Source organism: Podarcis raffonei, chromosome 1 (assembly GCF_027172205.1).
Source record: "Podarcis raffonei isolate rPodRaf1 chromosome 1, rPodRaf1.pri, whole genome shotgun sequence".
NCBI lineage: Eukaryota > Metazoa > Chordata > Lepidosauria > Squamata > Lacertidae > Podarcis > Podarcis raffonei.
This window is the reverse complement of record NC_070602.1, coordinates 30248079-30536436: the sequence shown is the minus strand read 5'-3', so window position 1 is coordinate 30536436 and position 288358 is coordinate 30248079. Positions and strand designations below refer to the sequence as shown.

Sequence of the window (288358 nt, the reverse complement as noted above, 5' to 3'; positions counted from 1 at the left end):
CACACTAGAACGCAACAGTAACCATTTTCTGTAACTATCCAATCACTGAACATCACTTTCAATCCCTTATTTGCATATGTGGACCTGAGTGAAAACTATCTACAGTATCCCCCTGCTGGCCCAGGGTGAGAACTTCAGTACATAACACCTATAACCTGTATTTTTATCTTGTAAACCGCCCTGAGATCTTCAGATGAAGGGTGGTATATAAATTTAATAAATAATTTAGATCCCATAAGTGCTTATCATCCCTTATGCTGGGCTGGTATTGATGGTAGTTGCAGACCAAAACATTTGGAGGGAACCAGCCTCATGTGCTGAAACGAAGCTGAAAACTAGCAGCTAAAGTCCTGACCTTCTTGTCCGCCTCGGCCCTCTCTGTTTGGACCTGTTGATAGAAACATCTTATGGTCACTGGTCTTTTTGCTGAAAACGGCTTTAGTTATTCGACTGGCGCTAACCCTCTTCCCTGGGGCTCTTGTCAACCAGGCATGACATTAAGGCTCTTCTAGGTCTTTGTAGGATGTGCAAGGTTGATGGGGACCGGCGCATGTCACTCTAGGCCACTTCCTCATCACCATAACTCTAGGGTGAATAACAAGAAGCCGAGAATCTGCTAGCGCAGGCTCTGGCACGGCACCCTTTCACTCTTTTATTTGCCCCAGAGATTTATGCTGCCTATCTCCCTTCCCTTTGTCCACTGGCCGGGCCCTATAAGTCATGTCCCCTGCCTGACAGGTCACATGGGCTGTGCTGCTGCTCTGTCAGAGTGAGTGATGCCAAGGAGTGATTAAAAGAGTAGAGGGGTGAGAGGTCAGCAGCAGACGGCATGATGGGAGTGTGGAATGTAATTATCAGTCCTATGACATACTGCTGGGGGCCTTAACGGATCAACACACATTGGCTGGGGGTGGGGAAGGAGGTTCTAAGGAATGGATGGACAGAGGAAACAGCAGAAGGAAATGTCTGGGGTTTTTCCTCGCCTTAACCCACCCCAAGCAAGCATAGGGATCGAAAGGGATATTCCCAAACATTCCGTGCAAATCTACAGGGCTTGTAAGCCATTTAAACAGTTTTCTGGAAACAGGGCTGAGGAGTAACATCCTCAAGAGAGCATTATGACATTAATGGTATGGACTACAACTCCCAGCATCCCTGGCGACTGGCCATGCTGGCTGATGGTGAAGGGAGGATGTAGTCCACAACATCTGGAAGGCTGTAAAAGGATCCCTCAAGAGCTATATGAGATGGCTCAAGACACCCCAGTTTGGCTTGCCCTGCAAGACCCATTGCTATAACTGGTTACAGTGGAGTCATAGGAGTACTGCCTTTTGTGTGGTAATTGCAGTTATCATGGTTGTCAGGTTATTTGAAGGTTTTGTTATCTGTTGGAGTTATCTTTTAAACATCTGCAGGTCAAATGAAAAAGGGGTTTTCTCCAAAATGTGCTTATTTATGTCATGAATGAGGTTTCAACAAGTTGCCAGAATTTGGGGCCCAGATTGAAGCACTCATATGGTGTTTTTAATGCTTAATATTGAAGTGCTATAATTTAGACTATACCGTCTAGACTAGATGGTAAAAGATTTATTATCTGCCTTTTATGTATTTATTTAAAAGCACTTAATAAACCGCTTAATACCTAAGCTCTGTACAATATATAAATGTTGTTGTTGTTGTTGTTGTTGTTGTTGTTGTTGTTGTTGTTAATATCCTGCTTTCCCCCCTAACAGGGACTCAAGACAGCTTACAGCTAAAATAGCTCTTACTGTTGAATACCTCTTACTGTCAGAAAGTTCTTTCTGGTGTTGTGTTGGAATCTCCTTTCTTGTAACTTGAACCCATTGGTACATGTCTTACCTTCCAGAGCAGGTGAAAACAAGCTTGCTCCATCTTCTATGTGACAGCCTTTAAGATATTTATAGATGGCAATAATATTTCCTCTCAGTCTCCTCTTTTATAGGCTAAACATACCTAGCTCCTTCAACTGTTCCTCATAAGTCTTGGTTTCCAGACCCTTTATCATCTTGGTTGCCCTTCTTGGCACCCATTCCAGCTTATCAATATCCTTCTTAAACTGTGGTGCTCAGAACTGGACACAGTATTCCAGGTGTGGTTTGACCAAGGCAGAATAGAGCCTTGGACACTATACTTCTGTTGATGCAGCCCAGAATAGCATTAGCCTTTTTTGCTGCTGCATTACACTGTTGCCTCATGTTAAGCTTTTGTTTTACTAAGACCCCTAGATCCTTTTCACATATACTACTGGCAAGCCAAGTGCCCCCCATGTTATACTGGTGCCACTCATTCTTCCTGCCTAAGTGTTAGTTTTGTTCGTTTGGGCCCAGTTATCCAGTCTGTTCAGGTCATCTTGCATCTTGCATCCAAAGGCAAACTTGAAATGCAGTAAGTGGGAAATGAACTCATTTCATTTTAAGCTGTTAATGTGAAGATAGCAGTGGATTTTGATAAAACTGTATTGGATAACCGTATAAAAGTGGAAATATATTGGACTTATGCTGGTTTAGATGGGCCTTTGGTGTGATGCTGTAGACCTCTTTGTATATTGATTGTCAAGTACTGTAGTCCTATATAAACAGATCAGAGATGTTGTGTTTCCCTTGCATGTTCGTTCCCCTCTTAGTCCGTTCTGTCCCAATTCTGCATAAATGCATAAATGTGCTGGGTTTAAAAAACAAAAAGCAAAAACAACCCCCACCCCACTAAATGTTCTGCAAGGTGGTCCAATAATTGCCTCCCTCCCCCCCACTTTAAACATTTTTTTCTTCCTCAGTTTTTTTCTAGGTTCTTGGAGCATTCTAGAAAATACAGCTACTGCCATTTGCCTTAAAGATGCTGCTGAAGATGCTCCTTAGTCTCTGGGAGAGATGGTATGCCCATGTTTTCTTCTAAACAAGGCCTTTGGAAGGGGAGGGGTGTCATAATCTCCCATCACTCCCAGAGTATAAAGGGGATTTTCAGCCTCATATTCAAGGCACCTGAACAGCAGTAGAAAACTTTAATCTACATAAAGATGTTCTTTCTGGCTTTAGACAGTTTGCCAAATCATTGCTATAGTGGAGAAGTGAATGGTTATGTTCAGCATTTGTTTATTCCCTAATCTAACCTTCACCCACCTGGTGCCCTCCAGCCAGGGCTGATGGGAACTGTAGTCCAAAACATCGGGATGGCACCAGGTTGAAGGCTGCTGCAGTGAATGATAAAATAGCGTTGATCACATTGGTTGAGTAATATCAGCATATCCATGGCTTCTCTTACATATAGGTGATTAGTTCTGTGCAACTCTATAAATCATTTCTCAACTTAACAATAAAAGGGATTAATGTGCATATCACCCAAAGAGATTGCACATACCTATTGCAATACATCCTTACATAATCAGTGTTAGTTTTGGAAGTAGGGTTTCTTTCAAGAAGTTTGGCAGCAGCTATGTAAGACCTGGCAGTCTTATGCGGGGGAAGGTACCAAAGGTGCCAAACTGATTACATAGGGCTGCCTGGAAGCTGCAAGGTGTGCAGAATGTCATGGGCAGAATTTTAATTGGTAGAGTCAGGTGAAATCCTATTATACCAATTCTAAAAGAGCTGCATTGGTCACTCTCTCAAGCACAATTCAAGGAACTGGTGCTGGCCCTAAATTGTTTTTAGGGCTGCCATTACCGGGATTTCAAAGGCGGAATTGCAAGTTGATGTCCAAAGCGATGCTTTGTCCTGGATATTAGGCAAGTCAATTGAAAATTATTCGTAAAAGCTCAACAACTTTTGGGGTGTCCTGGTTTTTGCTTTTTGAAATATGGCAAACCTAAGTTAGACTATTGGTTGATCTAGCTCAGTATTATTGACACTGACGGGCTTCAGGTAGGAGTCTTTCCTGGAGACCACAGGCATTGAACCTGGGACCTTTCACCATATTATTGTAATTTATAAAGCTGTGACTCATGCATTCCCTGCCCCCAATCCAACTGAGAGATCTGTAAGCTGAGTGATAAGATAAAAAGGAGTAGGGAAAATATAGAAAATAAAGAATTTACTAAAGAGCAGATTGAGGTTTTTTAAATTCAAAATCTGGGTTCAAAGCTGAATCTCTGATCTGTGAATTTAACTACACTAACTCATGGGCCATAATGAGTAAAAAATACTAGTGGAAACAGCTCAGTAACAAGTGAAATAATTCACGAAACTAGGCTGGCATACACTTGCAGAAATGAATTTTGGTCTTCTTGAAATCCATTGCTGAAGCAAAAGAAAGCATCATGTGACTGATTCATTATTATGATTATATGTGCATTTTAGACTTCTCTCATAAATACTTGAACCACAGCTAGGCTACGACATTATTTCAAATCACTCAAAGAAGTCCATATATACGTGTATATGTATGTGTGAAACTTGGTACAAGATGAATTTCTGATAAATTACTCCAGAACTGATAAATTGCTCCAGAAGAGAGTAGCAGAAAGGTAGAAAGTTGGATGATGGGATAAGAAGAAGGAAAAGCAGCCCGGGAGATGAGTGAAATGTAGCCCTGGAAATGGAGATCAGGGGTGTGGGGAAATGAGACATGGCAACGGAAGAAAGGGATTGGACAAAAACAGGCAGGGAGAATGAGAGCAATTGACAGGAGTGGAAGCTGCTGTGGGGAGGGGAATGAAGAGTGTGAAAAGGGGGAGGTGTGAGAGCCCCAGTGAAGAGAAGACAGCGTGACTGTGCCTGATCTACACTGACGAGTACCAATGTTAACTGTCACCTCTCATCTCTAAACTAAATCACACCTGGAATTGGAGGCAGCGAGGAACTGATAGTCAGTCTCAGCAAGACGACAAGTCAATCAGAGCGGAGATGCGTGGAGAGACACCAGCTTTATAGGGCTCAGCGCCTTCATTCATCCTGGGATTTACACCTGTCAGCTTCCTGGAGGGGGGAGTGATGGCATTCACTTCAACACTGCTTAACATGGGACAGCAGTGACATGCCCTCCTGCTTGAAGCACACCTGTTTCTGTAGTTGCCCTCTTCCCTTCATGGTCACACTTTGCATCCCAAAAACCAGGGATGGCAAAACTGTAGGCCTCTGGATGTTGCTGGATGACAGCTGCCTTAATCCCTGACCATTGGGCATCCTAGCTGGGGCTGATGGGAGTTGGAATCTAACCACATCTTTGCCTCTTCTCCCTAAGAGTATTGACTATGTATTTCAGACAGGATTGGCCAGCCCTTTCATTCAGTAGGCTGAGGCAGCCTGCCTCAGGTGGCAGATTGTGGGATATACAGTGGTACCTCTGGTTACGTACTTAATTCGTTCCGGAGGTCCGTTCTTAACCTGAAACTGTTCTTAACCTGAAGCACCACTTTAGCAAATGGGGCCTCCTGCTGCCGCCGGAGCACGATTTCTGTTCTCATCCTGAAGCAAAGTTCTTAACCTGAGGTACTATTTCTGGGTTAGCGGAGTCTGTAACCTGAAGTGTATGTAACCTGAAGCATATGTAACCCAAGTTACCACTGTATTTATTTGTTGTTGTTGTTTAGTTGTTTAGTCGTGTCCGACTCTTCGTGACCCCATGGACCAGAGCACGCCAGGCACTCCTGTCTTCCACTGCCTCCTGCAGTTTGGTCAAACTCATGCTGGTAGCTTCGAGAACATTATCCAACCATCTCGTCCTCTGTCGTCCCCTTCTCCTTGTGCCCTCCATCTTTCCCAACATCAGAGTCTTTTCCAGGGAGTCTTCTCTTCTCATGAGGTGGCCAAAGTATTGGAGTCTCAGCTTCAGGATCTGTCCATCCAGTGGTCAATTATTCAATCTGCAAATGGTATCTGCAACTCAACGTCACTGTGCAAAGAACTCCAATTCTATGTACCAGGCAGCCACGACTTCTTCAGGAGATACCTTTCCACCTTTTGCCATTTTTTAAAAAAATTATCCCCAACAGATACTCAGTATCTGTTGTGCGGTCACTGTGCCTTCTAGGTAATTGAGCTGGGTATATATCTGTCTGTCATCTATCTACCTCGCCCCTTTAGATTTCCCCGCTATCAAACCTTCCCAGTGCCAGATTTCTGTCAGCTTTGGGTTTCTTGAAACTAATACCTTCTCCTTGTTTCTCAATAGCCCTGCTTTAACTACGTAAGCATCATAGCAGCACCAATGTTCCCTGTTAGCTAATACATGATGGTTTTTGCCACCAGGAAGGATGCTATTTGGATGTTCTGCCTCATGCATCAAACTATTTTGGGCCTTCTCTGTTTTAAACAGTTGAAGGGAATATGAAAGATGAGCCATTCTGCACACATCCATTTTTCTCTCTCACCATACTATCTTGTCAAATAGGTTTCACAGGGTGTGTTTTTAAAGCACTACATAAACTTCCAAACCTTGTTTGACCAGAAACCAGTGGAGAATGGTCCGTTAGGGAAAAAAATAGGGAACTGCCCTACCAACTTCATTCTTGATTCCTTCAAGCCCACAAGCCATATGACTTGCAACCAGTCCTGACTGTCTGCTCCCACCTCAGTCTCTGTTTTGCTTTTGTAGAACCCAATAGGAAGGAGGACAGAGCCTAAACTGGAGTTAGTTGACTGTCCCTGTCATTGGTTCTGACTCTGCCTACTGTTGGCCTCCCTGCATTCTGCCCTGTTGGTCCTCCTGGTGGTTACCAGCCTCTACTGCCAGAAACCGCAATAGGACAAAAACAAGTGAATGAACACATGTATTGCAAACAATGATGGTTCTGTCAAACCAGCATAAACCTCCTGCAAGTGAATCATCTGTCCACAACTTTGTGGGAGTCAGGAATGGCACAATATGCTGTACTGGAGAGGTCCTGAAGCTCTTCCCAGTTCCAGTCTATAAAGATGAGACCTGGACCACTCCAGGCTAGGGTTCAGATGGTGACACTGAAGGCAGTTAATTGAAATGACTGGTGATTCTAAGCAGCTTGAGTAAGTCCTCTGCTCTGCCATCATGTAACTACCCTGCTGCCTGGAGCTGTTGATATTTATTAGAAGAGAGAAATCAATGCCAGGCTGAAAAGCAAGCACTACCTCCCCAAATTCCCACAGTTACAAATCCTCTCCCTTTTTAAAAGCACCCCAGATCAGGACGCTCCCTGCTGGCTAAATCCTGGGTACCAAAGCTGGTGTTACAAGCTTTGAACAGCCTGATCTCTTAATCCAGCTGTGCTCATTCATTTGAAACTGAAAGCAGCTCCTTTTTATGTCGTCCGCTTCTCGGCATTAACTTCTCTTTGATGTAATTCTCGCTTCCGATGCTCTTTCCCTTCATGGGGAAGATTAGTGTGAAATTGGCCTGCTTCTCCAGAGACCGCAGTGTTAAGCCTCCAATACCGGATACTTATTGGAAATCTTTAACCAAAGTGGGCAGTTGGTAGGGGAGCTGAGGGGACTGCGTCTAGTGTTTTGGACTTCACGCTACTTGACAAACTGTGGCACAAGAAACTGGGAGTACTGATGCTGCAAAATCCTAGCTTTTAACCACACTTTGCAAATAAGATCCAAGAGCCCTGCAGAGTAACCCAGAAGACATACTGACTGACCCACAAACGAAAACAAGACACAGATCCTCAACAACTTCCACTATAATATATTGCAAGCAGAAGTCCAATTTGCCATTGTGACCCCTAAACTATAGAATTCCCTGTTTCTTAAGACTTGGCTCTGTACTAGACATTTTCTCTGGAATTGCCATCGTTTGTTCATTCACTTTTCATGAAGCATCCAGATGACATTTTCCCCAGATGGTTGCATTTCAGTGTTTTCTGTGTTGTCCTTATACACCTGTGGCATTCTTTTCACAATAAAATATAACTGCAATGCCAGTTTTTCTGGTGTGAACTGGCAAAACACTAAGGAGGCTTCCCAGGGCTCTGTGACTTTAATTAAAGATTCCTGTTCACATGTACAACCCATTTTATTGCTTCCTGATTAGCGTAGCAAGGAGATTAGTGGCGAGTTGCTTCTTAATTAGTCAGTATTTGTTCCTTAAGTATACTGTTTTCTCTCCATTATGTTTTTCTTTTCATTTTTTAAAATGGCAAAATAGCACTATTTTATTAGAAAACTTAAAAGGGGGAAATAATTAAAGGAAACCCACAACCATGCAGGAAAGAAGCTGATTAATTAAAGGCTAATTCATGACTAATCATCAAGATATGCTGAGAAACGAGGAATAAAAAACATAAATCCTGCAAGAAGGAAACATTTAATTAATGTTGCAGGGATCTTAAAAGATACTCATTTTTGAGTAAATATAGGAGGATATTGGGATTGAGGAAGGGCATTGCTGGATAATACAGTGCTGTCTTAAAAGCTGTGTAAATTTATCATTTTAATTCCATTTCCATCTAATTCCAGAAAAGCAATGTTTCATCTTTTGGAGGGAAGTAAACAACAACAAAATACCTATTTAAGATACCCCTTTAAGATGAAAATCCCCTGCCCTGATCTCTGAGCTGTGGGTTAAGAGGATTCTGTAGGGAAAGGGATGCACTTGGCAAATGCTCAGAGACACTATTATTTATCATTCCATCTGTTCCAGGCCAAGCTCTGACATGGAAAACGGTCACTTTCTCCTGTCCTTTTCCATTGATGTCCTGTGAAACCTCAGAGTTCCATGGTAGTACCTCAGAGTTCTTGGGTAGTTCTCAGACCAAATGGAGATCTGTTTAGGTTCAGCAAGGTTTCTGCATCATGTGCCTACAGACCATATCCTACGGTTTGGCTCAACTCATGCCCAGATAGACTCCTGCTGCTGCTACTCTCCTTTGCCCCTTCTTAGGCCCACGTCCCTTGCCAGTGCCACAGCCTCAGGAACAGCCTGGAGCACCCTCCCTGGGCTCAGCCTTGTGCTTCCTCTTCCTTGGACACCACCCCTCCCTCTCCCAGGTTCGCAAATCACTCCTTCCCATGTCAGCCAGCAAATTGGTTTATCCTCCCCCCATCTCGGCTTTCATTACCTTGCCGAAATGAAGCGATATCTCCTCGGTGGAGGCTTCCCGTCGCCGCAGCCGGTACCCAAATCATGAGAGCTGGCATAATAAATGAAGACAAAGTGCCGGCGGTCTGGGCCATCTCTCCCACTGCACCACCAGCCGCTGCCAGCTTCATTATTCGCTTAAGTTGCCGGAGAAAATTACTTAACCCTGACCCGTGTATTAGGGGCCTGTATTAATGCCGCGACAGGCGCCTCTTACAGCAAAGAACAATTTATTAGAGCCGAAACAGGCTGCTTTTCTCTGTCATTTTTCCAATCTGAGCTTTGAACACACATCATTAAACTTGTCTGACTCTCTCCCCTTCTCCATCATTCCTTTTTTATTTTTTTTAAACAGAAAGTGCTCTAGAGAATGGAGATTGTTCTGAACCTGCTAACAAAGTGCCTCGGACTTTGCCCCCTCCCATCTCCCATGCTTCCTATCCATCCCTGTATCTCCATCTCTGTCTAATTTGTGTCTACTCCATTCCACACTTTCTTTCCTTTGTATTTCATGTTTTGAAGATTCTCCCTCATGGTCTCTCTCTCTCTGTTTTCCCATTCTGCCTTGTTATGGAAGGTTTCACTGAGGCATTTGCAAAACCAAGTGGGTTCTTAGCGAAAGCCTAACCCTGGGTGCTTTACCATTGTATTTCACTGTTACAACCCAAGCCTATGCATATTTACACAGAAGTAAATCCCACCGAGTTCACTCATAGGGGAGAAATGCGGAAGAGTAGGGAATATTAGGGTCTTCATAGGGCTGGGGGAGATATTTGATTCAGTTTGCATCTAAAAGCAAACCTATCTACCTAATTCACACTTCCTGAAAAATATGTGAACGAAAGCAGTCATCCTTTAAAATTCACACTTTTCTGAATTTTGCAATGCAATTTTCCAGTCAAGTAATGCATAAAAATGCATAAAATAGTGCAGAGTGCACAAATGTGCATATATACTGGTAAAAATAACATACACAAATGCTTTGCATACACAAATGCCCACCCTGTGGAACGTCCTCCCTCAGATGTCAAACAGATAAACAACTATTTGACTTTTAGAAGACATCCGAATGCAGCCCGGTTCAGGGAAGTTTTTAATGGTTGATGCTTTATTGTGTTTTTAATATTTTGTTGGGAGCCACCTAGAGTGGCTAGGGCAACTCAGTCAGATGGGCAGCATATGTAACAACAACAACAACAGAAATGTGTTTTGCAAATATGTCCTTATTGTGTAAAATTGCACACCAAAAAGTGTATATTGGGAGAAATTCATATGAAAATGCTGGAGAATTTTCATAAGGACTTCTTTTCGGATGTGGAAATGTCTAGACTGGAAAATGAGAAATGAAGAGAAACAAAAATTGACAGATTCACCTAACCCTGATCTTCAGCCATATTCCTGATCTCTGCAACAGGGTCAAACTAAATTTATATGGGCTCCCAGTGACTGTGGACACTTCACTCTTCCTGTTTGTTACGCTACACCCTCTCATTGAGCTAAGCCATAGCTCATGATTTAGCTGTATTCAGATTTATTAGGAGCTGGATAGAAAGAAACTGAACTAAACTAAAACTGGCCTGTTTGGCACCTCATGCTGAGCCAAACCATGGCATAGTGCAGGGGTGCCCAAACTTTTTTCAAAGAGGGCCAGATGTGATGAAGTGAACATGTGTGAGGGCCGACCAAGGTTGTTGAGTTTTTTAAGGATTGAAGTTTACCCCCAAAATAGTTGAGCTTTTTTTAGGATTGAAGTTGCTGGGCTTTTTTTGGGATTTTACACCAGGACATATATTGCCACGAAGGTGACTTACAGATAAACTAAGAACAACTAAAAAATATAGGGGGAATCAAGTAAAATAAAATAAATATGAATAGAATTAAAACTATCTACTATATTTACTCAAGTCTAATACACCATCAAATCTAGTGTGCACCTCAAATTTCAGAACCTTGAAACCAAAAAAAGTATTTGCTGGCAAATGTAAATGTGCCATTGAATCTAATGCACACAATTTTTGCAACGTAATTTGGCCAAAAAGGGTAAGCATTAGAATCGAGTAAATACAGTATCTATGATCTATTAAAACATAAAATCACAGCAAAATCAGTATGCTACCAACCATCTCATTACATGCAGTCAGTTCCAAAAAACCTTCACCTACTGACAGAAGGACAACAAGGAGGGAGCCACTCTAACTTTTCTAGGGAGGGAGTTCCAAAGTCTGGGAGCAGCCACCAAGAAGGTCCTCTCCCAAACCCCTACCAAGCATGCCTGTGTGTCATAGACTGGCTGGATGGAAAAGTGGGGGGCACCAGCTGGGGAACCCCCAGGGGAAGAAGGTTCAGAGCCAGAGGACTGATGGTGGGACTAACAATGAGTAGTTAGAGGGAGAAGAGAGAACAGACTGGGAAGAGGAGGGGTCAGGAGCTGAAGAAGTAACAGGGTTTAGTGAGCAGAAAGAGGCTGTGGCAGAGAGCAGTCCAGGCTCAGTCGCAGAAGCAAAGGGTGTGAGTGTGTGTGTGAAGAGGCAGATATGAAGCAGGCTGCTGAAGAAGCCAGTGAGTCTTCCCCACTCTCTGTGACCAGCCCCCCCCCCAGTCTCCCATAACACAGAGATAAATGAAGAGGATAGAGCAAATAGAGACAAGACAAAGGAGCCTCAGATTGCTGGGAAAGGAACCGGGGGAGAAGCCTTAGAGAGCAGTGGGAAGATGGGGCCCTTCAGTCCTCGCAACTGCCCCATTGAGGCAACACCTCCTAGGAAGAGTTGCTGAGATCACTAGGCCTGTGCTGTTTTGTTTTCTTTGAATGAAGAGTTAACTTCACTGACACTGGGTGTTTAATTGCTAACCTACTCCTGACTCCAGCTCCTGACACTAAGAGGGTGGCAGGACCAAGAGAAGGGTCTCCCTTGAAGATCTCAGAACCTGGGCAGGGTTTGATATCCAAAGGGGCAGATGGGTGAGGGAAGCTGAATCTCCACTTCCCACACACATACTTGTATTCCCATAGTCCTTTTCTCCATTAGCCTTGGTCAGTGAGCTAAGCTGGGGGGGGGGTATAAGACAGAGCAGGGGAGAGTTGCCAGAGACCTAGGAAACAGTTCAGTTAGATAGGAAGGGTTGTTCTCATATGGAACAGAACTATTACATGGGTCAGGCTATTACATGATCCTTGGCAGCAAAAGCTGCCGTTTTTGCTGCTGCAGCTAATGTGAATTTCTAGGATTATATGTCCACCCTTAAAAATGATGCTTCTTCCCTTGCTTGGTTCTCAAGTGATGCTTCTTCATTCCTTTTTTTATGAGCCACTCTCTCAATTTCCAAGCAATTTTCTTTATGTATCTATATGTTGGGCTGGTTTTAAATCGGATCTGTCTTTCCCCTTCTTCTCCCTACTATTCTTCTTTTAATTAGTTCATGATCCATCCCCTCCTACACCTCTACCCCTTGACTGGGTTCATTTTGTGCTGAATACATTGCAACACTTCCAGTAATTACTGTGGATGTGAGGCCCCCCCTCACACAACACACAGATACTCAGTGGCCTGCTTCTCTATGGATCAGACTCAGCACACTCAGGCTTTGTTGTTGTTGTTGTTGTTTAGTCGTTTAGTCGTGTCCGACTCTTCGTGACCCCATGGACCAGAGCACGCCAGGCACCTCTGTCCTCCACTACCTCCCGCAGTTTGGTCAGACTCATGTTTGTGGCTTCGAGAACACTATCCAACCATCTCATCCTCTGTCGCCCCCTTCTCCTTGTGCCCTCCATCTTTCCCAGCATCAGTGTCTTCTCCAGGGAGTCTTCTCTTCTCATGAGGTGGCCAAAGTACTGGAGCCTCAGCTTCACGATCTGTCCTTCCAGTGAGAACTCAGGGCTGATTTCAGGCTAGTCTCATTAAAAAACAAAACAAAAAAACCCTCCTCTTATAACTGGCACACCTCTTTCTCTCATTTTCTTTTTTTCCTATAATTTCTTCAGCCTCTTCCACAAGGCCCTAGCAAAAAAGCTGGCACCCACCTTGAGTTATTCCTTAGTGTTATTCTTTAACTTACTATAAATAGCTTTATTCTTCCAGTTCATCAATATCAGTCTCTTGGCTACCATTAGATATGATCCCTTTTAATGAATGGATCGACAATATAACATATATAATTTATGAACGGACTGCTTACAGACGTAGGCTTTGTTTGGATTAATATGACAATATTTGGAATGGGTTTATACAAAATGTAGTAGGCTATTGATATTTACATATGTATTAGGAAAATAATATCAAATTTTTTAAGAATGTATGGGTTGGGTTTTTTCCATATATTGTATTTGTATATTGTTTCTTTCTACACATTTTTCTTTGTATCACTTTCTTTCTTTATAACATAAACCTTTTCAATAAAATATTAATACCAAAAAACTTACTATAAATAAAAAATCAATCAATAAAAAAGAAGTAAAAAATAGTAATGTATTTTACTTACAAAAACATAAGGAAAATGTGAAGCAATACTGCACTCATGTATTCAATAAGAAGTAAATGTGATCCCACCTTTTAGAGATCTGGTCAGTGAGTGCTAAAACACAGATGACTAGCAAACTGTTATGCTATGTTAATATCTGATTTACTGTATTTAAGTATTTTAATATATATTAAATAATTATAATTTAACCATGTTAGACTAGCTGTAGTTGGGTTTTGCCAACTATGAGTTGGGTCTTTTGTTGCACTGATATGCAGCCAAATTCACAACCCAGCTTAGCTGAAGTACTAAGATACACAGGTACTTCAAGAAAGGTGCTTACTGCGGGATTGGTGCGGCTCATGAATGCAAGTGTTTCTGCATAAAAATGCCAGTTTATATTCTCCCCCAATCCATTCCCAGAAAAAAAAGATAAGTAAAAAAAACCTTTAGGAAATGACCTGTTTGTGGGCCGAAATATTGGGAAATCTTGGAACAGGAGGGAGATAGACTAAAACTGCAGAGCTTTGAGAAACTAAAAAACAAAGTGCGAGATTGGCTACATTATTATTAGATAATGGAGGCATATAATTTGGACAAGAAAATCGGCTTCCAGGTGGAAAAATCAAAATTAGAAACAGAACTGTTAGAACCTAAAACTAAGATTTTGTCAAAGATGTATAACTTGCTGTTGAAATGGAATACTCAGGATGAAACAGTGAAATCTTCTATGATTAAATGGGCACAAGATGTTGGACATAACATTATGTTTGCTGACTGGGAACAGTTGTGGACCACAGGTATGAAATTCACGGCATGCAATGCCTTAAGAGAGAATATTATGAAAATGATATACAGGTGGTACATGACCCCAGTCAAGCTTGCAAAAATATATCATTTGCCCGACAATAAATGTTGGAAATGTAAAGAAACTGAAGGTACATTCTTTCACCTTTGGTGGACGTGCCCAAGAATTAAGGCTTTCTGGGAAATGATCTATAACGAAATGAAAAAGGTATTTAAATATACTTTTCTGAAGAAACCAGAGGCCTTCCTTCTGGGCCTTGTCGGCCAATTGGTGCCAAAGAAGGACAGAACGTTTTTTATGTATGCTACAATAGCAGCAAGAATACTTATTGCAAAGTATTGGAAGACACAAGAACTACCCACTTTGGAAGAATGGCAGATGAAGGTGATGGACTATATGGGATTGGCAGAAATGACTGGCAGAATCCGAGACCAGGGAGAAGAGTCGGTGGAAGAAGATTGGAAGAAATTTAAAGATTATCTACAGAAATATTGTAAAATTAATGAGTGTTAGAATGATGTTGGATTGAAATTAAGTGGTTTCCAGCTGTAATGCTTTAAGAGATATGAAAAAAAAGGATTATAAATAGGTAATAATATAATGGTAAGGATTTGCTGAACTAACAATATGGGGTGGAATACAAAAAAGGGAGGTATGAGGAGGTCTGGGAAACAAGTTAAAAGAAAATAAGTAATTGAAAACGTATGTGTGTTTTTCTTTTTTTAAAAAAAAGTTTTGTTATTCTGTATTTTTGTTATTCTGTTTTTTTATTTTATTGTGATATTATAAAAAATCTTAATAAATATCTTATAAAAAAAGAGAGGAAATGACCTGTTTGTGATATCTCAGTGACTCTTTTGCAAATTAACCAACCTTCCTACCTGGACTTCAGTCACTTTCAAAATCTGACAGAGATGCACTTAATTCATTTCTGCCTTTCACAGATGCACACCAACAATGAAAGAGAGGTTCACAAGTGCTTTAAGTATCATGAATCACAGATGGAGCCCAGGCAGACCCAACCACCTAACCATCTCAATGCGAAAGAACTGGATTCAGGCCACACCTTGCTCTTCCTCTGATGACATAACTGACCCTGCCAAAGCTGACTACTATAGCCACTAGCTGTGAGGCCAAAGCTAAAAATGTACAGCCCTGGGAGCAGGGGGATGGAGACATGGTTTTTCATTCTTAGGAACCCCTAGAAGAGATTGGATCACAAGCAAATAAGCATATAGATAAGGGTTATCCAGTAGACATTGTGTGCTTGGACTTTCAAAAAGCTTTTGATAGGGTCCCTCATCAGTATCTGGTTATGGAACAGGAAGCAAAGAATGGGAATAAATAGTACTCACAGTGGAGGGATGTAAAAAATTGAGTCCCCAAGGAGCAGAAATGGGACATGTGCTTTTAAACTTCTCCATAAATGATCTAGAGTTAGGAGTGAGCATTGGGATAGTAAAGTTTGCTGATGATCAAATTTTTCCAGGTGGTTAAAACAAAAAGGAATTGCAAGGGGCTCCAAAATATATCTCTCAGTGCTGGGTGAATGGGCAGTAAAACGGTAGATGCAATTCAATGCAAGCAAGTGATACACAAGGGGGGGGGAATTCCTAATTTCGTAAGTTAATGGAGTCTGAACTGGTGACTGACTAGGAACGAGTGGATAGCTTAGTGAAGATGTTAATCCAGTGTATGGCAGCTGTGAAAAAGGTGAATTCAGTGCTGAGGGATATTAGGAAAGAGATTGAAAATAAAGTTATTGTAGACCCAGAAGAGGTTCAGAAAAGGGCAACAAAAATAATCAATGAGTTGGCACAAATGCCTCATGAAGAAAGGTTACAACATTTGGAGCTTTTTAATCTGGAAAAAATGAGAGTAAGGGGCATAGGCTAGAGCTCTATAAGAGTATGGATGGCTTATAGAACAAGAATAGAGAGAAGCTTCTCTCTGTCATAACACTAGAACCTGAGACCATCCAATGTTGCTAAATGAAAGAAGATTAAGGACAAAAGAAAGTACTTCCTCGCACAGCTTATAGTTAAACTGTGGAATTTGCTCCCACAAGGTGATGTGGTGGCCACCAGCTTAGATGGCTTCAAAAGAGAATTAGACAAATTCATGGAGAGTAAGGCTACCAGTGGCTACTAGCCACAATGACTATGTTCTACCTCCTGGGAAGGGGCTGCTCTCACAGGCATGTTCCATTTCTGAGCTTCCTCTAGGAAAGCTCATCACTATGTTCTTCACCACTATGAGAACAGGATGCCAGACTAGATGGACCTTTGGTCTGATCCACAAAAACTCTTCGCAAGTTCTCATGTAAAACTTATGCTTTGAATGCAGAAGGTCTCCGCTTCAATCCCAGGCATCTCCAGGCAAGGTTGGCAAAGGCTCTTGCCTGAAACTCTGGAGAACTTCTGCCTGTCTTGTAGACAATACTGAGCTAGATTGTTTGACTTGTTATTAGACAGCTTCCTATGTTCCGTTGGTGAATCCTCGGCCAGAAACTGCAAAGGGGTCACCTGGTACTAGGGGCAGAGGAAGAGAGTATCTAGCATGAGATGGAATGGCTGTTGCTGGAAGCCCCTCCCAAATTCCTCACTCTTTTGCTGCTCAGCCTGCTAGCTCTTCCAAGTTCTCTAATCACCTTCCTGCTGTAATGAGTCTCTCATCTCGCTGATGGAAATCAGGGTATTTGGTTATGAAAGGGACACTGTTAATAACACGATCTCCCTCCCTCTCCAGCCCCCTCCCAGCTTTCCACACAATTCTCTCAATTAACGATAGGCAGAAATTAATTTTTCCCCGGGACTGAAACAATTGCCTAGTGGAGGATTGTCAGCTCAGATCCAGATAGGAACCTTTCCCAGCAGAGCCCAGAGAAAAGAGGAGAGACCAAGGCGATAAGCAAGGCCCTATCAGCAACCACAGGACGCCGTAATACAAATGTTATCCTTAGAAATGTATTTAAAGAGGATATGTTTATAATTCGGAAGAGATTGTCAAACCGCTCTCTTTCCCCTCCCACGGCAGCTCCATCCTAACGCTTGCTCAGCTACTGCCTCCTCTTTGCCATCAAGCTCTCTATTGCCTGCACAGGGCTTGGCGGCGATCATGGCCAATGAACATGCCCCTTTCCTTTTTGACTTTCTGGCCACTGGATAGAGGAACATCACAGGGGCAGCACTTGAAATGGGCGATAAACCTTACTGCCTCACTGCTTCCTGATCCTAAAAGGCAGGGGAAGGAGGTGGCAGGGTGTATTTGAGAAGCTCAGAGTAGCTTCCACACAGGGCTTCCAATGGAAGCAGTGTCATAAATGACAAGAGAGGTTCCTCTAGTGAATGGTGGCGTAGCAAGCATATACATGGAACAATGCAATCTGAAGCCATTTGACAAGAGCAATCTTGGTTCTTCCCAAGTTTGGAACCAGGACCAACTTGATCCCAAGAGCATTCTAAAATAAGATGCACTGTGCTTCAGGGAACAAGCACTCCAAAAGAGAGTCCTGCATCATCTGTGGTTCTCTTAGAAGGCTTTTTAGTGACTGAGGGATGAACTGTGAAGAACAACTACTTATCACTGTTTGTTCAGCAGGACACCGTATCTATCAATCCTGGGAGTCAACTAGAATTGCCAGCTGAACTGAGGGCCATTCTTATGGGTTCTCCATAAGTGTCTTCTTCTCTTCAAGTGTTGCTTTCTCCCTTAGGTGAGAACCTGGCATGGGCCATCAAATCCATAACTTAGCTAGGCAGTTAGCTGAAGCGTTTCTGACAATCCCGTATCCAAAGACTTTGGAAACTTCTTCAAGGCGGCGAGGAAGAAGCCAGAGGTGCAATTGTTGCTTTGTCCAGTCTTCAGTCCTTCCTTCTCTCTCTCTTTCAGCTCTGTCCTTCTCAATACCCAGGAAAGATTAACTCCTCTCCATGCGCCAGAGAAAGTTATTATCATTAATGAAGAATTAAAAGGGAGCGATTAATAAAAGGGCCTTATCTGGTAACGAGGAGGAGTCTGGACAATGGGAGGAAGATGGAGAAAATGAAAAACAATAAATATGAAGTGTAAAAGGAGGCGAGTGCTGCTCCTGCTCGTTAGATCACAGCTGCATCTCCTGAGGGGGGAAAGCTCCAAATTGCTAATTACTGCCTCTGAAAAGACCTCTCTCTGATATGTTTGCCGCTGAAAGGCTCCCATTAATGAAGCAGCAATGATGCCGTTTCCCTTTGACTTGCCTTCAATTCCCTCTCTGAGCTTCCTCCCAAGCCGGGAACAATGAGGCCCTAGGAGCTGGCAGCTCCCACAGGCCTCGCAGAGACTAGGCCGGGGGCAGCCGAGTGAGGGGAGCTGAGCCGGCTGTGAAATATGGAGGGGGGAGATAAGGCAAAGACAGAGGAAAGAGGCTCACTCCCAGGAGCCCAGGGAAAATTTGCAGTTATTATGAAGGAGATGAGACAGATTAAAAGCCCTTGTGTTCTGCACTGCCCTTTTATTTAGTGGCTTCATCTCAGAGATGAAAGAAGTTGGAAATGACTTTCTCTGCATTTTGCTGCAAGAAGCTTCATGGCACATTTTTTAAAAAAACTTTATTCCTCCCTTTGTCTCTTGTTCCTTCTATCTTTCTCTTTAACCCCTGAAAGGTTAGCTGAGAAGCACCAGGGGTTGCAGAACATTCACTTAGCCAGAGCAAACCAGCTCATTTTCCCTACCCGAGCTGCTAATAAAAAGTTAGGCCTTCACAGGAAAGCTTAGCTGAGAGAAAGGCTAGCGATGGCCAACAAGGCCTGTCCAAATATACTCACGTCGCTCAGGAGGGCTGAATGGTAAGAAAGATGCAAGCAGATGGCGCCTGTCTTAAAATAAGTACATAAAACATATAATATTTACTAGGAAAAAAGCCTATTGCAAATAGACACTGTTTTGTACATTTGTAATATAGTATTGGCAAATCATATGAATGCAAAGGACTGGGAATGTAGTGGAAGAATAAATGTAATAATTAGGTGTGCCATTTTCAAAATGGTTGGGTAAATGTATATGAAATACATCAGAAGCAGGAAATCAGTTAGGGAGGCAATAAGGCTAACTGACAAAAGTGCAGAAGTGTTATTGAGGCAACATAGGAAAATTAGAAGCTAAATGAAGTCTTCGTGCTTCATTTAGGAGGAAGTGCAAAGGGATGGCCACATCTGAGGTTCCTTCTTTTCTTTCTGGCAGTGTATCTAAAGAACCTAATACAGTGGTACCTTGGGTTAAGAACTTGGTTCGTTCTGGAGGTCTGTTCTTAACCTGAAACTGTTCTTAACCTGAAGCACCACTTTAGCCAATGGGGCCTCCTGCTGCTGCTGCGCTGCCGGAGCACGATTTCTTTTCTCATCCTGAAGTAAAGTTCTTAATCCGAGGTAATATTTCTGGGTTAGCGGAGTCTGTAACCTGAAGTGTCTGTAACCTGAAGCGTATGTAACCCGAGGTACCACTGTACTGTAGTGATGATAAAGGATGCACTTCTGGAGTTAAAAAAAAAGCCAATTCAAAAAGTGAGAAGTCGCCAGATGTTGACACATTTTCCGAAACAGTAATTATTATTCTCTGGGGAAGGGCATCCAAGTCAATATAAAAGAATTTACCTGTCCTAAAGGTCAGTAGTCACCCAGGGAACCACAATAAATTCATCCAAGTCAAATTAAATGGCTAGCTTGCTTTACAGCCTGAAATACAAAATGTTTGCTTGAATACTTAATTCTAATAATGGGTTTGATTTGGTGGTACTAGGCCTAGGAACCTGCTTCTGAAATATGTCTTTGGTACTGGAACCTGAAGCCATTTTTAGAAGTGAGGAACTCTTAGCCTTTCTCACAACACAGTCCAGGACAGTCTTTACCTGTTTTAAAAGATGGTACCCAGGAGAAGTATAAACTGGGAAATACTTCGGTATATCTTAATGCTGCTATCTGGGATAGATTTCTGTGTCACCAAGGAAACCTGTGTAACCTATGTCTCATATGCATTATCTAGAATTAATTTTATCTGCATATGCAAGCAGGCTGGACAAGTGAAGCTCTGAACATGTTAGAGCAGGGCTTGTCATCCTGGTCTCTACTGCCCATTAGTGGGCGTTTCAGGATTCTAGGTGGGCGGTAGGGGGTTCTACGGCATAAGCTGAATTCTCCTTCCATTGAGATCTAGTGGACGGTAAGGAAATGTTTACCATCAAAAAAGATGCATTACTGGGTGGTAGGTATAAAAAGGTTGACTACCCCTGTGTTAGCGTTTCTGTTCTTCAAAAATGAGTCCTCTCAGCCAGATTTCCTCTCTTCCACACATTATCTATTATTATTATTTGGAGAGCCAGTGTGGTGTAGTGGTTAAGAGCGGTAGTCTTGTAATCTGGGGAACCGGGTTCGCGTCTCTGCTCCTCCACATGTAGCTGCTGGGTGACCTTGGGCCAGTCACACTTCTTGGAAGTCTCTCAGCCTCACTCACCTCACAGAGTGTTTGTTGTGGGGGAGGAAGGGAAAGGAGAATGTTAGCTGCTTTCAGACTCCTTAAAGGGAGTGAAAGGCGGGATATCAAATCCAAACTCTTCTTCTATCTGAATCTGTGGATATAACTTCACTTACCCATGATTTAAGCTGTGTAATCTTAATATGACAGACTGGGGGAGAGCATATGGGGCCACAATGACCACTGAAGTTATGATTTCTATGCACAGGTCAAGATAGGAAGGAAAAGAGAGTCCAAACAAAGGATCTGCCAAAGCACAAATCTTAAGTGAATCAATACAAGAATGTCAGAACTTCAATATGGAGAAATGTTACTTTCAGTCATATAAAGGCTAGAGGTCAGAGAACTACTCACTGGTATTTTCATAAATAAGAACTTCATAAACTGTGGCAAGACACTGTATATACTAGTAAATCAGGCAGGTGAACTGAAGGTTAGAGGCATAGATGTACTGTAGGTCACTTGACTTGATTTCTACACACAATATGGTTCCCCAACATGATGTTGCTAAATGGGTCCATGTGGAAATATCCAGCGTGGGGGTGAAATTCAGTAGATTGGTTTTAGCTATAGCAACATAAGCAGTGGCCTGACGCATGGCAGATATGCCCTGCAAAAGAGGGCAGAACCAATAGCCACATAAGGGGTAGTTCCTGTAGTCCAGAAGGGTCAATAAGGTATTGCATAAGTTAGAGGTGCCATAGCTGCGTATGTGGTGGGCAAGCACAGGTTACTGCCATTAGTACAAGAATGTTAGTAGCTACCCTTGTGCAAATGCACGGATTCAGGTCCCAGAATCACAGTCCTGATGTTATTATTCCTGGACCAAAGAGCAGGTAGGATTGGGGCACCGAGTATTTAGTTTGTTCCTCACAACCTAATCATCATCATTTATTATTTGTACCCTGCCCATCCGGCTGAGTTTCCCCAGCCACTCTGGGCGGCTCCAAACAGATTAAAAACAGAATAAAACATCAAACATTAAAAACTTCCCTAAACAGGGCTGCCTTCCAGTGTCTTCTAAAAGTCAGATAGCTCTCTGGACAGAGTGCTGCCTTCACTGAATTGTCAGGAAGCAAATGTCATATTTAGCCATTCTTATTACAATGTGGTCGGAGGATTTCTATGGTTCTATGAAGGGATTGGGCATGAGATTAGTCACTTATATGGAAATCACTCCACGAGAAACAGCTTTGACATGCACCCTGGATAATAGGGTCATTCTCACCTTCTAAGACAATTCCATAATAAAAAGTCTATAGTTTTTATGTGATTATAATATATTTGTCTAAAGTCGTCCATATCCATTTTGTATCCTTGATATTTGCAGATGTTCACGGTTCATGTGTTTTAATGTGTCCTGTAGTATGGGGATTAACAGCAGGACAACAAAAGTGGATTTTGTGAGCCCTTATAGTTGCCACCACTGTATGGCTTGAGTACCTCATTGCCCTTGCTACATTTGAACATATTTTATACAAATTCCAATTTTGTACGGATACCTATCTGGACATTTTGGAAGGCTTATATCAATTTTATGTAAATTGTTAATGGTTACCGTATTGCTAACGGGAGCTGATTGGTTTCCCCCCAGGCTGTCACACTTTCTTTCTTTGTTAAATTTGTTACAAAAAATAATTAAAAATAAATAAAAGTGTATTCAGTTCACCAATTCCATGTGAATACCACCAAATAAAGTGATAAACTGCTTCACAACTCGGGGCATTCTAATGCAGCCATCCCCCATCTAGTGCCTTTTTGATATTTCAGACTACAACGGCAGTCCAAATGGGTAATGATCAAGCATGATGGGAACTGCAGTCCAAAATCCTTGAGCAGCCTGTTGCATTTCCATGCAGGCCAATAAGGAATGTCTTTCCCTTCCTCTTTGGCAAGCGGGCTGTCCCCACCGCATGCTAGTGCACTCACTTGCCTGCATGGAATTCCTTATTGCCAATGGTTAGTAGGTGACTCATTAAACACAAGGCTGACTTCCCACCACCGTTTCGTACAGTCATGCTGGCTAAGAGTGCAGTTCTACAGTGGGGGAGGAAGTGTGGTATCCCTCACCTGTTCCAAGACGTGATTGTTTTCACTGCCCCCATGTTATTATACTCTGCTCTACATCAATTCCAATCTTCTCAGAATTGTGTAGACTAAACTCACCATTCTAAACTTCAAGTTTGTGCTGAATGCGTGGGGTAACTTCTTTATTAATGCCTTTTCTCTACTGAATCCAAGGTGATGTACACCCCCCCCTTATTCTCAAAACAGCTCTGTGGTGTATGTTAGACTGAGGGTAACTTGCCCAAGGTCACTCAAGGAGCTCCATAACTGAATGGGGATTCGTTAAATATATAAAGCCCCACATAAAGAACAATACCAACTTATTCTACATAGGTGGAAAAGACAAGAGCCTGACTGAATGCAATAGTCTGCGCTGGAAACAAAATCTAAAGTGAAAGAACCAGAGTCCTGATGTTCTGACTTCTGGCAGCAGATGTACGGAACAATTAATTTTTTTTGCAGTCAAGCAGGTCTAGTCAGTGCCTGCATAGAAGTCTGCTCTGTACCCAGATCTGAGTATCCATGAGGAGGAAAAACACAATATAAATGGAACAAAGAAAAAAAGGGACCGCTTGGGCTGATGCTCACTTTGCATAGGACATCTAAGCACAAAATACACGCGTACCTTCTGAATTGCAAAAGAGGCAAGCGCGTAAAATACGACGTTTGCCTCTCTCTTTACTAACGTAGTCTGAAGGAGCAAAAACGAGAACCTCGTGGCATCTTAAAACTTATTATGGCACAAGCTTTCGTCCTTTTCATCAGACGGGAAAATAAAGCCTCGGGGAGGACCAAAAATGCTTTCCACCTCGCCACCGATCTGGACACGCGGGTGGCGTGTTTTGTCCTTGGGACCCAACACGCAGTTGCTGGGAGTGCATAAGCCCTTCTCGAGAAGGACAGAGCCCCACCTCTCTCACAGGGGGATGCTGCTGGGCTGGGATGCCGCTTTCCAGCTCCCCGCGGAAGCCACCCCAAGGATGTCTGGACGTGACGGGCAAGTGGGGAAGACGAGGAAACCCGCTCAGCGCCGTCCCCTCCTCCTCCCGCCTCAGCCGAGGCATTGCGGCGTCCGAGAGAGAGCAAGAGAGAGAGACGCAGCCGGTCAGGGCGTGACGTCACCCCTTCTGCAAGGGAAGGAAGTGACGTTTCGACCCCCACCCCGTTCGCCCGCAGGTCCCCGCTCCGAGAACCGGAAGTGGCGTGTGGAACGGACTCGACGCCGAGTTGGAGAGGCCTACGGAAGAGGCGGCTGTGGTGAGGGGTGGATGAGGCCTGAGAGGCCGTCGCGGGAGCCGGGTAAGCCGTCGGAAGGGGCCGGGGGCGAAGTCTCCGGAAGGCGAGGCCGAGCTGCGGAAACGGGCAAGGGAGGGGGGGGGGAGGCCGGCCGGGCTGGTTAGAGCGAAGAGGCCCTTGGTGCTCCAGGGGAGGCAGCCCGAGCAGGCGGGCGGGGTGCGGTGGTTGTTTACGGAGGCGGCCGCCGCGTAGGGAAGACTGTTGGGCTCCCGTCGACGCAGGCAGAGACACCAGGACAATAGGCCCCTTCCCTATTGTTGCTCGCCATTCGCTGGTATTCGGTGCCATCCTGCTGAAGGGGGAGGCAGCTTCTGAAGGAGAAGGTAAGCAGGGAAGTAGCTGGTGTTGCCTGCATTGGCTGTCAGCGGCCATCGTCCTGGGTTTCAGGCAGGTGTCCTTGCTAGGGAGCGAACCTGGGGCTGCCTGCCTGTTAGGGTTCAGGCAGCAGTTGGGATAAGAATGAGGGTTAGGAAAAAGGAATAGCCTCTCCTGTTTCCATTCTCTCACCAAACGCTAATGCAAAGTGGCAGGCCGGGTGAAATGGATGTAAGAGCAAGGAGGTGTCTTATTAGGCAAGTTAGGAGCAGCGTTGCAAACCGAAAATTATTTCTTGACTTGTCCCTTGTAACAGGTTTGCTAGCCTTCTCTTTTTTGATAATGTATGTGGTATGCTTTATGGATGGTCACGTACATGTAGTGATAGAAATAGTTCTAAAGACTACAGGGTGCCAGATGGGATCACAATCCCACCACACACTTCCTCAAAGCAGCTTAGGGTGGTGAACATGGTTTCACTTCACTTATTCTTGTAGTGAACCCATAGGATATATTAGACTGAGATGTGATAACTCTTGTTGTGTACAGTACGTCATCCAGATTACTCGTACATATAGCCGAAATGGTTTCGTAAGGCTCCTTGGGCCGTAGTTCCTGCTTGTCTTGGAGAGATTGAACAGAGCTTTTCTTTCCTGTGTGTTGTTTTTGGGGTTAGTTTTCTTTCCCCATGTTTTCTTAAGTAGAAAAGTAGTCTTGGTGTGTGCATGAAGCAAAGTACACTTCAGTACCTTTAGTTGGAAAGGTGAAGCATTTTTAAAAAGGCAAGCCACAATTGTGGTATATAATCAAAAACATGTTTTGGTAGATGTGCATTGGTTACTAGGCTGAATGTACATGATGTGAATTTTATGTTCTAACATGATGGCTAGTTCTAATTGTTTACTTTTATTTTGGCAGACATTGCCCATGGATGAATTGGTGCATGATTTGGCCTCAGCCCTTGAGCAGACTTCTGAACAGAACAAGCTGGATGAGCTGTGGGAAGAAATGACTCTTAGCCCAAGGCAGCAGCGACGGCAGCTTCGCAAAAGGCGGGGACGCAAACGCCGTTCAGACCTAACACACCAAGCAGAGCATGCTTGTTGCTACAGTGGAGCATCTGAATCCAGCCTGGATGAAGTTGTTGAGGACTGCCGGGAAGTGCTGACTGCTAACTTCAGTGACTCAGATGACATGGCAGTAGCCAAACGCCATCCAACGCTCAGTGCAACTCTGAGAAGTAAGCAGCACTCGTGGCACGAGTCAGACTCATTCACTGAGAATGCACCTTGCCGGCCACTAAGGCGCCGTCGAAAAGTTAAGCGTGTGACTTCAGAGGTGGCTGCTAGCCTCCAGCAAAAACTCAGAGTATCTGAATGGAGTTATGAGAAGGGTTGCAGGTTCAAATCTGCTAAGAAGCAGCGCTTGTCACGTTGGAAGGAGAATGCTCCTTGGACATCATCAAGCCGAGGACTTTGTGAGTCGGCAGAGACGAGAGCCTTCCTCAACAAAGGGGGAAGAAATGAGAGGATGGAATGTGAAGCAGATGAACAGAAACAAGGCTCTGATGAAAACATGTCAGAATGGTGAGATGTCTAGGCCTTTCTTTTGTATCATGTAGCTGTGTAGTGCATATTGCTATAACATACTGTATTTCATTTGACAAGCTGTGAACTACTTGGAGCAAAATCCTACAAAGAAAGGGCATACAAATTAATGGTACATGCTGATGATTGCAGTAGAGTTGTGAATAATAGAAAGGGACTCCAAGGGTCATCTAGTCCAACCCCCTGCAGTGTAGGAATGTCAACTAAAGCAACCAAGACAAATGACCATCACACCTCTGCTTTAAAACCCGTTCACAATCTCACAAGAAATAGAACCAGTGTAGAAATGGAGCCTTTAATGTTTTGATTTTTTTTTAGTAGCAATTGTGTTCTTTCCAGGCAGGACATTAGCTGAGTTCTTGCATTAATTTATATCACAATCCTGTGCTTATATACTCAGAAGTAAGTTCCACTGTGTTCAATGGAACTTACTTTCTAGAAGGTGTTTAGGATTGCAGTTCAAAGCTTTGTGCTGTCAAATGCTTTTGTTGCCATTTGTAAGGCTGACACAGGCATGTTTTGGAGGGACAATAGTAAAATTGTAGCCAACCAATGTTCATAGGAACAATAAATTTGTACTTCTATTAGTAGGGCTAACAAAATTGATTCAGGTCTTTTAGACTTGCTGAGTATATCTTAACTTCCTTTTGGTAACGCTAATTAGATTTTTCTTTGTAGTGCTTGATTCTAACTAAAACACCATGCTGAATCACCACCTTAGTTGCTGCATTCCATGGCTTGTTAAATACTAGACTTATCAGACCACCCACTTGTTTCCCTCTTTGTTGTTCACTTATTTTCTCCTTTGAAGGGCAGTTTGTTTGGTGATAGCCTGAAGTAGCTCTTTAGAGCCCGGTTGAGCTAATGTATTAGAGGTTGCCTGGGGGCAGGGGGAATCCCTACTCCTAGAAGGCAAGTGACAGAGACAGAGTGTCAGCCTCCCCCACCTCCTTCAGCCCGGCCTGACCTTCTGCACCCCCTCTGTGCCTCTTGTTTTCTTATTTTTATAGAAAATCAATATCCTTCCTGACACAAACAATAGCTCAGGAGCAAGACTAAATGGGGGAGAGCTGAGATCTGTCCATCACCTCTCAATTTAACTCTTCCAGGCTATTTAATTATAGGCATGCTTTGCTCCAGGTGTTTGCAACAGTGCAATTGCTAAATGAGGGCCATTTTAACAAAAGATTGGATGATCAATAACACTCTATAGCAGTAGCTTGTCGGATCAATAGCATTCATTATTTTGTGGTTAAAGTAAGTAGCCTCCATTGTAACTGGAGGTCATTAATCAGTGCTTACTGGACTGCAAGGCCTATACTAAAGGATAGTGTGCTTTGCCATCGGTGTGCAGGTTGAAGAAACTCTGGTTTCCTTGCATGAACCTTTGGGCTGAAGCTACAGTAAGATATATAATTCTGTAGACCTGTAACAACCATCTAGTGATTTATTAGTTTAGTTTAGTTCCGCCACCGTACCTTGGGAATTTGGAGTAGGTGATGGTGCTTCTAAAACAGTGTTATATATAAAATGTAAAAGAAATACAATACAAACTCCTGACAACATGCCCAAACAAGAAGGCCTTGGTTGGAAGATACCCCAACACTGTCAAGTGTTAGAAATCCATATATATAAGCTAATTACCAAATGGCACCTTAAACCTAGGTTGTGGTTGCAGCCACAGAATGTCTAGGTGCCCTTTTTTTGTGGGGTTTATGTGTAATTTACTATTGTTGTTACTCATTTCTATACCGCTTTATATTTGAAAGAAAAAAATCTCGAAGCGCTTTTCAGCATATTAAAACATCGAATAAAACAATGCAGAATAAAACAAAAGTTTCAAGGAAAATATTTCAGATCCTTCTCTTAAGTGACATTTTGCTTTCTCTATACTGTATTTATTTACCTACTTAAATTTTATATAGCTGCTCCATAGTAGAAGTGCTCTAGGAAGCCTCTTTAACAAAAGACTGGTATTGAGCTGATGTCAGGCATTATGTTCCCCATTCCTGTGCGTAATACATTTGCATTTCCTGGAGATATTACAAATGATGATGCAAATTTGGAGTGGTATTTCTTATAGCTCAGACTATAGTGGTTAAGAGTGTCAGAATAGAACCTTGGAGATCAGGGTTCAAATCCCCACTCAGTCATGAAGCTCACTGGGTGACCTTGGGCCAGTTATAGCCTCTTAACCTTCCTCGCGAGATCATTGTAAGGATTCTGAGGATGGGGTGAACCATGTACTCCTTGGAGAAAAAGGTGGGATATAAATGCACTTAATAAAGCATTTCTGCTTACCTGCTTAAGAAAGTTGGGAGTCAGCCAGATGGAGAAGTCATTTGCCAATCTGGCATCCAGAGATCTCCACATAGTTGCAGTTGGACCCACTTCTGTAACAAAACGCACCAGTCATCTTTTGTTATTGTATTTGTATTCCACGCTTCATTAAAATAGGCCAAAATGAAAGTTTAACTTAACAACAATCCTGAAAGGCGGATTATATACACAGTAACTTGTGCAAGTAACCCAGTGAAGTTCATGGCTGCATGCAGCCTTGCAAATAAGTGTATAGTGGTACCTTGGTTTAAGAACAGCTTAGTTTATGAACAACTTGGATTAAGAACCCTGCAAACCCAGAAGTAGGTGTTTAGGTTTGTGAACTTTGCCTTTGAAGCAGAACATGTTTTGCTTCCTGTTGAGTGTGTTCCATTTGTAAATTGAGTCCCCCACTGCCATGGGAAAGTACACCTTGGCTTAAGAACGCTTTGGTTTAAGAACAGACTTCCGGAACGGATTAAATTCGCGAACCACTGTTCATGTTACTTGTAAATGTTACTTGTTACCTTTTTTTAAAAAAGCCAGTTTGGGCATATGTTCGTACTTTGTAGCATGGCTGACTTGCCAGACTGCTCTGTCTGGAGGCTGATTTTAATTCACTGCAGATGACCAGATGAATGACTAGAAGTTTGTGAGCAGGAATTCTTCTACCCTGGGTTCATTAGTTATCTGTTTGTTAAATTTATATCCCATCTGTCCTCCCACTTAGCCTACTGTATTATCTTGAGTTGTTTACAAGAAACTGAGTTGTATTCAACAAAGTTGTCCTGTTTGTGCAAAACTTCTTCTGTAACTGCTCTTTTCCTCCCCCACCATGTCCCCCCCAAATCTATTCTGGGAATTTCTCCCAACTCCCTGAAGCAGATTAGGGGGTGGATGGGGAGAGGAAGATGTAGGGGAAATTCTGCTGCACAAATGGGACTACTTCATTGGATAAAATCCTGAGAGGCTCCTGATTATAACTTTTATGTTCATTTTGTAAAATAATACTTTATGAAAGTGAAAGAAAGCAGAATAGTTGACAGGGTATTGTCTAAGTGTCTGTTTGGTACTGAGAATTGTTTACTTGACATACAATGAATAGCTATGGAGCTTCAGAAATAATCAAATTATTTTGCATTTTAATGAAATCAATAGGCAAAGAAAGTTAATCACTGTACATACATCGCTATCCTGTAAGAAAAGTACCCGTAAGTCTCTTTTCCAACTGCATCTTCTTATCCATCAGATTTTGTCAATGGTGTCCCTTTGTTCTAGTTAACTAATCTAATACTCATCTGCTGGTTAAAATTCAAGTTTCATCAGTTAGAGTGACAAAATGACTGTAAGGCTGAGAAATTCTGTAATGTTGCCACTGCTCATAAAACATGTCTCATATCATCATTCACTTTGCCTTGCAAACACCCAATCAGTTGTTCTCATTTTCTTTGTACTCTTAATTATTCTGTAACAGATTGCTGGCATGTCTGAAGGAGAATATAATTTCATTCCCTACAGTTATTTTTCTTCGAATACATCTTCTTATTTGCTCATTGTGTCATGATTGAACAGTGCCAAATAACTGCAGAACCAACATTCTTCATTCCATGACTATTGAAGGAAGTATGTAGAACTGCCTTTGAACACTTCTTGAAAGCTAGTAACTGAGAGCAGCACACTAAACGGAGTGTATTTCACCAGTTCTGAAGCAACTTCACTGGTTTTGGGGCAAAATAGAAAATGCTGATTTAAGCATTTAAGATCTAGCTACCCGAAGGACCATTTTCTGCTGCATGAGACTGCTCAAAGGCTATTATTTTTATTGGATGTCACCCTCCGAGTCTCCCCAAAGCACTCATGAATACTTTGAAGCTAGATGGGCAGCAGCCAGAAAAAGGGCTTTCCTAGTGTCAAGTCTGACGTCTTTGCTGGCACCATGTGAAGACCCTTTTTTATTTGCCCAGGCCTACAATAACTGGTTTTATTGCAGGGATAGCCAACATGATGTTTTGAACTACAAGTCCCATGAAACCTGACAATTGACCATGTTGGCTGGGGGCCTGGGGCTGACGGGAACTGTAGTCCGAACCATCTGAAAGGCACCATGTTGACTACTCCTATTTTCTTGAGTCTTCTGGTTTTTATTTGCTGTTATGCTCTGCTGTTTCTTGTAGTTTAGATCATGAAATGTAATGCGTTCCAAGTGAATTTTGTGCTTGTCTTTTCCAATGCACCACAATAATTGAATTGTTCTAATTCTAGTATTAAATCCCCACATACAAATTTAGTGTTCTTGGAAGCCAGTCATTTTACAAATATCTATATTACTTATTTTCAAGTTGAACTTTGGTGTTCAGGGGAGCACCATCTCTTAATAGAATTGCAGTGACCAAATTGAAAGCCTGGTGTAATTGGCAGCTACTTATGTGCTTCATATAATTCTTTTTTATAAGACATGATGCCATTTGAAAGAGAGGCTAAAATATTGTGTTATGTCACTGGAACAGGCCAATAGTCCAGCATCTTGTTCCAGTGGCCAAACAGATGCCTGTGGGAAGCACACAAGCAGGACGTGAAAGCAGCAGCACCCTGTCTACCTGTGATTCCCAGAAAACTGGTATTCAGAAACATACTACTTTTGACAGTGGAGGTGTTAATACACAGTATTACCATTGTGTTAATTGGCACACATTAACAATTTTTATCTTGTATTTTCATATTGTGAACCGCCCTTCCTGTACAAATTTAATTTATAATAATAATAACATTTACTCTCCCATAATTGGGTAACTGAAACACCTGTTTGCTTACCCTCTCCTGGTTTCTTTCTTAGTAAAATAGCATCTGCAGGAATATTAATCAATGTCTCTAAACTAATTTGCTTTTTAGGATTACTATATATCAAAATCCTTTATAAGATTCATATGTGATACTCATCTAAATTGATAGGCCACCACTGTGCTGCTCATTTAAGTGTCTCCTGACATCCCATGTGTGGGTCAACCAGGCTGTAAAGATGAATAAAGCAATACCATTATTGTGTGCTGTCTAGAAAGTGCTTTGAGACCCTCCTGCAAGTGAAGAGTTTTTTGCAAAGTGGATTATATCAATTGCATTTGTGCTTAATTTTCTCTGTTCTCTTTTCAGTGAAACCAGTAGTGTGTGCAGCAGTAGTGACACTGGCCTTTTTACCAATGATGAAGGTCGCCAAGGTAACTATATTCTTATGTTTCTCTTCCTTAATTTTATGCTTAAAGTATTTATACATTTATTTATTTATTAAATTAGCATACTGCCCTTCATCTGAAGATAACAGGGCTGTTCACAACTTCAAAATACAAAATGAGAACACAAAGTGCATAATAAAACAAAAACAAACCAATAACACACCCACCCAACACATTTAAAGGGCTATAGAATGTTAATCAGCCAAAGGCCTAGTTATAGAGAAATGTTTTTGTCTGGCGCCTAAAGATATGTAATGAAGGCACCCAGCTGAGGCTCCCTGGGGAGAGCAGTCTACAAATGAAGAACCACCACCAAAAAGGCCTGTTCTCATGGAGGAGGCACTTGAAGAAGGTCCTTGGATGATAATCGCAGACTAAAGCTTATTCTATAATAAATGTGTTAGTCTTTAAGCTGCTACAAGACTTTCTGTTAATTTAGATCATGACTCTTGTTCAGTATCAAAACAGTCCTTTTTTGTTCCTTTCTAAATCATAATAAAACTGTAGAGCTAGCAGAGAATATTTAGCAGCACCCATGTTGAGAAATATAGAATATTAGAAAAAAATGGCCAACTGCTCTCAGCACTGTGCTTTTTTGATGTGTAAGGATGAAGTAGAAAATACCACTACTCAGAGTTAATGTCCTAATTAGGTAAGTGTTAGACAATAGGAGTACCAGAGAATATTGGGTTTCATGTATTCTTAATTGGTCTTGTAGAGAGAAAATGGTATGCCTTTTCTAAATGCTTATGTTTTGTTTTTGGTTTTGTTCAGTAAACTTGTAATTGTTCTGTTGCAACAAATCTATGCCTTCCTTCAAAGCAGTGGTTTTCTCATGAGGCAGTTGCATTGTCTCAGCATTGAAATACTGTGTGTATTTGAGAAAATGTGACCCCCCCCCCACTTTTGTGAGTCTTGTTTGGATCCCCCCCCCCCCAGTTTTTTGAAGGCTGAGGGGCCTTCCTCTAGTTTTCAAATTCAGGTTGATTTTTTTTTTACAACATATATATAGTTGTATAATAAGAATTATTAGTTGTTGGATTAGTTGTTTCCGTGTCACCTTTAAAGGTAGCCCTACATAGAGTGTATCATAAAGCTGTGCAGTTGCTAATAAAATATTTCTTGCCATAGACAATGAGTTAACAATTAAACGTGTTCTTGTGCTCAAACATAAAGGACAAATTCACCTTGGAACACAAACAATAACGTTCAGACATTTTGTAATACATGTAGGATAAAGTTCTGCGTTCTGGGTACATGAGCCAACATGATGGTTTTAGCAAGGAATATTCATACAAGTGAATGCTGCTTATTTCATTCTTATAGCTTGAAGAGAACCAACAGTGTTCAAATGATGTTGATTTTTGGAGTGTTGGATCAGCTTTTTCCTTTTCTTTTAGGTGATGATGAACAGAGCGATTGGTTCTATGAGGGAGAATGTGTCTCAGGATTTACGGTCCCTAACCTCCTGCCCAAATGGGGAACTGACCGCCAGTCTGACATGGAACGAATGGATTCCAGCCTTGAAAAAATCTCAGATCCAACATTCCTTCTGCCCTCTCGGCCAGCTACGAGAGGTGAGATTCTCAATAAATGTTGTGGAGATAGTTGACACAGTTGAAATGCTTGCGGGTAACATCCAGTTTTGTGTGAGCAGACTCCTCCTTCCTTTTCCTGCTTGTAGCTTCTAAAATCTGCTGGGGGTGGGGCTCTGGAGGTGATTTGGAGCTAGAAGGGGAGGAGTGGGGGAGAGAGGTTGTGCAAGTGGAGGTTCATTGTGCAGTCAGACAGACACTGTATGTCAGTCAGATTCCTTAATAGATGTGTGAAATTTGTCACTCACCATGTAGCTGAGAAGCAAATACTAATTTATTGTGGATAAATGCAGGCTGACTTACAGGAAGGTGTTCTGACTATGTATGATTATGCCTATTATCCTAAGTAGCTTGGTCAATAACTTCAACTTTCAGTGCTCTTAGTGTGAGAATACTACTCACCCAGCATGCATTGCAACTGTGTCAGAAGAGGGTGCTTTAACCCATGCTGCCTTCTTGCCATATGGCTATGGTCACTCTTCAGATAGGTTATGTAAATAGAGAGAAATACAGAGAGCATAACAGCATGCCCAAGCTCAATATTGTAGGTAGATTTGGAAATTGGAATGCAGTCTAGTTTCTTGTTTCTGTATTACAACGAACTGTTTATTGTGGTCTTTGTTTTGATAGTGTTCTGTCTTCAGCGCTCTCTTCTTTCCTCTCCCCACCCAGGGTTCCATGCCCGCTTGAACCGTCTTCCCAGTGTTCCTACCCGCTGCCTCAGGAAGGGCCGTAGGAGGCTGGTGAGCAAGGTATTGCTTTTTTTGAGAATAGTAATTTGTTGGTGACTGCTGCATCACTTGCAGGAGATCTACCTGCAGCTGAAAGTGGACCATGCAACAATTTGCCCAGCCACATTTTCCATCTTTGACCTGTTTTCAATTGGGGTTTCAGTTCGGGGTTGTATGTTCCTACTTGTGATTTTTTTGCCCCAGTCCACTTTTTGTGTTGTCTCCACCTTTAACTCTGTCCACCTGTAGCAGAGAGTCACAGAATCAGAAAACTGGGGAATCAGAAAACCAGATAATAAAATAATCTAGGAGCTGGAACCCTTCCAATACATATTATTTAATACTTATTATTAAAGACAGAAAATAAAGCTTTGATTGTTTATGATGGTTCCAACCAAAGCAGGAACATGTATATAATTTTACTGCAGGTTTTTTTATGGTTGCTTAGCTGGAGAAAGTAGAATAAATAAAAAATGCAAGCACTCCAAGAAAACCAGAAGTGCACTCCTTGAAGCAGGAGACACAAGTTGAAACATGATCCTGCAGGGGTAGGCAGGGAAAGAAGGAAAGGAGGTAGAAGCAGACCACTCCCAATGCCTCTCCCAGGAAAGAGCATGAAATCCTGTTCAGGAGCTATTTTACAACTGGTTCAGAAGAGGAACAAATTTATCTTTGGGTTTTTCTTGGATTGACATTTGGTCCGATTCAGCAGTAAACAGCAGGTTTTCCTGGGGAAAGTGGTGGGACAAAATACCGTCTCGGACCCTTGACAATAGATCGATACAAAATACTAGAGCAAATCACAGGACAAACAAAAGTTTGAATGGGCCTTAAATTTGCTTCATGTGTTGACGTATGTCAAAACTTCTTAGCTACTTGCAAATAGTCATGGTAAAGCTAATTTTAAGAAGTCAGTAAGCTTCAGGAAACTAAACAATAGGACAGTGCTGAGGAAAGGAGGGTGGCTGGCTATAAAAGTGCAGTATTATTATTATTATTATTATTATTATTATTATTTATTATTATTTATAGCCCGCCCATCTGGTTGGGTTTCCCCAGACACTCTGGGTGGCTTCCAACTGAATATTAAAAACAATACAGAACTGGAAGAGCCAGTTGTAAGGTGCAAGGAAGGAATCCCTGAAATGCAGTATTCTTAGCTGGGGTGGAAGATTTTGTAATACATAGTCACTGGTATGTGGTGTGGAACGTGTGTTGTGTTTAAATGCTGAAAGGTAAAGGCTGTTGACTGCAGGGCTTCTGGTTTTGAGTTATGCATCATAAGCATTTGTATGGTAAAGCTGGAGTTCTGCAACCTCTGCTTTCTAAGCTTTAAGGGGCAGGTTGAATATAGTTTGCAGAGTTTGTTGTGGGAAGCTGGACCCTTTAAATAGTTTACTCACCTGGAGCTCTTGCTGAAGGAAAATCAATCCTTGTCTGAGTGGAAGTTGGAAGCTCTGTGGGTTGGATCCAGGCATCTCCCTCTGTAAGCATAATTCCTTGTGTTTTTGGACAGGACTTTGATGTAGACTCTTCTGGAGGCAGAGTGAGGGAGGGTGTATCCATTTTAGCCAATTTCCTCTTGTACCACTTCCAACACTGGAGTGTAGGGTCTCCCAAACCTGCATAGCAGATATTTGGAGAGATGCACAAAGGGAAGGGAGAATGGGCAAAAGTTGCTTCTCGCCTTCTGCCTTCTGGAATTAGTAAAATTCCACTCAATGTAACTCCAGATCTAGTCCTGTGCATTGGGGGTTTGTGCTCATAAAGCCTATATGTTAACTGGTTCATCTGTATAGGAGAGTGGTGTCCCTTCCTTTTTTGTTCTCTGTCTTTGACAGATTTTTCACACCCCACCTCTATTAATCTTGCTAAGTTAAATACTGTTGAATTGCAGATTTAGTTGTGGTGAATAAAGTGCCTTTGACTAGGCCACTGGTAAGAGCCTAGGGCCCTAAGCTTTTAGGAGGCACTTCTAATGAACCAAAATAAGAATATTTACTTGTTTAATTTATCTTCATCACCTTAAAGGGATCTATGTCATTTGCAGTGGAGGTCACTGCTCTCCCTCCCCCATTCTCTTCTAAATTGTAATAATAAATAATGAGTTTCATTCAAAGCTCCCCGCCAGCGAGCTGCTAATTACCCAAAGTACGGCTTGTAATTTACACAGTAATAAACCGTAAATTTAAACATTACGGCACTTTAAGTTAATAATTTCTCTACTGTAACAAATAGCCTATCTTTCACCCCTGCTGCTGCTTCCCCACAAACCTTGCATGTGATAGTGTTCAGAGTTCCTGGCCATAAGCTACCCATTGATGATCAGATCCTGATCCCAATCAATTTGTTCTGTGTGGCAAGCAACCTCATGCACAGAACTGTGAGTATATGCAACTACAGGACACTGAGCTGAGTTTCTGAAAGCTATTTTATCTACTAAGAACATACCATTACCCTCTCTGTCTTGGGTACCTTTGCTTTTATTCATGTGAAATAATAAGTCTGGGGGTACCAGAAATGACTGCAAGCTGCCTCATGTGATTAATCACTTGTGAGGGATGGGTAATGTTTCAGATCGGAGGGCTGATCTTGGATGAGTGACCACATTTCTTATATTCTAATCCAGTCCTAGGTGTTTGTTGTTTTACATGCACAAACAAGAGCAGACTAATCAGTTTTCATATGGGACTTGCTCATTTACTCAAGATTGTTAAGTAGTTCTGGTTAACACAGGTAGAACATGATGTGACATATATACACTTTAAAAAAAACCCCACACGCAGCACCACTGAAGCACTTCAGCATCTGTTGACCCTAATGAACTGGAGCAGAAAATAAGTGAATTAAGACTCTTGTGGCTTTAGGTCAGAGCTTTTAAATAACCAAGATCAAAGCGGGTGGTCTTAAACGTTCCTTTCCTGCTTCCCTAAACAGAGCAGAAAAAATGCAAGCCAGTGAAAGAAACACAGAAGGAACTTGAAGCAAGAGGAAATAAAATCCTCCTCACTTTCTGCACAGTAACTTTAATAGGGATAGTGAATGTATGAAACTTTAACATGTTCATGTGAATGTTTGAGATTTTATCTAGGAGTAAAATTTCCTGTTCTTAAATCACTCCCAGCAATATTCAGACTGAATCCATCTTGTTCTTGAGACATTGACCATACTGGGACTTCTAGCTATAAGCTTATTGGACAGTTCAGCAATATTTTGGCCCTTCTGGATAACTATGTCATAGGAAACAGAGAGACAGTGTTAGTTCTATGCAGTGTAGGAAACATGAATTTCCATTACATTTTTCTCTTATCAGCATGAAGGTTAATACTACTACTACTACTACTACTAATACTAATTTATTATTTATACACCACCCATCTAGCTGTGTTTCCCTACTCTGGGCGGCTTCCAACAAAATATTAAAAAATACATTAAAACATCAGTCATTAAAAACTTTCGTAAACAGGGCTGCCTTCAGATATTAACTTCTTGCAAGGCTGCTGGAGTCACACTTCTTGATTGCTCAGAGGGTAATGCATTTATTCTGACCCCATGTGAACAAGAATGCACTGTCTTATGAGTGTGCCATGTGTGTCTGTGCTGCCTGATTTTTGGAGGGAGGGTGCCTGAGGCTCATATTGCATGTGATAGCAGAGACCTAGTTTTAAGAGCATATGGGGCACATCGGTGAGAGGAACCAAACCTGCCTTTCTGCTGCAGCTTACCTTCCTGAAGTCCCTCTCAGCCAGGTTCTCCTCAGTATCCAACCCTGACAGTCCAGGTAACATACTATAGGGGATTAGCTAGGGGAGGGGTCATCTCCCAATACCTGTGTGCCCCTCTTCTCTTAAAATCTGCCTTTCACTGCATCCTTTTTAAAACCCAATTGAGGCAGGCCCAGATTTAAGTAAATAGGCCATCCATTGTCATCTGCCATTGTAGCCTCAGCCCTCCCCCCTGTCACTTTGTGTTTCAGGAGACCATCATGAGTGCTATGGGCACTGAGAGGATTAGCCACATCATTGGTGATTCCTGCCAAAAAGAGTAAGCACCTGAATGCTGCTGACAGGTCTATAAGCCGGGGGAGGGGGAGGGGGAGGTTAATAATACAGAATTTGCCCCTTCTCAACTTGCAGAGAGGATCCTCCCATTTTATTAGAAAGCCATCTCTTGAAGAAGGGATGATGTGCTTGCCTTTCTGTATTCCTGTTGCATTTCCTATCCTCTTCCCACTGTGCTAAAAAAGAAAAAAGAAAAAAGGCCAGTGCAATGCTCCTGTCAGTGTAATCATCTTCCTCATTCTTGCCCTATGTGAATTGGCAAAATGCACAAGAACCCAGCATAGATTAATAAAAGAAACTTCAGTATTAGAAGTACCTGAGCTGCTGGGCTATGGTAGGGAGGGTACCCAAGGTAGTCACCAGCTTCTGTTACTAATGAATTATCTACATTTCTGAATTCGTATATCCTCTTGGACATCACAAATGTGGGTGGGTGGATGAGCATGCCTGAAATTTCCCTTTTATATATGGGGTGTTGGTTTCCCTACTCTTTTTGCTGTTAATTTAAGTGTGGCATCCATTGGATTGAGTTTCTCTCATCCATTGATACCCAGATTAATTCCCCTTGCCTTAAACCTGTCTTTAATGCACCTGTCTTACATGGATGTTTAATCCTCTTCTTTTCTTCTCTGTGCATCTGTTTCCCCCTCCTTTTTTCCAATTCTTTTCTCATGCTTCCTCCAATTTCGTCTCTTCTACTATCTTTCTAGTTTCTGGTTGCCGTCAATGGGAATGAGAGATCGCAACCAGGTAAGATGGCTGTACTTTGCTTCTCTTGTATATTCTTACTTGATTTCTGTCTCTAGAAAGAATGAAGTCGTGGCCCCCAATTTTTTCCACGTTTGCAGCCTGTGTGCAAGGCCGAAAGACCTTCCTTTGGTCATACACTGTATGCTGGAAGACCTTACTTCACAATGACTCCTTGTATCAAACACTTCCCTAGGGCCTAAAACTTTGGCCTTCTCCTACATTTTCCCTCTTTCTAGCTGCCTTTCCATCTAGCTTTCTGATTATTTAAAGCATTTTTGGGGTGCATTTTTCTATCTGTTCATTTTGAATCACCAATAAAGTGTAGTGGTTAGAGCATCAGACTAGGACCTGAGAATCCATGGTTCAAATCCCCTCTTGGCCATTAGCTCAGCTGGTGATTTTTAGACTGAGAAATAGTGACTGACCCAACCCATTTCACAGGGTTATTGTGAGGATGAAATGAGGAGAGGGAGAAACATGTGCCACTTTGAGCTCCTTGAAGGAGAGGTGAGATGTAAATGTAAGAATAAATAAATTTTCATGTGATTTTCCAGAACATAGTGTCTTCTCCCTCTGCCCCTTTTAATTGTTTGTTCATTATCAATAACAACAACATTCTCTCCCTGTCTTCAAAAGAAGTCTTGGTTTAACTTGGTTATTTAGCCATGCTAGTACTTTCTTAGCTGTGCTGGTAAGACAGAGAGAAAGCTGGTAATTCCAAGTATATTTAGAGACTGTTTTCCCATGTTCTGGTTCCCAATGCTAATAGGGAGAGCCACTGAATATTTACACTTCAGTTCTCCCAATTAAATTTGCAGCCACAACTAACTTACACCAGTGTAAAAGGTTAATGGACTAACTCCTGAATGTACAGAGTTGTTGTTAGTTCAGTTACAATTTAATCAATTAGATGAGGTCTTTGTTCCTCATTTGATAGCAAAAAAATATATATCTCTTAATAAGCTCAAAAGTGTAGTTTAAAAACCAGCAGTGACATACTTCATTTTGAACTCATCTGAAATCCATCTGAAAGTGAATCTGATTACAGTATGCCCAAACTTTTTCCAACCAGCTGTTCACATTATTTTGAAGTTCCTTGGGTTTTATAGTGAGCTTCCAGTAACTGGATAACTTATATGTTTATATTGTTCAAAATTAAAGTAAGAGGGCATCTATTTTTAAAGGAAATAGTGCTTTTTGCAGTACACAGTTAGTCTAGCAATTTGAATTTCTTTGAAGTTTGGTTGGGAGCAAGTGGTAAGAGGCACTGCAGTTGTTTAGAAGGTTGGACTTTGCAGGCTTCCATAGAGATAGTTGATAGGGTAAAAACTGACAACTTGCAATGCTGTAGTTTATTGGTGCTTTTCCTTACTATTTATTTAAGTTCTCTGTGATTGAAGATTGAACTGATCCAGCTGTTTAGCAGTGCCTTTCTGAGACTACGCTACAACAGACAGGTTGATGGGGAGTTGCATGTTAAAGTCTTCTCATGCACATGGGAGGAAGCCATTGAGGTCAGCTGTATCATTGACATGTTAGTTTTGCACATGCAGGAAGAATGTCTGTAGGCATCCAACTGTTTAATTCACTCCTTCTGGACCACATGGACTATATCATATGTTCTGTTAATGTTTGAATAGTGTTTAGGTTGTGTGTTTTTTAGAACCTCAAGTGCTGCTCCCTTGCCTTCTAGAAGAAAATATTTCTCGTGGTAAAAGTTTTGTTCTTTTTCTGGAGAAATAAATGCAGTATGCTGTGATCATTAGAACTGGTGAAGCTGATTGCTTCAGTTGCTCACATCTCTGTGAAGAACAATTTGTTTCTGCAGTTGAGTTTTGCAAATGATCTTCTTGTAATCATTCTTTCTTACTGAGAGTGGAGAAAGGTGTTGCCTTCTCGATTAGGTGTGTTCAAAGTCCAGTTGGTTTTCTCCTTCAGATGAGTGAGCAGTGTGGCCTGGGGTCAGAAATTGGCCTGCCGCTACATATGGAATGTAAGACTCCAGATGATGTGAGAGACTGGGTAAGGATAGTTCAACTGTCTGTATTCAGTTACAGAAAGGTAGCCGTGTTGGTCTGCCATAGTCAAAACAAAAATTTTTTTTCCTTCCAGTAGCACCTTAAAGACCAACTAAGTTAGTTCTTGGTATGAGCTTTCGTGTGCATGCACACTCGTGTGCATGTGTGTATCTGAAGAAGTGTGCATGCACACGAAAGCTCATACCAAGAACTAACTTAGTTGGTCTTTAAGGTGCTACTGGAAGGAAAATTTTTTTTTGTTTTGTCTGTATTCAGTTAACGTTACTTCACATGTTGTTAACCAATTCTCTCTTGTCTTTCCAGTTCAATCCACTATCTCCTCTCTATTCTTTGGATGTTCTTGCTGATGCTTCCCACCGAAGGTGCTCACCAGCACACTGCACAGCCAGGTAACCATCACCTTCTGCTTTCATTGTGAGGAATGGTATGGTATCTCTTGGTTTGTGGAGTCAGAAACAAATTGCATAGGTGACTTCCTTTTCTACTTCCTTTTCTACTTCTTTGGGTTAAAACATTTTTATCCTGCTTTTCCTCAAGAGTCTAAGGCAACAAACTAAATGTGAGATTTACAACAACCACAGAACTGCGCTGCAGCATAAAACAAATACCATTAAAAATACCCATTAAAATGATAATACTCTGCTGGTTTCTGTATTGAATTTGAATTGATTTTATGTATATGTTGTTAGTGTTACATGTGAACTGGGCCAATGAATTTGGATGACTGATACCTGGACAAGGAGCAGACTTTGTGTTGTGCATTAGAAAGCTCAATATAATAGCGAGGGAATAATTGAATAGCGAGGTTAAAGAAATTTTAAATGTGAGGAATGGCTCTATCCATTATTCAATTTAGCCTGGGAGTCTGAAGAAAATGCTAACTAAAAGTAGAAAATGTAAAAATCCAGAATAGCCACTTCACATTATTGTCATGGGAGCGGACAACATATATTATATGAAGGATATTTTATTATTTAATCTGGTGCCTCAGTGAGGGATATGTGAGATTAGGAAGAAATTTTCATTTGAGATTTTGAAGCTTTCTCTCTTGTTCTATAGTTCTGGCAGAATGTCATGACTGGTGATGAAATGTTAAGTGGAGTGGACTTGTGCTAGAGCAGGCATATCCAGCTCCCAAGAGACTGTGATCTACTCCCAGTATAAAAAACTGGCAGTGATCTACCCATTGTCATTGGAGGGAGGAGGAGCGTGCATGGGGTGAGTGGATTGCCCAGAATTGCTGAGCTTTTTTTAGGAGGAAAGTGCCCAGAGTTGCTGAGCTTTTTTTGGGAGGATTGCACAGAGGTTTTTTTAGCTTTCCCCACAGCTTTCCCCACATAACTTTTTGTACACGATAAGGATCCCGTGATCTACCAGGATCAGCTGGGGATCCAGCAGTAGATTACGACCTACTGGTTGGACATCCCTGTGCTAGAGGGTCAAGAAGGTTTCATTTGCATTGCTAAAATGGAAAGATTCAGTATTATTTAACAACCAAGACTTGGGTGGGCAAATTCTATTCTAATATGTAGCTTAGCAAAGACACAACAGAAACATCCTGTGAACAGGAAATACGCAGGCTGTGACACACAAAGCCTGCTCCCTTTTAAGGTGGAGCGGAAATATCCTAACATCAAACCCTGTAAGTTTCACATGAAATGTGTATCTTGTGCAGAGAACAAGGTGAAGGTTGCTCCAAAAGGCAAGGAGTCTAGCAGGCAGGCTTCCAAACCCTACCAGCTAGTCCACGCAGACCTGGTTGGTCCACTTGCGCCCTCTTTGGGTGGAGCAAGGTACTTCATGGTTCTAATTGATTCTTTCTCCAGGTACATTCATGTGTTTATGCTCAAGCAGAAATCGCAAGCGTTTCCTAGGTTCAAGGCATTCTGTGCTTGGTTGGAGAATGTTCACAGTAAACGTATCGGCTGTCTCTTTACTGATCGAGGCGGGGAATTCACTTCTCAGCAGTTTGAAGCTTTCCTGACTGAGAAGGGAATCCAGCATGACTTGTCAATGCCTAGATCGCCATGGATGAATGGACTTGCGGAGCGAGCAAATCAGACTTTGCTTCAAGGCCTGAAAACCTTGTTGCATGATGCCAACCTCCCTGAGAAGTTTTGGGGGGAGGCTCTGTCCATGTTTGTTTACACTTATAATCGCAGACTGTCATCACCTATTGGTTGTACTCCCTATGAGAAGATGTTTGGTAAGAAACCTTACGTCAAGCACATGAGAATCTTTGGTTCTGACATGTGGGTACACACCCCACAGAGCAACAAGCTTGGGAAGCGTGGGGCACATGGTTTGTTCATGGGGTACGAAAAAGGAGCATACAGGGTATGGATGACTGACTCTAAGTCCATTAAGTTCACAAAGAGTGTTGAGTACAATCCTAAGTGGGGGGAAAATGTGGGAATTTTCCAGAGTTACCCAGAGGAAGATGAAGGTGATGTGAAAAAAGCAGATGGTGTTGAGGCAGAAGAGGAAGCTGAGGATGATGAGGATGATCAGAGTTCAGATTCCAGCTCAGTGGGCGGCGCTGCTGCTGATGTCAGCGACAGTGATGACACAGCAGACTACAAGAGCGCAAAGGCCTCAGTCAGACCATCTGATGCATCTGACAATGAACTGGAAGAACCACTGTTCACCATTGGTCACTTTTCTCCTAAGAAGGAGGAGATGAGTCCAGAAGACTTGCATCTAGTACGCAGATCTGAAAGAGCGACGAAGGGCAAGCCTCCAAAGAGATTTGCTGATGAGTTTGCTAAGACAGCAACTGCTGTTCTTAGTAGCTCAGAGAAGGTGTGGGAACCTTCAAGCTTCAAAGAGGTTCAGGAGTTAACCTCTAAAGATGCTGAGCCTTGGCTTAATGCCATGAAGGCTGAAGTTGATTCCTTGAATAGGAACCAAACTTGGGAGCTGGTACCGGTAGTCCCAGGAATGAGACTGGTTGGCAGCAAATGGGTCTTGAAGGCCAAGACAGACCAGAATGGCAAGGTTGTCAGACACAAAGCCAGATTGGTTGCCAGAGGTTTTTCACAGGGACCAGGACAGGATTACCACGAGACCTACTCACCCACCGTCAAGTATGAGAGCATTTGGCTAATGCTCAAGATTGCTGCAGAGGAGAAACTGCATGTTTCCCATCATGACATTAATACAGCTTTTTTGTACGGGGTTTTGGGGGAGGAGCTGTATATGCTTCCACCTGACGGGAAGCAGATACAGAAGGGAATGGTCTGTAAACTTCGGAAATCCTTATATGGTCTCAAGCAGAGTGCCAGGTGTTGGAACACAAAACTCACTGAGACATTGCTTTCTCTAGGTTTTCACCAGGGCAAAGCTGATCCATGTGTGTTTGTCAAGGAGGAGGGGCAAAACAAACTGTAATGTTTATGTTTTGTTGATGATCTTCTGATGTTTTGGAAGAATCAGGCTTTGTACCAAAGCACCCTAGCTCAGCTGAAGGAGCACTTTGACATGAAGGATCTTGGTGAGGTATCTAACTATCTTTCTCTGCAGGTGGAGAGGGACCAAGCAGGTAATTTTCTGGTACACCAAACACAGAAAATTGCTGATGTATTAACCAGGTTGAATTTGGTTGATGCAAACCCAGTAGACACACCGATGGTGACAGGTTACCAGGTAGATAGTACTGCTGAAGTGTTTTCTGACACCACGCTGTACAGATGCATTCTAGGCAAGCTGAATTTCATTGCTAGATGTTCAAGACCTGACATAGCTGTAAGCACTAACCTGCTTAGCAGACATGCTAATAATCCTACTGTTCAGGATTGGAAAGCTCTGAAGTGCATAGCCTGCTATTTGAAAGGGACTTTGCACTACAGGCTGAGGTTCACCAGTCAGAAGACTGGAGGTCTTGAAATCTTTGCAGATGCTAGTTTTGGAAGTGACACCATGGATGGTCCAAGCACTTCTGGAGTATGCTACATGTACAACCACTGTCTGTAGTGAATTTAGTCTGATTCCAAGTGATGTTTTTAAGCTTTAGGTCAGGCATAGGCAAACTCGGCCCTCCAGATGTTTTGGGACTACAGCTCCCATCATCCCTGACCACTGGGATGGGAGTTGTAGTCCCAAAATATCTGGAGGGCTGAGTTTGCCTATGCTTGCTTTAGGTCTTACTTTGTATTTCTGATGACGGACATCTGTGTATATATACAGTTAGGTGAGCAAGTAAACATGTTTTGGGGCTTGTAACTTATGAGTGGGCCCTGCTAATGGGTGGGAATCAATTACTGGTAGTCCCATCAGTGGAGGACCTGCATATGGAACTCCCCTTTCCAAAATTGGCTTGTGAGGTGTGGTCAGTCTGGAGAACCCCTGGAATAGCATTCAGGGGAAGGAGTGGGGGAGTTGTTCCTTCAGGCAAGCTGAAATGACAGCTGATCAGCTTAGCACAAGGTGAATGCCTCCCATAATTTCCAAGCTTATTGAGGCTGTATTACTTAAGAGAGATAATATTCTGGCATGTAGCAGGAAGAAAAGCATCCTTCAAAAAGTGCAGCACCTTGGGCCATAGTTGCCCATACTAGCTCTATGCCATGTAAATTATTTCCCTACTGCTCAAACTGCCAGTTCTTATAAGCAGTGTCTGCCTCCGGAAAGCCTTTCACAAATGTATTATGCAATTGGAAGCACTGTTATCAGGCAAATTCTGTTTTTTTCACCTGTCTGCCTTAACCTATGTTTTCTTTACCTCCCTAGTGGTTTCCGGTGAAATTCATCTAGGTAGCATAGTCACTGTCTTGTAACCCATTGCTTCATTTAAACAGAGCCGCCAGCCAGATTGCTGAGTGTAGAGCCATGGGTGTGCGAGGAGCAGCTTTTTGGTGTCAAGGAGAAGGCTCTGCATGGAGGGTTCCTTGGAAGATGCAGTTAAAAGGCTGTATAAATTGTAGTATACCAAGACTTTCTTTTCAGCTGTCTGTCTGTGATGTGGTGAGACTTCTCTCAAAGTGTCAGAAGCAGCACTGGGAATTCCACACCCATCATTAGAAGTGGTGTGGGAGGGGGGGTGGGTTTGGTGACTCTGTTATCATTAGTAGTATAATTTTATTTTGCAAAGCGGCGAGAGTCCCCCCCCCACTTTCCCTCCCTTTTTGCCATCCTCCTTGGGGATAGTTGGTGTATTAATTTGCTGTATTGCCTCCTGGCTGTTCCCAGGCTGTTTTGATTCTTCATCATGGAATTTTAATGGCCTGCCGCTTCTTGGGAGGCATGTGAGAGAGCGCATCTCAGGGACCGCTTTCCTTCTTTTCACATGCCTGTAATTGCGGCTCTTTAAGAGCACAAAGCATTTACTAATCATGCCATGTCTGTTGTAGCTTCTGTTTGACAATGCACTTTTTAAAAGTGGAAAGCATGAAGAAGTTGGCATTGAGAATATGTTCCTCAGTACCAGTGTGAATTGCATTGAGGTAGCAGGTTGGACTTACTGCTTTCCATGTATCTAGGTGGCAGAATAAAGGTTCCCTGTCTTCACTTTCCTTGAAATGCTTAGAGCAGGAAGCCTTTTTTAGCCTGGGCAAGTTTCTGGGGGCCACATTCCAGTGGTACATGGGGCAGACGTGCACATTAGTTATATATTGCCCATGCAAAAGTTGGCAGTTACAATTCTCCATCCAGGCAAGCAGAAGGCATTGCCAGAGGTCAAAGACATCTCAGCCAGGCAAAAGCACAGAGGATGTCAGGAGAGTCCCAAGGGTTGGTTAGATGACTGGGGAGGGGTCACATTGGGCGCCTGGGCTTGAGCTTCCTCGTTCCTGGCTTAGGGCATTCATTGGCTTAGTGGTTGGCTAGTTGGCCATTTCTCAGTATAGCTCAAGATTTCCTAAGCAGAGCCAAGCCTCCCAATTCTTTCCACTGGTTAAGACCAGGTCTTATTAAGAGTCTGGTCTCAGTATGAGATCTGCTAAGTCCAAGTTAAGGCAGGATTAATATGTGGCCCATGTCACCAGAGGAAATATAACCTATCAAGAGTGCTAAAGCAGAGCCCATACTGTGGCGGCCACAGATGAAAATCTCACTGCAGCATGATACACCGTCAACCTACATTATGAAACCCACATTTAGAGTTGCATACAGTGGTAATGCATTAGGTGCCTTTCTGAACCCTTGGAAAACATTTTTCTCGTCCTGGGTCACCATCTTTCTGGTATGTGATTGTAAATGTAGTTTAAGGAGGGACACCAAGTAGACAACCAAACCATCTCTTTATCTTTGTCTGCTGTGCCGTATTGGGTGTGTGTGTGTGTATGTATGTATTAATGTCTTAATCACTGACGGGTGCTAGTGGCCAACATAATGGAAAAGAAATACAGAGATCTCTGTTGAAAGTTGCCCGTGAGTAATGTGAACATGTGTGGCATGCTGTTGTTTTGTTAAAAGCACATCTGATGCTGACTGTTGGAGAAGAGGGTGGAGATAATCTCCCTAGGGCTACATTTTGGATAGGCCTGTCTGGTTGCCAGTCTCTCTAGTACATGTGTAGGGATTTTTTTTTTAATGAATTGCTTATCATTTGTTACCAGGACACTTTTCTGTGCTGTGCAATGGGTTAATCCTTGCATGCAAAGATGTTGTGTTCACTGGATGGGATGAGCAACTTGTAGTGATTTCTACCTATGATGTGCAGATCAGAATTGGGTGCCCAGCTGGCTGGTGGTGTTTCAAAGAGGAGAAGGATCTCTGTTCTCGCTATTAATTTTGACCTTTGAAGGCATCAGAAATAGCCCCAGGTGGTACCTCAAGGCTTAGAAAAAGCACCTTTTATGCATCTGGTATTTGCAGTGGAAACTGTAAGTACAACTGCAACAGCTGAGCTGAATACTGTCACAGTAGCAATACCCTTGATAGGAAGTGTGTTCTACTGAATGTTTCCTTCTGCATGATAGGAACTAATAATTTTCAAGGCGATTAGTTAATAAGCACATTTCCTTCCTTGCATTGGTACAATCCATATATTTTGCTTTCTAAAATGGGGAAAATACAAGTCTTCAACTGTATTATAAGTTTGAGGGTCTACAGAGAAGGCCTGAAAATTGTGGTTCTTAGAAAACTCATGAAATTCCTAAGTTTGATATTATAATAACAAAGGACCATATTTTTCAACTGAAACACTTTTCTGTTCTAAAGGGAATGCTTTGTATGGCTGTCTCTCAGAAGATCAATTGCAATTAAATGTACATTTCAAGAAGGGTGCTTGTTTAATGTACAATAATACCTCTGTGAACGTATGTCCTGTCGACCGTCCATTTCAGTAAACGTCCACGGCAAACCTGGAAGTACCGGAACGGGTTACTTCTGGGTTTGCCGCTCGTGCATGTGCAGAAGTGCTAAATCGCTCTTCGCGCATGCGCAGAGCGGCACTTTGTCGAGCATCCCTTTTGTGGAGCATCCGGGGCTCCGGAACGGATCCTGGACTCAGAACAAGGTACCACTGTAGAGGATTCCTTGAGATGCCTAGTTCCATCTTGTTTGCATTATGCATAGGGGAAAACAAGGCTCACTTTTCTGGGGGAGTGGAGGGAGCTCTATTGCCAGCCTAAATATGATGATTCTAGTGTTCCAACCTAATGCTTATTAGACAAGAGAGTAAAACTTCACCTGCAGTTGGGAGTTTCCACCTCTGCAGATCAACCTTGAGATCTGTGTATGGTGTCCTGCTTTATGTGCCTGCCAGTGAAATCAGTGAGGTTGGTGAGTGCATGAAATAAGTCCTTCTTGGTGGTGGCCCTGCAATTGGTACTTAAAAAATAAATAATAAATAAAGGGACTGTCAAGATGGTGTTTGTTGCCTTAATTTTTTAATCATTATACTTTATTTCTTCTTTTTTAGGCAGACCAATATACATCTCGGACCCCCATGTTCAAGGGACATAAAGAGGAAGAGGAAGCCTGTAATGGCGACAGCCTCCCTTTCCAGCCCAACTTCAGGTAAATTGGCTAAACCTCAGTATAACTGGTTAATGATTTAGGGGGCTACTGTTTTGAAGGAGCAGGAAAACATCTGAATTTTAAGAAAGACCTGCCCTTTCAGCTGTTCCCCTGTGAGATACGGAGGCTTCCTGGGGCAGGGTTGTATCACTTGCATTGCACAAATGCCACATTTAGTATTGGATGCAGAAAGTTCATTTTCTACTCCTTGTGACTGTGGCAGTCAGTTGGGAAATGCCTGGATAATGCCTGATGAATAATCAAAAGGCAGTTTTTCTGCAGTTTGCTTGCTGTTAAAAAGTTCAGTAAAAAATATTTAGAAAATAATAATCAAAAGGCAGTGAGGACACTCAGCTCCTGATGGCCAGGAATAGGGCTTTATAATATTTCCTTGCTCTTCTGCCTTCTGTGACTAGCAGGGGCAGAATTGGTCATGCAACCAAGTATATGCATGTTAATTTAGCTCATGTAATTTAGTTTGCAGAACTTGCCTAAAGAGCATCTTACTCATTGAGAGAAACTGTTTTGTGCTTTGAGAGTATGCTTTATTTTCTTAAAGCAGAAGAAACAACATTTCTGGATGAGAGAGGAGTATGCTGGTATCCCAAGAAAATGCAGGTTATTGGATTGAAGGCCACCCATACATAAGAATAATCAATAATAATAATAATAATAATAATAATAATAATAATAATAATATACCACCCTTCATCCAAAGATCATAGGGCTGTTCAAAACTTAAAAATACAAAATGAGAACACAAAATACATAATAAAACAAAAGCAAACCAATAACTCCCCGCTCCCTAAACACATTTAAAAGGCCATAGAATATTCATCAGCTAAAGGCCTGGTTATAGAGAAATATCTTTGCCTGGTCCCTAAAGAAAAAGCATTAATTTTAACCAAAAAAGTGAACTCCCGTTGATTAGCAAATGCTTGGACAGAATGAGGTAGTAAGTAATCCACTAATAAGGATTAATTAAATAGAACCAGCTCCTTGGTTTGCCAGCACTGGTGCCTTCTTCATTGCCAATCTTAATGTTTTGTTTCCATATCTCCTGCCCCTTCATGTTTCCGGTCTCTACACAGCTTTGAGTGTGTTCTGTTCAGGCATGCTTCCTCCACTCCAAATGCATATGCAGGCAGATCAACTACCCTTGTACTACTCCTACAGGCTCTAGTAACAAAATAAAATGTTGGTGTGGGTGGTAGTAGTAATCTTGCAATGCATATCTACCATAGGGCTGGCCCTACAATTAACTACAGTGAGGTGACTGCCTCAGGCACCAGATGATGCAGGTGTATATGTAGAGAGGCGACGAACTGTTGAAACACAGAGCTGCATGTGCACTTTGTGTCCTGACACAAGCAGAATGTCTACTCATGGATCTCTCTGCATACGTGAATGTGCACACAGTTCTTAAAGAATAGCAAAGAGGAGGAGCAGTCAGTGAGGCAGTGAGTGGGATGAGAAGAGTATTGCTAAACATTTGTCCATAGCAGTTGTCTCAGGAAGGTTTTATGGATCCTGTCTTGCACTAAGAAACCTGAAGTGCAGTGATAGTTGGAATAAATGCAGGGTTAGATAGTGACTACTCAGTTGCTGTCTGCTGTATTTCTTGGAACAAATTATGTACAAATTATCTGGAGCAGACAACTATTACAATATTAAATATTCCTTCTGTGTTATGGTTCCTTTTTGTGAAAATTCATTCTCTCTGAGAAGGCAAAAAAGGTAGCCCCTGGTATGCTCTAATGCTATCTGTCTCAATTTCTCTAGCAACTTTTTTAGTTTTCCTGGTTTCTTTTAATATTGTTGTTGTTTAGTCGTTTAGTCGTGTCCGACTCTTCGTGACCCCATGGACCAGAGCACGCCAGGCACCTCTGTCCTCCACTACCTCCCGCAGTTTGGTCAAACTCATCCTGGTAACCTCGAAAACACTATCCAACCATCTCGTCCTCTGTCGCCCCCTTCTCCTTGTGCCCTCCATCTTTCCCAGCATCAGTGTCTTCTCCAGGGAGTCTTCTCTTCTCATGAGGTGGCCAAAGTACTGGAGCCTCAGCTTCACGATCTGTCCTTCCAGTGAGCACTCAGGGCTGATTTCCTTAAGAATGGATGCGTTTGATCTTCTTGCAGTCCATGGGACTCTCAAGAGTCTTCTCCAGCACCATAATTCAAAAGCATCAATTCTTCAGCGATCAGCCTTCTTTATGGTCCAGCTCTCACTTCCATACATCACTACTGGGAAAACCATGGCTTTAACTATACGGACCTTTGTTGTCAAGGTGACGTCTCTACTTCTCAAGATGCTATCTAGGCCTGTCATTGCCCTTCTCCCAAGAAGCAGGCGTCTTTTAATTTCGTGGCTGCTGTCACCATCTGCAGTGATCATGGAGCCCAAGAAAGTAAAATCTCTCACTGCCTCCATTTCTTCCCCTTCTATTTGCCAGGAGGTGATGGGACCAGTGGCCATGATCTTCGTTTTTTTGATGTTGAGCTTCAGACCATATTTTGCGCTCTCCTCTTTCACCCTCATTAAAAGGTTCTTTAATTCCTCCTCACTTTCTGCCATCAAGGTTGTGTCATCTGCATATCTGAGGTTGTTGATATTTCTTCCGGCAATCTTAATTCCAGCTTGGGATTCATCCAGCCCAGCCTTTCGCATGATGTATTCTGCATATAAATTAAATAAGCAGGGAGATAAAATACAGCCTTGTCGTACTCCTTTTCCAATTTTGAACCAATCAGTTGTTCCATATCCAGTTCTAACTGTAGCTTCTTGTCCCACATAGAGATTTCTCAGGAGACAGATGAGGTGATCAGGCACTCCTATTTCTTTAAGAACTTGCCATAGTTTGCTGTGGTCGACACAGTCAAAGGCTTTTGCATAATCAATGAAGCAGAAGTAGATGTCTTTCTGGAACTCTCTAGCTTTCTCCATAATCCAGCGCATGTTTGCAATTTGGTCTCTGGTTCCTCTGCCTCTTCTAAATCCAGCTTGCACTTCTGGGAGTTCTCGATCCACATACTGCTTGAGTCTTCCTTGTAGAATTTTAAGCATAACCTTGCTAGCGTGTGAAATGAGTGCAATTGTGTGGTAGTTGGAACATTCTTTGGCACTGCCCTTCTTTGGGATTGGGATGTAGACTGATCTTCTCCAATCTTCTGGCCACTGCTGAGTTTTCCAAATTTGCTGGCATATTGAGTGTAGCACCTTAACAGCATCATCTTTTAAAATTTTAAATAGTTCAGCTGGAATACCATCACTTCCACTGGCCTTGTTATTTGCAGTGCTTTCTAAGGCCCATTTGACTTCACTTTCCAGGATGTCTGGCTCAAGGTCAGCAACCACACTACCTGGGGTGCACGAGACATCCATATCTTTCTGGTATAATTCCTCTGTGTATTCTTGCCACCTCTTCTTGATGTCTTCTGCTTCTGTTAGGTCCTTACCACTTTTGTCCTTTATTATGGTAATCTTTGTACGAAATGTTCCTTTCATATCTCCAATTTTCTTGAACTCTTTTAATATAGGGGTCCTTAAATTTTATATGGACTTACTAGCCAGCCATATATTGTGGTTGCACTTGCTGAAATTCTCTGTGTGTGCTAGAGAACTCTGGATTTGTGTTGCATGTTGTGCTGAGCTTTGGAGCAGGCAGAAGCGCTGCAAACTGATTTTGTCTTTTCCGAAGCTCAGCATAGCCAAACCCCTGTGCACCAGCATCAGGGTAGGTAGTGTTAAGAAGGGACCACACTGAGGGCCAAAGACAGTCATAGGCAAACTCGGCCCTCCAGATGTTTTGGGACTACAACTCCCATCATCCCTAGCTAGCAGGACCAGTGGTCAGGGATGATGGGAATTGTAGTCCCAAAACATCTGGATGGCTGAGTTTGCTTGTGCCTGGCAAAAGACATGGCCTCAGGCAAGCTGACAAGTGGCTTGAATTAGATTGATGGTTTTATCGTGCCTTTTTTCAGTCCTAAGGACGTACAAAGTATGAACAATACACTGTTATCATAAGACAAAACAATTTGAAACCAGGTTTGTGCACTGGATGCAACTGGATCCTGAACTGAATTAGATCGATTTGGGGCAACCTGGGATTTAGCTAGATTGGGTTGAGGCATCTCTGGATCATCCCAGGTCAGCTCAGATCCACCCAGAGCAACCCAGGGCTTTCAGATGGAGGACATTGTCGCAGTGTAGGGTGGAGAGAAAGAGACATATAGGCTGCCTGTGTGTATCTCTTCCCCCCAGCCAGCATGGTTAATGGTCGCATACGATGGGAGTTTGAGCCCAACAGTGTGTGGAAGCTCACAGACTGGCCACCTCTATTTACAGTCAGCTGAGCTAGAAATGGCCCTCTTCTTTATTAGAAAAGAACATGAGGGGAGAGATGAGAGCCAGTATTCCAAGGAAGCAAGATATCTTTCTGTGTTTTTGTGTGATACATGGGGCATGCACATCTCTGGCCAAAGCTGCTTCTCCCCCTGGCATGCTTTCAATCAGCACTGACTTGGACATTTCCTCTCTGACTAGCTTGTTGGACTCAATTTTCTTTCACTGTAGCTCTAGCTTCACGTGACGACTTTTTGTGTTGGCAGTGAAAGATTGGTGTGGGTCACCATTCAGGCCCAGGCCTGAGAACGAGGGGGGTTGTACAAGCAAGGATGCCCCATTTGGACTAGACCGTGCCTCCAAAACAGATCTCTGACTGAGCCCAACAGCTCTCATCTCACTTGTTGACCAGGTCCTGCTTCAGTGAACTCCTTTTATGCAACCCGTGTGCCCCAGAGAGGTGAAGGACACAGCCTGAGCTGGCTCCATCAGTCAGCAGAACAAATGGGCTTGCTCTGCCTAACATCGGGCCATCTCGGATTCCACCTCTTTTATAGAGATGAGTGATGAAGAGAGGCTCGTTCCGCTTTGCCGCTGTATTAATACACATCAGGGGCCAGCTCCCGGCACTAAATCACGCTACTGCATACATCTGTTATCGGACTCCTCACCACCGTGATGAACAAGACTGCAGATAGAGGCTTCCTCATGTCATTCTTTATAGGATTTTCCTAAAAGAATAAATAGCTCAAATCTCTGCCAACACTCTCCCCTGTCATTGTGATGAATTTAGCTTCTTTCTTAAACATGCAGCAACAAATCTTCCTTTGTCGTAGACCCCTCCCCCTCCCCACCTACGGAAAGTTTTGTTGAATTTGACTGAATTTAGATGATGATAGTCAGGCCACTTAAGATGCATCCAGTGGTGGCAACGGAAGCTGCAATCTGGAGGGTTGTTTTTTCTTTTAACCTAATATATATTTAATGGCACTCGTACAAGGTCATGGCCACTTACCCTGGGTGAATCTGGAACTGCAATTCCTTGGCAATCCCTAAGAAACGGTTCACACATGAGAACCCTGTGTGATCACCTCACGCTTCTAGAGCAGCTGCCATCCCTAAAAATGGGGTTATTATATACACCACTGTTGCCACTCCACCATGGAGACCCTAAGTCACACTTGCACAAGGGCTTTTGCAGTTCCACATATTCCTGGGGCAGTTGTGTGTGTGGGTCAGATGCCACAAATAGTCCTCAAGTGAAAGTATGGTAACGTTCTGCCTACTCTATTGCTGGGCAGCGGTTGAGGCCTAGGATGTTATGCAGGCTTAATAGGGTATTATAGCAGGCTTAATAGAATTTGACTCTTAACTAGATTTGGAGACCACCCCACCCCTTCAAAATACCTCCCAAATCTACCTGAGAAACAGTTTTATGTTCCCTTGTTTTAGGCATGTCTCATTGTCTCACAGTTTCCCATAGCTTTTAAGAATGTGGGCTGCATTTGGACCCTCTTACAGCTGGGCTTCCATTTGCTCATGGTCCAGCTGTCTTCAAGGAGGAGGTGGTTTCATTAATGGCCTTTTAGGCAACGTATTCTTGCTCAATTTATTTCAGTCACTTCAGTGGGACGAATAAAAGGATTGCTAGTTTTCTTTCCACCGCTTTCCTGCAGCATGGGTAGACACTGCAAGGTGTGCTCAAGCTGCTTCAGTGACAATCAAGTGAACTTCATCCATTTTCTTTTGTGCAGGCTGATTTCTCTTTTAGCAGGGGAGTTTGGCTGCATTTCTGACGAGGTTAAAATGGTGCTTAGACAGGATCCCACCTTTATCCCTAAAGTTGTTGCTTCACTTTTTCCACAAGGAAAATGCGTTATTTCTTTCTGCCAACTGCATATTTCTGGCAGATCATGTATTCTTTGAAACAAGGGTCTTCAGAAGCAGAATAAAGAATCGAAAGCAAGCAAGCAAGTGCCAATTTGTCCAAGCCTGATCACAGAATTTTGGCTGTTTGGGCAGAGAATTCAAATTTCCGTTTGATGCAGAATAAACACAACCTTGTGTATATTAAACACAGAACAGGGACTATTTATTTGGTCAGGTCACTTCCACAGCTAAGAGCAGAGGTGAGTATCTGGATGTTGCTGGACTACAATTCCCATCATCCCTGACAAATGGCTATGCTGACTGGGACTCATGTTAGCTGTAGTCCAAGAACACCAGGAGAGCCATGGGTTCCCCATTCCTGGGTTAGAGCAAAAGAAAGTCTTAACTGCTGGGAGCTCTCTAGTGCTGAAACCAGGAATGGTTTTCAGAAGCTCTGGAGTTATCCATATCATGCTTTAAATTGGCACTGTTCTGTTTTGAAAAAGTTTAAAACTTTTTCAATATGCAGTCACAGCAGCAAGAATTCTATTGGCCCAGAAATGGAAACAAGAGGAAATACCGACAATAGAAGAATGGAAACTGAAGCTGACTGACTATGCAGAATTGGACAGACTAACCGGAAAAATTAGATATCTCCGAGACCAAAAGTTCATTGAGGACTGGGGGAAATTTGTTGAATATCTGAAAAGAATATGTGATGTGCAAACAACACTGGCGGGGTTTCAAGAAGCACTGTGAAAGTCGAGATATATTGTTAAAAAGAAATAGGAGTGGGAGGGAAGTTTAATGGCAATATAAACAGAGGAATGCGTAAATTGAGAGATAAATATGGATGATTGTCAGAGAAGCCGAAGGAAGTCTAAAAAGAACTAAAATTGTGAAAATTTGGCAGAATTGTATATTTGTATTGGAAAATAATAAAAATTATTTATAAAAAAATAAATTGGCACTGTTCTCCCTTTCTGCCCACCCCCATGGCACCCTGCAGTCTGCATAAAGAGAAGGGTGCATTAATGTTGTTTTTGTGTTTTTATTGTGACTGACCACCCCTTCTCTCCTCAGCAACACGCTGGCTGTGAGCAAGGCATTTATTGGCAGAGGGTGTGGCTTTCTACGTAGCGTTTTGAAATGCAAATAATGAACAAATGAAACAATGCTTGGAATCTACATAGTATACTAGTCTTTTAGAGCCCTGTAAACCTGGCTGAAAGTAAACGAATAGGATAGGCAGTCATGGCAGTGGAAGCATACGGTGGATTTTGGCACCTAACATTTGATGTGCAAATTGTACCTTGCTTTGATGTTCCTGTTCATTGTATTTCTCTTCCTTTTTTATTGTGATGTTCCAGCAGCTTTATCCATCCACATAGATACTTCAGACCCAGGCCCGCCTGTGCCACACTCCCAGAGGCACCAGAACTGACTGAACAGGCAGAAGCCATTCGTCAGAGACAAGCTGCAGCGCTACTACCCCAGGCAGCTGTCTAAGAAAATGCCACAGGAGATGGTCCTTGACTGCACTAGATGGAGGCAGCTCTTCCTTTGTCAACTAGTTGGGCTTTTTAATATGTTGGACTTTGGAGTACGTCAGAATTTTCCTTCCGGCAATAGCTATCTCTTCAGTGTTAGCATGTGACACACACCTCTGTCAGCATGATATGTTTACCCCACTCATCCTGCAAATCATGTTTGTATATCTATATAAAAACGCATAATCAGTGTTGGGGGTTTCCATATTTCCAGTGTTCCTGCTATTGCTATGCAAGTATTTGTCGCACACTCTCCTTTCTAGCCCCAGAAGCTGCTTGGTGGCATATGCAAAATGGTATTTGGTTATTGCAGGCGCCTGTCTTCGTTGCAAAGCTCTTCATTTCTCAGGCACATCTCAGTTGTTAGCAGAGTCCTGTGTTTAATAGAAGAAATTCTATTTGCAGTTCTTTGGGGAAGCTGAGCCTGTGTCTTTTGTAAGCATAAGACCCCCAAAGAAGCCAGCAGCGATCCCTGAGCTAGAGTGGAGGTTAACAGAGGATAAACTGTTTTATCTGAACTGGGTGACGAATTTTACATTGGGAACATTTCCAAAAGCAACGTGTTGGTCAGTATTTTGAGGTTTGCTTCCCCCCACTTTAATATAATATGTTTCAGTTTTTCCTCCTGTATCACTGGGGTATCCTAGTATTGCTTTTAAACTATGGTTCCTTCCTTGCGATCCTCATTTCTGTGTATCCCACTGCATGAGCCAGTGGAACCATAAATGCAAAAATGGGACTGTCATGTCAGGAAGCTTTCCAATATATAACCTTAAAGCGAATGACAATGAAATGGACTCTACCAACAGTAGCTTTTTATGTTTTGGAAACTATTATAAGAATCATTTGAGACAGTAACCTGAACATAAGTTGCTATGAGAATAGCCTTTTAGATGTGTGGTTTCAAAATAGCCTTTGTGGATGACAACCACTTACTCTGTTGTCTTCAAGCTGGGATGTTTCCTGCAGTATAAAAAAGGAATCTCTCTTTTTGGCAGTATGTCCTCAGAAGCGCATACTGTGTTTTATTCTACATTTCCTGATTACAGTGTGCTCACTATGATGTAGACGTGTTATATAGTAGAGAGTGGTGCCTTCTCCCAACAACTCTTTCATTGCTATCCTTTTTCCAATATATGTGAATGAAGCTGCAAAATAGTCCCAATTCCTAGATGCCAGCATCAAAATGAGAAGTCCTGACAACCATGTTATTTTTCTAGCACTATTTACATTAGAGCACATCCTCCTCCTCCTTCGATTATTGTCTAGAGCCTCCCTTGTGGGGTTGTTTTCTCAAGATGTGCCTCGGTGCACGTGCGCAGAGTCAACTATTATATTTTTGATTGGGTCCTGTTGGCTTGAACGTATAAGGAGGGGGTGATTTATGCTTGCAGGCTTTCTGTAGGCGTTAGGTTGGCCTCTGGAAATGCTGGTCTAGATAGGCCTTTGGTCTGATCCAGCGGGGCTTTTCATACGCTCTTAAGGCCAGAGCAAATGGAATCAGGCTTGCTTCTGTGCATACAGAACCTCTCATGAGAAGCAAATCAGTGTTGTTTCGATGTAGATGAAGGGTTAGCATGTTTCACTTATTTTTGCCTTACAACTCATAAAACGGAAAGTGTGATACAGGCACAAGAAAATGTTCTTGCTGTACAAAAATGATAGCCCTGGAGATCATTTCTGGTTGTGTTAATGAATTTGATCTGGGTTTATCAAATAATTCAGAGCAGCTCACACATGCCTTACTAGAAGAGTCACATTAGTGATGCTTTGCCTGTGTCTGAGCCTTTTGCACCAACCATGTATCCCAGGCACAAGCTCTGATCTTCAAATGCTCTGAGTCCTAAATACTCTGAAATTGACTGAGCAAAGGAGCCTTTTAATCCTGTGTGAAGAATGCACAAGACAAGGATTTATTTGAATGAATCGGTGAAGTCTTGAGAGACCTTGGAGAGCACCACCATTATCAATACATTGCATCTGTGTTACTCATGTTACTGCCTCCTGCGCAAACTCCCATGTAAATGAATGTGAGCTACCATCTTGTTTTTTGTAGCATATCAGACACACCTATGTTGCACAATAGGCTTTAGCCTGTGTCCCAAATATCTTGTAAAGCTTTTTCTGTGTCTAGAGTACGGAATCAGTAGTTGTTGGAACACAGGTTAAGATGGGGTTCATATGAAAATAATCAGTAACTGAGTTGCATTAAGTGATGATGAGTTGCACCGTCACCAATTCCTTATTTTGTTTGCACTTAAAACTAGCTTTCCCCATATAACACTTGTAAAATATAACAAAAACTTGTACCTGGTTGCTTCAAGGTGTCTCAAACGTAGCCCAAACTTGCTAGTGTGTGGCTTTGTTACTGAGCTCTGAGATTGTTATTTCCCTTAAAAGAAATAATTTGTAAGAATGTAAAATGCTTATATTGATGTGTACAGTCACTGCTATACTTAACGGGCCACATACTCAAAATAGGATGATTGTTTAGCATGTGAACCATGTAAGCCGGCCCTTATGAATTCCACACAATAATTTCCACAGAATAAAGGGCAGATTCTTCTTTAAAGGAATGCATATTCTTTTAAGGAGAAGGAAGCTCAATTCTGTGACTAAAATACATTTGTGCAAGTAATGCATATTGTGCCAAGTTCTGACTGCAATGTGGGATATGGATTTATTTTTAAAACAAATGTTTTACCAGGTGGAGGAGGTGGCAAGCAACAAAGTAGAAGCAACGAGAGGTTGAACAGAAAGTGTGAACAGAATCTAGAGGGCATCTGTAACAGCTGCCAAATTATTATTATTATTATTATTATTATTATTATTATTATTATTAAATATGATCACACAGTTGTGGAACCCACAGGACCCTGTATATAAGTGTTTGAAAAATTACAACCATGTAACAAGTTAAAGGTTTTCTGTATTATACTGTGGGTCCATTCAGGCATGTTCTCTAATCCAGGCATGTCCAAAGTCCATCTCAGGGGCCTAATCCGGCCAGTTTAATCCAGCTAGTGTGGCAGTTTATTTCCTGGGGTAAAATCCCCCCAGACCCTCAACTTCAATCCTAAAAAAGGTCAGCAACTTTGGTTGACCCTCATCGCCCTCTTTGAAAAAAGTTTGGACACCCCTGCTCTAGTCCTTCAAATCAGTTTGTAGGATTGATGTGTACTTCAGTACAGTCATACCTCTGGTTTAAGTTGTTTCATGTTGAGCATTTTTGGGTTGCGCTCTGCGGTGACCCGGAAGTAACAGAACGCGTTACTTCCGGGTTTTGCCGCATGCGCAGATGCTCAAAATGACCTGTTCGCATCCAGAGGTACCACTGTATTTTTTTTTATTTTAACCTGTATACTAAGCTTGTGACATGCCTTCTCTCCCCCCCCCCAAAAAAATAGTGTAATCAGCTGAACATAGTTGCTCACATTTTGACAATTCATTTGGGAGATACAAGTTACTTTTAACATACTGTACGACAAGATCGAATAATCATAGGCTACTAATTCCCTACAACAACAGCCACATCAAAGATGAACTAGCCAATTAATTGGGGCTGGATAAATATTGTGAATGGGGACACACATCCAGATGAGCATCGCCATGAGCAATGCATGGGATAGGCTGATACTGTGTGCATATCTCTCTTGCTAGATCAGGTGCCATTTTTGTTCTTATCTAATGAAGTTTATTTCATGCACAAGGCTTCTAAACTGATGCAAGTGTGGAGAACCTGGATAAAGAAGTGTTTCTCCTTCATGACACTAGAATTTGGAGGCATTCAATGAAACTTTTAGCAAATTCAGGACACTAGAGCCAGTATGGTGTAGTGGTTAAGAGTGGTAGACTTGTAATCTGGTGAACCGAGTTCGCGTCCCCACTCCTCCACAGCTGCTGGGTGACCTTGGGCTAGTCACACTTCTCTGAAGTCTCTCAGCCTCACTCACCTCACAGAGTGTTTGTTGTGGGGGAGGAAGGGAAAGGAGATTGTTAGCCGCTTTGAGACTCCTTAGGGTAGTGATAAAGCAGGATATCAAATCCAAACTCTTCTTCTTCTACCCCCCCTTCCACCCAAAAGTCTTTGTTCTGTGCAGAATTTATATAATTTGCTGCCAAGAGTTATGATGGCCAGTAGCTTATACAGCTTTAGATGGGATTAGACAAATTCATGGAGTAAAAGTCTTTTCAATGGGTACCAGGCATGATGCTTATATGCAATTTCTGGGATCAGATGTAGTGTGCTGGTGAATATCTGTGGCTCATAAGAGTGGCTTTTCAACAGCTGCCACGTGCATAATGCTCTAAACTTGCTGCATGTATCCATATGAGCAGTCCTATATGCTCTGACTTCTGCATTGGGCTCTAGCATGCGTTGGTTTTGCTACCACAAGCAGTGTTTGCCAATGGCATGTTGATATACCGACAAGGCGAAGCAGTATCTAAAGCAGCTTGCCGCATAGGGCAGCTGCCCTGTGCATATAGCTTCACGGAGCTCACACATGGCAAGGGGAGCATCAGAAACCCTCCCTAATACATTGCAGCCTGGCATCGCAGATCTAGGAGCCAAATGCGCATAATAGGCTGCTTTCAGTTGTAACTGGATGTTTGCGCTTATCTTTGGCACTTTAGCATTAAACTGGAAGCAATGCTGCGAAAATCTCCATGCTGACCTATTGTATCTGTATAGTGCAAATGGGGAAGGGGCCAAACTTTTGTCTAGAGTAATGGAGCTGGATGCATATCATGTTTGGGCCAAATACCATTGACAAGCCCCATGCAGAGCTACTTAGCCAGGGCCTACTTTCTGGCCTAGCCACACTGCTCTGCATGTGTAATGTTGCCAAGCATTTATCTTTTAAACAACAGCTTCATGCCTGGGAGAGGCAACCAGTTAGTTGCATTTGTAACCAAATTCCTGAAAAGGAATATAAAAACATTCTTTACAATTGAAAGGTGTGGGTGGGAACTTGCTGCCCACCTATTTTCCACCCTCATTTGTTTTCTACAGCAGAACTTTAATTTCCACATTTCCTTAGACACATTGATTTGTGATGCCAAATGCAGTTGTCCGGTGAACTCATGGAAACTCTGTTTTGCAGGTACTGTACTACAGCTGGACTTTGTGTTCTTTTTGCAGTATTTTGTGAATACTTATTTTAATCTGTAGGTAATATGTCAGTCATATCACAATTTGAGATATCCAAGGCTTTGCATCAATTCATGTAGCGTTTCTGATTTCAGAGAGGAAGAGCTTAGAATAAGTGCTCGCATTGAGGCCTGTTTCTCATGGAGGTGGCAAAACTTGAGACTGAGCTGTAGTGCTACAGACTCAGATGGAGGCGCTCATGATCAAATGCTTTCTTCATGCCAAAAATGCTCTCTCCATGTAAAAAATAAGAACCATGTACATTTGGGGAGCAGAAAAACTGGATTGTGTCTGGCGCAGGGTGACAAAGATAGTAAGGGGCCTTGGGATCAAGTCCTACATCTAAAGGTTGAAGGTGCTGAGTATTTTTAGCATGGAAAAGAGGCAATGTGAACGCTACCTTGAAACATTGAAGATAGATATAAATGATGGAGCACATTTGTTTTCTGTTGCCCCAGAAGGTAGTACCTAAACAAACAGGTTCAAATGATAGGAAGGGGGAATTTGACTAAAATTTAGGAAGAACTTCAACTTATCCGTCTGTGGAACAGACTGCTTTGGAAGGTGGTAGATTCTCCATTACGTTTCCAATATGAAGTTGCTTAGTTACCTGTTGGGAATGCTGTAGCCATGAATTTCCTACGTCCTGTACAGGGGTAGGAGGAGATGCCCTTTTAAGGTACGTTCCTCTTTGTGTGAATTGACTGGGCTAAAGCCCTTGTTGACAAGTAAAAGGATTTCTTTTGTGAGGAGAATTCATCGGGTAGGCATTCTGCAGTCTGGAGCAGTAAATTCCAGTGACATGTTTTCCATCTTACATAGAACTTGGCCTCTATGTGTGAGGGTTTATTGTTATGTAGGGTTTATTCTAAGCTTGCTCACTTCCCTTTTATTTCTTTTAACTCCATGGAGCTGCTCATATGAGTAAGCTCTGGAAACTTGCTAAAGGACAACTATTCTGAGCAGGAACATGTCCTGTCTTCAAATGATTGGGCATCCTTGTGCCAGTTTTGTAATATAGCAGGCACTTCCCTTCTACAGAAGTTCTACTCCCTGCAATCTCTATAAGGCTTCTTGACTACACAGAAGTCACTTGTGGCTGAATCAAGTTTTTGGCAAGTCTTTCATTCTCAAGGCCTTTGCAAACGCCTTTTGGGGCAAGTGACATGCTATGTTGTGCTTCTGGAATTTATTTTAGAAAATGCTATTTAGAGAGCAGCTTGCATAATACGTTAAATAAAGATCTCCTGCTAACCACGACATGTGTTCTTTTTAATTGTTGGCAAGTCTCCATCCAGATGTCAAATTCCCCTAGTGCTCAGTCTGAGCATGGTGTGAAAGATACTTTAGCAAAAGAGGCCTCTCCAACACAATAGTTTGGCACTACAGGAGCTGTATGGATGATCCGTACAGGAATTGGTATAGTCTGTGCAGATTAATTTACGGTTGCCATAAGTATGGAATTTTTTGGACATAGACAGTATTTGGCCCTTGTAAACAGCATCAGGGTGGAAATCGCTGAAAGCTCATCAGCTTTGGGCAAAAAAGCTCAACAACTTTTGTGTCCAGATGTTCACTTTTTGAAATATGGCAACCCTAATTAAGGATGATGGGTGTTAATCAGAAAAGCCTGCGTAGTGAATTTGAGGCTGATGGAATGACTGCTCACATTCTTCTCTATTTATTTTTTTTATTTATAAAATTTTCAAATATAACAATAAAGGAAAAACATTCCATTCAAAATATACATCCAATTTTCATTTTTCCACTTTCAGACTTCCTTCAGTCTATCTGGAAATTTTTCATATTATCACAATTATTCACATTTCTTCCATCTATATTGTTTTTGTTTTTTGTTTTAACCAAATTAATCTTAACAATTATTATAAAACAATATTTCTTTCCATTATTATCACAGAGCTTCTTGAAAACCTACAAAATGTTAATTGGCCTTCACATATATTTTTAATATACTCTGTAAATTTATTCCAGTCTTCGGTAAATCTCTGGTCTCGCCGGTTCCGAATTCTCCCCATTAGCTTGTCTAATTCTGCGTATTCCATCAACTTCATTCTCCATTCTTCTTTCGTCGGGATTTCTTCCTGTTTCTGCTCACATTCTTCTCTACGCAGGTTATGGTATACAGTGCTAAGATGGTTATACATTTTAGGTTATAAACAACTACTTCCTGTACTTTTTTGTTCTTCTGTATTCCTAACTTCCCAACGAGGTAAGTCAATCTTCTTGCACTTGTGGAACTCAGGCTGGGACATTGTGGAAAGAGATTGCTTGTTTGCTTGCAGTATGGCTACATATTTTGTAAGATTTTATTCTCGCACTGCTTCAGGTCAGAATTTTACAGAGTACAGCGCAAAAACTTATTCATACATAATGATGGTTTCCCAACAAACCATGGCTGCCTCCTTCTTTCCTATGCCTAAACACAAAGCTTGGCTTTGTTAAACCACAGTTTCACGTGATGTCCCAACTCAGTATCTGATTTGAACGATCTCTGCAAAGGTATCTGAAGAAGTGTGCATGCACACGAAAGCTTATACCCAGAACAAACTTAGTTGGTCCCTAAGGTGCTACTGGACAATTTTTTACTTTTTTATTTCAACTGCGTCAGACCAACACGGCTACCTACCTGACTCTGCAAACTATGACACTGAATTAGGTGAACCCAGCTTTGCAGTTTTAGCAAACCACAAATTATTGAATTAGAATGAAAGAGGGGAACGGAGTTGGGCTCATGTCTGAACAGACTGTGTGAAGTAATATACTTCTGAAACATCACATACTCTAAAAATTCAGCACACTGCCATGTTTCCATGAATAGCAAAGCAATTGAGCATCTTATTTTAGATGCCAGAAGGACAGGAAGGTTTATATAGGTTTTGCCTCTTGACACTGATCTGCTGAACGTAATTGAAGATGGGCTCACAGTGTTCACCTTGAGATTATTTTTATTTGTTACTGTGCCCTTCCCCCCTATTTTTTGTCTTTCATGGCATTTGAGAAGTTAGTTACATGGTAATAGTAATATGCACTGACAAGACTTGTATAAGACAAAAAATGGACTTTACCTCCTTACTCTGAGACAGCATTTAATGTCATCAGAGGAACACGAATGAAATGAGGAACTGCTTGTGTGATGTTAAAAGGTTTTAACATTCAGTCTGCTACTGGTGGGAAAGAAATGCAGGAACATGAAAAGGATGGTACAGAGGGCCGTTGCTCAGTGGAAGAGTGCATATTTTGGGTGCAAGAGGCCCCAAATTTGATCCCCGACATTTGCAGATAGAGCTGAGAATGTTTCCTGCCTGGAATCCTGGAGAGGAGGAGGAGGAGGAGGAGGAGAAGAAGAAGAAGAAGAAGAAGAAGAAGAAGAAGAAGAAGAAGAGGAGTTTGGATTTGATATCCCGCCTTTCACTCCCTTTAAGGAGTCTCAAAGCGGCTAACATTCTCCTTTCCCTTCTTCCCCCACAACAAACACTCTGTGAGGTGAATGGGGCTGAGAGACTTCAAAGAAGTGTGACTGGCCCAAGGTCACCCAGCAGCTGCATGTGGAGGAGCGGAGACGCAAACCCGGTTTCCCAGATTACGAGACTACCGCTCTTAACCACTACACCACACTGGCTCTCTGCCAAGTCACTGCCAAGTCAGGGTTGGCAGTACCAGTGCTCTGACAGCTACTGATGTCTCCTAAGAAACAATTGAGGCCTGTTTTAAATTGGTGATTTCATATTATTAACAACTGGAGCCCTCTAAGCAATTCTAGTATGCAACCTTCATTCATTTCAACCTGGCTGTTGGGAAAGCCCTATTGATTGGAGCAGTGGGAAAGGCATATACAGTGGTACCTCTGGTTACGTACTTACCATATTTTTCGCTCTATAGGACACACTTTTCCCCCTCCAAAAATTGAGGGGAAATGTGTGTGCGTCCTATGGAGCAAATGCAGGCTCCTTGGCTTCAGCGATAGCAACGCTAAGCCTCCGAAGCGCAGAGGGAGCACTCCCTCCGTGCTCCAAAGGCTTCACGTTGCTTTCGCTGAAGCCTAGAGAGCGAGAGGCGTCGGTGCACACCGACCCCTCTCGCTCACCAGGCTTCAGGGATAGCCGCATGCAGCCTCTCCGGCAGGGAGAGGCTGCACGTGGCTATGGCTTCTTTAGCCCTGTGCAGCTTCTCCCGGGAGGGAGAGGTTGCGTGGGGCTAAAGAGGAAGCCAAAACAACCAGCGGGATCCATCCCGCTGGCTGCCCTGGCTTGTGCCATAGTCATGATGCTTTTGAATTATGGTGCTGGAGGAGACTCTTGAGAGTCCCATGGACTACAAGAAGATCAAACCTATCCATTCTTAAGGAAATCAGCCCTGAGTGCTCACTGGAAGGACAGATCCTGAAGCTGAGGCTCCAATACTTTGGCCACCTCATGAGAAGAGAAGACTCCCTGGAAAAGACCCTGATGTTGGGAAAGATGGAGGGCACAAGGAGAAGGGGACGACAGAGGACGAGATGGTTGGACAGTGTTCTCGAAGCTACCAGCATGAGTTTGACCAAACTGCACGAGGCAGTGGAAGACAGGAGTGCCTGGCGTGCTCTGGTCCATGGGGTCATGAAGAGTCAGACACGACTAAATGACTAAGCAAAACTTTGCTTCTGACTACCAGTCGCTGGAAACGGCAGGAGGGGAGAATGCGCTTGGGCCCTGTTTATGCGCTTCCCACAGGTATCTGGTTGACCTGTTAATAAGACATTTTCATCCAGGTATCCATGGTGAAATCAGGATCTCCTTCCTAGACAGTCATGACCAGTTCACTTCCCATTTAGTTTATAGGATTTTTCTGACCCATGGGCAGACAATGAATTGCTAGACCCATGCCAGATGGCTGCTTCTTGGAGATGCTGCACTCCACAGCAAGAAGTGCAGAGCCTGAGAGGTCTAGTCATGTTCAGGGAGCGCAAAAGGGCTCCGCTAAGACTGAGCTCCTAATGGATCAAGCTGTCTGCTCCCTGGGCCCTGTCCAAGGTCCTGAAACTCTTTCCACAAACTTCCCTTGTTCTCAGGAACTCTAATCTTGACTGAACTCACCTGCAGATTGCTTGCTAGATTTCACCCTTGTGAACTGCTTGTGGGAGCAGGAGACGAGCTCCTGGCAGTTGCCAATGGATGGAGGCTCTTCACAAGAGGATCATGAACCCATGTGGCAGATCCCTCCAGATGCTGTAGCATGGAACTCTAGCTGTTTGGGACAGCCTCATTGTGGCAAGTGTTAACAGGCACACCACCCCTGCGTTCCTTGCTATGTGGAAGATTGATCAGAATCTGCTTCATCTAAAGCAGCGTTTCCCAAACTTGGGTCTCCAGCTGTTTTTTAACAACAACGCCCATCATCCCCAGCTAGCAGGACCAGTGGTCAGGGATGATGGGAACTGTAGTCTAAAAACAGCTGGAGACCCAAGTTTGGGAAACCCTGATCTAGAGAGTCAGTGTGTTATTGTGTTTGAATGTCAGATTAGGACCTGGGAGACTAGGGTTCAAATTCCCATGTGGCCACAAAGCTCACTGGGTGTCCTTGGGCCAGTCGCTGCCTCTCAGCCTAACATACAGAGATTAAACAAAGAGGACAGAAAACCACGTGCAACCCCTTGAACACCTTGGAGAAAAAGGTGGGATATAGGCACAATAAATAAAACAAAACTAAATAAAATAGATGACAACCGTCTATAACTCCATGGATTTGTATAGCTATTTAGACCACAATTTAATTGCTTTTGCTAAAATAAAGGCTCACATTTTAGAGTTTAGTGGCTACCTGCTTACACCAGGCCTCTGACTGAAAGCTCACAGAAACCCGTTGGTGGATGACAGTTTGACTTGCAGCTGTGGGAAAGTCTTACCCTGAGTGGAGATGTAAAAATTAAGCAAATGGATTTCCCCCCTTTGGCACCGGATACCACGTCTTGCTATTCCCTTCCCCTGTTTTCCTCTAACGGACGGGGAAAGCATTAACTTGGAATAATCAATGTAACTTCCTGGAGAGCCCTTTGAGTAAAAGGCTTGTCATGTTTCTTCATTTAGTGGAACAGACGGGGGCCTGTTGTCGGGAGGCCAGGGCTGCTCCCCCTGCAGATAGATGCTCCCACTTACAAAATGTGCTCCGCAGACTGATTGGTCGCGAGCTATTTGCAAGCAAATGCTTCTCTTCCAGGAAAAGTTCTGGGACTTTGGGATCGCGCTGCTGAGAGCGATTAGCGCTGCTGAGAATGCTGGGATCAGGAGACAGGGCTTCTTGAACATTTGTCCTAGTGAACGTTCCCCAGTTGAGAGAGACCGTTTTAGCCTTCCCTAAGAGGGAGAGACGCATTGGTATGTAACTTTACAAAGGCCCTTAAAACTTCTCTTAAACAAGAGCAGTCTAACTGTTTGCCAGTGCTAGCAAACTAGCCAATGTGGCGTAGTGGTTAGAGTGTTGGACTAGAACCTAGGAGACCAGGGTTCCAGTCCCCACTTGGCTGTGAAGCTCTTTGGGTGACTTTGGGCCAGTCACCGACTCTCAGTCTATCTTACTTCACAGTGGGGATTAATTGAGGAAGAGGAGGAGGAGAAGAAGGACAACTGTGTGGGCCACCTTGGAGCAAAAGGTGATCTAAATGCAAGTAATAAATTGTTTCTTGAGGTTGTAGCCACTAAATGCATTGCACAGACAGGGCAACTTCCCCTCATGCAGTGACACTTACCCTCCCTCTCTCGCTGACCCCTTTGGGAATAAAAAGAGAGCTACCTGCCACCAACTGCCCTGTGGGAAAAATCCCAGGGAAGTATGCAAGGACATCAGACAAAGGAGACATTAGGACCTGCTGGACATCCTGTTGGACTGACCCTCTGGAGCTATCTACGTTTCTGGGCACAATTCAAAGTGTTGGTGCTGACCTTTAAAGCCCTAAACGGCCTTGGCCCAGTATACCTGAAGGAGCGTCTCCACCCCCACCGTTCTGCCCGGACACTGAGGTCCAGCTCCGAGGGTCTTCTGGCGATTCCCTCACTGTGAGAAGTGAGGTTGGGGGGAACCAGGCAGAGGGCCTTCTTGGTAGTGGCGCCTGCCCTGTGGAATGCCCTCCCATCAGATGTCAAGGAACTAATCAACTGCCTGACTTTTAGAAGACACCTGAAGGCAGCCCTGTTTAGGGAAGTTTTTAATGTTTGATGTTTTATCGTGTTTTTAATATTCTGTTGGGAGTCGCCCAGAGTGGCTGGGGAAACTCAGCCAGATGGGCGGGGAATAATAATAATAATAATAATAATAATAATAATAATAATAATAATTTTATCTACCACCATCCCGATACCTTGCTATAGGTTGATATTGCTAAGTGTTTGTATGACTATGTTTTTCCCCCAATGTAAATTGATGTTGCTTGTAAGCTGCCTTGTAGGGATTTGTACCCTGCAAGGAGGGATGCAAACAGCTATCTCCCTTTTCTTTTCCTTGGACTGCTATCATGCCATGCACCTTGCACGTTTTCACCATGGCTCCACGTCTGGGATGTCTCTCACCCTTAGAGAAATGGGTCCCCTACTTGTGTGAATCACTGGAGAGGGAGAGTAATTTCTCCCCACTTCTATTTAAATAGCAGGATGGAGCAGGCAGACTTGTTCAAGTGCATCAGACTTTGAAAGGAAATCCACAACTGATTAGTGAGCTAAATCCTGCTTCCGTGATAAACGTCCTGTTCCCCCTCCTCCCCCTCCTCTCCCCCCCTCCAGTTTGGGAGGGATCAAATATCGCCTTTTGCCAGTTTGGCTTTTCTTCCGCCCCCTCCTTCCTGCCTGCGTTCCCAGCCCCTTACCACGATCTCTCTTCTCTCCCTGCGCTCTGGTCAGGTTCTTTAAAGGCAATCATTGTCGGCATTTGTCATTAACCTTTTTTCCCTCCGTTTTTATTTATATATAAAAAAGAGAGAATGCCAGAGAAACCAGGAAGCAATGGTAACAGCAGGGCAATTGCAGATGAATAATGAAAGGATTCATCACATCCGTACCTGGATATATATATTTTTTGCAGCCAAGCGAGACGGATTCCCATCACAGCTCGGGGACTCGTTCCACACAGCCACTCATCTTTCATGCTGAAGGGGAAGGGAAAGGTGGAGACAGTATCATTATGGATATAACTGAGCTCTGAAGTGACTGGTCAAGGTTGCTGCTTCGCTCACGACACAACTGCATATCGGGCTGGAATTCTATATGCATACTCGACTGTTATCTGGCAAAGCAGCTGGTCCTTGGAATTCGTAAGGGTTTATTTGCAGAGAGCAGTCAATGTATATAGATCACAGAATCAGAGAGTTGGAAGGGATCCTGAGGATCATCAGGTCCAACCCCTTGCAATGCAGGAATATGCAGCTGTCCCATACAGGGATCGAACCTGCAATCTTGGCGTTATCAGCACCATGGTCTAACCAACTGAGCTATCCAGGCTGATAAGGGATGACAGGGACAGGAAATCTATGGCCCTCCAGATTGTATTGAACTCCCACTTCCCATCACTCCTATCCAGAGTGGCTAATCATCAGGGGTGATGGAGCAGCTAGAAAGCCTTTGGTTCCCCACCATTGGTCTACGGCAGGGTTTCCCAAACTTGGGATTACAATTCCCATCATCCTTGACCACTGGTCCTGCTAGCTAGGGATGATGGGAGTTGTAGTCCAAAAACAGCCAGAGATCCAAGTTTGGGAAACCCTGGTCTATGGAAAGCTTTTATTTAAAGTTTAGTAGAGGAATAAGGTTTTGGATGCCAAGGGAAGGGCAACAATATCATTATATTTATATTTATATTCCACCTTCCCTCCAAGGAGCCCGGGTGTGTGTGTATACATGGTTTCTCTTCCCAGTTATCATCACAACAACCCTGTGAAGTAGGCTGGGCTGAGGATGAATGACTGGCCTGAGATCAGCCTGTGAGCTGAGTGGGGATTGAGCTCTGGTCTCCCAGCTCTTAGTCTGGCACTCTAACCACTATGCCACACTGGCAAGGCTCTTGCCTTGGAGCAACATGCTTTGTATGTAAAAGGTTCCTGGTTCCATCCCTGGCATTTCTAGATAGTGCTGGGGAAAGACTTCTGCCTGGATCCTGGAGGGCGAAAATCAGTGTTGAAAATACTGCACGAGATGGACCAGTGATCCAACTTGGTATAAACCAGATCCTTGTTTTCCAATCCATTTGTCCAGTAATACTATCCTCCCGGGTGAAAAATGTGATTATTTGCTGATCAACTTTTCAGCTTCTGTTCTCCAGCCTTTTGTTCTTTTCTTCTGGTGTCCTCAAAACTGTGAAGTTAAGCTAACAGAGTTTGTGTGACTATCCATCTTCCTCTGTGCTACAGAATCAAGAAGAGTTCGCCTAGTAGACACACAATCAGTTGTTCCCCCAGCAGTAAGTCCTACTGTTTTCAGCTGGGCTTACTGCTAGTTTAGTTTGCATAGCATTACAGGCTAAGAGTCTTCTTCTTCTTCTTGTTCTTCTTCTTCTTCTTTTTCTTTTTCTTCTGCCTGCCAGTGAGATGAATGGAAAGACGTTTTCTTACTCTTCAATTTTCTGCAATCTTGGTTGATTAGAGGTAGCCTGGGATGTCCATTGCTGCCCTCTGACAGATTTCAGGTTTGTCCTCCAAGTTTAGTCCAGATAATATTGTCTTTTGTGGGGAAACAAGGCCGATCTGGGCATTGAAGTCGCCTCCCAAGACAAGCCGAGGGTTGGGTGACAGAGAGTCTATACTTTAGAGAAGTTGGTCAAGTTTTTGCCTGGAATGTGTGACCAGATATGCCCAAGATGTGGTGGATGTGTAGTTACACTAGGGGGTGGCACCTGCTGTTCTTAAGGAGGCAACAGTTACTCCTGATCTCTCAGTAGCCTTTGATATCTATCCATGGTATCCTGGACCAACCCTGTGAGATGGGAACTGGGGGCACTGTCCTTCAGTGGTCCTACTCCTATTTTCACGGCTTGTTACACAGCATCAAGAGACTGCCTGTCAGGTCCCTGGCAATTGCATTATGTGTCCCATAGGGTACATCTTGTCCCTACTTCCATTTAGGGTACATCTTGTCCCTACTTCCATTTAGGGTACATCTTGTCCCATAGGGTACATCTTGTCCCTACTTCCATTTACTTCCAATGGCCATTAGGAGATGTGGAGCAAAGTGCCATCAGTATGTTGATGACACTCAGCTCTATTTCTTGGTGAGACCTGAATCAGGTATCTGTGCAAGCCTGGGATCAGTCTCTGGATACAGTGGGGGGCTATATGGGGGCAAATAAGGGGGACACCCTGAGATGCTGAGCAACAAACTGAGAATGCTAAACTGTGAGAGTATATATATGGAACCAGAGTATATGGTTCCTTTTTGGAACTTCACAGTTCTCACCAAAGGAATATTGTATTCCACTTGTGTAGTTTCCTCTTCCAAAAAGGCTTTTTGGTGGATTATTTTTCATCCTAGTCTTTATTTGTACCTGTTTAGAGAAACTTCTACTTATATATGTTTTTATTATTAAATGCGATTTTCCATGGCAAATGATTCACATATGAAATCCAAACCATCCTAAATATCTTTGCAGAAGCTTACAAAAAGCTTGGCCTATCACTCAACATCCAAAAAACCAAAGTCCTGCACCAACAAGTACAAAATAACCCCTCTGCAGCGCCACAAATCCAACTCAATGGTGTAACGTTGGAAAATGTCGATCACTTCTCCTACCTAGGCAGTTTTTCTTTCCACAAGGGCCAACATTGATGCTGAAATCCAGCATCACCTGAGATCTGCAAGTGTGGCTTTCTCCCGATTGAAGTGCAGAGTTTTTGAGGACTGGGATATTCGCAGGAAAACCAAAATGCTGGTTTACAAAGCTATTGTACTACCAACCTTCCTATATGCTTGTGAAACATGGACCACTTATAAATGTCATCTCCAACTCCTCGAAAGATTCCATCAACGGTGTCTCCGAAAAATTTTACACATCATTTGAGAAGACAGGCGAAGTAATATCAGTGTACTGGAAGAATCAAAGATCACCAGTGTTGAAGCAATGATTCTTCAACATCAACTTCGTTGGACTGGTCATGTTGTGCGAATGCCTGATGATCGTCTTCCAAAGCAACTACTCTATTCCGAACTTAAAAATGGAAAGTGTAATGCTGGTGGTCAACAAAAGAGGTTTAAAGACTGTCTCAAGGCAAATCTGAAAAAACGTAGTATAAACACTGACAACTGGGAAACACTGGCCTGCGAGCGCTTCAGTTGGAGAACAGCCTTTACCAAAGGTGTCATGGACTTTGAAGACACTCGAACTCAGGAAGCAAGGGAGAAACGTGCTAAGAGGAAGGCACATTTGGCAAATCCACACCGTGATCAACTCCCGCCCGGAAACCAATGTCCCCACTGTGGAAGGATGTGTGGATCCAGAATTGGCCTCCACAGTCACTTACGGACGCATTCTTCAAACCGTGTTTATGGAAGACAATCTTACTCGGCTACGAGTGATCGCCGAAGAAGAAGAAGAAGAAGAAGAAGAAGAAGAAGAAGAAGAAGAAGAGATAAATGGGGTAGTATCAAGCAGTTGTAAAGCTCACCAGCAAACCATAAATTTTGAATAACCCTGTTGAATAGTTTAAAAAGATAAACATTCCATGCTTTGCTTTTGCATTCAACTGCAGTATAAAATGTATTTGCTATCCCTCCTCTCTACTCATATGTTCACATCAGTGAATTTCCAATCAGTGCTGCAACAGTAAGAATTTGTGCTTGAGCTTGCTTTTCCTCTCTCCCTCCTGTTCCTTTTTCCTTGTGTGTCGTGTCTTTTTAGATCGTAGAGCAGGAGGGCAGGGAAATCTTAGGACTGATTTGTGCAAGTGGCTCAGAAACCTTTTGGTGAAGGGGTCAGGTTTAAATGCCTTTAAAAACAACAGCAGCTCAGACTGGATCTTGTAAAAGAGAGGGCACTGTAGAATTTCCTACAATGTTAATTCTGGAAACATTTGAGATGAAAGGATAAAGCTCTCTGTCTCTCTTCCTGCCCCTCTCCCAAGCCTTCAATAGTTGTAAAATATTGAAGGTAGGAAAATAATTGTTCTTGCTGAAGGCTTGCACTAAGGCACACAATCTTCTCCCAGCCATGCAGGCCCTTTTCAATTGGAAATATTTAACACTCTATTAGTTTCTGCTTTGTTCTCGAATGTATCGGTGATCATAATGTTCCCAGAGGCAACTCAAATGATGAGGGCTTCACTGGTGCAAGTTTGCATAACCTGCTCTGAAATACTTCAGTTCTTATGATGTATCTCTCAACTGAATTAGAACTGCCAAATGTGTGAACTTGCCTGAATAATGACTGTCCTCACCTCTTGCCTCTGAGCCTTGTTTGTACCACAGACGCAGGGTGTGTGTGTGCGTGTGTGCGCGTGCGTATCGAGGGAACCTCAGGCCCCTCCAGGCCTCTTTATTCGGGCTTTGGGGCTCTCACCAGAACATACTCCCTCCCAGAGGACATTCCCTCCTTGAATAATTTTGCGTGACTGAAATGTGCCCTCTAACTGTGACCATGCCCCTTGCTTGCTTGGAAGCGGGACGGAGAGGTGTGTTCACATATTTGTGGAAACCTCCAACCTTTGAATAGCTGGATTGTAAACATTGCTTGGCCCACTTTTGCCTTTGTCCCTGCCCACTATGGCTATGCAGCCGCCAGGAGTTGAGCATAATGGAACTGGCCCTCGAGTTGAAACATCTCCCTCCCCGGATATACAAATATTAGGATAGTTGTATGAACCAGCATGCTTTTGAATTATGAACCAGCATGCTTTTGAATTATGGTGCTGGAGGAGACTCTTGAGAGTCCCATGGACTGCAAGAAGAACAAACCTATCCATGCTTAAGGAAATCAGCCCTGAGTGATCACTGGAAGGACAGATCCTGAAGCTGAGGCTCCAATACTTTGGCCACCTCATGAGAAGAGACGACTCCCTGGAAAAGACCCTGATGTTGAGAAAGATGGAGGGCACAAGGAGAAGGGGACGACAGAGGATGAGATGGTTGGACAGTGTTCTTGAAGCTACCAGCATGAGTTTGACCAAACTGCGGGAGGCAGTGGAAGACAGAAGTGCCTGGTGTGCTCTGGTCCATGGGGTCACGAAGAGTCGGGCATGACTAAACGACTAAACAAAAACAACAACATGAACTAGCATATAGCCTGGCCTTAAATCCCAGTTCCCCAGATAGCATTGGATGGTGGTATTCTGTCTCAAGAGAATTTACTTGAACCTCAAGTGACAATAATGGATCTAGGAGCACCCCCCAAACTACGAAGCTGCTTCTTCAGGAGGAGGGGTGCAACCTCATTCAAAGTAGGCAAGCTTCCCAATTCCTGGACCTTGGAGACCCCCCCCCAACTGACTTTCTACCTTATCTAGATTCACTCTGTTTACTGGCTCTCATCCAAACTAGCCCTACATCCAGACACCTCTTTAAGTCATGCATGGCATCTGCTGATTCAGACGTTACATAGAAATAGCCGAAAGCTGAGGACGCTACTTGTCAACATGACGCCATATGATAGCTAAGGCTGGTGACGTGTGAGTTGTATCCAATGTAACATTAAGTAACCTCCCTGTTGGCACAAGGGATTTTGCAACAGGGCTTTCCCTTCCTCTCTTCCCCACTGTGCCTCCCTAAATCAGTTGTGGGGTTTCCCACAACCCACTGCAGCAGATCTGGGGAGGGCACAGCGTGGGGGGAAGAGAAGTCCCATTGAGCAATTGGAAGTCCTTGCACTGATGCAGTGGCTTCTTAGCAATATATTGGATGCAAGCCAATGTCTCCAGTTCAGCCAAGAAGCTTTAAGCATATTCACAAAGTGGCTTTAGGCAAGCCACTTTCTCTCATGGATGATGGAGAAAAGGCCCGTTCAAGTATTCCAAAGAATGCACAACCTGGGGAGAAGTAGTGGTCCTTTATAGCTAGTTATTGAGAGGGTGAAGACATGGGGTATGTGAGCGTTGGGGAGACGTATTCTTAACCAGTGGCCATTTAAATGGGTCGGAGCATATCAAGGGGCTCCCCTTCCTATTGTTCAGCTCGGACACTGAAATCCAGCTCTGAGGACCTTCTGGCGCTTCCCTCATTGCGAGAAGTGAAGTTACAGGGAACCAAGCAGAGGGCCTTCTCAGTTTTGGTGCCTGCCCTGTGCAACACTCTCCCATCAGATGTCAAGGAAATAAACAACTATCTGACTTTTAGAAGACATCTGAAGGCAGCCCTGTTTCTAAAGTTTGACATTCTTTTGTATTTTAATACTTTTTGGGAAGCTGCCCAGAGTGGCATATAAATAACAAAATTATTATTATTATGGTGTGAGGTTAAGGAGTCGGTTTTGGGCAGGGCGACAGAGAGGAGACTCAACTGTGGATGTTGGCAGGGAGAGAAGTAACTATGTCTTAGCTGTCAGATTTTAATGCCTATTTCTCAGAGAGCAGCATCCTGAGGTGGTCTTGGCCACTGGTCCAAGAGTTTATTGGGCATTGGGCACCAAACTACCCTGGATGCTAAACTTGTCTATTCATGGGAGATGCAGTGAGGTTTCCTTCTGTTCAATAGGATATCCTACTTTCCAGAAAAGATAAAACATTACACCTAGACAGCAGTTTGAGCAGGCACCCAGAACACATGGGCACAGTCACTCCCTCTGTGGTGAGAAGCATGGTTGTCCTTATATATTTCTAAACTCATAGAGAGATGAAATATATGAATTAGCATATGTACAATTCATGCAAATCACTGTCAATGTCTGTCGTGTGTGTTTGTGTGTGTGTGTTGCATTTCCTTGTTTCTGGCAATGTGTAAGCGACTCTCCCATACTTTTTCATGGTTACAGAGCTTTCTGATTGATTCTGTGTTGAGAATTTCTAACGGACCAGAGGCAAAGGAGGACACGGTCCTTTTAAAGTTGTGTATTGCAAAAGGAATTTGGACTGGAAGGGCTTCTCATGTCCCAGTGCCTCAAAGCTGTTAAGTGTCTGTATTTCCTCTTCTGCAGGACAAAGATACAGGAGCCCACATACTTGAATCCGGCTGGTGTAGCTCTCCTTGTTTATTGCCCATCGCCATCACTCATATTGGTGGCTCTCTTTTTATGTGTATTTAGTGCCATGGCAAGCCGTGTGCCTGGTGTGCCAGATTCCCACATTTTCCCTGAGATGTGCTATCATGGTGGGGGGGGGGGAGAGGAGAGAGTGTCCCGGCTGCTGATTTGACCTTGTGCTTTGTTTTTGTTTGATTCTCTTTGCACATGTCTCTAATTGATCTTGAAAAGAAGGGACAGTTAAAGAAGACGTTAAGGTGAAATGAAGCCATAACTGTGACTGGAGACTTTTATTAAGTGTGGCAAAGTTCCCTGGGCTGCGTTGAAATTGTTTATTGATTTTGGTATGGCTGGGTGCTTCGGAGTAATCGCCCGCAGAACCACCGGAGGGGAGGCGGGGGGGGGTGAGGGAGGGAGGGAGGGGGGGACAGAGCGAAAGCCCAGAAGCTCAGCTGTGATTGGTCTCGGCTGCCTCCTGCACACGACTCCTCTTCCTCCTTCCCATTCTTGGGGGTTTCTTCCTAACCTGTAAATAAACATCCAGGCCTGTCAGTAGTTAACTCTTGGAGCACCTGACTTCCAGGTGCTTCTCCCTCAGCCATCTTAAATCTTCTGACCATTGGTCAGGGCCACCAGGGCTTGTCTGCCTGGAAGGATTTTACTGCTGAAGCATTTTTTCTTTGACATTTCTGTGTGTACATCTTGAGTGGCTCTTCTAGGGTCACGTCAGCACTGCAGGAATGAACTAGTTAACTTTTTTTTTTACTATAGCAATACAGAGACCCTCCAAGTGTCCCTGTTTTCCAAGGACAGTCCCGGATTTACAGAAGCCATCCTAGTTTCTGATTTGATCCCTGAATGTCCTGCTTTTCTTTAGGACGTCCCTATTTTCGTTGGAGAAATGTTGGAGAATATGGAGTTATGCCACCCCCAAGCCAAGGAAATAAGTAGCTATACAACCTTTAGAAGATATCTGTATAGGAAAGTTTTTTTAAAAAATGTTTAATGTTCTGTTATTATTTTTTATATGTTGGAACCCACCCAGAGTGACTGGGGCAACCCAGTCAGATAGGCGGGGTATAATAATAATAATAATAATAATAATAATAATAATAATAATAGGATGTTCCTATTTTCATCAGAGAAATGTTGGAGGGTACAGCAATACAGAATTCTCTCCATAACTGTGGCTGCATCATGGTTCTTCAGACAATTCCCAGAGGCTTGGAGCCAGCGTGGTGTAGTGGTTAAGAGCGGTAGTCTCGTAATCTGGGGAACCGGGTTCGCGTCTCCGCTCCTCCACATGCAGCTGCTGGGTGACCTTGGGCCAGTCACACTTCTCTGAAGTCTCTCAGCCCCACTCACCTCACAGAGTGTTTGTTGTGGGGGAGGAAGGGAAAGGAGAATGTTAGCCGCTTTGAGACTCCTCAGGGTAGTGATAAAGCGGGATATCAAATCCAAACGCTGCTGCTGCTGCTGCTGCTTCTTCTTCTTCTTCTTCTTCTTCTTCTTCTTCTTCTTCTTCTTCTTCTTCTTCTTCTTCTTCTTCATGGGCCAGGAAGTGGTTGGAAGACTCATGGTGCAGTTCTACAGCTGAAGCCAATCCTATCTGACCCTAATCAGAACGGACACTATTTCAGGGCCACATAATACTTGTTCTGCCATTGTAAGAAACTGATCTTTTAGTGTGGCAGTATCTACACTTTGGAACTCCTTGCCTATTGACATTGGGCAGGAACCTTTTCAGAGCCTGTTTAAAACATTTTCATTTAGGCAAACCTATCCAGACACACAGATGTGGTCATACTTTAATCTTTCTTTTCTTTTTTTTAAGCTGCTGTTGATTTTAATCATCGTTAAATGTTTTTAATTTTTAACCGTTTTTATTGACAATTTTAATGTTTCTTGTAAACTGCTCAGAGGTTTTATTGTTACAATCAAACGGTATGTAAATTTTGCTAAATAAATGTACTTGAGAACATAATTGCATGGAGAAAACAACAGATGCTCCTGTGAACTGGCCCATGGCTATTTTAAGTAAGCCACCTTGGAAATCTTTTTGGTTTGAAAGGTGGAAAATAAATCAAATGGTCATAGCAGTTTATCTTTAATTCACATGCAAGTTCAAAACCATCACCACCATGAATTGGGCCTGAAAGTGGTCTAATCACAAATGGGTAAATTTCAGGAAAAGTGAAATAGATTTCTTGGCAACCCATCAATAGACTAGCGTTAGCTGCAGTTTCTGAATAGTCTTCAAGGAGAGTCCCATGTAGAGCATATCATTATACCCTCACTTATCCAAAAGGCTGTGGTTGTGAAAATCAAGCATACTGCTTCAAAAAGAGCAGGTAACAACAAGGAGCTCTCACAATGAAGTCTGGTCTTCTTGCATACAACCTCCCTCACCCCTTTCTGTGGATTTTGCTGTAATCAAAATATTATGAAGGGGAAGAAACTATTCTGGTCGTCACACACATCACCTTGAATTACACTAAAACATGTTAATTCAGTGGTTCTCAAAGGGCATGTGGCAGGAGAGGACGGCAAGTGTGGTCGGAAGATTTAGGGACAATCAAAGAAACATTTAAACATTTCAGTGTAGCATAGTATCAAAATATTTTTATTCTTATTTGCAGAATATGGATAGGTATCTTCAAAATGAGACCAACTGATACGGAAGACAATCCTAGCTGTGATCCAGAATTGCCATTTGAACAGAGCATTGGAGAAGACTCGCTTATAATTATATTTTGGGAATGTTTCATGTTCTTATGTAGCTACTTTCTTTTACACTTATAATACAGTCTTTCCATGATTGTATTATAAAGTATCTGTGTTCTATGTTATAAATCAAACTTCTTTTTGTTTTTGTTTAACAATGTATTTCTTGTCTATAAAAAAATTCAGTGTGGCCTGAGCAAATTTTTATTCTGAAAGTTTGACCCAGAGGGGAAAAATAGTTTGAGAACCGCTGTGTTAATTGATATGAGCCACCAATGTGGCACTGTTCTGTAGCCTTCATCCAGTAGAAGTCTGGCTTTAAAATTCCTCCATCCCCACACCTCAGACTGAGAGAGTCATTTTAACCCATCTTGACCCCTGCTTGAACAAGAATAAAATAGGGATTGGGTGGAATATGACACAAATCAATAGGTTATCCCAACAGATGTGATCTTTGGGGACCTGTTTCCCCTTGCTATAGTAACAAAGATAAATGATGATTTGTTAACATTGCGATCCAGAGACTGGGTGGTTCAGTGGATCAGGCAATGACCTTTCACCCTTGGGTCTTGGAGCTAGAGAAAGGGGGATGTATGAAATGGTAATCAGATAGTACAAGCAGACAGATTGGGGTGCTGCTTGCTGGAAGATGGTGTTGCACGAAGCAAGCCCATTGCCCTGTAAATTTACACAGACTTTTTGATCCCACTCCATTTCCCCAAGTTGGAAATGGTGTAAGTGCTTTGCCTTCATTTGAAGCCACTCCCTGCAGGTGGTACTGCAGGAAAGGAAACAGGGACAGAGTTTGTGTGGGGAAGAGGTACAAATCTTAAAGCAGCAGCCTGATATTCACTGCTTTAATTGTTGTTGAATGGCTTCATAGCACAACTCTTTGTGAGTCTCCCAGTTTTCACACTACTCTGGCCTAATCCCCAAAGTTTTCTCAAGAAAGGGAGTGTCTCTCTCCTTCCAAGTCTCATGTTTTCCCTCTACCAAATTAGAACCTGGTTTTGTCTATTCCATGACAAATTCTGTACCACCAAGAAAAGCGAACTTTGCATCAGTCATACACTGATAACCATTCCATCGGCAGGCTTGTGTGGAGCTTCACATCCTGGCTGAAATTGTAACATCCTTCAGCTGACCTGGAGTTATAAAGCTTCACCTTCTACTTCAGTGGTTGTTAAGAGTTGGGATTATTAATACAAACATACAGTGAAGCTGGGTTCTTGTTGAAACGAATTTGTAAGTTATCCTCTATCTTTTTTCCTTCAACCCAATTCTACTGGTGCTCAGTATAGTATAATGTTAATCAAAGTAGCTCCATTAAAGTCAATTTCATCCCCAACCCACTTTGTATCTGTAAGAAATGAAGCAGTGATACCCATTTTGGCCAAATTCTCTGGATGATCTAATCATCCATTTATTAAAAACCTAATGGATTGATCTGCTTTGTTAGTTGTTTTGGGGTTGGCAATGTTTGCTGCCTTAATGCCACATCTCTGAGCAAATCTGAAATGAGGAATCACATTGTATCGGGGTGGATGGAGAAGGAGGCATTTTTGTGTGTGATCTCCATACAGGGTTTTTAAAAGTGTGTTTTTACAAATAAAATGTTGCTTTTTATTATATCAAAATACAAATTCCATTTTTATTCACCAAAAATCCAGCATAGCTATATAATACCAAACATTTTTTCAGCATCATTTTCAAATCCATAGCCCTACTTAAAATATCCTAGTCCAAAAGATCATACATCAATGCCGTTTACAGATATATATATGTATACAGTGGTACCTCAGGTTAAGTAATTAATTCGTTCCGGAGGTCCGTACTTAACCTGAAACTGTTCTTAACCTGAAGCACCACTTTAGCTAATGGGGCCTCCTGCTGCTGCCGTGCTGCTGGAGCACGATTTCGGTTCTCATCCTGAAGCAAAGTTCTTAACCTGAAGCACTATTTCTGGGTTAGCAGAGTCTGTAACCTGAAGCGTATGTAACCTGAGGTACCACTGTATATGTATATGTATGTATATATGATGTTTTTGGACTTCCAGTTTTGTAGTCTGAGTTGCATTGTGCTATGGGCTTAAAAAACGATTGATGGATTTGATGGATCTATTTTGCTCTGCTTTTGTAATGCTGGTAGCCCTTTCACTGATCTAACTCCTGGGCACCCGTAGCTGTCAAGTAACTTCCTTTACTGCTCTCACAAACCTGAGATAAATTTGGACCGGATCTCTCTGTGGCCCTAGCAGGTCCTTGGCCAAAGAATCTTGTGAGCATCTACCCCACAATTCTGAAGCTGTACCTGTCAGCACTGTGATTAATGACCAACAGGGTGCTTAAGCGGAACAATCGTAACCAAAGCTGCCGACTTCCTCTGGATGTTGAGAGCTCTCTGCAGGCACTTCCTCCTTGTAAGAAGCCTGGAGAGATAATTCCATCGTCGGCCTGATAAGGGCCAGGCGGAGAAAAAGAGGGGGGAAAGGGCTGTCCAATGGGAGAATCTGTTTTGTTCTGAGGTTGGCCTGAGGGCAAGCAAGGCAGGTTTCATGTGGGTGTCAGATGTTGCTTTGTTTTGTCAGTTCACTTGTCAGCGCCCAAGTGCTGTGGCCTCAGGCAAGTCCTGCTGCCCCCAGTTAACATTCTTGTGTGTTCTCTGTTTTCACCCACAGATGGGGAAACGGCGGTTTTATTTATTTTTTGCTTTCCACATGCCCCTCACTCATAGTTGGATGTTTCTCAGAATGGAAGCATTCACTAGGTAGAAGGATTTTTAAAAAACATAATGATTTTTCTGAAAAGGTATGAAGCCAAAGACCCAGCACAACCACACAGCTTCATTGGGCAAATGCCAGGGCCCCCTCCACTGGTGGGAACAACATGGGGCACCATGCTGCCTGAGTCCCTCATGGTGCATTGTGGGTAAAAATAAAGATGGCTACAGACACTAAAACATGGCTACTGTGTTGGGGTTTTTTTTTTGAGGAGGAGGAGATATGTTGTTTTATTCACAATGTGTCACAACTGGAATTCCTGGCACATTAAATTTCAGAAAAATATAGATGGCAGCTGCTACCCTAGAGGGAAGCACCTGCTCAGATGCCAAGGAAGGAGGGAGATTAAGACAACTCCCTGGAACTGCCTTTGTGAAGTGAGCATGCTATGCAGGCCGTACTGCTTCTAGTGCAATTTCAGCCCCTCAGCAGCTTCCACAAGTAAAAGAACCCTAGCTTTTCTCTCAATGGCTCTGTTCAGGCACTCCACCGTGCCATGGTTTGTTTTATTAAAGTCTGAGCCCAAGTCTGCTGCCAAACCAGGACTTTTTCTGTGGTGGCTCCTCATTTGTGGAATGCTCTCCCCAGGGAGGCTTGTCTGGCACCTTCATTACATATCTTTAGGTGCTAGGCAAAAACATGTCTCTGTAAACGGGTTTTTGGCTGGTTAATATTCTATGGGCTATTAAATGTGTTTGAGGGAGGGAGGTTATTGGTTTGTTTTGTTATTGATTGTTGTTAGCCGCCCTGAGCCCAGCTCCGGCTGGGGAGGGCGGGATATAAATAAAATTATTATTATTATTATTATTATTATTATTATTATTATTATTATTTTGTTTCATTATGGATTTTTTTTTGTTCTCATTTTGTATTTTTGTATTGTGAACCACCCTGTGATCTTTGGATGAAGGCCAATATACTGTTGTTCTTCTTCTTGTTGTTATCGTTATATCCTTAACTCTGAAGAAAGAAGTAGACCACACAAATGGCTACAGATTAGTAAAGTCCAAATTGAACTAGATTATCATTTTTGGTGTGTGTTTGTTAATTTGTAGGATATGAGAGCCTCGTAAACAGCATTCCCTGTTGTATTCAAGAGCCCTGTTTTAATTCATTAGAATTAAGATCCTGGAGAAAGGGCTGTTATGAGGACAGATCACTTGCCCAAGGTAGCAACAGCCCTAAGAGAATCCTAGCAATGGGAAGTGGAAGGTCTTTTTGGACTGTTCCTGCTCTCTCCTCTGCAGTAAATTATAATAGGAACTTACTGAGATGCTGGGAGGGTGATCCAATGAGGTGGGGAAGGCATCCATGGTAGGTCTGGTGTGATTAATCCTCTTCATTAGTGCTCTGGAAGAGGAGGTAAACAGTCCATTAATTAAATCTGCAGACGATACTTAATTGGGAGTGTTCCAAACACAAGTGAGGAAACAGCAATAATGCAGACGGCCTTGAACAGATTAAAAAATGAGGAAGAAATAAAATTGCACTCAGCCTGGATAACACAACAACACCACCACATGATGGGGGAAGAAAATCATTGTGAAACCCACATGTTTAATGAAGAAGAAGTGGAGAAAAGAAATATAGACTGAAAGAGGCTCGGGGATTAAAACACAGCAAATGTGCTTGACAAGCTATGGAAAATGGTATTAGGGTGATCACTGGGGGAAAAAAATAGAACTATGCTCACAAGATCTTAGTAAACAATATTTACCTAAATCAGAGATGCCATACTGAAATGTCCAACTTCCACATTTTGAATAAGCTGTGTAAAGCATTTGCCTAAACTGGCTAAATATCCATTATTCTGATTGCAGTCATCCTGGTTTGCATGTGAGATGAAAGGTTTGTTAAAGTCAGGATGCAGAGAAGGTGGTAGAGAGAGGACAGGGACCCCAGGAGAAGCCAGAAAGATAATTGCGGAACACAGAAACTCCCCTTTCTGATAAATGGGAGCTCTTGTCAGACATCCTGTGGACATTGGCTTGTTGCAAATATTGTGTGCCACATTTTTAATAGAATATTTCCATGCAGGCACAAGGGCATGTTTCACAGAGCCAGTTTATAAATGTGGTAATATCCAATTTATGATGGGAGTGCTCTGTCCAGCATCGCAGGGTTATACACGAACACAACAGAAAAAAATGTGTGACCTGCTTGTGTGCCAGTTCCAGCATAAATTGACCAGCCCATGACACAGCTGCTGAAATATGGAATAGTATTAGGAGCAGTTGCCACTTGCATCTATGACATTTTTACCCTGGGCTTGGAATCCCTTTCTGTTTTTATTCTTCAGCCTATTCTTCAGCCATTTCAGCAATTCTAACTAAGCATAAGCTTGCGGTTAAGCGTGGGTGCAAAGGTCCCACACCAAATAGAAAAATTGGCTTATATGAAGCATTGATTTTAGAAACAGAGAAAAATATTTTCATTAGAGGTATAAAGTATAAAACTAAAGTAAAAAGCTTTACGTGGACTACTGTTGCACTAGGAAAGGCATAACAGCTGACACATGGAGTGGCCAGATGTGTTGGATGACAGCTCCCATAGTGAATCTTTTAAAGTTTTATTTATTAGATTCATAGAATCACAGAATTGTATAGTTGGAAGGGACCCCAAGGGTCATCTAGTCCAACCCCCTAGCAATGCAGGAATATGATTACTTTTGTCATCTTGTTGTTATGTATCCTTTCACATTCTAAGCCACCTTGAGAGTGGTTTGAATCATAGAAAGGCAGCATACAAAACATTATGTATGTAAATATATATGTATTCCTGTCATTTGGTCATGCAGGTTGGGGCTGATGAGAGATCAAGTGAAACAACATCTGGAGAGGTAAAGCATCCCTATCGCTGCAGCGCAGCTTGTAAATCCATATTTACAGTAGCTACAGGTTTCCAATGTTGCCTTTTCAAGGTGAGTTAGGTGGGTCGTATGGCCAAGTGATATTAGTCTTGTGGCTATTTCTTGACCTATTTGGGGGTAATGGCTGTTGGATAACACAGAATGAGTGGCAAACTGCAGATTTCCAAAAAGGGGGCCCTTTCAACGAAACAGCTAATTGCTCATCTGTTTCACCCTTCCAAGCTTTGACATGTCCAAGTGTGGTTGACTGCTGCTTGGCAGCTTGGTGTGAAAAGCAGTATGTGGAGCTTATACAGTTGCAGTCTGCTTGGCTACGACCAGTGACTTGGATTCATATCTGATGCTTTTTTGGATTAGTGGCAAAGTCTCCCCCACCCTAAAAAGGACAAATCTTGAGAGCCCTTAGCTTGATGGGAGAGTATGAGCAAGGTGCTAGGCTCAGTTCCTGGGATCAGTCAAAAGATTGCAGAGCAGGGTTGAGACAGCTCTTGGAGAATTGCTACCCATCGGAGTAGACAATAAAGGACAAGGTGGACCAGTAGTCTGACTCAGCAGGTGATAGCCTCAAATATTCACGTGGAAACTTGTTGCTGAATCAACAGTACTCACAGTGGCTGTTTAAGCGCTCTCTGCATTACAGAATGGGATGACTGAAGTGCCAAATGGTACAGAAATGCTATCCAAGTTTCCTCCATGATTCTTTTCCTCCCTGGTATGTGAAATCTGGTAGAAATGGGGAAGGTTTCTTCCCCCTTAGATCTAAGACTTTTCTCTCATGCTGCATTGATCAGCCCATGTACTAGTCCCCATTTTGGGTTGCAGAAGGGGGTCTCATGCAGCACCAGGGTTTACAATGCCACTGCTATTCTCCATGGCTTGGCACATGCTTTCCAGGTGTTTATACCTGCGGAGTTTAGCCTTGGAGGCCAACCCTTGATGACAGCTCCCTGGCTCTTCATCAAAGGCTCCATTTAGAGCTGGCTGCAGAGCAGACAGAAAGCTGCAGTGTTAGACCCCGAAATCTGACACAGGGCAGCCTGGTAATTTTTCAGAGGGTCCTTGACAGCCCTTTAGCTCATGTCTGTCAGCCCCCATGCCAGGCACACAAGTTCACTTCCATCTTGGAAGAAAGAGAGAAAGAAATGACATTTCACCGGGCAGTGGGCAAACCAGGAGACGGTGAGATAAGACCAGAGGCACAATGACAGCTGAAATTCCCCAGCGGATATTGCGTTGCTTGCAGGATTGATAGGTTGGAAGTGCACCTGGGACAGGTTTCCTTCCTTCCCAAAGGGTTTAGAAGGAGAATTAGTGATGGAACTAGGTGGGGGGGGGGGAAAATTGGCCTTGACTTCAGGTATATTGTTGGATCCACATCAGGTAAGATGATGTGGGAATACCTTGGCATCGCCGATTGTTCCTTGAGATCCACCCCCCCACCAAAAAGAAATTCTAGTGGACAAATACCTCACCTGCAGTTTGGTTCCATAACTCAGAATACTGCATGTCCTCTTAAATGAATAGTGTTCAAATGCTTTAAAATAGTATACAGTGGTACCTCGGGTTACATACACTTCAGGTTACATACACTTCAGGTTACAGACTCCGCTAACCCAGGAATAGTGCTTCAGGTTAAGAACTTTGCTTCAGGCTGAGAACAGAACTTGTGCTCCGGCAGCAGCAGGAGGCCCCATTAGCTAAAGCGGTGCTTCAGGTTAAGAACAGTTTCAGGTTAAGTACGGACCTCCGGAACAAATTAAGTCCTTAACCCGAGGTACCACTGTATAACAGTATCTTTCATTTTCTGCTCCATGCATCCGAAATCACTCTAGAAACGGAAACTGATGTTAAACAAGAGTGGGGGGGGGATGTCAACTCTGGTCAACATGCAGCCACTTCCGATATGACATGTAGACCAACTTTTAACAGCCACTGAGAAATGAAAGACACTCTTGAATTTGACAGTAAAGCTGAAATGAATGAGAGTTGCTTGAACTTTGGGGTCTGTGTTTTCATCCCAAGCCTGGGCACCTATGACCCAATGGGAATGCTCTTCCTGAAACAAAGCTCACTCATTCTCAAGAAGAAGAGTCCCCTCTAACACTGAATGGCTGTCACTTTGCAAGAAGACCTTGTGTTGTCCACGTAATTGCTCACTTAACAGCCTATCATGCCGCACAACCCTCAGCATATGTACTTGGAAGCACGTTCAACTGTCTTTCATGTGGCTTACTCCCATGTGTAGGGTTGCAGCTGTAGTCTACCTTCATAAATTTACTTCTGAATAGCAATGCAAAGGCAAGCTACATCCTTGTTGCATGTCTTCCCTTCAAGCAATGGTAGAAACGCTCGTTTTGTTGCATTTCCCCCCTTGAACAAAGAAGGAGGGATGAGATCAGTCACCTGGGTCAGTTTGTAATGGTGACATCATTGTTTGATTTCATTAGCTACAATTGTACATTGGGCAGTGTGATGCAATCTATTCCTTAAGGGGTTGAGTGGTGGTTTCTGATGAATGATAGGGCAAACACTGCAAATAGAGCTGCTAAAACTTCCCTATCCCGCTATCTATGGATCTTTCGCTATCGCAGAGAATCACATATGTACACAAGATAACTACGGTAATGTTAATTCTAAGCAGAGTGGCCAATTTGGCTTGCATAAGGGAAATTGACAGAGATGATCCAGTTCAAGCTCAGTATCCATCACACCTCTATAGTTCTTTATACTGAAAAATTACTTCGAATCAGCTCCTTTGAGCCTTCCGCCACTTTTATTGAGTATTCCTTGCTCAATGCCAGGTCTCTCTAGACAATTATGCATGTGAGGCAACATTCAAAATGGCACCTATTCCTGCTTTTGACTGGGATATTTCTTTTTGTTAACAATACAGAGAAATGGGAATCAAAGGCCAGGAAAACAGCACTCCCTTCAAGAATCCATAGTCTGAAACAGTGGCTCAATGTTGTTTCATGCTAAGACCAGCCCAGCCCATTTTGCCCTTCCTTTATTATCCTTTTAGGCATTTCTGTGTCCCCTGCTCAGTTATCACTCTTGTGAATGGCCCTTGCGGGTTTCCCCCCTGGGATCCCCAAAAGCCTCTTCTCCTGATTTGGTGAAACCGCTAAGGTCTTCAGTGCAAGTGCTCATAATTGGCCTCGCCCCCATCTTTTCCTCACTTGCAGCAACCATTCTGCTGCTCTGCAGTGGCTCATTCCTTTCTTCTGTGGCTGTTTCTATTCCAATAGGAAGGTTAATAAAGACCTACAGCCTTGGTTACCTCCAGGCTCTTCTAAAATAAAAAATACAAATAGCATGTAAGCAACATTCATTACTGAGCAATAGGCCCTCTCACTGTTGGTTGGATACACATTCCCCCTCCTCCTCCCGGCATCTCTCTCTTTTTAATATGTTTTTTTTAATTTGTTTTGATGAATGAGTGACAACTCTGACACCCGATTCGCTGAGATTAATAGAAACGACACAATATTTACGTCGCGCCGACGAGCAATTATCCTGCCATCTATCTTTGAGATTATCTTTCTGATTGAAAACTACTCATCCGTGTAATCGGAATTATTTGGAATTAGAAGGGAATTTATGGCCCCTCTCTCTCCCCTTTCTATACCCACTCCTCTGTCTCCATCTTTCTCTCTTACCTTCCTCTAAATTCTCCCTTAATTCCTTCCCTTGGCCTTTTCTCCATTCATTGTGGACAGGGCCTTATGTGGTAGATGAAAGACTTCACCATGTGATAAATACATTGTGTACTGAGATGAGGTACAAGCATTTTGGGGTAGGGTTAGAGCATCAGGAAGGCGAGAGAGGATGCGGTCCGTGGGGAAAGGTAACCAGGGAAGTGAGAGGACAGGAAAAAGAGGATCAGGAAGTGCTGAAACTGCAACCCAGGTAGGGAAAAAACCAAAGTTTGAAGAAAAACACTGGAAGGTGTGACAAATGGGATGTGGTTAATAGCTGACAGACTAGCTTTATGTTGTAGTGCTTTAAGGTAAAATGATGTGAAGCAAACTTATTCGCAGTACTCGGGCAGGTGCATTTACACTGCAGGTAGCAAATTAGGTTTCCAACCTATTGGGCAGGAAGCATATCTATTATATGTTCTGTCCAGGATCCTGGACTTCTGGAACTAACTATTTAGTAGCAGGAGTAAGTGGTCAGTCACAGAGATAGTGGTGGGCCGGACTATATTTGATGGGGGAAAAAAGAATGAATTCCTATGCCCCACAAATAACCCAGAGATGCATTTTAAATAAAAGCACACATTCTACTCATGTAAAAACACACTAATTCCCAGACCGTCCGTGGGCCGGATTGAGAAGGCAATTGGGCCGGATCCGGCCTCTGGGCCTTAGTTTGCCTGCCCATGGGTCAGATTAACTGAGGGTGAGTGTTGTCACTATAATAATATTTCTTCTCTTATAAGCTTTTTTTTTTTTTTTTGGCCAGAATTACATCTTTAGGGCATGTGGTGCCAATCTCACTGAGTTCAATGACACTCATTTTCTAATGTTTCCTAGTAAGAGCCATCTAACTCTTTAGGTGTGGTTGAATAGTCTTCTCAGATTCCAGGCCTTTCCTTTCTTCTGCTGCTCATTTCTGTTTTTCCTGTTTTAGGGAAAGGGAACATGAATGAGTCAGATTACTCTACAAAACTCAATTTCCTTCATAACATTTCTTAATAATATGGTCAAAGAGCATCAGTCAGGATGGGAGATGTTGTCCTTACTAGGTAGAAACATGGATGGGGAACCTGTGCCCCCCCCCAAATATAGCTGGACTCTAGCTCCCATCACGCCCAGCCAATGTGGCTAATAGTAATGGATGATAGGAACTGTAGTCCAACAACACCGGTTCCCCATGCCTGTATTGAAATTACAAAGCAAGGGATAACACCAGCTCTTTCGAAACTACAATAACTGGTGGTAATGCTAAAAGTAAAGACTAGGTCCATTCGTGGTCGACTCTGGGGTTGTGGCGCTCATCTTGCTTTATTGGCTGAGGGAGCCGGCGTACAGCTTCCGGGTCATGTGGCCAGCATGACTAAGCTGCTTCTGGCGAACCAGAGCAGTGCACAGAAACGCCGTTTACCTATTTATCTACTTGCACTTTGATGTGCTTTCGAACTGCTAGGTTGGCAGGAGCAGGGACCGAGCAACGGGAGCTCACCCCATCACGGGGATTCGAACCGCTGGCCTTCTGATTGGCAAGTCCTAGGCTCTGTGGTTTAACCCACAGTGCGACCCGCGTCCTGGTACCTGGCACTTAAACCCCAGAATGGTCATTCCCCCCCCCCCCTATATAGCAGACAAGAGCTAAGCTGCCATCATTTAAAATGGAGAGCTTTGGGCAGAGGAGTAATGAGATTTAGTTTAAGAGGTGGTTCAGACTGATCTCTTTCCCCTCTGTGGCAGCAGTTCTGGGTTTTGCTTTGGTCACCTATAAGTCCACAGTCACAAGATGAGGAGAGGAATAGGATGGACACAGCTGGTGCCGAGTTCCACAACTGCAGCAATGCACTCCATCTGATAGCCCTTCTGTGCCTGAGGGCAGTTAGGACCACTTACCTGCTAAATCTGTTTTTAATCATGTTTGTGATTTTATTATTTTGCTGTTTTGCTGTGCTTGTAAATTGCCGTGGGACTTGTTAGTGGGAAGCAATGAGTAAATTGAATAAATCTAATGTAGGAAAGAGAAAAAGAGAGGGGAAAAAAAAACCTGTGCTGGATTTTTCAGTCAAATAAATATAAGTCCAGTTCTTCGTAATGTGGTTCTTAGGGCTAGAAACCAAGATAAACAGCTGTACTACTGAAATAAGCTATGAACATAGAGATGGGAAGTGTGGAGTGCTATTGTTAGCTCTGCAATGAAAAGCATGCACCTAGATGGGATTCCCAGCTTCTTTTGTCCCCAAATTCCCTTAGTTTTTATTAATGAGCATAGATATATTTCCCTGACTGCAGAGCAGATTGCTGAATTGCCGGTGGGACAGCAGGGGTGGTTAGTCTATCAAATGACTATTAATTAGGTTACTTCCCACTGCCTTTGACATGCAAGAAGATCTGCTTGTGGGTCAAAATAAAAGGAGGAGGAAAGAGAGACAGGAGCAGAGAACTAGCAGAGGCATGAAGGGGGTGGGAAGGAGAGAGGTAGGGAGAACAGATCTAAGGAATAAATGTTAGCATAAAGAGAGAAGCTGAAATAAGCCTTCTCATCTAGAATAACAGCTTAAGATAGAGGAAAGGCAGGTGCTCGAGAAAAGAGAAAAAGACGAAGATGAAAATGTCAGGGAAATGATGGAGACAGAAGAACTTGGTTTGAGCATAGGTAGGTAGCCGTGTTGGTCTGCCGTAGTCAAAACAAAATAAAAAAAATTCCTTCCCATAGCACCTCAGAGACCAACTAAGTTTGTTCTTGGTATGAGCTTTCGTGTGCATGCACCCTTCTTCAGATACACTGAAACAGAAGTCACCAGACCCTTATCTATAGTGAGAGGGTGGGGAGGGGTATTACTCAGAAGAGTAGTGGGAATGGGTAGTTGGCTGATAGGTGTGGTAAACCTGTTGACGACTGTTAACGACTGCAATTGGTCTTACAGGAAAAAGCAAGGGGTGAGATGGCTAAAAGTAGCTTTATTATGTATAATGAGATAAGAATCCAATGGCTCTATTCAGACCAGGTCTCTCCATGGTTTTAAGTTTGGTAATAAGTTGCAATTCAGCAACTTCTCTTTCCAGTCTATTTCTGAATGGTTTGAGCAAGCCATCACTTTCCATGGTACAATTGCATTTATTTTGCCCATAATCACCTCTGGTCAATTGGAATTCACAGGGTTTTATGTGAGGGTTAAAACAAACAAACAAAAACAAACAAACAAACACCCTCTATCTATTATTCAATGGTCTGAGGACCTCACTGCCCTTGCTGCTTTTTGAGCACATTTCTTATAAACATTAACTGGACATGCCTATCTGGACATTTGGATGTCTTCTGTTGATGTATTCTTAATGTAAGCTGATGTAAGCAATTTTGCAAAAACAAGGCTTTTATCTGTTCTCTCCCCCAAAAACTTCCCGAATCTAAACAAAAATTTCAAAAGGAATGGGGAAAATATAGAGATTATCTTAAGAAGCAGTGCCCTCAAATTAATACCTGGACTTGTTTTGATTAACTTTTGCAAAACAATTTGTGGTGTAAAAGCCTAAGAAAGAAAAGTAGAAAAAACGAAAGGAGAAGGAAACAAATGATCAAAGATGAAAGCAGACCCCCATTGAGGATGAAGGAAGTCAATTAGAAGAAAATAAGAACTGAAATATGGTTAAGTGTTCACTATTTATTTTGTATTTGTATCTGTATTTGCATTGGTATTTGTATTTTCTTTTTAAGTTTACATTATTTTCTTTTTCTTTTTATTTCTCTGTGTGTTTGTGTTGCAACAAAAAAAATTATAACACACACGCATGCACCCCCCCTGCAGCCGTGTGGGCAGAGTGCACACTTTGTAATGGTTGCATGCCATGGTTACAAGCCACCTTGACCCTGAAGTGTAGGGCCTATCCACACTGACCATTCTTCCACTCTTCCACTCTTCCAGGCACTGTCTGAGCACCCTGGAGTCCCGTCCCCACCATGAAAACCTGCTCCTTAAAGCTCAGTCAGAGCAAATGGCAATCTGTCGAAAACCCAAATTGACGTTTGCTCTGATCAAGCGCTTAAAAATGGGTTTCTGCGGGGAAAGCTCCAGTTCAAACATATGAATGAAGAAATAAACACTCTGAATCTGATCTTTTAAGCGCAGACCTGTGCCTGGAAGGAGCTGGGCAAAAGGTAAGCATGGATATGTCCTAATTGTAGCAAACATGATTGCTGCATAAAGTATGAGTCAGCTCATACTTGTTTGAACTGCGTGCTTCCGAGACTTTTGTACTACTTTGATTTGATGAAATGCATCCTTTTCAACACATGCTAGTTTCCCCCCAGTGGACCTCACAGCTACACCTGTCCTGATGCTGGACTTAAATTTCAGAGCCAGCGTGGTGTAGTGGTTAAGAGTGGTGGACTCGTAATCTGGGGAACTGGGTTTGCATCCCCGCTCCTCCACGTGCAGCTGCTGGGTGACCTTGGGCTAGTCACACTTCTCTGAAGTCTCTCAACCCCACTCACCTCACAGAGTGGTTGTTGTGGGGGAGGAAGGGAAAGGAGATTGTTAGCCGCTTTAGCCGCTCCTTCGGGTAGTTTGGATTGGATTTGATATCCCGCCTTTCACTCCCTTTAAGGAGTCTCAAAGCAGCTTCAGAGACTTCAGAGAAGTGTGACTGTCCGAAGGTCACCCAGCAGCTGCATGTGGAGGAGTGGAGATGCAAACCCAGTTCCCCAGATTACGAGACTACCGCTCTTAACCACTACACCACACTGGGTAGTGATAAAGCGGGATATCAAACTCTTCTTTAACAAAATAACAGCTAAGGAGGACTGTTTTTTGTCTTTTCCAGAAACAGAAAGACATGGCCAAGGAAGCTAATGTCATAGTGATTCAGGGGTAGCCAACATGGTGCCCTTCACATGTTGCTGGACTACAACTCTCATCGCTTCTGACCATTGGCCATACTGGCTGGGGCTGAGCTGGAGTCCAGCAACATTGGGAAGGCGCCGCATTGGCTAATCTTTGCAGTAGGGCATTGATCCTGTTTGATTTGAAATTCTTGGCAATGGGCAGATGAGTGGGGGGAAAGACAGGCTTATTATGTCTGGTGACAGGGAAAGAAATATGAAGAGCAGGTTTTAAAACATGAGTAAAAAGATGTCAGAAATCATTTCACACAAGGGGTAACTACTGAGTAAGTGGGTTACCTAAAAATATATGTGCAGGCTTTTCCAAAGGGACCAAGGGTATGCAGATTGGCCCAGTTGCAGAAAGTAATTTGGGTTTGTTTCAATGTTTTCAAATGGAATATTTATTTATTTATCGCAAAGAACTTTAAGTTTTGGAAGAGAAGTAGACAAATGACCCATTCTGGTTGGGGCACATTCATTCTAAAGCAGGGGTGAGACATCACTTTTGTCTGGCGGGCCAGATCCAAAAAGCGGACACTTTAAGCTGTGCACCCCTGATTCGGAGGCAGACTTTGGTCTTTCAAATTTCAGGGGCACCCTCTGCAAGGCCAGAATTTGGTGTCCCCCTGCTTCTTGCCTTCCATTCTGCTCAGTTCACTATGTCATCGTTGCAATGCCCTGTGGCGCCCCCTAGGATTGGTGCCCAGTATGGCAGAACTGATCACACTGCCCTAAATCTACCTCTGCTGGATTGCTCCTTGGCAGAGGGGCTTCCATTCAGGGTTGAATTTAAATTCAACACCAAACGCAAGCTGTGTGGCCATGGAACATTAATACATATCATCATCATCATCATCATCATCATCGATTTTATTTATACCCTCCCTCCCTGGCCAGAGCCGGACTCAGGGTGGCTAACACCAGTAAAAAATTATAGTAAAAACATAATGGGGGGGGGAACCAATTTAAAATACAGGTTAAAATGCAATTTAAAATGCAGCCTCATTTTAAAAGTAGCCCATAGATCAAAACTGTAAGGGGAGGGAAACATAAGGGTCAGACTGAGTCCAAACCAAAGGCCAGGCCGAACAGCTCTGTCTTGCAGGCCCTGTGGAAAGATGTCAAGTCCCGCAGGGCCCTAGTCTCTTGTGACAGAGCGTTCCATCAAGTCGGGGCCAGTACTGAAAAGGCTCTGGCCCTAGTTGAGACCAATCTAACCACCTTGCGACTTGGGACCTCCAAAATGTTGTCATCTGTGGACCTTAAGGTCCTCTGTGGGGCATACCAGGAGAGGCAGTCCTGTAGGTACATGTTAATTTATCTGGAGTTAACTTGTTATCTTGTTACTTCCAGTGCTTTTTTTCTAAAAAAATTAAAATGTTTAGGGGTACTCTCATTTTCCTACTTATATTGAAATACTGCCCTTTAATGAGGTCAAACTTAGATTCACAAAATGTTTAGGGGTATGCGTACCACTGCGTCTCCCCCCAAAAAAGCACTGGTTTCTTCCATCACCTTTTCTGTTAAAAAAGGCGAGGGAAAGCTCTTCTCTATGACCTGGCCAGATGATATTTCTGTGGATCAGCTGACTGGGTTACACGAAACTCCTGTATAGGTCAGCTGACTACATGATGGTATTCCATTCAGTCAGCTACCCACATTGCAAGTATGTAGAAAGCACTATAGATATCATAGTAAATAAAGTGGAAGTAAGCCAAGCTGGAATTCAGAAGGTGGTCTGTTTCCTAATGGACTACTAAACCATCACTCTGCATCTTCATGCTGGGTGGAAGTTTTGATCTGAAGTTTTACCCATCTCAGACACTAATTTTATTACTTCTTCCAATAAAATTTACTTTGAGATTGTACAAGGAAACTGTGTCTAGCTGCTCACTTTTTTTCCTTATTTGCACTGGCATCAGAATTGGTTAAACTTTCAATCTCTTTATCTTTCCACTTTTTATCCTGCTATCAGACTTGGCGCACTCCTTATTACAATAGCTGTTTGCTTAAAAGAATAAAAAGTACTCAAGACACGCTGCCTCCCCCCCCCCCTTCTCCACATCTCCAAGGTTACTGAGAACATGAAACCAGATCCCTTTTCTGAGCCTGACCTTAAACACTTCTGAGGTACACTACGAATGCCCACTCCTGCACTAGTGAAAAGTAGTGCGTAGGGGGTGTTAAGTGCAAGTGTGAATGTGATTGTGAATATTCTTAGTGGGGTGTGTGTGTGCAGATGCAAGGCACTGTCAGGCTAGTTTACTGCAAGCACAGCCACAAGGTGCATGTGAGTGTAAAAGAAATTATCATAAAGTGGAATGAAATGAGGACCACCAAGGACCACCTTGGTCATGGGAGAGTCATGAGAACCCTGCCTCCTGCCCAGTACCATGTTAATATGTAAATTTTGGGAAGTTAGGACAATACTGAAGAAGATAGTAGTAAGACGTCCCAGTGAGATGTGAGGCAATATTCATAAACTCTTGTTAGATCAATATGGATGAAACTTGTCTTTTTCTTAGAAAGGAAGAGGGGAGGTAGGGCCTTCTCCCAGTTATTACAGGTTTTTCTGCCTCTCTGTTCCTTTGCCTGAGGTCTCACGAGCCATGCCCACTCCTGCCTTCTTGGCCTTTTTCATTTGGTCAGGAGCCAGGAAAAAATTGCTGCCAGGCAAGATGCCATCTGGTCTTACGCAGGCTGAAGATAGGAAAATTCCAGCATGTTACTTGGAGTCGTAGGGTGCTTCCAGACTCTGGCTATTTTGGGGTGGGATTCAATCACATGACAGCAAATTCAGGTTGCAATGAATAAGGGTGATTTGGTGGTCTCGCTCAACAAACATGTTTCCCCGCTAAATTGCACTTTTCTGCAGTGAGGAAAGTGACGCAAAAATGCCCTAAAAAGTGTGAGATAACATTTTCTTTGACACTTGAGATACATATGTTTTCAGACTACCACGCTATTCTTGTAACTTGAATTCATTTTAAACTGTTTTTAAAATTGTATTTTTCCAATGCCGTATGACCTATGCTGGGACCTTATGGTGAAGAGCTGGTAATAAAGCAAACAAGGAACCATTGTGTAAGCTTCTCAAATCAGAATTAATGCTCAATAAATAGCTGTTGTCATCATCTAACCACCCTGCAAACTTTGTCCAAATAAATTGGGATGAATGCTTGATAATAGGTTCACCTGGAAGCAAACATAGTTTACCAAAACAAAATAAAAAAATTCCTTCCAGTAGCACCTTAGAGACCAATTAAGTTAATTATTGGTATGAGCTTTCGTGTGCAGGCACACTTGGTATCTGAAGAAGTGTGCATGCACACGAAAGCTCATACCAATAGCTAACTTAATTGGTCTCTAAGGTGCTACCGGAAGGAATTTTTTAAATTTTGTTTTGACTATGGCAGACCAACACGGCTACCAACCTGTAAATAGTTGACCAAAGGTGCTGCAGTCCCTAGTTGTGTGTAATGAAGACTTCAGTAACTCAAATTGAATAGGTGAAAGAATCATTCACCTTTAAGGCGGGCGGGGGGGGGGGGAGAATTACAAGAAGAGCCTGCTGGATCACACCAATGGCCCATCTAGTCCAGCATCCTGTTCTCATGGGGGCCAACCAGATGCCTGTGGGAAACCAGAGAGCAGAGCGCAAGAGCCTTCTTCCCTCCAGTGGTTTCCAGCAACTGGTATTCAGAAGCATTGCTGCCTCCAACTGTGGAGGCAGAGAATAGCCAATGTGGTTAGTAGCCACCAAGAGCCTTTTGACTTTGTCCAATCCTCTTTTAAATCCATCTGAATTTTGTGGCCATCACTGCCTCCTGTGGGAACGATTTCCATAATTTAACTGTGTGCTGCATGAAGGAGTTCCTTCTTTTATCTGCCCTGAATCTTCCAACACTCAGCTTCGTTGGAAGGCCACAAGTTCTAGTGTTATCAGTTCAAACAACTTTTCTCCACCCGCTTAAATCATGCCATGCATAATTTTGCAAACCACCCATTACGCACATTTTCCCTAAGTCCCAAATGCTGCAACCTTTCCTCGTAGAGGAGTCATTCCCTCCCCTTGCTCATTTTGGTTGCTCCTTTCTGAACCTTTTCCAGTTGCACAGGACTCTTTTTGAGCATTATACACAGTATTCCGGATGCAGTTGTACCACATTCTTCACTGTGACTGTGGCAGAAAAGGAAATAGAATATAAAGCAGATAGTTACCACTGAGACTCCCATAACTGGGTGACCCAACACCTGTTTATTGACTTGTAGTCTGACATATTGTTTTAAAGATTTTGCTGTTTGCCCCTTGGCTTACTTGAAAGACAAAGTGGGCTATAAGAAGTTAAAATAATCAAACTGATAAAGTTCGAGTGTCAAAGACTGGGCGGCTTCCAAACTTAATGAACGTGATCAAATGCATTTGGGAGCTGCCAGGAGGCATCATGAAGTGTTAACAGGAGCTTTATGGTACAGTGGTACCTCAGGTTACATACGCTTCAGGTTACAGACTCGACTAACCCAGAAATAGTGCTTCAGGTTAAGAACTTTGCTTCAGGATGAGAACAGAAATTGCGCGGCAGCGGTGCAGCAGCAGTGGGAAGCCCCATTAGCTAAAGTGGTGCTTCAGGTTAAGAACAGTTTCAGGTTAAGAACGGACCTCCGGAACGAATTGAGTACTTAACCCGAGGTACCACTGTACATAGTTAGTTATACCAATAAAAGAACATCCCTTATGCTCACGCCTGACACAATTTTTGTTTCAAAGATATCTCCATGTTCAAACTATTCATATTCATGTAAAGGTTAATATTATTTCTATACAGTAAATATATTGTATTTTACAGGAACGTACTTCATATATGGAGTGTTATCTAAATGCACTTTTTGATCAGTAAATGCTAAAAGAGCAAATAAATAGTATATTGGGGCCGTTTCACGCATTATGGAGAGTGAAACTCAAATTTGCAATTGAATGTATGTTCAAGAGGCAGCTGCAATCACTCCCTGCTCCCTGACATGTGCCACACTCCATGATACACTGCTACAAACAGGTGTGCTCTATTCACATTTAAAACATAGGGGTGCATGTACCAACAATCTAGTACATGAAATGATTCTCATATGAAGACATCCAAATATAATGCTAAGAGGTCTGGTTAGACTTTTCCTATATGCATGAAAATGCATGCTGGACTCTTTTAAATTAGCAAAGGTGTTTGTAAGCCAGGATTTTTTTAAAACCACAAAACACAATGGCTACATGTCTGGATGCAGCCCTTGGAGTTTCACCATTTTGACCTGTCTGTTTTAATAGTGCAAGCTGAGACTAGACTTCCTAATGCTTTCAACTTGATTTGGAAATGAAAAGCTTCAATTTCCCCTTCCTGATATACTTTAAAGTTTCACCTGTGCTTTCTCTGTCCTTGCTTGCACCTGGGGCTGTATTGGAAAATATGGTCCCCTCCCCCTTCTTCTTCAATATTATGGAAACTGATAAAGAATTTTTTTACCAAAACACAAATCTTTACTCATGCACATGCCCAGAACCCTTAAAAACCTGCAATTCCTAGGATTCTTGGGGGGATGCCCTGTCCGTCAAATGTGCTTTAATGTACAGTGTGGATGTGACCAGAGAGAAATTGCTTCTCCACAGCTGCACTGTAGCAGAGACTGGATATTCAAATGACAATATGTGAGGATTTACCAATCTACAGGTCACCTGTTTGGGTTTTTATTAATAACTCTGCTTTGTTGTGATCTTTTTATCAGTCTTGCACTCTTTCCAGCCATTTCCCATCCTGCCTCCTGGATGCCAGGGGATTTCCACTTGGAACGAAGGGGTGCCTCTTCATCACGAGGTTCTAAAATACAATCCCGAATTTGTGAAGACTGTGCTCAGTCCTAGTTTAAAGAGGGATATCTTTCACGAACCTTTGGCTTATTGCTTCGAGAAAGTATATGGTGTCGTTATTTATATAGCACTGTACATGATGGGTTGTTGTTTAAACAGAATAGCACAACTTCCTCACAGGGCCAGCCCTACCCCTAACCAGGATGAAGTATTGCCTCAGGCGGCAGATTCATGGGGAACAGAGAGCAGCAGTGAGTTTGGGGGCAAGGTGCCGTCAGGTCACTGATGACGGCTCTATTTCTCCAGAACGTCTGAATCAGGAGAGACTGTGAGGGCCCCAGAATGGTGCCCGGATGCAGTAGGGCTCCAGCATTCTGTCAGAGGCCTGGTATCTCCTTGTCAGTGCCTGGGAAGCCTCTGCATGGCTTAGGGAGGGAGGCGCAAGGCTCACACATGCATCAACCCCCCAATCGTGCTCACAAGCTGGCTGTGTTCTGATACAAAAAAAATATCACCACATGCCACTGCCAGGTAGTCTCAGTGGCTAGGATTGCCTTTTACCAACTGCTAGTAGTACTATAGCTATGGCTAGGGCTGGCCCACCCATGAGGCAAGGTGATGCAACTGGCTCCACAGGGACAGCAGATCCCAATGTAGATCTTCATTCACCCCTTCTTTCCTGATGGTGGGGGCAGCAGCAGCGGCACCGTTTTGTGGTTCGCCTCAGATGGCAAGATTCCTTGGATTGGCCTTGGCTATGGCCAACCCTGGACTTAAGAGAGCTTGGCTACCATAGTAGTGACTTTAGGACTGGATTATAGCAATGCACTATATAGGGCTTCCATTGGGCTCGATCTGGAAACTGCAGTTAGTGCAGAATGCTGCCGCCTGGCTGCTGACACGAGCGAGACCCTGATAGTATAGAGCACTTCTGCTCAAAGATCTGCACTGGCTGCCGATCTGCTACCAAACAAGTTCAAGGTATTACTATTAGTGTAGTAAGCCCTTGACAGTTTGGGACTAGCTGACTTGCAGGGTCACCTTACCCCATATATGCTCTTGACCACTTTAACCTGCAGAACTGACATTGTTACAGGTGCCAGATAGTACTAGTTCTGCACTTAATGTTATGCAAGTGGATGTTACCAACTGGTAGTAATGGGGGAGAAATGAGAGTCCAGTAAATTTTCTTTGGGGGTTGTTGCTATTAACTGTATTTGTTAGTCTCTGATGTCACAGCTTCTAGGAACCTAGGATACAATATTCAAATCATCCAATATTCTTATGTAACAAAGCAACTAAAAATCAAGAGATGAACACAGAAGCAAAGCACATTTTTGCAAGCAATCTCCCCTAATACAAGGCATGCTTGTATGCTATTTTCACTAACTTCTGAATTTATTTGTTTATATTCCCTAATCATTATGCACACTTTCCCTTGATATCTGCATTGGAGAACTGCATTGCAAAATTCAGAGACAGGTGACTTGGGAAGGACAGCTGCATTTTCTGTCCTGTATTGTTTCGGAAAGTGTGAATTAGCTAGGTGCAAATCAAAATGTGTTTCTCCACCATCCCTAGCTGTTAACATAACTTGGTTTCTTAGGGTTTTAGGCAGGAGTCTTTCCAAGCCATACCTGGAGATGCCTGGGATTGAAACCGGACCTTCCAGTGAACAATGGTCCCAAACAAGATTGGCTGTGGCTGGACAAGCACATAGTAAACTACACTCATCCTTCACTGTGCTAGTTGCAGATTTCCAAGACAACCAGATTTCTATAGCGACCATTCATCATTCACTAGTTCCATTGTATAAGTGCTGAAGTTAGAGGGTGGGGCAGTGACCAGAACTTTCACCAGGATGTGGCCACTCACCTGCCCTCTGATTGGTTCCATTGCTGCTTCTTACCAGGAGGTAGAGGCAGAGGTGCAGTGAGGTTGGCATGGTGCAAATGTACTGGAGGGATTGGCTCTGCTGATGTGCTTGCACTGTGCTGACTTCACCTCTGTGCCACTCCCTCTCCACTTCCCAGGAAGCAGCAGCAATATGACCAACGGGAGGTCACGTGATTGGTGCAGGCCCACTGCATCCAATACGTGCTGTACTCAGAATTCTGGAATAAGTGATACCTGGAAAAAAAACAACCATCAGTAAATCTTGGTTTTTGTTTGGGGTGTGTATATGTCCTGGGAGAGGGCATTCTCTGTGGCAGCCCCTAAACTGTGGGATTTCTTCCCTTCAGAGTCGGTGCATCTGGCAACTTCATTGTGTAGCTTTTCTCATGCGCTGAAAATGCACCTTTTTGACACTGGCCTTTGACACCATATATATCTCTCTCTATCTGGATCCACTGTAATCTTCTTCTTATAAATGGTTTTAATATCATTTTTAAAAATTGCTTCAATCTGCCTTGGGACCTTATAGTGAAGGGTGGGAAAGAAATCCAATAAATAATGAAATAATACCTTTGAATAATGATATAAACACTTGTGTATTGTTGCCTCCTCCCCTTGATTGATACTTCCCCACCCATCATAAGTTCCAGAAACCTGAGGTCCATTCTGGGCATGCATACAGGTGTTTGTTTCTTTGTGCCCAAGCACCTATTCATTGTTATTATTTTAGCTGAAACACAAGTGTTCCACTATATCAGATTTGTACAAAATAGCACATGTTGCTCCAAGCCAGGAAACCTGTTGTCTTTTGTGGGCATTCTTGAGATGTTCATTTAGATGGGCAAATAAACCTTATATCGAATTTTTTAATTTTTGAAGTGTAAGTTTCCTAATATTCAAGATTTGCACAAAGTGTTGTTCCAAGTCAAGCAAGGCTGCTGCTTCATTTTCTCCTCTTTTCCTTCCCCACTTCCTGAACCTGCAAAGAGCAAATTTTATTTTTAATACAGCTGTTTTGCGCAATAGCTCTTCTGCACAAAAGAGCTGTTTTAAAAATTGAAAAAACCACCAGGAACCGGCATCCTTTCCTATGGGCAGACAGAAGCAAAATGGAAGTAGGGGGGTGTGGTGATAGATGGAAACACACAATGCACTCCAGTACACTCCCAGTTGAGTATTTTATATTGGTTTTACTTCCCCCTTTTCCCCAGATTAAAAAACTGTGGGCTGCCACTTAGATGGAAATGCGAGCTATGCCCATGTGGACAAGGCGCATGAAGCTTCAAATCCACATTAAATTCCTGTATTCCCAAAGGGGATGTAGCATATTCTCCTGAGTTCTCATTTCAGAAACCTGAAAAGGCTTTCAAAACCGGGTTTATTGCAGCTCCCAACCAATTCAATTTCTCTCTCTTTTGCAACCAGCTTGAATACAAATTTTGAATAAAATTTGTTGTTGTTTAGTTGTTTAGTCATGACCGACTCTTCGTGACCCCATGGACCTATTGGTGGCTAGTAGACACCAAGGTTGAGTATCTCTCCCCTGCCTCACATACTATCTGAAGAAGTGTTCCTGCACATGAAAGCTTATACCAAGAACAAACTTAGTTGGTCTCTAAGGTGCTACTGGACTATTTTATATATATATATTTTGACTGCGTCAGACCAACACAGCTACCTATCTGAATCTGCCTCACCTAGTTCATCCTCAAGGATTTGCCAGGTCATTCAGAAAGCCCCCTGTCACTGGGCCCTCCAGTAGCTCCGCCACCTCCAACTTTGGGTTAAGATGTTTCCCTGGACACGCTTGGAACAAAATAACAGAATCCGTAAAAGTTTTTCCAAAAGCAAAGGATGCAGAACCGAGGCTAGAAAACGCTTTAGGCTGGGAAATCTTTTATGAGGAGAAAATGTTAGCAATACCCTGGCTGTGTTTTCTGAGCTGGTGCTCTGGAAAGAGAAAACCTCTCGTCTTTGGTTGTGCAAAGCATCCAGCCTTACCTTGGCACAACCAAGTCCAGGTATCTATCTCAACACAGTTCTGGGAAAAGAAACTTTTCAAAGCCGGGCCTGGAATCGGTATGCACACAATCTGGAAAGCGTACGCCGATTGTATCAGGGGCCTTAGTCTGAGACTTAGAGGACTCTGATATTGGCTGGTCCTTTTGTGTTATTCATATATTGGATTTTGTTCTTTTCGCTTCCCTTGTTTCAAGTTGCTGTAACGCTGCTGCGGAAGCAATTGCTGCACACTCTCCCTTTGCTGTGCCTATGGGTGGCTACGGGGGCTCCTCCCTGTATGCATTGTGGAGCAGCTTTTGCTGCTATGCCTAAGACCTGCTTATTTTTTTTCCCTTGTCAGCTGCCTGTTATATCAATCACGGAGCTGGAATCTATTTATAGGTTGGGACTCAGAGTACTGTGTCCTTAGTCACAAAGAGACACGGAGACGCAGAGGGAACTCCCGGCTAGTGCGAGCGGAACCAAAAGATATTTAATCAGCAATTAGAAACACCTGGGAAGGGGGAAAAGGAAAACCTACCCTGGTCCTGAGGTTCACCTCTCAACCTGAATCATGTAAGTACCTAATTTCCCACCCTTTATTGGGGGAATTGGCTCCCCCCCTCTCTTGCATCAGTCCTTTTATTTGGACTTGAAATTATGGGAGCACGTATTTTAGCCAAACTAAAGTGTGTGTGTGTGAAGTCTGTTTTCACATTTTTTGAGGAAGGCTGGCAAGTTTATTTCGGCACGGGAAACAAATGTCATTTAATCATGAGGTGTTTTTCATCCCAAAGCAAACAAATGAAAGTTTGTGCTAGATAGTATTGTTTAGAGAGTGCAAAGAGTTGTAACACTGCTGCTGCAAGAAAGCCAGCGCACAACAGCGTAACTCTGTTTAAGGGCTTGTCAAGGTGAGAGTTCTTCTGTGTCCCTAGCACTGATACCAGGTCTGAAAATAGGGAAAGTTCAGCAACACAGACTTTTTTTTTGCACCTCAAACTATTCACGGGAAACTTTGGTACAAGTGTTCATTAATGCACCCATGTGGGAAAAAAGGATATTATGGAATGCTTTTTGCCTCTGAGATTTCAGTGTGTGTGTTTAAAAAATGTTACCTAGTTAGTACAGAATGTCTCGACTGTGACTAAAGAAACACAGATGACTTTGGGAAGACAGTTTAGTGATATCGGTGTCAGTCTGGTCAATGCGTTGTATTTATGATTAGTATTTAGAAGCTTGCCTTGAGGCATTCCACAGACAAAAACACCCCTTTGCAGCTTGTCTCTAGTAATAGCAAAAATGTGGATTATCATAAACTGTAAAAGGTGCTAAGAAAATCAGTAATTAGTATTTGTTCTTCATGCAATTTTGGGTTTTATTTTGGCAAACCAATGAGTATATTGTTGTATAGTTCCAGTGCAGAAATTTGTCATTTTGGTCCTAAATAAAATTCTTTATTAATGCATCTTCTTAGTTGTTCCTTTTAATATCATCTTCCCCACCTCATAAAGATTATACCGTTTAGCTTCTCAGTCTTTTATTTTGTCTTACTTTAAAATGATCTCAAAAATTGATCTGGCAACTTTTTGTTAAGAGAATTGAGTTAATGTTTCGAATTTAGTTCCATGAAAGGAATTACTGTTGTAAAATACATTTGAGAAAAATTATTTTCTTTACTTTAAGCGTAGAGATGGTTTGCATAAAATGTAATGAAATGATTGATAGTAGTTATTATGTGGTTAGATGAGGGGAATCTGTTTTGAAAGCGATCTTTTTGACTGAATGTATACCACAAAGCTGTTTGCTTTTGCTGTACAAAAGCTACACAATTTGCAAAATTCTGTAGCTTACAAATGCATTTTATAGTTTGGTGTAAGAAAAAGCAAACATATTCCTGAAAAGTTTGTGACCGGCAGTATAAAACCCTCTGGTTGCTGGCACAAACAAATGGGGGTAAATGTAAGTTCTGATTTAATGTAATGGAACACAAGTTCAAAATGTTTCCGATGACCGTTTAATCTCAAGATGTATTTGGAAAAGAATCCCTCTAAAAACAAGCAAGACAGCAACTTTGTAAAATACTTAATTTGCATTTGTTGTAACTTTTGTGCTTAGAAATCAAATGACTTTGCTCTCTGTAAATCTAGTTTATGTTGGCTTTACATTAAGTCCATGCATTCTTTCCTTGTTTTCTGTATTTCATTCTTCAGTTGTGTGAGCAGAGGCCAGATTTTCCATGAAAACTAACGAATTAGATCCTCTTGCAAATTAGTGGAGAAAGGAGTGGTTTTGCATTATCAATAAATGCACAAATTATACCCCAGTACCCCTTTATGTGCACTTAGTCCCATTACAGTCAATATTTTTATTGACTAGTGTACATTTAGCAGGTTTAGAATTGTAACCCTAATCTCTTTCCCACAAAACATTCAAACTTCTATGATGCCTCTTTTCATCACATGCTTGCAAACATCCATTCTACTTCTTCTCCTCCTCCCCCCCCCTCTTCTTCTTCAACAACATGTTTGGCATATGTATGAAAAGTAGTTGGATTCCCCCTATTTGTATCTGTGTGTTCCATCTTGTTTAGCCAAAATATATATCCGCCCCCCTGCCGACCCAAACATCAGCTGCTGTTAGCAGAATATGGAATGCTCTTCTTTACCATGTTTGGGTAGTTAGTTTATAGATAACGGGGGAACTCTGATATAGTAAGCCAAAGGTATGATGCTATTAATTTGTTCCTGCTTCTTTAACAGTTATACTTGCACCAGCAACACATCAGAATTTGTTTCTCAGATGAAGTTTTTTGGGATTTTTGAGGAAGGGCATACCATGCTCAGCCCTGCGCGACTTATCTATGCTTGCAAAGTTACGAGGGATGCTATGTTATCTGACCACTTTACCACCCCCTCTTCTTTTATTTCATTTCATCACTTCATAAATGCTGCGTGCCAAGTAGGCTCTTGTACAGGTGTGTGGAATGCATCTGCCAGGAATATATGCCTGGGAGCCTCAGGTGATGGAACTGATGCTTGGAAAGTGAGAAGAAACAACTAGTTTTACTTAAATTATAAATCATTCACCTGATAAAATAAGTAAATAAGGCCTTACCAGCCCCCTTGTTGTTGGGGTTTTTTTTTTTAAAGAGATTGTGCTTATTTAGCTTCCTTCTTTTATCTTTCCAGACTGACTTTTTATCATCTCTCAATTTCTACATTACATTATGCTCTCCATTTTTTATCAACCCCTCCTTTTTCTTTTTCTGGAAAACACATTTCTTTCTGGCACAGAAAATAAACTCAGATTGCTGGTAGTTATGTTAATCTAATTCAATCCTCTGTGGGTTAGAAGTGAAATTCTAATAGTGGAGCTGTTGAGGTCTTTTTTGTTAATGGCTTGGGGATTACATTGAGTTAAAGGCTCATTTCCTAATCAAACAGAGAGGGAGAGAGTGACTCCGAATATTTATGAGTCTCCCAGCGCGAGTTAAACATTGAACTCCAAAAGCAGGATCTCAGCGCAGTGGAAAGAGTTAAACCCCCTCAGGGTTGCTGTGGAAAAAAAAATGAAACCAGTTAAGCCATTAGCATTTTCAACTGCCTACAACTTCAGTTCTGTAGAAGGGGGTGGGGACGGTGAGGGAGAATAATCATCTGGCAGTGTTAAAATGGATGATGCCGTGAGATATTTAAAACAAAGTCAGGGGAGGCTTCCAAACAGTTTCCCTGCAGATGGGCAAAATGTTCATGGTATGAACTGTGAAAATCTGGCAGAAGCTACAAATAAACGATCATTTAAATGGTGAACGCGTGAGAAGGAGGGTTGCTTCTCTGCTGGCTTTGAAATAGCTCTGCACTTCTTTTTCAGCGCACTCGTTTTGGTTATCATCTTTGACTTCTTGCCAACTCCCTTTTCTTAAGCAATTGAACAGCTAGCCATAAATTGTGCTACTTTTGTAAGATGCACGTAATGTGGAGAATTTCACAACCACTTCAGCATGTGGTGGTTTGGTGATGAGTTGGCTTTCACAATGTGGACTGTACTTGGTGGACATACAGCTGTATTCTACTGATCTTGCATGTTCATTGGACAACCCCTTCCTATCTATGATGCTGGGGGTCTCTTGGGATCGGTAATGGCTGGAATCTCCCAGATTGTATCATTCCAGAAGTGCCAGTGTGACCAGTTTATAGAGCTGAACCTATGGGTTGGAATTAGACTGGTTGTTCTGTGAATGGAAGGACTGCTTCTGTTTGTGGAAATGTGTCAGATTCCCCCAGAGAGAGGTTCCTGCTCTGATATCTGGATGCTTCCACAGGTAGAAGGCTTCTTGTTGTTTAGTCGTTTAGTCATGTCTGACTCTTCGTGACCCCATGGACCAGAGCATGCCAGGCACTCCTGTTTTCCACTGCCTCCCCCAGTTTGGTCAAACTGTTCGTAGCTTCGAGAATACTGTCCAAACATCTCGTCCTCTGTCATTCCCTTCTCCTTGTGCCCTCCATCTTTCCCAACATCAGGTTCTTTTCCAGGGAGTCTTCTCTTCTCATGAGGTGGCCAAAGTATTGGAGCCTCAGCTTCAGGATCTGTCCTTCCAGTGAGCACTCAGGGCTGATTTCCTTAAGAATGGATAGGTTTGATCTTCTTGCAGTCCGTGGGACTCTCAAGAGTCTCCTCCAGCACCATAATTCCAAAGCATCAATTCTTTGGCGATCAGCCTTCTTTATGGTCCAGCTTTCACTTCCATACATCACTACTGGGAAAACCATAGAAGGCTATTTTCGCCAATTCCCTTTCCCTTCTGCAAACCCAAATGCTCCTCACACTATTCCTGAAGGTCCCCCAAAACTCTGAAGCGGATTCCGGGGGAGCTTAGGGGGCTGCAAATCTGCAAACCTTTGGCCCTCCTATATGTAGACTCCAATTCCCATAATCCCTGAACAATGGCAGTGCTGACTTGGGCTGATGGCAGTTGAAGTCCCACAAGATCTGGAGTGCTGCAAGGTCTCCATTCTGCTCTAGCCCTGTTTGCGGAGGTCTCAGGGCCCCTCCACATTGAGCATTCATGGTGATTTGTGTTCGTGGTGCTACTGGGACAGTTATAGATGACCCTACTTCCAATACTGTTTGCAGCTACAGAAGTTCAGGGTGGACGTAATGCTTAATTTCCAATAAGTGAATTTCTCATAACATCCTCCTGAAATCCTGTAACTTTTTATATCACAAATGCTCCATATATATATATATGTAATAAATTTATATATTTAGGCAGTGAGCATTTTAGGCACATCCACTTGATGTGTGATCACTGACACCTGATTACTTTTGGACCTGGAAGAGGGCAGAAAGGGGGCGGAACAGGGTGCAATGGGGGCGAGGGGTGCTTATGCACATTCCACTGACATGCGCAGGGGCTGAGAACAGAGCCCCTGCGTGAAATGGTCACCATCTGTATATGTATTTAGTCCCACTCTTGTTGCATTGTAGCACAAGTCTGCCCCCCAACAGCAATAAGACAATCACACTAAGAAAGCAATGTTGTGGGGACTTTGCCCCTGATGTGGTTCTACTCTTCCCCTATGCTGCCTCCTTCCAAAACAGATAGCAGGCGATCTGGATCAGGGACTGTTTTGGGGGAGGAGCCGAAATGTTAACACTCCCTTCTTCCTCTCGCGTACGGGTCATGAATTAGCGGGCAATAATAGAATTAAACATGGCTGGTAAGTCTCTTCACCGACGGCTGTGACAGAAGCATGTCACTTCAGTTCTCAATCTGGATTGGGCTCCTTGTACCTGCCATGTGCTTCACGAAGAGCCACTCACACAACGGCTAATTCTGTCACTGAAATGCAGAGGGAAGACGTCGATCAAATCAATGCGTACCTCCTGTCACTGAATCTCAACATTACTAAGTGTTCACCAACAGATATTCTGAATTAATACCAGCTTCCTAGCTTGTTCTCTTGTTATCTACGTCAGCAGCAGCCAATCCTCCTTTGTAGATCTCCTTGGATTCTTCTCTCACTAATTTCCCTGGTGCTACACAGCATACTCTTTTTCTCTTGTTACTTCTACTCCTTTTTTTTGCAAGCGCAGGGATTTATTTTGGTGTTTGGTTGTAAAATTTCCTCCAGTACTGTCTAGCAAAGCATGATCCCCCCACTCTGCAGCCGTGTATAAACCCAAATTGTGAAAAATATACCATAAAGGTGCACACAAATGGTCTGCTGCTGGTGTTTATCTTGAGAAACACTCAAGCTGAAAAGTTTCTTTTTTCTATAAAAAAAATATCTGATATTTCCTTCTTGAGAATTGAAGAAAACAATATTTCCTGTTTTGAAATCTTACAGATCCTTTCACATGGGTCCATGCTCTCATTTACTGAAAGATTATCCCTGAAATTGGTATGTGTGTGTGTGTGTGTGTGTGTGTGTGAAGATATCTAACTGGAGTATAAGCTCTTAAGGTGTTTTTTTTTTTTTAGTAGTGCATCACATGGAGCCCTACTATCAAATCTATTACAAGAATGAATTTCTACACTTATAGCACAATCCTATGTTTATTTAAAAGGGAGTCCAATGAATTCAAGGGAGTTAAGTACTTAATTCGTTCCGGAGGTCCGTTCTTAACCTGAAACTGTTTTTAACCTGAAGCACTACTTTAGCTAATGGGGCCTCCTGCTGCTGCCGCGCAGCCAGAGCACGATTTCTGTTCTCATCCTGAAGCAAAGTTCTTAACCTGAAGCACTATTTCTGGGTTAGTGGAGTCTGTAACCTGAAGCGTATGTAACCCGAGGTACCACTGTATTAGAGTTGCAGTCTAGAAACACCTGAAAGTCCACAGGTTTCCCACTCCTGTACTTTTAGGTCCAGTCCAAACACTAAGGCAAGTTGAATGTGCTAACCTTGGGCATATTTGCCTGTTGGCCATGTTTGCCAAACCTGTCCTAATGAGCCTTCTGTAGTAGCAGCTGGAACTTCAAATTATGACCAACTTGCATCTCCTACTCCTTCCTGTCTTCCCCCTTGTGGTGTACACCAAAATGTGTTGCTATGTTGCATGTTGCGTTACACTGTCCCCACAAGTGGCAGTCAATGGAGCAGAGTAAGGTTTGGGGAATCTTATCTTTCATTACACAGGGATAGCCCATCTCACAATTCCCTTTGCGAAGCTGTTGTCTGCAGTGACTGTAATAGACAAAAGATGGAATTGCCATTTGGAAGCGACTCCTATCAGTTCTGTTGAAGCTCCCTGGAAGAGTCACAAAAACAGTAAAATGACGTTCGGGCAAAGGGGGCTGGGGATGAATTTTCACTTGGAAAGACCAACGGACCCGGGGAAAAGAGCTTCCTCTTGGTCTCAATGTCACTTTCCTGTGTTGTCAGCAGAATTCTGGTATCCCTTGAGCAACTTTATAGTCCAATGGCTTTTCCAGTAGTTTCAAGAAGCAAAAACACTTCCCTCTACTCTTCTGAGCTTCCCAGGGTGCCTTTCCATTTGTTAGAGTTTGTGCTTTGAGCCAGAGAGAGAGAGAGAGATGGAGCTTTAATGAAAATTCTGCAATTTATATATTTTTCTTCACAAGGCATGCATTTTCTTCATTACTATGGACTAGATTAAAGGTAAAGGTAAAGGGACCCCTGACTATTAGGTCCAGTCGTGGCCGACTCTGGGGTTGCGGCGCTCATCTCGCTTTATTGGCCGAGGGAGCCGGCGTACAGCTTCCTGGTCATGTGGCCAGCATGACTAAGCCCCTTCTGGCGAACCAGAGCAGCGCACGGAAACGCAGTTTATCTTCCCACTGGAGTGATACCTATTTGTCTACTTGCACTTTGACGTGCTTTCGAACTGCTAGGCTGGCAGGAACAGGGACCAAGCAATGGGAACTCACCCCGTCGCAGGGATTCAAACCGCCGACCTTCTGATTGGCAAGTCCTGGCTCTGTGGTTTAACCCACAGCGCCACCTGCGTCCCCTATGGACTAGATTACCAAGGTGTGAAAGAGGAAGCCTGCAGTCACTTTCCTATAAGCCTAATGTTTCCATAAGGCTTCACACTCCAAGAGAGTCGTAGCCACAATACGTTTGTAATTCGAAGTCATCACACCCACTGCCTGCTTGGAATTTTGTTACAGCATACGAACCTTACTTTGGAAGATCTCTGTTATTTCTCTTCTCGTCTCCTTGTTTCCTCACTTTCTCCTGCACAAAGTTTTCAGTTTCTTCCCACTCCTGTCTGTTCATCTTCCAGATACTTTGGACTACAACTCCACCATCCCTAGCCAGCATTGCTGTGCTTACTGGGGTTGAGGGGAGTCATAATCAAAAACATCTCGAGGGCACCAGGTTGGTGAAGACTGCTCTGTACTTCCAGCTTTTCCCTGTGCCTGGTTTTCTATCTCTGTCATGTTTGAGTTAAACGTCTTTTTTCCATGTGGTGATTTTTGCAGTTATTATATATTTGGAAATCAGAGCTGTTTCATTAATTTGTTGCATTGCTATCCCACATTTTATCTAAGGAGCTCAAGATGTTGTACATGATGCTCCCTCTTCCCATTTTATTGTCACAACAAGAGGCAGTGACTGGCCCAAGGTCACCCAGTGAGCTTTATGGCCAAGTGGGGATTTGAACCCTGATCTCCCAAGTCTTAGTCGGACACCTAACCACTACGCTGCACTGAAGGGACCATATGCAAGAAGAGTTTGACAGGTAACCATGCACAGGATTGCAGTCATGCCCCATAAACTTAATTACAAGATTTTATTTGTAGTTTGTTTGTTTTGAATGTCTATTGTTTTTAAGATGGAGTTTAAAAGCAATGTGTTCAAAAAGCAAAATATATAAAATCCAGATGGCATAACTCTGAATTTTGCTTGTTGGAATGGCAGTTCACAATTGTTGAGAATTGCCCCCCAAATGTGTTCACACTCACCTATAGGATACTTGGTTAAGAATCTGAAGTGAAAAGCAAATTGGCACTCCTTTGAACCCCGTCCATTGCTCAGAAACCAAGTTAGTGCACAGCATTCACCACTGGCCCAGAGACTACAACCATGCATTTACCAAACGAAGGCATCCATGATGCTATAACTGAATCAATTTCAGATTCACCCTTCTGAGTGAAGGAGAAACAAAACACCTGCAAGTGAATGGACAGGAAGAGAAAAATGTTCCCCAATTTTGCTGCTGAAACTTACTGATGTAAAAGTATCTGGCCTTTCACTATTCTTTTTAGTCTTATCATGTGCCATCTTGAGATGGTTTTAAAATTAAGCTTGTGTGTTCCTAATTGGGTTACCACCTTTGGTTGGGCAAAATATAGGACAGATTGTGCAAAATACGGGACAGGTTGAGGTGGGGATTGGGGGGGGGCGACGCACACTCTCATGACATCAAATCCTCCCCCCTTTGTGCAGGGGGAAGGGTTCCCTGCATTTGGCCTCCCACCACCCTCAACACCCTGGCTCCGTTCCTCCCCTTGACTCATGTAGATGGGCAGGAGCCAGGGGTAAATGGCTGGCTCCCATGGGTGATGTGAGCCTCAGCTCCAGCCTCTCACACATGCTGGCATCAGAAGAGATTCAAGTGTGGAGGAGGGAGGAGGAGAGGGTGGCAGAGGGGGCCAAGTGGTGGTGGACCTGCACCATGCTAGACTGGCAGGCGGCAGCTGAGGTAGAGCACTAGTGAGAAGGAAAGAAGGAGAAAGCAAGGGAGGGAGAGGAGGTTGTCCTTTTCCCTTCTCTCTATTGTTGCTCAGGCCGGGCTTGTCAGCCGCACCAACAGCAACGCAACCACCATTTGGGGCTGGCCAAGCTCGAATACGGGGGGAAAGGTTTGAAGTCCAAACAGGACAGGGGACACTTTTGTCCCAAAACAGGGTAATCCTGTTTTTCTAGGGACAAGTGGGGACCGTGGTTCCTGAGCTTAATGGCTTTAAGATCTGTAACTTGAATTGCTAGGAAGCTGAATTGACTATATGTCCCCCGGATAGATTCTTGACTCATGCCTCTGAAGATGTAGGCTCTGTATCTTTCTGAAATAAATACATGTGTTTGATCTTCTGAGTGAGGAACAAGGAGAACTTCTGTGTGAGCGACCACCAGAATTGCCAATGCTTATCAGAAAAATCCTCACCATTCCTGTTTCTTCCTGTACGCCAGACAGTAATTCCCATGCCTTCATAGGATAAAGACCTTTCTGTGGTCAAGCATGGGATAAGGAAGGCTCAGTCGTATGGCTCTTCGTCATGGAGATAAGCAGATATCTCAGGAAATTGATCTTAATGTTACAGCTAGTAAGTTCATCCAGAGAACAACAATTAGAAAAAATATAATCAACGTGAAAGAAGTCTAAAAATGTGTGTAAGTGCAGGATTGTTTTGCAATATTGCATCATGACCATAGGCATCTGGTTGGCCAAAGTGAGATCAGGATGCTAGACTAAATGGGCTTTTGGATTCATCCAGAAGGGCTCTTCCTATATGCTGCTACGTTCTTAAGTGTACAAAGCTATTGGAATTTGGAAGGGCGTGTGTGAAGTGTGACCTGAAGTCTTTAGAGCTTTATAGAAGAAATTCAGCCATAGTATCTACAAGGGAAGACAGCCAAAGGAGGCTGTGGAGCACTGATATAATGGATAGCAATACTTTATTGAAGGAAGGTATATGCTGTTTTATAGCACTTTACTAAGTGCTCATAACATCACATATATGTTTATGTGAATAATCACCACAGCCGTTCTGTGAGTAGCAACTTTTTATTTTTATTTTTTAGAAAAGCAAGACTTTTAGACTTAGGTGCACTTCCACATGACCGTTTAGTGTGGGCAGGGTACTGCTCAATGCATGCAGTTTTTGTGAAGCTTTGTCCATGTGATGATGTCCTCATAAAAACTCTGCTTTATATTATTTCCTCATTTAGTGAATTTTTTTAAAAAGCAAATCTGATAAGTATATCCCTTCCCCAAGCTTCAGAAATGCTAAATCCAGATTTAATTGGGGGTGGGAAATATGGGACGGCATTTGGATGTGGATGCTGCAATTAACGTGTGATGCCTGAGCAGCACCAAGTCCACAATAAATTGCTAAGCAAAAACGCCCTATGACAATACTGTAAATCTACCCTATTGTTTCAGTTCAGTTTTCAAACAGAGCAAAACACTGACCTTCCTGCATATGCCAGGGATCGGAGCATTCTGGGCCAGGATGCAGCCTAGTGATTTCACGGCAGAGCTTGGTGGCATTAGGGGGAATTTGCCAAGCTAGTCATGAAACCATTACAGTGGACATTCGCTCTGGATTGTTCAGTTCTGAAAATAGTAATGGTTTAGACCACACGTATTATCAAAAGAACTGCAATACTTTCAAAGCCCTTAATGTTATTGTGCAGAGGAGGTCTAAACTAAATTATAAGATTGCTAGTTTTCTTGACATTGTCCAGTTTTGGTCTGGGGCAAACTGATCAAATGGGAGATCAAGGCTTCATGAGCTTTGCCGCACGATCTCTCTCTCTCTCCTCTTTCTCCCTCTCTTTTGCATCAGACACGCACAGTTGTTATTTCTTACAGTTCACCTGCATCCCTCCATGTTATGCTTCTGTTGCAGCAATGTTGCGTTTCCTAGCACCCAGGTGACAATATTTTGCAACGAATAATTTGCAAAGTTCTCCCCACCCTGCCCTATTAGGCAGCCATAATTGTTGAGATTGTTTAGTTGAATGTGGCTGCATGCACCCTTGTCAGATAGTGCCTTGATGACAGTAGAAAAGATTTAACTCAATGTCCCACAAATGTCTGCACCATTCTGTGACATCGTCACCATCATTTGACAGCTCCCTGCTCCCTTGTAAGCACGCTGTAGCCTTCTTTTAATTGACAAATAAAAGTAGGAAACAAGTCTCCCTGATTTCTAAGACTGCCCAGAAAACAATAGAAAACCAACTCATCTCATATGTGGTCTTACCCTTGATTTCTTTATAAAGTTCTGGAGCTCATATCTGGCAGTGTTTTTAAATTTTTACTTTAAACAAGAGAGTCACCCAGCAACACGACTTGCTCCACTCACAAAGCAACGTTGTCTCCTCTGCGGCAAGTTCTCTGCCTCTTATCCTCCACATCCCATTATGGGTCAGAGTGAGCACTGCTAGGATTACTTTAAATAAATAGTAAACATGTTTATGTTGTCTGTAAGTGATCAAACCCCTCCCAAGGCATCATACAATTAAAATACAACGCAGCACAACAATAACACCATTAAAAATAAACTATAAACGTTCTGCTTAAAAAATACTGAAATGCAACTGTATCAAAAGGCATCAGAAGAGCACATCTCAAGGATACAACAAATAAAATCACATGTCTTCAGAGGTTTCCTAAACACCTGAAGCAATGAGACCTTGTTGAGCAGGGCAGGGTTGTCCAAAAGGAAGACCAGTTGTGGCCAGGCATCCTTTGCAGGATTGTGTGCAGAAGACACCCTGTGAAACCTAGATAGAAGAAATGCTATTCAGCAGGAGTTGTGATGGGGATAGAAGCTGAGCTATGTCTGGGAGATGTATTTCAAGAGAATGTGGTTCAGGTTGATTGTGTGTGTGTGTGTGTGTGTGTGTGTGTATGTGTGTGCATTTTGCACTGAAACAATAGGCACTGACCTATGCAAACACATGGCAAATTATAGCCTCCCCATAAACAAATTAGCATGCTTTAAAAGGTGAAAAGCTCTATAAAATTGTCTCCCCTATTGTTTATGGTGTGCGTGTGGATGCACTGCATTACGGAGGCATGCAAATTCCCCGATCCTTCCCCCACTTCCTGAAATGGACTCGGTGCTCTGTCCATTTTGCCATTGTTCCTGCCAGCCTGGTCCCAGCAGGGGTTCCCTAATTAGCAATCTCTTCATTTCCAATCAAAGCACAAAGCAGCCCCAAAAGCCTCTCTTTATGAGGGAGCTGAGCAGTGGCTGGGGACGCAGAGTGGGATAATTGCCTTCGCCACTGGCAGCAGTAAGCAGCCTGGCTAATTCATTATTGTAATAACTTTGCTTGTCCTTGGGGAGTGGGGCGGGCGGGGGGGAGGGGTGGGCAGAGTGGGAGAAGTGAGCCAACCGGTGCTAGCTAAGGACATGGGGGAAAGTGGGAGCCCAGCCAGGGTTCAGGTGAGATGGGAATAATTAGCTAGGAATGGGAGACCATTCCAGGTGAGCTTTTGTTAACTTCCATTGTGCAACCCAATAGCAGCGGCGGCGACTGAGATCCAGAGGTTTAATATTAACAGGTTCCCACTCCGGCCTGTCAGGGTGTGTAATAATAGCCGTTGCCCCAGCATGAGCAGGATAATGAAGTTGAAGCTATGGCGAGAGAGCATTAAAATACATTGGGGCTGTGCTCAGATGCTCAGGCACTTTGCCAGAATTTTTAAAAATGCTGATTTGCTGCCATTGCTGGGCATCTCTGCTTCTGGCAGAGAGAAAGCCATAACTCAGTGGTAGAGCCATCAGTGTGGGCAACGCATGGACCCGACTTTTGATAAGGCAGCTCCCTAGGAGCGGGAAGAAGTGTTATTCCGTTGCAGGAAACTGTATCCCGGGCTTCCTAATGTTGATTATTTTGGCACCTGAGATAGAAAATACCACAAGTGCCCCACCCTGGGAGTTAAAACGCAACAGCAATAAACGAAAGAACTCTCGTGAAATCCAAAACCAGCTGCCTAAAATGGCTTCCCCGCTCTGCCTTGTGGTCGGATGGGCCCTGAAGGTCTCTGCTTCTTCTTTCTGCGACATGTTTCTCCAAATACAACCATAGTCACTTGGGGTATCAGAGCTTAGATGAGGAGAAAAGCGCTTTGGTAAATAAGCTGCAGGGGAATTTTTTATTTGCACTACTCACCCTCAAGGAGTAACTCCAGGAAAACTAGTTGGAGATGACAAATGAGTGGTAAGGACAATTATTAGGTGAGCGGGTATTTAATTCATGCTGTATGGAAGCTTCACATCCTGTTCTCTGAAGGCTGCAAGAGCAAAATGAGCTAGAAGGAAATATTTTGAGGAAGTAGCCCTATCTACTCTTTAGTGTCCTTCTTGTCACCCACGTGCTCCTTTTGTTTTGATGATTAGAATCAAATCCCATCTCCCAAATTCTACACGATTGGGATGTTTAAATCCATGGAACTGCCACCATCATGTCTACTTTGGTGTTGAATTGCACGGCGATGCTGTAGTTAGCTATAGTTTACCACTGGCCAGGTCTCCAGCTAATTTAATATTTCCTAAGGTTGGAATCAATGTGTGGAAAAGATCTGGTGAGGATGTCAGGCACCTGAGATGGTGAAGCCAACTAAGGGCAGGATCAGGTGATTTGGAAGGTGCATGGCTGCTACCACTCCATGCCTTTGGAAGACTAGACCGGAAGAGACTGAGAACTATTCCTTTCAGTGCAGGGTAAAACGTCTCCTTTAGCAAACTCAAATTTAAGTGCAAATATTATCTCTTCCTCCCCTGGGACTTATATGCCTCGTGCTCAACATGGTTGATTGACTCAACCCGTCTGACCTTGAGCGCCCCCTTTTCGGTAGACTTTTCTCACTTGAGTTGTAGGATGGACATACTGTTTATTTTATTTCTTTAACAAAATTTATACGCCACTTTATTGTAGAGAAACTTCTAAGCAGTTTGCAAGAAATGTGAACATGATCAATAAAAACAGTTGAAAACAAGCAATGAAACACATTTGAAAAACAACCAAAAAAGAGATTAAAGCACAACACCTATGTGTCTGGACAGACTTGCCAAAAAGAATACAGTGAAGGTGCTTGCTTAATTTGGGCTGTCATACACCCAGGATTTCCTGGACATTACCAGGAATCTTTGATTTTTTGGTGTTTTTGTAAAAAATACAACACAAAAACCCCACAACTCAACAATTTTGAGGGTTTCATTTTTAAAAAGCTGAACAATTTTGGGGTCTTCCTAAAATAAGTTCAACAACTTTCGAATGTCCTGGTTTTTACTTTTTGAAATATGGCAACATTAGCTTAATGTCAGTAGGCAGAGAGTTTCAAAGTGTAGGTGCTGCCACACTAAAACAATGATTTCTTACAAGTGTGGAATAAGTATTGTGTGGCTAGTGTTCAAGAACTGACCTGGAGAGCTTGAGGCCTGCTGGGTATTTCAAAGTCTCTTCTGAGGAATAAACTAGGTATGTGAAGTGCATGATGGGAAACATTAGGATAGAGATTGGTGCTGCCGCCTGGCAGTCATCATGACTAGAGATGCAGGATAAATTCAATTACTTTCACATTTAAAGGTGAATCTACAAAATTCACAGATTCCAAAACAATACACAAACTGAATCATGGCCATCCTTTTGAAATTCACAAATCTCCAGATTTTGCATTGCAGTTCTCCAGTCCAGTAATGTACAAAGATGCATTTATTTGTAGAAATATATACCACATTATATGCATATAGTAGGCTAAACTGTGAGCTTAAATGCATATATATTCATGAAAATGACATGCAAAATTTAGGAAAATTGCTCAGGGAAAATTGCATACATTTTTTTAATTAGGAGAAATTACAGTGGTACCTCGTGTTATGTACTTAATCTGTTCTGGAGGTCCATTCGTAACCAGAAACCACTCGTAACATGAGGCACATTTTCTCTAATGGCGCCTCCTGCTGCTGCTGCGCCGCCAGAGTGCGACTTCCACTTGCATCCCGGGGCAAAGTTCGCAACAAGGGGCATCTACTTCCGGTTAGCAGAGCACATAACCCGAAACATTCGTAAGGGGGATGGTATGGAACACAAGATACCACTGTAACTAAAATGAGGACAAATTTTCATGAAGATGTGTTTTTCAAAAATTGCAAATTACTGTGGAAACATAGAGAACTGAATTTAAGATTGAAAAAATGAGAAAGTGAAAGAACAGAAATTGACAGATCCATCCATCCCTAGTCATGGCTAGAACTCCTGAAAAGAAGAAGAAGAGGAGGAGGAGTTTGGACTTGATACCCCGCCTTTCACTCCCCTTAAGGAGTCTCAAAGCGGCTAACAATCTCCTTTCCCTTCCTCCCCCACAACAAACACTCTGTGAGGTGAGTGGGGCTGAGAGACTTCAGAGAAGTGTGACTAGCCCAAGGTCACCCAGCAGCTGCATGTGGAGGAGCGGGGAAGCGAACCTGGTTCACCAGATTACGAGCCCACCGCTCTTAACCACTACACCACACTGGCTCTCATGGGCAGACAGCTAGGACCTCAAGCTGCTTTCCCCTCCTTTCATTTTAGAGCATAAACTGTTGCGCTAGTAGCAATTGCTTGTGAAAAGGTAAGAAATTGTAGCAATGGACAGGAGAGGGAATATTAATGATTCAATTTCCAGCTGGGTTCCACTCCAAGGCCTCGCAGGAAGACGAGCATTTTTAATCATAACAAACCAGAATGAGGAGTCATTTACGCTGAAGCAGCTTTGTGTGTAGGGCCGTGGAGTGTGACGCATCTCGTACCTCTGCAGCTGCAGGGAAACTGTGTTCTAAGGTGAAATGGCATAGAATCTAGAATCCGCCGTGTTTCTGAAATGCACCGTGTTCTAGCCAATGGTTGGAGTGTGCAGTAGCTTCTGGACATGCCAAGCTTCCTTGTACTGATTGGTCCATCTAGCTCAGTATTGTCCACACTTATTGGCCGCGGTTCTCCAGGGCTTCAGGCATGGTTCTCTCTCAGCCCTAACTGGAAATGGCCCTGTCTGAAACCCTGGAGAACCACTGCTGGTATTGTAAACCAGGGATGGGTCTGACTCCTGGATTCCTCTCCCTCCACCATGGACCACTTTGAGAGGTGGGCAAAGTCACTTACCTGTTAATCACCAGCTGACAGCCAAGACTAGTTGTGCTCAGAGTAGATCCATTGAAATAAATGAACATGACTTAGTTTCAGTAATATCAATGGGTCTTCTCTGAGTAGAACTTAGAACCCTTGATGTCACCATGATGTCAGGTGACTTGACATCAAAGGAAAAAATGGGAAAAACATCCCTTTGCACCTATGGCTTGAATTCAAGTTGGAGCTGCGAAGGAAGAATTGGGAGCACATTCTTCCTCTGAATAAAAAAAGCGAGTGCTTTGTGAATTTTGCACTTTTTTCTGTCCATGTACAGGAAATTAGGCCTGTGGGGTGAAGATTCCTCACTACTGCTGTTGGAAGCATACCAAGGTAGAGGGACCAATGGTTTGACTCAATATACAAGGCGGTTCACTATATTCGTAAGAATAATTTATTCAGGGCACGGAAAGAACTTTAGACCATGGGTAGGCAAACTAAGGCCTGGGGGCCGGATCTGGCCCAATCGCCTTCTCAATCTGGCCTGCGGATGGTCTGGGAATCAGCGTGTTTTTACATGAGTAGAATGTGTGCTTTTATTTAAAATGCATATTTGGGTTATTTGTGGGGCATAGGAATTTGATCACCCCTCCCCAAAAAATCTAGTCCGGCCCCCCACATGATCTGAGGGACAGTGGCCCGCCCCCCTGCTGAAAAAGTTTGCTGACCCCTACTTTAGACTTTCAAAAATGACAGTCTTGCAATATTTACTGCAGTGACGCAGCCTGGTAGTCAATGTTCGTCCAGTAGCGTTAGAATCTTCACTTCTCTCTTCTATCCTGTGAGTTCTCCATAGTCGCCATTGATTTTTATCAACCCCTTGTTCCCTTTTCAGTAGTTTCTGCATGAACAGAGACAGCTGAAGCTGGGCCAGGTAAAGAGACAGAAACGCTGCTCCTTTTGCGCCAGTGGTCTGCGACTCTAAGGCCAGCTAAGATTTATTCAGTAAGACACTTTCTTTGAACCAGTTGGGCTCAAAGGTCTCCCCTCTACAGAATGCTCTGATCAGGGAGCCTTGCCTGCTATCTTTTTGGTGGCTGGGAAATACAGTGTTACCTCGGGTTAAGTACTTAATTCGTTCCAGAGGCCCGTACTTAACCTGAAACTGTTCTTAACCTGAAGCACCACTTTAGCTAATGGGGCCTCCTGCTGCCGCTGCGCTGCTGGAGCACGATTTCTGTTCTCATGCTGAAGCAAAGTTCTTAACCTGAAGCAATATTTCTGGGTTAGCGGAGTCTGTAACCTGAAGCATATGTAACCTGAAGTGTATGTAACCCGAGGTACCATTGTACCTTTTTATACCTCCAGGATTTTAATTTCTAAACAAAATCCTGCAGTTTTTATTCTGCCGCTGTTTTCTTATTATTGTTTCAGATTTTTAGTGTATGTTCCACTGTGGACGGCCCTGGAAACATTTTGCATTGAAAGACTGTAAATGTGTAAAAGCTAAGTGACTAGAACTAGGTTAATAGGCGACTAAGAAATCTAAATAATAATTAAATAGAATGAAATGAGGTAGTCTTGTTAGAGGAAAACAAATGCCAGAGATTGTGGTAGAATAAAAGCTTTTATGCTTTCCCCCCTTTCCATGACCTTGATATTTGGAGTTTTAGCCATACCTTTTAAAATGTCAGTTATAGTCCAGGAATACAATTGCTCGTTGGTTTTCTAACGAGTATAAAAATTATGTGAATGCTGTATTTCCTTTAAGAGGAGCACAGAACTCATGCCCCACCCCAAGCCTCTTCAACTAGTTGACTCATTGATCAGTTGGGAAATGTCAAGAAATAGCACTAAATTTCAGGAATGTGGCACAGTGTCCCAGCAGTTTGGATGTTGTGGTGGATTATGTAGCAGCTGGTGCAGAGCCACTGGGTTTGTGTCACCTCGTGGCAGCTCCACTGTGGTGTGTGTAGACTAAAGGGTCTAATAAGGAGTGTGAAAAGCAGACAAATGGCTACACTTTTACTGACACACCTTTCAGCAGGTGAGGGCTGATTTGAGGCTCTGAATGGGGTTTTTAGTATGCAGCTGATGGAGCGCATCAAATTGTGAAAGAGGAGTCAGAAGTAATGTATATGCCATGGTCAAATAGTCTGTCTTTGAACATTTAAAATCAAATCGCCACATGTTTTGTCTATGCATATATGTGTTCAATGTATATGTTGTGAGAGCTGTTGTATATGTAGCCAAAGTTGCATCATCTCTGAACATGAGGGAGGTCTCAGCAGGCTGGGGGGGGGGATCCCAGCATTTGCAGATGTACAAAGAATATTTAGGGGGGGAGCTCTAAAAGGGGGAGATCTCCCAAACAGGCCAGTGAGGTCTGAGCATGCTCAGCAGCCAAGGAATGCTTGCTGACTCTCTCTCTCTCTCTCTCTCTCTCTCTCTCTCTCTCTCTCTCTCTCTGTGTGTGTGTGTGTGTAAAACTGGGAAGGGAATGGATGGAATCAAATGGAATGCCTAGAATCCTGAGCAGAAGTACTTCACACTGCAACATTTTGTGGCAGATTACACTTGAGGCGTTAAACTATTTTAGAGGCTAATAGCATGAAGCCAAAAAGCCTTTGGTTCAAATTCCACCTCAACTATTAGCCTGTTGGATAACTTTGTGCAATCTAGTATCTGCCAGCCTCAGTCTTGCCCCAAATCTTCAATTTTTGGGAGTGATAATTATACTGACTTACCTTACGGGTTCTTGCAAAGGTTAACGAGGTGATGGATACGAAGCACTTTGAACATTACAAAAGTGTTGCCTTGCATAAATACTTTGTGTTCCTGTTGTCATAAATAAATGTCCTAGAGGAAAAGAGTGGAGTTTTGTGTCGAAATGGATCTGGTTGGTTTGTTTTTTTTAAAAAACCTGCTGCCACTTTTAAATGGGAGTCAGTACACGTTGCGTAACAGATTGGTGCTCAATGTGTGAGTACGAAATACCTCTTGTTTCTCTTACAACTGTCTGGAATACAATAAGTTGCCGCTATCATGTGTGAGTTTCTGCTGGTGCTGTTATTCGCCTTGCTATGTAGGAGAGAACGCTGCTCCTCTGATTCTGTGCTCCTGCAGAATCTGCCTCTGATTTAAGGGCAGGTTTTATTCCCTAGCTGCCTCAGGGCTCCTCTTTTCTGATTGCATTAAAGTCTCTGTAATTCTCTCCTCATTAATGATTGGCATATTTTTACCTTTCACTAAAGGAGCTCGGAGGCGACTCCCCCTGGGAAACGGGGGGAGGGGGAGTTGCTTCCCAAATGAAACAATTTCATCTTGCTCCAGAAATGCATTAAAAAGGGTTTGTCAGGATCTTATCACTAGTTAGAGGAAGCTAATCAAATTACTTCTATTTATTAGCTGCAGCAGCCTTGTGTCATTCCATCAAATTGCAGGTACTGGGACAAGACGGATGGCTGTGCTCCGTCAACATCCCAGTTTTGTCCCTTCGGTGCCTCCTGCTGGGGAAATGAGGATTGGTGGTTTTAAAGCAGCGAGCTGACCCCCATCTCTCCCCTCCTACCCCCTCCCCACCCCCAGGTTCCTGTCTCATTGGCCATGGCTTCTTCCACTTCACCTCTGTAGGAACTTTGCACTTGACTGCTAAATTCATATTATAGCACTGCTATAATAGCAGACATTTACTGATTATAATTGCCATGTAGGAAACAGAATGTTCTTTTCCTTGCACTGTTAAACTCCTGCGAGCAAGCTGCACATTCATGGGAAATCTAGGTTCCTGCACGTAGTTACATTCAGAAGTCTCCTTGAAATTCAGTTACATATGTGTAACATTAGTGGGATCTGACTGGGATCTTAAACCATGGTTTGAATGTGTATTGGCTACTAAACTGACAATAACCCATAGTTCCCTGTTTTGGGGTATAACAGAAAACTGTAGTTTAAGCTAACCAGGGTTGAAGTGAGGAAGAAAGGAAGCTAGAATCTTAAACCATGTTCAAACCATGGTTTAAGAACCCAGTTAGTAAACTAACATTAAACCACACGATGTGGTGAGCTCCCGTTGCTCGGTCCCTGCTCCTGCCAACCTAGCAGTTTGAAAGCACGTCAAAGTGCAAGTAGATAAATAGGTACCACTCCGGCAGGAAGGTAAACAGCATTTCCGTGCTCTGCTCTGGTTCGCCAGAAGCGGCTTAGTCATGCTGGCCACATGACCCGGAAGCTGTACGCCGGCTCCCTTGGCCAGTAAGGTGAGATGAGTGCTGCAACCCCAGAGTCGTCCGCGACTGGGCCTAATGATCAGGGGTCCCTTTACCTTTTTATGTGCTGCAGATGTAATGGGTCACTGTTGTTTTAAGTTGACAGACATTGGCATGGTGAAGGTGACCCATGGAAGAAGAAAGGGAGGGGATAGCCAAGCAAGGCACATGCATGCCCAGTGCTCCTTCCTAGCTTGCTAAAGTTTGTTTAATTTGGGAAGATATAGAGGAATCTGGCCAAGCAGCTGAGTGCATATTCCACTTGATTGCAAGCTTGCGAGTCTTCACCGTTTCTACCTCTGGCCTTAATGCAGGCTGTTTCTGATCTGGATCCAAAGGGCCAAATATTGAGTACGTTACTTGCAGTGGGTCTCAGGCCATCACCTGAGAGCGCTTCCCTTATAGGCCCTAGGAACTTAGGAAAGTTTCAGAACCACCCCAGTTACTTTTGATCTTGCAAATTGAGGTTCAAATCCTGCAGTTCCGTATAGGCTAAGTTTGTGGCCATTCTTCAGATGCCGCCATGATCCAAGCTGCAGAGAGTGGCAACAAGGGGAAGGGCCTACTCAGTGGGAACACCACAACTGTGGAATGCTCTCCTTTTGTCATGTTGGCACCAGCAAAAGGGCTTTTTATCCCCCCCCCAAGGTCTTTCATCCTCTGTACGTTGCATTAATGCTCCTCTGCTGACTGCTTTTCATAATCATACTTTAAATTGTTGTTGTTGTTTAGTCGTTTAGTCATGTCTGACTCTTCGTAACCCCATGGACCACAGCACACCAGGCACTCCTGTCTTCGCTTTTATATTATGCTTTGTTAATTTGTTTTTGCGTTGTTTTGAAGAATATTCATTTTCTTTTAAGAATATTCATATTCTTAACTTTTTTGTAAGCTGCCCTAGGAACTTATTGGGGGGTGGGAACCCGACGCTGTAACAACTCTAGTCACATTGTGATGTCTACATAATTTGGCAGGTACTCAATGACTATTTGAGCTACAGATAAGAATGTAAGAAGATCCTGCTGGATCAGGCCCATGGCCCATCTCACGCAGCATCCTGGGCGCACACAGTGGCCAACTGGATGCCTATGGGAAGCCCCCAAGCAGGACATGAGCATGACAGCACTCTTTCCACCTGTGATTCCCAGCTAGTAGGCACTGATAGCCTTGTCCTCCATTAACTTGTCCAATCCTCTTTCGAAGCCATTCAAGATGGTGGCCGTCCCTGCCTCCTCTGGGAGCCAATTCCATAGTTTAATTATGTACATAGCTGTCAACGTTTCCCTTTTTTAAAGGGAAATTCCCTTATTCCGAATAGGATTCCTCGCAATAAAAGGGAAGAGTTGACAGCTATCACTATGCACTATGTGAAGAAATGCTTTCTTTAGTCCGTCCTGAATCCACCAACATATGAGAGGGCTAAAGATACATGGAGTCCATTACATACCCATCAATTGTCCCAGGAAAAAATGGGACATCCTGTTTTTACTCATGAGGGGAAAGTGGCCAAAATGGCTGCCGTGATCTTGCACGATTTCAGGCTGCATGTGCATTTTGGAGTGCTGTGCCCACAAAAAGCACTTTTTGGGGTGTGTGTGATTTTGTGCAGGTCACGTGACTCACACGGGAAAGGGAACCTGGAAGATGGCATCCTGGATTTGGGCCACGCCGTGTTGGAAGGTATGGCATTAACGCCATGGTAACAGTGGCATGAGTTGGCCTGATGAGATATTGATAATACTGAGGAATAGTTGGTGCAAGAACTTGGAATGAGCTCCCTGAGTTTGCTTTAGGAGATGTCCCTGAGCCCTGGTCGCCAGAAGCAGGAACAATTGGGCCTGATTGCTGGGACTTTTCACCTGTTAGTCCCTGTGCTGTGGTAACCTTCTTGTCCCACGCTGTTGAAAAGGCAGCCCAGAATGGCCTGTCAAATTCCACAAAAGGCCATATCGATTGGTCTGTCAGAGTGTTTCCTGGGGTCCTTTATATCTCTCTGCCTCGTCGTTGGTAATGAAGAGGCTGAGTGCGGGGAGAGTCGGCAGATGCCGGGCTGCTGGGATTTCTTCATCTTCTCATCAGGATTTTAATTAGACACGTCCGAGAGGGCACACTATGTGAAGGCGGGCAGGAGCTTTATCAAACAGGCCCCATCTTTAATTACTGTTTACTGACAGATAACAAGTAGTGGGGTTGCGGGGGGAGTGGGGAGTGGGTGGGAGGTCTTAGAGAAAGGACAGCAACGCCCAGAATATCCTTGCACTGCAAAAGCTCAGACGTCTCCCATAGCTCCATGGGAAATTCATGGGTACTTTGCCATTTTGGCATCCCTACAGCCCAGAAGGAAGAGGGGAACAATCACCTTTATATTAATGGGTCATTTAAAGGCAGGAATTCAGGGTTAGGTGGGGGATGGTGTCGGAAGTGGTCTGGAAGATTCAGTTTGGGATACAAACAGAGGCAAATGGGACTAGAGCTTTTTCTCCTTAGTGCAGGAAACCTTTAAAAATAGAGATATTAAAACAGAAAGTCTGCTACACTGGTATGCTTTTTGAATTGTACTATCTACATAGGTGCCTCCCCCCGTCCTGTGGGAAATGTTGGCCCCAAAAGTTATCTGGACTGGCCAGTATATGTGCATATATTACAATCTTTGCTGGAGCTGTTTGGTCAGTACCACAGTGGATGGCTTTTGGCTTTTCCAGCACAAAAATCAGGAGGGGCGCTATATATTTTGGTTAGAAAGCCAGCAATTTCACACTTACCGTACATGGATGCCTGACTTGGGTGGGTGGCCTCAGGACCTGGTGATTTGTCCATTTTTAATTTAATTTTTAATCTCTTTCCAGAACTTCATCTCTTGTCCCCACTATTTGTCTCAGTTCCTCAGACTCCCTTCCTGAGAAAGTCTAGTTCAGACCCAAGGATCTGTCCTGCATCTTAATTTAGCTTCTCTGCAATTTCCTTATCCTCCAATCACTTCCCTAGCCGGTTTCTGGATTCTAATGACTTTAAAGCTTTTCCACTTTTGCTCTCAATGCTTTTAGCAATATATTCATTGATTACCCCCCCCCACTCATTCCTTATTGTCTGCCTGCATTTCCCCTGCAAAGTTTATATTCTTTTATATCCTCAATTTTGTCCTCCTCTTTTCAGCCCCAAGGAGCCAACTCCTAGGGGCCAAGGGGTCTTTGGCCCCTCAATAAAACATTTGAGGGGGCCGGGCTCCCCAAAGATGGGCATTGCCTTTCAAATTGTATGTGTGTGCTGGCACCTTGTGATTAATTAAGCAGGGCAGGGCTTACCGTTCTTCCCCCAATATTTTATTCAAGCTGGCATCCCCGCTTGGACTTAACTTCCATTTTCTGAAGGAAGCCTCTGCTTCTTGGCCACGGTGTCCCCTTTCCTTATGTGCAGTATACATTCTAGCTGAGCTTCCATCGTTGTGGTTTTGAACAGCTTCCAATCATTCTGAAGAGATCCGACCCCCTTGGCTTTCCTTTGCAACTTCATTTTTCCCAGTTCCTTCATTGCTGAGACACTTCCTCTTTGGAAGTCAAATGTGGCTGCTTTAGCCAAATAAGTTGAATTTGATAGCACTGCGGCCGCTGTACCCAGTAGGTTCGGCAGCACTTACATCTCACACCACTTAAGATCAAATTGAGGGTTGCCTGCCCGTCATTCAGTTCAATGAGCAAATATGCTAGAGCCTAGCCATTTATGTTATTTAAAAAAATATACCTTTTTGTTGTGGCCAGAACACTTCTTTACCCAGTGGTGAATATAGACTCAGTTCATCATACATTCCTTCTCTCTGTTGCTCCAGTAAATAACATACTGCACGGGTAGGCCCAGAGCAAAATATGAGGAGGAGCTGTGAGCAGGAAATTGTTCTGAAATGCAGCCTCAGCGCATCTATTGGTTGCTAGTTCTACAGATCTCTCCTGCAGCTGGCTTTAGCCTAGAACTAGGATTTCAGCATGCAGCCAGGTGCTTGCCTCTGTTCTCTTCAGCTCCAGGTGATCTGCAGAACGCTGAATGTTCCCAGGAGCAGCAGGACTTGATAATTGGACGGTTGTCTTTCCATTTTGCCACACAGTAGCGAGCAGATTATAGAGCCCACCTGCTATAGATTTCCTGTCAGCCCTCATGAATCAAGTTCCACTGTCTTATTTACTGTTTGCTGGGAATAACATCACCTGGGGATACACTCTCAAACATTATGCACCCCCCCCCACTCATGCCACCATCACATGCTAATGTTGAATATGTAGACTCCTCTTTCCCGTCTTAATCCTTTATGGGAAGATTTCCTCAAAAGGGAGGCCTTTACTTCTGCATCACCTGGGTGCTCGGTGGCAACTTGCAGGCAAGGCAAGTTTATGGCAACAAATATCCAAACCCTAACCCCAAAAGATGCATGTTTTATTTATACCTCTGCCTTCTTTTTCAGATGACTGCATGCATCTTAAATGGCGTAAGTGGCAGGCATTTATATTTAGCTGGAGGGCTCAATATAGGGAGCCAGTGTGGTGTAGTGGTTAAGAGTGGTGGACTCGTAATCTGGTGAACCGGGTTCGCTTCCCCGCTCCTCCACATGCAGCTCCTGGGTGACCTTGGGCTAGTCACACTTCTCTGAAGTCTCTCAGCCTCACTCACCTCACAGAGTGTTTGTTGTGGGGGAGGAAGGGAAAGGAGAATCTTAGCCGCTTTGAGACTCCTTCGGGTAGCCATAAAGCGGGATATCAAATCCAAACTCTTCTTCTTCAATATAAATGCCTGCCACTTGTAAATGCCTGGTGGAGACCGAGCGCAGAGGGTACTCTTCACCCTCCACACCCCCTGCCTGCGCAAGGGCCTCCTCACCAGCTTACTATCCCTCCATGCCAACCCTCCATGTTGGATGAGCACGGAGGGAGCCTTCTGCGCTCACCCAGTCCCCACCGCTGACGGGTGGGCACTTGCATGCCCGGCGGGCACAGGGCATGAAGGGTTCTCTTCACCCTCCACACCCTGCCCCCACCAGGCAGTGGCAAGGGCTGGGGTAGGGTGCCCTGTCCCCTCTTGCGCTATGCCCCTGGTCCTGCTTCCTTCCCATAACTGGCCAGGAAGCTGCTGTGAGAAGGAGGCTGTGGCGATCACACAGGGTCCCCGGACGTTTAACGGTCTATTGATTCCTGTGCCACCACTGTGCTCGCTTCCCCCCTGACACCAACCCGTTACTCTCTGGTAAAACACTGAGTCCAGTCAGTTGTTAAAAGTGAACCAAACCCCCCCCCCCACCAGTTTATTTTACAAACATTAACAAGTTTATGGTTTCTAAGATAATATTCCTATCAGTATCTTAACTTTAGTTTGTTTACTGGCCTATACCTTCCTAATATCTTCTGACTGATTATCTCAACTGTTTGACTGACTCCTCTTAACAAATTCTCTCACTCCAGACTAGCCCACCCCACAGACTTATCTTCTCTGTTTCTTCTAACTCCAGACTGTCTTCTCAACCACCCTAACTCTAACTCCTCAAAAAAAAACCAAAAAAAACAACCACCTCTGTGCTTAAACCTTATACACAATTAACTCTGCCCCTTCGGTTCCCATTGGTTAGTCATTTTACAATTAGTTAACCCTTTCCTTATGAACCCAGTATGATGTCACACACCTAGGTGGGCAAATGCCACAGAGGCGCAAGGCTCTGATTTTGAGGGGGGGGGAGGGAAGGTGCTGGCACTGCATACTGCCAGAAAAAAGGCACCAGGGACACTGCTGTAAATAAGATTTGTTGCTCTGGTTTCATTCTGAGGATTGCATTCTTGGGAAGATTGTTCTTTCTGTTGGCTGCCACCTATTACTGGTTAGTGACAAGTTGCAGTTGCTCGAGGTGGCAGATTTGCAAACTTCCTGCAGCCTTTTGGCCTCGTGGATCAGCGTTGCTTTTTGTTGCTGCTCCTGGCCAAGCTTTGTACATGTGTTTGCCAGTCTCGCATGCTCGGGAGTGTAACACACCGCATGAAAAATGCATGTACTTCGTCATGTTCTCTCTCAGAGTTCTTGACCAGACAGCGGATGTAATTCCTGCGTAGTAATGTGATCGCAACATAACAGAAGCAAAACAACTCTGGGCACCCTGAACTACTACACCTTCTCTTGCAGTGTCTATAGCTGTATATCCCATAATGCAAATAACAAAATCTGCTTGAGTCCAATACATCCTGTCTTCCACACAGGCGCATATCAATTAATTGCTTAATCTGCTCATGTGTCTAACTGCTACTGGGGCCCATCCCAGTCCCATAGAGATGCATATCAACTAATTGCATGGGGCTATATTCTGGTAACTTGTTTAGCATAGAACCTTAATTAGCCAGCCTGTATATCTAGGCTAAAAGTGAGAACCAAATACAGATCTTTGCTATGGTAATTGCTTTGCAAAGGGAACTTTTAGATAACTCCCATTTTATTCAGTATTCCCACCCCCCAAGATGTAATTTTTACTGCATATGGCCGAGTGCAAGACTTAGAATGTGATAGACTTTGAAAACACAACAGTTTATTTAATATATAATTGGTTGTCTTAAATTAGGGAGAGGGGTGCAGTAAAATATTAGTGCCTTAAAGACTATGCAGCAGTTTGGTTTTCTGATATTCATTGAATAACATTGAATCATAGAGTTGGAAGGGACCACAAGGGTCATCTAGTCCAACCCCCTGCAATGCAGGAATCTTTTGCCCAACGTGGGGCTTGAACCCACCACCCTGAGATGAGTCTCATGCTCTACCCCAGGCACCCCCAAACTCGGCCCTCCAGCTGTTTTGGGACTACAATTCCCATCATCCCTGACCACTGGTCCTGTTAGCTAGGGATGATGGGAATTGTAGGCCTGAAATAGCTGGAGGGCTGAGTTTGGGGATGCCTGCTCTAACCTCTATTTCCAGCTCTCAGAACAACTGGACCCCCTGGAAAACCAGTGTCCTGATTCCACAAAGAAGCCCTAAGCACATACAGTTGTATGCATGGGGGCTCTTTTCAGATATGGTTCCCTTCCCCTCACTGCACAAGTTAATATAGTATCTCAAAGCAGCTCCCCACTGCCAGAATCTAGACTTTGGGGTGTCATTTCAGATCACCGTTCCAGGGAAATGAGAGAAATTTCAGGAGTGTGTTACAGCATGCTTCGAAACCTACTTTTGAATATATTGAAAATTAAAAGTGCTGTATTTTTAAAGAGCATTTGCTATGGTTACTTCTTCAAACTTCGTAACTTTATCAAGATGATAAACATGGAGTAAAGTGTCACATGGAAGCCAAGGGATATGGGCCCTTGACATGCGTACATGCTGCATAAAGTCATTTAATGCCACTCAGGGACAAATTAAACTGTATATTCTTGCTTTTAAGGCAAAATAACAGCAAATGGGAGGGGGGCATTCAATGCAGGGAACTCAATGCAGGAGTTCATTTAGGATCAGGAACCTACCACTATTTTATCTTCAGAATAAAAGTGTGCCTTATGTAATAAATAATGTCACCATGAGTATGCCAAACCAGTGAAGTAGCCACACTTACAGGAGCTTCTGAAGAATCATCACACCATTACCTGAAACTGTGATTCCTGTTACCGGTATATACCGGTTGGAATATTTTGACACCCTTCTTTTTGGTAGTTAGGTAATAATTTTACTATAAGCCACAACAAAACAGAAAGTAAAACCGCAACATTCCAATATGAGCCACAAATTTAGCTCTTAATGTCCTGGCACAACTAAGGAAATAGGCAGAGTAGCTTAGTTTCATTATCAAACAGCCAAAAAGCATACAGATGCTAGTTTCTGGGTTTTTGCTGTGTCAGAGCAGTGTCAGTGGTGGGTGTAGACAAACAGTTTCATATCCAGTGACCCATCCATACTGAATTTTTATTTTAAAGAATACTTGTAATGCCATTTTCCTTTTTGTCCAGCTACTCCTTACTTTCTTAAATATGCAAAATGAACAGCAGATCAACGTTGCCTGCAGCCTTAAGCAGAAGTCAGCAGCTGCAGCTACCCTAGCAATGATATATAAATTTCATGACTTATTCATTATTATGTTTATGTGTTATTTTCTGACACATGCAGAACAAAAGTGTGGGGGGCGGGCGGCGGTGTGTAGGTGGAAATAATGGGTGAACGACAGGCCAATTCTAGGCATGTCAACTCAGAAGTAAGAATAATTGAGCTTAATGGGGCTTACTCCAAGGTAAATCCATGTGTATAGGATTGTAGCCTTAGAGTGCTCAATGCCGATTGAGAAAATCTTGGAACTGGGGTTCAGTTATCACAGCATGTAATATCCATATAAAGGACAGAGGAGGGCATACCTCTGGGGTTTTGCATTTTATGTTTAAGGGTTCCCCCCCTTTCCAATAGATTGGAAATATTTGAAGAATCCATATAGGGTCTGTCTTATACACACACAGACACCTCATGATTGCTTTCTGATTCTGAAGAAACTGATTCTGCAGTATAGATTAGTATTGTCTATCTGGTTGCATGGCTGCCCCCCAATTTTCAGAGAGTGTATTTGTAAGTAAACAGGCATTGCATGTAGCAGCATAATTTTCCAGTACTCATCTCTTCACTACTGAAGACAACCTTTAAAACAGGAATGGGGAACTTGTGGTGTTGCTGGACTACAACTCCCATCATCTCTCCCCATTGGCCATGCTGGCTGGGGCAGGTGAGAGTTAAGAACCAAAGATCACCAGAAGAGCCTGCTGGACCAAGCCAAGGGCCCATCGAGTCCAGCATCCTGTTCTCACAGTGGCCCGCCAGATGCCTGTGGGAAATCCACAAGCAGGATTTGAGCACTGTGGAAGCAAAGCAGAGCCACTGTGGCTGGTAGACACCGATAGCCGTGTCTTCCATGAAATTGCCTAGTCCTCTTTTAAAGTTGGTGGCCATCACTGCCTCCTGTGGCAGTGAGTTCCATAGTTTAACTGTGTGCTTGGAGTCCCCAAAATGCCTGAAAGGTCACATAATTTCCGAGCACAATTCAAAGTGTTGGTGCTGACCTTTAAAGCCCTAAATGGCCTCGGCCCAGTATAGTGGTACCTCTGGTTACAGACACTTCAGGTTACAGACTTTGCTAACCCAGAAATAGTACCTCGGGTTAAGAACTTTGCTTCAGGATGAGAACAGAAATCGTGCAGCAGCGGCGTGGCGACAGCGGGAGGCCCCATTAGTTAAAATGGTACCTCAGGTTAAGAACAGTTTCAGGTTAAGAACGGACCTCCAGAATGAATTAAGTTCTTAACCCGAGGTACCACTGTATCCCTGAAGGGGCATCTCCACCCCCATTGTTCTGCCCGGACGCTGAGGTCCAGCGCCGAGGGCCTTCTGGCGGTTCCCTCATTATGAGAAGCCAAGTTACAGGGAACCAGGCAGAGGGCCTTCTTGGTAGTGGCGCCCGCCCTGTGGAATGCCCTCCCATCAGATGTCAAGGAAATAAACAACTACCTGACTTTTAGAAAACATCTGAAGGCAGCCCTGTTTAGGGAAGTTTTTGATGTTTGATGTTTTATCGTGTTTTTAATATTAGGCTGGGCACCACCCAGAGTGGCTGGGGATACCCAGCCAGATGGGTGGGGTAGAAATAATAATAATAATAATTCCTGCTTTAAGAAGCCCTCTGGACTGTCTTACTGTGTGGGGGAGAAAGGTGTAAGGAGAAGCATGTTAATGGGAGCTATGGTTCTGGGCTCAGTCTGCTGGGCCTTGCAGCAGCCTCCTTGTTTTGAGGGCAGGAGTTCCCCACTGAATGGGCGTCTCTCTCTCTCTCTCTCTCTCTCTCTCTCTCTCTCTCTCTTGTACAGATCTGTCAAGCAGAAAATGTTTGCTTGCCGCTTTGGATTCCAGATCAAGGTGGAAAGAATAAAAGTGATTTGGAAATCACCTGGCTGAGTAGGCAGGCTGCAGAGGGCATACGGGACAAAGAGCTTTGGCGTGTGTGGGGTGCAGCTGGGGATGGGGAGACATAGATGACCGGATTTATTTATTATTCATATTCTAATTTTTCTCTGCTCGTATTTCTCCAACTGCTGGAAATAAGGGTTTTTCTTAACTGTCTCTGTTATTTCGTGAGCTCCCTGTGTGACATTGACACTGTCTTTGAGATGGGGAGCGCCCTCTAGTGGTCAAGGACACCCACACACCTTCCCCACGACTAGCAGGCGAGATTCGCAGCAATACAGGTTTAGTATATTTAGGTTGGCTTCCTCTGGCTTTTAATTTGCAAACATCACGGTACACTTTGGGGGCTTCTTCTCTAGGTGGAGAGGATGAAGTGGAATTTGGAAGGCAAGAACATGGAAAAAGGAAGATTGTAGGGTATAGTCCCAATCTTGTCTGCGTACTTATTGGGTGTTCTTGCTTCTAAAAACACCCCTTTTCCAAACTTTGCATTTTCCTTCAGAAATGTACGTTTGGTGCAGTATGATGTCGGTGTCCTGCAGTCTGACAGCAGCTCATTGTCCAGAGGTTATTCCAGGGAGCATACCAAGATCTTATTGGGTTATATCTTTTTCACCTGACAGCCACTTCACGCAGGATGAAATCTGCAGGAACCCTGCATGAAGGTTATTGCTTGTGATCATCCTAAACTGCACATGCATAATTCAATCATAAACACAGAATCATCCCCCACGATAACTCGGGAATTCAGAATTCAAAATCATACAAGTTCTGAAATAAAGTGGGAATGGAAACTCCTTTGTGTTTTTCTAGGGACACCAGTTTTCCAATGAGATCTTCTCATAGCTGTCAAGCGTCCCTTATTTGAAGGGACAGTTCCTTATTCCAGCGCCATGTCCCGCTGCTGTCCCTTATTGATGGATGTCCCTTAAATGTCCCTTAAATGATGTCCCTTAAATTTCAAAGGAAGCAGCTCCTCTCCCTCCCTCCCTGCCAGCCAGGGAGGAGGGAGGCTCCAACTGTGTTGCTTGGCTGTGTTGCTCACCCAATAAGAAGTCTGAGAATGACTGGGGGGTGGAGCTTGTATGCCTTGTGTGTGGCTAGTTAATGCAAGCTGAGGGGGTTTTTGAATGCTGGATGCCATTTTGTTGCACGTGCTGCTGCAAACTTTGCAGTGCAAAGCCAGGCCGGGGAGCCATCTTAAGTTGAGGCTGCATAGGCCTTGTGGTACATGTGATTCAGATTCTATTCAGTTGAACCTCTGGTTACAAAGTTGGTTGGACAGTGTTCTCGAAGCTACCAGCATGAGTTTGACCAGACTGCAGGAGGACAGGAAGACTGGAGTGCCTGGAACAGGTGAGGCTGCAGGTCCCTTATTTTGGCTGCTGATCCCTTATTTTCAAATCTGTAAGTTGACAGCTATGGATCTTCTTTCTCCCTCACTGCCCACCCTTGGCATTAACAAATACCTCACGCTAATCTGATTTTGGTTATTTTCATATATGCTGATGGCAGTATAGTCCACTCCTTGGCATACAGAAATTCAGCTCAGGTTTCCCTTCTCTTTCTTTTAAGTGGATTAAATAGACTGAGCGGGATAGTCTTTGCCTGCCTGCCTCAACCTTCATTAGTTAACATGTTTCATTAGCTACAATAAGATCCGGGGCTAAACCAGTAGGTTTGACTTGAGCAAATTGTGGTGTTGTTGTTGTTGCTGCTGCTATTTATTAGTCACATTACTAATAAAAAATTACTAATAAAGTCACATTACTCATAAAAAATGACTCTAGGAGACTTACAAACACAAGTAGCAAAAAGCATGGATAGTCTTTCTGATCACATTTCTGCTGTCTTGGATCTTATGCAGAGTTAGGATGAAGATGACCATGAATAGCACTGAAGGCCTCTGGGAAGCCATTAGGGACTATTAAGGCAGAATTTTCTGCCCTGGAGTTCTTCAGGTGTACTGGAAATAGTTGTGAAGGAAGACAAACTGCCCATAGACTTCTCTGGAAATGATGAGCAGGTCTTAATCAGCGAGTCACTGTGTAAGACATCAGAGCCACCTCACCAGTCACTCAGAACTGCTTATATGCCAAAAGTCCCTCTGGAAAAGGCAAAAATATGAAACTTGTGGGGCATTATGTTGTACATCTTTAGGCCACTGGTGGGTTGGGTTATGGCTCAATCCAAGTTGGGTCACAGCAGGAGCACCAACACCATGCAAATATATGGTAAAAAAAATAAAAATAAACATGCATTTGGGGAGCAATTTCTTAAGTTCGAAGTGGGTCCTGGGTCTGAAAAGGTTGAAGATACCCTCTGTAAGCCACTTCACTACCGCTTTGAATACCTTACCACATTGCCCAAAGTTTGGGCCTTCTTGGAGTATGGAAAGAGCTGCATCTGCTTAACCATGGGAGCTCTCCCAGGTCCTGCAGAACACCACTCTAACTTTTTTAAGTGGAAAGATAGATGCTCTTTGTTCCATCCTGGCTGCAAGCTGCTGCCAATCCACCCCTGCTCTAGTACTATCTGTTGTGTTCTAGTTCAAGGCGCGGGGGGGGGGGGGGATGTTCCAGGCCCTATTTTAATTTACATTCACTTAGGAGATGGTAGAGTATATTATAATTAGGGAGGAGTGGGTTCCTTTTGGCTCAATTTTGGAATTGGCTTGTTGGGAAAGGTGCAGAAAATGTAAGCCAAAATGATCAGGGAGCTAAAGGAGCTAAAGCCACTCACCTACAAGAAAAAGTTGCAATATTTGAGGGGGTTTTTAGTTTAGAAAAAAAGGCAAATAAGAGGATGGCATGATAGAGGTGTATAAAATTATGCTTAGAAGAAGAAGAAGAGTTTGGATTTGATATCCCGCCTTTCACTCCCTTTAAGGAGTCTCAAAGCCGCTAACATTCTCCTTTCCCTTCCTCCCCCACAACAAACACTCTGTGAGGTGAGTGGGGCTGAAAGACTTCCAAGAAGTGTGACTGGCCCAAGGTCACCCAGCAGCTGCATGTGGAGGAGCAGAGACGCGAACCTGGTTCCCCAGATTACGAGACTACCGCTCCTAACCACTACACCACACTGGCTTAGTGTGGTGAAAGTGGACAGAGAGTTGTTTTTCTCCCTTTTTTCTTAATACTGGAATTCAGGGTCATCCAAGGAAGGCAAAGGTGGCTGTAGCGGGGAAGAGAGGAAGGAAAAACCCAATTACACAAGCTCATGCCCACTAAGAGTACATTGGATCTGACTTGTTGTACTCACATGGAAATGGTGTTGATTATTATAGCTACATTGCCACAGGGATGACCTGAGTATGTGCATGCCTTTAAAAAAGACAACCCTGAAGCAACCTGTAAAATTTGCAGATTTGCTCAGCTGATGTGCCTAATTTAGCAGAATAACTTCTGGTGTGCTAACGATTTGGAGAAATTGTAGGATGTTGCAGAGCAAAGAGCAGAATTTTCAAGGGTAAATTGGAACCTCTCTCTCCTCTATCAAAACACACACACACACACACACACACACACACACACACACACACGTACCTTCATGAAAACCTCATTACACAAGTGTGACTTGTTAGGTTTTCCCAGAGTGCAAATATGGTTTATAGTTATACTTTCAAATAAGTCAGAGCTGATAAATCCAAACTCTGTTTCTGCTATTGTAGATTTGAATTGCCCTGCTCTGAACATCACCCCCTGGTTTTTCTGCTGGAGTCCTCCTCCCTCTTACTACATCAGCTTGTTAAACACTCCCCCAATCCCTAGAGAACCTTGATCTATCTTCTCTACTTGCAAGCAGAAAAGCCCTTGCACACAAGACCTCCTTCCCAAGGGAATTCAATGAAAAGTATTTGGCTCCTTCCGAGGGTAATCAGTGTTGTTTTTTGCTCCCCAGGGGCCCACCATGATGTTCTCCATAGCCGTCTCTGCCCTTAGGGCATTTATACATTCTGTATGGTATTATGAACATTCTGGGCATGAACCTTCCCTAACCCCTCGGAGACCTTGGATGTGGAAATGGAGAAGATTTCCGACTTCCGGGTTGGCGCCATTGTTTAATGGCGGATTCCCTCCGAGCTCCGGAGGGAATCGGCTCCGTAGCGTCTGGGTCTGGCCGCTGCGGCGAAGCGGGGACCCTTAAAATCACAGGCGCGGATGCCTGTGAACACAGAGACTCGGCGGGCACCACTTGCGCCCCCCCAATCCGTGACGGAGCCTTTTTAAAGGCTTCGGAACGGAGGCAGGGTGAGGCGTGGTGCTGAGAGTACTCCCTCGCCTACGGAGTGAAGCCGCAAGCCATTGACAGAGAGCGCCAACTTCTTTCAAGACCGACTGGACTCTAAAATATAAACCCGTGAGTAATACGGAGATTGGAACGTTAAAAATTTTTAATTTTGGATCTGGAACGAGCGGGAAGGGGCTAAAAAGGAAGTCACCCCCCCCTCTTTGTAAACAATTTAAAGCAAAGGACTGGGTAACTAAGGTCGAGAGAACCTGTTTTTTAGTGAAAAGATCTTGATTTCACGGTTTTGACACTATAAGGATTTACTGGAGGATAAAAAGAATTTGGGGACTGGAATTTCACCCCCCCCGAGACCCGGGAACGCCCCAAGAGAAAGTCTGTTGCATGGAAGATTTTGACAGCTGTCAAGAGAGCTGCTAGTCAGCTAGTTGCCAGCTGGAAAAAGAGAACATTGTTTCTGCTGTTTTTGCTGGCTTACTTGGTACAACTTTGTTGAAAACAATGAGGGCTGATACAAAATAACTGGACTTTTGGTTTTGAGCTGAAAGGAATATCAAGGAATTAAAATCCCCCTAGAGGGGTAACAAGGATACTACATTACAAAAATGACTGGAGTACGTAAATTCCAAGCAGAACTGGACAGAACACTCGCTCTCTTGGGAAACTTGAAAGATGAATACAATGTTATGTCTACAAAGGTATCACTACTACACTGGACAGTAAACAACAGTTCTGAGCCTGATAAGGACTTGAAACAGGAAGCCTACTTAACTGAACAAATAAATGAAACTGAAAGTGCAGAAATGATGGAGCAAGGTGTTGTTTTTGAAGAAAATGAAGGAGAAGCAGGAGATGTGCAGGAGTTGAAGGAGAGTTACAATATGAGGCCGGACATGATGATAAAAAAGGACAATAAAAATTGGATGTGGAAAGCCTGGTCTGAATGGGAGCCTGGAAAATGGAGAGATCTCCCTTGGAGGAGATCTGAAGACCTGAGGATTACAAATCTGCGGAAGGTGAAAGCTGGAGCCTTGGGGACATCTGGATCTGTAAGAAATTTGAAACAAGAGTTGGAGCCCCCCACAGGCTTTGTTTTTAAGTATGGAAGACTGGCTGGAAGCAACAAGGATTCTGCTGGGCCGGAGCCCCTTCGAGACTTGGGGTTTAACATTAAGGACTATCAAAGAGACCGGCAGAAAGGAACTGAGAGAGATAAAAGGGCCTCAGATGTGAGGTCTCCAGGCTAAATAAATAATATAAAGACTGATGGACATTGGTCGGGGACTGGAACCGGGAAAAGGGTGGGAGGAGACTGGGAATCCAAAGGGCACATAAGGATAATTTGTTTTCTTTTTTTTATCTTTAATCAGTGGTAAGGAAATTGGGTAAATCGTGGAAGGGAAATTTTGGTCGACTTTAGGAAAAAGGCTTAAGAATAATTAATGAGGTATAAGTATTGATGTGTGTTTTTAACAAGGTAAAATTGGTTTCTTCTTTTTTAAATTAATTGAAAATAAGATTGTTAAAAATAAATGGAGGAAATGGAAAAAAGAAGCAAAGTAAAAAATGGTATGTTAGAATAAATGTATAAGATTAAGGTAAAGAAATAAGTTAAGGACTTGCTGAACTGACAATTTAAATTGGAATACAAGAAGGGGAGGTGTGAGGAGGTCTGAGAAATAAGGTTAAGAACAATAAGTATTAGTAACTTTATGTGTTTTTTTTTCTATTTTTCTTTTGTTGTTTAATTGTGTTATGTATTTTTGTATTTTTCTTTTGTTCTGTTTATTTTTTGTTCTTGTTTGTTTTTTGAAAATGCTAATAAACATTTAATTAAAAAAAAAAATGGAAATGGAGAAGATTTCCAAGTGTGCTTGCCACCAACCCACCACAGCCTCCCAAACCTTTCTGAGCAAAAAGGGTTGTCCCAGGAGAGGAGAAAGAGCTCCATAAGTAAATGATCTCTTCTGTCTCTCTTAATCAGGCCAAAGAACAGTGAGCTGTCCTGGGTGATCAGCTTGCCTCCTTAAAAATGTTGTTGTTGTTTAAAAAAACTGAAGTCTCTCTCAGTACGATCATTCAATTCCTCCCTTTCTCCCTGGAGAAACAACAACAACAACAACAACTGCATACCTGTAGTTCTATCACCTTTAAAAATGATAGATAGATAGATAGATGATAGATAGATAGATGATAGATAGATAGATGATAGAGATGATGTTGATAGATGATAGATAGATAGATATAGATAGATAGATAGATAGATAGATAGATAGATAGATAGATGATAGATAGATAGATGATAGATAGATGATAGATAGACAGATGATAGACAGACAGACAGATGATGGATGGATGGATGAATAGATAGATAGATAGATAGACAGATGATAGATAGATATTTGTTTTGACTAGCCCTACCATTAGACAGAGTGGTGTGGCCACCTCAGGTGACAGATCCTAGGGTGAAAGGAGCAATGATGAAGACAGAGCTGAAGGTACCATGAAGCCTGTTCTGTGTCCATCCACAAGCTATCCTGCTGCCCTTTGGAGGATGCTGGCCTGTCAGCCACCACTACTGAAGTAAAACCCAACCGTCTACCCAATTAACTTCTATATATACCGTATTTTTCCAACTATAAGATGCCCCCATGTATAAGACGCCCCCTATTTTGGGGGACTCAGATTTAAGAAAATGGGGGGAGGGGGAGATGTATCCGGGTATAAGATGCCCCCTAATTTTTGACATTATTTTTTAGGGGAAAAACCTGGTCTTATACACGGAAAAATACGGTATGGCCTGGTGGCCACCATCTTGTCTTTCATCTCAGGCAGCAAAATGCCCTGGGCTGTTCCTGACTGGCGATTTCATGGGTGAAAAGAAACAGCTGCTTCAATGTAGTATAGTGGTTGGAGTATTGGACCAGGACTAAGAACCCCCAGCCTCAAATCTTACTCAGCCATGAAGCCAGCTGGGTGACCTTGAGTCAGTCTCTCCCTTATGGGATAAAATGGAAAGAGTGCAGAAACTTGTGCGCTGTCCTGAGTATCGTGGAAGAAGAGTGGGATAAAAGCTGTTGTAACTGAAGAAAGATACCCACCTCCATGCTGTGGGACAGGGCTGGCCAAGGATGTTTTGCTGCCTGTTGTGCTTGCGAGCGTTGAAAGAGATCCACTCCCAGACTCCTTTGCAACAGAGCAGCAGGAGTGGGACACGTCCCGGTTTGTGTGTGGCTGCGCAGAGTTGAGCTCTTGCATCCTGTGCAAGGGATCTAAGGTCACATGCGCACAATACATTTGAAGCCTGTGGCTCCCTCTAAAGAATCCTGGGAACTCCCTCACGGAACCACAATTCCCAGCACCCTTAACAAACAAAAGTTCCCATGATTCTTTGGGGGAAGCCCTACGCTTTCAATGCGCTTTAGATACATGATGTGGATGTGACCTCAGGCACACATCTTGAATTGTTCACAGCTTCTCTGGATCCGTAAAAAAAAGGCCCCACAAGAGTTGCTTGTGTACCAGGCCTGCGAGACTTTGGCCTAAGCCACTCTCTCCTGCTTTCTTGTAGCCACCAATAATAGGAGCTGGCTCTGCACTGCATCCCCACGGAATGGTCTTAATCCTGCGTTCATTGTCGAAGTGCTTTTTAGGCTTCTTCCCTTTCCCTCCCTTCCTGCCATGTCTTTTTGGATAGTGCTGCTGCTACTGCGGTGGCTGTTCTTTGTTCTCTCGCTCCCTCCCTTCTCGCTGCTCCCTTGGTGGTCTTGTTCTTTTGGTGACCCTTTGGGGGTTCGCTGGGGTTGGCAACTCAGTGGTGTGCTGAGCCGCTACAAAAGGAAGCTGTTCGGTTCGGGCACAAGGCTCTGGCTTATCCCGGCGGCATCCAGGGAACGCAGAGCAGAGCGTTCTTGCACAGTGCGTGTCCCCCTCCCCTGGGTATTTCAGCATGTAACATATATCATCGCCCGTCATTCAGAGACAGCTTTACTCACTATACAAGTATTAATTAATTAACCCTCACCATGTGCTGCGAGGGCAGCATTAAAACGCTCATTTCCCTGTGAAGGCGCTGAGAGGTTAAGTGACTTGTCCTAAACTGCTCATTCAGTAAAATGATAGATCTGGGAATAGGATGGAGGGCTCTGAGCCCCCTCACTCTTTTGTCAGAATTATTTATTTAGATATGTAGCCTGCCTCATCCCCAAGGCTTAAGGCAAGCATCCCTTTCCTGCAGTGATTTAGGTTTAAAAAATAAAATAAAAAATAGATGCACAACTGAGGTTTGTATCAACAGCCAATCAAAGGGGTGATCAAGGAGTCTGTGCATAAATTTGGAGTTGTACCAACATTTTGTATGTGAGCATCCCTGCCCCGCTCTATCTGAGAGACCTGACTGACATGGAGTGATCCGTTCAGATTTTCTTGAGACCTGATCTTAAGGAATTTTTATAATGTCTTTTCATCAATCATTCATCCATCCCACACTTTTTGGTGCAATTCCTCTTCATTTTCCTTGCCACGAAAAGTCCATTTGGTTTTTCAAAAGTGTATTTGTTGTGCAAGGGCAGCAGAGCACTTCAATCCACTTTAATTGCACAAACCTAAATTTATGGTATGCACTTGAATCCATCCCATGAAATAGTGACGATCTGGAGGCGCCGTGTTGTGGCACCCAGATAAACAATCTGAGATATTTTGGTGCTTAGAAACTGGTGCTTTGGTGATTAGAAACTGTTTATTTGTTACAAAACTATCTGGAAAATCCAGGATAAACATGTAGACTGCTGCAATTTTTTTTTTTAAAAAAATTTCGGTCGAGCTTGCTCACTGTGGCCTTGCGATGGGGATAGAGAAAGTGTTTTGACTGGGGAGCCAAAGTCTGCTTGAACTCAATTCTGCCATAAAGCACTGCTGCTGAGAAATGCAGTTAGACAACACACTATTCAATAATAATAATAATAATAATAATAATAATAATAATAATAATATTAACCCTTAATAAAATATTTTTAAAAATAAATAAATAATAATAATAATTTATTTATAGCCCGCCCATCTGGCTGGGTTTCCCCAGCCACTCTGGGCGGCTTCCAACAAAATATTAAAATACAGTAGTCTATCACACATTAAAAGTTTCCCTAACCAGGGCTGCCTTCAGATGTCTTCTAAAAGTTCCCTAAGGGTAGAAGATATTAATGGCACATGTGCATTGTACAAAAGACATAACCCACACCAAAGAGTTTGCAACATCAAAATATTCCAGGAACTGGCATCTTTCCTGTGGTTACACTGGACAGGGAGATCAAAGTAGGAAGAGACAGTATTGTATCGTGTGCTGATTCAGGCATTGCCTCTACCCTCACCTTCCCCCAGGGATCTCTTGCTCCCACTCCAGTCTCTCAGCACAGAAAGCTGGCGAGTGAAAGGAAGAAAGGATTGTAGCATGACTGCTGCTTTGTGAGAAAGGGGTAAACATGGGACCAGTTCAAATGGCAGTGGTAGCCATGGGGGAGCCAAGTAGTCCTCTTCTCTCCTTACTCATTTGAAGAATTGCTTCTTCGTCTACATTGGAATAGAGAAATGAAATGATGTGCAGTAGGTCATTAGCTTCTGCGCAACATCTAAACAGATTGGATCAGAAATATGTGTGTAGAGGCAGCACAGTTGCCATGAACTGAATATATCAGAGATGCTCATAGGGTTAGAATTTGATGTTCTGTGCATTGTTTTACATCATCTGGCTGGCTGCAATGTGCTTGCATTGTTGTGCTGTACTGCGGAAATATCCCTGTTGTGTTTCAGGCCTGGGAGAATATCGAAGGACCTTTTCATTGAGGTCAAGGACTTTTCAAGATGACAGGTTTATAAAGGCAGCAGTTACCCATTTCTGTTTTGTTTACAATCCACATATCTCCAAAGTGCTATTACTAGTACTATTTACTACCACGGGTTTCCCCGCCATTCACTGCAAGATCCTGTATTGCATTTCCCAGCACTAAAACGTCCAGCCTTTAATGTAGAGAAGGTACCAGTGCCTTGAGTAGTTTTGACTGTACCTCTATCCACAACCAAAGCTGTACATTTTGTGGTGAATGAAGCCCGGGTCCCCTTTCCTTGCCCTGGTGCCTGCTCTTTCATTGTATCATTCTTGCATGTGTTGAGGCAAAGTTGTTAGGCTGCAATGGAACTGCATCGAAGCAAGATAGGGTGGTCCCATACCAGAGATGTTGCAGCATTGGGTTTCATGCATCGGCAGCAGGTTGGCCTGGGTGACTTTTGAGAACCCTTCAAACCCTATGACTGTGTCATTCTAGATACGGCAAATCTAACAGAGGCTCAGAAAAGGCACCCAGCAATAGCAGAATGGCAAGCGCTGCACAAACAAGGACTATCGATTAACCAGGCTTTTAATTTATTTGTGTTAAATGAAGAGATGCGATAACGTTTTATCTTATCTCCTAGAGTGCCTTACAGAAGGCTGCGTAGTTCATTAAGAAGCAAGACCCATTGGAATGAATGGGAGTGGCTGCAGCTCTTGCACAACGGCCATTTATTTCTACGGCACTTGCTCTGCCTTGCGCAGGCTAGCAGACTGTGGCCGAGCAAAGGGCAAGAAGAAAACACATTGCTTTGACATCAACAATGAAATTCATCCCCGATAAGGGTAAATTCATGCAACCTGGAAATAATTTAAAATAAAATGCTCTTAAAGTGGACGATAAGGTAAAGGTACCCCTGAATGTTAGGTCCAGTCACAGATGACTCTGGGGTTGCGTGTTCATCTTGCTGTATAGGCCGAGGGAGCCGGCGTTTGTCTGCAGACAGCTTCTGGGTCATGTGGCCAGCATGACTAAGCCGCTTCTGGCGAAACCAGAGCAGTGTATGGAAATTCCGTTTATCTTCCCGCCAGAGCGGTACCTATTTATCTACTTGCACTTTGACGTGCTTTTGAACTGCTAGGTGGGCAGGAGCAGGGACCGATCAACGGGTGCTTACCCTGTTGGGGGTATACGAACCGCTGACCTTCCAATCGGCAAGCACAAGGCTCTGTGGTTTAGACCACAGCGCTGACCTCTAAATTACCAGCACTACTTTGGAAAATAATGGTGGAATCACTGTTCATGATTCATGGGCGTTATTAGCTCTTGGGTTTTTTGTTTTGTTTTTTGTTTACAAAGGCTAAATAGTGTTAGCAATCAAATTAGGCAGGTTGGGACACTGCTTTGAGAAGCAGCAAACATTTCAACTAAAGCCTAACAAGGTACAAAAATGTATAGAGATAAACCACCGGGAGCCATTCTACACATCAGAGATGGTTGCGGAAGAATTCTGTAGCATCCTTCTTCAGACTGCAAGCAGATGGAGAGTCTCCGTCCGCTCCTCCATTTAATACTTGCCTGCTACACACATTGCATATAGTAAACTAGCATCAGAATGAGTCTGGGCTCTCTGTATGTTTCTCTCTGATCTGCTACATGCAGGGGAGGGTTAAAAAACGACGACTCCTCCCACTTGCAGTCTGCAGTGCCACAGCCCAAGATTCTACCATATGGTGTTCAATGCATAGAACAACTCTGAGTTTAACCTCTTCCTTGGCTATCATGATTTCCTTCTATATAATACTTCTATTCTACCTGGTGCCATTTTCTACCTGGTTTGCTGTGTGGGATTTTTTTGTATTATTATTATTTAGATTATTATTATTATTTAAGCTATTCTTCAGAATTGCACCATGTTTCCATGATAGCGCTGCCTTTGCTCTGAGAATTTTCCGTAGGACTTAAAATATATAGAGAGAGACCTAGGTCTCTTCAGGCTGCTTTTGTTCCCTTTATCCATATGCAGTATTGTGTTATCAAACGGTGCAATCAAGCCCGCTTGGCATGAATTCCAGCTTCTCATGTATATTATACTAAATGAAATTTCTGCCAGTCATTCTGTCAGCTCAATGGGAAGCTGGCCATTATTTTATCATAAAAGTTAAAAAGTCAAAAATTAATCCATCGAAAAATTGCTTAGTCATTAAAGAATTGGAGGGTGGGCAGGGGAGAGCGTAAAGTCAATTTCTCAGTCTATCGTATCTGAGAATGGTATAACCCCCCCCCGGTGTGTGTGTGTGTGTGTGTGTGAAAGCAGGGATGTGAAAATCCACTGCTTCACACTAGCGAGGAAGGGGAAATGTGGCCTTTGCTCCCTTTCGTTTGAATCCTGCTGCTAATGTGCCTTTGAATTGGTAAAAGGGTTCTAATGTCAGCATGATGTTGCCATGTGCACTGTTGCACTGGGGGGAAACATCACTCTCTAGCACAGCAGCCTCTCTCTGTTTCTGATGCATCATGGGTACAGCACATACACGTAGGGCATGCAGAGGCTTACCTAGGCTCCCTTGCACCCTTGGCAAGGAGCTGTATCAATGGCTCCAAAGCTGGGAGGGACCATGGACCAGAAACTCAAAATGCTTGCTTTTGATCACCTTTCACGCTCAGCCAGTGACTTCCTCCATGGCCATTTGGGTCTGCTCTGCTCTGCCTTCCCTCCTCTTCTTTCTCCTCTTCTTCAGGCCATCTCCCTCCCTCCCTCCTCCTGCAATTCTTGCCCACTCTGCTGTGGCAGCCCATGCTAGCTATCAGATTCCTCCACTGAGCACAACCTTCAGAGGAGCTTGTGCACCTTGTCCAGCCGCCCAGAGTGGCGGAGGAGATCCTGGGGACTGTGCAGATGGACAGGTGAGCTCCTAGTCACTCCAGAGTTGAGAGCCATGAGTTTTGTGTCCCCTGGGCCTGCACCCTTGGCTGGAGGCCAACCTAGCCAACCCCTGGATTCATCCCTGAGGTCACGTACATCTATTATGTTATGGTGTTGCTGGGTAACAAGGCAGGGGTGGAAATGGAGCACAGATGTTCCCTTCAGAACCGTTTGGTCCAATGCATATGAGGTGAATGGGATTTGGTAGTTCCACCACCCACAGAAGTTCTGTTCGTTGCAGAAGTGAAGGGAATGTTACCAGTTTTGGGCCTGAGTACTGATGAAAAGTGTAATATGGTCGAAAGAGTACTTGCACTGGAAGACCCTTCTGACGTGGGATACAAGGCAATCACTCTGGAAATTCAGATGCATTTGAGAGATGGAGGTTGATTGTTAGGTGAGCATAACATCCAGATAAATAAGCAGTCCTTTCATCCCTGTAGAAAGGTGCCAATTGCCCTCTACTTCAAGGCGAAGATACCTCAAGGCGAAGGGCTGTAAACCTTACAAGTCATGCAAAGAACCAACGAAGTGGGTGGGCTCTCTTGTCACAGTCATTACTGCCAGTGGCACATTTTTTTGGATCCAAAGGACCACAACAAACTATCAATAGAAAGCATTTAAAATGGACAACCAGAGAATAAATCACAGCATGGTCTGCCAATGGCAAATATTTCATCAAGTTGGATGCTTCCTTAGAGGTTTGGCAGCTAAATCTAACAAAGGAAAGTTCTAAATTATGGACGTTTAACATTGTTTAGCAGGTGAGATTTAGTTTGGTTTGGCAGCAGGGGAAGATGTTTATGCGCCATTTTGAACATTATAAGGTGTTGCAAGTCATAGAATAGAATCATAGAATCATAGAGTTGGAAGAGACCACAAGGGCCATCGAGTCCAACCCCCTGCCAAGCAGGAAACACCATCAGAGCACTCCTGACATATGGTTGTCAAGCCTCTGCTTAAAGACCTCCAAAGAAGGAGACTCCACCACACTCAAGTCTTATGACTGCAGATCTAACTGGTGGGCCTTCTTTTTTAAATAATGACAACAACGCCCACATACAAATTGTCGCTTAGCAGGTTGCTGTGGTAACATGATGGCTGGGGCTGATGGGAGTTGTAGTCCAAAACATCTGGAATGTACTGAGTTGTTGAAGGCTGCCCTAAGGGGACAGAAATGGATCTTAGGAAAGGAGGAAGATCTTGGCATTCTTGATTCTGTGTTTGGTTTATTATTATTATTATTATTATTATTATTATTATTATTATTATTATTTTGTAGGCATCCGTCTGACTCAGGAGACATTGGTGGAGTGTGCCTTTGGGGGTGAAGTCAAACTGTTGGAAGGTTAAAAATAAGAATAATAGCTTCTTCAGTTCCTTGTTGTGCTCTTTGATTGAAATGGGACCTAATAGGACGTCTGCTCTTTTCTTGACCTCTTTGCATCTGTAGGTCTTTCTCCCATGGGCCTGGCAATATGCTGTGGTCCTGTTTCCACCATTTTTAAAATGTTTGTCTGTCAGCAGATATGGGGTGACGATGAGTGCTATTGACTGGAACTGTCCAACTTTGCTGTGCATCCAGCAGCTCAACCAATTTTTTTTTCTTGACACATATGGATGATTTGCTAGGATGAAATCCAAAAATCTATGCTTTCCTCCCCTTTCCTGATATGTCTATATTAAAGCTGAAAGCATTTGTTGATTAATTGGTATGATCAATTAATTAAATCAGAGATCTAATTTGTACAAATTAGCTTTCTGGACTTTCCCAGTGCCTACATTAATACTTGGCTCCACTGTTTGCTTGCTTGCTCCTCTTGCAGTACCTCCATTGTTCCTCTATTTTGGAGCATTTTACTGAAAACTGAGAGGCATGGACTGCTAGTTTGGGTCTGGAGGGCAAACCAGAGAGTGGGGACCAAGGCAGTGAGGGCCTATACCCCAGCATTTTTGTTTTCTGCTGGGTACAATTGGTCCTGCATGGTAGAGCAGAAAAGTGTGTGGATCTCATTGCTGGAAGGTCCTTCCTGGTGAGAGGAAGAATGAAGGGATTCATAGTAATTTGTTCTATTAGAGCTGGGGTAGCTAACATGTAGGGACGCCGGTGGTGCTGTGGGTTAAACCACAGAGCCTAGGACTTGCCAATCAGAAGGTCGGTGGTTCAAATCCCAGCGACGGGGTGAGCTCCCGTTCCTCGGCCCCTGCTCCTGCCAACCTAGCAGTTCGAAAGCACATCAAAGTGCAAGTAGATAAATAGGTACCGCTCCGGCGGGAAGGTAAACGGCGTTTCCGTGTGCTGCTCTGGTTCGCCAGAAGGGGCTTAGTCATGCTGGCCACATGACCCAGAAGCTGTACGCCAGCTCCCTCGGCCAATAAAGCGAGATGAGCGCCGCAACCTCAGAGTCGGCCACGACTGGACCTAATGGTCAGGGGTCCCTTTACCTTTACCTTTAGCTAACATGTGTTTGTGTGATTTCCCCCAGAGATCACATTTGATTATTCAAACCTTCCATTAGCTAACAGCCCTAAGTACAAACACAGGTTGTCCCTCTGTATGGCAGAAGAGGACATTGAGCCTTTCCCCAGGAATCTTCTCACAAGGTTCAGATTTGGCAGCAGAGTGCCAAACCAAGAACATGAGAAATTCTCATGCCCCAATTCTGCAGAACAAGCTACTGTTTCCGAGTGGCTCCCAGGGTGTCCAAGATGATAAATGTAGAAATCCCATACCAAAAAAGGAAGCAGCTCCTCCAGAAAAAGAAAAAGTCCTGTTTGTCCTTTTACACAAACTATAAAATAATATTAATTTTTTTTTTGTTCCAGAAATGGTTCTGTCGAGCCTTTTCAGAAATCCTCCTCTCTTTTTTGCATGGGCATTTCTCTGTCAGCAAGAGTCCATTATCTGAGCACAAACCTCCATTGTGTTACCGTTATCAGTTAATTAGACCACATGAAGTCTGTGCCAGCCAATCTGGTGGCTCCATGGCTCACTCTACTAGGCCCTGATAAAAGTTAAAACCCCACATTAAAAACTCCAGCTGTTGGAAACCAGCACCTGCCTTAAAATTCAATATCTTGGAGGTTCAGTAAAGTGGCCCAAGATGATGTGAGCTGTGGGGCACATTCACCCATGTCCTCTCTTCTCCCCCATCCTATATGGCAGGGTCAGTCCTGTTACAGATTGCCATACAAATGCTTTGTGAGGTGATGCTTTTGAGGGAACTGCAACCCAATAATCCTGGAATGGATTATGGGTTGAAATAATTCCTGTAACAGAGACAAACCTCAGTGCTGTGATTCCTTGTACTGAGCATATGGGGAGCTTGCAAGGGCTTCCCCATTCATTTCCAGACCAGGACTGTGGGTAGCCATACTCATGTCTAGTCATGGGGCTTTTCAAGCTCAGAAGCCTTCAACTCAAGGGCTTGAGCTGAAGCCAGAGCCCAAAGTGCAAGAAGCAGGAAGTTTGGCTGACCAAGCAGAAGCAGTCTCTCCTAGTATTTGTCCCAGTCATGGCCGTTCCAGAGATTTCATGCTGAACCACGTTTGCTGTTGAGCCCAGTTCAAGGTGCTGGTGCTTGCCTTTAAAGGCCCAACAGTTTGGGGCCTAAGCACTGGAAAGCACACCCTCCTTTCTGTGCCTTAAGATCATCAGAGGGGTTTGTTCTCCATGCTCCATCTTTAAGAGCAGTGCATTATGGATGTACAAAGGAAGGGCCTTCTTTGTTGTGGTGCCCTAACACCAGAATGCCCCTCTGAGGGAGGTCTGTTTGACACCAACACTGTATTTCTCCCCCAGTGCCAGCTTGAAATGTTTTTTTCTTTGCCCAGCCACTTATACTTATGGTATCTTTAGGTGGCTAGAGGACTCACTTGATTTCATTGTTTTGTTGGTTGTGCCTTACATTGTACTTGCAGTCTTTCAAAATCTACCACTCTGAAAGCCACTTTTGGATGAACGTGTGGTTTATACATTTTAATAAACAGGCTGAGTCTTCAAATCTGTGGCAATTCTGCTATCTTTGTAACATTGTGTACAGCTGCTGTCAAATTACTACTGTATCCACACCTGAATACAGTGCCATCAGTCGCTTTGGGTTAACATAGTGGTACCCGTTTTTATTTACTGTAAGATTGGGTATCCGGGTAGCTTCAATGCCAAGGAACTGTTTCCAATTACCGGCAGTCAGCACCCTCTCCAGTATCCACACTGTCATGCACACAGCAGCATGCCTAGCCAAGTACAGTCATCAACATGCACTCACAAACAGATCCTTGCAGCTTGTAATGAAAAGCTGGCTGATCCAGAGCATCTAGGAACAATCATTCCTTCTAATAGTGGATTAAGCGGGTGGCTGCGCTGCTGACAGATTGCTGCCAAAATGGGGCTACAGAGAAACATGAAGAAGGTACTAGAATGCTCAGGGGAACCCTGAGGTTTGCAGAAGTACAAGTGTGTGTGTGTGTGTGTGTGTGTGTGTGTGTGTATAGGAATGTGCTAAGAGGAAGGCACGCATGGCAAATCCATACCGTGATCAGCTCCCGCCCGGAAACCAATGTCCTCACTGCGGAAGGGCGTGTGGATCCAGAATTGGCCTCCACTGTCACTTATGGACTCATTGTTAAAACCGTGTTTATGGAAGACAATCTCACTCGGTTACGAGTGATTGCCAAAGAAGAATGAAAATATACACACACACACACACACACACACATATGGAAAGAATCCTAGGGAGACAACCCACATCCTCCCGAACAGTCCAATGAGCAGTGAGCATGCTCCGTGGCTGTGTTTGGTGGTGGGACTCTGGAGGAGCAGGGATGGGATGGAGTGTCATGTAAGGGGCACCCAACACTTCCAGCAGATCCCACTTATTCCCTAGTTCTATTGGTTAATTGTTGTCCTGGTGTAAATGTTCTGAACTGACTATGTTTTCCTGCTGGCTTATTAACTGTTGGTAGGGGGTTGCAGTTGCTTTATCTTAAAAATAAAATAAAAATGCTTTGTATTGCTGATATCCTATCTGCGTTCTGAAAGCTGTATTCTGCAAGGAGCAAAGTAGGCAAATGCATGCAACAAAGCTTCAGTGTTGTGGTGGCGGTGGCATTAAATGTACCGTATTTTTCGCTCTATAACACGCACCCGACCATAACACGCACGTAGTTTTTAGAGGAGGAAAATCCGTAGGCATGCCACCCGTAGGCATTCCCTCCATAATACGCACAGACATTTCCCCTTTCTTTCTAGGAGGAAAAAAGTGAGTGTTATGGTGCAAAAAATACGGTAAATTAGCCTTAGGAGGTTGTGATTTTGAGAAGAGGAATGGTAGGAGCATGTGCTGCCTTCCACTGAGAGCTCCTCTCCTTACTTGGGGATTCCAAGTTTGTGCTTATCGCCAGATGATGAAATGCTTGCAGTGATCTGAATATAAGGCAATGGGGCATGAGTTTACAGCAGACTTCCTCAGACTCGGCCCTCCAGATGTTTTGAGACTACAACTCCCATCATCCCTGACCACTGATCCTGCTAGCTAGGGATCATGGGAGTTGTAGGCCAAACACATCTGGAGGGCTGAGGTTGAGGAAGCCTGGTTTACACACACACATTTATAGGTTGAATATGCTGGATGCATGGATGGCAGGGGGCAGGGGACACAGTCCTGTTGTTCTCTGTCCACAAGCTGGTTGTTTCCATGCAGAGGGTTGTTGGATGTCCCTTATATTCCCTTGGAGATGCATATTAATCTCACTCAAAAATGTAATCCAGAAGGCAGAATGTCCAAATGTAAATGTGTGGAATGGGCCTTATGCCCCTCCACAAGACATCAGTTCACTTTCTCATTTCTCATTTCCTTCAATGAAGCAAGTTCCATCAATCGACAATACACCATTTCCTTTGTTTAGGCATTCACATATTTTAATTGAGCGTGCTAATAGTTTAGCCTCCCACAAAGACAGCAAAAGAGGAAATTTACAGTGATTAATATAACCTTGCTTCTTTAACAGCCTTTATGATTTACAATTTATCATATTATCCCCTCTGTCTTTAAGACATACTGCATTTGGGCTGTATCCAATGCCACTCATGCAACACCCTGCTGCTTGTGCAGTGGACCTTCCTCTTCCTCTTTTTCTCCCTGCAGCCCACCTCCATGGGCACCCTCAAAACCTGCTCTGGAGTATTGGGGAACTCTCCAGAGCAGGCCAGTCCTGTTGCATGAGCAGCACTTCGCCTGCGCAGCATTAGATACAACTCTTTGGATCTGACAGGTATGAAGCTTCATGTACTCCTCACTTCCTTCAGCACAGCCACAAAGAGGAAACCAAACTTTTCATGCCAATCTTCATTAACCACAGCTTGTTGTTTCATCTGAACCAGTGGATCTTAACCAGTGCTATTTTTCTAGAAAAAGAGGTGCCGGAACTCATCACGAACACTTTCCTTGTTCTCTTATAAAGGCAACGGTGCTCACCTGACAGGTGCCAGAACTGAGTTCCAGCTGGGGGAAAAAGCCAGGATCTTAACCATGGTTTGTTTGAAACAAGCCAACTTTAAACCAGGGGTTATGAAAGTAGTTTGTTCAAGCAAAGCACAGTCAAGATTAACTGCAGGTTGATCTGCTTGTGGCTGTGCTGGAATAGGAGAGGGGAGGGAGGCAGCATGCAATGCCAAGGTTTGCTGCAGCTAGTTCCTGTCACAGTTTATTATGACTTTCAGCTGCAGACTTCGCATGAGCTAAAGTGAGATTTATGTGCAAAAGAGAAACTCCTGTTTGATTTTTTTCTTTCTCCTGCAGTTTGGAGTATTGTTTGATGAGTTCCACATCATCAACTATATTTGCATAGTCGAGAATATGTTATGCTATTAAATCCTTATTTGTTCAGTTTTCTTTACGTACAAGTTCAACGATAGGGTGCCATTGACACTTCTGGTCTTGTAGCATTGACAGTGGTCTTCGGTCTTCACACCAACCTCCAATCTGCTTTTAATTTTTCTTTCCCTCCTCATGCACCTTACTGTAAATGCCCAGAAGTTAATATTTAAGTTGTATGCCGCACTCTTACTTCAAAACACACACACATTGTGCATGTCTTTCTTCTTTGCAATCCTCCTTCTTCCTTGACAAGGAGCAGCAAAAGTGGGGGGTGGGCGAAGCAGAGAGAAATGGTTGAAGCACCACAAACACACCCACCTTAAATCATGTGATGTCATAAATGTGGCACAGTAAGCATGCAACTTAAGTGGAATTTACATACTGGGGATTACGCCGAAAGCCAAAATCATGCTTCAAAACACAGTGGGTGCTGTGGTGGGTGGAATTGCCAAATCTTTTTTCCCTGGACATCCGGCCCCTTTTTATTGATCCCCCCCCCCAAGTATGTAAAGCTGAATGCGCACAAGTTAAATGCATGTAAGTTGTGAGCTTACCGTATTCAAAATGAAGCCATACTCAGAGTGAACCGACTGAAATCCATGAGCTCTGGTTAGCCATGAATCTGAGTAACTTAGAGCCATTGACTATGTTTTAATTTGACTATGTTGGATGCAATGCTAAATGTATTCTATATCAAGTGATTGTTGGAAGTGTTGAAATGCAGTCAGCTAGCACCGGAGCCTGATGTGTCTGCATGGGAAATAATAGCTGGAGGGAGGAACCTTCAAGTTTCCTAGACTGTCCTTTCTGAACAAACCTGTGCTTACCTTCCCTCAGGTGCTATACTAATGCTCTCAGGGTTGCTGAAATCACTTGCTACTTCCTTCTTCTTTTTCATTACCTTGGGACTCTGGAGAGGAAACATCTTTTTGTGACTCTCCTGCTGAGATGAAAGAGCGAGCATGGCTCTTTGCATCCCCTCCTTACTTAGTTAGAACTAAGATCTTTCCTATCACACTTGTACTTCCTGCAATAAACATAGTTTTCTTATTTTCCTAAATCTAGAAGTCTCAGTGTGATTATATTCAGGGCAACGTGTGGCCCTCCAATATAAATCCAGTGCCCAGTTGAGTCTCTGTGTGCATTTTAACCCCAAACCAGTTGCATCATCATAACTAGATACACTCAATGACTTCCACAGAGTTGAAATTATTCACATCAGCTGGCCTGTTGGTCTACTGATTTGTCCCGTTTTTAGTCTCAAGTTCATGCGGCTCAACAAATGATATGGAAGAAACAAGCTGAATGTTTACAGACTGTACTCCCATACTCACTTACGTAGGAGTAAACTGAATTCAGGAAGCCTTATTTCTTTTCTTTTATTAGTTATGCAAGACATAGCAAAGTACAACAACAAGAAATAATAAATATCTCATTTCCCCACCTGCCTTCCTCCCTATCCCCCATGGTACAGTGCTGTTCAGAGGTTGCAAGAATGCCTTTATGTTTGTTTTTACAGCTTGGGGAAGAGTTTACAGTCTTGTTTGAGATGTGAAGACTTGTCCTGAAAGGGGTCTTACTTTGGAGTAGACATATGATTCCACTGCCAAGCATTCAACCTCTCCCCAACTTGTTTTCTTGACTTGGTGCAGGAGGATAAGACAATATGTTACATATTTGCAACTTTGAACAAACAGGGGGGCTGCTGCTGCTGCCCACCCCCCTTTGGTAAACCCATATTACTACATCTCTTAAATGTACATCATATATTTACCTAAAACAGAGCCGGTTTATCAGAGAGGTGTTTCTGACACAACATTTTGCAGCTGTGGAATGGCTTTTGGAAACACTTCCATGCAAGTGCATGGGAAATGATTGCTTACAAGAGGTCAATCCGCACAACTTGCTCAAGGTCACTTGGTGGGTGTCATATTTAATGTTACAACTTTGTGGATGCCAGCACAATCCTGTGCACGTACGTAGTCCTCAGCAGGAGAGGATGCAGTTCAGTGGTAGAGTGCATGACAGAACCAGCTCTACCGTTAGGCAGAGTGAGGCAGCCACCTCAGATGGCGGAGACTGAGATGGTGGTGGGCTTGCTGCATGTGCCACAACGTCTGCCCTGCCCGCCTCTTCTCCACCGAAGCACAAACCCTTAGGGATGGGGGAACACGCTGCCCCACCACCACTGTCGAAATAAGATCCAGCTGCCAATCCAGTCGGCTTCTGTACATGAAACTGGGAGGGGCGGGGAAAACTTGTCCTTTAGCTCGGGCAGTTTCCCTGCTGTTTTTACAGCGGGTTTCATTTTCAGTATACACCTGACAACGTAATTCCCATATGAGATGCCAACTTTGCATTCAGAGCCACGAACTTTGCCTCTGCTCTTTACAGAACGTTGTGCGTGAGAGTCTCTTTAGGTTTGTGCCTTTTTTGTTGCTGCTGTTTGTACGTTTTAAAGAGACCGAATCTGGCGCTTAAGTCTGCCCTCTTCTGTTTTGTGTCCCCCCTCCCCGCTCAAAACCGCCCCCTCCCCAATAAAAACGTTTCAACGCTGGCAGTTTCCACGATCTGCGGCTAACAAGGCGCGAGGCACCATTCTGGGATAAGCGGCGCTTAGGAAACCGAGAGCTTCGCTAATGGGCTGATAAAGAGCTGTCAGATTGGCAGCCACGCGCGTGCGCGCGCCAGGCCGGCCAGCCGCTGGGGGGGGTGTGCGTTTGTGTGTGTGTGAGAGAGAACGTGTGCGTGTGACGGAGGCGCGTCCTGCAAGTTATTTCCAAAAGTTGCAGGACGGAGACTGACCTCGTCCCTTGCCAGAAAGGGGGGGGGGGGAGGTCAGCCAGGATCAGGCTCTGTGAGGATTCGTTTCCTCTCTGTCAGTGTCTATGCTGCGCACTGCTTAGCTTCATGCCAACGCTGCCTTCTCTCTCTCTCACCCCTTTCCCTTTCCCTTTCCTTTTTGGCTCAGAGTCCCGCTCCCTCCAGGATCATTTTATAATTGTCTTTGAGGAAATTGAGAAAGAAAGAAAGAAAGAAAGAAAGAAAGAAAGAGAAAAGCAAGGAGCCACACAGGTGTCCGACCCGCGCCGTTTGCAGCAGCGGCTGGCACTGAAGCGCCTCTTTCCCTGTCAACCGGCGGGGAAAGGAGCGAGCGGCAGCCTCTGAGGCGGGCGGGACGCGGCGACAGCAGCTACACGCGCGCGCGCGCGCCCCTCGGAGCCGGCCGCGAGGTCCCTCCTCGCTCCGTCCGCCGCCTGCCCGCCTCCCTCTCTCCTCGCGTGGGAATGAGTGTGAAGGTCGCCCGCGCCGCCCCCGCCCCGACCCGCCAGCCCTCCGGCAGCGCGCGCGCGAGAGCGCGAAAGCAAGCGAGCTTCCCGGCTTCTGCGGCGGCTGTTTGGCCACGTGCGGGTCTGTTGCGAGTCGCCCTCGCGCTGCCCTCCCTCCGGCGCTCCCCTCGCAGACTCTCCCTCTCGCCCCCGCCCGCCGCCGCCGCCGCCGCCGCTCTGTCACTCCAAGTCCAGCCCCTGAGAGGCAGCCAATAGCAGCCGTGCCATATTCACCAGTCGGCCCGTCTTAAAGCGACAGTGGGGGGGTCAGTGGCATCTAAATCTCCGGCGCCTGGGCCGCCTCTGCCGCCTGGCTGCTCTCGGCTCGCTTCAGTGTGATTGGATGAGCGGGAGCGTGTGGATGGGCGAAGCGCTGAGCTCTCCCTCCCGGGCTGCCTGTCCTGCTCTCTGTCCCGGCGCCTTCCCTCTTCTGCTTCTCTCCCGCTCGCTTTCCTTTTCCCCTCCTTTCCCCGAGTCTGGTCATTTCCCTGAGTTTGCCTCGGGCGCTTTCCCCTTTCCCCCTCTCGCTCCCTTTCTCCTCGGTGTGATCTAGTCGCTCCCCCACCCCCCACCCCTTTCTGCCAACTGGGAATGCTAAAACAGAACTGATGGACATTTCCGAACTTTGCATCTCAGACCCTCTCAGCTACCACAACCAGTAGGTGCCCTCCTTGCTTTCTTCTCTTTCTTGGGAATGCTGCCTGCGGGGGGGGGGTGGTTTTCCCCCTCCTCCTCCTTTTGGACTCTTGCAGGAGAGCGTGCGGAAGCCAGCTGCGTTTGAGTTGGAAAGGGGAGAAGGAATTATTTTAACTTTCTCTCAAACCCAATTGCATGTGGATCTCTCATCACACCTGCACCACCTCCTGGCTACAATATGTGCCAAAGTGTTTTGTTTTTTTGCGCGCGCGTGTGTGCTGTGCATCATGGTGTAAATAGCTTGCTCCTCTCTTAACAAGCAGGAAGGATGCAACTCTCCCTTTGGAGAGATGCCTAGACAGTGGGGCTGCCGTAAAAAAACACACAAGAGGTTTGCCGTGGAAAGCAACTAGCTTAGGGTGGCTTCAACCGGCGCGGCTTTAACGATCGTAAAACTTCTTTCTCTTGTTTCCCAGGCATGTAGATTGACAAACGTTGGAAAGGTGTGGCCTTTTTGCTTTACTGTAAAAGTTTTATGCGGCTGTATTAACTTAGAGATGTATGTGCACCAAGGCGTACCATGCCCACTCATATATATATATTTCTGTGGCTATTGGGAGCTATTTTAAAAAAATTAATTGTATTCCATCTGAAATTCCCCAGAGAAGGCGACCCTTCTGTTCACAGGGTAGCCAGTGTAGGGATGTTGTGAGTGGACCGGAGCAAGCATCCCAAGCTGGGACTGATGATGATGACAGACAGATCGTCAGCTGCTGGTGCTCTTGTTTTTCCTTTGTACGATGCAGCGGTGATGCTTTGCCTGCGCTTCCTGTTAAGCAAATAAAAGCCGCGCGCCATGCGTGGAACTTTGGAAAGTGAACGGGGTTCGCTTGTCATTTGCGTCCGCTCCTCTTGCGCGATGCGTTCTCCAGCCCGCTTCTCCTCTTCTGATAAATCAGCTGCGAAGGAAGCAGCCAAGTCCCCCTTTTGTGTGTGTTTGTGCATTGGTCTGCATGAAGCGCCTGAAAGCACCGTGCGCTGCCCAGAGGAGGAAAGACCTCCGCTGTCCTGTCATCCCGGATGGATAGGGCATAGTTTAAAAAGCTACACCTTAGAAAAAGAAATATAAAAGGGCTATAATTTCTTTGAAAACCATCATTCCCTACTCTGTTTCATTGGATCTCTCTTTTTCCTCATCTTTTTTTTTCTGAGCAGCTGTCAATCCTGTCATTCCTCATCTCATCTAGTGAGATGCCTATATATATATTTGTATACGAAAATTTCTAATTTTGTTGGTTCATGCTTTTCATAGCACTTTGGTCTATGCTAGTCTCTCGTACTGGACTATTTAAAAGTAAAGTTCCCCAGTCACCCAAGAGTGCCTGGGGAAACCCAGCCAGATTGGTGGGGTTTAAATAATAAAATTATATTATAAAATTATCATTCCCCCCTCCAAATTTTATTTTCATAAAACAGTGGATTCAGAATAAAATAGAAATCAAATACCATTTATTGTACTAAAAACTGTGAGCTTAAAAAGCGAAGTGTGGTCTCTTTTCAAAAGAAGGCTTATATGGTTTTGTAGCCTCTGGTTTTGTGCTTTTCCTCCTAACTTTTTTTGTTGTTGTTCACATCCAACCTACTTGTAGAACAAGAAGGGTGGTTGCAGACTCAGGAAGAAAACCAAAATGAAGTACTTAACATATTCCATTTTTAATGGCTTGTAAAATTTGATAGAAAGTAACCAACAGGGCTGTGATCCTGGTGCAATTTTCCTGCTTCAGTTTTAACTTGGTTTCCAATTAAAGGTACAAGAGTGGACCAGGTGGATTTCCTAGAACGGAATGGATGGGCAGAAGAGGTACACTGTTCTTCATGTTACTAAATATAGTCCTATCAGACTTGGCAGAAGTGGTTTTTTTCTGAGTTGGCATGGGACTTCTTTTGTTGTTGATGTTGAAGGATTGTGTGCCATATCAGGTTCGGAGGATTTTCATAAATTGCATTAAAAATGGATTTGGAAGACACTGGTAACTGGAGAAAGTGCAGGGTAAAAGGCATTCTGAAGAACGCGGTCTAATTATTTCTGCATCCCATTTCTGTTTTCATTTACATATTTGTTGCATAATACAGCAAAGGTGTAAGTCAAGGCCACCTACGGTTGTGCAAATGGTAATTCATCTGGGGTATGCACGTGTTTGTAGGAGCATTTTTTAAAATGATATGTAAATATTTGTATGTAGGAGTATTTTATAAGAGCATTTAAAAAATCATTTGTCTGCACATGTGTTGCAAGTTCCCACCTTGAATGCTGGTCACTTAGATAATTTGCATCATTATTTGAAAGCCGGCCCTTTTCTGTAATGGTTATTGTTGCTATTTTTAAATAAGCAAGAAGCACATATTAATTCATAATATTGAAAAGGAGCTCTTCTTATTTTGCAAAGCCATTTGATTATAAAAAATGAGTATGGCTGCAGCTAGTGGTTGGTTCCCCTTATATGTTCCAAACACTGATTTGGAACTTGCAGTATACATGTTTTAATATTGAGAAAGTAGCAGATGTGGCAGGGAAGTATTCCATGCAGGTCTCGGGACTGTGGACTCAGTACATACCACGGAGTTCAAATCCTGTCCTACAGTGACTCTCACCAGGGCCTGACTGAGCTGAAGAAATCAGCATCTATTCACTCAGGACATGGCATTTCACCTTACTGGGGTTAGGAAAGTTCAAACGTGAGCCCTTCAACAGGGAATTGAAAAGGGGTGTTAGCAGTAGCCTTCATGAAGCTTAGGATCTTGCCCCTGGTAGCTTGACTTCAAGCATTTCTGTATCCTTTTGCTAATTTCATCTCCGTATATATATATATATATTGGAGCAATTCCTTGCAATCACTGAAACGGTGTTAGAAAAATCTACCTGCCTGAATGTAACACGGAGAAGAAGATGCAAACTGAAACTTTTTGTAAGAGTAGGGTTAGCAAGCATACAAAAAAAAAGCCCCTCCAAAAACAAAACAAAAAACTACCAGCTGTATAAATGAATCTGCAGTTTGTCTCTTTCAGGTCATGGCAGGTAGAGTCCATAAAATTAGTCAAACTGTACCAGTGCTGCTTGTGTGCAGTACAACAATTGTGTAATATAGATCTGTATGTGTGCATAAATATGTATGAGGTCCAGCTACATCTGGGCATGTATCTATGCGTGTATATCATGCTTACATTTCAGACTGTAATTGTCAACACCTAGAATATCCCTTGAAGTGAAATTCAGCACTTTTTGTTTGCTTTAGCATTAATGTCACAGCCCAAGATGAGAAGCGATTTCTCCCTCCTTCTTTCCTTTCAGCTATAGCCTCAGATGTTGTAGGACGATACCTTTTGCCATTCCTAATCAATAGTGTGTATGGAATAATAGAATAGACCAAGGTTAGCACATTATGAAAAAAATGTCACTTTGGAGTACAGCAATATTCTGTCAGGTGTGCCTGTTAAAAATGCTTTCTTTGACAGGTTAAATAAAAATGCAGAAATGTCAGCCCAATAAATGAGTTATCAGCTGCAAAAGAAAGTGCAAAATAATAACTTCACCTGTGAACATGGAAACCCAGATTTAGATGAATCAGTATGATTCCATTCAGTATTCGAATAAACTGGGGATAATTATTATCTATTGCATTTGATTCTGTTGATCCTTATTTACAGGCCAAAGAAATGTGACTTAGATTCTGAAGGACTGTTGATGTGCATTTGCTTCTGTATTGTCAGAAAAGCTGAATGAAGCTACTTTAGTTCTAGGCACTCCTGGAAATCTAGAGTGAGGAGTGGTTGCTCTTTTCCCCTTCTCCCCAGATTTGTGAATGGGGGGGGGGATTCTAAACAGAGAGACTGAATGAAGCTGTAAGTGCTCTGGGCGCTCTTGTGTACCTACAATAGGGAGTTGATGCTCTGTGTGTCTATTTTCTTACTGACAAATTAATTCAAGAAGAAGCTGTAATGCAAAGGAACGGGACTTAGCTTGTCCCTTGAACAGATTTCCTATTGTGTCGCTGGGTCCCCTTTTCAAGAGCCAGGCTAGTCTTGCATGTGAAAAGAAAATATTAGCCTTTCTTCTGCCTGTCTTTCAGGTCCTACTTTTTCATATCAATTATTGAAAATTATGGAAAGATCAGTTTATTATTAATATTTCAGGGAAGGAAATGCAGCGGGACAGGGATATTTTCATTGCATTGATTGAAAGCAATCAATAGATATTGTGTTTAGCCTGAGAGGGACAGGACTTTGGAGGAATTGCGTCAGAGAAAGTTGCTGTGACAGAAATTTCACCGTGGTTATTATTATTTTTCTGGGAGAATATGGTACTTGAAATCCTCTGTCTTTAAATTTCTGATCCACTCCCACGCTCTCTACTGTTCTCTCATTTTAAAGTTTGTGTGTGTGTGACATGTCTTTCACATCCGCACTTATTTAATCCCTCCAGTAAGAAATTCCATATGTGCCATAACTCTAAAGATCTGAAATGTTTTTGTTCCGGATATACAATCACTTCCAAGATTGGGGGGGAAGAGTATAGATTTAAACTGTTATGTAACCATGTTTCACGAATGCAGTCATACTAAATATCTCATAAGCATGTCTAACTGTTTGTGATGCATTTACATACAGAAAGAAATAGCAAAAGCGGAATAAGCCAGAAATGCTTACAGCTCTCCCTTCTCTGTTCTGTGCCTACTACCACACTGGGGTTGATAAATGGTCGTGGTAACCCTGTTGTGGGTGGAACTTTATGGCACCCTGGAGACACTTAGATGTTCCTTCAACTTCCTTTAAATATGCTACAATCCCAAGCATGCTTACTAAAGAGTAAGCTCCACTGATCTCAGTGGGACATACCTCTGAGTAAACATATTAAGTTCACGCTAAAAGTGAGATTGGCACGCTTTGTTTGACAGCTGTTCAATAACGATTTTATTTATTTATTTACATATGAACAGGTAGGGAAATAGTTTCATTATCTAGGAAGTGTCAAACGCACACACACACAGCACAGGAGTCCCACAGTAACCTCTTACAAAGCGTGAAACTAAAGATGCTGTAGATATTAATGAATTGGTTTAGGGATAGGTCAACATAACAAATGCCATTCATGACCAACTCTAGAAATCAACAGGGGGAGGGAGGTATGCTTTATTTCCACACAGCTAGCAGGTTTTGATGTAAGACAGAAAAGCACATTAAAGTTCAACTTGAAATTGTATCAGTTGGGGTGAATTTTGCAATTTATAAACCCTGACAGAGACTTGAAGGGGGGAAGAGCTTCATTTCTGGAGAATAATTTTTATGGAGCTCTTACAAGTTAATTTTTCTCCCTTCTCTGCCCTGCCTTGGCCTCCTGTCTCGAAAGCTCTTTCCTGCCTCCTCTTTCCACTTGGACTGCCCACAAAGTGGCCTTTACAGCTGAAGTGCCAGTTATTTTGTCTGTCAAGAAGCACTTGTGAGCTGTGTGCTGCTGGAGGTGACTATCTGTTAGGGAAAGTGCGCCTGCTTGAAGTGGAAAGCACTGCAGAATAATATCTTTGTCATGTTTGTAATTGCAAATGTAATTAGCAAACAAGCTCTGGGGGATTAAGGAGTTGAAACTTTCGCTGCACATGACTTGACCCTGTGTTAGCCAAACAGGAATGGTGTGCGCTGTTTAACCCGTGCCAACTCTGCATTTTTGTCTGGGCATATCTGCTGTTCATAGATTTCTGCTTGCTCCTAGTGTTCTCTGTGCTCCGAGCTCTCTCCAGAAAGAATTACATTTTTTTCCCTGTGTGAAAGAAGAATGTGCTAACATATACTAGTTTGCTGAGCTGCTTGGTGCTCATGAGCGCTGCAGACGGCATTGCCCTTAATTATCCGGTTGTATTTTGCACAGCCAAATTGCGAAGAGCAGGTGGCACAATGTGGTAGCGCAACTTGTGATAGCTTTGTGACTGATTTTGTCCCTTCCTTTGCTCTATTGTCTTCCCTGCGTCTACCGTGTAGAGTTCACTTTCTCACTCCCCAGGGAGAAATCTCCATGTTTAGATTTTTTTGGGATCACCTCCCCTAAACGTCCAAGTTCCCTGCTAATTTTATCAATCTGCAAATAATATTCTTGCCTCCGGGGTGTCGTGCAAACAGCAGACACAGAGTCCATTCAGAAAGTCACAAACTTTGAGTGTGTGCATGTCCAGGAGGTGTTTGCTTTCTCATGCAAATTTTGTCATGCTAGAGGTTCTTTTCTGTCCCTTTTGTGTGCAGTATTTAAGTTGCAGTAACATGCCATGACCAAGCTGTTTTTGTTTTGTTTTTTAGTGTGAAAGGGAATGGATTGAGAATAGAGAGAGGCGGCGTATCTTGTCCGATTCTGCATTGCCGGTGAGGCGTTGATTTCTAGGGTATCTCCATAATTATTGCATCCTGTTTATGGGGTGGCTGGGAGGAAAGGGAAACACCACAGGCAGGCTCCCAAAATTTGGTCATATCCTTGGGCCCACATGTTCCTCTCTTGTTCAACTAAAACTATTTTCCTATGCCTTGTATGCAGCAAATAACAGTTGGGTAATGTTCAAGACCTCCAGCTGGGAACATCTTCTGTGGTGACGAAGGAGATGGTCTTTTATCTGTCTTTTGGGTTGACAGTATATACTTTAACTGAGCTGTTCTAGCTGACTACCACCCTACGTATACATATAAAACCCGACTTCCTATCAGTGGACATTAATTTTTGGGGGAATTTCTTTTTCTTTTGTATTTCAAGTTTTACTCTTGCACTCTTACCCTTTAAAACACCTTTCTGTTGAAATGGAACACTCATTGTTAATGGTACCTGAGCGCATATTGTTTTGCTTAGCCAAGCATAGGGTAAAAAGTATGTTTTTAAAAAATGTTTACTTACCTGGTTTGGTATTATATAGGAGAACTGCTGTTTGAAATACTGTTGCTTCTTTCCTGTAAAAATACAGGGGAAGGTAAAGGACATAAATATAATTTTATCGGTTTAATAGATTTTATAATATTCTTTAAGTGTGCCCCAGGGACCAAGGGACCAAGGACATATCCTTTTACTGCTATACATGTCACTTTATAGGTCTCTTCAGCCAATGGCTTTGCAAGATGGTCTTTATGCAAATAAATTTTTACTCATTTTGAAATGTAAGCGAATGCCAGTTACCTATAATTGTTTATGATGTATCTGCGTAGATGGCTGTTAAGAATCTGGATATTCATTTCAGGGGAGAACAGGTCTTCACATTTTCTAGGACAGTCATTAGATTAGTAGCGGGGGCTTATTCCTGAGATGCTCTGTAGATTTCCCACCTCTTGAAAACAAACAAAAAAGCGAAAACACGCTCTAATACAAAATGGCATTTGAGTTATAGGGTCTTTGCTTTTGATTGCTAGAAACACATTATGCATTTAATATGTGGAGATTACTTCTTTTTAACATCAAATGATGATGATAAATAGCTGAAGCACATCTCCATTCAAAATCCTGTTTATAAGCTACTACCACCCATATTATCCTTTTCCAAGTACTTCTGTCCTTTTGCCACCCCTCTCCTCTTACCACTTCATTCAACATCTCAAGTGCTTCTATTTTTATGCCATCTACTTTTTTAGTAACTCAGGGAGGATGGGTGGTGGTGGGGAGAATTGCGGGGGTATTTGTGCTGCGGCAGCAGATCCGGTGAAACCTAAAACCTTAATGCCCATTGCCTGCCACACTTTAGCAGTCAGCTTGGCATACAAGTCTTGCTTTGTCAAAAAGTGGTATCTGCAAGGAAGGGGGCCTTTGTGTTGCTACCTGGTTTGTTATGCTGTGACAACGGAGGCAGGGTAGTCTGCAATGCAGTCTAACCTGGGACCAGAGGCAGGGGGAGAAGGTGTTGCTTGTCACAACCTTCCTTCCAGGCACAAAGATAATCCCAGGCTGGGCTTCTTCGGCTGATGTCCCAGTACCCTTTAGAAAGGCTTGCCTTGACTTCTCTCTAGTAGTGGATCCTGCATTAACAGGTTGTAGCAATGCACCCTTTCGAGAAAGGTAGCAATCGGTGCATTCAGGTGTTACTTTTAATAAAGGGTAATGGATGACTTAGCTTCACGTGTCTGTACCTTTCTTCTCACGCAGGCATTGCATAGGTGATAGAAAGGAATCTGTTTTCAGTCGCACTCGTAAGCCTGAGTAATGTGTGTATATATATGCAAAGGCTTTCATACACGGTGGGTTTCTGTGCTACATTTACACACATATAGTACATGTGAGAATCAATATATATATATGTAAATCAGTGTGAACTACACCCAGTATAGGTGCATATTTAGTACACAGAAGTATGAATATGCTATATGTATAGCCTTCTACATACAGCATGAATGTACTTTTAAATCTGTACCTGCAGTCTACATTTATCACCATCTGTATCTCTAAGCATATCAGTCTGCAGCAATAGAATAAACTTAATCTTATCTCCCTTAAAAGGTAGTTCTGTGTCGATGTTTGTGAAACGTCAAAGATTATTGTATAAAGATAACAGAAATGCACAGTAATGTAAAATGTAAATATAGTGTTCATATGGCTTATTGGAAGATATAGTTTGATGTGGAGCAAACAGGGCAGGAGAGCAAGCAGCATGTTGCAGAAGCAGGCAATAGCTTTTTTTGCCTTGTTAAAATTTAAGAAAAAAACCTGGATGTACAAAGCATTAACAAATCACTGCCATAGTCTGGCAACAATCAAGCAGGTTGATTCTATGGATTTATCATTCTCTAGTTTCATGTATGTTTCATACAGGCTCTTCAAGAACTTTGTGGAAGGAGTATTTTGGGGTATTGTACATTCAGTGTTTATTACAATATGAGAAATTCAGTACTGTATGCCTCTCCCCTAGAAGCCATCACAAAAGATTGCTCTTGAAAACACTTAATTGCATCAAACAACTTTTCTCTTTTTTTAACTCATAAAACATCAACTATTCTTTTAAAATAACAGATAGTTTCCTTTTTCGCAATTCTAGTTCTCAGACTAATATTGCAGAAAGCATCTGCAAAAAAAGATATCCATGACTGCTCCCCTTTCTTACTGATCTGAGAGTTCCTCATCTTCTGAAAATACTTAAAGAACCAGTGCAGTTGAGCCTTAATTTGTTCACAAAATATGTTTGATCCATATATATATCTGATGAATAAATATAAGAAATGCATATACTCAAACAATCTTGCATTGATTCACTTTTCTTTTCAACTCGCATGTAGGAATTTAAGGGAAATAGAGTAAACACTATTTAATTGTCGATTGAAGAATGAGAGAATCAGACTGTTTTTTTCTCTCTGTCAGAGTGAAGCTTCTTTGCCTCAGTCTGTGCAAAATTGTATAGATTCAATTCCCTTGTTGGCCCAAGTGTTAAAAATTAATTCATGAATAATAAAAACCAATCAGTCTTGTTGAGTTTAAGAGGGATTAGAAGAGAGGTTTTTGTATAGAAGCAGTTATATATCTTGGTGCCGATGTTGTTGGACTATTAGACATTGTATAGGGTCTTGCTGGTCTATCTGATAACAGTGCCTGATTTGCAAAATACAGTTGTTATCCTGATGACTAACGAGCCTAATATTGGGTGGATTAACAGAGGTCACACAGCTAGTGTCTGTTACAAGTTCTGAGTCCCTTCAGAGATAATTCACTTCATTCGAAAGCATTTGTAAGGTAAAGCAATGGTTACAAAGCACATTTGAACGAGAGCAGTTCTTGCTACTGTTGCTCATTAGTTGGATAGAGCTTTTCAAAGGGATTTAGATTATTACTTTCCATTGAAAGCCAGATGGAGATTTGGATGTTCGTTCGCCAACACTGTTTTCAGTTCCATACGCTATGCACATTTATTCACATCGGTTCCTGCCCTGGTGAAGTTATGGTTCAGTACATAAATACTAAAGGTAATTTTAAGTCAGGCTATCCCAGCCTTTGGAATACTTTTTATTTCCTCCTGTGTGATGGGTGCTTTGTATAACAGAGGAGCCTTGGCTGCTATTTATTCATTTCTTGCCGTTGTTGAGCCCGTCTGCACCATCTCAGTTTTTAGGAGAGGATTCTTCTCCTCATGACTACAAGGCAAAGATGGGAACCCTGTGGACCCCGAGAAGTCGCCATCCAATTCCCATAATCCCAAATCAGCATGGCCAACATGTTGAGAGTTGTACTTTCACAATGTCTTGAGTGCCACAAGTTCCCTACCCCTGCTCCAGATCACATACCCTTGTGACGTGTCCCTCATCAGGTTCCTTATCTGCTGTTGACAAACTATCGCTTCTTATTCTATTAATTTGCTTGCAGCCAGGCTTACGATGTCAGGTGACCAAAAGCCCCGCTTTCCCACAAGCTTCATCTCTATCCCCACACCTCTGTTCAGAGAGCACATGGATTCAAAACTCTAAAACCATCTCCTGGGTTGGGTGTTTTGTTTAGCTGAAGTATCAGCTAGATCCACTAAGATATCTCAGTGGTAGAACATCTGCTTTGCATCTGGAAGGTCCCAGGTTCAGTCCCTGGATAGGGTTTTTCAAAACTTGGAGAGCCTGTTCCAGTCAGTGTTGATGCTAATGGGCAAGATGGACCAATAGTCTGGTTAAGTATAAAGCAGTTTCTTATGATGTGGTAGTGGTGTTCAGTGTGCCATTTTGCCTACTTTGCTCAGCTTCAGGAAAATGTGATGAACCTGCTGTTTTGAGGTTACAGCAGATTGGAATCAAAACACGAACACTTTAAATTTTTGCGCAAACACAGAATAGAAACTTCAAAAAGCTCTGACGTGTTAGGTCCATGAAATATTCACACGGACTTTCAGTGCAACATTTTTTTTAGAAGATATAATATTCATATTTGGGATTACTTTTATTCTTACTGATTATAGTCAGGGCTGTTCATTAAAGAAATCATAGTCAATTCTATGAGTTTTAATTAATCGCTTAGTTGATTTTGCATAAATTTACAAACAAATAAAGCTGTTTTTTTCTTAAAAGGAGAATCTGATTTAGTGGTTTGTTTTGGCTATGGACAAAATCTGATTCAACAGGCAGCTCCATTAATGGAAAAGAAGGAGAGGTGACTTTTTGTGGATTCCCCATTTCTCTCGCATACCCTGATTTGGATGTTCTCCCCAATGCTTTCACTCTGAGGGGGCTTCAAGTTGGACGGGGAAATCTCCTCCCCTCCTCTTTTGTTGATGGAGGCATCTACTGGAGCAAAGGCCCTTCCAAATGGATTCCAGTGTTTGTTTCTTTGATTTTGCATAGTTGTATCACAACATGCACCATTTTCGAAGAGGCCCTACATCTCTGTGTGAGTGTGAGAGAGATACATAAATAAAACCAGCACCTCTTCTAAGGTGGAACCCTTTATTTATTTATTTTGTAAAAAAGCACATTAAAAATAATTAGCTATTTTAAGAAATCCTCCTGATTATTTAGAAACACTGTTTTAATCAAACAAAAGCAATTTGATCCATTAATTTGATTCATTAATGAAATGTTGATTATAATACGGTTATTGCATAATATGTCCTACTGTAACCGGCCCAAAATAGGTGTGACACGAGTCATGTACACATTCCCCCCTCTTTATCCCTGCCTCTACTTCAGTTCCGTTCTTGTTCTCCTGTGGTAATTTAAAATTATAAACTGCTCGGAGCCGAGGCCAGTCCTCTTGTATTCTGTAAAGCACCATGCCAACTAATGTTCAACTAATGTTCAATTACATTATAAGGCAAAAGTTGTAAATTTACTGAGGGTTAAGAGCAGAGTTTGCACTCAGCTGTTATTCGGACAAGTAGTCCTAGTGATCAGGCTGTGAAGATGACTGAGGCATATGGGGAGCTCTGTTTTATCTGTCACTGCCCAGTCAAGAGCAGTCTATCAACATCAGATTATGTTATATAGATTGGGAAGGAAAATGAAAACAGAATGATGACGCTGGGTACGGCGCTGCAAGAAAAATCTGTTTTGCTTTTAAGACCAAGGGGCACTTGGTCTTAAAGTTAGAACAGCTTTTAATCTGGTACATGTGTTGCAACTGCTGTTCATGTAGACAGGAAGCCATTCCGGTCAACTTTTTTCATTCAGTTTACCAGGTAATGCAAAGGGATGGGGGAGTTAACATGATAGTATTGCACATTTTTATTCAGAACTAAGGCTCACTTTCGTGGGTGGCGCTATGGGTTAAACCACAGAGCCTAGGACTTGCCGATCAGAAGGTCGGCGGTTCGAATCCCCGTGACGGGGTGAACTCCTGTTGCTCGGTCCCTGCTCCTGCCCAACTAGCAGTTTGAACGCACATCAAAGTGCAAGTAGATAAATAGGTACCGCTCCGGCGGGAAGGTAAATGGCGTTTCCGTGCGCTGCTCTGGTTCGCCAGAAGCGGCTTAGTCATGCTGGCCACATGACCTGGAAGCTGTATGCCAGCTCCTTCGGCCAATAAAGCGAGATGAACCCCGCAACCCCAGAGTCAGTCACGACTGGACCTAATGTTCAGGGGTCCCTTTACCTAAGGCTCACTGTGTTCATTGGTATTACTTATAGGTGTACATAGGTAGTCACCTATGTAGCCTAGGATTGCGGCCATAACACTTTCCTGAGAGTACGTACTATTGAGCACAGTTGTACTTACTTCTGAGTATACATTCATAGGATTGTGCTGGATGGTGCTCGTTAATAGAGTGTAATTAATGGCAGCATTTTGTGTCCCAGAGCAATGCAAGCCTTTAAAAAAATCCACCTTGGTCATTGCAAATGTAATGTAAGCTTGGGTTCCATGAAGCCTTAATGGAAAAACGTGGAACTGGCTATCCAGGAAGATGTGTCTACTTATCTGTTTAGCGTGAAGCAGACATGCTGTTTTACAGAGGAGGTGTGACAAAGTCTTTGACTAGCTCAGTTTAGCATCATTGCAATCCTCCTCCAAATAGCTCTGCACGCTTTTCGGGTCCATGTGCTGTGGCAGCCACAGAATGTGAATGCGGAAGAACTCGACAGCCCCCTACAGGACTCGGTTGACACTTTAGCAGCACATGGTTTTCGGCAGAGCCAAGAGGCATGGTCGCTGTTGAATTGCACTGGAGGGTCAGCCATGGTATTCTTTTTACAGATGTAATCCTGAGAGGTAATGAAATTACGTTGTGGTTTGAAAGGCAAAATACAAATTCCTCTGCCGTACTTTGATGATTGTTTAATCCCTTTCTCAGGCACAATTTTGCAGTGCTTGAGATGAGCATACAGATCAGATTCTCTAACGGGCTTCTGTTTGCTATCTCAGGATTCTGTCCTGAAGGATGTTTTCTAATTGGTGCAATCTCATTTTGTCCAGTTAGGGCAGACACGGCTATATAGTCGTCAATACTAGTTGCTGCTCTGTATAGGCAGCTGTCTTTGGTAAATGAGCACATTGCAGAATAAACAGAGTACATTCCAGTAGTCTATCTAGACTCCTTTTCATAGGATCAATGATTAGCCTCCCTCATTCCTTTTCCAGCCATAAAATTTATCTTGCAATTAAATTAACCCCGTTCTACAAATATTTCTTTCTACCTTTTTCTATCATATTTGGTGTTTTTGCATTTTCTTTTCTATATATTTTTTAAAATGCCTCTACCACTGTTGCTTTAAGCTCACCATTTAATCCATATACTATAACAGTTCGGCCTTAATCTTGCCTTGTGGGCCAGGTATATCACTTCATAGCTTTTGGTGCTTCCAAAGTTTCAGTTTGCAACACAGTGCTATAATCCCACATGGAGAAATCTTCATCTTCACTGAATGACAAGATTCCCTTGGCAGGCAATTTACAGTGCAATCCTATATGTGTTTACTCAGAAGTAAATCCCACATTACTCAGTGGAGTTTACTCCCATGTAAGTGTTTACTCCCAAGAGGACTGCAACCTCTTTCTTTTCCTTTCTTTTTGGCATAGCTGTTTTTTCCTTTATTCTAAACACTCAGTATCTTTATTTTATCCTCTATTAATTGCATCCCTATGTTTCAGATTCTGCCTTCTATGTCTATTGTTGTTTCCAAAACCACAGTTTATTATTTAATGTGTGTTGCTTTCGCATTATGTTTTTATAATGCTAGACAAATATGACTTTATATTTTTTTATTCTGCCTAGGTCCTTTTGTCTAGTTTTCACTCTGTTTGTATAGGAAATGAAGAAATGTTCAATGCTGCCCACTGATGTGCTGAATGTTAACTATTTTATAGTAGAAGTCATTTTCTGCCTCCAATAAATTTGTGGCCCTGGGATTATAAAAGGGCGAGATCCACCCCAAATTAATAACTTTTAAGTCCCATTGATTTTAGCGGGAGACTTTATGCTGCAATCCTATGCATATTACTCAGAAGTAAGTTCACATTACTCAGAAGTAAATTCAATGGGGCATTTTCCCAGGCAAGTTCATGCCGAATTGCAGCCTATATCTCTTCAATTAAAATCAGCGAGATTTTAAATGCTTAACTTTCCTTCAATCATGAAATTCTTGGTTTCTCTACATTATTCATTGTGCAGAGCTCTGATTTTACAAAAGTCTGGCCGGGTCTAATCATTCACAAGTGAGGATGGGCTTCATAAAGTGGGTAGATAAATATCAGAAAGCGATTTGTGCAGTTGTTTAAATTGGACTGAAAAACACATTTATGTACACAAATGACCACAGCTACGATATCCTTACATTTGCAAATTGTCGAATTTGTGGTCTGCACCAATTTTTAAATAGCTTTCAATTTCTAAACCTCATTAGGGAGCTCAGAGGGTTTCATTTTTTTACATTAAGTTCTTCTTTATTTTTCCTGTATAAGTAGTTTTGAAACAAGCTATTGAATCATTCAGTTATTTCCATACTATTGCTGTAAATTGGCACATAATATTTCATCTTAAAATTTATTTTCATTGCAAGTTTCATTTTCTTTGGAAAAAATATTTTTCTTTTAAAACAGGCAGGAAAACATGTCAATTTTCTGCTATATGTACATGGCCATGCCTCTCATTCAACTTCATTATAAAGGTTATATATAATAGGGTGCTTGAATTTCTTGCTTTTTACAATGGGAAATAAACTGTGATTAAAAAGAAAAGCTTCAGAAGTTCAAGACTGAATTTCAGATGCTTTTGAGCACAGAAGTTAGCTGATCGCCACAAAACAAATGGACCAAACTGCTTCATATAGGGGCTGGGAGAGATCAGATAAACTTGGGGAAAGGGATGGGGAAGAAATTTGATTCAGTTAGCATTTAAAGGCAAGCCCAGCTAATTTTCACTTTCTGAAAGAATGCATGAACTGGGACACAACCATCCTTCAAAATTTGCACTGCTTCAAATTTCACCATGCGATTCTTCAGACAGAGAAGGGGCAAAATAAAATGTGTAAGCCAGGGCAAAGTGTGCTTTAAAATGCATAAACAGTAATAGTGAAAACAACACACAACATTGCACTACGTTAGGGGAAATGTTTTTTTTAAAAAAATGTGTATATTTGGCAAAATTTCATACAGAAATGTGTGTCTTAGGAGAACTCCACGCTAAAGTGCTGATAAATTTTCATTCGTACCTTTTTTCTGCATAGGATATTGACGCTTGATAATACTAACTGTAAGAACGAAAACTTTCTAACCCTCATGATTACCAGACGCAGCACAAGCATTTAGCATACTGGGACATTTTCTGGGCTCCATGATGGCACCTTTGCCTGCTCCCCTGCTCCCAGCTAGGGTTGGGGAAAGAAATTTGATACATGTAGCATTTGAAGGTGAACCAACTTAATTTACACTTTTCAGAACAATACACAGACAAAAACAAAAGCATTCCTTTGAAATTTGCACGTCTCTGAATTTTGCAGTGCAGTTCTCCAGCCAAGAAATATGTACAAAAATACATATACAGGTTACATACGCTTCAGGTTACAGACGCCGCTAACCCAGAAATAGTGCTTCAGGTTAAGAACTTGCTTCAGGATGAGAACAGAAATCGTGCTCCAGCAGCGCAGCGGCAGCAGGAGGCCCCATTAGCGAAAGTGGTGCTTCAGGTTAACAGTTTCAGGTTAAGTACAGACCTCCGAAACGAATTAAGTACTTAACATGAGGTACCACTGTACTAGGGTAAAGGGTCCTTCAGATATACATATTAGTGCATTATATCAGGCAAACTGGTTTTGCAAAAATATGTATGTTAAGCACACAAAATACATGTTAGGAGAAATTTGCACTAAAATGCTGATGATTTTCATGAAAACTTGGAAAAAAGAGGGGGGATCAAACTGATGTGGAACCAGGGGGAATTGAAATTAAGCTTCAGGAAAATCTGTTGCATACACTTTAATCCAGATTCTTGGAGTATCTTGTCAGCCAAATGCTGTTAACATACAGCTCTACTTCTCCTTTATATCTGCAGGTATGTTGTAGTGTATGTGCTTGGTCCAGTAATGGACTGGATGAGAGACTTATGGACTTATCTGAAGCTCAGTTAGATAAGACTGAGGAGCTGTTAGTGAGCAGTTTCCTAGACTGGACAGATGGTAGGTGGCCTGCTTTAGATGGGGGCACACTTCCTCTAGAGGAGCAGCCATGTGGCTTGGGGTCTGGATCCAAGACACTCACTTGAGGGTCAGGTGGTCTTGGTGGTGTGGATTGCCTTCAATAGGCTTCAGCTGCTTGCCTAGCTACATCCCTTTCTTGACAGGGGTGGGCTAACTTGTCTACACTCTGGTAACCGTTAGGTTAGATTACTGCAATGCATTCTAAGTGGAGCTGTCTTGGAAGGTGATTTGGAAACTGCAGCTGGTGCAGAATTCAGCAGCCAGGTTTCTCACCGGGGTAAAATGGTCTGAGCACGTAACACCAATCCTAGTCTCGACAACACCGTCTATCAGTTAGTTTCCAGGACCAACTCAAAGTGCTGGTTTTGACCTATAAAGACTTATGTGGCTCAGGGTCCCAAGACCTCATATGAGGCAACCCAGACCCTGCGATTGTCATCTGAGGCCCTTTTTGGTGTGACCCTTCATGGGAGGTTCAGAGAGTGGCAACATGAAACCAGGCTTTTTCAGCAATGGCTCTGTGGCGCTATCATTGCGTAGCTTTAGGCACCAGGCAAAGACATTTCTTTTTCATTGGACCTTTGGCTCTTAATTATCTGTGGAATGGGTGGGATGTTTTAAACCTGCCTTTTAAAAATAGGACAGTCTTCTAGATTTTTCTTTGTTTTTATTTTATGCTGGTTTTAATGGTTATTGTTGCTGCTGCTGCTCTTTTTCACCCTAAAGGGTTGACTGAAGGGCTCACAAATGGGTAAAATCAAATCAATTTAAATGCAACAGATTTTCTTGGGTGGTTATTCTGAGGGGGAAAAACACCTCCTTATTATTATCGTCTCAAATTCCCAGAGTTGGAAGTGACTACATGGCCTCTCTTTCCACAACCTTGTTTAGCTTCTAGGCAAGCAAGGACAGGAGAGATGGGGAGGCCAGGTGGCATAATTCGGTGGCCAGCAATTGCCCCGGAACCACTAGTTGCACACTCCTTATGCCAACAGCAAGAAGCACAAGATAATCACTTTTGCAAAACCCTGCCAGGTGCATTTATTGACTCAAATCACCAGCTGCTTCCTTCTGAGTTAAGGTTTCATGCTTCCAGTGCATGAAACGATTCCTTTAGCTCTTTGGGAGTAATTTGGAGTGTTTGGGAGGAAGCTCCAGAGTAGTAACCAGGGAGTAGTTTGCACTGGTAAAATGCACAAAGGACAAAAATGCCAAATGAGGTGTGAGAGGAGATGAAGTGTGAACTCGCTGAAGTTGCAAAGATGATTATTATTGGGATTTTAAAGCGCACACACACATCTGAGATGAGTAAAGGGCTCAGAAGCAGAATTACACACCAGACACAGAACAAGAACTGGAAGTTGGCAGCAAAGAAGAAACCCCTAGCAGAGGGCAAGTTCACTCAAAGGCTAAGACGAGGTCATTATGACCCTAAACTGGGAAGGAGGGATGGCTGACACCTCAGAGGATGGGGGGGGATCAATACTACCTGGACAAAATGAAAAACTGGGCCAACACTGACCAATTCTTTATGCAAGAATTAAAGTAAAATGCACAGATGTTGGGTGTGGGAGGCCTGGCTTGGTGGTAGAATATATGAATAGGGTCTTGGAACTGTAGTCAAGCACAAGCGAAACATTATTCTGAGCCAATCAAACCTCATCGGGAGGACTGGGCCCTGCCTGTTCTGCTACAGCATTTTAAGAAGCATTACCAAATTTAAGCAAGTTCAGAGAAGGGCAGTGAAGACAGTCAGAGCTACAGAAAGCAGGACCTGTGAGGACAAGGCTGAAGGAACTGGTTACGGAGAAAAGAAGAAGGCGGTTGACACAGTAGCTCCCCTCAAATGCCTGAAAGGTGGTCACAAAGGAAAGGGCACATACTTCTTGTCTACCACCCTAAAGGACAAGAATAGATCTAAAGGGCTTACCCTACTGGAGGATAGATTTCAGTTGACTATTATTAAGGGAAGGGACACGGGTGGCGCTGTGGGTTAAACCACAGAGCCTAGGACCTGCCAATCAGAAGGTCGGCGGTTCGAATCCCCGCGACGGGGTGAGTTCCCGTTGCTCGGTCTCTGCTCCTGCCAACCTAGCATTTTGAAAGCACATCAAAGTGCAAGTAGATAAATAGGTACCACTCTGGTGGGAAGGTAAACGGTGTTTCCATGTGCTGCTCTGGTTCGCCAGAAGCGGCTTAGTCATGCTGGCCACATGACCCGGAAGCTGTACGCCAGCTCCCTCAGCCTGTAAAGTGAGAAGAGCGCCGCAACCCCAGAGTCGGCCACGACTGGACCTAATGGTCAGGGGTCCCTTTACCTTTACCTATTATTTATACCCTGCCCATCTGGCTGGGCTTCCCCAGCCACTCTGGGCGGGTTCCAAAAAATATTAAAATACTGTAATACATCAAACATTAAAAGCTTCCCTAAACAGGGCTGCCTTCAGATGTCTTCTAAAAGTCTGGTAGTTGTTGTTCTCTTTGACATCTGGTGGGAGGGCGTTCCTTGTGCAGTGATGGGAACTTGTAGACCTCCAGATGTTGACAGACTCCAACTCCCATCAGCCCAGCCATTTTGACCAGTGGTTTGGGATGATGGAATTTGTAGTCAGAAACATCTGGAGGGTCATAGGACATAGGCAGCTATACTATACCAGGTCAGACCATTTGGTACACCCAGCTCAGTATTGCCTGGAAGTTGTTCTCCAGGTTTTTGGTAGGAGTCTCTTCCAGCTCTACCAGGAAATGCCAGGGGTTGAAACTGGGATCTTCTGTATGTAAGACAGATGCTCTACCACTGTTCTGCAGTCTCTCCACCCCTGACCCTAGAGTATAAGAGAAGCTTGGCAATGAATCCAATTGCCTAGAGGTGTGGCGGGCTCTTCCTTGCTGGAGAGCTTCAAGCTGAGAATGGAGAGCATATTTTAGAGGCATTCAAGCTTTGTGATTCTTGTATCAAGCAAGGGAAAAGAACTGGGTAGCCTACAAGGACTCTCTCAGATTCTTTGATTCTATCAGTCTTGGGTAAGGTAAAGGTAAAGGTACCCCTGCCCATACGGGCCAGTCTTGACAGACTCTAGGGTTGTGCGCCCATCTCACTCAAGAGGCCGGGGGCCAGCGCTGTCCGGAGACACTTCCGGGTCACGTGGCGAGCGTGACATTGCTGCTCTGGCGAGCCAGAGCCGCACACGGAAACACCGTTTACCTTCCCGCTAGTAAGCGGTCCCTATTTATCTACTTGCACCCGGGGGGTGCTTTCGAACTGCTAGGTTGGCAGGCGCTGGGACCGAACAGCGGGAGCGCACCCCGCCGCGGGGATTCGAACCGCCGACCTTTCGATCGGCAAGCCCTAGGCGCTGAGGCTTTTACCCACAGCGCCACCCGTGTCCCATCAGTCTTGGGTATGAAATGTCAAAGATATAACAGGGCTTTAAAGAGAAACTCCACATCTGGATTTCATATTCATAACATTTTATATAGCGCCACTAAACGGAGTCTGGTATGAAAATGACGGTGAAAGATGATGTTGAGAGATGTAGGCTACCTGCCCCTTGGTTTTGAGTTGCTGGCTTTGCAGCAGAAACTCTAGTCAAGTTCCCCGGTGACTAATCCTAGGCAGCATATGAACCAGATGCACAGAAATAACATTTGCATAGAACTGAAGGCTTTGGAATACTTTGCATAAGAAGTTGGAGGCTACAAGGGGAGGCAGACGTTGGTGTCTGTGATGGATGGAAGCTGATAATCACTCCTGTCAAGGGTCTGAAGGAGAATGGGAATTAAAAGGCATTGTGCATTCCTCACTTAAGCAAGAAGCCATTAATTGCTTAATTGTGCATTCCTCAATTAAGCAGTATGCCATGCTCACTCCTGTGGCATGCGAAGAGGGATGGTGGTAGACTGAGGAACATGTATAATGGTTGAAAACCCAATGCTTGTATTACCTTTTTTTTTTTGAAGCCTGTCAATTGCTTCATACCACAGGATGCATTTTACAAACTGTATATAAAGTTGTTCCAAGGAGAACTAGGCTTCCAGTTTACCATTTCCAAAACAGAAGCAGATGGCAATAGTTTGGGTTGTGGGGTAGGCAGATTAAAGGGACAGGTGTTGCTTTAAACTGAACAAGGTTCTGGTATGTGTTGGGAAAATAGGAAAGTAACACCGAATACCTGAGATACCGCCTTCTTCCCTACAGACCCTCTTGGATGCTAAAGATTGGTGGAGGAGGGGGCAGTCTTGGTAGTTCCTCTGCCCTCGGAAGTTTGGGTGGTGTTGGCCTAGGAAAGGGCAATTTCTGTGACAACCTCCCCACCTTCATTGGAACCTTCATTATATAGCTTCTGGAGAATGCTGAAGATTCATATCTTTACCCTGGCTTTCGACACTTGAGGTGTCTATTTTTAGGTCTCACCTATTGTAAGTTGTTTTAAACTGTTCTTTATACTGTGTTTTAACATCGTAACTCGCCCTGAGAGTTTCAGATGGTAAATAACAGTAATTGTAATAAAGAAATCAGATTGACTATATAACACTATGACTTCATCATGCACACTGTGTGCTCCCTGATTGGCTGAGAATAATAATAATAATAATAATAATAATAATAATAATAATAATAATATAATTTTTTATTTATACCCCACCCTCCCTGGCCAGAGCCGGGCTCAGGGCGGCTAACACCAGTAAAATTACAATAAAAACATAACAGGGGAAAAAAACCACAAATTTATTAAAATATGGGTTAAAATACAATTTAAAATGCAGCCTCATTTTAATAGTAGCCCATAAATCAAAACCATAAGGGGAGGGAAACATAAGGGTCAGGCAGAACAGCTCAAATCCCACAGGGCCCTAGTCTCTTGTGACAGAGATTTCCACCAAGTTGGGGCCAGTACTGAAAAGGCCCTGGCCCTAGTTTAGACCAATCTAACCACCTTGCGACTTGGGACCTCCAAAATGTTCTCATTTGTGAACCTTAAGGTCCTCCGCGGGGCATACCAGGAGAGGTAGTCCCGTAAAAATTTCACAAGTCCCATAAAAGTTTCACAAGTGAACATTCAGTGGTGCATGATTGTAGTCTTTATTTTAGAATATAAATGGGAGGTTCCAAGTCTTAATCCTTCTCCCCCCCCAAAGTATCTTGTGTGTGGAAAGCTAAGGCACCATAGGGAAGGGATGTGGCCTAGCCTGCCCTAGCCTTCTCTCTCCCTGACATGAAGTCAATTTTTGATGTGGAGGAGCATTTTTATGTAGGGTTCCCCCATCTGCATTATGAAGTGGTGCACTTCTGAGACAACCGAACCATGTGTTATTTCCTGTATGTTTGAATCAGATATACTGTAAAGTACTTTGGCTGCGGTACTTTCTGTAACAACTTCCACCTGAATAAGATTGTAGGTATAAGAGCAGAAGGGCAAGGGGTTTTCTACAAAGCATCAGAGGATTGTTTCCTAACTTATGTCATCTAGGGAAGGTTTAAAAGAGTTGTGGAAAGAACTTTGCACATTTTCAGATATATGAGTACATATGGGTGCAAAAGAATATGGAAGGTCAGTACTTTGATTGTGGAAGCTGGCAAACTTTGAGGGTTCTGCCTGCACAGATGCCCTGAGGCCCTTTCGGTTTTGTGAATACAGTACTTGCAGTTGCTTGATTATTCAGCAAGCAAGGACAGAACATTGTTTCCGGCAGCACAGTTAATATCCTTGCGTGACCAAAAGGGCAAGTTGGATTCCAGGAGGCACCAAATAGCAGCACTCAGTAAAATTAATAACAATGAAAACACATTATATAATTCATCAATCTTTTCTTTCTAGCATGGGAGTGGTGTGGTGTGAAGTTATTCAGTATTCAGTTTATATAAGGGCTGGCACTTTCATTAGAAGCCCCTTCCCTCTTACCTCTCTTCTTAAGGTGTCTTATTGATGAAATTTTCTGAAAATCTTGATGTTGAGCTTGTCTGTATAGATTTTTCCCCTCTAATTCCCCTCTCATTCCTTAAACTCGATGAGGATCAAGTTTTTGCCCACAGTTCTACTAAAAATATGAACCATTCTTGCATTATTCTTTTTTTCCTTTTCAACCAAGAAGGCATGGGCAGCTCAGATATAAGTGGGCACTCACTGCAAGAGGCAGGTCAATGTAAGCAAAGCTTAATTACGTCAGAACTGTCAAATGTCAAAGGCATCCTTCTTGCCTCTGTTAGATGGAGCTCACCTCTATAATAGTAGAAGCAGGAGGAAGTTTGGAAAATGAAATGATTTAAAAAGAGAGAAGTCCATAATACTCCTTCCCACACACATACATAAACAAGCTATTAGAAGTTTCTGTGGTGTCAGTATAAGCCAGGTCTGATTTTAAATATTACATATGGGCACTAACTAATCATTGTTAAATAGCTTGCGGTGGTTGTTTTTTTTTATGTGTGAATTTAGTGTTCATGAATTTAGTGCTCATGAATGTGAGGTTCTGACACCTTGAGCTAGTGGCAGGCACACATCGTGAGCTGATTCTCTCAAAATATTGGCTGCCAATTTTATTCTCAACCTATAGGAGCTTCTGTTTAGGCATTTTGTAAACTTTGGCTATCCAAATTTCAGGGCTGCCTGGGTTCATTTTGTGTATGTTGCAGATCAGGGTTTACCAAACAAACTTGGGTCTCCAGCTGTTTTTGGACTACAACTCCCATCATCCCAAACTAGCAGGACCAGTGGTCAGGGATGATGGGAACTGTAGCCCAGAAACAGCTGGAGATTCAAGTTTGGGAAACCTTGTTGCTGAGTGTGGAATGTCACAATATGTAAACAGCTGGGCTTCTGATTATCTGAATATCTCATGTTTTCTGAAAAATCTGGAGGGGGAAATGAGATGGGACTTTTTTTCCATACATATCTCAGTCTTTCCCCTATATTTCTGCCCAGTCCTTTTTTTTTTCTCTAAAAAAATATTTAGGGGTACTATCATTTTGACTCAAAAAAATCACCATTTTATAGTTCAAATTGGGGAAAATAAATACATTAAATGGACAAGATTCACAAAATGTTTAGGGGTATGTGTACACCTGCGTACCCCCAGAAAAAAGCACTGTTTCTGCCAATGCACCATTATCCTAATTCTTAGCATACTCTTTGTAGTGGATTTCTTAATTCCTCCACCAGACTCCTATTATTTATACTTTTACTTATGTGATTATTTTGATTGACCTTTTAGCCTGCTCCATCCCAAAGGCATAATAAAATGTCCAATTAAAAATCAAGTGGGATACACACAGATATATGATTTGCTGTCAAAAGCAAGCCTAAGAATAGGCTGCCCCTATAACCTTTCTGAAATAACCAACCAGAACACCAAACCAGAGACTTGAAACTATTCTGAATGGTGTAGGTGCATGTTTAATGTATTGCCATTAGATATTTATATTAGCACACACACACACACCAGTAATCCCTATGATTATGGGCTCACCTATTCTTTATACTGCTAGAAAAACACAGAAGAAATATGTTCTGCCCCAAAGATGAGATATAAAAGAAACATCAACCAAATGGGCACAGAAAGCAGAAATATGGGCTAGAAACTTTACTTTGTGGTTCATTCTCTAATTTTGAAAATGTCATTTCTAGTGTTTTACTTTGATCAGCTAAAATAATGGCTGCTGAAATGGAATACACAAGATGAAACGGTTAAATCAACTATGATTAAATGGGCTCAGGACATTGGTCATAATATTTTGTTCGCTGACTGGGAAAAGTTGTGGACCACCGGGATGAAATTTACGGCATGTAATGCCTTAAGAGAGAATATTATGAAAATGATCTATAGGTGGTACATAACCCCAGTCAAGCTTGCAAAGATTTGGTGGACGTGCCCGAAGATTAAGGCATTCTGGGAAATGATCTATAATGAACTGAAAAAGGTATTTAAATATACTTTCCCCAAGAAACCAGAGGCCTTTCTCTTGGGTATTGTCGGCCAGGGGGTGTTAAAGACAGATATAACTTTCTTTATGTACGCTACAACAGCAGCTAGAATACTTATTGCAAAGTACTGGAAGACACAGGATCTACCCACACTGGAAGAATGGCAGATGAAGGTGATGGACTACATGGGCTTGGCAGAAATGACGAGCAGAATCCGAAACCAGGGAAAAGAAACGGCGGAAGAAGAATGGAAAAAGTTTAAGGACTATTTAAAGAAATATTACAAAATTAATGACAGCTAGAATGATGTTGGACTAAAGTAAATGGTTACTATTAGTAATGGTTAAGACAAGGAGAATAAGGATGATTAGCTTAAATTTATAGTAAAATAAGGGAAGATTTGCTGAACAATTGATTAGAATTTGGAATACAGAAACGGGAGGCATGAGGAAGTCGAAGAAGAAAGGTTTAAGAAATTAGGACATGAAATGGTACTTGTTTCTTGTTCTGTTTTTGTCTTCTGTTTGTTTATGTATGTTTTGTTTGTATGAATATAAAAATTGTTTAATAAAAATATTAAAAAAAAATGATCAGCTAAAATAATGAATACTTTTGGACATAATTTTAATAAAAATAAAGTACCTTTCTGCCCTTTTTTTCCTTGATGAAGCACCATCTTACTTTCTTTTAAGGGCTCATATACATATGTATAAAGCTGTAGGTCTAAGTCCTCTTTCCATCTCCTTTCTAGTTAGAAAGACAAAGCTAGGGTTGGGAGCACAGAGTTTGAAAAGATATGAGCTAGAATCAAAGCAGCAATCTGGGAACAGAGAGAGAGCCATGACTGATTTATGTTTGAATCCAAGGCTGCAGCTGTGGGGGAAAGCAAGGCCCTCTTGGGGTGCTAATGCTGTGAACCCCTCCATCATAGGCTCAGGTTGTATATATGTGTAAATAAACCATATATCATAAAAACACCACAGTCTATCTCATTTCCAAAGGAGGCATGAACCCTATGTAAGCGCCTGGAACCCCTGGAATGTTGCATTGCCTGGACATTGGGGTGATGTGCAACAATATTCCCCACAGTTTTAAAGACTTGTTTTTGGGAGAGAACTCCCATAAGTGTCTTCATGTTGAAGTTTAGGGCATGGGAACTGTGTTTGTATCTTTGGCATATTTATCACCTCTGAAAGATTGCTAAAGCAAAGGCAACCGAATATTGTGAATATTTAGCATTTGAAGCTCAACTACTAACATTTAATAAGAGGATGGAATAACTTAGATTGAAAGGCACAGTAGAAGCACCTTAGGTGGTCTAGATATCATGCTGGAAATTCTGAGTGATTTTGTGAAAGCTAATAAGACAAAGTAAGAAAGATTCCCAGGCTATAAAAGGCTAGGCATTTATTCTTGAAAAGTTGATTGAGAAAATCCTGTCTCCTTTTTTTAATTACCCAGGCATTTAAAATTATCAGCTGGTAGAAATAGTTTTCTTCCTCTCAATTTCATTATATTTCTGTTTGATATCGTTTTAATATTGCATTGTAGATTTTAAATTCTTATGTATACTGCTGTGAAAGACATCTTTGGATGAAAGCATGGCTTATACATTAAAAAAATATATATAAATTAATATATGTCAGCTGATTTTAGTTTATCTAAAGAATGGTTCAGATTTCCAGTTCACACAAGTTATGCTGTCCATTTCCTGATACACAGTTCCTTATGCAAACTTACTGGCCACAGTCCAACACAATAGGCTTAAGTGCACTTAATTCTGTATTGGATTGTGGCTGCTGAATATCTCACGATGATTGGCTAACAGCAGCTTCCATGATTGCCGGGTAGGTTTTCTATTGCCTGATTTACACACAGTACATGTATATACGTGTACATGTTTCCAGGAGCACTTGGGATCCTTGCATGAAGCATAAAAGTAACATTTGAAACCATCCCAACAGATCAGACACAGCATCATGGAAGGAGAAAATTAACACCTACTGTTTGGACCCATCCTTTCTTCCTAATGGAAAGTTCTTTTGTCTGAGCTCAGTTTGCTATTTTGAAAATTCTCCCCAGGAAACAAAAATTGCTCGTTCTTTGTTTCTAATAGATTGAAGCCAAATCTACTCTCTTCGTTTTGGCTTTGTATAGTGTTGAAAAGCTCTTTCCCCCCTCCCCCTACTGACCTTTGGTAACCCCATCTTCAAAGATTTGTCTTATTTCCAAGGGAAACATGGAGTCCCCAAGCAAAAGGGACAGGCCCAGCAAGCACTGTGGCCTCAGCTGAAAGACTTGTGCAATCCCTAGCCAACACTAATGGAACATGGATGAAGAAGAAGCTATGCAATCTCGAGGATGCCCAAGAGGACAAAACAGCAGAAAATCTGTCATTGAATTTCCTATGTTTTTCAAGGACAAATAAAGCTAGTGACTTCTCCATTTTCGATTGGGCACTGAGCCTTTGTTTCCCCCCCTTCCATATCATTTTCCAAATCAGCTTTTTGACCCGTGGAGAAAAATAGTCTACACAGATTTCTTGTTGGCTTGTCTCGTTTCGTCACAAGGAGAAACCTTCCAAGCTCAGCCAGAGAGTTGCATGGTCCTCGAGTAAGCCCAAAGCAGCATCTCCTTATAAATACCCTCTGCGTATGTGATCAGGGTGATTATGAGGCATGGGGCAGAAAAGCTCACGAGGCTGCTGTTAGCTTGAAGATGGGGACTTTGTGGCTCTCCCAGATGTTGTTGAACTCCACTTCCCTTCGATACTGACCATTGACCATGCCTGGGGCTGATGAGAACTAGATCCCTGCAACCACATATTCTCCATCCCTGGACTAATCAGACTATTGGGAGAGCTTTCATGGGATATATAAAGGATATACAGAGGCAGACAGAAGACTTGTTGAAGCGAAACTGATTGAGGTGGGAAGAAGTTGAGCAATGTTTCACAGTCCTTTGTTGGAGCACATCAGTTTAATGAAAGAGTATCAAAGCTGTCTGCTGTGATAGCCATATTTGTCTAGACCAGTGTTTTCCAAACTTGGGTCTCCAGCTGTTTTTGGACTACAACTCCCATAATCCCTAGCTAGCAGGACCAGTGGTCAGGAGTGATGGGAATTGTAGTCCAAAAACAGCTCGAGACCCAAGTTTGGGAAACACTGGTTTAGAGAAACAGTGTAAGAAACTGCCTTCGGACTCCAAGATATATATGATTGATATTGTGCCCTAAATATTGATATATCCATATCTTAAAGTTGAGGATTCAATCTTTTGCCCCATCCTTGGCTTCATGTGCTCTTCTTAGACATCCCTTTCTCTTAGAGCCTATGGATAATGTGCTCCTTTTGCTAGGGTTACATTCCTGGAAGACTTTGGCCTGGGCCTTCTTGTGGTTCCCTCATTGCGAGAAGTGAGGCTACAGGGAACCAGACAGAGGGCCTTCTCGGTAGTGGCGCCCGCCCTGTGGAATGCCCTCCCATCAGATGTCAAAGAGATAAATAATTACTTGACATTCAGAAGACATCTTAAGGCAGCCCTGTTCAGGGAAGTTTTTAATATGTAACGCTGTACTGTTTTTAACACTGATTGGGAGCTGCCCAGAGTGGCTGGGGAAACTCAGCCAGATGGGCGGGGTATAAATAATAAATTATTATTATTATTATGACACAGCCGTCCAAAGAGGTTGACTCCAGCCACCTCTCCTCCCCTGGATCAATAAGAGCACGAGACTGAGGCTGGCAGTTCCTGCTCCTTTCAGGTCTGGCATTGATTAGGAGCAGCCTGCAAATAAAACAAGACTGCATGGCCTTGATAACCCATTCACAGGAACCTGCTGGAGCCAAAGGTTTTCTCACCACCATTGCAGCCAATAAAACCATTTCATTAGGCTGGAAAGGTTAATAGCATTGAAAGCTGGCATCATCTTCTGCATATATGATTGCCGTAAAACTGCACCACGGCAGGAGGCCTGAAATCTGCCCAAAGAGGAAGGATCTTGACTACTAGGAATGCAGGCAAAGACAATTCCATTCAGCTCAGCTGTTGTAGAACAAGCATGCCTTCAAAACAGAATGGAATCAGAATGCAACAAAGTCCTAGACTCCTTATCCCTTTCTCATTTGGCCATCTGTTACTGCGTGCTTCATTTCTGCTTTCATTTATATCTCTACAGTCCATTCTTAAGAGGCATTCTATCATTTTTCTGGGAGTTTATCAGTGGTGAAAACTCTTTCATCAACAAAGGAGGCTCATCACAACTGTGCAGCGATATGAGCACACACAAGCAACAGATTTCTATCACAGATTAATATGGAAATGAAGGCTGCAGCTAAAAGGGTCGTTTGCCCCACATCTAATACCAAGTCTAGGATGAGCTGGCCATATCTGAGACTACCAAGCTGCTGGCTAGGAAACTGAGCCAGGCTACAGACACTGAGCCTGAGTCTACTTGTGCTGTGTCTATAGATAGCAAACAGCAGGCTGAAAAACCAGAACGCCCAGATCTGGGACCAGAACCCCCACAAGCACCTCTCCCTGAACCTGAGAAGATGAGAGCTTCCCACACAGCTGCTCCGTCTAAACTGTGCAGGCAGCACACCAGTCAGGAACCCACAGAGAAGATAAGAGGCACTTGGTTCCAGTCCATGTAAGAACCTTCATTCTTCAAGGAAGGTGAAGGTGGCAGAGTCTGAGAAGGAAGGACTGGAAGCAGAGGCTTATAAGGCCTCAGTTCACCTCAAACCTTTGTTGGAGCAGCACGTTGTTCTCCTTGAGCAGTCCACAGTGCTGCAGCCTCTGAGAGCCAGTGTGTTGCTGAATCCTGCTGCTCACTTTTGCAGAAGTCTTCACTCTCTGTGAAAGAGAGATTGCTTTTTTCCTGCCTCGTCCACAGAGAGCAGAACTTGGGTGACTATTTGGGGGCTGTATCTCTGTCCAAAGCTATAGACTGCCCTAAAGATTGTCATGCTTCCAGCCTGATTATTGGAAAGTGGCTTTTTGGTGCCAAATATCAAGGCTTCCATTATATTACTTCCTCCCTCCCTTTCATAGAACGTTATTAAGGTTGCTGTCCCATACAGCTTTATACACTAAGCCTGACTGAATCCAGTAGGACTTACTATTCAATCCTGTATATATCTACTCAGAAGTATGACACTTGTAGCTAGACACATGTATACATAACGCTTGCATATGCATGCAGATGGATAATCATTATTATTCTCCCTTTAGAAATCCATTAAGTATCAGGAATGGAAACAGTGATAGACATTTATTTGACTTAAAAAATAATAAAAATGTATACCCCTGGGGAAAAAATAAAGATTCAGAAATAGAAAGCTTCCAGTAATTAACAGAAACTCGGGACTATAGCAAATGTGACCAAGCTATAACTTACAGATGTCCATAACAGGTATTTGGGATGGATGGGTGTGTCTTAGCAAACATCTAGGAGACCTGTGATCCTCTATATGTTTGACTCCAGCTCCTGAGACTTTGCCACCATGACCAATGGGTAGGGTGATGGGACTTGTAGTCATGCAACATCTGTCGGGCCACACTTTCCCTGTATTACAGTAAAAGAAAAGCATTTTGGGGGTGCAAACATCTCTGCAGGTGGCTGTTCCAACAGCCCCCCCCCCAATTCCCAGCTCCAATATTGGAACTGAGAGCAACAAATTGAGTGGACAGAAGCTGGGGAGGGGGTGACCCTTTTAGAGCTAAGGTGGGGGGGGGACTCCTTTCACTTAACAGAATGGACATATGGAAAGAAATGTGTCTGCCACCATCAGATCCAGTTAGGACCTCGGATTCTCATTTGAATCTTACCCCAGAGGGAGCCTTTAATCTATTTCTCCTTGCTCAGTGCTGAATAGTGATGATGCACAAGAAATCTCTGCTGCAATTTGGAATGTGGTATGAGAGGGAGAGAAAGGAGAGATTAGAATGAGAGGATATAGAAGCATGCCAGACTAAATCTTATATTGTTGTGTGCATCCCAATTCTCCAAGCAGCAAGAACTCCAGGGGTTGCCACATGTGCCCAGGTTTCGTTTCCTGCAGAGTGAGGTCACTGGAGGATTTTTGGCATTTTGTGATAAGCAGTTTATTTACACTGGCTGAGCATAGATGAAGATCCACAGCATTAAACACCCCAACTTATTTTATTTTACTTATTTATAGGACTTGTAGCCTGCTTTTCAGTCCAAAAGGCTCACAGAGGACTCATCTATACAGCTGCAATTAAAACGTTTTAAGTGTGTTGTAAAGTGCAGTATACAAAATTGACACTAGATGATGATGGTGAGCTATGGCAGATTCAATATATCTTTCAAAACTTTTTTTATAAAGCATTATCATAGCGTTTTTTTATATGTGTGTAGATTCCACCAGAGTCAATTAAAACAAGACAATCCCTGTCTGCGGGTTTATAATCTGAACATAACACACACAGGAAACGTGTCAGGGAGGGAAGAGGGAGCAGGAAATCAAACAAAGGCACCAGATCTGAAAGAGTTGTTATTTTAATGACCAGTTTGTGTAGTTCAGAAGTAGGGGGTCCTTGATGGAGCTGGGCTTTCAGAAAAGCTGATGGAATGAGCCCTCCTTCCTGTTTTTCTGGTGTTTGTTTCTCCTAATCAGATTTCCAAGGGAATCAGCAGAACCATTACAATTTCTTACAGAAAGCAAGCCAGTCCTCTGTGCTCTCCTCCCTGTCTGATTCATTCAGATTTCAGAACTGCAAGTTTACTTCACTTCCTCCCCTTGGTCAGCAGGAAGACAAATAGGAGCTGGTCAGCTTCATGCCTTTCTAGCTCATTCAGATATTTGAGGGCCATTGATAAGGAGGTGCAACAGCTAATCTCCATAGCATTAAGAATTCAGTCGGGCTAGACTTGTCCAATCAGATGGGCCATTTTAGCAGTCTCGTCTTATAATTAGAGTCAGTGCATTAGAGGGGCTCCTCCGAGGTCGTTTAGAACCACCCCCAAATTAATAACAAGATATTTATTATTACATTTGTGTCTTTCCTACAAAGATCACATTGTTCTCCGGCTCTCCATTTTATTCTCACAACAACCCTGTGCAGTAGGTTAGGCTAAGGGAAGATGGCTGGCCCATGATTACCCAGCGGGCTTCAGGGCTGAATGGAGACTTGAACCCTTGTTTCCCAGGCCATAGCCCGACGCACTTATCACCACACCACATTGGCTCTCTTTGTCTAATAGTGAAGCTGGCCCCGGCTCCTCTTTTACTTCTTTACCCCAGGTATTCCTCTGTGTAACCACAGGCCTTGATAGATTTTAGTTAATTAACACAACAAGTCCTTTTCTTTACCATCTTTATATTACCTCAGCTCTGCAGACAGGGAATTCTGACTTCAGCATGACTGTAGAAGAGGGTTAGACAAAATCATGGAGGATAAGGCTGACAGTGGCTGCTAGGCATTACAGCTATACTTAGCTTCCACAATTGGAGACGCTATGTTTCCAGTTTCTGGAAACTGTGGGAATTTGGCCACTGTGAGAACAAGATACTGGACTACAGGTGTGCCAACTTTAGGGGGCTGAAGGCACCTCTGCCCCCATATTTGTTTTAAGGGAACCGAGGCCCCTGAATTTTGAGGTTGCCCTGCACACATTGACTAGCTCCTCCAAAGTGCTAGGCCTCCTCCATCATGTGCACATTGCTACATCTTGGGGGCAACCTGGTGCCTCTGCTGGACTAGATGGGCAACTGGCCTGATCCCATTCTAATATTCTTATGTTAAGACCCCAGACCCTCTTTCAGCAGTATTTATTTTTCCTTTCAAAACCTTCTTGAACACCCACCTTTTAAATTTTACTTGTAAGATTGAAGATTGCACTGGGAAGCTTGGCTGTTCCAAACAGAGGCACTGTTTTGGGAGTTGTTGTTTAGTCGTTTAGTCATGTCCGACTCTTCATGACCCCATGGACCAGAGCACGCCAGGCACTCCTGTCTTCCACTGCCTCCCGCAGTTTGGTCAGATTCATGTTGGTAGCTTCGAGAACACTGTCCAACCATCTTGTCCTCTGTCATCCCCTTCTCCTTGTGCCCTCTATCTTTCCCAACATCAGGGTCTTTTCCAGGGAGTCTTCTCTTCTCATGAGGTGGCCAAAGCATTTGAGCCTCAGCTTCAGGATCTGTCCTTCCAGTGAGCACTCAGGGCTGATTTCTTTAAGAATGGAGAGGTTTGATCTTCTTGCAGTCCATGGGACTCTCAAGAGTCTCCTCCAGCACCATAATTCAAAAGCATCAATTCTTCGGCGATCAGCCTTCTTTATGGACCAGTTCTCACTTCCATACATCACTACTGGGAAAACCATGGCTTTAAGAATATGAACCTTTGTCGGCAAGGTGATGTCTCTGCTTTTTAAGATGCTGTCTAGGTTTGTCATTACTTTTTTTTCTCCCAGGAAGCAGGCGTCTTAATTTTGGGAGTAGTAGTTCCTATATCAACTTAAATTCTAGTACGTTGGATCTATTGTGATTCAGTCTGTAAAGGAAAGTGGGATGTGGGAGTCCCAGGGATCTGACTGGAGAACAAAAGTGTTTGTCTCTGTGTGTGTAAGATCGGAGCAGTAATGTTTTGGTGTCAAGAAGGGCAGTGTGGCGTTTTGAAGTGCTTTCCCCATGTGCATTGGGATCTCAGTGGCCAGGGAGCAGCAAAGAGCTCTCTCTTTATTACAGTGTATGTTTTATCTCTGCAGTCTTCGCGAAGACTTAGTTTAAAGATCTCGGCTCAATACCATTAGTGTATCTCTGCTGATGGCCCTTTATAAAATTGATTAGAAACTGGGCTTTTGCATGTGTGTGTGTGGGCGCTAATCTGATTTGAGTCCGAGATGGTATCTTTAATTCAGTGCATCGTGGCAACTAACTCACGAACTTCACCGAGAGTCAGAGCCCCTAATTTGGTTTGAGAATACATTAGCAAAACGAGCTCAGAAGGCCCCTTTTGGGAGTGGGGGCTGGTGGGGGGGGGAGAGGTCTGCTTGATAGAGAATTTCAGAGTTAAACCAAGATCCCGGGCATGATATTGCTGCAATAGTTCCCAGGGTGAAAAAGAAAAAAGGAACAACATGAAAGCTAGAAGCTTGATTGACTGCCAGACTTACGCAAATAATAGCCAACAAAGTGAGCCTCAAAGCAGGATTAACCCTTTCCACCCCAGGCAAATAAGGGGCAGTCACTGTGCTGTGTATTAAGCATTCTCTGTAACTGTTCTACTTCCATTCTATTTATATGTAAAGAACAGCATATACACACGGCTTTCACCAACTGAAACATTAATTACAAAATGGTGTATTTCTCCTGTGGCCCTTGTGCAGATTTTCTTTAGGGCGGCGGTGGGGGAGCTGCTTTGATTTTTAAAAACTCTTTTAGGTCACTGATGGACCTGTCAAAAGGTTGAACCTGAAGCGATGTCATCACTGATGAACAATTGTGAACACAGGAAAGTAGCTGAACTCCCTGATACTGTATTATGCAGGCTGATTATACAGTTCGGTTGATCATTCTCATTGCTGAACAAAATAGGGATACCCTTTGTTCAGTAGGCCTCTCTCCCCTTTCCTTTTAAAACTGATGACAAGTACAATCCCCTGAGAAACAGCCCCAGTGAAATTAGTGGCAGTCAGACAAAGAACATCTTAGGGGCCTGTACAGCAGAACTAGTGGAATTCTTGTTATATTCTTAAACTTGGGACTTAGCCAGATAATGATGGTTAAAGAACTAGTGGCTACCCACTTATTTGTGCTAGCTCCAAGCTAGCAGCCCTAGCATGATATTCTGGCCTTCCAGAATAACGAAGAATTGTATTAGAATTGCATCATTCCAAAATAATGAAGAATTGCATTAAAAAAATATTGTGGGAAATGTGGACTTGGTTGCAGGGGCCTAGCAGCACCCAGAGTGGTGGGGCCGGGGTGAGCCATCCATGGGGGTGCCGAAGTGATCCGCGCATGGGGGCGCCATGGCGATCTGCCTGGGGGGGGGTGCAGTGAGCTGTCCATGGAGTCTGCCTGGCGGATGCAAGCCCCACACTGCCTTTTGGGGCTCCATGCCACCACGTCACTCCCAGGAGAGAAGCATGGCTCAGGCGTGCTGCAGCCCAGGCCCCGCAGTAAGTGCTGACCCCTGCGTTGTGCCATTTTGTGACTCCCCTCCAAGGATGACACCCAGGGCAGGCCGCTCCCCCCTTCCTACGCCCCTGCTTGGTTGCAGGCAAAGGGGAACACATCAAAAGAATATAGAATAATTTCCTGAAATGGCAAGTGGAGTACTTTTTGCTGGGTATTTCTTAACTTTCCTTTGAAGAGAGACACCGCACCTGGGTTTTAGGCCCATGGTATGAGAAGTGTTCAGCCTTCACCTCCCAGACCAAAAGTCCTCTTCCGCAAGGGCTATAAAAGTGCTAATCAACTCTTGCAAAATTCACATCCTCTTAGAGAGAGGAAATCTTAAACAAACAAGCCTGTCAGGCTGCTAATTTTATATGTATATCTTCTCTTAACTAAATCTTGCTTTTTTTATCCCATGCAAATGGTTCCTCACCATGTTTTTTTTTTGAAAGAGTTGTCCCAAAATATTATATCGGACTCAAGCAATATCTTAGTGATTGTCTATGCAGAAATTTGAAAGATAAATCCTGTATTCAGTTTAGGGATGTAGTCTTTGGAAATACCTTTGCCTCAGGCCCTTGGAAGTTGCTGCCCACCAATGTTGCCATAGGTAACACTGGGCTACATGGACAGATAGTCTGATATAAGGCAAATTCATATGCTTCAGAGCTCATCCATAGACACAGAGGTATTTCACCTGCAAAGTATTTCGTGGCAAGCACACATAACTCTGTGTTTGGTAGGTTATGACATGCTGCGTTTAGTGAATTTCCTCCTTCCCACATTCCCTGGCAAACTGCAGCAGTCAGCTCTTTTACTTCTGTGGATTGCACCAATGAACTTTAGTTCTGCACCTACATCTCTATCCAGTCAGCACCGCACTGCAGAGAAATAATCCAATTTTCCTTGATTATTAATAATTACTCCTTGCTGCTATTTTTTGAGTCGATTGATTAAAATAAGCTGTGATCCGACAGGATACTCTACACCTCATAACCTAACACCTTGATTCCTTCTCTATTACATCTTCTTTGATTTTCAAAGGGAGGGAGACCTCACAGTCCAGGGAAAGGAGAAAAGGATAGTTGGGATGATAAGGTCATCTTTTGAAGGGCATACATTGCTTCCATCTTCTTTGATTTTCAAGGGAAGGAAGACCTCACAGTCCAGGGAAAGAGGAAAGGAAGTAGATGGGAAGGTATAGTCTGAACGGCAACGGAAAGTCTTGCAATACCATTAAGAGTTTCAGATTCATTCTGGCAAATGTTTTTATGCATGAATAAATGTGGTTGTCTGTGCACACATTACCAGATTAAAATGGAGCCCAGGTGTCATTTTTCTCAATTTGGATTGAAACTGGTTTTAGGGAAAACACATCAAAATGCAGTATTTCCCAAGAAACTACAGGATAGATGTGTATTGTGGCTAACACCATGTGTGTACCATCTCCCAAACCAGTGGTGGGAGCACACTGGATGCAGCGCAAACAGGGACATGTGCACAGCCTTAGTCACTAAGGTGCTACAAGGCTGTGGTTTTTGTCTCAATAAATTAAAATGGCTCAAGTTAAAATACCCTCTGGAAGCACATAGGTTCTGAACTCTTGCTCAGTGCATTCCCCAACCACGAAGTAACTGTAACCAATGGCGCTAATCAGGGATGAGAAAGTAAACGAGGATTATCTATTTCAATAAAGCTACCAGGGTGAGCCCCTCTCATCTAGAATTAAGGAAACTTGACAGTTTTGAGTTTTAGGTTGGTATCAGATAGAACCAAATTCATTGTCAGATGACTGAAACTTAACCAAATATCCAACCTTCAGAAGGCTTCGCTGTGACAAGAATCACTTCATTTGAGTGGCAATTGCGTCTGCAGGACACATGTGGTGGTTTCTTGCATTCAGTCCAGTTGTGTAATCCTGGCTTTCTTTCACCTTGTGGGCCATCCTGAAATGATGTTTCCTTTACATCCTTGTAAGAGTTTTCTGTGTTGATTATTCTTCCAGTTTGTTCTGAATATTTGCAGAGAGTTTACCTGACACCGCCTGCATTGCCTTGAATTGTGGTCCTGTACTGTGTGCTCCTACAAGAGCAGGGAAGTTTAGCACGTTTGCAGATTCCCCAGAAATAGAAACAGCAAAATTAGCATTAGCAAAATGTAATATTTGTATGGTGTTAAGTCCTCACAGTCATGAACTTTAGAACATGACTTTGAACAATCTTCCAGTTGCTATAGCCAGTTCAGATCTAACAAGGATCATTCATGTCATAATAATCTTAAACCTAGATTCCTGTTATGATTGCACTAAAATGACATTGATGGGCATTTGGTCAGAACGTGGGGGCTGTAGCATCTTCACTGGTTCACTTCTATCTTCTGGGCACAATTAAAGCTGCTGATTTTATAAATCCCTTAAATACCTTGGAGACCCTTACATTTGATCATGTAATTTTAAGAAGACCCTCTTGAATATACTATCTGCAGACTATGGACATCTCCAGACAGGATTTTGTGGAAGGGATTGAAGCACATACAGTACTGTAACTCTGGGTTTGTGCAATTAAAAGGCTTTTTTTGGGCTAAATTTGGTTTTAAAGAAACCTTTTCCAGTTAGCAAACTGACGGGGAAATACATTGAAAAGTGAGGGATGAATGAATCACTAGCATGAAGATGTATAAACACACTGTAAGCAAATCAGGATGAGTGCTCAATGAGGACTGGATATAATCTAACCTCCATATAATCTCTGTGCAAGCAAACCAAAATGAATGCTGAGTAAATAGGTCATTTGGAGGAGCCCTATGTTTGTATGAGAAGCGCAACTGAAGAGTTCCCTTCCTCTGAGACTCACCAAAGTTTGAGACTGAGTGTTTTCTGGAAGTGCTGTGAACTGGTTTAATTTGGGATCTCTTTTAACAGTTGTGGTTAGACAGGTTTGGTTTAATTGAAATCCCGAAAGCATATTTTAGCGAGTTAACAGGTATTTTGTGTAAGAGTTTGACCAAACCTTGCTTTTAGTGTTGGCACCCCTCCTCCAAGTCAGGCTAAAAATCTATTTAATTAACTGCTTTCCATCTTCTCAGGAACTGCGCTGAAGTCAATGCAAGTATTCATGTTAATGAATGCAAACCAGGGTGCTGCTTCCATCACCTTTCAGTCAGTCAAATGACACAGAAAATCAGAACACTATATCAAATACTCTATAATGGTTATGATGGGCTAAATAATATAATTTTAGAGTCTCAAACAATCCTTCCTTAAGCAGAGTGTAAAATTCACTGCTCTATTATTTTTGTAGGAGATAACATGGGTGAAGCAAATTGGGAAGAGATTTCAGTCAACTGTGCATTAAAGAGGCTCTAATGTCCAGGTCAATATTTGCAAGTCAATATGAAGACAGCAGAAACCAATGCAAACGTTCCAGTGACACTATATGGATGATTTTATAAATTCATAAAGCTGGAAGGGACCTCAGATGTCATCTAATCCCCGACCTCTATTGATGCAGGAGAAATTCCACAGCTGTAGCATCCCTTGTAGGCTGCTATCCACCCTCTGTTGAAATGCCTCTGACAAAGGCACATCCTCCTTATGCGTTCTCATTTTAAATCAGTTGTGTCTTCTGTTTCATGGCTCACTTTTCGGAACAGTAGCAAAATGCCCATCCTTAAGATAGGCAAAGAGCTCTGTAAAAAGACTCTCAATAGGGTCAGGCAATGTATCTCTGTGCAATATTGTACATACAGATACATTGGAACATGCAGTATTAGGGAACTGTTGCCAGTGAGGGCCAGGATGTTCAGTGTCTGGAGTAGAGGGCAGTTTTTGTCTTTGCTGTGATACAGTGCGGCGATATCCTTTAACACAGCTCTCTTTTTATCCCTTTGCACACTGTTAAGTGAACGGCAACCATATACAGTATAAGGAGATCACCATTATAGGGACACCATGATGGGGGGAGATGGGGGGAGATGCCCCTTATGCAGAGTGACATTCATTGAGAATTCATTCTTATCCTGCCTGCTTTTATTACCTAACTATTCCTGAGATTGTGATTTGTGTCAAACTATTTTTAATGATGTATTTTAAATTGTTGTGACTGGCCCTTGGATCTTTGTGTGTAGGGCAGATAAAGGATGCTGATTTTGGCAACAACAACAGTGTTTTTGTTTTTAAAAACCTGTACATGCAAAGGTGCATTTAATATGTTTAGTTCTCATGTCACGTGTGTTTATTTCATGCATGTTTATGGCCACAGTATACTTCAAACTCTTGAATTCCTATGGCTTCTATGCTACCGTTTGCTTATTTTAAGGTCATTCTGATCCAGTCTGAATCATATGTTTGTGTTTCTTTCTTACCCATCTGAATTTGGAGCTGTGCGATGTTTCCAAATTGGTCAATTTTTGTATACAGCACAAATGTATAGATAGAAACCTAAAGTGCTGAATCAGTGCACTGCAGATGAGGTCAGAACACTAGAGGGCTCAGGTACAAACTCTGTCTGAAGCTGATGAGGATGGAGCATAACAACAGAAAATGTAAGCAGCTGGGGTCAGAAGAGTCTTGCAAGATGTGTAATGGGCATGCGAAGATAGAGTAGCGGAAAGATAATGGAAGAAAAATAAGATTGATCTGTAGGGTCCCTTCCATCTGTGTGATGCCATGGTATCTATGTACATTCTTTATAACAAACTCCAGTACAAATTATCGGCATGATTTAAATCTCAGCCTTTTGCCACAGACACTGGTGTTCATTAGCTTCCAGGGGAATGTGCTTTGGAAGATCTTTGTAGCTGATTGTTTTATAGTAGAGGGAACGCACCCTTGTTCTGGCTGCAAATCCAAGCCTCCTTCTCCCAGTTAGGGTGAACTATATGGTATCCCTATGTTTGTGACTCAAAGTTCTCAAGCATCAGTTGCAGGGAGTTCTAATTTCTCTGGCATTTGGACTACAAATGTGCCTGCCTTCTAATCCAAGGAGCACTTCCATTGGTGTGCCTCATCTGCCCATAGCATCACTGGAGATCCAGGCAGTGGAGGCAGATTCACCAAGCCATCGGAGCACAGCTCTCTCACTGAAAATGTCAAGCAATTTTCGAACATTTCCCCAAAGCCACCCACTATTTCCTGTCAATCTCCTGTTATCTGACCAATCAGCTCTCTGCACCGTTCAGCTAATTCCAACCCAAAGGCATTGCTGTGGCAAAGAGGTCCCTCCCAGGTGTCTCCAAGCAGAAAAACCATGTGACTGATTGGGCTGCAAGGAAGTCAGCCCTAGTAGGAAAGCTCTTATGCCATCGTCCATCTGTTGGTAAGAGCCCGTCTGGCACAACCACTATAGCAGATACAGGAGGAGTCAGGACTGCTTATGTGGCAGCAGAGTTAGCCTATCAGAATCATACATAGGTTCTGAGCATGACCAGAGCGGTTTCCCTGAAGGCCAGAGAAGCAGCAGGCACTGTTTCCTACTTGGAGTTGTTTTGGGGTTAGCTTTTTAAAAAATGTATTTAATTTCATTTTATAATGCATATAAAAGAAAGAACAGTTATAATAACAGATGGAAATTAAAAGAGGGGAAAAACCTATAAAATAGGCACATAGAATGGGTACAGTTGCACATAGGTTAAAATATCAAGGTCCAAGTGAAGACTATTAGCATTATCAGATTATCAAGTATAGATCCAGGTTTTCTAGGCTTATGACAAGGGTTGTTTTGAAAATGAGGATTCCATTGTCTTCTTCTTTGGCGAGCACTCGTAGCCAAGTAAGATTATCTTCCATAAACGTGGTTTTAACAATGAGTCCGTAGGTGACGAGTGGTACCAACGGTCCGGTGTAAGATATTGGACAGCTTTTCTTTCTTCTTTTGGTTCAGTATGACTTGAGCATGTGTTGCAATCGCTTCCCTATGTTCATTTATTAAAAGCTGCTGGTCCAGAATGAACTGTGGAAATCTACCCATTTTAGAATCTTAGGAGTGCAAGAGGTAGGTAAATGCAGCATTAAGTTTTGACTGTAAATGCTCTTCTGCCTTTTAGCCTCAAGAAGCTGGGCTCAAGGTACAGATCGCATCCGAGGCAGTAACAGTTGGGATCTATGCGGTAGTTGAGGCTGACGGTTGTGGGTTTATAGATTCTCTGTCTTCACACATCATATTGATCTCGCTCAGTTCCCTGTATTATACCGAGAATTTCATTTATGTAATGTGACAATTTCCTATGGCTTTGTTTATTTTTAACTCTTCGCTTATCAACAGTTTCCTAACTTTGATAATCAGTAAAAAACAACAACACACAACCCAACAACCCTGACTTGGCCTATAGGACAGAAGCAGATGTCAGGCGCAAATACAATCTTTGCTAATTAGTACTTTCAAATAAGAGAAACACCCTCACCGCAAAGTTCAGATTTTTAGGTTGGTGTCAGATACTTCTTTGTCTCTGGTGTCCCATGGCATCATGACTTGCAGAGAAATAAATACTTCTATGAAATGGGAGACAACGCTAGCTTTGCTCTGGCATCCCCCCTCCCCAGATTTGTTCAGTTTCTAGAGCAGCACCCAAAATAACCCATTGTGATTTTCAAGTTTCATAACAAAGGGAAGAGATTTGCCTGGAGAGATGGGGTTGAATATTTATAGTACAGTCACATCCCCTGGCTTCTGTGTACATGTGTGTAGAGACAGAAATTAACACTTGATGTTTTTTATATAGCTGGGCTTAAGGCAGACATGAGAAACCTTTATCAGATTGAGGGCTGCATTTCCTCGCTCACAGATTTCCAGAGGGCACGTGCCAGTGGTGGGTAGAGCAATGGATGCAACTCCAGCTTTGTACAGTAGGGTACATTCTAGGCATGCAAAAGCCACACACTGCATTCCCACTCAACTGCATATATTCATCCTCCACCCAAGCAAACAAGAGGCATTATCACACTTCAAGGACACATTCCAGCCAGGCAAAACCACTTGAGCATAGAGCAGGGCTGCTGAAGGGTGTGGCCAAGGGAGAGTAGGTGTGGCTTAGGGCTGTGGCCCAGGGAGAGTCTTGATGGCTGAATAGAGAGGCTCAGAGGGCTGCATTTGGCCTGCAGCAAAGAAGCAAAAGTTTCCTTATCCCTGGATTAAGAATAAATTGCTGACTTAAAGATTTGTCAGGATATATTCCTGCAGTACATGGAGATTTGGTGCGAGTTCCTTCATTGCTGGAGCAACCTTGAGTTTTATAATCCACAGATTACATCAGACAAATGGTTTTGCTAATCACATTTCTCATGCTGAATTGCAGTCGCCCACTTGCTTACACTTGCAACCCTGGGAGACACCTAGGAATCTGAAAAAAAGATTTCTAGTGCAGATCCAGCTTGGAGGGCACTGGGAACCACAGATTCATAGAATTTTAGAGTTGGAAGATACCCCAAGGGTCATCTAGTCCAACCCCCTGCAATCACAGCTAAAAAAACACACACTGACAGATGTACATTAAACCTCCAAGGAAGGAGAGCCCACCACCTTCCAGGGCATTGTGTTCCACTGTTGAATCAGAAATTTCTTCCTAATCGTTAGTTGGAATCTCCTTTCTTGTAATTTGAATCCATTGGTTTGGGTCCTAGTTTGTGGAGCAGAAAACCAAACCTTTATGTGTTTCTCAATAAATGACCTATTGGCATCTCCAGGCCGTTGTCACCTACAATCCATTAAGATGCAGATGTGCCCTTTCCTTTTTCCAGGGGATCATCTCTCTTGCTTTCTTTCATGGAAACTCCACCCCGATCTCTTGATTTGCATGTTTTATTAGTTGCATTGTCAGCTATTGTGTGTATCTGATATTCTAAATTTATATAAGTGAGATTTTTCAAGAAGAAGAAGAAGAAGAAAAGATGGTAGCATGCAAACTTCAGTGGTTTCTGATATCAGGCTATGTTTCAGGAGTATGACATTTCTATATTCCTGTCTCCACGTGAGGCACCTGGGACCACAGTCTAAAGTAAAGATCGTAATCAAATAAAACTTCTCTTTGATGCACCCTTAATTACACTATCCCCAGGACTGCCCTTGAGTAAGCACCAGCGTCTCCCCAGTGACTTCAAGGTTATAGTTATTTAACAGACTTCTTCTCTCCCAAACTTGAGTGACATTTCTTTTCCTTGGCTTTAGAAAGGGAGGAACCTGACCCCATATGGGGGCCCAGGAAGCTTGGAGAGGAGGACAGGGTTTATAGGGCAAGGACACTTGAAAGAATGTGGGGGTGGGTGGAAACTGCAGCTCCAAAACCCGCCAGCGACATTACAATCCTTAAGGATGGGCAAGCAACACAGTTAGGCTTCCCAGTCCTCAATACTTCAAAGAAGCAACACAGGGCTTTTATTTTGTTTAGACTTCCAGGACTTTCCAGAGTGCCTTACAACTTTCCAGAGTGCCTTACAACATTATGCTCTTTGGCTGTCATTTATTTGTATTTTTTTGGGGGTAGGAGGTTCTGTTTTATTGATTTTTATGACGTGACCTTTAATTGTTGCAAGACACAGTGTGATAAAATAATAACAGAACTCTTTTTTAAAAAAAGAATAAATAAAAATCAATAACTGCAAGAGAGGAGAGTCAGAGGACCTTTGCAGATCCTAACTGATCAGAGTGTGCTGCGTGATGAGTTGCTGGGTGTCCTTCTTATGGGTATTTTGTTTGTAAAACATTTTTATACTGATTTTCAACCCTGGCAACGTTCACGTGAAAGAACAAAACCAAATAATCCACTGTCAAGTTGTTTTGTTTTCAGCTTTTAAAATGTTGAACCTTGATGAAGTCAATGGAAAGATTTCAAAAGAACGATTCAAAAATTTGGAGCAATGTGGTCTAGCTGACTCACTGTAAGTACATATGGGCAGCTTTGGGCATTTATATGGCCTTCCTGTGTTCCACCGGACAATTGTTGTTGGGAACCACTTTCCCAGGGTTTCCAGCTAGCGTGCTCTGTGTCCACAGAAAGTTTGTTTAAGTAGTGTCTCTTTTCAAGCAGGGTCCTCAAAGTCTCGCGTTTCGATAGCCAAGAAGTTAGCAGGCAGCCACCCTCTCTTCGTCCTGCAGCCACCCTCAGGAAGCTATGAAAACCCACCCAGCGATAGCAGAATTAGTCCTGTGGCTGAGCCAGTGGTGGTGGTAGGAGAGGTGAAGAAATATAGTTAACATTTAAAAGAAACCTTCTCATCCCAAAACAGCGCGAGGGGGAAAAGCAGCAGCAGTATGCAGATACCACCTTCTCTGTTTCAATGTTTATATTGCTGGTCCATCACCACAAATTGATTTCCAGTCCTTATACCATTGAAATCTTGGGCACTGGGCTCAATCCAACTTCAGGGTTACCCATCAGGGGCCCAGTGAGCAATCCAGTTAGCCAGGCCAAACCTTGCCATGTGAGCGTGTGTGACCTCTTTCTTGATCCTATCATGCTCCGCCGCGCTTTCCTTTCTGCCTACGTCTGTCCGCTTCCCTTGCAGGACTGTCGTCTCCCATCTCTCCTTCTCCCATGCACCTAATGGAGGGTGGTAATCCTGTTAGGTGTCTGCAGCAGGCACTGCCGCTGAGTTTGCTCGCAGCGCCTGTGCCAGGTCGAGTGTCATTGCCAGCAGCGCTCTTGGCGGGATGAAGGTTGCATTAGTGAACAGTAATTGAAATGCAAAATAACATTTTGATCGAGCGAGCAGGCTGTTTATTTATCAGATCAATAGCCAAAATGCCCCATCTGGAGAAGTCAGTGTGATAATAAGTGATAGCATTCCAAGGGCAAGCGGAACGCACACAGCAGGGAGGACATGCAGGAGGAGGAGGGTGGGGTGCGCAGGGTGGGGGGTGTCTCCAAAACATGCTCCCCCCTTCTCTTTTCCTTGTCGGTGGCAGCCGTCTTCCTAATAGCTTTCACCAAGGGCGGCATGTTCGTTTCCACATTTAGCAACAGGAAAGCAAACATCCCTTTAAATAGACCATTGAATCCAATCCTAGATGTGTCTGTAAAACCATATGAGGGAATTGCTTCCCTTCTCGCATCCCCAGGAGAGGCAGGGCTCAGGTTTGGGGGGCCATTTGACAAGGGTGTCCGTCAAGGATTTTCTTTGCTCGTTATAAAGGTGTTCTAATGTGATAGGGCTTTGTAAGTAATATAGTCATCATAGTTACTGACTGATCATTGTGTGTGTGTGTGTATTCTTTTAAAAGAGTTTCAAGGTCTGGATGGTAGGGATTGCAGATTTTTGGGATTTGCATGAACAAACTGCCCCAAAATGGAAAATTGACATAGCCTAGCAGAGACATCACCTTGCCAACAAAGGTCCGTATAGTTAAAGCTATGGTTTTCCCAGTAGTGATGTATGGAAGTGAGAACTGGACCATAAAGAAGGCTGATCGCTGAATGATTGATGCTTTTGAATTATGGTGCTGGAGGAGACTCTCAAGAGTCCCGTGGGCTGCAAGAAGATCAAACCTCTCCATTCTGAAGGAAATCAGCCCTGAGTGCTCACTGGAAGGACAGATCCTGAAGCTGAGGCTCCAGTACTTTGGCCACCTCATGAGAAGAGAAGACTCCCTGGAAAAGACCCTGATGTTGGGAAAGATTGAGGGCACAAGGAGAAGGGGATGACAGAGGACAAGATGGTTGGACAGTGTTCTCAAAGCTACCAGCATGAGTTTGACCAAACTGTGGGAGGCAGTGGAAGACAGGAGTGCCTGGCATTCTCTGGTCCATGGGGTCACGAAGAGTCGGACACAACTAAACAACAACAATAACATTTTGCCACCCTCTCCTGAGATCTGAGCCCTTAGACTCACCTTTCCCCCCTCACCATACAATTATGTCCAGTTGCATGGTTTTCAGGGTGCTGTTGATACCCAATTATTTCTGTTCATATCTGTTCTTCGACGTGTTTTTCAAGTTCAGACTTCTAATTTGCTTTTAGAAATCTCAGATTAGATTGTCAGCTCTAGCTCAATATGTAAAAGCCAGAATCTTTATTATTAACCCTCCTAAGAATTCTTCCATTATCACTGATCACCTGCTCAGTCGCTTAGGCATACAGTTTTGGTAGTTCACCTGTCTGTTTCCCCCTCTGGCTTACAGGGAGCCTGGTTTGTACTGGGGAACCCACATGGGTGAAAGTGGAAAAACGCCTTCCCCTCTGACTTGGGCCTGATCCAAAATCCCCCATGTAGAGGCTTTTCATTTTCTTCCCACTCACCCCGCCCATCCCCATGTATTCATGCATTTCTGATGTCACATCTAAGTTTGGTCATCAGTCCTTGGTTAAAGCATGTTAAAATAAATGAAGGATTAATAATAGATTTTGCTATTTATTATTTCCATTGCCGAGACCTTGGTTAATGCACTGGGCCACAATCTAGCAAGCCACTTTAGGCATGGAAAGTGGCCTGCCTTGGTTCACTGTGGCTGATAGAAATTCTTCTTTGCCATATCACAACGCAAACTGCCTCAGATGATCTTTCAACTTTTATTGCAGCTTGCTGTGTGGGATGGAGAGTAAGAAACAACAGCAGCAAAGGGGCTTACTGGACTCAGAGCTATCTGCACACTGCTCTGGATCAAAGTCTTGCTCTTTCCCCATCTTGATTATCGATTAATCTTCTTTTCACTGGCCTTCCCCATTCCCACCTTGACCTGCTTAGCTCTGTTTAGAATGCTGTTGCTGGAATAATTTACTTCACTAGTCATTTTGATCACATCCGTTTTATATGCAACATAAACTTCATAACTTGCTTTCTTCTCATTGACTTACCTTACTCCCCTTTTGGTGTAATAAATGCACCTGGAAAAGGAGAGGGATTTCATACTCTTTCAGGACTTCTGAGCCACTTAAAATTATTTTAGGGAGTTTTGTAGCAGCAGGGACAAAACCAACAACTTGTAGCACCTATGGACTCCAAAACAATCAAGCTGTCACAGTCACTGCCAGAGATGCTGTTCTTAAGCTTTCATCCCAGTTTGTTTGCAGGGAGGTTAGACCATGTTGTGTCAAGCAAGTTGTCACCAAATTGAATTCAAGCATCATCTGACACATAAAGCTATAAACAAATTGGAGCCTACCTGCTTCAAAGAGTGCCTCTTCCAGTATAATCATGGCTATGATTTTAGATCTGTTGCACATGCCATATTAGATATACCATTAGTAGTAGATGTTCGGTTGGCTGGGATTCATATTTAGAATCTTCTTGGCAGTGGCACCTCAGTTTTGAACACTCTCCTCCTTGAGCTCCTGCTTTGATCTGGTGAAAACATTTCACCAGGCCTTTGGATGATGTGAGTATACTACTGCCTGTTTTGCTTTCAGAAATTTGAGGTATTTTGGAATGGATGGAGTGTTGATGGCAACAAGTTTTATGAAGATATATGTTTCAGAATTACTCACCATATACTTTGAATTATATTGTGACCAGACCTTTGACCTTGTGGTGAAGGCCTAGAATATGAATGCTAAAAATGAGTAGATACATTGAGATGAACGGGAGTTAAACAGGTAGTGCATTTTGGTGAAGCTTGTGCAGAAGAATGTCCTGCTGGATTTTCTTAAGCCTTTTAAAGACATTTGCAGTGATGTGTTAAATTAGTGCTGAGGATCTGGCAAAGCACAAATTTGTCTACGTCACCATTTCCATATTAAATTCAAAATGCTGCCCCTAGAAACACACACACACACACACACACACACACACACACACACACAGTAGTGGTTGTGTGGATGATCTGTTACTGATAAGATAAAGTGGTGTTCAACTAAGTAGTCTTGCTAACACAAGACCTTTTAGCTTCACAATGTATCTTCCCCCTGCCCCTCCCCAATCTGAGCAAATTTAGGTGGTGTGCATGATGTGTACAGGGAGGGGGCAGGTAAGTTACATTGCACAGCTAAAAGTTGTTGGGCTAACACAACTATTTAGTTGAATACAGGTCATATACATTTCAAATGTCTGAAAACGGGATGTGTTGTATAGCCCTACATTGTACATTCTCAGTGAAAGCCTTTGTGGTGGGGAAAAATAGCATTGGAAATGACCACTTAAGCTGGATATGTTAAAGTAGGTGTTGAAAATGTACCTTCTGGCATACAGTTAATTGTTTTGAGGGTACATCGGTACAGGTAGCCCAATGGATGGGGCTATATACATTCTATATTTAATGCACATTATTTGAAACTCCATAGTGAGGTTACAGATGTTGTCAGAGGTGACATCTTGTATGTGAAATTGAGGGGGGGGAGGACACGTGTGACATCGTGACATTACATCAGGACATTGGGAGCATGACGACATCATGCCAGGACGTCACCTTGCTAGGATGTTGACATCTGGACGTCGCGCCAGGTTGGAGGAGCTAGGAATGTGACGGCAGCACAGCTCCAGTGGCCAGTGGCTCCTCCTCCTCCTCCTCCTCATGCCACCACCATGGGCAAGGGGCTGCTTCCAACCGCCTTCCCCTCTGTGGGAGGAGGAGGAGGAGCTATCACTGAAGCTGTGCTGCTGAATTCCCAGCTCCTCCCATGATGAACATTGAGGGGGCCTGGCCCCCCTCAAACAAAAATTTGGGGGGGGGTTCAGCTTCAAGGAGTATGCATGCCTGGGTGTTGTGTGGGTATAGTTAAAAGATGTTCAGATAATTTCAGAGCTGCTATGTAGCTGCCTATTCCATCCCAGATGTGAGCTCGCTCTGCAGATATATTGGTGCATTTCATTCTGGAATCTTTGCTTTTAATGTGCCCTCACTAGACATTTTTGTGTGACTTCATTTCCCCCCATCTCTGGTCTTTAGTTGCTGTCATTCCTCCCATTTGTGCATGACTGTTTTGAATCTGGCTCAGATATATCTATATGCTCCTGTGTGCACAGTCAAACCCCCAGTCTTCCTTTTCACACTTCTTCATATTAATACATCCAGAAAAATCATGGATAACAAACTCTAATTGAAAAGAACTAATTGCCTATCATTACTTTCCATGCCATAAGATGCACTGAATTAGACTGCAATTTGTCATCCAGGACTGGCTGCTTTCTATTGATCTTATAGATGGTGTTGGATTCTAGGGCTGTGCCAAAGGTTTGCCCCTTCTGCATTTTCGGCTAAAAGTGCAACTTTTGTGTGTGAGTGGAATAGTTCTCAAAGAATCCCACGAAGTACACAAATGTTCCTATTTGTCATATCTCTCTGCTATTCTTTCCCCTCACTGTTACTGCTGTTATGGTGCTGTTGTGTTTGCTTCTTATTGCTGTGTTTCCTTCAGTCAATCACATGGCTGATACCCCTAGCCAACAGAATATAATGGGATGACATCGCCATGCTACAAAAGTCAGTCAGATTTAGCTATATGACAGTACCACTGAGGGCCAACTGAAGCCAGTTCAGAGTGACGACAATGTTTCCTAGAACAGCATTGCTCCCACTCTGAATAGGAATACATTTGGCGGGGGGTCTCATTTCAGACCCCCATGAAAATATCATGGGGACTTTGTCAAAAGCCTTACTGAAATCAAGTTACACTATGTCCACAGCATTTCCCCAGTCTACTAAGTCCCCCCCCCCAAGAAACACATTTTATTCAAGTTGGCACTCCTGAAAGGAGGGGGGAAAGTCTCTCTGTTTTTAATCTACTGAATATATTTTTGTTCAGAAGTCTGGACCCAAGTATCTGCTACCCCCACCCCTTCACAGCAGAGCCTGGAATTGAATCTCCCCATCTCCTCCATGGGAAAGAAAAAAATCAATTTCTTCGATTCATTTGGAAGAACTGGGTCTCAGCCAACTTCCACATCAATAGACCTAATATAACCCAGTTCTCCTCAGGCTGCCAGCAAAACTGCCCTCTGGAGCCCTGTCTCGAGACAGGCTTTCCAGGTTGGGGAGCACTGACTGGGTACTCCTGGTTTTTACAGTTCACTCAGGCAATTGGTTCAGGACCAACTACTTCAGCTGGAAGAGGTCTCAGGTTGAGCTATTTCTCACAGCCTGGTATCTGAAATCCTTTGTGCTGGACTCACTAGGGATAGAAACTTTCTGCATTCAAAACATGTAATCTTCCTCTGTGCTATAGTTCCACTATAGTTTTGCTTCCTCTGTAAGCAAGTCTGTTCACAGTCATTGTCAGGGCCTTTTTGCAAGCTATTGTAGGTGGCAACCACAGATAAGGCCTTTTCAGTGGTAGCACCACCAATTATGAAACGTTCTGTAAAAGAGGCTCACAGGCCATGCTTTTTTTAAAGGGGGTCTTCTTCTTTGGCGATCACTCGTAGCTGAGTAAGATTTGTCTTCCATAAACAATGAATCTGTAAGTGACTGTGGAGGACAATTCTGGATCCACACGTCCTTCCACAGTGGGGACATTGGTTTCCCGGTGGGAGTTGATCATGGTGTGGATTTGCCAAACGTACCTTCCTCTTAGCACATTTCTCCCTTGCTTCCTGAGTTCGAGTGTCTTCAAAGTCCACAACACCTTTAGTAAAGGCTGTTCTCCAACTGGAGTGCTTGCAGGCCAGTGTTTCCCAGTTGTCAGTGTTTATACTATTTTTTTTTAGATTTGCCTTGAGACAGTCTTTAAACCTCTTTTGTTGATCACCGGCATTACGCTTTCCATTTTTAAGTTCAAAATAGACTAGTTGCTTTGGAAGACGATCATCAGGCATCCGCACAACATGACCAGTCCAAGGAAGTTGATGTTAAAGAATCATTGCTTTGACACTGGTGATCTTTGCTTCTTCCAATACACTGGCATTAGTTCGCCTGTCTTCCCAAGGGGGTACTTAAGGCCACCTCTTCGGTTGTTGTTAAAAAGTGTGACACATATACTGTAACAACTTCATGATGAGTACTGGCTCCTATTTTTCTAGGAAAAAGAGTTCTGCTCACAGGGCACCTACCACTGTTATTTCAGCAACAGGCAGATTTTTTTAAAAAAATCACTGGAATTTTAAATTTGAGTTTGAGGTCTTTGATATTGCCTTATGATTATGCATTGCAACCTTGGTAATTTGCTTAAAACTGTGTTTTACTGTTACCGTTTCTGCTATACTATGTGTAAGCCACCCTCACAGAGTTTTTTAAGGTCAGGATTCAAATTACGCAAATAAATAAAACAAAATTACTAAGTATTGCTGTTGGTTGGAAAGAAGCCAGAGAACCAAAATCTAAAACAGCTCTCCTATTTGAAATGAAGCGATTTATTCATTCTTTGCTCACAGGAAGATTTGTAAAAGGCAGAGGAGAGAAGTTGGTGCACAGTGTGGAGTAGGCAAAAGGTGGTGGGTTGGTCTGGTTCCCTGGTTCAAATGTGACTGTACTTTTGGCCCTATGAACCTGGGTTTATTGCAGTCTTTAGATTGATTGATGTCCTTTCTTGATTTATGCTGTAGTGGGTTGTTGCTTGCAAAGCATCTGGCTGGCCACAGCTGGAAACAAAATGCCAAGCGAGATGAACCAATACAACAGACTTTTCTTACGTGCTCTGATGAAATAGGCAATTCAGATAGAGCAAAGAACAAAATCAAAAGCTGGGATCTACCACATAACTTGTTCCATGCACCCAAAGAAGGTTTATCCTCATTGGTCTCAAACTGCAGACCCAACACCACTGGCAAACTGTTATTGATCTTGAGTGCTGTTTCAAAAGCAATGTGAGAGGTGAGATGGAGGACTGGGGGGAGCTATTTAAAGAGATGAAGTTAAGAAAAATTCCACAGACCAAAATTTGAACTCTTCAGATTACGGTGTAATTTAAATGCATAAAATACCTACTTCACTCCTAATGATATCTGTTCCTCACTGGTAGAGACTGACTCAGGATCTACACAGAATAGGGCCCTTCTTAATTTTTTGATCCTTTGCAAAGTGGTTGTGTAGAAGAAAAATACGTTTTTCCCCTCAAAGCACTCTCCTTTAGCTTTTTTTATGTTCTATAAATTCCCCCTCTAGGCATATTTTCAGAAAATACTAATTTTTATCAACTCTTGTTTTAATCAGTCTTGCTAATTGATCCACAGCAAGACAAACTTGCTGCAAAGCAATTAAGCAATTGCCTATATTGCCAATAATGCATAATCAATTTAATTAATTGATTCTTAAGCAAACAACAAAATGCTGCAAAAAATGCAGCAAAAAACTATCAAATGCTTCCTATGCACAGTATGCTATGTTATGGATTGCATTGAAATGAGCACACAGTCAGAGCTGTCCATGGTACTTTCTATCAAGCAAGACAATGCAAACTTACTACCTAGTTTCCTCTGTGCTACAGGTCTACAACTCATAACCAGAAAATTAGAATGATATCTTTAATCACCACCCACAATTTATATTTTGCTAACCACTCTCCTTGCTGCATTGGTTTCTTTTCCAGAACTTCACTACGTCTACCTTCATTGTAAGGGCTGAACTTTTTAAAAGGTCAATCTTTATTTTATTTATGTTTCCAAGTTTCCTTTGTTTATACATTTTAGCAGCCATTACAATTTATTCCAGATTACATAATCTATAGCCTTTGGGTGGTATTCAAGTAGGTTTTACTCAGAGTGAAATTAATAGACCTAACTTAATCATGTTAATTAATGGGTCTACTCTAACATAGTTGAATGCTCCCCAAGTTAGAGGGAGTATTTCTTTATCCTGAACTGAAGCTCTGAGGTTAAACAAATATTTATTTCAATCCAGCATAGGGGAATAGTTTTTGCCTAGTGTTTCAATGCAAGCTGATTTTCAAGTGACTCTTTTGTGATTGGTGTGCCAATCTGCACCCAAAACCGTATTCTTACACTCTACATAACCCACACAGATTAAGTTATGTGTATATAAAGGCACCAATATTTTTTCTAAATGCAGCAAGTATTTTATTGTGAATATGTACGTACATTATTCCGCAATAAGCATCTGTGAAAAACAAACAGCTTATATGCTTTCTGGTGGAAACTGCCTGGGAGAGGCTATAGTAATTTTTTCAAGTCAAAGTAGAAAGGAGTATATTTAATTCAAAATTGTGTCCCATCTTTTAAAAACTGGTTTGGGCAATACCTGTCCCATAGGTGGCATGCCACTGGGGTGCATATGTGCAGTTTATGAGATCATGTTGGGATCATGGGAATTCCATATATTAAAAAAAAGAAAATTCTAGTCCTCATGCTCAGTGAGAAAATACTTCTGAAATGTTAATAGAACAGAAACAAGGATTAAAATGAATTTACTTCCCCATCTTATATTTTAAAAGGATTTTCCTCAGTTATTACAAAGCTTTGGCTATTTAGAAAATAGGTGAGAGTAGCTAAAAGACATTAGGTTGTTGTTGTTGCTGTTTAGTCGTTTAGTCGTGTCCAACTCTTCGTGACCCCATGGACCAGAGCACGCCAGGCACTCCTGTCTTCCACTGCCTCCCGCAGTTTGGTCAGACTCATGTTTGTAGCTTCGAGAACACTGTCCAACCACCTCATCCTCTGTCATCCCCTTCTCCTTGTGCCCGCAATCTTTCCCAGCATTAGGGTCTTTTTCAGGGAGTCTTCTCTTCTCATGAGGTGGCCAAAGTATTGGAGCCTCAGCTTTAGGATCTGTCCTTCCAGTGAGCACTCAGGGCTGATTTCCTTCAGAATGGAGAGGTTTGATCTTCTTGTCTTCTCCAGCACCATAATTCAAAAGCATCAATTCTTCAGCGATCAGCCTTCTTTATGGTCCAGCTTTTACTTCCAACATCACTACTGGGAAAACCATAGCTTTTGCTATACGGACCTTTGTTGGCAATGTCTCTACTTTTTAAGATGCTGTCTAGGTTTGTCATTGCTTTTCTCCCAAGAAGCAGGTGTCTTTTAATTTCATGGCTGCTGTCACCATCTGCATTGATCATGGAGCCCAAGAAAGTAAAACCTCTCACTGCCTCCATTTCTTCAAAAGGCATTAGGTAGGAATAGCCAAAATGAGGGTTTAGCAAGAGGACAGAGGGTTCCAGTTACAAAAGTATTGTATGGGATATATATTAATAAAGTGGTCTAGAAAGGATCTGATGCACAGTTTTAACTGTTTTTAATTCTGAATTTTAAATTGTAACCTGCCCTGAGACCTACTGTTCTGTGTCTGTGTTTAATAACAGCAGCAGCAACAACAACAACAGCTTCTGATGCACTGTCAAAATGGGCTCATTTGGAAACTTTGTTTAGCTGTGTTTTTAGTATTTATTTGTATTGCTGTGTTTTTAGTTTTTTATTGTTGGCTTTAATGTAATTGCTTTGAGCTGCTTGGTGAGAAAAGCATCTAAGGAATATAATAGATAAATAAAATAAATAAAAAGTTGTTTTAAGGCAAAATCAGTGGGATTTTGAGGGGACACATCTGGGTTGGACAAACTGAGCATCGTGAAGAATCAAGATTAATGTGTTCATTAAAATGAATATATAGCTTTTCATGATGTGATTAGGTAGTAAGTGGTCAAAGGGAAAGTAGTGTATAAACTGCTTCTTGGACATTACTCACACGTTCACCATAGAGCTATGCACATCTTGTTAGGGAAGTTAAATGAGCTGAATGTGGATGCAAATGTTGATGTTTGTAGGTGGCCAGCTCACAGCGGATAATGAGAAAATGGAAAAGCGGAGCATAATGTAACATAGAATCATAGAATTGGATGGGACCTCAAGGTTCAACCCCCTGCCATGAAGAAATCTCAGCACGCTGACTCCCATCCAATTTGAAACCATCCCAGACCTTGCTTAGCTTTGCAAATGGGCTGGCAGTTTTATTGCTGCACCACGGACCACTAGGAATCAGCGATGGGTCCTTTTATCTTTGCAAACAACTACAGGAACATAATGTAAAATCAATAGGGATAAATGTCAAGTTCTGCACTCAGATTCCTGCATTTCAGGAGGTTGGACTAGATGGCCCTTGGGGTCCCTTCCAACTCAATGATTCTGTGATTCTATAATAGGTATGAGTGCCACACCTGTGTTTTCATTTCCCCCATAAAGTTTTCTTACTACCTGCCCTACTCCTTTGGTTGAAATATTAGCTTGGACCTAGTAGTGTACTCTTGGCTAAAGTGCTTTCGGTGACATCAGAGTAGATCAGCTGCAGTCATTAAGAGATTTGAATTTAGGATCTACGAGCAACGTCTGTGAAATTAAGCCGTGTAGTTATTGCTTTTCAGGGAAGAAGAAGAGGGAGGGAAGGAGGGAGGGAAGAAGGGAGGGAGGGACAGAGAAGAAGCGAAGGAGGGGGAGAAGTGGAAATATGGTGAACAGACCCAAACTGTAATAAAATAAAATAATCATTCAAAGAGCTCTAAGAATTCTGGTCATATACTTCTGAATTTAGTGGCAGCATCATGACTATTAAATACTATTAATCCCTTGACTGCCAGGTCTCATGCAAGGTCTGTGGTTTGGGACATGATGCAATAACCCCTGAAGATGGTATATGGCCCAAAACTTGGTTAAGAGCTGAACATCTGAAGTCTGATTGATACTTTTTGATAGAAATTATTTGAGTAGTTAATTAAAAAAAGACTTTTGATGTATTTTAATTTGGCATTGTAAGGTGTGTGTGTGTTTAAAAATGTAAGTCACTTTGAGATTATTTTTTTGTAGTAAGTGACACATCATCCTCATCATCAAACAGACAAATCATCACTGGCCACAGACAGAGAAAACAGCCGCTGCTTTTTAAGTAGTGCCAGAGCTTTTGAGAGAGAGAAAAAACGTTGTGAATGTTTATGAGAAATTCATCGTAGGTAATAGAACTTCACAAACACACACACAGAAATCCAAAGAGCCGCATGCACAAGCTTCTATGTGAGCGAACACACATTGGGCTTTCCTAATTTCCCATTCCAATGCACAGTGCCCTGAAACATTTTCTGAAAGCTTCATTGACTTTTGGGGAGTTTTTTCTGGCTGCACTGCTAAAAAGTGAGGCTTGTGCCTGAGACACTCCTGCTGCCGCAGAGAAGTTCCTCACACAGCCATTTAGATCCCACCCTTGAGTTTTTAAGTAGTAGGAAGGATTGCAGAAGCTAATGGATATAATAGCTGCAAAGTGGCTAATATACCATGCTGAGAGAAATCTGAGGGAAGAATGGCTATCCAGTGATATCAATCTGCAATGTGATACATGGCTCAGAGAGCAAATGGCATGTTAAGCCATATAGAGAACTGTTTGGGCTTCGTATTTAGGAAGCAGCCTCTCACTCCACTCCTCTGTCCCATCTGTGTTTCAGGGTCTGCGTTCTTATCTGGGCACCACAGTTCAGGAAATGCATGAGACCATTTGGAGAAGATCCAGAGAGTGGCAATGATCTTATAGTCCTATAAGGGGCTTTAGGAAATGACCTTTTTTTAAAAAGAACGAAAAGAACACAATGTTTAGAACCTCTGAGCCTATTATGTGGGGCCAGGAATAGTAATAGAGTTTCCCTTGCCAGGTCACAGGAGAATTGGATCAAATCTCTTCCCCTTTCACATTCCTCATAAAGTAGCTAGAGCCAAGTAAAATGTTTCCTCATGGTGGAAAACAAATAGGAAAACTTTGCCCTTGTATAATGTCCACAAGACTTTGCTGATTTAGATTTCAGGTGTCTTTTGAATACTTGCAATAATTCTGAATTGGGTCAGCAGAACAACAAATATGTAATGGCATTCAAAAAACAACAACTGTGGAAATTTTATTGGATAGATGGTGAATAGTGCAGTTGAAACCTCAAAGAAACAACCTAAGAGCATGAGAAAACCTTGAACAGATTAGGCCAAGTGTCATCTAGATTGGCAAATCACATGCGTCTAGAAAGTTGGCTAGCCAGGCACGAAGGCAACAGCCCTCCCTTGTTTATCCTCATCTTTATTTTAAAGCATGCTGCTTTGGAATATGGAGGTTTTATTTAACTATCAACACTAACATTGATAAAGCAATCTGAGCAAGTGACCGTCACATCGTGTTGCAATGCATTTTATATGCTAATTATGCATTGTGTAAAGAATCACTTTTTTTTTGGTCTGTCCTGAATCCACTACTAATCGTTTTCATATGGTGAATTAATTTTGGTGGTTCTGGGGCTATATGAGGGTTTTGCTCTATTCACTCTCTCTGCACCCTTCTTAATTTTAGAAACTTCTTTAATGCCCCTCTTTTTTCTAAATAAAAAAGGCCCCAAATGCTTTAATAATTCCTCACAAGGAAGACTCATAATTAGCTAGAAGGATCACTATAATCTGAAGATAAGAATTCTTTTTTTAAAATGTCAGACCAGTGGCTTCGATAGTGCAAAATTCTAATTTTTTACAGCATTTTTCCAGTTCCAGCAAAGTTTTCCGTATGCCCAATGTCTGTCACTACAACTGTTCATGTATCTGGTTTTGAGACTCCTAAACATTAATCATGGCAATTATCAAAATTTCCATTCTGATGTCAACAGAACATTTGGTTCATCCAACCACTTCCAGGTACATCACCCTGGGAGGAAGGGCAGGATAGGAATTTAATGGGTGGAATTCAATGTAGCACTAAGGGAATTGCTCCATCAGTGAAGCATGTCTGCTTGCCTGATGGAACAGCCTCCCCCCATCATATTATTCTGGGATTTTTTCCCCAACACCCCCCAGCCTATTTGGGGGACAAGAGGGCATTTGGAGGAGGAGTGGGGAATTGCCTTGCGTGGCCGTCCACTAGCGAGATAAGTTAGTTGCATCTAAACCAATTAATAATAATTATAATATATGCACAGATATACTGTGGGAAATGGGTAATGATGGTAGTACCCAACAATACCCAGTTTGGTTGAAATATATGTACTAGTGGTGTTCATCAGCTCTGTGTGCACTGTGAATTGTGAAGTAAACCGGGGTGACTCAGAAAAGGTTCTCATGTTTCTGAGTTTGATTAAGCTACTAAGAAGGCATCCTACTGAATTAAAATTATAAATTAAAATGACGAGAAGTTTGTCCCAAGGCAGATTCTGAAAGCTTCTGATAGGCTCTGTGGCTTTAGCTACAAGAAAAAAGTCCTCACCCCACCCCACACATCTGTTTTTTGGATATTTTTTGAAGAAATAAAACCAAGTTATCTAGCATAACCATCATGGTAGTGGTGAATGTATGTATAAATGAGTAAATGTTAAACACACTATATTTCAATGCATGGTTTCAAATGTTGAAATAGATTCTCTCTCTCTCTCTCTCTCTCTCTCTCTCTCTCTCACACACACACACACACACACACACATATATATTTCTGTTTTACAATTTAAAATACTCATTTTTACATCCTTAAGATAACAATGACTTCCCTTCTTCTCTTTCCATAGTTGATTTTACATATCATGAATCCCTGCATATTTTACAAAAACTATACCATTCAGCATTCCATTATTGGATCCATCAAAACTTATTTACACTGTTGAATTTATCTTAATACTGCCAGCGTTTTTAGCTGTGCACAATTATTTCCCATATATTCAATAAACATTTTCCAATCTTCTCTAAACGTACGTTCTTCTTCTTCGCTTATTCTTTATGTTAAGTCTGCAAGCTGCACATATTTCATCAGCTTAAATTGCCATTCTTCTTTAGTTGGGAACTCGCTTGTTTTTCATTTTTGGGCTAACGAAACACAGGCCGCAGTAGTGGCATACATAAACAACCTTTTTTGACACCTGGGAATTTCAGTCTGAATTATCCCCAACAAAAAGGACTCTGGTTTCTTTTGGAAAAGTACTTTTTAACAATCAAATGTTGAAGCAGATTCTGTTCCAGTTCCGTGTGTGTGTGTGTGTGTGTGTGTCCCCATCAGCTAATAGGTTCCTGTGCTTCCTACCCACAGGCTGTTAGGCAGAATGTCCACAGATGAGCGGCACCTCACCTCCAGTTGTGGATCCTTCATCAAGACTGAGCCATCCAGCCCATCTTCCGGCATCGACGCCATCAGCCACCACAGCCCAAGTGGATCATCTGACGCCAGCGGTGGCTATGGCATCACTATAGGTGGCCACCCCAATGGCCTGGATTCACCACCCATGTTCAGCAGTGCGGGGATTGGTGGAGGGCCCTGCCGCAAACGGTACGACGACTGCGCCAGCGCCATCATGGAAGACTCGCCCACCAAGTGCGAGTATATGCTGAACGCCATCCCCAAGAGGCTGTGCCTAGTGTGCGGGGACATTGCATCCGGGTACCATTATGGAGTGGCGTCCTGTGAAGCATGCAAAGCCTTCTTCAAGAGGACAATTCAAGGTATGGGGCCTGGGAGAAGGGATGCAAGCAATCTGACAAAATGGGTTCTTTGGTTTGCAAGTAGAAGCTGTTGTATATTTCCCAATAACTGAAATAAGATTTGGGGCGTGTTATGTTTTTAGAAACGAGTGAGAGCTGAGAGTTGAGACTCTTGGTGAATGTGGAGTCAGGCTGCAGGGTACCCAAGTGAAAAATGAAACGCTTTGCAATCCTTACCATTTGGGTCAGTAGCAAGCAGTGTACATGTGAAAAGGATCTTCTAGGCTGCATCAGCAGAAGTATAGTGTCCCGATTAAGGGAAGTAATAGTCCCACTTTATTCTGCCTTGGTCAGACCACACCTGGTGTACTGTATCCAGTTCTGGGCACCACAGTTTAAGGATATGGATAAGCTGAAATGAGTCTGGAAATCAAACCCGGTGAGGAACGGTTGAGGGAGCTGGGTGTGTTTAGCCCAGATAAGAGGAGACAGAGAGGAGAAATGATAGCCGCCTGCATATATCTAAAGGGCTGTCACATGCGAGATGGAGCAAGCTTGTTTTCTCCTGCTGTGGAGGGTAGGACCCAGACCAATGGCTTCAAGTGACAGGAAAGGAGATTCTGACTAAACACCAGGAAGAACTTTCTGATCGTAAGAGCTGTTTGAGAGTGGAAAGGATTCCCTTGGAAAGGTGGTGGACTCTCTTTCACTGGAGGTTTTTAAGCAGAGGTTGGATGACCATCTGCCATGGATGCTATATTTGAAATTCCAGCATTGCAGGGGGTTGCACTAGATCAGCGGTTCTCAACCTGTGGGTCCCCAGATGTTGTTGGACTACAACTCCCATCGTCCCTGAGCTCTGGCCTTGCTAGCTAGGGGTGATGGGAGTTGTAGTTCAACAACATCTGGGGACTCACAGGTTGAGAAAGGCTGGACTAGACCATTCTAGATGACCCTAGAGTCTTCCAACTCTACAATTCTATGATTCCATGACAAGCACTGAATTTATTTATTTATAAAAATATTTGTATACTGCTATACAATAAAAATATATCAGCGCTGCCCTGCCCTCCTGCCACTGCTCTGATCAAAACTGGAGCCTCCAATGGCTGCTTTAAAGGGGTTGGGGAAGGTCTCCTGTGTCACATCTTCTTTCAACCCTGAGACTTCCAGGGCCTTGTTCATTTAAAGTAAGTGCATCCTCATGCTTGTCATGTTTGATTGTTATTATGGGTTGACCCTTATTTTTGCTTGTGACAGTGAAGTCATGCTCGGCAACTTTACAAAGAAGGGCCACTGTCGATTTCCATGGCTTTCAGCTGTTAACATGTTAGCAATCCTGTGAGATAGGATCATTGGACACCCTCAAGGTCCTCATTTATATTCAGTATGTATATCCCTTAGCACCTATTACCACTTCAAAATGTGTGTGTCGGGGGGCGAATGACAGAAGATGCATTAATACAGAGTTATGGTAATATTATTCATCAGCCGATGCTACAGAACCAGGAAATGCCTCCTAACAATAGCTGGCAGTCACTTCACTGTAACAGTTGTTGAACGTACATCAAAAATAGCCGTGTGCTTCTGCAGCAGCAGCCAAGTGCTGTTCAGTCCTGACAGAAAGAGGACTTTTGAATTAGAGGATGTAAAATGGAACAGAATGCTCCTTGTAGGTTTCTGTTGGGGTGGGGTGGGGGGCAGGGGTAGCTATTCCAAAGTTAGACCTGATGTATATGTTCTCCACAAGGAGAATAAGTTTGAGCCTCCCCCTCTTCCAGAGAAGGGCTTTCTGGTGGACCACTCTGAAAGTGACTGCAGCGCAGTGCTCTGTGCTGAGTGGTTGTGGGACAGAGTAATTCTATTTTAGTTAATTACAAAGCCCCCAGTGTAGCTTCTCTCTACAGAATTATGGGGAATGGACCATCTTTCATTTCATTTATTTTATTTTCTCACATTTAGGAGTGAAAATAGGCCCCAAGCTTCACCTTGCATCTGCGTTTGTGCATTAAAACAAAATCCATCTGTTTCTGGGTTGTTCTTTGCTCTTTTCACGTTGATTCTGTAATTTGGGTTCCAATCCATTCTGTGTAAAATGAGGCTCTGCGTTCTCCATTCAGCAGAATGGGAAATCCAAAAATGGACTATACATTTTTTCCCCTTTTGGCCAAAATGGATGGAATTTACAAGCCTGGGAGACCCTCCGGAGTGGGTTAAGTTTGCCAAATTCTGGATGAAAAGGTGTAGTGGCTTTCTGAGGAGGAAGTAAAGGGACTCACTTTTCTTTATGTTTCCCAGGAGGCAGGGGGCATCAGACTGGAGACTTGTCTCATGTTCTTCCAAGTCATATGATAATTAAGAGGCGAATGAGTGGTGTGTCTTGCATGTAGTATGCTAAAAAAACCCCCCAATGTTGTAGCTTCACACCAGCCTTCCTTTTCCTTTTCCTTTTCCCTTTCCTTTTCCTTTTCTGTTTCCCTTTCCCTTTCCCTTTCCTTTCCATCCTATTCCTTGTTTGTTTCTTCCAGTAGACCTTACAATGTGAGGCTGTCCAAAATGTTGTCTGGAGAGTTCCAAAGAGCTCTTTTTTTGTTTTGTTTTGTTAAAACAGCACAATGTAGGGTTTTATTTTTTTTAAAAAGCCACATACACAACAACCTTAAATGAAGCTTTCATCTTGTTTTAAAAACGGTCTGCTTCTGTGCTTTAACAACTACAACAAAATCCAGAGCTCCTGGGTGCTTGGCAGGCCTTTTGTACAGCCTCACTTCTTGCAAAGCCCAATGCCTTAAAGAAACATAGAAATACAGGAGGTACAGAAATTACAGAGTGGCACAAGACTTTAGGGGGGTTGCTGATCCAACTTGAGTGTGTGCCTATATGGATTCCAACTCGCCTTGTTATTTGCGACCCACCTTGAACTGATGCACACTCCTAATTTACACTCCATCTTTCTGACTGCTGCAATATGGCTTACAGTCAGAACAAAGGCAATGCAGAATAATAATAAACAATGTTTTTCACAATACCACAGAGCAATGCAAATTAGGGGTAGTTTTAAATGGCAGGCACCTCCCATACGGACGGTGCAGATGGGGCAGAGTGGGCATCAGCAGTAGGTCCTGCTGAGATGCAGGTGTCCTGGCATCTGTCTGAGGATGCTGATACTGTCCCCGATTCTCTACTCCTGAATTCTGGGAATGGGAGCTAGAAAATAGCAGGATGCAGGTTCTGCTCTTGTTCACAGGGAAAGGATTAAAGGTTGAGCTCTCAGTATTTATAGCCACCCTGGCCAATCCAGGGGCCGCATGCTGTCTGTCAACCCCCAAGACTGGTGATGTTGCATATCTCTGTTCTGTTCTGGGCCAAAGAGGGCTCTGAGATCTAAGCGCACAAAGTCCTGGGTTGCTTTCAAGATTATGTCCCACTTCAAGCCCTGGATCTCCTAGCTAGCCCACTGTCTGAAGTCATTTCCCTCAATTATGCATGGTCCAATAGGATGAGTGACATGCTCAAAGCATACTCTCGCACAACATGTGTGAGCATGCATGCATGTGTCCATCTTTTGCTGCTGCTCATTGGCGTGCGCAGGTTCCTCCTCTGGCTTCTGAAGACACCCTGGAACTCCTTCGGCCGCCAGATTGCTCCAAGTCCACAGTGACTGAAGTGGCAGCATGACTGCCAGCCGGTGGGAAGGCTGTTGGAATCCCAATGAGTTAATCTCATCACTTTATCACAGGGCACTTACAGAAATTGCAAGGCAGCGTGAGTGGTTCTGTCCTGTTGGCAGGCAGCCTCAGGACCCATAAAAGAAATTGGGAAAGTTGTGGGGGTGGGGAGGAATAAAACAACAACAACAACAACAGAGCAGAGAACTTTGCTAAATTTTGAAGAGAGTTGCTTATCTTGAATGAGGTTGACTGCTACCTTCTTTTACCTGTGCTTTTCTCTAAAGAAGAGAGAAAGAGGGGTTTTGCTGCTTAAGCCTATCTGCACCCATTCATTGCAGCACATTGCTCTTACTATCAGACACAATACAAGGTGATCTGAAGGCATTAAGGTTTATCGGTGATATTTTCATAGTTCCTCCCTTTTAGTCAGGGACAACATGAATGCACCAGAACAGTTTCTTGTTTGTGACTTGGTACAAAGTTTGATAAAAGGATGTGCAGGTCGCAAAGCAACATTGCTGGCTGATTCTTGACACCAGATTTATTTATTTTTTTAATTCTTTGTTACCTGAAGATGGATAAAACTGTAGGTTTGCTCTGAAGGAATTGTACCCTTGCATTTGAAAAGGAGAAACGGGTGATTTAAATAAAGGAATGCAAAACAGACAAACCTACTGTGCTTTCCATGTCCCTTCCAACTCTGCAATTCTATGATTCTATAATTCTTTGATTCTTGTGTGTGTGTGTGTGTGTGTGTGTGTGTGTGAGGGGAGGCACTGCAGAAAAGCAGGCATTCTGTGGCTGGCTGGCTGTACCTGCCTTGCTACTGCAGTTCATTTATTTGTTAACTAGAGATCAAGTTTGAATTTCAATTTCCAGCTTTTAGAGATATTTGATACTTCCTCGGCTATTGAAATTCAGGCGCTGTGCAGTGCCACGGTATAGACTGAATGGAAGCAGCTAGTACTGCTCTCCGAGCTCCTGAATCTAACCATGTGGTGGCAGGACTGTGTGAGCATGCAGAAGGGCATCAGAGAAATGAAACTGCTTCATGTTGGTGTTGACTGTCAGGATGTGGGTCTTAAAAGATAATACTCTGAAGGTGAAACCCTTTTGTAAGGCAGGCAGGCTCAGAGTCAGCATCGTTGGGGGTTACAGTGCTCCTTAATAAGCCCCGGGAGTTAACTAGTTCATCCTGCTGTTTTGGCAGCGTGATAATTATTCTTTTAAAAATCAAGTAAGTAGCAATTTCAATGTGATTTTCAGTCCTTAGCTCATTTCAGAACCAGAAGCTATGCCTGTAATGGGGCCGCTGCCAAAAATGGCAACCCATGTTGAAGTTTTTCCGCCTCTCCTTGTATGTCATTAAGGAAATGCCTGACATTATATCATCATGCCATATGTTTCCCTGCATTCTCCAGCATCAGCCAATGACATGGCGCAAGGGGTGGGGAACTATGTGATGTTGCACCACATTTTTGCCAAAAAATGAATGGCAGGGTGCAGTTGCTTTTAATAGCAGCCCTATGGTCCAAGTCATATCTCAACCCAGCTTCATTCATTCCGGTATGGACGATGTAAGAAAGATTATCCAAAGTTAAGAGATGATGTACCAAGACTGCAGGATGGTGACTTGTTTAAGGTCATCTCAGTACACTTCCTCCCTCTATACATAAATAAACTTGGGTTCAAGACCATATCCACTGATTAGGTTTCTCTTCTCAAAGTACTTTGAAAAGACATGCTGTGTGTGTGTGTGTGTGTGTGTGTGTGTGTGTGTGTTTGCATATATGTGAAAGGGTAATGTCAGAACTGTATCTGCAAGAAATCTTTTCTAGAATCTTTATTTTCACTGTTCTTCCTCTGCCACCTCACCCTCACTATTCATGAATTTATAAACTTCTGACCACCTCCCTTCATTTTTAAAATGTAGATTGTAAGCCTAATTTGCAGGAACTAGGGGTGGGAAAGAAATTTGATTCAGTTTTCATGTACTACCTAATTTGCATTTCCTGAAAAAAATACGAGCACCGAAAAACAGCCATCCTTCAAATTTGCACTTCTTTGAATTTTACAGTGCAGTTCTCCGGCCAAGTAATGTGTACAAACACACACATACTGGGATAAAATGCATGCATAAAAATGCACGTTAGTGAAAATGGCATGTGAGAATGCATGATATTAGGGGAAATTGCTTTGCAGAAATGTGCATATTAGATGTGCATACAAACATATGCATTTTAGAAATAATCAGAGGACATTCATACTAAAATGATGAAGAATCTTCATGGGGACTTTTCCTTTTCATAAGAAAAACCTGCAAACTGATGTGGCAATGTAGAGAATTAAATTTAGGACTGGAAAAATGAGAAACAAGTGAGAAATCAAAACTGATACACCTGCCCAATTTGTAGAAGGGCTCGTGTAACAATGGCACTGGTCAAAGCAGCGATTCCTTTTTTGTTGTTTGAACAACACTTCTGAGGGCATAAAAGCCTGCAGTCATCTTCTCTTCTATTTGGTGCTAGTCCTTAGTGAGCCCCTCTTTGTCTTTGCAGGGAACATTGAATACAGCTGCCCGGCAACCAATGAGTGTGAAATCACAAAACGGAGGCGCAAATCCTGCCAGGCGTGTCGCTTCATGAAATGCCTCAAAGTGGGGATGCTGAAAGAAGGTAAGGCGAGCCGGGCGCATGACTTCTGTCGATTTGCCAACACCTAAAAAACCCTCACCTCTCTCTGACTGAGGCCAGATTATGCTTTTGATGTGAAGGAGGAAGCAGCTGGAGTTGGTTCGAATTCTGAGTGACCAAGGGGAGGAACACAGTGACATGCCGGTTGTGCTAAAGTGAAATTCTGTTCCTGGCCTGACTGAAAAGGTTAAAAGCAGGCAAATCTAAACCTAACACACCACAGTCAGGTGTGAAAAATGCACATGTGCTTAACTGCAGTTAACGAGCATGTTTCGCTCGTTTGTTTAAAAGAGTTGGTGTCCCAACCTTCAATTTCAGACCTCCTAGGTCAGCTTCCACAAAGAATGGAAATGTGTTTTGAGGGGCTTTGGCAAATAAAAGGGTATTTGCCCAGCACTGGAAAAACTTAAGATTCCCCAGTCCAATCTGAGGAGAGCATTCCACAGTTTGGGTACCACACCTGAAAAAAATACAATATTTCTCTGTGGCCTGCCTAATCTCAGAATGTGGAGGTACCCAGAGAAGGGACTTAGAAGATGGCATTTGGGCAAGAATGTAGGACTCCAACACTGATGGATATGTGCAGATGGTGCCATGGTTCCCAACGCAATATGCTGCTGTCTTTTTTTAGTCTATTGTGCTGTTTGCATTGATATTTTGTTCCATTGGAAACCCTCCTCAGAGGGGTTGCACTTGGCTTATTTTCCACGCGTGAAAAATGCCTTTTCCTTATAAAAAAAAGGGGGGTGAGTCATCTGAGCAGTGGCATTCCCTTTCTCTTTCTTTATAGGCACTTAAAAATGGCTGAAGAATTATTCCTTTCATTCCCCATTTATTTGTACACATTTATTTTATAAGAAACATTTACAGAAGTGGCATGCTACAAGCTATAAGATTCCATACATGTAAAAACAGAACAGTGCACTGAACATTAGGGTGTTTGCAGAAGAATGTGGGGTTAGAAAGAGAAGGGTTGAGTAAACCTGTCCATTTCAGTCCCATATCAGTTGGTAGGATTTTATTTTTAGTCCTTGTGAAAACTTATTTGCCTTGTAATGCAAATCTCACCTACTATAAACATTTTCGCAAAGCATTTCCCCCTCATAGAATGCATTTTTGTATGTCTCCACCCGCTCTAAGACATGCATTTTTATGCACACACAAACTCCGTTACATGCCTTTTGGTACACATTACTTGACTGAAGAACTGCATTACAAAACCTGGAGAAGTGTGAATTTTGAAAGGTGGTTGTGTTTCGGTTCTCGTATTGTTTCAGAAAGTGTGTGTTATGCTGGTTTGCCTTCCAGTGCAAACTGAATCAAATTCACACCCACCCACCCATCCCTAGGCACGACTGGGAAGGAAGTTTGATCATAGTCCATTTGTTCTGAGAGGAGATAAACATCCCTGGCTGGAGAGAGGCCTTTGTCCCTGTGCAGGTGGTCTCCTTTGCCCTGCAGTGCTCAGCCCACCATCTCACCCCACCTATTGATCTGCTCAGTGTTGTCTGAACAGTGCTTGGCTCATCCCCTTGTGCTCCTCTCCTCCCGCCCCCTCCATCCATCCATTCAAGGTGCGCCACTGGGAATTCAATGGCAATTAAACACATTCTTATGGATTGGCTTCAAAGCTTCATTTCCCTGGGCTCCCTCCAGAATGGAAGGATGGGGGGGGGGGACAGGGAGGAAATGTAGCCCTTGTAACTCTCTGCATCGATGTACTTGGAAAAGCACAGCTGCCTCACAGCCTAACCCACACGGAAAGGATATCAGCACTGGAGAGTGCTCCAGCCCAGCACATTTCAGCCAAAGCAGGCAGGCTGCCATCTGTGGAAGCCAGAGATGAATTGGAAGCCATAGTGCTTTCCTCTGAGGTGTTGCGAGAGTGATACAAAGCTAGTGCTGTTAGTAATGTAGATTTAAACCCTGTTTTGCCCTTTGATTGACAGATCTTATCTGAGGTTAAATTTCTGCCTCTCGCTCACTCTCTCTCGACTGGAGCTCTCCTGACATTGGTGAGCTCAGGCTTGTGACCCTTCGTGACCTTGCTTTTAGATTAGGATGGTGATGGATTCAGAGAGAGAAATTAGCCTGCTTTGAAGGTGGTGGAGTGACCTAGCGATGTGTTGTCCCTCAGAAGCCGGGAAAGATGAACTCTCTCTCGGTCCCTTGGATTCTTCCATTTTACTTACTCTGATTTGCTCTTTTTCTTTACAGCTTCACACCACATTCATTCCAGCATCCACTTAGGGTCCAGTTCTTTATCTCATATGGGCTTTGCAGCACTGAAGTTTAGATTACACTGCTCCAAAGGCACACTGCTTTAATTGAACATGTAATCATATTATATGTGCAACCATTAATAGTTGTGATTCAGAACATCCCTGTTGCCAGGACCTCAGACTGCTGTTGCTTGTCATGATAATTTATACTTCCATCCTATGATAATATACATCTGTATGCAGGTAGCCATGAACTATTGTTGCTGCTATAAAGTCTGCAACTACTATCAACAATCATTGTAGCATTGTTATTACTATTATTATCTGCAGTAATATTATTTGCAGAAGAAAAGGAACTCAGTCAATACAATGGCTTTAAAAAGCCCAATAAAGGCAAGAAAAAAATAGTTTTATGGTATTTAGTCTCCAAGGAGTCAGCAATTTTCTAGGAAGAACAAATCCAAAATTGTTTGACTTTCAGCACAGAGATGCAGAATTGGCTGGGGATTTTAGTTTATGAAGGGTTCATTGGCTCTTCCTACCTCTGGCTCTCTTAGATCATCCATTCAATCTCCCAGTCAAGGCAGGGTTGTTCCCAAGTGCACATTTTTCTAGTATTATATCCAGGTCAACCTTACAAGTTCCAAGTGCTTCCCATGAGAAGCACCTCATACTGATCAGAAGAGAGCCTTGATATTCAAAGTAATATGTTTCTCCTTCCGGGATCCCATTCGTTATATTGTCCCCTATCACCAACACTTCCAAATGCCACATTAAATAATTCTCCGCTGCTTGCTGTTTTGAAAGAGATACAGTGTGCTTTTGCCATCTCCAGAGACGTCAGGATCACATCAGACTGTAACAACAGTTCTGGCAGTTATAGAAGATAGCTCTCTTCTTATTTTCTAGTTTTTAAAATCTTGATTTTCTCTTGTGACCCATTACCAGTCACTTACTATAAAGTTCTGGTGAAAATCCCAGTGAAAACACAGATCTTCTTAACAAAGGGATAACGAGATTCCCTGTTTGGTGTTTTGTTCTTTGGGGCATTTTCACACAGACTAAAAATAGAGTCCAGCTGAGCACAATGTCATCTCCGAAATGCCCAGAGCTAAATAATATAATTGGGAGTTGTCTTTTTTTGAAGTTACTGTAAGGTCATTTTTGCCATCATAGCGCAGTTAGATTTATTTGGAGCTCGCGTGTCTAACGAATCCAGTAGTTACTGAAATCATGACTCAACATTACTCCAGAAAGTCACTAAACAAGTTTGTTGGATATTTCCAGGCATCTGCCTCTAGCTTCTCTTCTCTTTGGCATCAGCAAACATCTGCTTCTCCCTCAAACCTACTGGCAGAGTTTGTTGACTGTTGCTGGTTACAAGCTGAAAGACCCTTGCTGTCTTTCTGAAGCCCATCTGACAATGGCTGTATGCTCTTCTGAACCTCAGATGAGTTGCAAGGGCTTTGGGGAAGGAAGAAGAAGTGAGCAGCAGTCTAGTCCATGCAGTCCCTTTCCCCACCCAAGAAGCTTCCTTCTTCATCCTCTTTAGGTAGGACTTTGGTTAGGAGCTGTGTGATAGAGCTCACATACTAGTGGTGCAATCCTAACCATGTCTGCTCAGAACTAAGTCCTATTGAATTCAGTGGGTCTTACAACCCAGTAAGCAGGGATCCAACTGCAGCCTAAGAAGACCTTTTGGGCACAAACCCAAAAGGCAAGATTTGCCAGAAATAGAGACTGTCTTTGTCAGGATATGGTGATGGGGGGCGGGGGGAGGAAGTGGAGAGGAAGGCTCCAAATGAATCCTTAAAGACTGTGAAAGACTATCCTTGTGATGTACCCAGCACTGGGGGTTTGTTATGGCAATGCAGAAAGCGATTGAGAAACAGAGGCAGGAAGGGAGCAGAGTGAGCAATCAATAGGTTTCTCAGATATCCTGGCCACTTTGCTTAAGAGAGCCCTAATCAATGCAGTGCAACTCAGGGAATGCATGTGCCATCTCAGTTTCTTCCCTCATGACACTGCAGAGTGGAAACTCACTACAGCATGTGGATAAAACACAGTGTGGGAAACTTTCCATGTCAAACCTGATATATAAGCCCAGCACACACGTGTTTAACATGCCAGCTTTCTTACCTGTAGTTAACCATCTTTATTCCTACAAAGATTTGCCACTGTTGCATCCATTTGGTGTCAAAGGTTGGGATCTGCAGCTCAACATGCAACTATGGAGCTGCTGCTTCCATTCGCCCTTGGCATCTTAAGTTGTACAATTCTAGTTCTGCATTGGTTGACAAATAGTCAACTAGTTGTGGGGCGGGACTTACCTGACCGCCTGGTGGTGGAGTCGCTGCTGCTTATTGGGAGGGAGAGGGGAAAGGCAAGGAGACTGTGAGCAGGAACACTCTATTGGCTCCACTGGAACATTCATATGGTACTGACCTCCCCACTGCCTTGCCCCCCAGAAAGCATCAGTAACACATCTGCCAGGTCAGATAGCCCCACCCTAGCATCCACTATTGCATGTAGTGACAATGTAGTGACGAGGGCCAGATAAATGGCATCCTTGCTAGTCTTTATGTCTTAAAGATACCTTTGCCTAGAAATTAATTGGTACCGTATATATACATATATCCCCTTCATGGATCACTGCCTTGCCGTGGCGAAGGGGCTTGAATAACTCAGAGAAGCTATGAGCTATGCCGTGCAGGGCCACCCAAGATGGACGGGTCATAGTGGAGAGTTTTGACCAAACGTGATCCACCTGGAGCAGGAACCGGCAAGCCACTCCAGTATCCCTGCCAAGAAAACTCCATGGACAAAGAAAACTCAGCAGTGGCCAGAGGATTGGAGAAGATCAGTCTACATCCCAATCCCAAAGAAGGGAAGTGCCAAAGAACAGATCGTGAAGCTGAGGCTCCAATACTTTGGCCACCTCATGAGAAGAGAAGACTCCCTGGAAAAGACCCTGATGCTGGGAAAGATGGAGGGCACAAGGAGAAGGGGACGACAGAGGACGAGATGCTTGGACAGTGTTCTCGAAGCTACCAGCATGCGTTTGACCAAACTGCGGGAGGCAGTGGAAGACAGGAGTGTCTGGTGTGCTCTGGTCCATGGGGTCACGAAGAGTTGGACACGACTAAACGACTAAACAACAACATATACATATATAGGGACGTGGGTGGCACTGTGGTCTAAACCACAGAGCCTAGGGCTTACAGATCAGAAGGTTGGTGGTTCAAATCCCTGCGATGGGGTGAGCTCCCGTTGCTCGGTCCCTGCTCCTGCCAACCTAGCAGTTCTAAAGCACATCAAAGTGCAAGTAGATAAATAGGTACCACTCCGGCAGGAAGGTAAACGGTGTTTCCGTGCGCTGCTCTGGTTTGCCAGAAGCGGCTTAGTCATGCTGGCCACATGACCAAGAAGCTGTCCAGGGGCAAACGCCTGCTCCCTCGGCCTATAGAGCGAGATGAGCGCACAACCCTAGAGTTGTCCGCAACTGGACCTAATGGTCAGGGGGTACCTTTACCTTTTTATATACATATATATCTGATACATGGTGATAGTATCAGTCTAGACTAGGAACGGAAAATCTTAAAACTGAGCTACACATCCAGCAAAATCATTTGGTAGACAGCATTTCAGACTGCCAAGTGGAGGTTGATATTTTTGAATGCCCCCCCCCCCCATGTTAAAAGCAGCAACAGTGCCCTCCTTGAATATGGAAAAAAACAGTACATCAGGAACAGGCATAGCCTAGTACCTTTCTCTTTGATGTGCTGCATAGGTATAACTAGAGAGGTAACTCCTCCTACATTCTGAACTGGTAAAGTCAAGGGAAGACTTTGTAATATTATTTTAAAAAATACATAGCTCTCTTTTTTTCTTGCAAACTGCCCTGAGATATTTTGATGAGCATAATAATAATAATAATAATAATAATAATAATAATAATATTCTTAGAATTCTAAAATATGAAACTCACCCTGTAGGAAATATTTCAAAGAGTGCTGAAAGTTGGAATCTTGCATGTTGGAACACAATAGAGTTGTTTGGCTCTTCAAACTCGACTAGTATTTTATCTATTTGGTGGGCAGGCAGGGAGACGAGAGACTGAAAATGACAGTAAGCGAGGTCGCATTTCAAATGTGAATTCTTTGAATGAGGCTTTCTTAGATCAAATTGCATGTTTCTGATCATGCACTGAGGTCATTCTCTTGCGATTGTGACCTTACAAAGCGTTGGTGCAGAAAAATGCTGTTTTGTCCATTTACTCTGCATTAGGCAGCTCAGGCGGTTTGGGTTAGCAGGCATGGGCAGAGCTTAGCACACACACACAGCTAAACATTGGAGGGTTATGTTTAGCCTGTGCGATCAGTAGAATGAATCCTGTTGTCATTTTCCCTCCAGGGAAAAGCCTTTCTTTGGGAAGGGCTGGAGGGGAGCAGGCATGCAAAGACCTCTGAGAAACAAGAAACAGAGGCAGCAAAGGCGGAATCACTGTGACAGAAATGCATGGCAAAAAATAAAATAAAATAATTCTCAAGGAATTTCCCCCTTTTTTTTTCAGGCTAAAGTTGCTGATAGCTGTGTGAGAAAGTAGATCCAGGGGCTTTTTAAAAACCTGACTACTTTCCTGTTTAGGTGGACACATATATGCATAAACATTTAATAATTTTATATTGATGCAATTATCGTTAAAAGTCTTGATATTGACAATACAATTATTGTTAAAAGTCTCAATATCTGTTTGCTTTGGTTTTCTTTTTTTCTTTAATTGTAGTAGAGATTGTGCTTATTGTATACTTATGTACTTGGATCCTGCTTCAAGAACTGTTGATAGAAAGCTGTCTATAAATGGCTTAAATAACAGTAGTGACATAGTGGTAATAAGCAAAAGCTTTCTAAAGACTCTCAAGAGTACAGTATAGCCTTTCTTTAAAAAGTCTTATCCAAATCATCTTTCTGAACATGTATCAAAACAGAAGAGAGGAAGTCAGAATGCTGCAAGGGGTTATGGTGTCCTTAAATTTTCCTTGAACTGGCTTTAATATCTGTACACCTTAAACTCATTTTGAGCAATAATCTCTAATTTTAAACAACGTCTTGGATCATTACTCTTAAATAATGACCTGTCTGAAGTCCGATTCATTTGTATTTCAGAATTTCCTAAACAATATTTCTGCTACGTTTCACATCAAAACACTTGACCTGAGGTCATGTTTGAGTTCTTTTCCTGTGAACCTGCCCCCCACCCTGAATTGCATAGAAACTAGGATAATATTTCCATTGCGTTTATCTCATTGTGTTAGCAAGCAGTGTTAACAATACAAGTTACCAGGTTCTTCACCTTTCAAAATCTTTTTTTTTTTTACTCTCCAAGGGATAGGAATAAAGCATAGGAAATGGAGAGGAACAAAAATCTAACCACGTGAGCAGAAACCGATTAGAAAACACCGAACTAAGAGGAAAAGCTAGCAGAAGAGGACAGGGTTAAAAAGGCCAAGAGAAGAGGTTAGCTATATTAAGCTTAATTTGAGAGTGAATATATTTCCTTTCTCTCTCTTGATATTTCTACAAGATAAAACTCAACAACAATCCAATCATGAACCCGAGATTACAAGGCAAGCTGCTTAGGCAACAAGAATTTACAAAAATAATTCAAAACTAAGAGAAATAATGTATTAACCACTTCCATGATCACAGCTAAGCCACTTTTCTCTAACATCCATGACACTAAGAACCCCATTTTCCTGCTACTCTAATCCCAAACCTGCTAACTGCTTTAACTAGCAAATCCCAGCTGCTCCTTCCCAGAATTCCACCCTCCAATAGACTTCCACTCCTACTCCAACAATATAATTTTAGAGTTTTAAGGGACCTCAGGGGCCATCTGTTCCAACACTGCACCATGCAGGGTGCAATTACAGCATCCCTCATAGATGGCCGTTCCACCTCTGCTTAAATACCTCCAGCAAAGGAGGTCCTTCATTCCGGCCTCCAAGAAATTTCCTCCTTTCATCCAGCAGATTGTGAGCACAGCTCACTGCATACCCTCTGACATTTTTCCAATGAAAATACAGACTGAAAGCAGAACATTCCAGGATCAAATCAGAAACCGGGACGGCTTCTGTAAATCTGGTACTATCCCTGGAAAATAGGGTCACTTGGAGGGTCTGTCACTGTAACACATTCTCTTGCAGGGCCCCTCTGATTTAACACTTGCATCAAAAGGCTTAATTTCATTGGGGATGCTTCCCCATTGACCACACCTCCATGCTAGGACCTGCTTCAGCTGCTCAATGTCTGCATGCCATATAGTTCTTGAATTGAAATTGAAATACTGTATTGTCACTTGTACAACTTGTATACAGATTACACGAGCACCCCCCACTCAGCTCTCTTAGTCTTAATTCCCCTCGTTTACTGACGCACACCCATCAAACTCGAAAGTCAGTTGCCATGTTGTTATCTTTTCATTCAGCAGCCTAACAGCCCATGGATAGAAGCTGTTCTTTACCCTGTTGGTGCGACTAATCATGCTTCTGCCTGAGGGCAGGAGATCAAGGAAGTGCTGGCCAGGGTGTGAATCATCCCTGAGAATTTCCCTCACTCCCCTGAGGCAATGTTAGTCCGCTATTTCATCCAGTGGATTCACGGGACAGCCCATAATATCTTGTGCTGTATTCACCACCCTCTGTAGGCACTTCCTATCAGTTGATGTCAAACCAGAGTACCACACCGTGATGCAGTATGGAAGGACACTTTCTATTGTAGAAGGAGATCATCAAATGTTGATTGACATCGTTCTTAGAGGCAGAGAGAACCAGTGTCAGGGAAAAAAATGTGTAATTTCTTTCTCTTACACTGCAACTAAACAGAAAACAGCACACTCTAGTACTCTAAACCCACTTCTGTTATACTGACTGCTGTAATGCAAGCAGCTAGCTAAAACAATAAAGAATTAATTTGAATGGGTTATTTTTGTCTCTCTTGCTTTCTCTTTAAGTATCTTTCGGTGGAGCACAACCGTTCAAGAAGTGCCCCCTGCTTCTCAAGTGTTCCCTGGGATCCCCCCTCCCCCAACCCCCTTCCATTCTGTGCATTTTCTGAAAGATATTTGATTTCAGCGAAAGCTCTGCTGACATCCATGCAATATGCTTGCACTTTCTCTTTGTGCTTCCTGGGAAGGATGAGGACTCCTCCGGGGATTCTGGGTAATTGGGTTAGTGGCCAGCTCATGTCAGGAAATTAAAAGGCGGCCCTGATCAGGTTGCGGCTGCATGGGGTTTAATGGCTTTGTATTTATAGAGTATTCTGCCTCTACCCGTGCCAGAAATACCACTTTTCTGCATACTTCAGGTGAACAAAGCACATGGAGGAAAGTTCTCCCACTGAAGGACAATTGTGCTTTGAAAAACAATTTGTGTTTTTTTGTGTTTGTAACAATGCTGATATGTTTTCAGGAGAGTTGCTTGAGGAATTAAGTTTCTGTGAATTCTGATGCAAACTGGCCTCATCACCTCCCAGACTGAAGTGTTGGTCACAGTTATCTAATTATCATTAGAAGGTTGCACTTCTCCTAATTTTGCTATATACCTATTGTATATGTATTAATATAAATTAAAAATGCATATTTTGGGATGAAATGTTTAGAAATGTATACACAGAGACATATTTTGTGGATTAACAAAACATTTGCAGATTAATTGGATTTATGAATGAACATGCAAAACTGATACGAGCTGGAAATGTACTATTCAGCGCTAGTTTTAAGAATAAATTTGATTACTATTAAACCATTTCCAATGTCCCAGATGCTTAATGTAGGATTTGCTCCACTGCATCCTCTCTCTTATAGCAATCTGGTTTTTCTTAGGGCAGGGATGGGGAATACTTTCCCCTGGCAGACCACTCACCTGTCCATCAGCTGATGTCATAATTATGTCAAATGATTGGCATGTGGGTGGTCCCACCCAGCTGTCAAAGTTGGCCCATGAGGGTAGAGGGAGATAATGACCAAGCAGGATTGAACTCTTCACTCATTAGCTGATGCATGGGGAGTTCAATCCTGCTTTCTGAGATATCAGGTGTGGGGCAAATGGGCATGGTTTTTGAAAAACAGCCTTGTGGGGCCAAATGGGGAGGCCTGGAGGCCCTAATTTGGCCCTCAGGCCTGAGGCTCCCAGTCCCTGTGTTAGGGCATTTCCAGAAGATAGGTGGTCTTGCACCCTGGAAATGATATGATTCTTCGGACTTATTTGATACCCCACATGTGCATTCTCTCTTTTGGCTAGTATGATAATAAAATGCTGCTTCGGGTGAATGCTTTTATGGTGCTCTGCATAGCAGTGTGGATTTTAATGGTAGTGAAATATACTCAGAGTCGCAAAGTGATTTCATGCTCTTTATTCAGCTCATAGTGGTGAGGAGGAATGAATGAATGTCCCCTCAAAGTATCTGCTTTATATACATTATTTACACAATGGGCTGCACATGTTTGGCTAATTCCGGAATTCTACTGTAAGCCAATCAGGTTGTGGATTCACTTCTATCTGGAGCATGATTGGGTAGTTCCTGCCAACCAATCATACTGCTGCATTGTTCTAGGACCAATCAGACTGCTGCATTCTGAATCCTATTGTTCTAGGACCAATCAGACTGCTGCCTTTTGGATCCTATTCAACTCAGTACATAACAGGTAGGAAATAGCCTGGCAATGGGGATGTAGCAGGGTTGGCCATACCGAGTGAAAGAGTAAGGTAGCAGATTGTGAGCAGCAAACTTTCATGTCTATGGGGGGGGGCGTATATGTCTGTGGGCATGCACACATACCCCCATGCCCACATGTGCACCAAGACATTAAAAACAGAGCAGGGTGTTTTATAGTAACAAGCATTGCTATGTAACAAGGCTTCCTATCTACAAAGCAGCCAGACACGCCTTTGTCGTAAAAAGCACAGGGCTGAGTAATGCAGTAAGATGCAATAAGTTGCGAACAGTTGGGTTGACGGGGACTCCTTAAACTGGCCATGCAGAAAAACTCTTAAATACGGACACACACATGCAGAAATGCAGGCAGACGTACGGGTACGTGGTGCCCCAAGGATCAAATACAGAATGGAAAGTCAGGAGACCTACCCTGCCATAGGGACTCAACGGGAAAGGATGCATAGCCTGCAAATTCAATGTGACAGCAAATGGGCTGCATTTCCCACTGTCTAGGGCTTTGCTTCATGGAGCTTTTAGAGGTATTTTTAGTCTCCGGGTAAGAAAAAAGAAACTAAACTTGATTGCTTGTGCTACCTCCTCTGCACACTCGGCTATTTTTACTTCCGACAGACTGGGCCTACATCCAGCATGTAGGGGGGGGAGGGGGGCTCCGAAGCTGGAATTATTTGCCTTCCATTAAGAAAAAAACCTCCCAAGCCTGATGTTATCAAGTCAGTGAGGGGACATCTGATCTCAAACTTGTTGGACAGATGTCTCTTGGCAGGGTTGCGCTGGAGAAAGGCGGAGAGAGCAAACAGATCAGTAGAATGGCTCTCATACTGCAGAGGGCTGGTACTGGCACAGCTCTGTTCAAAGGACTTCTGGAACATGAGTGGCACCAACAGGATGATTAGAAAACTGACAGCTTTAGTCAAGGCAGGAGGTAAGGCTGAATCTGAAGCCACCGTGACTCTCCCCCCACACCGGTGAAGTGCATCAAAAGTTTTTTTTTTTTTCACAGAAAAGAGAATTAATAGGAAGAAAGCAAAAAGTGAAGACACTACAAGGAGAAGGAAAATTCTTAGCAGCTTTTCCCAATAGTGTCAGCAAGCAGGTTGGGAAGCTACATTACATTACGTTCACCTGCCTTCAAAAGCCATTCTTTGGGTAACGATACATTGGGGGGAGGAAGGATGCAGGTGGCACTGTGGGTTAAACCATAGAGCCTAGGACTCGCCGATCAGAAGGTCGGCAGTTCGAATTCCCGTGATGGGGTGAGCTCCCGTTGCTCGGTCCCTGCTCCTGCCAACCTAGCAGTTCGAAAGCGCGTCAAAGTGCAAGTAGATAAATAGGTACCGCTCCAGCGAGAAGATAAACGGCATAAATAGTGGAGAATATTCAGCAATATGGCCCTCTTTGGGAAAGAGCCCAGAAGAGAAAATGTTGAGAATTTTTTTTTTCCTGAAAAAACTCTTATGAGAAATTTTGCCTCAGCTCTATACTCACTATTGCTTCACACAACACAGACACAGAGTTGCACACGCTGTTGTCACCTTTCCCAGAGGAAAGTCTAGTATTTCATTCTCTGCCTGTATTCTTTTTAATGCATGCCCACGTAGTGAGAAACAACCATTGAGTAGTTGGGTTTTTGTTTTGTTTTAAATCGGCAAGTAAGTGAATTGGAAGAGGGTACAACAACTTGGTATGTTAGGTAACTCCACTCCCCCAAATAAGCAGTCCTAGACCAAAACTGGAACTGCTTCATGGTGCAATGAGGGGATTGCTTCTCAGTCTAGTGAAGCAACCAAGCCGCACTACAGACCTTTTAACTTCTACTCACAACTTCCCATCTCAGACAGCAGCGAACCTTCTGCAGCTGCAGGAACTTTAACTAGACTGATTTGGACGGTATGACTCACATGTGCTGTGTTTTCCCTCGTCGTCTTTGTCTGCCTTCTATAGGGCACTTTCATTTAGTGCTGTCACTGCACTGCTGTCAAACCTCAGACTCAAGTAGCCGGCGTGAAATGCAGAATAATTACTGTAACTTAATTTGTGATTGATATCCTCATGGATCTTGCAAATCTCAGCATATCCATCCTACTTCCATTTCTGTTCAAGCCTCAGAACTGATTTTTTTTGTTTTGTTTTCGTCACCCCCATCCCTACCATTTCCTCTACCATCCCACCAACTGGGCTTTCTTCATCTGCCTTGTGAATGCAGCCTCTCCTGCATTTTCATAGAAGCATTGAATGAATTTTTCTTGCAAATGCATTTTTTCTTGCAAATGCATTGAATGCATTTTTCCTGGGGCAAAGGGGTTCTGAAGGGCAGATAGGGCTCTGAGGCTTGGAAAAATTAAGCCATTTGCACCCACTCATTTTTGCAGGTTGCAGGTGTCCTCATGCAGTGTTTCCCAGTCCCTCAAGGTATACAGGATAGCATGGTGCATCCTATTGATCATCCTGTTTACATGAGGTTAGGTGGTATTGCCCCCCATTGGAATGGCGCCTCCTACAGGACTAAACAGGCAAAGCATAGAACCTCTTTCTCTGCTTGTGAGTCGATAGGCCAGGCTCCTGCAGTCTGACCAAGTTAGAACTTTTTAAAACATATTTTTTCACCTTTAGTTCCCCCCACTTTCAGTTCCTTTCTCCTCTCCTCCATAATCACCACATTTATTTATTTTTAAAAATTGTGTGTGGGGAAACCAGTGTGGTGTAGTGGTTAAGAGCGGTGGACTCGTAATCTGGTGAACCAGGTTCGCGTCCCCGCTCCTCCACATGCAGCTGCTGGTTGACCTTGGGCCAGTCACACTTCTCTGAAGTCTCTCAGCACCATTCACCTCACAGAGTGTTTGTTGTGGGGGAGGAAGGGAAAGGAGATTGTTAGCCGCTTTGAGACTCCTTAGGGTAGTGATAAAGCAGGATATCAAGTCCAAACTCCTCCTCCTCCTCCTCCTCCTCCTCCTCCTCCTCCTCCTCCTCCTCCTCCTTCTTTTGGGTTCCTTTAGCTGGGGGTGAGGATGACACCGCAGCCTGGTTCCCGCCAAAAAGCCTAGGGCAGAGGAGCCTAGAGAGAGGAGTTCAGTGGCACCACTCCAATGGCCGGTAGCGAAGGAAAACAAGCTGCTTCATGCCACCTTTGGAGGCTTATGGCCTTGGCTGACCCTTTCCCTGCCTTTCAGTGGGGCATTTCTCCTCAGAAGTTGCCACACTGGACACAGCAGGGGGGAGAGGAGCAGCTGCCCTGCATTGAGTGGCGAGGGCAGGCCACAGAGCTTTGGCCCCAGTCGCCAGCCAGTGAAGCTTATTCCACCTCCACAAGCCACCAAGCCCCAAATCAATGTGGTTGCATCATTTCTGGAAAATTAGTACGGCCCATGTTTCTCTCTCGTTCCTTTCTCAGATGCATTAGCAAAAGAAGTTTCTTCTTTTCACTATTCTGATATGTTTATGAAACAGCTCAGGGCCCTGCCAAATAGTACCTCCTAGCTGCTGGATCGCATTGCCTTTCATTTCTGCAGAGATTGTAAGCTCTTTGGAGCAGGGATCTCACGTCAGTGTCTTTTACACTGTAGGTTCAGCATATAAATATTTTACAGTTTTATGTGCCATAAGCCACCCAGAGTGGCTGGGGAAACCCAGCCAGATGGGTGGGGTTTTAATTCAATAATAATAATAATAATAATAATAATAATAATAATAATAATAATAATGGTGGGGTTTGCTGCTCGAGCACCTAGTGATTCCTCTGCATAGCGACAGCGACAGCTGAGCGCGAGGGTTTAGTCTGCACACACTGTCTCTTTAACGCTGGCCATGATGATGACTGTTTGGATGAAACAACAACTGTGACCTTATTTAAAGTGCTTGCCTGAAGGAGTGTCAAACAGGATGGAGGGACAGGAGGAGAACAGAGTCTCTCCTTTGAAATTAACGAGCTAATGTCCTTGGATGAATAGACATATCTACTCAGCAAGGAAAAGAGGGATGGAGGGTAAATCTCCTTGCATCTCCCTCTCTCTCTCCCTCTCTCTTGCTTATCTCTTTTAATGCACTTAAGTCCTTTTGTGTTTCTCTAATCTGATTGAGGGTGCCTAATACCTTTGCAACCTGTGCAGCCAAGCACCGAGGACAACACGCTTATATGTGCATGATTCTGCTTGGTAAAAATAGCATAACTCCCTCCACTGGTTCCTCACCTTTTCCCTTTTGCTATATCTAAATGCCCTGTTACTACACACTTGGGACTTGCAGTGGAAATTAGTTTCACTGGCGTTCCAGTGTACGCCAGTGTACATCTTGCCCTACAGGCATTCCCACCTCACTCGTCCAGTGAAGATATGGGGAGAAGCAGGGCCACGCATATAGGCCATGCCCCCCAATGCCAGAGCATCAGCTGGCCATGCCCCTAGCACTGAAGGCTCAATATTAGTGCAAAGGGGTGCAAAGTGCATAAGACCCCTTTCACACCAATGCCAAAGACGTGGCAGTGGTGGGCATGGCCACTGGACTCAGTCCCACTTTAACCCCTTCCCACATATTTGTAAACCACTGTGAGGTTGTTTTCTTTTATAATCGAATGGTATATAAATGTTAGGGAATAAATAACATAGATTCAGTGGGTGCAAAGGGAGAGTGAATGTATGCACACTTCTTTGACCCTGACCAAGGTGTGAGAGCCCTACAGGTTTTTACAATGAATTTATTCATTTATTTCCCAAATTCTATATACCACTAGAGTGTAAACACAAACACACACAGACCTCAAAACAGTTTAGAGTGTGCAAATGAGCATCCAATTCATTGTGCTGGTAAAGTTGCAGATAAGTGGTGTTCATATGCATAACAAAAACAACAACACTTTGCTGTAACCCATTAGCTTATTTGATCATGGCCGAGATCTTAAGCGCATGATTTGGGAGAATATTCTTGCAATTATTCCAAAGGTACAGTGGTACCTCAGGTTACATACGCTTCAGGTTACATACGCTTCAGGTTACAAACTCCACTAACCCAGAAATAGTACCTCTGGTTAAGAACTTTGCTTCAGGATGAGAACAGAAATCGTGCTCCAGTGGCGCGGCAGCAGCAGGACGCCCCATTAGCTAAAGTGGTGCTTCAGGTTAAGAACAGTTTCAGGTTAAGTACGGACCTCCAAAACGAATTAAGTACTTAACCCGAGGTACCACTGTACTAATGAGGACAGGCTGCCTGTATAGTGTTGGGCTATTCAATGCTAGTCAGGTTGGTTTCCTGAGAACTGGGTCTTGCCTGTCATTCTATTTGCTTGGATATTATTTAACAAACACTATAGAAACATTTCTACCTCACTGGGTTGAGATGCTAATAGGAGGGTGAAAAGGGAAGAAGCTCTGATGTTTAAAAGTGCATTGTTTGTTTTTGTCCCTTTTTTCATCAATTGCGTGGGGGAGAAGGGATATCTGTGTATATTTTAAGAAAGATATTTCACAGAGCAATCCAAATTCCTGGTGGGTGGCAGCAGGATTTAACAGAGTAGTGGAGCAACTGCTACGTCTGGAGTCCCACCGGTTGCACTGGAAAATAACGTCTCCTCCTGCCCCCACATGCCATTTCCAGGTTGGCGCAGCCGACAGACTCACATCAGGCCAATTGCTGGTGGCTACAGATGAGGGAGAAATTAGATTTTGTTAAAGCAAACCCACCTAATTTGTACTTACCGAAACAATACGCAAACCGAAACACAGCCATCCTTCAAAATCCATACTTCTCTGAATTTTCAACACCGTTCCCCAGCCAAGTAATTGTATAAAAATGCACATAGCAGAATAAAGGGTGTCTATAAATGCACCTGTTTAGTGAAGATAGCATACAAAAATGCATTATATTAGGGGGAAAGTGATTTGCAGGAATGTGTATATTAGGTAAAATTGCATACAGAAAGGTGTGAATTGGGAGAAACTTGTGTTAGAATGTTGATGAATTTTCATGAGGATTTTAAAAAAAAAAAATCCCTGTGGAAATGTGGAAAACTGAACTTAAGAATGGGAAACTTAAAAACTGAGACAAACCAAAATTGACAAATCCACCCATTCCTGGTGTGAATGCAGAAACTGAGTAAATGAAAAGTTTCATTCTAAGGGCCCCTGCAGACATCCTATTTATTAAGCATCCATCATGATTTGCATACGTGATGTTATTGGATGGTTATCCCCCCCCCCCACCACTGGCACAGCTAGACAGAATTGGGTGAACGGACATCTCAAGTTCTATCCTATCTGCACCACTTCCAGGAGGGATTGTTCCATCAGTCAATTTCTCTTATCAGTTTTTCTCTTCATTGGCAGTGCAATCCTAAACACGCCTACTCAGAAGTAAATCCCATTGGGCTTGGTGAGGCTTACTCCCTAGGATGCGTAGTTAGAACTGCAGCCCACATGCATAGGAATCAATAGGAGTGCATGTGCATACAAATATACCTGTTAAGAATAAGGAAACATATCTTAATTCACTAAAAAAAAAAAAGACCTTAAGATTTCCTTCCTCTTTTGCCTACAGGGGTCCGCCTGGATCGAGTTCGTGGAGGCCGTCAAAAGTACAAAAGGAGATTGGATTCCGAGAGCAGCACTTATTTGAGCTTACAGATTCCTCCTCCAGCCAAAAAGCCATGTAAGTGCCGGTATCAGACACTGTTGCCTGGGGCAAGCCCTCTATTTCCTTTCCCTAACATAGCGCTGTGGGATTGTGCTCCTCTCCCTGAGTGTTCCTCATAGGAAACCAGTTCTCAGCTGTCTTAATTAGGGAGCCGCATGAGTTAGTGTCCTCTGAGACTTTTCTGAAACTGAAACCGAGGGCAATTGTTCAGATACATGGTTTAAGGGAGCACCTGGCCTTTCCCTAAATCTGCAGGAGATCAGCTTGCAGGTGAAGATGGTGGCCTACCCATCTCACCATGATGATTCTCCAGCTTTGCAGGATCCTGCTAGCTGCCTGGCAACCTATTCATCATAGATCTCTATGCTCCATGCATTGTAGAATCTATTACTGGGGCATTTCACACATGGTCCAGCGCAGAGGGCCTTCTGGCGGTTCCCTCACTGCGAGAAGCCAAGTTACAGGGAACCAGGCAGAGGGCCTTCTTGGTAGTGGTGCCCGCCCTGTGGAACTCCCTCCCACCAGATGTCAAAGAGAACAACAACTACCAGACTTTTAGAAGACATCTGAAGGCAGCCCTGTTTAGGGAAGCTTTTAATGTTTGATGCATTACAGTATTATAATATTTTGTTGGAAACCGCCCAGAGTGGCTCGGGAAGCCCAGCCAGATGGGTGGGGTATAAATAATTTTATTATTATTATTATTATTATTATTATTATTATTATTATTATTATTATTATTCAGAGGAAATCCTGAGCTTGCCACTGAGTCTGAACTCAGTGAGGGAGATTTAGCCTATCAGATTCCCTGGTGCCTATACCTGTATGATACCTGTGCTTTTTGCTTTGATACCTTACACTTAAGACATCTTTGGTGCACACCTAAGCAAAAATGGTAAAGGTTCTTCGTTCTCTGGAGGGTCTTGTTGCTCATAGATCTTATTCTAATGTGTGCCCAGCTACTAGCACTTTGGTTTGAGGTGGAGAAACTATCCGTGGAAAAGATATATCACCCTTTCCACCAAGAGTACCTTCTGTCAGAGTTCAGCCAAGCCACACAGACTGCACCCTCTGTGCTGGTCCTGCAGCACCAGTGATCAGCTGCATGTTCTAGAGCAGGGGTAGGCGGCCCAATCACCTTCTAAATCTGGCCCACAGATGGTCTGGGAATCAGCGTGTTTTTACATGAGTAGAATGTGTCCTTTTATTTAAAATGCATCTCTGGGTTATTTGTGGGGCCTGCCTGGTGTTTTTACATGAGTAGAATGTTTGCTTTTATTTAAAATGCATCTCTGGGTTATTTCATCATCATCAAACCTTTTATTGGCATCACATACAAACATCCACAGCAAATCAATACAGAATTCCCGCCTTCCCAGTGACGCAAAACATTTGTCTCTGGGTTATTTGTGGGGCATAGGAATTCGTTCATATTTTTCCCCCAAAATATAGTCCGGCCCACCACATGGTCTGAGGGACGGTGGACCGGCCCACAGCTGCAAAAGGTTGCTGACCCCTGTTCTAGAGAGTGGTCAGAACAGGATGAGGTCCCCTCCATTAATGTACCAGTGGACTCAAACACCCTAAGAGCCACTTCACTTTCCAAAAATCAGTATTTTACAATAGAAAGTTGGGAAAATATTTGCAGCAGACATGAGAAATAGACCATAGTTTATTTTAATTTCCATAGGGGTGTTTCCTTAAGCCATTTCCCCTGCATTTCCCCCCATGTCAGAAGATTCCCCATTTATTCCAGCTGGAATGTCCATATGTGAGCTTCCTATCAGTATTAATTAGCCAGAATACACGGTAAAACAATTATCAGCTGAAATATGCAGAGTGTTCAGAATGAAAACTTATATCTTGGCAAAGGATGTTTAGGTATATCAGTAATTAACACATGTAAATATCTATGATAGGATCAGGGACCGATCGTAGCTCAGTGGTATGGCACATGCCTTGCATGCAAAAGGTCGCAGATTCAATCCCTGGGGCCTCCAGTTTAAAAAGGAGCAGGTAGCATGTGATGAGAAAGACCTCCACCATGGTCTCTGGAGAGCTGTTCACAACCCCGAGAAGGCAATCCTGTGCTAGAGAAACAAACAGTATGATCAGGCAGGAGCCAGTTTCCTACATACCTGGCATTCCCAAGCAAAAATAATCTCACCTTTATTTCAGACAGTGGAGTTTTAAGCTACTTGCGTAGGTTCGTCAGATGCACATACTGATTTCTGCTTTGGAATTTGCAGTGACCAAGATCGTCTCCCACTTGTTGGTGGCAGAGCCGGAAAAGATTTATGCTATGCCTGACCCTACCATGCCGGAGAGCGACATAAAAGCTCTGACCACGCTCTGTGATTTGGCAGACAGAGAGCTGGTGGTGATCATTGGCTGGGCAAAGCACATCCCAGGTAAGAAGCTAAGGTTGGGGGGCAAAAAACGGTTGTAGCAACTTACCGTCATGGGCACTAGTTTATCCTTTTCAACAGAGAAGCTGCCATTGTCTGATGAGGAACTCTGAAATTTTGTGTGTAAAAAAACCCCCAAGATTTTGCAGCTTCAGTCCCCACATTTTGCAATTGGAATAAAAATGCAATGGGAATCTTTAACCTGTGAGCAGCCTTGGAGGGATGTACCTCTCTTGTTGCACATTACGAGAAACAACAAATTGAAGTGGGAATAGTACACACACACACACACACACACACACACACACACACACACACCTGTTTTTTGCTGCCCTTTTAACCATGCGAAGCAGCCTCAAGGAGAACCCGAGTTCAATAGAAAATAGAGGTTATGAGAGGACTCCTAGTTTACAACAGACTCCTCGCTTTCAATCAGAATTCCAATGCAGTTATTGATTTATTGGTGTAAATTAATGTATCTTTAGATGCTTGCGATTATCTTATAGCTTTAGCTTTGAACTGAGAAAACTCCAGCTGATGGGTACTTGGGAAAGGAGCTCAGTCTTTGGATACTGCTTCTCAGCAAATCTTAATCCCAGTGGTGCCCTTCTTGAAGGAGGCCTGTCATAACAGGGATTACCCCACTCACTGGCTGCACAATCTGCCAGGGCCTGATTCAGCACAAACGGTGTAATGCTGCTGATTAAGGAAACTCTGTCTGGATTGCTCCACTAACCCAGCAGCTGGGAAGAATTAGCAGGAAGGATAATAACAAACTACACCAGACGACAACTTGTTAATACTCAGGCCACCATCTCCATATTGATGAAGCCCCTTCCTGCAAGAACATTTGTGAGGTCAGTGTACTTTCCCATTTTTAGTGCACAATCCAAACAGTTGTTCACTAGGTAGAGCTGCTGTTGTGGAGATACCACATTTTCCAAGCAGGTTAGATATAATCACACTTTCGTTTCTGTCTGTTTGTCTAGAAAGATGTGGAGCATTGCCTCTCCCCCCCCCCCAGTAGTACATTTGTTACTTTCCTGATTACAGTGCAAATTGTGGTTGCATTTCACTGGAGAGCACTTGATCACATCCTGTCCCATTAATTCTCAAAGCAAAGTGTGCCGATGTACCATTTTGTGGAATCCTTTCCCATTGTTTTGAAATTTTGCAATGGAAAAGTCCACAAAGTTGCTCCTCACAGACAAACCCAAAGCTAATTCAAATGGGGTGTGTGAATTAATAGCTAAATAATACTCAGTGTGGACAGGCCCAGAGTGAGTTGACAGCATGATAGAAAAGGAAGAATGATCTAAGGGTAACAATATAGTTAGGTCCTAAGTTTCTGAATAATAAGGCAATATGTTGATTTCGTCCAATGAAATCTCTGAAAGCTGTGAGTATGTGTGTACATGTGCACAACTTTCAGGTTTGCATTAATTCCTAAACTTGCCTCAGACAAACAACTGTGCAAGGACCCTCTCAGTGGTGTCAGCACATGGGTCCAATTAAGCTTGAAGCCACTCTTCAGCAATTGGGGGGGGGGGATACATTTTAATAGTGTTCAGCAAATATTATTACTTCCCTACCAAGGCTGTCTTCCCCTCTGGACAGGACTCCCCTTTCTTCATGCTTCACACCCAGCCCCTGCATTAATCACCTGTACCTTGGTTCCCCATCACTGTGTCTCCCTGCAGGAAGAGGAGACTTCTGTGGAGGGGTGATGACAGGGGCTCTTTGGGTGACTGTTTTGCTGCTGCTCTTGCTGGGAAGACGAGAGCTTCGCACAGGATGAAATATGGCTAGTGGAGTGACAGCAGCTGTGTCTAGAGTGGCCTCAGATCCTATAATTACATCTCTCTTTATTACAGCTGCTAATGGCCCTCCAGGATGACAGAGATGATAATAAATTAACAGATTATGAACTCCACTTGCCACAAATTATGTGTTTTTTCTCTCTCTTCTCTCTCTCCCCCTCTCTCTAAAGATTCTGGTAGCTCCTGCTGCCAAATGTCTAAAAAATAATAGGCTTCTACACCCATGGTTACAAATACTACAGGTTTCAGAGGGAATCTGTGAAGTTCAGTTGGGATACTGCCAAGAGGAGCTTATGCATGCTTCTCTGTAAGAAAGGATGAGGCAATGTGCTTTATTTGTAGCAATGTGAGGCATGCAACAATTTTCTAATACATGGATGAGGAGGAACCTGTGGCCTCCAGCCAAGATGGCCAGTGGTGAAGACTGAATGATGGGGGTTGTAGTCCAGCAACATCTGGAGAACTTCAGATTCCCCCCCCCCTTGTTCTCACAGGACAGATTCCATGTTTCTGGAATGTGTGCCTGATGGAGCTGGAAAGTTAGCCACTCCAGCCATCATTTGGATCAGTCCTCAGATGCCTCCAAACAGGGCATGATAGAGATACTAGCCATCTCCATTTTAGTTTAGAGCCATAGATTTATAGGTCTATATATTCTGGTGTGTTTATTTATTTATTATTTTTAAGAAAGATGCATAAGCTGGTGGCCATCACCATAAAATGGTTATGCGTGCATTTTTTAAAAAATGACCCGAGCCTAGAGCTAATCATTTTCGCTGGGTGACCTGAGATATGTCCCCTTTGACATCTTTTTCTAAACACAACAGATCATCCAAATATTCCTTTCTTATAGGGAGAATGCTCTAACCCTCTGGCCATTTTAGCTGCCTTATTCTATCCCTCTTCCAATTCTATGGTGTCTTTTTAAAAAAGGGCAAGCAATCTGCATGCAGTATTGTAAGCCCATTTACACCACAGATTTATATAATAGCATTATGGTAGCAATCATTTTATTTTCAGCTCCTTTAATTCTCATCTACTCATTCTTCCTAACACAGGATTTGCCTTTTTCACTCCCACAGTACACTGATTTGACTGTTTTTTTCAGTGAGCTTTCCACTGCTATCCAAGATCTTTTCCCTGAGTGGTACAGCTCCTTCACAAGTAGTTATTCTGTTGGCATTCTTATAGTTTGTTGTGGTTTAAACCTTCTTGAATAACTGGTGTCAACCACAGACTTAGGTTTATCTTGATCTCAGATAATCTATTACTAACTTAAAAGCACTGGTCTCAAACAGTGCTGAGCCAGAATTGAAACCCCATGAATTCATAGCCCTCTTTGTGGTCTATGAAAGAACCCACCCTGTTGGTGATTATGAGGGAAAGAGCTGTGAACCTATCAGCGAGCCTCAGCCAACACGTGGGTCTGATGGACATTGTGGTCCAAAACACTTTCAGGACACCAGATTGGGGGACGTTGATCTCAGCACTGCGCTTCTTTCATTGTTTGCTCACAGTCTGGTATCTGCAGCGGGCATGGCATTTTCTTGCACAGCATGTGATCTGCTCTCTGCTCAGATGCGTTAGGAATCCCACTGTTTAATTCCCTCTCTTGTAAAAGAGAAGATTTTGATGCCAGCCCCCTATAGAACACCTTGCATTAGCCAGTTGGATATCAAGGAGATGTGGCATGAATGACAGCTATCAGGTCTGAATCGGACAAAGAGGATTTCACCATTCTCTCTGGACAGAGGTGGTGAGAAAGTGCTCTTGCTTTGTCCCGGAGTCGCAGCTACAGTGTGGAGTACAATGCTCAGGATGTGAACTTGGAGTGGCAGGGTGTTCTTTGTCCATCATATAACTGTGTGTACACTTGGCAGGGATCTACTATCAACAGTTCTCTGTTTCACGTACCTGTGTGCAACACATTTTCAAGTGTGTGTTTATCACATTCACGCTGCACACTTCAGGCATACACTTAAAATCCCTAGTGTAATGAGTGAAGAGGCCCTGAGATACGAGATCAAATACCTCATGCACTGCTTGTTCTGTGTGGTTGGGATGTTTAATCTCTCACACTGTTTCAAATGATGTGTGCTTGTCTGGCTCAGAAAAGATTGAACTTTTTCTGTAACTGCTAAATTGGCTGGATTATTGTTTGGTTTTGATGGTTCTTGGTTATGGAATGGAAGCGCCTTCCTCCATTAGGACATCGTCAAGCATAAATGAACTGACCGTAATAAGTCAGTGCGATGAATAGTTTACAGGTCTCCAGAAGAACATGTGAGCATAGTTTTCTTGCTACATAAACGTGGATTAGCAACAGAAGAGCACAGCTCCCTTGCTAAAAGGGCAGCTTGTTGTTATTCAGGCATATACAGGGCAAAGCACTGGGTTGTAGTTAGCAATGCACTGCAACCTAGTTGTCTAGCCTAGCTCCTTTCCATCTTCAGACTCGCCAAGAAGGGTTGGTTTTGCAGCTCGTGTCCCTGATGTCCCAGCCTCCTCTTCAGCTGTCCTCTTATTTCTTCTGGTACTCCTCCCCAGTGCTTTATCGATCTCTCCCTCCTACCCATCAGGCCTCACACACGCACACACAACACGTGACAGCTGATTGGTATCTGTTAATTAATGTGGCCTGCGGCCTCTTTTCTATTCAGTGGCCTGATAAGGGAAATTGGATGTCCAAGGACTGCCGTGCCATTATCACCCCTTACCTCCTCTGGCAACACAAACACAAAACATGGTGTAGTGATAAATAAATACCACTAACCCATCCCTCTGCCCTCACTTCCTTGGGCTGAGATAGCTGAGACAGAAAAATGGAACTCCCAACCAGTCAATACAGCAATCACCAGCTCTTTTGTTAATTGCCAAGTTGATAACAAGAGAAATCAAATGATCCTTGCAGTGACTGGCTCCCTTGGCCCAGATGCAGGCGCACGAGTACCAGAGCAAAGGACTCTGGGAATAAAGGCATCCTGCTGAGCGTAAATCACAGCTAGAGGGACTGGAGTGTCTCTGAGTCAAAGGTTAATGAGCTTAGGAGGAACTGTGGGGCAGCAGTGAAGCAGTTGCACAAAAAGAAGAAAAAGGAACCAGAATGATCTCTTACAACACTTGGCAAGAAATGTTAGGTAACTCCCTGTTTGTTACTAGGAACAGATGAATCTGTCAATGTCATGTTCTAAATTTTCCAATCTCAAATTCGGTTTGTATCAGTTTGCAAACCCTTAAAAACTCAAACACATTTTGGGGTACACTTATCCTAATATATCAGTTTTTGCAAACAGTATATGCATTTTTGCAAGAGCCTAATATAAGGCATCGTTGTGTGTTATTTTTGGTCACATGCACAGTTTTGTGCTTAGTTTTCCCTAATATACGTTTGGTGAGAACCGCATCACAAAATTTGTTGAAGAGTGAGTTATAAGGATAACTGCATTTCGATATGCATATTGGTTTGGAAAGTATGGTGTTATCTAGGTTCACATTAAGCAAATAAAACAAAATGAATTTCTCCCCCATTCCTGGTTGTAACCAAGGTGTGAAAATAAACCACTCTTTGTGGAAGGAGCAGGCAGACTTTGGGCTAGGTTGAGTCTCCATGCTTTCTTTATATGTAGGATTTGTATGTGTTGTGACAGACTAGGAAGAGTCAGGAAATACCGAGAAGAAGCTCAGTTGTCAGTAGTGTTTCTACTCTCATCCTCTCCCTCCCTCAGCAAGAACAGTTTCCCCCATTTCTTCAGGACTCTTGTGTGAGTCTGCTAATTTTGAAAGAGCATCTCAAGAGTGAAAATGGAAAATTTCATCATGCAAAAGTGAGATGTCCATGACATTCTTGTGAGTAAAGTTGCAACAGAGGGAAATTTATACCTGTGTCTGTTTGTGAGTCAGATAGTCATATGCCAAACTACTCCCAGTGTCTTACTCATGTCTGAATCACTTGTAGACAGACATTTGTCCTTGGCACATTAAGAAATTTGTGATATAGGAAGTGGCCTTTTCTTACACTTGTGTTTCACACAGAAACAAAGCCCATCTCCTTGCCTCCTTTCCCACACTAGCTGTGATGCCTGATTTCATTTTTCCAGTGTGGACTGTATATTATTCATCTCCCAGATTCCTTCTGACTTTTCCAGTTTTGAGAGCAGGTGGGCAGGCTAGGTGGTACTGCCTCCGGATGAACCATAATCTCCAGATCCCCAGTTTTCACGTAAAAAAAAAAAAAAAGGAATTGAGAGAGTATATTTCTAGTACTTGCGGAATCTGAGTTATAAGGCAAAACATACAGGAACTATTCTTTTTATTTTTTTGTGAGAAACTAGCCAGGCCCCCATTTAGTATGTACTTTGCATTCCCACCACCACCTAGAAAAATTCCTGCCAACACACATGATCTTACTATGTAGTTTTCAAGCACAGCATTCCTCTGTTGTGGGGATCTCAATAAATACTACTAATTCTAATTTGTTCAGTTCTCATTCATGGCTTTTCATTGTCTGGTCTGCCTGGCACCCAAATTCGTGTTCATGTCAGAATAGGTGCTGTTTGTTCCTGTGGGTCCTAAGGTAACATTAATGATCCTCTGGTTGGTGGAGGCAATGTTATAAAACTGGATTGAGTTCCATTGTTAAGAAAAATTGACTTGGATCCTCATTTTTTTTTTCCTGTAAAGGGAATGAACTTCTGTTTTTGGAAGGGAGTTGCACTCATGGAGGGGGTCCTTCTGTTTGCAGCCTGAATGGACTTAACGGATTGTGAATGGACTTTTGTGATTAAATGCTACAAAGCTTGTTGGTGTGATGTATAAGCAAGCCTAACATTAATAGCCAGGCACATGGCAGTATTTAATGCTATTCTATGGCAGCAAGTGTGAAAACACATCCACAGCTCTACATTTATTTGTTTATAGTATACATGGTTTATTAGGCAGCTGTTCCACCTAAATTACATAGATCAGTCCTTTTAAATAAAACACCTGAGTCTTTACTCTTTCTTTCAATCATGTGTGCAGCTTCCAAAGCAAATGGGAAGCTTTGGTATATGGCAAAGGTGATTCCAAATGGGATTGTGTGAATAAAAGTATTCCATTACAAAATCCATGTGTGTCATGGAATGGTTAAAATCACCCAAACTACATAGGACAGGCTTAGCCAAACTTGGCCCTCCAGATGTTTTGGGACTACAACTCCTATCATCCTTAGCTAACAGGACCCGTGGTCAGGGATGATGGGAATTGTAGTCCCAAAACATCTGGAGGGCCAAGTTTGGCCATGCCTGACATAGGAAGTAGCTTACCATGTGAAGAAGAAGAAGAAGAGCTTGGATTTGATATCCCGCTTTATCACTACCCGAAGGAGTCTCAAAGCGGCTAACATTCTCCTTTCCCTTCCTCCCCCACAACAAACACTCTGTGAGGGGAGTGGGGCTGAGAGACTTCAGAGAAGTGTGACTAGCCCACCCAGCAGCTGCATGTGGACGAGCGGGGACGCGAACCCGGTTCCCCAGATTACGAGTCTACCGCTCTTAACCACTACACCACACTGGAACTGCAAATGCAACTGGCTCTTAAAATGTGGCACACCTGTGAGTGAAATGATTGAAAGTTTCATTTCTTCTTTTTTTAGCACTTGGTCAAAGGTGCATTTTTTTTACCTTGAACTGTGGTTAAATGTTTATGGCCAAGGGCTCCCCACGGGAATATTGAGGTTTCCATCACTGGGTGACCTAACAGAGTCCCCGCCAGATTTCTGAGTTTCAGGGCTTGGAGCAGGCAGTGCTAAAACATCGTCTCCTACTTGTGTACGTAAGTTGACTTGCTCTTCTTGCCCTGCCAGGCTTTTCTAATCTTTCCCTGGGGGACCAGATGAGCCTATTGCAGAGCGCATGGATGGAGATACTCATCCTGGGTATCGTCTACCGCTCGTTACCCTATGAGGATAAATTGGTCTATGCTGAAGATTACATCATGGATGAGGAACATTCTCGCTTGACGGGCCTGCTGGAGCTCTACCTGGCCATCCTGCAGCTTGTGCGCAGGTATAAGAAGCTGAAGGTGGAGAAGGAAGAGTTTGTGACACTCAAGGCCTTGGCTCTTGCCAATTCAGGTAAGGTTACCATCTGGGATGGAAATGAGCCCATGCAACTGAAAGGCTCACTGAAAGAAAGGGTTGGACATTGGGTTCATGAGCTTTACATGAGGTCCAAATGGGGACTTTCTAGACTACTAGAGTGAGATAACATTCCTTTATGATTCCTTTGGTTCAGTCTGACGGTGGTCAAGGTAGAAAGGATGTTCTGAGCACCTCCTTTAGTTTTTATATCCCCCTAGTTGTCGAAACAGCTTCCAGATCACTGGGTCGTAGCAATTTCATATTTAACCAGCATTGTGGATTGCTTCACTTCATTTTTTACTAACTCCAATGCTACCTTGATCTTGGAAAACTGCCACTAAAAGGCTCTGTGATACAGAGCCAGTGCTTGAACCTGGCTTGGGGCAGCTGCACATTGTAGAGAGGCCTATCTAAAAACATTCCATCATGAAAAATAGATACATTAAAAACAGCCCCCCCATGCCTCAACACTGAAAATTGCGTTAGAAAGAACCATAAGATCCCGAACTAAAAATACAAGAACCCATAACTTACAGTGCATTCCTAACCATGTCTACTCAGAAGTCCTAGAAAATGCAATGGGACTTACTCCCAGGTAAGTGGAGTTAGATTGCAGCCACAAACAGTAATAGAATCAAAGGCTTGTAGACAAAGAAAGGTTCTCAAATGCTGGTGGAATATGTGTTAACCTCTAGGGTAGGAAGTTCCATCTAGGAGGTGGTGTATGCCACAGAGAAGGCTGCCTCTCGTACCGCACCTCAGAAGACAGTGATATGCATAAGAAGGGTGCATCAGCTCTTCTTAAAGGACAGGCAGATTTGCCCTCTCACTTTTTCGCTGGTTTGTTTGTTTTGCCTTGTCTCTTTGCAGATTCAATGCACATAGAGGACATGGATGCAGTGCAGAAACTCCAAGACCTTCTCCACGAAGCTCTCCAGGATTACGAGCTGAGCCAGCGTCATGAGGAGCCACGGCGTGCGGGGAAGCTGCTGCTCACCCTTCCCCTCCTGCGGCAAACAGCTGCCAAGGCCGTGCAGCACTTCTATAGCATCAAACTGCAGGGCAAGGTCCCCATGCACAAACTCTTCCTAGAAATGCTGGAAGCCAAGGTCTGACAGGGCCCAGGAAGCAAACTGGAAGCCAAGGTTGCGGCCATGGAGCTAACCAAACAGAGGTGGCAGCTGGCTTTTATCTCCAATCATTTATTATGGAAGAATTATTTAACATCCATCTGGCAGCCACGCCAGTCTGTACATCCATCTGAAGATTATTGTGTACAGAGAAGGAAACTCTTTTAATCAACATCACTCTTCCCCCTCCCCTCCTTTCTTTCTTTCTGGAAAATTATAGAACAAGCTCTTGCACTTGCAGAGGGAGCCAAAGGAAGGCTGGAGCCCCTCAGAGTGATGCTGTTTGCACTATCCAGGGCAGCCCATTCCCATCTTCTTTGACCTAAGAGAAGGGGTGTGGGGACTGAAGCAGAAAATGGTGAAAAATAAGAGTTTGTAACATTCATAGCATGGTGGCGTGAGAGGAGATTAAAAAATATATCTGGGCGTCAGTGGGTCTGCAGCTTGACCCCTTTCCCCAATGCTGTGGTCCATGTGATGGTGGTCTGTTTGGGGAGGAGCGTCATGGGATCTCTTAAGTCGAGAATGGCTGCCTCCTGTGCTCAAGCTACACGGAAAACATGTACATAAAGGCCCTCCTTATTGGGAAGGACAGGCCTGACCATGTAAGATATCCTGTGATATTGTACAGCATATTTGCACCTGGCTTTCCCCTATCCATGTGCAGTCATAACATTCCTGGTGGTGATTACTAGAGAAGCTGGAGACATGTCCTTGAGAGAGAAGATCTCGTTGTGTGAGAACATGCCGAGGGAAGTAGCTGGATACTTTTTGTTGTTGTTCCAAGGCTGTAGTCACTCAGTCATCCCTTCATCCTCCTAGACATGGTGCTATTTCAAAAGAAAAAGAAAACCCTCTACCTCCTTTCCTTCTTTCTCCACATGGCCTGAGGTCACTGGAATCACAGGGAGTGGGCCAAAATAAAAGTTATTTGGCATTTCCCAGTCTTTCCTCACCAATAGATTTCAAGCTCCAAATCCAAATATTGGATATACTCCCTGAGAGGTAGGGGAGAAGAAGAATTAGAAGAACTCACCTGCTGGGCTTGCGCCATGTTAAGAGAACTAAAACAACCCAGGGGAGATACTTAATTTTTGCCTCCACATTCCTTTCCCACTGTGGCAACTCTCTCATTGAGGTCAGTTGCTTGAATCCAGCTTGAGTGTAGCTGAAGGAAGGCAAGGGTAGCAAGGCTTATATTTGAGCCAAAACCTGTTTGGAATGGCAGGCTTGAAGTGATAAGTAAGATAGTGCCTCTGAGAATTGGAAGTGCTTCTCCCTCCCCATCAAGGGATTGGGGAGGTAAGGTTTCTTGGTTATATTCATAAAAATAATGGCTTCCAAGTTAGCTTGGCCCCTGCCAACCCTCTTTTCAGAGTTTAATTACTTTTCTTCTCATCAGTCCCACAGAGCCACATGCCCAGATGGCTTTGACTGGTTTGTGGCTTTTCAGGAGGGTGATGTGTTTGTGTGTCTGTTTTCACGGTTATTTTGGGATCCAGCAGTGAGTTCAAGAGTTAAACCCACTGTTACAGAAGCAGCATTGAAGCCAAGATGACCATACAAGTGAATTTTACTTCCAAAGGGAGTGGTCAAAAAAACATGTGAAAACAGGTCTAACCAAAGCAATAAAAGGTATGGATGGCAAAAAAAAATATATCATTTGCCAAGTGAGGGCTGGGCAGTGTCCTGTCTGCTTCCTGAGGTAAATCAGAACAGAGGCCTCAACTTCTTTACTTTGTACTAATTCACTTTGCTGCTTCATCAAGATGCTAATCCAAAGGTCCTCTTTTTTGAAGAGGGAAAAAGTGGCTAGGGAGGGAGCCAGGTCTTCCATGACTATGAAGGATGCGACAGAAATAAACACAGTAATCATGCAGCTCCCTTCAGACGCCTGCGGTTGGCAACTGATTTTGGGGCTGGACCATACTTACAATCTCCTGACAGTTTTGTTTTTGGATGACAAACAGCTCCAGTTTTCTGCTCAAAATGGCTCCCTACTTCTTTTCCATCCATGAGGGAAAGTATTTTGATGGATGCTCCTTTTCTCAGAGTAGCCTTCCTCTCCCCCCAGCTTTCTTTATCCTACTAACAGTCATTGTCATTCTTCTCCAAAATAGCCATCACATGTAGGGGACAACAGTAGCTCACCGGCAGAGCGCCTGCTTGGCATGCAGAAGGTCCTGAGTTCCTTTATTGGCATCTCTGTTGAAAAGGATCAGATCACAGGTGATGGGGAAGGCCCCCAGCTTAGACCCTAGAGACCCACTGCACATCAAAGTAGATAATATTGGGCTACGAGCAAATAGACCTGAATTTGCACAAGACTTCCTATGTTCCTGTGTCTCTCCTTTGCAAAGCATGGTTGCGGGATTTCTCTGCTAAAGGCCAGAGAAAGAGTTCCTGGCACTACAGGCCTCAATCATGGGTCCTTATTGGGAGGAGCATTTTCATGCTCATTTCAAGCAGCCTTCCTTCATTGCCACTTTGGGGCAGTAAACAAGTGAAGACGCAGTAAATGCAATAAACGCGGGAACAAATACTTCTCGTTCCCATGTTTGTAAAACTACCACTTTGTTCATTTGCAAATAGCCTAAGGTCATCTTATGTTGCTGGAGCATAAAATCACTGCCTTGCTGGGTTACAGCCAGGGTCCATTTAGTGCAGTCTTTTGTCTCCAATTGTGGCCATTCTGGTAAGCTCTCAAGTAGGGCATTGCCCACACCTCTGCATAATCAAGGATATATTGTACCAGTGTTGATTTTTTCTGAAGTCAGAGGCAATATGGAGCCTGCTTGTCCTTGACTCACTGTGCCCTTTTTGGTTCAATCAGAGATACAACTGCATCACTCTCAACCAACATTCCCCAATCTGAAGCCGTCCAGATGATTTTTGGGTTTCCAACTCCCATCAGCCCCAGCCAGTTTTCAGGGAGGATGGGGAGGATGGGAACTGTAATCCAAAACATCTGAATGGCACCAGGTTGGAGAAGACTGATAAAAACTAAGTGGCAGACCACATAACCTTCGGTAATTTTGACGATGGTTTAATCTTAGAGATATAGGGTTGTCATGGTCCTGCCAGCGCAAGGATTGCTGGTTGCACAATGGGACTTATCCACTCTCCTCTGACCACCAATCCCCTAAATCTCTTCCAGGGGTCCCCCCAACCCTCAAGAGCATATTTGGGGAGGTTGCAGGGTGCAAGGAGGGGAGAAGAGGGGGGAAAGTCCCACTGTGCAAGTGGAAATCCACGTGGAGGTGGAAGGCATTATGTGGATACCGTCCATAATCATAGAGGATGCTGAGACCACATATTCCAAATTAATTTAATAGAACATACATCTGAGGAAGACAGTAGCAATCAACCAGAGCAGCAACTTGGTAATGCTTTAGATCTTATAGGGAGAGTGGATAGCACAGACCAGCTTCAGATTTTAGCAATATGGGGACAGCTCTGGTTCCATGCCTTTGGAACTAGCAGAAAGTGTGTGTGTGTGTGTGTGTGTGTGTGTGTGCGCGCGCGCAAGTGTGCACTAAGCAATTATCCGGTCCTGCACATAGGAGTCAAATATTTTGTAAGGTACGAACTACTGGTACAAGAATGATTCTGACAACTGCAAACCTTCAGACATTAGTAGCTTCCATGGAGTAGGTAATGAAGTCCCCAAGTGCTAACCCCGGGATTAGTTTAGGGCAAGGCATGCAGGTAAGTGCCTTCACTAGAATGAAGCATGACATCTGTCAACCTCTCCCTTTCCAGGAAGCTGTGTCACCCTACTTCTGTGCCTACCTGTAACCTGCAGTGTACTCTCTCCTTCCCAAAGCTTTACATAGGTCACTGTCTTCTGCTCTGAAATGCAACCCTCCCTATGAGCCATGGAAGTAACAAATGCTGCTTGCATTCACATTCCTTTCTGGGGTCTCTGGCCTTTAGTGCAACCAGCAAGCAACCACCCAAGTTGACAGGAATCACTTCAGATCAGTGGTGCGATACCCACCACCCCTTGCACCTGAGAAAAAGGCGGGCATTATTTTGAAGTGAAAATATGAAGAAACTGCAAAACCACAACCCAACAGTATTGTTCATGCCAAATAAGGGGGGTTATTTTCTTCTCTCTTCATAACCAGACTGACTCATGTGTTCAGAAACGTCAAACACGTATTTTGAAACCATGCTAAAGCAGCTGTCATAAAAGGAAGGAAAGAAACCCTAAGAATGTATGTGGCTGAGGTTTTTTGGCCAGTCATGTGGTCCAAAGCCAGTCCTGCTCTGGTGACTTGATGGTTAAGAGAAGCCAAAAACAAGCAAAGGGGGAAATATGGGAAAGCCTGTGCAAAACTATGCAGGGTGTCATAGTCCAAGAGTGAAATAAAACAGTAACTACTCAACTATTATCTGCTCCTGAAAGAAAGAAAAAACTGTCAAATAACTAATTAAATAAATCGTATTCTTGTGGTACAGGTCATTTCGAACAAACTGAGAAATAAAACAAATGTACAAACAAATCCTGTTGAGGTTGCATTTGTTGAGTATTCCGAATCATCACTTCACCTTATCGCACTGAGAGATTTGCTTTACACTATGGTACATCCAGGCACAGCGGTACCTCAGGTTACAGACGCTTCAGGTTACAGACGCTTCCGGTTACAGACTCTGCTAACCCAGAAATAGTACCTTGGGTTAGGAACTTTGCTTCAGGATGAGAACAGAAATTGCGTGGTGGCGGCGCAGCAGCAGCGGGAGGCCCCATTAGCTAAAGTGGTACCTCAGGTTAAGAACAGTTTCAGGTTAAGAACGGACCTCCAGAACGAATTAAGTTCTTAACCCGAGGTACCACTGTATTCATATTGTGGGTTAAAATAAACACATCAGAAAGGGAGCAAGAATGTGTGCACTACCTTTCTTCCCCCATCCTTGTCACTCTCTAGAATTTGGGGGGCAATCCTCTGAAGTGGGGAGCCTCCCCTTCCATTTTCACTTTGTCTAGTCCACAGATGCTTCCACACTAACCCTTTTCTATGGAATTGCTCTCCTTTCTTCACCCACTTTTTATAGAACATCCATATATTTTTTTCCAATCACTTGCTTTCTGTGCTGCCCTCCCATGTTTTTCCAGACATGATTTGTGATTGTTTTGAAATATTAAAATAGAATGGGAGATTGAGGCTGTTCAACGTGGACCAACAAAGCAGTACCAATGTTTTTCAAGGTTCCTGTGCCTGTAAACAAATCAGTTCCTCTTTGTATGGTCAGCTGACTTTATTGCTTCCTGTTGACCCTAGCTGGGTGACTTGTAATTTCCCCTTGAATAGCCTCTCTGTAAATTGCTCCACTTCAGAACCGCCCCCCTATGGGGTTATGTGCTTAATTACTGGTTTCCTATTTTCCCCCTTCCTTTTTTTAAATGGAAAAAAAGAAAAATTAAATTAAGAAAAAAAGATATGAGGAAATCAGTAACTAGAAGCAAAGGCCACTCCCTTATGGGAGAATAAATTAACATGGGGCAATTCATAGAGCACCTATTGAAGGAGACATTACTTAGTAATCGTCCCACTAGGAGCAATAAGAAAACAATAAAACCAGCTAAACCTGCAAGCAATAAACCTGAAGTAGCCAGGTAAGTGGCTGAGAGAAGCTTATTTGTGAGAAGATATTATAGAACCATCTTCGGCCATATGAAAGGGCACAGCCAAAGCTGTATGGAACCCTAATTTTAATTCTGCTTCCTGCTACTTGCAAAAAAAGCAATGTCTTAACAGCACTGAAGAGCTCTTGTGTAGAAACACCCCCAAAAAGAATTTTGTTAGCACAGCAGTGCATAATCATCTCCTGGAAATGATGCTTATGTTTTATCCCAAACACCCAAGCTCTTCTTCTGGAGAAAAAATAAAAAGGAACGCGCTCTTGTGGTTTTTCAGAGGGAGATGACAGAACCACTCAGAGAAAAGGAGCAGTTGTCTTCAATGATGGAATCCAAACATATGGCATGTCAATGGAAGATCCCAAGAAAATGCTGAGCAATGGCTCAGATCCATGAATCCATGAAGCTAAACAAGGAGAAATACAGTTTTTGGCCAAAGCAAAAGGTGCCTTGGGTCCAGTAATTACGCAACATGAGGCAAAGCTAGTTATGCTACCATTAGAAAGCCAGAAGTGCTGACACTTTGTAAGGCCACATTCACATCCTGTATTTAAAGCGCTCTGATGCTGCTTTAAACAGTCACAGCTTCCCCAAAGAATTCTGGGAGCTAGAATTATACAATGTCATGGACTGGCTGGATGCAGAGGAGTGGTGGCAGATACCAACTGGGGAACCCCCAAGGGAAGAAGGCTCTGAGTCAGGGGATTGGTGGTGGGATGGTGATGAGTGCTCAGAGGAAGAAGAGAGCAGACTGGGAGAGGAAGAGGCTGGGGCAGAGAGCAGCCCAGAAGCAGAGGCAGAAGCAGAGGTTGGACGGGGTGGGGTGGGAGGCTAAAAGCCGTGATGAGGGATATTGCTGAAGAAATCTCTCCCTCCTGCTGCAACCAGCTCCCTTCCCACCCTGGTCTCCCAGAACCAGAAGAGGTATGAAGAAGGCAGAGCAAATACAGAAATGGTGACATAGTCTCAGATTCCTTGGGAAGGACCTGGGGAGGAGGGGAAAGATCTACCGGGATGCGTTCCGGTGCTCACTAGGCCTGGCCCCTGAGTCGAATTTGTTTCCTTGAATAAAGAGTTAACTTTACTCATGTCTTGTGATTCATTATCGACTTGCTCCTGACTCCTGTTCCTGACACAGAAGCATAGAATTGTAGAGTTAGATGGGACACAGGGATCTTTTGCCCAATGTGGGGTTCAAACCCCCAACTCTTAAGATTTAGAATCTCATGCTCTGATCTATGTGGTTTGTCCCCAGAGTTCCCTGGGAAGTGAGATTAATTGTTAAACCACTCTTGGAATTGTAGCTCTGGGAGGGGAATGGGGATTTTCTAACAACTCTCAGCACCCTTAGCAAACCACAGCTCCCATAATTCTTTAGGAGAAGCCATGGTCGTTCAAAGGGGTGTCCTGGAGCTTTAAGCATGTGGTGTGAATGTGGCCTGGGTCAATATTTACAATTAATCTCAACAGAGACAGAATCATTAAATTCAGTAGCAGCTTGTGTGGTAGAACAGAGCCACTCCTTGATACCTGGGCCACGGTTGCTTACCTACACAGGGCAGAATGGGAGCAATGCCTGAGCCACACGGTTGCACCTGTGAGGCTGTTGCTGCCAACCTGACACTCTTGCGGGTGCATTCACATGCTTTCAATTTTGCCACTGCTCTGCTCTGCCCCAGACCCATCCAATTAAGCAGCAGTAAGGAGCAGGGCTCTACAGGTCCGCTCCACCCTATGTACAGCAACAGAAATCCAGCATGGCCAATGGCTGGGAATGAGGGTGTGTGTGTGTAACTCAATAGCATCTGTAGGGCTGCAGGTTCACCATCTCTGCTCCAAAGCATCTAGATCCCAGATACCCTTTTTGGTGGTAGAACAAACCTTGCATAGCTCTTCCCCAGAAAGGTACACTTCAGTCCTTGTGACTTTTTGGCAACTGGTCAAGACTACAAAGTTCTGGCAGGCTCATGGCTTGGCATGACATCTGATTTGTAGGCAGCTTCAGGGGGTTAAATGTTTTCGGTACTTGCAGTGTATATATTTGATTTAAATTGTATTTGATTTAAATATCATTAGCCATGTTGCAGATTTTTTTTTGGTAAAACTTGAAATGTATTGAATGCTTTAATCAATAGCTAAACCTTGGGGGAAAATCCATTGCTTTCTAGTTGTAGAAACCACATCAGGAGGCCACCTTTTACAATGATAAAAGGGCATTATATTCAGCACTCAGCATCTTACAATTCTATGGTGTCAATAGGTCCACAACAGTCAGGCCTTTACAGCTGCTAGCCATAGTGCAACTAAACCTACATGAACCGCAATGGATGCCAGTTGCAACATGCTCCAGAACTCCTGCAGAACAGAACAAAATGTGCACAAATATTAAAAAAAGAGTGTCTCTCTTGTGTTTTGGCTAGCACAAAAACCTATGCGGTTTACCTTCTCTCTGATTACTCACAGACCATAAACCAGGGGGAACTGGATCCAGTTGATGTCTGTGCTCCAGGAGAGGAGTGGACAGATCTGGATAATGGAGGTGCAAGCCCAGGAGATGTGAGGAGGAAGGAACTGGAGGAGGGAGATGTGGGCAGGTGGGCAACCCAGGTGAAGTGAGGAAGAGGGATCCAGAGGACACAGATGCAGGCAGGTGGCTCAAGACGAGTTGCAGATGTGTGGTGAGGTCTGATTTCTTTTTATGTGAAGTGTAAATAAAGGGGCAATGAGTTAGAATCATAGAATTGTAGAGTTGGAAGGGTTCCTAAAGATCATCTAGTCCAACCCCTGCAATGGAGGAATATGCAGCTGCCCCATATGGGGATCAAACCTGCAACCTTGGCATTGTCAGCACCATGATCTAACTAACTGGGCTATGGAGGTTGGTGGAGTTGACAAGTGAAGCAAGTAGGGGCACAGGCCCTAGTAAAAACAGAAACCAGCTAATGAAAAAGCGATATTAAGTCACGCCTACATGTAAGCTTCATATTACACCGCACTCACAATTAAAGGCACAAACAGAGAACTATGGGGGAAATATGGGGCAGGGGCACACGGCAAACCTGCTTCTTCCCCACAAGGTCCCTGTGCACCTTCAAAATCAACTCTGGGGGTTAGGTCCACACAGATAATATCTCATAGTAGAACTTCCACTCAAATCAGCAGGAAGAATCCACTATATTTCCCCAAAATCTGAACTATCCAATTAGTTTTAGTTCTAACCACCCCCTGCAACAGAAATCATACAACCAACTTTAAGCTTCACAAGACTCTCCCATGGTGTCAGGTAGAAATGGTTTGTGTATATGATACACAAAACCCCCAAGGGCAATATTTAGTTAAGTTATGCTATCATGCTCTGCGCATATTGTATATGTACAGCTCATAGTTGCAAAGGATTTATTAATGAGTTTCCTTCAGAAGCAATGTAAGAGTAGGCAAAATTAACCAGTACCCATTTTTTCTCTGTTTTTGACCTTTACAGCACAATCCTATACATGTCTACTATGAAGTAAATCTTATTGATTTCAGTGAGGCTAGTGGGTTTATAGTTGCAGCCTTACTAAGACTGATGAACAGGATCTCATCTTATTCTGTGAACCGCCCTGAGACCTCTGGGTATAGGGCTGTATATAAAATAAAGAAATACCTCTTTAACATTAGCAAAAATAAAGGGGAACAAATTAAAATATTCTAGAGGCACCACTTTTCGGAACATAAACCTAGTGTATCTAGAAGCAAAATACCTTTCTGTTGTTGTTGTTTTTTAAGTTTTTATTCTTCAAATGAGAAAAGTTCCTCCAGCCCAAAAAATTTCTGTGCCAAAAACCAAGGATTTGTTGACGGCCCTTGCTTCAGTGAGTAGTCGTTGGATTTCAGCAGCTTTATCGTAACACAAATGTGTCTCCAATGCAGAAGCAATAAAGGCAGAGCAATGATCAGATAAGAAAGAGCAAAGCTAGAGGAAAACCACTTTAGCTAAACTGGCGGCGACTGATAGAAACTAAAGCCTGTATTTAACAGCTGAGTTAAAAAAAACAAATCACATAAATGTTGTTTTCATGGGGAGATGAGGGGGGTAATTTACGCAGCCTGTCAATTAAATCGAGTGCAATACGCAGGTTATGAATAATCTTACCGGGGTGAAGAATGTTATTTTTGGACAGAAAATGATCTAAAGCCAGATTATATCATCTCCAACAATTCCATTTTCAGAGTTGTAAATTCACTTCAATTTTAATATTGAAGTCAGTCGATCCTGCAAATAATGTTTATTACCATTTACATTATTAAAGGCACACACATTAACCCAAATATAATAACATGCACGGAAGCCACTTCCGTGCCAGATATTCTAGGGACGGTCTGGCCATTTTAACAACAGCAAAAAACAATACCCAGGAAATAATTTTGAAATTACAATGTCATCCCTATGTTCCCTGAACATTACACAGTGAGTAAGCTGGCTGAGAACAAGATGTAACGAGGGCTAACAAAACACACACACACACACACACTATTTATTCCCTGACTTCATTAGAATTCTCAAGTCCCATACCTGAGATTTTGGGAGTAACAAGATGGAAATAAACCACATACAGGGCTGGCTTTTAAATGAGGCAATATGAAGCTGCCTGCTTCAGGGGCAAGATCCATGGGGGCAGCAGATCCCTCTCCCAATGGATTGCCTGCTGCTGCCATTGCTGGAGAAGAGGCTGTGGCAGCAGATTCTGTGTTCCATTAAGATCTCATGGAGCTCTCAAGAGATCTTATGGGAAGCCGCAGCTGCTGCTTTGATTCGGTCACAGGTACCCTTCCTGCCTGACCACCACCTGAGAAGTGAAGAGAAGAGGCAGAGGCAGAGGGCAACCAACCCTTTCTCTGTCTCTGTACCTGCTGGGCAGTCTGTGCCTCAACTGCTTGAACCCAAGCCCCAAGAGAAACACAGAGGCAGGAGGTATCTGTTTGGGCCTGCCTGGTGGCCTGAGATCTAACTGAGAGTGGGAGGAGAAGGGGTAGCAAAAAGAGTGAATGTGAAAAGAGGTGGAGAAGGAGAGGAGCCGGGAGGGAAGGGGTGGCAGACAGAGGGAGTTCTGCCCACCATTGGCTGTACCCCCAGTTGACTTTTCCCTGGGTCAGTGGTGGTTAGGCTACGGGGAATCGTCTTCCTCCCCTGTGGCCGTAAATGAGCAGATCAAACAAAAGGAATTCTTACCAGTTAGTTTCTTTAATAAGCACAGCGAAGGACAAAAGAAAGTGCCAACCCAGAATGGAAGTGCTCCCAATTAAGGCTTACACCTCCTCCATCCCTATTAATCTATGTCACTCCTATGTTTTATAATCTGAGCTTGTACCCTCTGTGCTTTCTGTTCTGAGACTTTCTGAGCTCTTCTCAATCTTGAGCTGAGTGGAGGAATGGTGTCCAGAGACTATGAATCAGTTAACCCTCTCTCTTCCAGTGTTTCTTCTCCTAGCTGTTCCCCATCCAGTATTTCCCAGCTTCTGCCTTCTGAACTATGCCCCTCTGCAAATCACTGTTCTGAATCTATACTGTCCTCCTGCTCCTGGGAAGAACTTCTTGAACTTCTTCCAGCAAAAAAGCTCTTTGACGCCTAGTCGCCGCCTACTCTCCCTGCGCGGAAGTCTTCTGCGCAGGGAGGGTGTGGGCAGCGGAGTACCTGTGCTCTCCCCGCTGGTCTCCGGCGAGGAGTCATGGAGCCACCTCGTCGATTCACCCATCTGCCCCCCTTCTCCACTGGTGCTACGCTGATTTCCTTCCCCAGAAGATGGGCTGCTTCTCTCCCTCCCGGGACGCTCTCCGGAATCCCTCTGGAGCCCTCCCTCTCCCTCTGGCTCCGATGGCAGTTCCCTGACAGTATGATTCTACATTCCCTGTCCTCCCTGATTATTGCACCCTGGATAAAGAATTCCTTTGTACTTAGTAAGGGCTCTGCTGTATGGACAGTACAGTAGTGATTCTAGGGAGACTAAATCCAAATCTATGTTTGCCTTGGGCAATCCTGATTAGAAAATTTATTCACACTATAGCTCTCTCAGGGATAGGGGAGAAACTCAATTCAGTTCACATGTAAAGGTAAATTTACCTAATTTGAACTTTCCAAAACAATACACTGAAACACAGCCATCCTTTGAAATTCTGAATTTTGTAATGCAACTCCCCAGTCAAGTAATGTGTGCAAAAATGCATACATTAGGGTAAAAGGTTTGTATAAATGAATACACTAGTGACAACGGCATATAGAATTGCATTATATCAGGGAAAGTGCTTTGCAAAAGATGTATATGAGACAAAATTAGGCAAAAAAAGTGTATTGGGGGAAATTGTACTGGATGAATTTACACTAAAGTGCTAACGAAGCTTCATGACGGCTGATTTTTAAAAAGTCACAAAATGGTATGGAAATGTGGAGAACTGAATTTAATATGAGAAAAATGAGAAACTGGGCAAAACAGAAAGTGACAGATTAACCCATCCCTAGGCACTCGACAAGTAGGTTTTTCAGGGATTTAAAAACCTATACAAGTGTCAACATAGGCCCTTAAGACTGGCAAATGTCAATGTTTAATTTAAGGCTCCCCCCCCCCCTTGACGCCTATGGTGGTCTGTGGCTTGAGATTACTCTTTTGGGCTTGGGTTCAGTCAGTGACATCTGGCAAGCTTCGGAGGTCCTGCAGCCGTTCTTTGAGCAATTACACAGAGCGTAGCTCATCCCAGACGCTTCTCAAGGAGGATGGAGGGCTGACTACTACGATGTCAGGAGATGGAATTGCTGTGTGTAATGTATGCTGTCAGAACTGTCACAGTGGCAGGGGAAATGTATGAGCATATTGAAAAATATGCTCTGCTTTTATATATGGCTTTCCACATTTTTATCTCCCCCTCCTCAAGTCTTTGCTTCAAAGCAGCTGTGGACCACCTACCGGGAGTGTGGAGCGCAAGAAAAGGTTTTAGAGGATACCTAACGCAGACACAACGAGAAAGAGAGAGATGGGTGCTAATCGGAAAGTATGTAAACTGGCGTTGACCCTGCAGTCCCAGACAGAGAATCGGCTCGTAATTGAAGACTCTTTCAAGGTCTTCTTCTCTGCTTGGTGACACACAAGCAAACGATTTCGAACAAGCTACGGCCGTCTACATGAACACGATAAAAGCATCCTCAGGAATGTGGGGCAAGAGAGAAGAAGAAACACTTCCATGCATTAATTCACGTGATAAGTAATGGATGGAGAAATCAATAGCTTCCACCTGCATATTCCCAATATAAGCAGACCCTTTCAGTGGGTTGGTGAGTGATCCTGTGAGTATGAAAAGCAGCACTTCCCACAGCGATGAAGAGAAGGCTGGAAGGGACTGGTGGAGGGCACCTTGGAAAGGTCAAGGCAGAAAAGAGGAGGAGGAGGAGGAGGAGGAGGAGGAAGCACACTTCTCAGCACTGAGACAGACAAAATATCAGGGTGGCACGCAGCCTATTGGAAGCAAGGAGAGGCAAAGGGACATTCTAATTCTGGGAAAGAGTGGAGCTCTTCCTCCTTTCTGAGCACATCCCACCACAGATCACAGGCCTCTCTCCATGCCACATCCCTCAGCTGTCCTGCTTTGCACCATCCCTGAGAGCCTCTGACTGGATAGGATGTGTCCTGGAAGTCTAACAAGTGTATTGCTTGCCTGCATAGAGGAAAGATGGGTGTGTGAGCACATGCGTAGCTGCTAGTCTACCGTACAAAGGAAAAAAATGCACCCATCATTCCTCTATCCACTTATGCCCAACACTGGCATGCGGCCCCCAGAAGGTTGCATAGAAATGAATGTGGCCCTGAAGCTGGAAAAGGTTCTCCACATATCAAGTCCAGTGACAGCCGTACTTTAGGGGCAGAGAGTTTTTAAGAGGGTGGAGCAAACCATCTCCTGCCTCCTGGTGCATGTTGCAAACAATGCATGAAAACACTCCATCCTTTTGGCGCAGGAGTTTTTGTCCTAGGTGTCAAAGCTGACATCATTTGTCTGTTTGAGGTGGTCCATCTTCACTCACGAGAACATAAATATATTGATTTGTGATTCAGGGCCAGAATATTTTAACAGAAACTGCTTGTGTGTTCTCATAGTCTGTCCTCTTTGTACTACGAGGACTCTTAAAAATAAAAAGCAGAAGCCTTTATTTGCCTTTAAATATATGCTTTGTCCCAGGCGAAAATATGCTTTGAGTCGCCGAAGATCTATGTCTAATTTATGAACAAGTGAAGTAAATTAATATTGATTGAGTTTATTTTTAAAAGTCTGAGAATCTGGGAGACTTTTCATGGCAGGTAGGTCCCCTAGGGATGTTTGGATTTCGCGTTAAAATGTTTCACTGGCCTGTGAGATAAATAAAATAATATGGGGAAAGAAATGCATCTCAGAACCCTTGTGGCTTGTCTCCCAGCCAACTAACCTGGGCCATTCATTAGTCAGGGGGCTCCTTCGCTTGCTGCAGCCATGGTGTCCTTGGTGGTAAAAGATTATCGGGCAGATTTGGAATATTGTTTTCACAGGTGACAAAGAAGTGGAAGAGAAGCAGCCTCGGCGATTTGTATGGATCAAAGAGATTCTGACAAGATACAGCCAGGCTGGGCCAGACCGGATGGGCTGACTTCAGGAAGAGCTACGCAGGATGAACAACCTTGTCTGGTTGCCCTTCAAGAAGGAGGTTGGCTCCCCTCCTGGAGATGATTGAGAAACGAGATAGATGCTCGTGACCAGCAGGTTGCAACTAAGAAAGGCTTGAATGAAAGCAAAGGTTGGTGGGGGCACACAAGCATTGGGTAACACTGTGGGGAGGGGTGGAGAAGGAGCCTTCAGCAGCTCCTCAACTTTCCAAGATGGTTTCCCCTGTTACTTTGCTGTACCAGGTCACAGCCACATGCAGTTATCTAGGGAATCATGGAATGGTAGGATTCCATCACCGCACAGGGGCATCTGACTTCTATATAGCTTTGAGCAAATATGGAAGACACACATTCCACGGCTTTTGACATCTGTGTGTTTTCAGTATCCACTCTATCCTTGTGAGTGCAATATGTGTTTTTGTGTGTGTGTTTTTTTAAAAAATTAATGGTTATAATCCGCCCTAATAATAATAATAATAATTTAGGTGTTCAAAACGGCACCAATTAATAGATGACCAAAATGTTACATCAAGCTTTAACTTAGTAGTTAATAGTGATTTCCACTATAGTATGAGAAGCAGCCCTTGATCTTAGCAATATTTTTCATTTTTGCAGTTCATCCAACCATTCTAAAGGTGGGTCATGCAACAGTTGTCGTTATGTTTATTTATACCCCGACCTTTTCCCTGACAGGGATTCAAGGCAGCTTACAGATAAAATAAGCAGTGCTGAAGACATTGGTGGGGGTGGATCATTTAAAACAATTAAACATTAATAGAATTAAAACTCTTTAAATATATAAAAGATCTATTAAAAACATACAGGCAATCACAACAACAAAAACCAGCATGGCATCTGGCCCGTCATTAAAAGCAGCCAGTTCCCAAAAGCCTGTTAGATGGATAAAGGCTTCACTTGCTGGTAGAAAGACACCAAGGAGGGAGCCAGTTGAGCTTCCTTGGGGAGGGAGCAGAGGGAGTTTTAGGGTCGTTCTCCCTGGTGAAATTTGAGAGCCTGAAGTCTGCCACTGGAGGGAGTTCCAAAGTCTGGGATCAGCCACTGAGAAGGCCCTCTCCCACATCTCTACCAAGCATGCCCACGAGAGTGGTGGGGCTGAAAGAAGAGACTCCCTTGAAGATCTCAAAACCCTTGTATGAGAGAATAGCCTGGACCTAAGCCATATAGGGCTTTATAGGGCATATCCAGCACCAGAAGCAGACCAGTAGCTAGTGGGATGGTTGTAGCAAATGAATCCTATGCTCCCTATAACCTGTCCTGGTCAACTATCTGGCTGCAGCTGAGCCAGTTGAAGTTTCTGAGCTCTTTTCAAAGGCAGCTCCATGTAGAGTGCATTACACTACTCCAAATGGGATGTGCCACCGTGGTTGAATCAGACATCACAAGGAACAGGCGCAGTTGGCACACAAGCTTTAATGGTGCAAATGTATGCCTGGCCATTGCAGAGACCCCCCCCCAACTGCAAACCTGTGTCTTAAGGGGAAGTTACCCCCCCCCCCATCCAGCACAGGCTGAATCCCTCTTCCCTGTTCTGCTAAAGAGTGTGGACTTGCTCCCTTCCATTATACCACTGGTGTCTTTTCTGAACAAAATGTTATGATAGAAGGAGAAAACATTTTCTCCATCCAATTTCTTCATGCCATGCATAATGTTACAAACCTCTATCGCATCACCTAAGCATTGCCTTTTCTCTCAGCTAAATGTCCCACATGCTCCTCCAACCTCCTCTCCCTTATGGGGATTCATTATCGTTAAGCCAGACTGAGGCTGGGCAGTCTTTCAGGTTTTCAAGACTCTTTCAAACGGAGGATTGTCCTCTGTGAAGGAGGACACATGACCACCTTAGCAGGAGTGAAGAGAAGGAAGGAGAAGCAAGCGTCAAGAGAACTGTGACCCATTGGAGGCCTCCATGAATTTCACCTGGGGGAAATTAAACTCCAGCTTCACAGCAAAGAGTCATGTGTGAGGAGAATGCCCGCCAGGGACAAATGATGAATGTCACTTGCCATGACACATTCTTTATTGGAGCTTTGTCACTGTGCTGCTTTGTGGATAATGCAATACAAATTACTATTATCATTACTTAGCCCTGTCAGCATTCTCCATTCTTTAAAGACAGAGACCTTTCTGTTCACCTCATCTCTGTCCCACACAATTTACCAAACAGCACACAAGTGCCCTCCGTGGCTTTTGGCTACGGTTCAAAAATGGTTCCCTTCACAGCCAGCATCAAATCTGTTCTTCCTTTTTTAAAAGGAAGCTTCTGAAAAATTTCAAGGAGGTTAAAAAAAAGTGTGTGTGGAGGAAAGCCAATGCATGAAACGTCTGTTTAATAATAATAATTTATTATTTATAGCCTGCCCATCTGGCTGGGTTTCCCCAGCCACACTGGGCAGCTTCCAACAAAGTATTAAAATACAGTGGTCTGTTAAATAATAATAATATGATAATAATTTATTATTTGTACCCTGCCCATCTGGCTGGGTCTCCCTAGCCACTCTGGGCAGCTTCCAACAAAGATTAAAAATACATTAAAATGTCACACATTAAAAACTTCCCTGAACAGGGCTGCCTTCAGATGTCTTCTAAATTTCAGGTAGTTATTTATCTCTTTGACATCTGATGGGAGGGCATTCCACAGGGTAGGCGCTACTACCGAGAAGGCCCTCTGCCTGGTTCCCTGTAGATTTGCTTCTCACAGTGATGGAACCACCAGAAGGCCCTTGGTGCTGGACCTCAGCAGAATGACGGGGGTGGAGATGCTCCTTCAGGTATACTGGGCCTAAACAGGGCTGCCTTCAGATGTCTTCTAAAAGTGTGGTAGTTGTTCTTCTCTTTGACATCTGGTGGGAGGGCGTTCCACAGGGCGGGTGCTTAAGCACTGGTTAAACACCTCTGCAGCCTCTTGTGTCTGATCCTGTCTCCCTTTTCATAAGGATCCTTCAGATGCACCTTTAGTCATAAGAGGGCTGCTCTTCCATGTGCCTTGGGGTTGGTCCAAAGGCTGCAGCTGCAGCAGAACATGGCGAACAGGTTGCCTTTGGGGGAAAACTACTGCCAGCATAATACACTCTGTTGTGAGATTTGCACTGGCTGCCAGTCTGCTAACAAGCCACGTTCAAGGTGTGTGCACTAAAATATAAAGCCCTACGCAGCTCCAGACCAGGTTACTTGAGAGACCACTTGGCCCTTATACATCCAGTAGATCGCTGCAGTCTCCAGGAGAGTTCTTCTTGCAAGTTCCAAAGATCTGAGAAGACCTCTCCACAGTAATTTCCAGCAGGGCTTTTGGTGTGGCTGCTCTTGTTCTGTGGAATAATATTCAAGATACCACACATACCCATTCTCCACACTCTCTGGAAGCAATTGAAGACATTTTGTTATGACCGGCTTTCCTAGCTGAACAAATGGGTCCTTGCCACGGGTGTCTACTTTGTGTGGTTTTAGTCTTGTTTTAAATGAATTTTTGTGTGTGTTTTCAACTCCTTTATTTTTAGTGTAAATCGCTTTGAGATGGTTGTTTAGAAGGTGATTAATAAATTAACAACAACAGCAACAACAATGGACTACATCAGAAGACGGTGGACTTTCCTTCATTGGAGGATTTTAAACAGAGGCTGGATGGTCACCTATCAGAGACTCTTTAGCTGCGATTCCTAAATTGCAAGTGGTTTGGACCCTTGGGATCCATTCCAACTCTACAATTCTACAATTATCAAAGCAGATGTCCCCACATCCTTGAGAATCCTCCCTTTAACAAATGTGTTACAACATCATACAAAGTCGCTTTGCCTTGTCACTTTCAGAGGACCCCTGCCATTCTATTGAACCATTCCTTCTTCGGAGGTGAGGGAAACTCCCTTCAAGAAAGGAAGGCAGGAGCAAACTGAAGTCTGTTGCCCTGATTGACAGAGAGCAGTTCTGCTGCAATAGCTTTGTTTAAAACGCAAAATGTAGATGTGTTTAGAGGACACATCAGCATCAATCACTACATGCAAATGCCGACCGTGAGGAAGAGCGTTCCCTTTTAAGCCGCTCCTTGCTGCCCTAATCAAGTTAATGCCAGCGACGGAGAATGTCTCCAGCACTGATGGGTTGGCGATAGCTCTGCCCTGCGAAAGATTGATATTAGGCAAGGTGGGAAGAAGGGAGCAGCCCTGGGTGGAGTTCTGTCCTGCATTTGGTTCCTGGGCCTGAGGTTCCTCAGCCCTGCTTTAGCCCTAGTGGCTGTCGTTTCAAGGCAACTCGGCTCTACAGGATACAATGGAAACCCTTTGTTTCAGATGCACCTGTTCCTTATTATCGAACCTAGCAACCTTCCTTCTCTCCTGTATCACCACATTGTTGAATGGTTTCTTTAAATGTAAAGGTTCATCATTGTTCCACCCGATGTGTATGTCTTTAAGGGGCCAGAGCAAGGGCCAGAGCAAGATAACGAGACCCAGCTTTACAGCTGTGAAACACAGCAGGTGCTGCTGAGTTGTATTGATTAAGCTGTGTTGGCAATTGGGTGTAGTATATAAGGAGCAGCACCTAGCTCTCCCATTACCCTGGGGGTTGGGTTGGTGGTTGGGTCTGGTTTGTTGTTGATGTATTTAGTGTATAAGGAGTTTTTGTTTTTCTTATTAAAACCTTGTTATTTTTGAGTCCCTTTTTAATGCATGGTCTCCCCAGCAAGCTCTCTGCAGCGCTACCATACTGCAAATAGCCAACACACATAGTATTACGAAAGATTCCACCTCCGTTAAGAACGTTTTTGAAAATGCCTAGCGTGGTTCAGCCATTGGACTGTTATTAACAATCTGGGGGCACATTATGTTTTTTTAAAAAACTGTTTTGGTCACTGCTCAAGCCTGTGAACTTTCCTTGTGGTCCACAACCATATTGCACAGGTGCTGTAATATCTCCAAACGCCCCATCGCTGCACTAGGGGCAAGACACAGCACTTCCCATTCCAGTATGATCAGGTGCACCCTGGAAGAGGTCAGGTGCAGAGGATGGATGCCACAAGATGTAGCTGCACTGCTGTTTGCAACTTGTATTTTAAGGGAGGAAAACTGCTGAATGGCACTCTGATGAATGGGTTGTGCTTTCATCCAGGATGGACCTTCCATGGCGTCCCATCCAATTTCTTTCGTCACCTTCTTACACTTCATATCCTCTGGCATGCAGCTTCCTTTTGTTGGGAACGTTCCCAGCATTATTATTTTTTTTTTCATGGGTGCAGATAATTTCACTCTTCTTCTCCATTGATGCTTCTGCTCAAAGCACTTGGATGCACAGGCTCCATTCAGCGTATTCCCCATCAACCCCATCACTTTGAATTATTGTCCTGCATCTATCTTGTATGTCTGAGTTACACTGTCATCTCCTCTGAGAGCAGGAATCTTGCCTTTTATGTGTCTGTAAAGTGCTCTGAATGTTTATGGCACCCTATAAATAAGGGTAATAAGAGGCTGTTACCAGCAGCCCCAGAAGCAAAGGAAAAAAGTTGGCATCTGGATCAGAAGACAAAAGATGCTTTCAGAAGCCCCCTTTTTTCAAGTGACACTCGGAGTGAAGACACGCTCATGCTGGCCAGCTGTATGCTTGATGATACCTCCCTCTCTGCTTGTTACCCAGGGCATTTAACTCTTTGAAAATCAACTGTAGATAGCCCTTGTCTTCTCTGGAAGTTGTTGTAAGCTGCCTTGAGCTTAAGCAGAAGTGTGAGGAAGGAAGGAAGGAAGGAAGGAAGGAAGGAAGGAAGGAAGGAAGGAAGGAAGCTCAGTGGTAGAGCATTTACTTTGCATACAGAAGGAGGTCCCAGATGAAATTCCCAGCATCTCCAGGTAGGGCTGAGAGAGAACCATGCCTGAAATATTGGAGAGCCACTGCCAGTCAATGCAGACCAGGACTGGGGAATCCATGCCCCTCCAACTGTTGCTGAACTCCAAATCCCATCAGCCTCAGCTAGCATGGTCAAGGATGTTGGGTGTTGTAGTCATACACCATATGGAGGGCCACAGACACTCCACCCTTGGTGTAGACAATGCAGAGTGGGATGGAACAACGGTATAACTCAATATAAGACCGTTCCCCATGTTCCTAAAATCTCCAGGCAGCCAATAGTGTAGCAGCTAACTGAGAACAGGGACAGTTGGTATGCACAGGAATAACATTTCCTTCTGTCCCATCTCAGTGACCTTTCCCCAGATAGCCTACAAGTGTGCTAGATTCTGTGTTTCCTTTGAAAGGCATTAAGAGAAGTGGAAAATAGAGAGAACAAAAAGTTTCAGAGGATAAGAGCAGCATACGTAGATATATCATACCAAGAAGGTAGGACAGATGAAACTGATGAGTATTTGCACTATGATGACACAATTTGCCTCCTTCAGATAAGAAAATATTGTATGCCAGCTTCCTTCTAAGAAAGACTGTGAGACCAATCATATTTATTGGGAAGCAAAATAAGGCTAAAGTAGGTTATTAGTTCCTTACACCTTATTCAGTTCCTTACTCAGGATGCTGTCAGCTGCTCCCGGCTGGTTGCCCAGGAAATTTTAAAGACAAGGAAGAGTTTCTTACAGTCCTTTTTTATTTCAAACTTTAAAGAGAGAGGCTATAGAACCCAGCATCTTGGATAATGGTGTTGTCCAGACTGAATCTCCACCCTCCCCGTCTCTTCCACTTCCTCATTTGTCATCTTCATCATCTGCCCTCTGTCTTTGAGCTCTTTGCTCTCCTACTTTTAAGGCTCGCCGGGTTCTGGGAGATGACGGGTCTGGAATGCTTTCTAGTGACAACGTGTCAGCCAGCTGCCAGCTGCCAGCTCCTCCTCTCCCATTATTTCCCAATTTTTCCAATCTGCCTCTGAGCTGTGACCTCTCACAAACCCCTGTTGTAAATCTATAAAGGTAAAGGGTAAAGGGACCCCTGAACATTAGGTCCAGTTGTGGCCGACTCTGGGGTCGCGGTGCTCATCTCGCTTTACTGGCCGAGGGAGCCGGCGTACAGCTTCCGGGTCATGTGGCCAGCATGACTAAGCTGCTTCTGGCGAACCAGAGCAGCACACGGAAACGCCGTTTACCTTCCCGCCGGAGCAGTACCTATTTATCTACTTGCACTTTGACGTGCTTTCGAACTGCTAGGTTGGCAGTAGCAGGAACCAAGCAACGGGAGCTCACTCCGTCGCGGGGATTCGAACCACCGACCTAGGCTCTGTGGTTTAACCCACAGCACCAAATCTATACTGTCTTCCTATTCCTCCTCACTGGAAGGGTCAGGATGGGGAGGCAGTCTCCACCATTCCTCCTCCTCTGCCCGGTCTCTGACACACAGCTGAGTGAGCAACCTCAATACAGAATTGAGATTAATATTGCCCCCCACCCCAAAATGTGTTTTGAGCTTCTTCCTGTCATACATCTCCACAACAGGGGGGCAAGCCACTTTGAGATCGTCCAGAATTTTCTGCTAGAAAAATTGGCATTTTAGTACAAAATTTCTTAACCCCTGAGGAATATTACAAATATAGATATGCATTCCCAGTTCCTGCATGAATAAGGAACAATTTTTAAATTGTTCTCAAATGATCTGGAGCTAAGAGTGAGCAGCGGGGTGTCCTTGCTTACCAATGACAGCAAATTATTCAGCAAAGCGACATAATTACCTGTGTACCAAACAGCTTTTCCCATATCTGTCATGACGTTTTGTTTACTTTTTGCTTCCTGGTCATAAAAGCCTCTGGTGGCAAAGAGAGAGGAGGAGAACATTAAACTAGTGAGGAGCAAGCAGAAGGTTTTGGCTTTACAAGAAGATGATGAATGTCAAGAGCAGCAGGAACAAAACCAAGCATCCTTCATGCTGTCAGAGCAATGAAGTTGGCACATAACAAGATCTGGTTCCAGGACAGAACTGTGCTTCAAAAGAGTTCAGAATATCAAGTCACTTTTGGACAGAGACAATTCATATTCTGCAGCTTCCACAGCTTCCCCTGAAACTGAGGGAAAAGGTGGATACCCACAGCTGACCATTTTACTGGGGTGGGGGCAACTTCGTGAATTAATCCTAGGCACATAGACCAAAGTTGGGATCTTGTCTCTCTAGTCAGCATAGACATTTAGCCACATGGAAAGGCTCACAACCAAAGGGAGATGACCTATGTGGTCAAAGTCTGTTCACCATGTGGCTGGGCTCTACACAGCCTCCCAAGAGATGCCCCATAGTCCATTTATAAGCAGCCACCACATTGTCTGTGGCCGAGACATGAATCAGTGATAGACCACAAGCTTTTGTGTTCAGAAGGCCACAGGTTCAATCCTCAGCAACTCCCAGCAACTCAGGAAAAGACCCCCAGTGTAGACAATATTGAGCAAGATGCACCAATGGTCTGACTCATATAAGGCAACTTCATACATTTCATATGTTCCTACCCACCTAGAGGTTAGAGAATTGATTCGGGATGTGTGCAGCATAGTAAATATGTCAGGTCTTCGCAGGAAATTGAGCCCCTTCCTGGCAGCCCTTTCCTTAGCCTCCTTGCCCATGCATGCAGATCAGCTTTTCCTTCAAGTCTATCGTAACTCAACAGGTGCTGGGAGAGTATGGTTCAGATCCAGGTCAGAGGTGCACAAACAGGGCATAGGTGAGATCATGGCACAACCCTGGGCCTAGATCGTCTAGATCCAAACCAGTCTTTTATCGGCTGGACTGTATTGGCTTTCTACCAATACAGCTCTACCTACCTCTGAGTAGTTTCAGATCTGCCTGGAAGCCACGGGGGTTGAGCTCATCACCTCTGACACTCAGCATAGAGTGAAAGACTGCACTGAGTTTAGTTGTGCTAAAGAGCGTTGGCCCCACCTATTTATTTACTTATTTACTTACTTACTTACTTATACTTAATCTGGTTTTATAAGAATGTTTATACTCCTTGCTGCTTCTAAAGATAGAAACCAACCAAGATATTGAACAACGTTGATTAAAAATACAATCTAAAACAAATGCAAAAGGAGCAGAGGGAGAAATGTAGAAAACAGCAGCAAGACTGAGAGACTAAAGGAAAGCTGTGTGCATGCCATACATTTCAGGCACATGACTTCCCCCTAAGAATCCTGGGAACTGTAGTTTACCCCTCACAGGGCTACAAATCCCAGCACCCTTAAACTACAGTTCCAGGGACTCTTTGAGAGAAAGTCACATGCTTGAAATGTGCTTGAAATGCATGGTGTGAGCACGACTGATAAAATAAACCCAACATGGCCGATTGAATCTCCCAGGGCTGGGAGTTTCCAAGGGATGGGTGGTGCAGCTGAGAAGGCCCTCTCTCACCTGTCCACCAATCACACCTTGGGCTGGGGTCAGGACCCGCAAAGGAGCCTCCCCCTGCTGACCTCAGTGGGAGTGCCAGGAGTATCTTATGGGAGCCCCTGTTTCCATGTGAATCTTCTGAGGCAGGCCTGCTTGGCATAACATCACACCAGAGGCTCGAATGAGCCTACCTACGGCGCTGTCCTGTACCAAAGGCTATCGAGATAACTGTCTGCCTGCTGCGAAGGGTCTGGAGGCACATGGGGAGACAAAAAGAGGATAGAATGTCAAGGCTAAAAGCTTGCTCTGCTCACATGAAACGGGAGAGCTCATGAATATTAAATGAAAATAAGCTTTGAGAGGCTGCAAAAATCACTATTGTTAAATGGCCAAGAAATAAACCCACAGAGGACCATTAAAGCGAAAAGGAACCTAACTTCTAGACCATGGAAAAACAAAGGTGCAGTCATATCCACTAGGACTTCTGACGACAAATTAGTCAAAGCCACAAATAATTCGGTGTTCTGTTGGAACGAGAAGCTTGCTTAGTGTCTGCAGTGCCCAGGCAGTTTGGTATGTGTAGGGCTGAAACCTTGTAAATATCCATGGGACAGGTGACGGGTAGGCCTTTCTAATCTGGGCAGTAGGGGTGCATAGGTGACAAGGGGCAAGATTGCCCCTGGGTAAACAGCCCATGTGTGTGAGGGATGTGGAGGTAGAGGAAGGGTTGTGAGGGAATCTGGACAGGTATTTGGAACATTTGGGTGGATGTACAGTGGTACCTCGGGTTAAGAACTTAATTCGTTCCGGAGGTCCCTTCTTAACCTGAAACTGTTCTTAACCTGAGGTACCACTTTAGCTAATGGGGCCTCCCGCTGCCGCCGCGCCGCCACCGCACAAGATCTGTTCTCATCCTGAAGCAAAGTTCTTAACCCGAGGTACTATTTCAGGGTTAGCGGAGTCTGTAACCTGAAGTGTCTGTAACCTGAAGTGTCTGTAACCCGAGGTACCACTGTATCAGGCAGGTCCAGATCATTTGCGAGGAACTCAATGGGAGCTCAGTAAGAGAACACAGGCCTTGCATGCAAAAGATCCCAGGTTCAACCCCTCCATGTAGGACTGGGGAGGACTCCTGCCTGAAACCCCAGAGAGCTGCTTCCAGTTGTTGTTGTTGCTGCTGCTGCTGCTGTTGCTGTTGGCAGAGGAATTTGTCTGTCTCAAGAGACAATGGAGCATGCCTCCAGGGGTGAAGTCACATTCACATACATGCATACATATATGCACACACATCTACACCTACACACACACACACACACACACTTTGTGGAGAATATGTACATAATCCTTCCCTAAAGTGGGAATTGTACCACATTTTCCAGTAAACATAATCCCCAAAAGCTTTGGGGAATGGGACCAGTGCAGAAGAATCTATCTGCGGACTATGCTCAGAATCCCTGTATAAATCTTCCAGTAAGAAAAGAAATAAAATCTGTGTTGCCTACCAGAATGCCACTTCTAATGTGAATTAAATAGCTGTGCATTTTGCTTCAGTTGGACATATAGAAGGAACAGTTACAGTCTCATTATTCTTCATTAGCCCTAATTAGAATTCTGGAAATGATTGTGTTATTTCTACATTTCCAAAAATGATTAAAAATAATGGGAAGCCACACTGGGTCTGGCTCTCTCTGTTCACTGTCACACCAGCTAAACTCCCATGATGTAGACTTCGGCCCATTTTTAGGCACACTGATTGGGTGATATTCAACTAAATATATGCAGAAGCAGAACAACTTCTGCTTTTGCAGTGGGATTTGCTCCCCACTTCCCCTGCATGACACCCCCCCGGCCACTTTGATTGGTACCTCAGGATAATTGTAACACTCTAGATAGGCCTACCCTTAGGCCCGGTCCAGAAGTTCCAGCTGGAGCAAAATGTTTTGGTTGGTGGGGACAGACTACCAGGAGCACATAACCCTAGTACTTAAAAGCACCTGCTGCCCATAGGCTATTGGACCAAGCTCAAGGTTCTTCCATTCATTTACCTGGCTCTTAAAAACTTGGATCCAAGGTACTTATAGACCACCTGATCCCTTATATTCCCACCTCATCCCTGATGACTTATGGGGAGGCACTGTTAGTGCCAGCCAATAGCTTGGATGGGGTCCAACTCTGTTGAACTTCCTTCTGTCTGAGATCAGACAAGCCCCCTTCATGGTGAATGCCTCAAATGAAAGCTGTTTTCATTTCAGCGGGCATTTTAAGTAAGTTCCCAACCCCTCCCCAATTTTATGGCTAATTTTAACTGATATTAACTCTGTGTGCCATTTAGAGACTTCAGTGCTAGGTGGTATATTAAGTAATGTAAGAAATAAAATAAGTAAGATTCAACTGCCAATACAGTGGATATCTGTATGCAGAATGGAAGAGGCTGCCATTTTGTCCTTCACCTTGAGCAGCAAAAGGAGCACCTTTTCAGCCAGCCCTGCTTTAAAGGCACATGACCCCTCCCCTGCTCCTACTCCTCTGCACCAGGTTGCTCCCTATGTTAGCCTTCAGAGCCTATCCATGCTACTTCAGTGATATCTCTACATTTCTAACATGCACTCTGCTGGCCTGCTCATATAACCCTCTAGAACTCTGCTTTTCAGATATATGTAGACATGTGTGACCCTATCAATTTCAGGTCTTCTCAGTTTCTCATTCTCCCAGACTTTAGTTCCCCACATTTCTGCATCAGTTTGCATTTTTTAAAAAAGATCTTCATGAACTCATCAGCATTTTTGTGCGAATTTCTCCTAATGTACACATTTTTGTATGAAATTTTGCCTACTTTTTGCAAAGCAATTGCACATACTATTTTGTACATGATCTTTACTATGCATTTTAATGCTCGCTTTACCCTAGTATACACATTTTCATACAAATGGCTTGACTGGAAAACTGCATTGCAAAATCCAAACATTGCAAAATCCAATGGATTGCTCTGTTTTGGTTGGCATGTTGTTTCGGGAACTGAAAATCAGGCAGGTTCACCTTTAAGTGTGAACTGGATCAAATCTCCCATCCCCAAATCTAAGAAATACCCACAGCCATACCAGCAGAGGTCCAGCTTCCATATTGAGATCCAAGAATATGAGCTACATGTGCAACTTAATGCACTGTGAAAAGTAATCTGCATGGCTAATGATTCTACTAAAGTGAAGTGATAGTCGACTCTTTCTTTTATGCTAAGTGACCAGCACAGAAGCAATTGAAAGGGAGAGCAGCTATCTTGCTCATTCTTAGCTTATAGTGTTAGCCTCGTACTTGTCCAAATCTGCTGGAGTGTGGTCAACACTGGCTGACCCCACACCAGGTGGGCACACACACCTTCCTCCCAGGGAAGCACGCAGGGGGTTAACTTCTTTGAATTCCTGCTCTGAGACAAATGGATGGTGTTTAGGTGCTGCTGCTGGAAAAGAAAGGGGGGGTGAAGGCCCCCTTTTTATTATTCCAAGGTGCATTTTAATTTGCACAAGCGACATGGTGTCTGTGATGGATTACGTGGAGGGAAACATTACAGCCCAGCCAGCTTGGCAAGGGGGAGAAATAAGGGAGATATGGGGAGGATTAAAAACAGCTTTTTACCATGCTGAATTCTGATAAGGGGGTCTGCGAAGTGTTTTCGGGAGTAGGTGGAATTCCAGAGTGCGAGAAATGAGAGAGGGCAGGGCTCAGGCAGAAGATGGGAACTCCTTCCCCAACACCATCACCTTCCTTGCTTTTCCTTGAGTCGACCAAACAGACTGCTCTAGCCAGAAGCACGGCTGAAAGATCTGTCAGTAAGAATGGGCTAGGGTAGCAAACATAAGTGAATTAGGCCTCACACTCAAAGTGGGAAGTAGAATTGTAGAATCATAGAATTGTAGGGTTCGAAGGGACCCCGAGGTCACCTAATCCAACCTCCTGTAATGTAGGAATCACAACTAGATCATACATGACAGATGACTATCCAACCTCTGCTTAAAAAGCTCCAAGAGAGTTCACCACCTACCTTCCAAGGGAGTCCATTCCACTGTTGAACAACTCTTACCTTCAGAAAGTTCTTCCTGGTGTTAATCAGAATCTCCTGTCTTGTAACTTGAATCCATTGGTTCAGGTCCTACCCTCTGGAGCAGGAGAAAACAAGCTTGCTCCATCTTCCATGTCACAGCCCTTTAGAGATCTGGTGGCTATCATATCTCCTCTCACTTTCCTTTTATCCAGGCTAAACGTACCCAACTCCGGTCAGTAGTCACCTGGGTCTTCTTTCCCCTCCTTTTTGAAGATGGGGACAACATTTACCTGCCTCCAGTCTGCAGGAACCTCACCTGTTCTCCAAGAATTCTCAAGTATTATAGACAGAGGCTCTGAGATTACATCTGCAAGCTCCTTTAGTACCTTTGGGTGAAGCTCACCAGGCCCTGGAGATTTGAATTCATTTAAAGTAACTAGGTGTTCCCTTGCCACCTCTTTTCCTTTCTTGGCTGCAGCCCCCTCCTTACATCATTTATTCTGTCATCACCAGATTAAGCACTGCTTTCCTTTTGGGTGAAGACAGACTCTTAGTATGTGTTGAGCAGTTCCATCTTCTCTCTGTCACCCATTATCATTTCTCTGTGTTCCCCACACGGAGGACCCACAACTTGCTTTTTCTTCCTCTTGCTTCAGACATAGCCAAAGAAACTATGACTTTTAACCTCTCTTGCAATTCTGAGCTTATTATGAGCTTTGTCCCACATGACCTTCTCCTTGTATCTGTTGGCTATTTACATATACCCTTCCTTCATTATTTCCTTTTTCTTCCATTATATATGCCCTTCTTAAATCTCAGCTCATCTGTAAGCTCCTTATGCAGCCATACCTGGTTGTGGCCCTCTCAGAATTTTGCGCCCAGGATCACTGCCCCTCCCATGGCATTGTTGCAACACACTGTTGCACAATTCTGAAACTCTAAACTGCTTAGAAAAAAACTAAATTAAGTTTTTGTGAGTTACACTTTAGAGCAAGAGTTGATAACCAGTTTGAACATTTACAACAACTTAAAAAACAAACAAATCAAAAAACCCTGATTACCATGAATTTTCTAAATGGCAAAAGAAAAATATAGCATGTAAATGTAATTTGTTATATTAGTTGGTAAACTAGCCCAACAAATTATTTGTTCTGTGAAAAGCACAGTGTCAGAAATAAAGATTTATGTTTTGATTTATACATTGCATCTCATTATAAAAACTTTCAGCATAAGTACACAATTTGATTTGAAAAACAACAACACTCAAGAATGTTTACCATTCATAATATAAAGCATAAATTAAAAAGGCAGCTCTTCCGATCCACGTGAACAGGCCTGGTTCCCCCCTGATACATGCTCATATGGGAAGTGGATGAGGATCACAGCTATGGCCAGCATCTACACCTGTGGCTGCTCATGGAAAGTCAGAGACAGTGTGGTGTAGTGGTTAGACCCAGGAAGGTGGGAGTTTATTTTTTTTTAATAAAATTTTTATTGGTTTTTCAACATATAATATAAGACAATACAAACAACAAACACTCACAAACAAACATATAAACATGTATAATTTCATAAATTTTTTCGTATACCCAATTTCAACGACTTCCCCATGCCTCCCTTTTCTGCATCCCTGTTTTAAATTTTTTCAGCAACCCCTGGTCTGAATTACTTATTAATTCCTTTCTTTAACCCTTTTCTTTCCTCTTGTCCAATCATTTATCGCTGCAAATCTGCTATGCTTTACCCATGACATTTTAACACTCAATAATTTTACAAGAATTTTTAAGATACAGTTTAAATTTCTTCCAGTCTTCCTCCACCGTCTCTTTCCCTTGGTCACGGATTCTGCTCGTCATCTCTGCTAGTCCCATGTAGTCAATCACCTTCGTCTGCCACTCTTCCAGTGTGGGTAGTTCTTGTGTCTTCCAATACTTTGCTAGTAGAACTCTTGCTGCTGTTGTAGCATACATAAAGAACGTCCTATCTTTCTTTGACACCAATTGGCCAACTATGCCCAGGAGAAAAGCCTCTGGTTTTTTGTGAAAGGTACACTTAAGCACCTTCTTAATTTCATTATATATCGTTTCCCAGAAGACCTTAATCCTTGGGCACGTCCACCAAAGGTGATAGAAAGTACCTTCAGTTTCATTACATTTCCAGCATTTATTATTGGGCAAATGATAAATTTTTGCAAGCTTGACTGGGGTCATGTACCACCTATAAATCATTTTCATAATATTCTCTCTTAAGGCATTACATGCCGTAAATTTTATACCGGTGGTCCATAACTGTTCCCAGTCAGCAAACATAATGTCATGACCAATGTCCTGTGCCCATTTAATCATAGCTGATTTAACCGTTTCATCCTGTGTATTCCATTTCAGCAGCAAATTGTACATTCTAGACAAATTCTTAGTATTGGGTTCTAACAATTCTGTTTCTAACTTTGATTTCTCCACCTGGAAGCCGATTTTCCTGTCCTGTTTGAAAACTTCATTTATCTGGTAATAATGAAGCCAATCTCTTACTTTAGACTTCAATTTCTCATAACTCTGTAATTTCACATTTCCACCTTCTTGTTCTACGATTTCCCAATATTTTGGCCATTTAGATTCCATATCAAGTTTTTTAACTTCCTTAGCCTCCATTGGTGACAACCACCTAGGGGTTTTGTTTTCCAACAGATCTTTATAATGAATCCAAACATTGTATAGTGCTTTCCTAACAATATGGTTTTTGAAACTTTTATGAATTTTTACCTTGTCATACCATATATATGCATGCCAACCAAATCTATTAATGAACCCTTCTAAGTCCAAAATGTCTGTGTTCTCAAGAAGTAGCCAGTCTTTCAGCCAGCAAAAAGCTGCTGCTTCATAGTACAGTTTTAAGTCCGGCAGGGCAAACCCCCCTCTTTCTTTTGCATCAGTTAGTATCTTAAATTTTATTCTGGGCTTTTTGCCCTGCCAGACAAATCTCGATATATCTTTCTGCCACTTCTTGAAACAATCCATTCTGTCCACAATCTGCAGTGTTTGAAACAAAAACAACATTCTTGGCAAAACATTCATCTTAATAACAGCAATTCGGCCTAACAAGGAAAGTCTCAAGTTTGACCATATTTCCAAATCTTTCTTAATTTCTGTCCAACATTTCTCATAGTTATCTTTAAATAGGTTCATATTCTTAGTTGTTAAATTGACCCCTAGATATTTCACTTTATTTGCTACCATTAATCCAGTTTCACTCTGAAACTTCTCTCTTTCCTCCACTGTTAAATTCTTTCCCAATACCTTTGTTTTTTGTTTGTTTAACTTAAAACCTGCCACTCGACCAAAAACTTGTATTATCTCCAAAACTTTTTTCGTACTAGTGTCTGGCTCTTGCAAAGTTAAAACTAAATCATCTGCAAACGCTTTCAACTTATATTGTTTAGCTCCGACCTGAATCCCTTTTACCAGCTGGTCCCCTCTGATCATATTTAGTAAAACCTCCAGAACAGTTATAAAAAGTAATGGGGATATTGGGCACCCCTGTCGTGTCCCTTTTTCAATAGCAATTTCTTCAGTAACCACGTTATTTACAATTAGTTTTGCTTTTTGTTCAGAATAAATTGCACCTATACCATTCTCAAAACCTTGGCCTACCCCCATTCCTTTAAGATTCATTTTCATAAAACTCCAAGAGATATTGTCAAAGGCTTTCTCCGCGTCCACAAATATTAATACTGCCTTAGTATTAATATTATTTTCGAGTAATTCCATAATATCTATTATATTTCTCACATTGTCAGATAAATGTCTTCCTGGGAGAAAGCCAGCCTGGTCTTTATGAATCTCACCCACCAAGACCCTCTTCAGTCTTTTTGCCAAAATGTCTGCAAAAATTTTGTAATCCACATTAAGCAATGATATAGGACGGTAGTTCTTAATCTGGTTCTTTTCAGTCTCAGATTTTGGTATAAGTGTAATATACGCTTCTTTCCACGATTCAGGTGCCTTCTTCCCCTCTAAAATTTCATTACAGACTTCCTTAAACGGTTGAATCAGCCAATCTTTCAAAGCTTTGTAGTATCTGGAAGTCAGTCCATCTGGTCCTGGAGATTTTCCCAGTTTCATATTTTGAATGGCTCCCTCTATTTCTTGCTCAGTTATTTTCTGGTTTAAAATCACTTTACTTTGTTCAGATATTTTTTGTAATCCATATTTTTTAAGAAATTCTTCCATCTCTTTTTCCTCCACTGGCCCTTGTGCATAAAGTTTTCTGAAATAACTCTGAAAGCAGTTTCTAATCTCATTTGGCCTAAAAATGTTCTTTCCTTCAACCTCTAAGCTTGTAACCATATTCAGCTTTTGTCTCTTCTTCAGTTGCCATGCCAGAAGTTTCCCACATTTATCTGCCGATTCAAATGTCTTTTGTCTCATTTGCTTTATTTTCCATTCTATCTCCTGGTTCATCAATTCCATATATTGTCTCTGGTAAAACTTTATTTCTCTTAAAATTTCATGAGACTTTGGCTTTGATCTCAATTTCTTTTCACCTTCTTTTATTTTTTCCAAAATCTTATCTTTCTTTTCATTCTGTCTCTTCTTTTTTAAGGTATTCTGCTGTATCAAGAATCCTCTCATGACGGCTTTACTTGCGTCCCAAATTGTTCTTTTCTCCACCTCTGTTTTCAGATTTATCTCAAAGTAGTCCTTGATAGTTTTCTGGGCCTTTCTGTACACCTCTTCATCTCTAAATAGGGAGTCATTCATCCTCCATCTGAAGGAACCAGCTGTTGTTATGTTCATTTCCATCTTTACAGCGTTATGGTCGGAGCAAGTCTTTGGGCAGATTTCCACTTTTTTTATCTTGGGTGCCATCCCACTAGTTACCCAAATTTGGTCGATTCTAGTCCAAGTCATTTTTGCTTCAGAGAAAAAAGTTCCCTCTCTCTCCAGAGGGTTTCTTGTTCTCCAAATATCAATCAAGTCCATATTATCAGTCATTTCAAAGAAAGTCTTAGGTAGTCTCCCATCCTTGGACACCACCTGTCTTAGTGCTTTGTCCATATTTGTAGAGACCACTCCATTCATATCTCCCATCATAATTACATTGTAATCCATGTAGTCCATTAATGTCCCATGTAGTTTCTTAAAGAACTCTGACTTCCCTTCATTCGGAGCATAAATCCCAATTATCAATAATTTTTCTCCTTGGACTTGTATTTCAATTGCCAGGTATCTTCCTTGTTCGTCTTTAAACATCAACTTAGGGGCCAATTTTTCCTTGGCATAAATCACCACTCCTCTTTTTTTCACTTTGTCTGATGAGATAAATTCCTGTCCCAGTCTTTTGTTAACAAGTAATTTTCTATGTGTTCTAGTCACGTGGGTTTCTTGCAAACAAATCAAATCCAATTGTTCTTTTTTTAAAATATGAAAAACCTCACGTCTTTTTCTGGGAAGGTTCAAACCGTTACAATTCCAACTTAAAAATTGTAAAGCCATCTTGTTATTTACTTAGATATTCCCCCAACAGCTCCCAGCAGTTGTTCTTCCTTTGTTAAAATTTGAAGTCCAAATGACAAGTTCGAAATATCCGCTAAGTCTTTTGCCTCAGTAGTCAGGTCCACCACTTCCTTCACGAGGTCCTCTTGATTTCTATCCAGAAACTGTTCTTTATCTGCACTGTTTTAATTTTGATTTTTTTCCCTTTGTAATTAAAAGACAAGCCTTGTGGGTACTCCCATCTGTATATTATATTGTTCCTCTTCAGCAGAGTGGTCAAGTCCTTGTAGTAGGTTCTCACTTCCAAGATATATTTAGGAATATCCTTATAAATCTGCACAAAAGAATCTTCAATCTCCAAAGATTTTTGATATTGTAAGTTTAATATTTTATCTCTCTCCTCCTTAGATCTCAAAGTTATCAGGCAGTCCCTTGGGTTCTTTCTATTTTGTCTTCTGCCCAGTCTGAAGGCCATAACTATCTTGAATTCCTCCTCTTTCAAACTTGCTTGCCAAAATTCCGAGAATTCTCTTGTGAGGAACTCTGCCAAACTATCCTGTTCACTTTCTGGGACAGCTCTCAATCTCAAGTTCCTCTCCTTTCTCTGAAGTTCCATTAAAGACAGGGCCGCCTCATGCTCCTCCAGTTTTTTACAAACTGGTTCTAACTTTACTTGTGTGGATTGTGCTATGGTTTTTGCCTCTTCAGCAGTCTTACGAATTGCAACATTTTCTTCAATTAGTTTATTTATAGTCTCTGTATTAGATGCAACACTTTTAGTGTTCAAATCTAACTTCTCTGTTAGCTCTGTTAATTGTTTGGAATTTTCTGTGCCTTGCTTAGTCAAAGCTTCTAAGGACTCATTAATTTTTAATAGTGCTTGTGTCACTGTTTCCATCCCTCTTTCCTGCCCTTCTGCACCTGCAGGGGCTAAGCCTGATATAGAACCTCTTTTCTTTTGTGCAATTTTTGTTTTAGCTCTTGTTTTCATCTCATCTTCTTGGCCACTCATGTCCCAAGGTCGTTCCCACAGGAATTATTTCCAAATGGAAAACTCCACTGATTTGCTCTTTGCAAAATTTTCCCTCAACCCTCTAGAGGGAGCAGCTCACAGTTCAAGGTACAGAGAAACAAAGGAAAAGAAAGAAAAAAAATGGCTACAGCTCTTCCAGTAACTTTCCACTCAGAGAACTGTCAGTTTGTATCCTCAGCCAAACTCCCAACAGTAGCAAATAAAGTTCCAACTTTGTAACAAACTCACAATGCACCAACTTTGTATCTAGTCTCAGATGACAGTTTCCAGTCCCAGTGACTTGCTCTTCTTTTAAAGCAGTCCTTTCCCAAGGGTTTAAAACAGCGGGAAAATCTTTTTCCTTTTACTTCTTTCCAACAGGTAATACAAGTTCAAATTCTCCCCCCCCCCCGCTACTGCTGCTAAGGGGGGAGGTTCAAATTCAATGTCAGGGTTAGATAGTATTAAAATTATCTTCCGTCCAATTGCAGCTTGAATGTCGTTGCTTTAGCTGTCATGCAGTCCAGGAAAGGCAGACTTCTTTATTTTAGCTCTTTCCCGTTTTCAGCCGAATTTTAACATTCTTCCTTTAAATCCCCGCGGTCTCCCAATCTTACTCACGGGTAATTTGTAAATCCAAATGTCAGGAAGGAATCGGCACTCTCCGTTATGGCGACGCGGCTTCACTCCACGGGCTGGGTAGCGACTCTCAGCACCGCGCTCTCACCCGATGCCGCTCCGGAGCCTTTAAAAAGGCTCCTTCACAGTACCGGGGGGCGCTTCAGGTGCCCACCGAGTCTCCTTGTTCACAGGCTTCCGCGCCTGTGATTTTAGGGGTCCCCGCTTCGCCGTAGCGGTCGGACCCGAACTCGCGGAGTAGCCTCCTTGAGCGGAGCTCAGCAGGAGGCCGCCATTAAACGCTGGCGCCGACCGGAAGTCGGAAGATGGGAGTTTAAATCCCCCAGCAGCCATGAAGCTCACTAGCTGAACCTGGGCCATTCACTACCTCTTAACCTCCTTAGAAGGATCCTATGCATTTAGGGAGCAGCTTGGAAGGGAGAGTTTTGTTCCCTGCAGTTCATAGAATCGTAGAATGGTAGTGGTGGAAGGGACCACGAGGGTCATCTAGTCCAACCCCCTGCAATGTAGGAATCTTTTGCCCAACATGGGGCTTGAACCCACGACCTTGAGATTAAGAGTCTCATGCTTTAGTTCTTAGCATGATAAATTCAACTTCTATATTCACATAACAAGTAAAAGAATTCATGCTCTTCATGACTTCACAAAGGAAACCACCTATATTTCTTTCCTTCCTTAATTTTCTAGGATCAATACAGGTAATATAAATAATAATAATAATAATAATAATAATAATAATAATAATAATAATATTTATACCCCACCCTCCCCAGCCTAGACTGGGCTCAGGGTGGCTAACACCCGATATAAAAACAAATTGATTGAAATTCAACTTAAAAACAAGATTAAAATACAACATTAAAACATTAAAATACAGCCTCATTTCAATGGAAACTCAAATCA

General features: G+C 43.2%; 2 protein-coding genes and 1 long non-coding RNA gene across 15 annotated transcripts; all 3 read left to right on the top strand.

Annotated features, from left to right (window-relative positions):
- Positions 1–24018: 24018 nt before the first annotated feature.
- GPATCH2L (G-patch domain containing 2 like) lies at positions 24019–56704 on the top strand. 9 transcript variants are annotated; one of them, XM_053378858.1, is made up of 10 exons: positions 24019–24148; positions 25379–26046; positions 31534–31598; positions 33014–33190; positions 33881–33960; positions 37916–37983; positions 38711–38750; positions 41093–41178; positions 48651–48748; positions 53651–55436. In XM_053378858.1, exons 2-10 carry the CDS (start codon positions 25388–25390, stop codon positions 53770–53772), a joined length of 1395 nt encoding a protein of 464 aa, XP_053234833.1. In that variant the 5' UTR covers positions 24019–24148; positions 25379–25387; the 3' UTR covers positions 53773–55436. The 9 variants fall into 9 exon arrangements, 6 of the variants coding, with proteins under 6 accessions (XP_053234833.1, XP_053234809.1, XP_053234802.1 ...); XM_053378834.1 differs by lacking the exon at positions 53651–55436 and adding an exon at positions 56354–56704 and having other exon boundaries at positions 24021–24148; XM_053378827.1 differs by lacking the exon at positions 53651–55436 and adding an exon at positions 56336–56704 and having other exon boundaries at positions 24021–24148.
- Positions 56705–59735: 3031 nt separating this feature from the next.
- LOC128408842 (uncharacterized) lies at positions 59736–60569 on the top strand. Its single transcript, XR_008329162.1, has 2 exons — positions 59736–60188; positions 60505–60569. It is a non-coding gene; the product is annotated as an uncharacterized LOC128408842 (long non-coding RNA).
- A 43111-nt stretch (positions 60570–103680) lies between these two features.
- On the top strand, positions 103681–257173 carry ESRRB (estrogen related receptor beta). Of its 5 annotated transcripts, XR_008329158.1 has the most exons (9): positions 158007–158381; positions 164702–164764; positions 216861–217270; positions 223479–223595; positions 241094–241204; positions 243439–243600; positions 251260–251529; positions 252406–252709; positions 256502–257173. XR_008329158.1 is itself a non-coding variant. In XM_053378802.1 (8 exons), exons 3-8 carry the CDS (start codon positions 216874–216876, stop codon positions 252648–252650), a joined length of 1302 nt encoding a protein of 433 aa, XP_053234777.1. In that variant the 5' UTR covers positions 103682–104069; positions 164702–164764; positions 216861–216873; the 3' UTR covers positions 252651–254487. The 5 variants fall into 5 exon arrangements, 4 of the variants coding, with proteins under 4 accessions (XP_053234772.1, XP_053234777.1, XP_053234753.1 ...); XM_053378802.1 differs by lacking the exons at positions 158007–158381; positions 256502–257173 and adding an exon at positions 103682–104069 and having other exon boundaries at positions 252406–254487; XM_053378778.1 differs by lacking the exon at positions 256502–257173 and having other exon boundaries at positions 252406–254487.
- The last annotated feature ends 31185 nt before the right edge of the window (positions 257174–288358 follow it).

Coding starts and splice junctions, on each gene's coding strand:
- GPATCH2L (XM_053378858.1), top strand. CDS start 25,388: ATGGATGAATTGGTGCATGATTTGGCCTCAGCCCTTGAGCAGACTTCT. Junction 37,984..38,710: donor GGTGATTCCTGCCAAAAAGA/GTAAGCACCTGA, acceptor CTATCTTTCTAG/TTTCTGGTTGCCGTCAATGG. Junction 38,751..41,092: donor GAATGAGAGATCGCAACCAG/GTAAGATGGCTG, acceptor TTGTCTTTCCAG/TTCAATCCACTATCTCCTCT.
- ESRRB (XM_053378778.1), top strand. CDS start 158,332: ATGGACATTTCCGAACTTTGCATCTCAGACCCTCTCAGCTACCACAAC. Junction 158,382..164,701: donor CCTCTCAGCTACCACAACCA/GTAGGTGCCCTC, acceptor TTTGTTTTTTAG/TGTGAAAGGGAATGGATTGA. Junction 217,271..223,478: donor CTTCAAGAGGACAATTCAAG/GTATGGGGCCTG, acceptor TTGTCTTTGCAG/GGAACATTGAATACAGCTGC.